This window comes from Oncorhynchus clarkii, chromosome 27 (assembly GCF_045791955.1).
Source record: "Oncorhynchus clarkii lewisi isolate Uvic-CL-2024 chromosome 27, UVic_Ocla_1.0, whole genome shotgun sequence".
In the NCBI taxonomy this organism is placed as follows: Eukaryota; Metazoa; Chordata; class Actinopteri; order Salmoniformes; family Salmonidae; genus Oncorhynchus; species Oncorhynchus clarkii.
In genome coordinates this window covers 20375192-20593724 of record NC_092173.1, presented here as the reverse complement: position 1 = coordinate 20593724, position 218533 = coordinate 20375192, and the positions used below count along the sequence as shown (strand labels likewise).

General features: G+C 43.2%; 4 protein-coding genes and 1 pseudogene across 5 annotated transcripts; 2 read left to right on the top strand and 3 right to left on the bottom strand.

Annotated features, from left to right (window-relative positions):
* Positions 1-1270: 1270 nt before the first annotated feature.
* LOC139385730 (Na(+)/citrate cotransporter-like) lies at positions 1271-6290 on the top strand. Its single transcript, XM_071131005.1, has 4 exons — positions 1271-1357; positions 4038-4199; positions 5690-5827; positions 6080-6290. Exons 1-4 carry the CDS (start codon positions 1271-1273, stop codon positions 6203-6205), a joined length of 513 nt encoding a protein of 170 aa, XP_070987106.1. The 3' UTR covers positions 6206-6290.
* Positions 6291-21062: 14772 nt separating this feature from the next.
* LOC139385981 (multidrug and toxin extrusion protein 1-like) lies at positions 21063-33345 on the top strand. Its single transcript, XM_071131298.1, has 17 exons — positions 21063-21221; positions 21588-21689; positions 21944-22012; positions 22524-22672; positions 22926-22968; positions 25437-25481; positions 25572-25669; positions 25758-25855; positions 28308-28421; positions 28667-28734; positions 28970-29078; positions 29197-29272; positions 29564-29633; positions 32347-32479; positions 32742-32836; positions 32932-32974; positions 33113-33345. The coding sequence occupies exons 1-17, from the start codon at positions 21063-21065 to the stop codon at positions 33343-33345; spliced, it is 1704 nt and encodes a 567-aa protein (XP_070987399.1).
* Positions 33346-34877: 1532 nt separating this feature from the next.
* On the bottom strand, positions 34878-53879 carry LOC139385921 (multidrug and toxin extrusion protein 1-like). The gene is made up of 17 exons (XM_071131216.1): positions 53712-53879; positions 52954-53055; positions 52604-52672; positions 52278-52426; positions 41968-42010; positions 41734-41778; positions 39441-39538; positions 39186-39283; positions 38972-39085; positions 38786-38853; positions 38439-38547; positions 38210-38285; positions 38040-38109; positions 36117-36249; positions 35551-35645; positions 35284-35367; positions 34878-35180 (listed from the first exon to the last, which is right to left on the bottom strand). Exons 1-17 carry the CDS (start codon positions 53877-53879, stop codon positions 34878-34880), a joined length of 1824 nt encoding a protein of 607 aa, XP_070987317.1.
* Positions 53880-64004: 10125 nt separating this feature from the next.
* Positions 64005-65050, bottom strand: LOC139385729 (uncharacterized; annotated as a pseudogene).
* Positions 65051-74604: 9554 nt separating this feature from the next.
* LOC139386179 (membrane-associated phosphatidylinositol transfer protein 3-like) lies at positions 74605-192884 on the bottom strand. 2 transcript variants are annotated; one of them, XM_071131650.1, is made up of 20 exons: positions 192647-192884; positions 174536-174631; positions 161482-161589; positions 145154-145224; positions 144707-144930; positions 132118-132307; positions 130849-130989; positions 129716-129909; positions 125534-125691; positions 124514-124684; positions 111629-111817; positions 110926-111074; positions 101235-101351; positions 84304-84420; positions 83816-83964; positions 83351-83500; positions 82557-82740; positions 81919-82047; positions 81220-81601; positions 74605-76378 (listed from the first exon to the last, which is right to left on the bottom strand). In XM_071131650.1, exons 1-19 carry the CDS (start codon positions 192669-192671, stop codon positions 81287-81289), a joined length of 2877 nt encoding a protein of 958 aa, XP_070987751.1. In that variant the 5' UTR covers positions 192672-192884; the 3' UTR covers positions 74605-76378; positions 81220-81286. The 2 variants fall into 2 exon arrangements, with proteins under 2 accessions (XP_070987751.1, XP_070987752.1); XM_071131651.1 differs by having other exon boundaries at positions 161482-161586.
* Between the last annotated feature and the right edge of the window lie 25649 nt (positions 192885-218533).

The following is a 218533-nucleotide window of genomic DNA, read 5'->3' as shown; positions in this document are numbered from 1 at the left end:
TTGTAACGTGTTACTTAGCACACATAAACCTGCACAATATTCCTCACAAAACATTGCAAATAGCTTTTTCCCTTATATTTACTGTTAAAATTTGGAATTTTCAGAATACAAATCATGCCACACAAATCCAGGTAGGCAAACAAATGACCAAAGGATCACTGAACTGCAGCTATTCCAAAAACCCATGAGGTGGCGATATAAGATCAATTTGAGATTCAGCTCAGAGTTAGTAAGGACCTGGGATTCTATGGATTTTATATGGTGGGGAAAAAATATGCATAATTAGGGGTTCAACAGCAGCAAAGCTGGAGAAACCCTACTGTATTTGTTCCAGTTCATTATTGCAAGGGGTTAAAGCAGTGACGCATTATGGTGAAAAAATGCAAATACCTGTGCGATCTAAAGGCCCAGGATTGTGCAATTTAGCAACATGGTAAAGACCCAAGGGCCCATGGTGGTGCTATAACAAGCAATTAAAAATGTTAACTTTGAAAGGTCTGTCCCTGCACCCTATGTGAACTAAAGTCATACAACTCCACCATGATGGATTTTTTGAGAAAAAAATATATATATACACTACCGTTCAAAAGTTTGGGGTCACTTAGAAATGTCCTTGTTTTTGAAAGAAAAGCTACGTTTTTGTCCATTAAAATAACTTCAAATTGATCAGAAATACAGTGTAGACATTGTTAATGTTGTAAATGACTATTGTAGCTGGAAACGGCAGATTTTTAATGGAATATCTACATAGGCGTACAGAGGCCCATTATCAGCAACCATCACTCCTGTGTTCCAATGGCACGTTGTGTTAGCTAATCCAAGTTCATCATTTTTAAAGGCTAGTTGATTATTCGAAAACCCTTTTGCAATTACGTTAGCACAGCTGAAAACTGTTGTTCTGATTAAAGAAGCAATAAAACTGCCCGCCTTTAGACTAGTTGAGTATCTGGATCATCAGCATTTGTGGGTTTGATTACAAGCTCAAAATAGGCAGAAACAAAGACCTTTCTTCTGAAACTCGTCAGCCTATTCTTGTTCTGAGAAATGAAGGCTATTCCATGAAAGAAATTGCCAAGAAACTGAAGATGTCGTACAACGCTGTGTACTCTTCCCTTCACAGAACAGCGCAAACTCGCTCCAACAAGAATAGAAAAAGGAGTGGGAGGCCCCGGTGCACAACTGAGCAAGAGGACAAGTACATTAGAGTGTCTAGTTTGAAAAATAGAAAAAGATTCCTGTCTTGCAGGAAATTATGCACAGAATGAGCAGTATGGCTGGTGGCATTGTAATTCTGGAGGATCATGTCATGATGAGCCTGCAGGAAGGGTACCACATGAGGAAGGAGGATGTTTTCCATGTAAAAGCACAGCTTTGAGATTGCCTGCAATGACAACAAACTCAGTCCGATGATGCTGTGACACACCGCCCCAGACCATGACGGACCCTCCACCTCCAAATCGATCCCGCTCCAGAGTACAGGCCTCGGTGTATTGCTCATTCCTTCGATGATAAACGCGAATCCGACTATCACCCCTGGTGAGACAAAACCGCGACTCGTAAATTAAGAGCACTTTTTGCCAGTCCTGTATGGTCCAGCGACAGTGGGTTTGTGCCCATAGGCGACATTGTTGCCGGTGATGTCTGGTGAGGACCTGCCTTACAACAGCCCTACAAGCCCTCATACCAGCCTATCTCAGCCTATTGCGAGCAGTCTGAGCACTGATGGAGGGATTGTGCGTTCCTGGTGTAACGCGGTCAGTTGCTGTTGCCATCCTGTACCTGTCCCGCAGGTGTGATGTTCGGATGTACCGGTCCTGTGCAGGTGTTGTTACAAGTGGTCTGCCACTGCGACGACAATCAGCTGTCCATCCTGCCTCCCTGTAGCGCTGTCTTAGGCGTCTCACAGTACGGACATTGCAATTTATTGCCCAGGCCACATCTGCAGTCCTCATGCCTCCTTGCAGCATGTCTAAGGCACGTTCACACAGATGAGCAGGGACCTTGGGAATCTTTCTTTTGGTGTTTTTCAGAGTCAGTAGAAAGGCCTCTTTAGTGTCCTAAGTTTTAATAACTGTGACCTTAATTGCCTATTGTCTGTAAGCTGTTAGTGTCTTAATGACCGTTCCACAGGTGCTTGTTCATTAATTGTTTATGGTTCATTGAACACGCATGGGAAACAGTGTTTAAACCATTTACAATTAAGATCTGAGAAGTCATTTATATTATCCTTGAAAGACAGGGTCCTGAAAAAGGGACATTTCTTTTTTTGCTGAGTTGAGTAACGAAAAAAGTGTTAAATAAATCAAAATACATTTTATACAGTGCCTTGCGAAAGTATTCGGCCCCCTTGAACTTTGCGACCTTTTGCCACATTTCAGGCTTCAAACATAAAGATATAAAACTGTATATTTTTGTGAAGAATCAACAACAAGTGGGACACAATGATGAAGTGGAACGACATTTATTGGATATTTCAAACTTTTTTAACAAATTAAAAACTGAAAAATTGGGCGTGCAAAATTATTCAGCCCCCTTAAGTTAATACTTTGTAGCGCCACCTTTTGCTGCGATTACAGCTGTAAGTCGCTTGGGGTATGTCTCTATCAGTTTTGCACATCGAGAGACTGAAATTTTTTCCCATTCCTCCTTGCAAAACAGCTCGAGCTCAGTGAGGTTGGATGGAGAGCATTTGTGAACAGCAGTTTTCAGTTCTTTCCACAGATTCTCGATTGGATTCAGGTCTGGACTTTGACTTGGCCATTCTAACACCTGGATATGTTTATTTTTGAACCATTCCATTGTAGATTTTGCTTTATGTTTTGGATCATTGTCTTGTTGGAAGACAAATCTCCATCCCAGTCTCAGGTCTTTTGCAAACTCCATCAGGTTTTCTTCCAGAATGGTCCTGTATTTGGCTCCATCCATCTTCCCATCAATTTTAACCATCTTCCCTGTCCCTGCTGAAGTAAAGCAGGCCCAAACCATGATGCTGCCACCACCATGTTTGACAGTGGGGATGGTGTGTTCAGCTGTGTTGCTTTTACGCCAAACATAACATTTTGCATTGTTGCCAAAAAGTTCAATTTTGGTTTCATCTGACCAGAGCACCTTCTTCCACATGTTTGGTGTGTCTCCCAGGTGTCTTGTGGCAAACTTTAAACAACACTTTTTATGGATATCTTTAAGAAATGGCTTTCTTCTTGCCACTCTTCCATAAAGGCCAGATTTGTGCAATATACGACTGATTGTTGTCCTATGGACAGAGTCTCCCACCTCAGCTGTAGATCTCTGCAGTTCATCCAGAGTGATCATGGGCCTCTTGGCTGCATCTCTGATCAGTCTTCTCCTTGTATGAGCTGAAAGTTTAGAGGAACGGCCAGGTCTTGGTAGATTTGCAGTGGTCTGATACTCCTTTCATTTCAATATTATCGCTTGCACAGTGCTCCTTGGGATGTTTAAAGCTTGGGAAATCTTTTTGTATCCAAATCCGGCTTTAAACTTCTTCACAACAGTATCTCGGACCTGCCTGGTGTGTTCCTTGTTCTTCATGATGCTCTCTGCGCTTTTAACGGACCTCTGAGACTATCACAGTGCAGGTGCATTTATACGGAGACTTGATTACACACAGGTGGATTGTATTTATCATCATTAGTCATTTAGGTCAACATTGGATCATTCAGAGATCCTCACTGAACTTCTGGAGAGAGTTTGCTGCACTGAAAGTAAAGGGGCTGAATAATTTTGCACGCCCAATTTTTCAGTTTTTGATTTGTTAAAAAAGTTTGAAATATCCAATAAATGTCGTTCCACTTCATCATTGTGTCCCACTTGTTGTTGATTCTTCACAAAATAATACAGTTGTATATCTTTATGTTTGAAGCCTGAAATGTGGCAAAAGGTCGCAAAGTTCCAGGGGGCCGAATACTTTCGCAAGGCACTGTATGTAGATGTATGTGGGTCTGGTAATGTATCCGACAGCATAAGAAGAGTGCCATGGTTGTTTGACTCATTGTATGGTTATGTATGTGCCCCTGCAGGAGTCAGGTCTGTCTATGTGGATGGGGGACCAGATGACTCCCCTCCACACCGTCCCACCCTGGGCCATCGCTATCATCCTGTGTCTGCTGATGGCCATCTTCACCGAGTGCACCAGTAATGTGGCCACTGCCACTCTCTTCCTACCTGTCCTCGCCTCAATGGTAAGACTCAACACAAAACTCTGTATTAATAACATAATACTAAGCCCTACTACACAATATTACACAATACTACACTACTGCACAATACTACTACACAATACTACACCACCACACAATACTACACTACTACACAATACTATACTACACTACAATAATACTACACAATACTACAATACTGCACTGCTATATTACTACACAATACTACAATACTACACAGTGCTACACTACTACACAATACTACCGTATTACACAACTGTGAGCAGGAATACAATAGCTGTCCAGTCTGGTAAACTGCTCTGACACTCAGACATGTAGAGTACATGCAGAAGCAGTAGTAGTAGACTACTTGCAATGGGCTGCAATACTGTACAGCTCCTTGATGTGAAGTACAGTAGTTACCAGTCTCCCCTATAGGAGTGCAGCATTGAAACTACTCCCAGTGGAAGCTAGCCTACATGTCCTTGTTTGGCTGCCCTGGCCTGTAGTTGCTTGGGTTTAATACATGTGGTCCCCTTCCCTGGGCCCTTCCTTCTATAGCCACCCTACCAAACACACCAATTAAACTCTGTGGCTTGTACTGGTGCCCACCCCCATCCACACTGACGAATGGTATTACTGTGCCCGGTGACCAAGCACTAAGAGAGGACCCAAGCTGGGCCATGCCGGAATGTTCCAAGCTGGGGTATAGAGAGAGGGATTTATTGAGGTCAAAGCCAACAGGAGAGCATGAAGATGACATACGTGTGGAAAAGGGTGAGTGAAAGAGGGAGAAGAATACTGTAGGAAGAAAAATGGGGTTAGTGAACCAACTACTACTTACAGAGAAGTCTGGGAAAGAGAGGTCACTAGGACGTGTGCTTTTGGGTCTAGCTGCTTGTTTTATGTGTCTGTAACAGACTAATACAAAAATGAATCCAACTTTATAATATAACATCCATTATATCCATTGAGGAAGAGCATGACAGAGGGATGAGAATTATGACATGAAAAATGATCTCAGCCATTTTCAAAATAATTACTATCGTGTTAATTTTTTGGGGGAGACTAAACAACTCTTTAGAGGCTCACATTCTAATCTATGTTCTGCTATGACATTGTGATTCTACACCGTTCTGGAGAAATCTGTGGTGCGTTTCCATTCTGCCTGCCATGACTCAGATCCCAAACAACATAGCATGCATCTTAATTGCATCTTTATTGCACACGCCTAATGGACGATTTTGAACCCTAGAATTACAAACACTAAAATCAGATACTTATGAGCCAGTGATTACGGTGCAGAAAAGCAGCACAGAAGACTAGAGTGTTGTCATTAGGTATGCACTCGAAATGGAACCCTATTCCCTATATAGTGCACTACTTTTGACTAGGGCGCATGGCCTCTGATCAAAAATAGTGCTCTATGTAGGGAAACGAGTGCCATTTGGGACTCACCCTTAGCCCAGGCTCAGACAGCTGAAAATGTGTCTGTGTCTATGTGTTTATTTCAGTCCCAGTCCATTGGAATGAATCCTCTGTACGTCATGGTGCCTTGTACTCTCAGTGCCTCCTTTGCCTTCATGCTACCTGTGGCCACACCGCCCAATGCTATCGTCTTCTCATTTGGCTACCTCAAGGTTTCTGACATGGTGAGTTAGAGTACACCATTTTACAAAGATAATATTATCTACTGCATTGTCAATCTTTTTTTATTAATTAACAAAAATAATAATAGCAAACAAATCCTAATCAATTTAGGAAACTTCTTATATTGTCATTTACTAATAAGTTGGGGACAGTTGTCCAGTCCTACAGTTAATTTGATTTCAGTATGAATGATGAATGATTGCTAACAGACCCTGAAATCACACCCAGTTGTGCCTCCCCTCTCTCGCTCCCAGGCTAGGACAGGTATAGTGATGAACATCATCGGCATCCTGTGCATCACTCTGGCCATCAATAGCTGGGGCAGGGCTATGTTCCACCTAGACACCTTCCCTACCTGGGCCAACACTACTGGAGTGTGAGGGTCCCCGGGCCAGGCCATGAGGAACACATGGAGGGCCCCGAGAAAGGAATCAACGTGACTGGTCGTGTTAGTGTGTTGGGTGTTGGGAGAAAAGCCACGTAGCTTCCATTATGAAGGACACTTGAATCACCCTGTAGAAAGAACGATGGATGGATGGGTTTAACTGGAGAGAAGAATGATGAAGGGTGGAGAGTATCACTACTGTACTTTTAATGCTGTAATGTGTTATACAGAATGTCCAGTCCTATTCAAAATGCCCAAGCATTATCTCTATCAAATCAATCAAATGTATTTATAAAGGCCTTTTTACATCAGTCGATGTCACAAAGTGCTATACAGAAACTCAGCCTAAAACCCCAAACAGGAAGCAATGCAGATGTAGAAGCACGGTGACTAGGAAAAACTCCCTAGAAAGGCAGGAACCGAGGAAGAAACCTAGAGAGGAACCAGGCTCTGAGGGGTGGCCAGTCCTCTTCTGGCTCTGCCGGGTGGAGATTATAACAGTACATGGCAAAGTGTTTCTAACGTTCATAGATGACCAGCATGGTCTAATAATAATAATAATCACAGTAGTTGTAGAAGGTGCAACAGGTCAGCACCTCAAGAGTAAATATCAGTGAACATGTTCTCAACTTCTCACTCTCAGACGTAGTTTCTGTTTCATATTTGTTGGTCTGTTTATATCTGAAGACTCAGAGTTGCTTAAAATCCATTTGTGGTTTACTGTTTTTGATTAACTTTTCCTTTGCACAAAATAGCTTCTGAACTACACTACATGCCCAAAGGTATGTGAACACCTGAACACACCGCCTGGCTCGCAGTAGGCGTTCCAATTCATTCCAAAAGTGTTAGATGGGATTGAGATCAGGGTTCTGTACAGACCAGTGAAGTTCTTCAACACCGATCTTGACAAAACATTTCTGCATTGTCATGCTGAAACACGAAAGGTCCTTCCCCAAACTTTTGCCAAAGTTGGAAGCACAGAATCAACTAGAATGTCATTGTATGCTGGTGCGGTAATAGTTCCCTTGACTGGAACTAAGGGGCCTAGCCCAAACCATGAAAAACAGCCCCAAACCATTATTCCTCCTCCACCAAACTTTACAGTTGGCACTATGCATTTGGGCAGGTAGCGTTCTCCTGGCATCGGCCAAACCCAGATTTTCGGTCAGTCTGCCAGATGGTGAAGCGTGATTCATCACTCCAGAAATGCGTTTTCACTGCTCCAGAGTCCAATGGCGGTGAGCTTTTCAACACTCCAGCCAACGCTTGGTATAGCACATGGTGATCTTAGGTTTGTGTGCGGCTGCTCGGCCATGGAAACTCATTTCGTTAAGTCTCCCGACGAACAGTTATTGTGCTGACATTGCTTCTAGAGGCAGTTTGGAACTCGGTAGTGAGTGTTGCAACCGAGGACAGACAATTTGTACTCACTACACTCTTCAGTACTCGGCGGTCCCATTCTGTGAGCTTGTGTGGCCTACCACTTTGTGGCTGAGCTGTTGTTGCTCCTAGACGTTTCCATGGGGAGGCAGGTAGCCTAGTGGTTAGAGTTAGAGTGTTGGACTTGTAACCGAAAGGTCTGTCGTTCTGCCCCTGAACAAGGCAGTTAACCCACTGTTCCTAGGCCTTCATTGAAAATAAGAATTTGTTCTTATCTGACTTGCCTAGTTAAATAAAGGTAAAAATACATTTTAAAAACTTCACAATAACAGCACTTACAGTTGACTGGGGCAGCTCTAGCGGGGCAGACATTTGACTGACTTGCTGGAAAGGTGGCATCCTATGACGGTGTCACGTCGAAAGCCTCTGAGCTCTTCAGTACAGCCATTCTACTGTCAATGTTTGTCTATGGAGATTGCATGGCGGTGTGCTCGAGTGTATACACCTGTCACCAACAGGTGTGACTGAAATAGCCAAATCCACTAATTTGAAGGGGTGTCCACATACCTTTGCATATATAGTGTATGTTTCCATGACCAAACAATGTATGTCATCTTCTCTTTTTGTTAATGTATAGTCTTAGTCTTAGATGAACTTGTTTTGATTTTGCTGGTACTCAATGGTGAAATGTGGTGCATTGTACTTGAACTTTGAATACTGTATGACTGTACAACTTGAGATGACTCTGTACATACTTTATCTCAACTTTAACCGTTGGGGCTGGAAAATGCAAACATATTGAAAACTCAGATACGTGAATACATTGTACAATGGATATTTACTGTGTGCTGACGTGTTGATGTTTCTCCTTTGTTATAACAGTAATATAAAGTGTATTTCAATACTTTTTTATTTCATTGTTGTAGTATTATCTTGATCAAAAGTTGTATATTCATGAGATGTAATATAGTTTATAGTGTATTATATATGGAGTTTGCTACTGTACACTCTGAAATGGCCAAAATGGAAAGGAAATGTCTGGGCTGCTTGCATGTACAGTCAGAGATGGGCAGAAATTACAAGATACAATTACAAAATATCATAAAGATCAAAATATCAAAAATAAACTACAAAATACTTGTATTTTGAAATGTTTTTAATTAAAACAGCAACAACATTCTCAGCAATGGTTACAAAAACATTTTCCTTGCTATGACTGTGATGAGTTGTTGTTTATCTTAGTTGAATGCACTGACTGTATATGTGAAAATGCACATGCCAAAATGAACTGCAAAGCACACCGGGTATTGTTATTGGCCTTGTTTCAGGGTTATGTCTAGATGGGATACAGCTTCACCTAATTCTCCTAACCTGCTATGTAAGTTCTCCTAAACCTGCTACCATATGTCTGTTCATGTAGTTCATTTAGCAGACGCTTTTATCACACCATATTTCTATCAGACTTCTGATACCAATGCAAGGTGAAAGGGAGCCACAAAATGGTGAACCACTATAAAAAAGGAAAACACAATACAGCTCTTGAAAGTATCTTGTTACAGAATACATTGGAGTGTAGTTCAGCCCATTGTAATACAAATGACAAACTACATCTCTGTGTACAGTGCCTTATAGGTACATGCAATCCTGTATACAGATTTCACTAGTTTGATACACTGTTGCAAACTGATCATGTGAAATAAATACAAATAAGAGGAAGATAAAATATGTATTAATCTTAACGGACCAAATATGTATTTTTGAATTCATAATTGTTAGGTGTATATCTCTTTCACTTAAAAGAACAGTACATTAGGTAAGTGTTGCCTGGGAAGCATAATGTTACTTAACCTCAGTTGCTATTAATAACTTCATTCAGCCGTGTGCCATTAGTTACATAATGAAATGTGAAATTGTTGGTTTTCTTGGAAAATGAATCACTAACCCAGGATAAATTATTTCAAGGAGAATGGCACATGAAATGCTGTCCTTCCTGGAACATTGTGAAAATATATTGTACCTTGTCCACATTTCAGTCTGGACAGAAGCGTTGTTAAATGCAGTCAAGAACACTGTGTACCTTTCTTATATATAAAGGAATGACCTATTCTTATACAAATAGATTAAAGACATTGCTTATCCCTAAAGAGTGTGACTTACAGTGCAGTTTGAAATACAGTATATAGATGGAGGGGAGCTGTGCCAGCATTAATGTCAGAGGTTGTTTTTGTATTATTTTGTTGGCTTGAGTTATGTTCTTCCATTCTTACATTCATTACAGTTGAAGTCGGAAGTTTACATACACCTTAGCCAAATACATTTAAACTTAGTTTTTCACAATTCCTGACATTTAATCCTAGTAAAAATTCCCTGTCTTAGGTCAGTTAGGATCATCACTTTATTTTAAGAATGTAAGTGGGTCAGAAGTTTACATACACTCAATTAGTATTTGGTAGCATTGCCTTTAAATTGTTTCACTTGGGTCAAACATTTTGGGTAGCCTTCCACAAGCTTCCCACAATAAGTTGGGTGAATTTTGGGCCATTCCTCCTGACAGAGCTGGTGTAACTGAGTCAGGTTTGTAGGCCTCCTTGCTCACACACGATTTTTCAGTTCTGCCCACACAATTTCTAGAGGTAATTTCTAGAGGTCAGGGCTTTGTGATGGCCACTCCAATACATTGACTTTGTTGTCCTTAAGACATTTAGCCACAACTTTGGAAGTATGCTTGGGGTCATTGTCCATTTGGAAGACCCATTTGCAACCAAGCTTTAACTTCCTGACTGATGTCTTGAGATGTTGCTTCAATGTATCCACATAATTTCCCTCCCTCATGATGCCATCTATTTTGTGAAGTGCACCAGTCCCTCCTCCAGCAAAGCACCCCCACAACATGATGCTCCCAACCCCGTGCTTCACGGATGGGATGGTGTTCTTTGGCTTGCAAGCCTCCCCCTTTTTCCTCCAAACATAGCGATGGTCATTATGGCCAAACAGTTCTATTTTTGTTTCATCAGACTAGAGGACATTTCCCCAAAAAGCATGATCTTTGTCCCCATGTGCAGTTGCAAACCGTAGTCTGGCTTTTCTATGGCGGTTTTGGAGCAGTGGCTTCTTCCTTGCTGAAGGTTATGTCGATATAGGACTCACTTTACTGTGGATATAAATACTTTTGTACCTGTTTTGTACCATCTTCACAAGGTCCTTTGCTGTTCTTCTGGGATTGATTTGCACTTTTCACACCAAAATATGTTCATCTCTAGGAGACAGAACGTGTCTCCTTCCTGAGCGGTTATGACGGCTGCGTACTATTGTTTGTACAGATGAACGTGGTACCTTCAGGCATTTGGAAATTGCTCCCAAGGATGAACCAGACTTGTGGAGGTCTGCAATTTATTGATTTTTTCTGAGGTCTCTGCTGATTTCTTTTGATTTTTCCATGATGTCAAGCAAATGAACACTGAGTTTGAAGGTAGGCCTTGAAATTCATCCGTAAGATACACACACCTCCAATTGACTCAAATTATGTCAATTAGCCTATCAGAAGCTTCTAAAGCCATGACATCATTTTCTGGAATTTTCCAAGCTGTTTGAAGGCACAGTCAACTTAGAGTATGTAAACTTCTGACCCACTGGAATTGTGATACAGTGAATTATAAGTGAAAAAATCTGTCTGTAAACAATTGTTTGAAAAATTACTTGTGTCATGCACAAAGTAGATGACCTAACTGACTTTCCAAAACTACAGTTTGTTAACAAGAAATTTGTGGAGTGGTTGAAAAATGAGTTTTAATGACTCCAACCTAAGTGTATGTAAACTTCTGACTTCAACTGTATAGAATAAATAGTTTTATTTGTGACCTATAAACAACTATAATAGGAATTAATGTTGTCAGTTATGGTCAAAGTAAGCCCTTTGTAAGAAATGCTGTACATTTAATCAAATTCCTGACTAAATGTGGGGGAGATTCCAGGTTTCCTGATTTCCTGGTGCCTCCCTGTATGCAGATTATTTGACAGATATTATTTCAAAATAATATGAATTTATTTATTTTAAGACAATTATTGATGACATAAGTCAATGGTGCCACCTGTCAATGATTTTAGATAGCGGTATAATGATGATTTATATGGTTTGACCATCCATATCTGTTTACACTTGATTGATATCCAGATACAATGAGTGCCTGACTTCCTTCAGAGGTGTTCAGGAAGATCTGATTACAATCACAATGAGTCTTTTAATCGTCTACACCTGTATAAAGATGTGGACACAATCAGAATGTGAACAATATCAAGACAAGGATGCATGTTAGAAGCAGGTATCAACGGGGCTCTAGAGAACGTTTTTGAACAGCAAACAGGAGATAACAAAGTTTCAGTAGCAGTCCTCTTTGGCTACTCCTTAGCTATTTCTCAACTTAATGACTAAAACATGCAGACTTTAACAGCTGACTCTGACAGTACTATTGTTTTCGTATGCTCCTTTTCTAAGTAATTTGTGGTTTGGTGCATAGGCCCACATAATCCATAAACTTAGTACACAGTACACACACACAGCACAGGCTTTGGCTGAATGGCTCTGCCTGGGGAGAGAGAACAGAATGTGTCACTGTCCCGTCACAGAGAGATTGCATGAACCTGGCGAGGTCAGGAGATTCACTAGAAACCCTATATTGTTGTACAGACAAAATAGTACATTTCACAACCTCCTATTGATAGTCTCTAAGGCCATAGATCCAATTCATTACAACACACAGTAGAGACATAGTGAGAATATTTCAATAACATGGGAGAATCGTATAGAGATGGTATGTTTCATAATCTAGACAAGAAAGCAGACAGTTCACAGACACTACAGGTTTTAAATGGTTGAATCCTACAAGACGATATGGCCATTGACAGCTAAAAACATCCCAAAACTGCACTTTATTGTTGAATATGGAGGAGGATAGAAACCTCAAGAGGCCGAGAGGAGAAAAAAAAGAAAGGAAGGAAGTGTCACGCCCTGGACTTAGTATTTTGTGTTTTCTTTATTATTTTGGTCAGGCCAGGGTGTGACATGGGTTATTTATGTGGTGTGTTTTGTCTAGGTTTTTTTTGTAGGTTATGGGATTGTGGTTAGTGGGGTTGTCTAGAAAGGTCTATGGTTGCCTGGAGTGGTTCTCAATCAGGGGCAGGTGTTTATCATTGTCTCTGATTGGGAACCATATTTAGGCAGCCATATTCTTTGAGTGTTTAGTGGGGTGATTGTTCCTGTCTCTGTGTTTGGTTGCACCAGAATAGGCTGTTTAGGTTTTCCCACGTTACGGTTATTGTTTTGTATTGTTCGTGTTTATCTTTTATTAAAGATGTATCGAAATAACCACGCTGCATTTTGGTCCTCCTCTCATTCACCGGAAGAAAACCTTAACAGAATCACCCACCACAAAAGGACCGAGCGGCGTGGTGACAGGTAGTGGCAGCAGGAGTAACGAAGTCTGGATTATACGACTTGGGAGGAAATAGACAGGTGGGCGGTCGACCCAGGGAGAGTGCCGGAGCCCGCCTGGGATTCGCTGGAGCAGTGCGAGGAGGGTTATAGGAGAATGGAGTTGGAGAGACGAGCACGGCGGCGTGGATGGAGGCCCGAGAGTCAGCCCCAAAAATGTATTGGGGGGGGGCACAGGGAGAGTGTGGCAGAGTCAGGAGTCAGACCTGAGCCAACTCCCCCTGTTTATCGTAAGGAGCCAAGGAGGAAACCAGAACCAGAGCCGGTGTTGGAGGTGAGCGAAGCAGAGACTGTGAAGGAGTTAATGGGGAAATTGGAGGAGAGAGTTATGAGGGAGTTGTTGTGTTGGTGCATGAGGCACGGAATTCACCCGACGGAGCGTGAAAGGTGATTTGATGGCACCTGGGTCAGCTCTCCATACTCGTCCTGAGGTGCGTGCTAGTCGGCTGGTGAAGATGGTGCCAGCCTCACGCACCAGGCCTCCTGTGCACCTCCCTAGCCTTGCACGTCCTGTGCCAGCTCAGCGATACAGTGCGCCTAGCAGTGCTAACCATGGCGGGCGTGGTACTGGTCAGGCACCGTGTTATGCGGTGGAATGCACGGTGTCCCCAGTACGCGTGCTTAGCCCGGTACGCTACATCTCAGCTCCTCACATCTGCCGGGCTAGGGTGAAGATCCAGCCAGGGCGGTTGGTGCCAGCCCTGCTCTCAAGATCTCCAGTACGCCTTCACGGTCCGGTCCATCCAGTGCCACCTCTACACACCAGCCCTCCGGTGGCAGCTCCCCGCACCAGGCTTCCTGTGCGTGTCCTCGGCCAAGTACCACCAGTGCCAGCACCACACATCAGGCCTATAGTGCGCCTCGCCTGTCCAGCGCTGCCAGAGCCTTCCTCCTCTCCAGCGCTGCCGGAGTCTCCCGCCTGTTCAGCGCTGCCAGAGCTGCCAGTCTGCATGGAGCCGCCAGAGCTGCCAGTCTGCATGGAGCCGCCAGAGCTGCCAGTCTGCATGGAGCCGCCAGAGCTGCCAGTCTGCATGGAGCCGCCAGAGCTGCCAGTCTGCATGGAGCCGCCAGAGCTGCCAGTCTGCATGGAGCCGCCAGAGCTGCCAGTCTGCATGGAGCTGCCAGTCTGCATGGAGCTGCCAGTCTGCATGGAGCCGCCAGAGCTGCCAGTCTACATGGAGCCGCCAGAGCTGCCAGTCTACATGGAGCCGCCAGAGCTGCCAGTCTGCATGGAGCTGCCAGTCAGCATGGAGCAGCCAGAGCCGCCAGTCAGCATGGAGCAGCCAGTGCCGCCAGTCTGCCAGGATCCGCCAGTCTGCCAGGATCCGCCAGAGCCGCCAGTCTGCCAGCATCCGCCATTCAGCCAGGATCCGCCATTCAGCCAGGATCCGCCAGTCAGCCAGGATCTGCTAGAGCCACCAGTCAGCCAGGATCTGCCAGAGTCATCAACCTGCCCGAGCTGCCCCTCAGTCCCGAGCTGCCCCTCAGTCCCGAGCTGTCCCTCAGTCCGGAGCTGCCCCTCAGTCCAGTGGGGCCCTTTGTTAGGTTTAGTAGGCCAAGGTCGGCGGCGAGGGTCGGCAATCTAAGGACGCGAATTAAGCGGACCAAGACTTTGTCGGAGTGGGGTCCACGGAGCCGCCACCGTGGACAGACGCCCACCCGGACCCTCCCCTATGGGTTTATGTGTGCGGCCGGGAGTTCGCACCTTGGGGGGGGGGGGGGTTCTGTCACGCAAAGGTCTTAGTATTTTGTGTTTTCTTTATTATTTTGGTCAGGCCAGGGTGTGACATGGGTTATTTATGTGGTGTGTTTTGTCTAGGGTTTTTTTGTAGGTTATGGGATTGTGGTTAGTGGGGTTGTCTAGAAAGGTCTATGGTTGCCTGGAGTGGTTCTCAATCAGAGGCAGGTGTTTATCATTGTCTCTGATTGGGAACCATATTTAGGCAGCCATATTCTTTGAGTGTTTAGTGGGGTGATTGTTCATGTCTCTGTGTTTGTTTGCACCAGAATAGGCTGTTTAGGTTTTTCACGTTACGATTATTGTTTTGTATTGTTCGTGTTTATCTTTTATTAAAGATGTATCGAAATAACCACGCTGCATTTTGGTCCTCTCATTCACCGGAAGAAAACCTTAACAGGAAGAAATATAATATCTTCGCTAAGCCCTGATCTTGACCACAGAGTCTCGGGCATTTAAAATGTTAAGTAGTAGTTGGGTGTATTGTACAGCTCAGATCACTATGATCTAACGTCCTAAGGGGGGAAAAGCCTATGCAATTACAGTTCCGTTCTCCCTCTTTGCTGCCTCTCCAACACCCACTCATTATCCAATTGAAACAAGTCATTGTGTACCATAGCCTCTATTATTACCTGTATATACATTTAAGTGTTCAGTAAGAAAGGAAGAATGGCATCTATATTCTTTGCTGAAGTTGTTTAAAAAATATTCTATAAGCCCTTTGGTAAAGTTACCGACACGGCAGAACTTGTGTTAGCCATGTGTGTGCTATTGTACACTGAGTTTTGAACACTATGAACTTCTAATTTTGCACAATTTTTTTCCTACATTGTAGAACAATAGTGAAGACATCAAAACTATGAAATAACACATTGAATCAAATAGTAACCAAAAAAGTGTCAAACAAATATACATATTTAAAATTTCAGATTCTTCAAAGTAGCCATCCTTTGCTTTGACAGCTTTGCACACTCTTGGCATTCTTTCAACCAGCTTCACCTGGAATGCTTTTCCAACGATCTTGAAGGAGTTCCCACATACAGTGGGGCAAAAAAGTATTTAGTCAGCCACCAATTGTGCAAGTTCTCCCACTTAAGATGAGAGAGGCCTGTAATTTTCTTCATATATACACTTCAACTATGACAGACAAAATGAGAAAAAAAATCCAGAAAATCACATTGTAGGATTTTTAATGAATTTATTTGCAAATTATGGTGGAAAATAAGTATTTGGTCACCTACAAACAAGCAAGATTTCTGGCTCTCACAGACCTGTAACTTCTGTAAGAGGCTCCTCTGTCCTCCACTCGTTACCTGTATTAATGGCACCTGTTTGAACTTGTTATCAGTATAAAAGACAGCTGTCCACAACCTCAAACAGTCACACTCCAAACTCCAATATGGCCAAGACCAAAGAGCTGTCAAAGGACACCAGAAACAAAATTGTAGACCTGCACCAGGCTGGGAAGACTGAATCTGCAATAGGTAAGCAGCTTGGTTTGAAGAAATCAACTGTGGGAGCAATTATTAGGAAATGGAAGACATACAAGACCACTGATAATCTCCCTCGATCTGGGGCTCCACGCAAGATCTCACCCTGTGGGGTCAAAATGATCACAAGAACGGTGAGCAAAAATCCCAGAACCACACGGGGGGACCTAGTGAATGACCTGCAGAGAGCTGGGACCAAAGTAACAAAGCCTACCATCAGTAACACTACGCCGCCAGGGACTCAAATCCTGCAGTGCCAGACATGTCCCCCTGCTTGAGCCAGTACATGTCCAGGCCCGTCTGAAGTTTGCTAGAGAGCATTTGGATGATCCAGAAGAAGATTGGGAGAATGCCATATGGTCAGATGAAACCAAAAATATAACTTTTTGGTAAAAACTCAACTCGTCATGTTTGGAGGACAAAGAATGCGGAGTTGCATCCAAAGAACACCATACCTACTGTGAAGCATGGGGGTGGAAACATCATGCTTTGGGGCTGTTTTTCTGCAAAGGGACCAGGATGACTGGTCCGTGTAAAGGAAAGAATGAATGAGGCCATGTATCGTGAGATTTTGAGTGAAAACCTCCTTCCATCAGCAAAGGCATTGAAGATGAAACGTGGCTGGGTCTTTCAGCATGACAATGATCCCAAACACACCGCCCGGGCAACGAAGGAGTGGCTTCGTAAGAAGAATTTCAAGGTCCTGGAGTGGCCTAGCCAGTCTCCAGATCTCAACCCCATAGAAAATCTTTGGAGGGAGTTGAAAGTCCGTGTTGACCAGCACCAGCCCCAAAACATCACTGCTCTAGAGGAGATCTGCATGGAGGAATGGGCCATAATACCAGCAACAGTGTGTGAAAACCTTGTGAAGACTTACAGAAAACGTTTGACCTCTGTCATTGCTAACAAAGGGTATATAACAAAGTATTGAGATAAACTTTTGTAATTGACGAAATACTTATTTTCCAAATAAATTAATAAAAAATCCTACAATGTGATTTTCTGGCCTCTCTTATATTTTTAAGTAGGATAACTTGCACAATTGGTGGCTGACTAAATACCTTTTTGCCCCACTGTATGCTGAGAACTTGTTGGTTGCGTTTCCTTCACTCTGCGATCCAACTCATTCCAAACCATCTCAATTGGGTTGAGGTCAGTTGATTGTGGAGGCCAGGTCATCTGATGCAGCACTTCATCACTCTCCTTCTTGGTCAAATAGCCCTTACACAGCCTGGAGGTGTGTTGGGTCATTGTCCTGTTGAAAAAACAAATGATAGTCCCACTAAGTGTGAATCAGATGGGATGGCGAATTGCTGCAGAATGTTGTGGTAGCCATGCTGGTTAAGCGTGCCTTGAATTCTAAATAAATCACAGACAGTGTCGCCATCGAAGCACCACCACACCATAACACCGCCTCCTCCATGCTTTACGGTGGGAAATACACATGCGAAGATCATCCATTCACCCACACCGCGTATCACAAAGACAAGGCGGTTGGAACAAAAAATCTCTAATTTGGACACATCAGACCAAATTACAAATTTGCACCGGTCTAATGTACATTGCTCGTGTTTTTTGGCCCAAGCAAGTCTCTTCTTATTATTGTTGTCCTTTAGTAGTGGTTTCTTTGCAGCAATCTACCATGAAGGCTTGATTCATGCAGTCTCCTCTGAACAGTTGATGTTGAGATGTATCTGTTACTTGAACTCTGTGAAGCATTTATTTGGGCTGCAATTTCTGAGGCTGGTACCTCTAACTTATCCTCTGCTTCAGAGGTAACTCTGGGTCTTCCATTCCTGTGGTGGTCCTCATGAGAGCCAGTTTCATCATAGCGCTTGATGGATTTTGCAACTGCAAAAAGAAGAAAGTGTTTGAAATTGTCCGTATTAACTGACCTTCATGTCATAAAGTAATGATGGACTGTCGCTTCTCTTTGCTTTTTTGAGCTGTTCTTGCCATAGTATGTACTTGGTATTTTACCAAATAGGGCTATCTTCTGTATTCCTCTCCTACCTTGTCACAACACAACTGATTGGCTCAAAAGCAACTTTTAGGAAGGCACACCTGTTAATTGAAATGCATTCCAGGTGACTACCTCATGAAGCTGGTTGAGAGAATGCCAAGAGTGTGCAAAGCTGTCATCAAGGCAAAGGGAGGCTATTTGAAGAATCTGAAATATAAAATATATTTGGATTTGTTTAAAACTTTTTTTGGTTACTACATGATTCCATAGGTGTTATTTTATTCTACAATGTAGAAAACAGTAAAAATAAAGAAAAACCCTTGTATGAGTAGGTGTGTCTACACCTAAAAATGAGAGTAATTAAGGTGACAGACATTGACACATTCAATACTGCCTTGCACGCTTTTGCTTGCTTCTAGCTGATCTAGGGTGTAATCATTAGTCCAACAGTTGCAAATGAGAGTTTCTATTGGACAAATTCAGGTAGGTTCATCCCTGTTTCGTTTGCTTCTGTTTAAGAAACTTTTTTCAAAATAATTAGTGGAATGAATACACCCCTGATCACACGCAAACACAGTTCACACACTCTCCTCTCACCTTTTCCCTTCGCTTGTGGACTTCAGTGCACAACACATCAGCTTTCTGTTACCAGGCAAAAAAACATTTCCAAGCCAAACCATATCATAACCGCTAACCGCTACACACAGCCTGCATTGTTGTCACCACAATAACTTTATAGTCAACATAGCTACTACAACTAACATGTTAGTAAACCCGCTACAATCATGCAGTACAGTGTACAGTCAGCAGCAAGCAGTTTAGCAGTTACACCTGCAGGTCCTGGTGACAATAAATTAATAAAACCAAAAGCCTACCTTGACTTGGAAGAGTTCCAGTGTTGGATAGCTATAGACAGTTAGCTAACATAGCATCCCTCTCTGTTTGAGGCGGGGTTTTGAATATGCTAAACTAGCTAGCTACATTCACTAGCTAAGTAAGTGAAAGTGAAAAACGACACAACAAAATATATCAAAATCTCTCCTCCTCTCTCTTTTTCTCTTGCTTCTTCATTTTTGAAGAAATTACTTTGTTCAAAACTATTAAAATGTTGTCTTTCTCTCTCTTTTAGTCAACTACTCACCATGTGTTAGGCACGGCAGTGCTAGCTAGTTGTAACTTATGCTTTCAGTACTAGGATCATTCTCTGATCCTGTGATCAGAGAATGTTGCAAGAGCTCTGATAGGTTGGAGGACGTCCTCTGGAAGTTGTCATAATTACTGTGTAAGTCTATGGAAGCGGGTGAGAACCACGAGCCTCCTAGATTTTGTATTGAAGTCAACGTACCCAGAGGAGGACAGAAGCTAGCTGTCCACCGGCTACACCATGGTGCTACTCTACAGAGTGCAGTTGAGGCTACTGTAGACCTCCATTCCAGTGGTTTAATCAATTATTTGGTGATGTGAATATATTTAGTACAGTTTTATCTAAAAAGGATAACTTTTTTAATGTTTCACAATTTTTATCCCCTTCCTCCTCTGAGGAGCCTCCACTGTGGTACGCATAGTTTCAAACAAAATGTAGGCCTACAGTATACACTCTTAGAAAAAAGGGTTCCATAAAGGTTCTGTAGCTGTCCCGTAGAAGAACCCTTTTTGGTTCCAGGTAGAACCCATTTTGGTTCCAGGTAAAACTCTTTTGGGGTCCATGTATGGTCCTACAAGGAAATGGTCCTATAAGGAAACCAAAAGGTTTCTACCTCGAACCAAAGGGGTTCATCTTGGAACCAAAAGAGGCTCTTCAAAGGATTCTCCGATGGGGACAGTCGAAGAACCTGTTTTCGTTGTAGATAGCACCTTTTTTTTGTATGATAGATATTGCTCATAGTTTTTTTATTTATTTTTTTACACCCTTTTCTCCCCAATTTCGTGGTATCCAATTGTTTAGTAGCTACTATCTTGTCTCATCGCTACAACTCCCATACGGGCTCGGGAGAGACGAAGGTTGAAAGTCATGCGTCCTCTGATACACAACCCAACCAAGCCGCACTGCTTCTTTAACACAGCGCCATCCAACCCGGAAGCCAGCCGCACCAATGTGTCGGTAGGCCTATATTGCTCATAGTTTAAGTGTGTTTTAAGCATATTTGAAATTGTCTTAGAGGTCCATTAGGCTGCCAGGTCTTGTGTTACTTTTAGACAAACACTATTATCTACACTACTGTGTTCACTGGGCCATACTCTGAGTATACAGTAAGGTAGCCAGAGGAAGTGTCATCCCTCTAGTGCCCCTCTGTTTGATCTTTCAACTGATGGGACTGTCACCTACCATCGACTTTCTTTCAGAGGCTTTTACAGCTTTAGACCTTTGTAAATGTCATTGTTAAAAGTGCCTAGTCGTGTTTGAAATCGACTACATTGCAGTCGGTGACAAAATACTTACTGATCTACAAATCATCTTAAATGACTACTCATTATTAGTAGATGTGCCAGTCTGCTCAGTCATTTATCAGCTACTGAGAAAACGGCCTCAGAGAACACGGCCTGTAGAGTTCATAAGGAAAGAGCTCCATCATCTGGTGCAGAATTGACAAAAGACTGTGAACTTTGTCCATCAGTGGATTGGCAGTCATGTTTAACAATGCTAGTTGAGATTGCTTGTGTACAGCTAAATCAGAGATAGGAAGTGACATAGTCCGTCATCAGATCGGAAGTCTCACTCTGGCAGCTGGTAGCTAGAATACCACCTTGTTCTTACTTGACCATACAGACTTTTCTGAGTGACAGTCTTTAGAAATGGATACTAATGTAAATGTGGAGAGTAGGACGAATGGGAATGAAAGCTCTTCATATTCATTGACAATATTTGGGAACTGTTTGAGATGTATTCGCAGGTTGATTCCTGTTGACTTCAAAAAAGAAATGATTGAATTATCAACATTGGCTGGGCCTGTGGTAAGAAACATCTTTATTACATTTTACGTGTCCACAATTAATTCAGAGTTATATGAAACCGTACATTTCTAGATTAAATTATTATTGTTATTTAGCAGTGTTTCTTATATAATATTGAATTCACTTAAAGGTCATTGGCACACTGGCTAATTATAGATTACTGGCATCTGGCACACTATAGATGTTTTTTCATCGCTTCATCTATCACCTTGCCTGTTTAACCTGAATTACTTTGAATGACCTCAAACCATACATTTGATGCATGTATAACACTTCAGTGCTAGGCCTATTCACTACACAGATTCCTGATAGTATACACAACTACATCAACTGATTTATCAAATGTTGTGGTTGTATCGGCACCAGGTTATGGCTCAGCTCATGGTCTTTTTAGTGAGTTTCGTCAGTACAGTTTTCTGTGGCCATTTGGGGAAGACAGAACTGGCAGGGGTGGCTCTCGCCATAGCTGTAAGTATTGATTGACTTATGAGTTTATATCACTTTTTTACTACAACAATTGTGGGTAATATTATACTGGGTACCAGTATGTTTGTGCCATAATGTGACTTCTGCCACTTCGTGTCATGCCAAACATGATGGCACAAACATACTGGTACCTAGCTGTGGTAATATTGCATAACTGTTGAAATTACAGCACACTATGAAATTTACAGTTTCAACCAATTTCAAAATGTCTCAAAATCTCTGTTCTGGTCTTCCAGGTGATTAATGTTACAGGTATCTCCATTGGGTCTGGTTTATCATCAGCGTGTGACACACTCATATCTCAGGTAGGTATGAAACCTGGTCTGTTTCCTCCTCCTAACACAGACCACTGTCCCAAAAATGTTACCAATAGCATCGTCGTCATAGCTCTGGTCCAGGGGGTCCTACACAGCTTGTTATTGCTCAATATCAGTAAACTGCACGTAATCACCACTGGGATTATTATTTGACCCTGTTGGTCATCTATGAATGTTTGAACATCTTGGCCATGTACTGTTATAATCTCCACCCGGCACAGCCAGAAGAGGACTGGCCACCCCTCAGAGCCTGGTTCCTCTCTAGGTTTCTTCCTAGGTTCCTGCCTTTCTAGGTAGTTTTTCCTAGCCAACTTGCTTCTACATCTGCATTGCTTCCTGTTTGCGGTTTTAGGCTGGGTTTCCGTACAGCACTTTGTGACATTGACTGATGTAAAAGGGCTTTATAAATACATTTGATTGATTGATGTAGCACCCTGGACCATAGCTACAGTATCCTGCCATTCCACTCAAAGATGAACTTGATTATTTCTCCCTGCAGACCTTTGGGAGCCGCAACCTCCTGAAAGTTGGGGTCATTCTACAGAGAGCCATCCTCATTCAACTTCTGGCCTGTTTTCCATGCTGGGCTATTCTCATCAACACAGAACCCATCCTCCTGGCTGTCAAACAGAGCCCAGAGGTCGCCAGGTAGGTCAGACTCTTCCAGTCACTGCACACAGTTACCCCAGATCTAATAGACATCTAAAATGGCACCCTATTCCTTACATAGTGCGGTACTTTTGACTCAGGGCCCATAGGGATTAGAATGATATTTGGGACACAGGCTATGTCTGTGAATGTGTCTGTTTTCTGTGATTCACAAGTGACATGTAGAGATTGGTTTGTAGAATGTGATTACTGTTTTGGATCATTCTGATAGAGCTCTCTTATGTCACTTTAGGTTGTCTCAGATCTATGTGAAGATTTTTATGCCAGCACTCCCAGTGAGTACATCTATCTACCCAGACACACGTGAACACAGTCGATTAAGCAGTAGTGTAAAATAAAAATACTTTAAAGTACTACTTAAGTAGTTTTTGGGGTATCTGTACGTTACTTTACTATTACTATTTTTGACAACTTTTACTTCCTAAAGAAAATAATGTACTTTTTACTCCATACATTTTCCCTGACACAAAAAAGTACTCGTTACACTAAGGCTTAGCAGGTCAGGAAAATGGTCAAATTCACGTACTTATCAAGAGAACATCCCTGGTCATCCCTTCTGGCAGAATCGCGAAACACAAATGCTTAATTTGTAAATCATTTCTTAGTGTTGGAGTGTGCCCCCGGTAATCTGGACACTTTCTTTCTAAAACTATCTGCCGAAAATGCTGCAACCCCTATTACTAGCCTGTTCAACCTCTCTTTCGTGTCGTCTGAGATTCCCAAAGATTCAAAGCAGCTGCGGTCATCCCCCTCTTCAAAGGGGGAGACACTCTAGACCCAAACTGCTACAGACCTATATCTATCCTACCCTGCCTTTCCAAAGTCTTCGAAAGCCAAGTCAACAAACAGATTACCGACCATTTCGAATCCCACCGCACCTTCTCCGCTATGCAATCTGGTTTCAGAGCTGGTCATGGGTGCACCTCAGCCACGCTCAAGGTCCTAAACGATATCTTAACCGCCATCGATAAGAAACAATACTGTGCAGCCATATTCATTGACCTGGCCAAGGCTTTCGACTCTGTCAATCACCACATCCTCATCGGGCAGACTCGATAGCCTTGGTTTCTCAAATGATTGCCTCACCTGGTTTACCAACTACTTCTCTGATAGAGTTCAGTATGTCAAATCGGAGGGCCTGTTGTCCGGGCCTCTGGAAGTCTCTATGGGGGTGCCACAGGGTTCCATTCTTGGGCCGACTCTCTTCTCTGTATACATCAATGATGTCGCTCTTGCTGCTGGTGAGTCTCTGATCCACCTATTCGCAGACGACACCATTCTGTATACTTCTGGCCCTTCTTTGGACACTGTGTTAACAAACCCTCCAGACGAGCTTTAATGCCATACAACTCTCCTTCCGTAGCCTCCAACTGCTCTTAAATACAAGTAAAACTAAATGCATGCTTTTCAACCGATCGCTGCCTGCACCTGCCCACCCGTCCAGCATTACTACTCTGGACGGTTCTGACTTAGAATACCTAGGTGTCTGGTTAGACTGTAAACTCTCCTTCCAGACTCACATCAAACATCTCCAATCCAAAGTTAAATCTAGAATTGGCTTCCTATTTCGCAAGAAAGCATCCTTCATTCATGCTGCCAAACATACCCTCGTAAAACTGACCATCCTACCGATCCTCGACTTCGGCGATGTCATTTACAAATAAATTGGATGCGGTTTATCACAGTGCCATCCGTTTTGTCACCAAAGCCCCATATACTACCCACCATTGAGACCTGTACGCTCTCGTTGGCTGGCCCTCGCTTCATACTCGTCGCCAAACCCACTGCCTCCAGGTCATCTACAAGACCCTGCTAGGTAAAGTCCCCCCTTATCTCAGCTCGCTGGTCACCATAGCAGCACCCACCTGTAGCACGCGCTCCAGCAGGTATATCTCTCTGGTCACACCCAAAACCGCTCCTTCCAGTTCTCTGCTGCCAATGACTGGAACGAACTTCAAAAATCTCTGAAACTGGAAACACTTATCTCCCTCACTAGCTTTAAGCACCAGCTGTCAGAGCAGCTCACAGATTACTGCACCTGTACATAGCCCATCTATAATTTAGCCCAAACAACTACCTCTTCCCCTACTGTATTTATTTATTTAGCTTCTTTGCACCCCATTATTTCTATTTCTACTTTGCACATTCTTCCACTACAAATCTACCATTCCAGTGTTTTACTTGCTATATTGTATTTACTTCACCACCATGTCCTTTTTTTGCCTTTACCTCCCTTATCTCACCTCACTTGCTCACATTGTATATAGACTTATTTTTCTACTGTATTATTGACTGTATGTTTGTTTTACTCCATGTGTAACTCTGTGTTGTTGTATGTGTCGAACTGCTTTGCTTTATCTTGGCCAGGTCGCAATTGTAAATGAGAACTTGTTCTCAACTTGCCTGCCTGGTTAAATAAAGGTTAAATAAAAAAAATAAAAAAATAAAATCTGTAAATTACATAAACCAAACATATTGTGCCTTCTGGTTTGCGTAATATAATCTATTTCAAAATATTTATTTACTTTTGATACTGAAGTATATTTAAAAATAAATACTTTTAGACTTTTACTCAAGTAATATTTTACTGGGTGACTTTCACTTTTACTTGAGTAATTTTCTATTAAGGTATCTTTACTTTTACTCAGTATGACAATTGGATACTTTTTCCACCACTGCAATTAAGATGAATTTATCATGTCAATAACTTACTGAAACATGTTCATCATACATTTTTTAACAGGCCACTTTTATTTACCAGCTGGAGGCCAGATATCTACAGAATCAGGTTAGAGCTAACCTAGACCTCAGTCAGTTGGCCTGCAAAGAGAATAATCACCTGACCATTTGATCTGAATGAGACTTTATTGTCCTTCAGGGAATCATATGGCCGCAGGTCATCACAGGTGTGGTGGCTAACCTACTGAATGCCCTCATCAACTACATCTTCCTCTATGTTCTGGGCCTGGGTGTAGCGTGAGTGTCATCCCCAAACAGTGATTATTCATTATGCATTGAGGGCTATAGGATGTAATGTATGTTGTGGATTGTTTTCGGGTGACAGTGGGTCTGCTTGGGCCAACACCATCTCTCAGCTCTCTCTTGCTGTTATGCTCTATACCTACATCATATGGAAGGGACTACACAAGGCCACCTGGGCAGGTGAGACATGATTACACTAAAGTATATACCACCAAATTCACAAACTCTTTGAACTGTCTGTGACTTGAATGGACCCCATACAAAGTGATGCATAATATGCATTTATTACAGTTTTTTCCAACTGCTTACACACGATTTCAAAACTGTAAAAAAAATTCAAAACTCTACACACAATTCCCAAAACTGCACACATAAAATGCAAAATGCCTCACATCTCCTTCAAAATGTAACACTGCATTCAAAATGACATGAACACATGTCAGAATGAAGCATTTGCATCAAATGGCAAACACTGCTTTCATAATACTACATTTTTGGATATACCATGTAAACACTGTTGTTCTAAATCTAAAGCTCTTTGGTCTTTCATAGGCTTATATCTACATTTCAATACAATGTTCTACAGTGAAAGTAATCGGCTGAGAGGGGTAACAAGTACACTGTAAACACCAATGCAATGTAGAAACAGAGGGGGGGGGGGGTGCTAAGCTACGCTCCATCTCTTCTCCGGCCTGGGTCTGGCTACATCACAAGATACGTTTTTTCTTGCCAAAAATCGAGGGAAGTATCTCCTAGCATGGCGTATCCAACCTTGGACAGAGGCAACCTCTATGTCCCCACATGCGTCCGCCATTACCTGGAGAAGCGGCATGTGGGCATAGGGTTGGCGATCATACACTTTCCAGCGCCAGGCTGAGAATAATTCCTCTATGGGATTTAGAAAAGGTGAGTATGGGGGTAGGTACAAAACTACAAATTGTGGATGGGTGGCAAACCAGTTTTGGACCAGAACAGCCCGGTGAAAACTAACATTGTCCCATAAAACCACAAATCTAGCAGGCTCCTGATCTGGATCAGGGACAAGCATTGTGCAAATTGCATCCAGAAAAGTGAGCATATGGTCAGTGTTGTATGGACCCAATGTGGCATTGTGATGGAGGACCCCGTTTTGAGTGATGGCAGCACACATAGTTATATTACCCCCATGCTGTTCAGAGACATTGGTAATTGCCCTCTGTCCTATTACATTTCTTCTGCGGCGCCTGGTTTTGGTGAGGTTGAAGCCAACCTCATCCACATAAATATATTCATGGCGAATTACATGGGCATCCAGCTCCAATACTCTCTGTAACAGACAAAGGGATATACAGATGACTAAATATGGTCTGAAGTACTGGAAGTAGTGTTGCAAACATACCTCTACAAAGTCATGTCGCATATTCTTGACTCTGTCAGAGTTTCTCTCAAATGGCACCTTGTAAAGTTGTTTCATCGTCACTCTGTGCCGTTGGAGGATGCGTTGTATGGTCGACAGGCTTACAGCATTGAAGTTCTTAAATATGGTGTCATTATTCAAGATATGCTCTCTTATCTCTTGAATCCTAATTGCATTGTTGGCCAAAACCATATTTATAATTGCAGTCTCTTGTACATCTGTAAACAAGCGTCCTCGTTCTCCATGATGTCTTTGCCTTTCCACTCTGTACAGAATTCAAACACAGTATGTGTTCAGCATAGGAACTGTAAACAATGTACAAAAAAATGTAGTACAGCATGATAACCAACCTCATTCATTCAATGCAGTGCAGTAAATGGATGGCTTAGAGTTACAAATGTTTATGCAATACTATGCAGTCATACGTATTTTACAGTACATTACTGTAATGCTAAAATAGTCATTAGATAGTTGCATACCTGTTCTCATTTCTGAAGGTTCAAATTATGGACACCACTGTAAATCGACTCAAGTTGGTCAAACTGTGGTTGATCAAATGATCAACAAGTGTTGCCCTAATCTCATCAGAGATGGCTCTCCTTCCTTCTCTTCTTTGCCCTAGTCCTCTTCTTCCTCTTCCTCTCCCTCCTACTCCTCTTGCTCTCTGTCCATTGTTGGCATCCATTGTTCAAAACAGGTAATCTGACCTTTGACCTATTTATAGGCCTATACTACAGTAAAGCAGTGATTGGTTAGTGATCAGTTAAGCTATTAGTGTTTGCACATGTATGTGTGTGTGACCTGGTGAGTAAGTATAGCATTTTGATTGGTTGTGTTTGGAAAAGGAAAGCAAGTCACTTCCTGTTAGATTTTTGTCTTTTAGGTAGAGAATTGTGTGTAGTGTTTTGAAAAAAGTGTTTTATGCAATTGACAACTGAGTCAAAGGCTGAGAAATAGCTTATGGTTTTAGATATTTAGTGTATAGTTTTGCACTTTGAGTGAGAGGTTTCAAAAATCGTGTGACATGAAAGGATTTTGTGTGTAAGCAGTTGGAAAGAACTGTAATATGCATTTATTGAGGGACAGCAGTGCAATGTCAAACCAAGTGTGCTGTTTTTGGCTTCCTAATGCATTAACACAGCATGGTTTTGGTTCAGACCCAAACACCTTCTGTGAGAACATGAGCATTAACCTTTCAGTGAGGTTCCCAGTGTCTGAGCCTTGTTATCCTTGTAGGCTGGTCTTGGGAGTGCCTGGAAGACTGGGACACATATGTCCACCTGGCCATTCCTAGCATGATCATGCTGTGTGTGGAGTGGTGGACCTATGAGATTGGAGGTTTTCTAGCAGGTACGGCAACAGATGGAAGCAGGTCTATTTGGCGTCTGGTTTTTTTGTTATTTAGCTATCTGGTTGTTTTGCATTGAAGTCTATGAATGTCATTGAATGTCTCTCTATTGTTATTTGTTTTATGTGAAATGGTGTTCTAGATTTTACTGTTTGCTTGTGGGTATTTCTACACATTACACACTGTTTAGATGTTACAGTGTTTCTGCTTTGGTTTGATATCCTGTCTCACTACCTCTCAATGGCAGGTCTGATAAGTGAGGTGGAGCTTGGAGCACAATCAGTCGTCTACGAACTGGCAAACATTTGCTACATGGTAAATATATAGTTAAGACCTTTTTAAATTTTTTTTGGCAAATGTTCATCCATCATACCATATTTTACACTAGTCACATAGAGAGTGAGCCATCTGTGTGTGTGTGTGTGTGTGTGTGTGTGTGTGTGTGTGTGTGTGTGTGTGTGTGTGTGTGTGTGTGTGTGTGTGTGTGTGTGTGTGTGTGTGTGTGTGTGTGCGCGTGCGTGCGTGCGTGCGTGTGTGTCTGTGTTGTCAGTTCCCTCTAGGGTTCAGTGTGGCAGGCAGTGTGAGGGTGGGCAATTCTCTGGGGGCTGGAGATACAGAGCAGGCCAAGCTGTCTGCCAAGCTGGCCATGTTCTGTGCTGGTACGTGTGTAGACCTCAAATAATATTTCAAAGATTGACAAGAGAAAATAAAGCATTAATACGATAATTAAATGATACGTTTCACTGAAGAAATGTATGACCTTTTGTCTCTGTCCAGGGTCAGTTTCTGTGTGCTTGTCGGTTCTTGTTGGGATACTGAAGGACAAAATCTCCTATGTCTTTACATATGATGAGTGAGTAATGTAGTCTGTGGTAATTTACCACTACAAATTTGCTTCTGTGGCTTTGGGAACTGTTGTTCATCGCCATGACTGCAGTTTGTTGTGTTTTAATACAACCCTGGTGTGTTGTAATGTATCTGTGTATGAGCGTGAACATTGATGACCTTTTTTTATGACATAGCAGAAGTACACAGTCATGAACTTTGCTTACATATTCCTTCACACTTTAACTAGGGTGAGATGTCTCTGTCATTGATTTACATAACTGAATGTATTTCTTCCCCCTTGAATTTCTACCAACAGGCAGATCAGAGAGAGGGTTGCTCAAGTTATGGCTTTCTACGCCCCTTTTCTTCTGTTAGATGCAATATCGGTAAGGAGTCAATGCTGCTACTGTATCACAACTTATAGCTCCCTTTACTCATCACATTACAGATCCACTCTTTATAATATCAAAGGTACTATTATAACAGGTACAGTGCATTAAGGAAAGACTTCTTCCACATTTGTTACATTACAGCCTTATTCTAAAATGTATTACATTATTTCCTCCCTCATCACTCTATACACAATACCCCATAATGACAGAGCAAAACCAGGATTACATTTTTTTCACAAATGTATAAAAAAATATATATATACTGTATATATATATATATATATATATACATAAATATTCAGACCCTTTACTCAGTACTTTGTTGAAGCACCTTTTGGCAGCGATTACAGGCTTGAGTCTTCTTGGGTATGATGCTACAAGCTTGGCACAACTGTATTTGGGGAGTTTCTCCCATTCTTCTCTGCAGATCCTCTCAAGCTCTGTCAGGTTGGATGAGGAGCGTCACTGCACAGCTATTTTCAGGTCTCTCAAGAGATGTTCGATTGGGTTCAAGTCTGGGCTCTGGCTGGGCCACTCAAGGGCATTCAGAGACTTGCATTGTCTTGGCTGTGTGCTTAAGGTCATTGTCCTGTTGAAGATGAACCTCACCCAGTTTGAGGTCCTGAGCACTCTGGAGGAGGTTTTCATTAAGGATCTCTCTGTAATTTGCTCTGTTCATCTTTCCCTCAATCCTGACTAGTCTCCCAGTCCCTGCCACTAAAAACCATCCCCACAGCATGCTTCTGCCACCACCATGCTTCATCTTAGAGATAGTGCCAGGTTTTATCCAGACATGATGCTTGGCATTCAGGCCAAAGTGTTCAATCTTGGGCATCCCGGGTGGCTGCGTTGCAGTGCTAGCTGTGCCACCAGAGACTCTGGGTTCGCGCCCAGGCTCTGTCGCAGCCGGCCGCGACCGGGAGGTCCGTGGGGCGACGCACAATTGGCCTAGCGTCATCCAGGTTAGGGAGGGTTTGATATCCTTGTCTCATCACACACTAGCGACTCCTGTGGCCGACTCCTGTGGCCGGGCGCAGGGCACGCTAACCAGGTCGCCAGGTGCACTGTGTTTCCTCCGACACATTGGTGCGGCTGGCTTCCGGGTTGGATGCGCGCTGTGTTAAGAAGCAGTGCGGCTTGGTTGTGTTTCGGAGGACGCATGGCTTTCGACCTTCGTCTCTCCCGAGCCCGCACGGGAGTTGTAGCGATGAGACAAGATAGTAGTAACTACTAACAATTGGATACCACGAGAAAAGGTGGTAAAAAAAAGTGTTCAATCTTGGTTTCATCAGACCAGAGAATCTTGTTTCTCATGGTCAGAGCCCTTTAGGAGCCTTTTGGCAAACTCCAAGCGGGCTGGTATGTTCCTTTTACTGAGGAGTTGCTTCCGTCTACCACAAAGGCCTGATTGGTGGAGTGGTGCAGATATGGTGGGCCTTCTTGAAAGTTCTCCCATCTCTGGAGCTCTGTCAGAGTGACCATTAAAGGGGTAAACTACCTCTTTACATCTGTAGTCTGGTCTCCTTCACCACCAGCAGTTACCATACCCGATCTGCTAGGTGGTTGCTACTTAAAGTCCCCAGGACTTTCACAGTATTAGGCAATACTGCCTTCTCTTCTTGTGCACCAGACACATTTTTTTATTTAACCAGGTAGACTAGTTGAGATCAAGTTCTCATTTACAACTGCGACCTGGCCAAGATAAAGCAAAGCAGTGCGACACAAACAACAACACAGAGTTACACATGGAATAAACAAAACATACAGTCAATAAGACAATAGAAAAAAAGTCTATATACATGGAATAATCTACAATCCATGCTTCATCTAGATATGTTAGTGCCACTGAATGAATTTAAAATATTGAAGGGAGACTCTTAGAGAGGAGTGTAAATGCTTTTTTTTTAGGTTGGATCATGTTGCTGTATTGTATTGTTCTATGTTTTAATTCTGTAATGTATTGATTGTTGCTGCCTTCTTGGACAGGTCTCCTTTGAAAAAGAGACTCTGGGTCTCAATGAGTTTTTCCTGGTTAAATAAAGGTTACATTTAAAAAATATAAAACAATTGGTCACCTCCCTGACCAAGGCTCTTCTCCCCCGATTGTTCAGTTTGGCTGGGCAGCCAGCTCTAGGAAGAGTCTTGGAGGTCCTTCTCACATTTAAGAATGATGGAGGCCACTGTGTTCTTGGGGAACTTCAATGCTGCAGAAATGTTTTGGTACCCTTCCCCAGATCTGTGCCTCAACACAATCCTGTCTCAGATCTCTAAGGACAATTCCTTTGACATCATGGCTTGGTTTTTGCTTTGACGTACACTGTCAACTGTGGGACCTTTACATAGACAGGTGTGTGTCTTTTCGAATCAGGCCCATTCAATTTAATTTACCACAGGTAGACAGACGCCAATCAAAACATCTCAAGGATGATCAATGGGAACAGGATGCACCTGAGCTCAATTTCGAGTCTCATAGCAAAGGGTCTGAATACTTGTGTAAATAAGGTATTTCTGTTTTTTATTTGCAAAAATGTCAAAAAAATATGTTTTTCGCTTTGTGATTATATGGTTTTATATGTAGCTTGATGTGGATTTTATTTGATATATTTTAAAATAAGGCTGTAACATCAAGGGGACTGAATACTTTCCGAAGGCACTGTATGTTTGTAGTACAACAGTAACTGGGTCTCTGTTTCTCCTGGTTCCCCAGGCTGCCTCAGGTAGTATTATAAGGGGTGCAGGTAAGCAGAAGGTTGGGGCGATATGCAACGTCCTGGGTTACTATGGGGTTGGCTTTCCTGTTGGAGTGTCCCTGATGTTTGCTGCCAAACTTGGAATCATGGGTAAGAACATCTATAAATGTGTTTCACATTTTGTCCTTTGAATTTATGGAGTAATATTTCATTCCTTTTTCAGTCTTTTGATTGCTCCCGTATTCCACCTGGGCGCCTGACTGTTTCGTAATTTAACAACATTACATTGTTGGTTTGTGTGGCAAGGTGACAAGTTGGCTAAAGCAAAGACAAACTGGTGCCAATCTCCCTACTGCTTCCTTCAGGTGTCTTCACTTAGACTGTCACCGTTATGCTTTGTCTCCACCCCCAGGCCTGTGGACCGGTCTGTTTACCTGTGTGTTCCTACAGTCCTCCTTCCTCATCCTCTACCTATCCAGAATGAACTGGAAGAAAGCCACTGTAGAGGTGAGGGAACAAAGGCACAACAGTCAAGTCTTTATTTCATTTCATGTAAATGCCTTGAAGAGGATATTCATGGTGATGTGTTGGGTTGTTTGCAGGCCCAGATCAGAGCTGAGGTACATGGGAACTCTACAGACATGGGTAAGAAAGTCTCAGTTTAATCATTGACCCTTCACTTTACTCAATTCAACTCTTTACATGGCTTTACAAATGTATAATTGTATTCTTGTTTATGGAAGAATCAATGCTCTGTCTAATAGGTGTGTTTCTGTGTGACAGACATGGCCCCAGAGGCCCAATCAAATGATATAGCTCCCTGTGAGGGCCACACAGACAGAAATGCCCTGGCTGAGGCTGACGGTGAGGTTGGGGACAGGGTAGCCCTTAGCAAGGTGGAGGCCCTTCTGGCCCACAGGGCCCTGGTTATGCGGAGGGGCCTGGCTCTGTGTGTCATGCTCTTCATCCTGGCCCTGGGAATCATCATCAACCTACTGCTCACCAACCTCACTTGAAGAACACAGAGTGAGTTCCAGAGAGGATGGATTCCAGAGAGGATGGGTTCCAGAGATGGCTCCACTCAACCAGAGTGGTCAGAGGACCACCTAAGCAATGATGCAGAGAAGATAGGACTGGATAGGAGCTGGCCAAACTATGGTGCCAAATTGTTCCAGTACTGTTGGTCTGTGAGGAGCCAACGGATTATATATTCTGGGTCTTTTCATTTCTCATCTGAATGAAATTGTATCACATTGTCTGAGCTGATTACACAAACCAATCAAACCTAATGTTTTCTCATGGTAATAATATAGTGCAAACCAAAAATTAAAGACAGACTCACACTGTACCATCCAAAATGTTTGTATTCCATTCTATTAATTAATTCCAGAAACAGTGGTGTCATACCCATAGGGGGCCCAAAGGCACATACCCCCTTATAATAAAAAATGTAAATGAACTACTTAACTTTTTTAAGCCAACGTTTTATCCTAATTATTTATAACAAGATCTGTCAGCGGTATTTTGCGGTGGGGGCACACCGACTGAACCAATACCCCCCCCCCATTCTTCCTCGTAAGTGTTTCCTTCCAAGGTGCACAGAGGAAAGATATACTTAGGCAGGAAGCTAGATACTCTAGTGTGCGCAATATCATCAGTGGAGGATGAGAGAGAGAGTGTAGAGTGACACACACAGCATTTGATTTGATTCTAGCTGCCAGTGATGGGCAGAAGGGTATGTTTGTAAATTAATTGTATCAAACTATTGATTCCTTCTTGAAGTTGGCTTTAGCTAGCCAGCTAGATAGGTTCCCAATCTCCCAACCTCATAACTCAACTCTAGGGTTGTGCGGCTGTCTGCCTAGGATAACCCTTTTTGCCATTTTTGGTTCCAGGTAGAACTCTTTTTGGTTCCAGGTAGAAGGGGGACAGCCGCAGAACCCTTTTGGAACCCATTTTTCTTAGAGTTGAGTTATGAGGTTGGGAGATTGGGAACCTATCTAGCTGGCTAGCTAAAGCCAACTTCAAGAAGGAATCAATAGGCTACACAGCTTGTTGAAATTAATTTACAAACATACCCTTCTGCCCATCACCGGCAGCTTCAAAGGGTTCTCCCATGGAGACAGCAGAAGAACCCTTTTAGTTCTAGATAACACCTTTTTTTCGAAGGGTGCAGCTACCAAGCCATTTCAGGCTATCAATCAAGTTAGAGTAGCTTGTCTAACTACGTATCTTAGCCGGCATGCCTGCTGGCAAGGTTGCTAGACTTTAGAAAAGCAAGCAATTACTAAATGTGCATCATTAATTCAAATGACAACTGAACAGATAAAGAGGTATGCTTAGATAACCCAGGCAGAAAAATAGACTTTAAAAAATGTTTGTTTTTTTACACAGAATTAGGCATAATGACTATGGCTCTAGATTGAAGAAAAAGGCTGTTTCAGGTGTAATAATTGGTGATATAACAGATTCACTGACACAGCATGTCTATGACAGCACCTCTATTGTCTTGCTACAGGGTCTGTTTGGGGTCCCCCAGGTATTTCTCCTAGATGAGAACTGTTGACAGGGTGAGTTCAGGGGGGGAGGTAGTGGTAAAGGTAGTGTTGCTCCAGTCTACACTCAGATTGCTCCATGAGCTGATTGGTAGAGGCAGGAGAAGATGTACACTGGTCCCCACAGCCAGGATGACAATGGCAGCCAGTACAGTGAGACCTCTCCTCAGGACCAGCTGGGTGGTGGAGAGCAGTCCACTGGGGCTCCCATCCTCCCTCTTCACCTCTGGGATCCCATTGCTTCCCCTGAGGTCTTCCTGGCCCTCAGTACTCACTGAAATGTATCCATTCACTGTCTGGGTGTGGAAGCAGGCACAATCTGGGTTAGAACAATGTTATTCGCGAGAGTATAGTGTAAATAATATAGAACATAGGACTGAGCAACATGTTTCTACTCACACTTCCACTGTTCTCTGTGTGGTCAGGTGCAACTATATTCCTCATTGACACCATATGTCCAGCCTTTCCAGCTCGTTTCACAGCCTGTCACAAACAGATCAACTCCATGATGCTCTCAACTGACAGCAAACCATTTCCTTCACCCGCCCCGAGCCACTACTATGCTTCACAGAAACCATAAAGATAGAGGTATGGGCTGTCAGTCTTTTAATCACCTAAGCCATTATATGTTCCAGATACGGAAGTGAAAAGCCACTGGTGACGTACCTTCTCTGTCATTCTCTTCCAGTTGAGCCTGAAGATGACAGTGATGAAGAAAGTGGACTGTAGAATTACACAGATGAACAGGCCTAACCAGAACCCTGTGTAGAGGGAAAGGGAAAAGGAGAGGAGAGGAGGGGAGGAGAGGAGAGGAGAGGAGAAGAGAGGAGAGGAGAGGAGAGGAGAGGAGAGGAGAGGAGGGGAGGGGAGGGGAGAGGAGAGGAGAGGAGAGGAGAGGAGAGGAGAGGAGAGGAGAGGAGAGGAGAGGAGAGGAGAGGAGAGGAGAGGAGAGGAGAGGAGAGGAGAGGAGAGGAGAGGAGAGGAGAAGAGAGGAGGTTATACCGGCTTTGACCAAAGACACAGAACATTGTGTCATCTTCAATAAAGAATACTCCCGCAATTCATGATTCTGGATTACTAGTGAAAGCAAAATATTTTCCTGAATTTGATCATGAACATACTTCTGTTGCAAGTATGTGGCAAGGCAGTAAGCAGGAGCAAAGACCTCTGGTCTTGATAAGGAAGTCTAAAATTGTGTTCGGTTTTCATAAAATTCAGAAATGAGTAAATACCTAGGACCTTTAGGCCAGCTGTGAACATCAAAGAGATGCCCAGTGGAAGACCCACACAGTAGTAGGTGATAAGATTAGCCATCGCTGCTATCTTCTGTTTGCCCGTGCCCAGGATGATGCCCATACACACACACTGGAACAGACAGACAAATCTAAGATTAGTGGGTGTTCACAGAGAGAGACAAACACTGTTAGCTGGCGGTCAACAGGTTTCATGTCTTATCACTCATTCAACAAGTATTCCAGGATCCTGGAAAATTACATAGACGATCCCCCTTATTCCAACATACAGTACCAGTCAAAAGATTGGACACATCTACTCATTAAAGGGTTTTTCTTTATTTTGTACTATTTTCTACATTGTAGAATAATAGTGAAGACATTAAAACTATGAAATAACACATATGGAATCATGTAGTAACCAAAAAAGTGTTAAACAAATCAAAATATATTTTATATTTGAGATTCTTCAAAGTAGCCACCCTTTGCCTTGATGACAGCTTTGCACACTCTTGGCATCCCATCTACCCATCTACCACACAACGACGTTACTACAACGTATTCAATTTACCAGCAGAGACATTCTTCAAAGGACGAAGGACTCGGTTGGGCAACACGGCTTTCCATCTACCACCAACCTACCCGAAGCGCAGCTCAGAGTAAATATTTATTGCATTTTCCTTTTCCAAATGGGCGGTAATTTAGAATGCATAAGATACTGTATTTACAATAGCACAGCTTTGCCCTTTGTTCCTCAGTCTTCCAGCTCTTTCACTCAAACCCAGACCCCTTTCTTTTGTGTAACAAGCTGTCGTATCTGTTCCGCCAGCTAGGGACGTTTTCCTTTATGACGTAATTTGTAATCAAGTTATGATTTAATTATGTGTATGTGTAACCGATGTGAAATGGCTAGCTAGTTAGCGGTGGTGCGCGCTAATAGCGTTTCAATCGGTGACGTCACTCGCTTTGAGACCTTGAAGTAGTGGTTCCCCTTGCTCTGCAAGGACCGTGGTTTTTGTGTAGCGATGGGTAACGATGCTTTGTCGGTGTCAGTTGTTGATGTGTGCAGATGGTCCCTGGTTCGAGCCCGGGTATGGGCGAGGGGACGGACTAAAGTTATACTGTTACATTAATGCTGTTGACCCGGGTCACTGGTTGCTGCGGAAAAGGAGGAGGTCAAAAGGGGGGTGAGTGTAACCGATGTGAAATGGCTAGCTAGTTAGCGGTGGTGCTCGCTAATAGCGTTTCAATCGGTGATGTCACTCGCTTTGAGACCTTGAAGTAGTGGTTCCCCTCGCTCTGCAAGGAAAGCGGCTATTGTGGAGCGATGGATAACGGTGCTTCGTGGGTGTCAGTTGTTGATGTGTGCAGAGGAGCCCGGGTATGGGCGAGGGGACGGACTAAAGTTATACTGTTACATATGTGTAATTCTGTGTGATTAGTTAGGTATTTAGTAAATAAATAATTAAACCCAATTTTGTATTACTGGTTCAACTTGTTAGCCAGGGTTCGTGCAGATAACCAAGAATTTACAACTTTCAGATGAGACTGAATTAAGATGACGATTAATATTGACTGCTATTGATGTCAAATATTACTAGGTCTAGGTTTATAACAGCTCTATAAATATGATTTTGTGGTGCCCGACTCGCTAGTTAATTACATTTACATGATTAGCTCAATCAGGTCATCAGAAATCATTTTATAGAATAGCATGTCATATCACTTAATCCGGCATAGCCAAAGACACGACATATTCTACAATGTTGAAAATAGTACAAAAATAAAGATAACCCTGGAATGAGTAGGTGTGTCCAAACTTTTGACTGGTACTGTATATTAATGATTTCTAATTATAGCAGTACTATTGTATAAAATGTTATTTATTTTTTCAATGGTTACAAACCACTTGAGTGCACTTACCACTAGCCCATCAAAGAACTGAAGGACACAGTACACGTTGAGAAGTTGAGAGACCAGATCTATGATCTGACTGAAAAGGAATTAAATAATCGTTATTGAGATGGTCAGGTTACAATTTGGGACGGTCTTGATTTGAATCATTATGTTGACTATATGTACACCCTACTTACTCATCAGAAGTAAACATGAAGGCGATCACTGTTTTAGTAGAGATCAGCACAATTCCCTGAATTACTGCCATTGAACCTAGGACGTGGAATGGAGGAAAAAGACATGCACTACTGCAAAAAAACAACTAGTTTGTCAAAGTAATTATTATCATTTTAGTTCACCATAGTTCACCGTAGTTGTGATGGTTGAAATAAGGGCCATATGAGCTAGAGTAAGTGTGTGACTGACCTGAGAGGGCGAGGGACACCTTGCTGGTGAGGATGGCCCCAGCTGTGTCTCCGGCCCCAAGAGCATTCCCCACACGAACACATGCTGCAGCCTGGATCCCCATGGGGAACTGTACCCGCACAACACAACACATTATCTAGACGCCTCATAAACATCTTGCTGTCTTAGTCTAACCATGCCTCAAACAAAGTTAATGTCTGTTTTTAACTCAGATTTGACTTTGATCTGTAGCCCACATGTACAGTACATTTTGGGTTATTCTTCAGCTTATTTGGACTGGATAGCCAGTGCATTGGGCTTAATTTGGTTTCCATGATAGGTGTTTGAGTAGGTGTGTAAAGAGTTACCATGTAGTTGATGAAAGCCAGCATTATGACCACATGTTGAGCAGCCAGGTCCACTTCACTCAGCATGCCTGAGAAAGAGAGGGGGAAGAATGCAGAGTTGGATGTTACATAGATATGGGTGTTTTGGCCTTTTGAATGTGACTGTTCATTGGTTCATTGGTGTTAACCTTAAGAGCTGAAATGTACCTGCAAGGAATCCCCCAAGCTCATAGATCCACCATTCGAAACATAGCATCAGTGTACTGGGGATGGCTAGTTTCATATAAGAGCCCCACTCCTGCAGCGCTTCTGTGGTCCAACCTGTAGGGGGAGACAAAGGCCTGTTTATCCCAACACAAACTGGTCTATTTGAATAGGTCACATTCATTTGGCACAGTCAGAGAGATGGACTTTCTCTTACCTCCCCATGTTTTCACATGTAGCTTCTTCCAACAAATGTAAGCAAACAAGAAGGAACATATGTAGAGCTGGGAGAGTGTATTAGCTGCTGCAGACCCTCTAGAAAACAAACACACAAACAAAAACACACACTCCACGAAATGATAATGAACATTGCATAATTACAGTAGTTGGTACAAAATTGATACTCTGGCTATGTTACTGACTGTTAAGAATATGGCACTGTTATCAATGTTTCTTGTGTGAGCACACCTACATAACTCCCAGGTCCATCCAGTAGAGCAGGATATAGTTTGTCACCACGTTGGCGATGTTGGCCGCTGCTGCTGTGTACATCTGAGGCAGTAATATCCCCTGAGCACAGAAACACACTAGTTGATATGATCATCCGATTCACACCTAACCTGGGTTACTGTACTCCTAGATGACTGTTTTCCTCTGAAACAGTCAGAGGTCACCAAGTGCCACACAGCTTCAGTGTGTAAATCAGCGAGAAAGATGTGTCGGCATCGAGTAATTGTCTCTGGCCCCCTCCCAGTTAGGGGGAGTGATGAGCTCTACAGCAGAGTCTCACAACTCAATCGCTAGTTGAAAACTGGTTTCTGCCCTTCCCAAGAGATAGAATTTGTAGATAATTGGCCCTCTTTCTGGGACTCACCCACAAACAGGACCATGCCTGGCCTGTTGAGGAGTGACAGACTCCATCCTAGCTGGAGGGGTGCTCTCATCTTATCTATGAACATAGACAGGGCTCTAACTCCTTTAGCTCCACTCACTTCTAGATTAGACTACTGCAATGCTCTACTTTCTGGCTACCCGGATAAAGCACTAAATTAACTTCAGCTAGTGCTAAACACGGCTGCTAGAATTTTCACTAGAACTCAAAAATGTGATCATATTACTCCAGTGCTAGCCTCTCTACACTGGCTTCCTGTTAAGGCTAGTGGTGATGTCAAGGTTTTACTGCTAACCTACAAATCATTACATGGGCTTGCTCCTACCTATCTTTCCCGATTCGGTCCTGCCATACATACCTACACGTACGCTTCGGTCACAAGACGCAGCCTCCTTATTATCCCTAGAATTTCTAAGCAAACAGCTGGAGGCAGGGCTTTCTCTGGTGGTCTGCCTAACCATGTGAGAGACGCAGACTCGGTCTCGACCTTTAAGTCTTTATTTAAGACTCATCTCTTCAGTAGGTCCTATGATTGAGTTTAGTCTGGCTCAGGGGTGTGAAGGTGAACGGGGCCACAGTGTCTCCCGACCCCACCTGTCTCAGCCTCCAGTATTTATGCTGCAATAGTTTATGTGTTGGGGGTCTAGGATCAGTCTGTTATATCTGGAGTATTTCTTGTGTCTTATCCAGCTTCCTGTGTTAATTTAAGTATGCTCTCTCTCTCTCCCTCTCTCTCTCTCCCTCTCTCTCTCTCTCTCTCTCTCTCTCTCTCCCCCTCTCTTTCTTTCTTTCTTTTCTCAGGGGACCTGAGCACTAGGACCATGCCTCAAGACTACCTGGCCTGATGACTCCTTGCTGTCCCCAGTCCACCTGGTCGTGCTGCTGGCACCTACATGCTACCTTGTCCCGGACCTGTTGTTTTCGACTCTCTCTCTACTGCACCTGCTGTCTCTAACTCTGAATGATCGGCTATGAATAGCCAACATTTACTCTTGAGGTGCCGACCTGTTGCACCCTCTACAACCACTGTGATTATTATTATTATTTGACCCTGCTGGTCATCTATGAACGTTGGAACATCTTGGCCATGTACTGTTATAATCTCCACCCGGCAGAGCCAGAAGAGGACTGGCCACCCCTCAGAGCCTGGTTCCTCTCTAGATTTCTTCCTCGGTTCCTGCCTTTCTAGGGAGTTTTTCTTAGCCAGCATGCTTCTACATCTGCATTGCTTGCTGTTTGGGTTTTAGGCTGGGTTTCTGTATAGCACTTGTGACATCGACTGATGAAAAAAGGGCTTTATAAATACATTTGATTGATTTGATAGAGATAATGCTTGGGCATTTTGAATAGGACTGGACATTCTGTATAACACATTACGGCATTAAAAGTACAGTAGTGATACTCTCCCCCCTTCATCATTCTTCTCTCCAGTTAAACCCATCCATCCATCGTTCTTTCTACAGGGTGATTCAAGTGTCCTTCATAATGGAAGCTACGTGGCTTTTCTCCCAACACCCAACACACTAAAATCACAAAGTGTACCCTTCAATCTGTGCTGGGATTTGTTGAGTCAACTCAACTGACCTTACAAAAAATACATTCCATTGCATGAGCCCCATCAGTTGGCATCATTTGAATGAATATTCTTCATTACCATGGTAATCCAGCATCACTTGGTAGAACATTCCCAAATACCATGAAAATGATTGCATCACAATACCAGGCCGCCATTGCGAGTGTACCTATGAGTTTACCAGTCAATTGTAAGGGATAAAGCATCCAAAGCCCTTCTATTCATTCTTATTTCTATAGACGCGATGAGGTGTGAGGAACAAAACAAGTCATTTGTAGCCCAGCGGCACGGTCCGTGTACCTGGTTCTGGAGATAAGAAGCCTGAAGTTGATGCAGGAAAATAGCCTGAAAGAAAGAGATGCAGAGTAAATCATAAAGACAGGGAGGAGAGGATGTTTAATGCAATTAAATGAAATGACACAAAATGTACTATTCATCTGATAAGAATAGGTTAATGGAGCCATCTAGTTGAAAACTCAGACACAATTGAGGCCACTCTAAAGAAGTGGGTGTTTGATAAAACAGATGACTCACTGGTACTGCAGGTAGGTAGGCGATGACATACAGCTGTGCTATTCTGAAAGACAGAGCATGTATTACCTGTTAAATCACACACCATTACTACACCTGTTTCCATGTATTTACCCTATACACACCACGTACTGCTAAACTCTATCAATGTACCATTATGTTGTCCATGAAAATCACCTATTCAGGCAGCAGTGACAGAATGTTTATTGCATCTAGAAACTAACAGCAATCTGTACATCTCATTGAGTAGGTCAATTGGCTGTGAAAACATTGCTGTCATTTCCACTGAATGGAGTGTTTGGGGAATTGCCGGGGGCCACATTTGATGGCGAGAGCAGTCAGAGATGGTGTTATTGCAGCTAAGAGAATGAGGAGTTCTGTTCTCCCTCAATTAGCATACAAACAAGCACATTATCTTTATCCAGCATCAGAGGCACAATACCATGCATTGGCTGTATCTGTGATGTGCTCAGGTCTGAGTCATACAGTGTGAGTAGGGCCACATATTTTTCCCGACCATGTGACCTGGGAGCTAGTCATAGGGTATAACCAGGGTCAGGAACAACTCTGAAGCTAGTCATAGGGTATAACCAGGGTCAGGAACAACTCTGAAGCTAGTCATAGGGTATGACCAGGGTCAATAACAACTCTGAAGCTAGTCATAGGGTATAACCAGGGTCAATAATCAACTCTTGGAGCTAGTCATAGGGTATAACCAGGGTCAATAATCAACTCTTGGAGCTAGTCATAGGGTATAACCAGGGTCAATAATCAACTCTTGGAGCTAGTCATAGGGTATAACCAGGGTCAATAATCAACTCTGGAGCTAGTCATAGGGTATAACGAGGGTCAATAACAATTCTGGAGCTAGTCATAGGGTATGATCAGGGTCAATAACAATTCTGGAGCTAGTAATATGGTATAACCAGGGTCAGGAACAACTCTAGAGCTCGTAATATGATATAACCAGGGTCAGGAACAACTCTAGAGCTCGTAATATGATATAACCAGGGTCAGGAACAACTCGGGAGCTAGTAATATGGTATAACTAGGGTCAATAACAACTCTAGAGCTGGTCACATGGTATAACCAGGACCCAGAGTTTTCGCTGTTCACGAAAAACTCCTGGCCCTAATATAAGTGGTAGTGTACTATAGTGTGAGTCAGACTCCAGGCCATCTGACTGTAATAGTCACCACTAACCAGCCTCCACCCAATACCCTGCGCTGAACTTAGTCACTGTTACTAGCCGGCTACCACCCAGTACCCTACCCTGAATTTAGTCACTGTTGCTAGCCGGCTACCACCCAGTACCCTGCCCTGAACTTAGTCACTGTTACTAGTCAGCTTCCACCCAGTACCATGCCCTGAACTTAGTCACTGTTACTAGCCGGCTACCACCCAGTACCCTGCCCTGAACTTAGTCACTGTTGCTAGCCGGCTACCACCCAGTACCCTGCCCTGAACTTAGTCACTGTTACTAGTCAGCTTCCACCCAGTACCATGCCCTGAACTTAGTCACTGTTACTAGCCGGCTACCACCCAGTACCCTGCCCTGAACTTAGTCTCTGTTACTAGCCAGCTTCCACCCAGTACCATGCCCTGAACTTAGTCACTGTTACTAGCCGGCTACCACCCAATACCCTGCCCTGAACTTAGTCACTGTTACTAGCCGGCTTCCACTCAGTACCTTGCCCTGAACTTAGTCACTGTTACTAGCCGGCTTCCACTCAGTACCTTGCCCTGAACTTAGTCACTGTTACTAGCCGGCTACCACCCGGTACTTTACCCTTCACCTTACAGACTGCTGCCCTATGTAGCCTACATAGTCATTGAACACTAGTCAATAATGTTTGCATACAGTACTGTTTTACCCACTTCATATGTATCATAGTGTATTCTAGTCAAGGCTCATCCTATATAACTACTGCTCTGCAGATGTTTTCTTTTCATATACTGTCCATACAGTCTATACACACCATCATATACATACAGTACCAGTCAATGTCAGAGTCCGGAATATAAATATATACAGTACCAGTCAAAAGCTGGGACACACCTACTCATTCAACGGTTTTTCTTTATTTTTTGTATTTTCTAAATTGTAGAATAAAAGTGAAGACATTAAAATATGAAATAACACAGCAAAAAAGAGTTAAACAAATCAAAATATATTTTATATTTGAGATTCTTCAAAGTAGCCACCCTTTGCCTTGATGACAGCTTGCACACTCTTGGCATTCTCTTGACCAGCTTCATGAGGTAGTAATATTGTAATATTCATTGTAACATTGTCATTGTGACATTTTAGTGCAACAACCACTAACAAATGTATAGCAGTCGTGTGATTCATTCCCACTGAACATAAAGGTAACATTTAGGATAGAGGTAGCCTTTAGAATATGCATTCAAGTAAGGCCTACACTGAACAAAATACACTTTTATATATATATATATATATATCATGGGCCTCTTGGCTGATGATATATATATATATATATTTAAAAAGTGCCACTGGACAATGAGTGATTATATATATATACAGTGCCTTGCGAAAGTATTCGGCCCCCTTGAACTTTGCGACCTTTTGCCACATTTCAGGCTTCAAACATAAAGATATAAAACTGTATTTTTTTGTGAAGAATCAACAACAAGTGGGACACAATCATGAAGTGGAACGACATTTATTGGATATTTCAAACTTTTTTAACAAATCAAAAACTGAAAAATTGGGCGTGCAAAATTATTCAGCCCCTTTACTTTCAGTGCAGCAAACTCTCTCCAGAAGTTCAGTGAGGATCTCTGAATGATCCAATGTTGACCTAAATGACTAATGATGATAAATACAATCCACCTGTGTGTAATCAAGTCTCCGTATAAATGCACCTGCACTGTGATAGTCTCAGAGGTCCGTTAAAAGCGCAGAGAGCGTCATGAAGAACAAGGAACACACCAGGCAGGTCCGAGATACTGTTGTGAAGAAGTTTAAAGTCGGATTTGGATACAAAAAGATTTCCCAAGCTTTAAACATCCCAAGGAGCACTGTGCAAGCGATAATATTGAAATGGAAGGAGTATCAGACCACTGCAAATCTACCAAGACCTGGCCGTCCCTCTAAACTTTCAGCTCATACAAGGAGAAGACTGATCAGAGATGCAGCCAAGAGGCCCATGATCATTCTGGATGAACTGCAGAGAACTACAGCTGAGGTGGGAGACTCTGTCCATAGGACAACAATCAGTCGTATATTGCACAAATCTGGCCTTTATGGAAGAGTGGCAAGAAGAAAGCCATTTCTTAAAGATATCCATAAAAAGTGTTGTTTAAAGTTTGCCACAAGCCACCTGGGAGACACACCAAACATGTGGAAGAAGGTGCTCTGGTAAGATGAAACCAAAATTGAACTTTTTGGCAACAATGCAAAACGTTATGTTTGGCGTAAAAGCAACACAGCTTAACACACCATCCCCACTGTCAAACATGGTGGTGGCAGCATCATGGTTTGGGCCTGCTTTTCTTCAGCAGGGACAGGGAAGATGGTTAAAATTGATGGGAAGATGGATGGAGCCAAATACAGGACCATTCTGGAAGAAAACCTGATGGAGTCTGCAAAAGACCTGAGACTGGGACGGAGATTTGTCTTCCAACAAGACAATGATCCAAAACATAAAGCAAAATCTACAATGGAATGGTTCAAAAATAAACATATCCAGGTGTTAGAATGGCCAAGTCAAAGTCCAGACCTGAATCCAATCGAGAATCTGTGGAAAGAACTGAAAACTGCTGTTCACAAATGCTCTCCATCCAACCTCACTGAGCTCGAGCTGTTTTGCAAGGAGGAATGGGAAAAAATTTCAGTCTCTCGATGTGCAAAACTGATAGAGACATACCCCAAGCGACTTACAGCTGTAATCGCAGCAAAAGTTGGCGCTACAAAGTATTAACTTAAGGGGGCTGAATAATTTTGCACGCCCAATTTTTCAGTTTTTGATTTGTTAAAAAAGTTTGAAATATCCAATAAATGTCGTTCCACTTCATGATTGTGTCCCACTTGTTGTTGATTCTTCACAAAAAAATACAGTTTTATATCTTTATGTTTGAAGCCTGAAATGTGGCAAAAGGTCGCAAAGTTCAAGGGGGCCGAATACTTTCGCAAGGCAAGTTCAGGGCATGGTACTGGGTGGAAGCTGACTAGTAACAGTGACTAAGTTCAGGGCATGGTACTGGGTGGAAGCTGACTAGTAACAGTGACTAAGTTCAGGGCAGGGTACTGGGTGGAAGCTGACTAGTAACAGTGACTAAGTTCAGGGCATGGTACTGGGTGGAAGCTGACTAGTAACAGTGACTAAGTTCAGGGCAGGGTACTGGGTGGAAGCTGACTAGCAACAGTGACTAAGTTCAGGGCAGGGTACTGGGTGGAAGCTGACTAGTAACAGTGACTAAGTTCAGGGCAGGGTACTGGGTGGAAGCTGACTAGTAACAGTGACTAAGTTCAGGGCAGGGTACTGGGTGGAAGCTGACTAGTAACAGTGACTAAGTTCAGGGCAGGGTACTGGGTGGTAGCTGACTAGTAACAGTGACTAAGTTCAGGGCAGGGTACTGGGTGGAAGCTGACTAGTAACAGTGACTAAGTTCAGGGCATGGTACTGGGTGGAAGCTGACTAGTAACAGTGACTAAGTTCAGGGCAGGGTACTGGGTGGAAGCTGACTAGCAACAGTGACTAAGTTCAGGGCAGGGTACTGGGTGGAAGCTGACTAGTAACAGTGACTAAGTTCAGGGCAGGGTACTGGGTGGAAGCTGACTAGTAACAGTGACTAAGTTCAGGGCAGGGTACTGGGTGGAAGCTGACTAGTAACAGTGACTAAGTTCAGGGCAGGGTACTGGGTGGTAGCTGACTAGTAACAGTGACTATGTTCAGGGCAGGGTACTGGGTGGAAGCTGACTAGTAACAGTGACTAAGTTCAGGGCATGGTACTGGGTGGAAGCTGACTAGTAACAGTGACTAAGTTCAGGGCAGGGTACTGGGTGGAAGCTGACTAGTAACAGTGACTAAGTTCAGGGCAGGGTACTGGGTGGTAGCTGACTAGTAACAGTGACTAAGTTCAGGGCAGGGTACTGGGTGGAAGCTGACTAGTAACAGTGACTAAGTTCAGGGCATGGTACTGGGTGGAAGCTGACTAGTAACAGTGACTAAGTTCAGGGCAGGGTACTGGGTGGTAGCCGGCTAGCAACAGTGACTAAGTTCAGGGCAGGGTACTGGGTGGAAGCTGACTAGTAACAGTGACTAAGTTCAGGGCATGGTACTGGGTGGAAGCTGACTAGTAACAGTGACTAAGTTCAGGGCAGGGTACTGGGTGGAAGCTGACTAGTAACAGTGACTAAGTTCAGGGCAGGGTACTGGGTGGAAGCTGACTAGTAACAGTGACTAAGTTCAGGGCAGGGTACTGGGTGGTAGCCGGCTAGCAACAGTGACTAAGTTCAGGGCAGGGTACTGGGTGGAAGCTGACTAGTAACAGTGACTAAGTTCAGGGCAGGGTACTGGGTGGTAGCTGACTAGTAACAGTGACTAAGTTCAGGGCAGGGTACTGGGTGGTAGCTGACTAGTAACAGTGACTAAGTTCAGGGCATGGTACTGGGTGGAAGCCGGCTAGTAACAGTGACTAAGTTCAGGGCAGGGTACTGGGTGGAAGCTGACTAGTAACAGTGACTAAGTTCAGGGCAGGGTACTGGGTGGTAGCCGGCTAGTAACAGTGACTAAGTTCAGGGCAGGGTACTGGGTGGTAGCTGACTAGTAACAGTGACTAAGTTCAGGGCAGGGTACTGGGTGGAAGCCGGCTAGTAACAGTGACTAAGTTCAGGGCAGGGTACTGGGTGGAAGCTGACTAGTAACAGTGACTAAGTTCAGGGCAGGGTACTGGGTGGTAGCCGGCTAGTAACAGTGACTAAGTTCAGGGCAGGGTACTGGGTGGTAGCCGGCTAGCAACAGTGACTAAGTTCAGGGTAGGGTACTGGGTGGTAGCCGGCTAGTAACAGTGACTAAGTTCAGGGTAGGGTACTGGGTGGTAGCCGGCTAGTAACAGTGACTAAGTTCAGGGTAGGGTACTGGGTGGTAGCCGGCTAGTAACAGTGACTAAGTTCAGGGCATGGTACTGGGTGGTAGCTGACTAGTAACAGTGACTAAGTTCAGGGCAGGGTACTGGGTGGTAGCCGGCTAGTAACAGTGACTAAGTTCAGGGCAGGGTACTGGGTGGTAGCTGACTAGTAACAGTGACTAAGTTCAGGGCAGGGTACTGGGTGGTAGCTGACTAGTAACAGTGACTAAGTTCAGGGCAGGGTACTGGGTGGTAGCCGGCTAGTAACAGTGACTAAGTTCAGGGCAGGGTACTGGGTGGTAGCTGACTAGTAACAGTGACTAAGTTCAGGGCAGGGTACTGGGTGGTAGCTGACTAGTAACAGTGACTAAGTTCAGGGCAGGGTACTGGGTGGTAGCTGACTAGTAACAGTGACTAAGTTCAGGGCAGGGTACTGGGTGGTAGCCGGCTAGTAACAGTGACTAAGTTCAGGGCAGGGTACTGGGTGGAAGCTGACTAGTAACAGTGACTAAGTTCAGGGCAGGGTACTGGGTGGAAGCTGACTAGTAACAGTGACTAAGTTCAGGGCAGGGTACTGGGTGGTAGCCGGCTAGTAACAGTGACTAAGTTCAGGGCAGGGTACTGGGTGGTAGCCGGCTAGTAACAGTGACTAAGTTCAGGGCAGGGTACTGGGTGGAAGCTGACTAGTAACAGTGACTAAGTTCAGGGCATGGTACTGGGTGGAAGCTGACTAGCAACAGTGACTAAGTTCAGGGCAGGGTACTGGGTGGTAGCCGGCTAGTAACAGTGACTAAGTTCAGGGCAGGGTACTGGGTGGAAGCTGACTAGTAACAGTGACTAAGTTCAGGGCAGGGTACTGGGTGGAAGCTGACTAGTAACAGTGACTAAGTTCAGGGCAGGGTACTGGGTGGTAGCCGGCTAGCAACAGTGACTAAGTTCAGGGCAGGGTACTGGGTGGTAGCCGGCTAGTAACAGTGACTAAGTTCAGGGCAGGGTACTGGGTGGTAGCTGACTAGTAACAGTGACTAAGTTCAGGGCAGGGTACTGGGTGGTAGCCGGCTAGTAACAGTGACTAAGTTCAGAGCAGGGTACTGGGTGGAAGCTGACTAGTAACAGTGACTAAGTTCAGGGCAGGGTACTGGGTGGTAGCTGACTAGTAACAGTGACTAAGTTCAGGGCAGGGTACTGGGTGGTAGCCGGCTAGTAACAGTGACTAAGTTCAGGGCAGGGTATTGGGTGGTAGCCGGCTAGTAACAGTGACTAAGTTCAGGGCAGGGTATTGGGTGGTAGCCGGCTAGTAACAGTGACTAAGTTCAGGGCAGGGTATTGGGTGGTAGCCGGCTAGTAACAGTGACTAAGTTCAGGGCAGGGTACTGGGTGGTAGCCGGCTAGCAACAGTGACTAAGTTCAGGGCAGGGTATTGGGTGGTAGCTGACTAGTAACAGTGACTAAGTTCAGGGCAGGGTATTGGGTGGTAGCCGGCTAGTAACAGTGACTAAGTTCAGGGCAGGGTACTGGGTGGTAGCCGGCTAGCAACAGTGACTAAGTTCAGGGCAGGGTATTGGGTGGTAGCTGACTAGTAACAGTGACTAAGTTCAGGGCAGGGTATTGGGTGGTAGCCGGCTAGTAACAGTGACTAAGTTCAGGGCAGGGTACTGGGTGGTAGCCGGCTAGCAACAGTGACTAAGTTCAGGGCAGGGTACTGGGTGGTAGCTGACTAGTAACAGTGACTAAGTTCAGGGCAGGGTATTGGGTGGTAGCCGGCTAGTAACAGTGACTAAGTTCAGGGCATGGTACTGGGTGGAAGCCGGCTAGTAACAGTGACTAAGTTCAGGGCAGGGTACTGGGTGGTAGCTGACTAGTAACAGTGACTAAGTTCAGGGCAGGGTATTGGGTGGTAGCTGGCTAGTAACAGTGACTAAGTTCAGGGCATGGTACTGGGTGGTAGCCGGCTAGTAACAGTGACTAAGTTCAGGGCAGGGTATTGGGTGGTAGCCGGCTAGTAACAGTGACTAAGTTCAGGGCAGGGTATTGGGTGGTAGCCGGCTAGTAACAGTGACTAAGTTCAGGGCAGGGTATTGGGTGGTAGCCGGCTAGTAACAGTGACTAAGTTCAGGGCAGGGTACTGGGTGGTAGCCGGCTAGCAACAGTGACTAAGTTCAGGGCAGGGTATTGGGTGGTAGCTGACTAGTAACAGTGACTAAGTTCAGGGCAGGGTATTGGGTGGTAGCCGGCTAGTAACAGTGACTAAGTTCAGGGCAGGGTACTGGGTGGTAGCCGGCTAGCAACAGTGACTAAGTTCAGGGCAGGGTATTGGGTGGTAGCTGACTAGTAACAGTGACTAAGTTCAGGGCAGGGTATTGGGTGGTAGCCGGCTAGTAACAGTGACTAAGTTCAGGGCAGGGTACTGGGTGGTAGCCGGCTAGCAACAGTGACTAAGTTCAGGGCAGGGTACTGGGTGGTAGCTGACTAGTAACAGTGACTAAGTTCAGGGCAGGGTACTGGGTGGTAGCTGACTAGTAACAGTGACTAAGTTCAGGGCATGGTACTGGGTGGAAGCCGGCTAGTAACAGTGACTAAGTTCAGGGCAGGGTACTGGGTGGTAGCTGACTAGTAACAGTGACTAAGTTCAGGGCAGGGTATTGGGTGGTAGCCGGCTAGTAACAGTGACTAAGTTTATCGACTTTTCTATTTTTCTTTTATTGTCTTTTTCAGACCCTTTTCATTCGGTCTTATCTCCTTTTCTACTGTCCATGGTATATCTTGAAGCACTCAATGTGCAGTGGCGCTTTGCATTTCTCACATGCATAGGCAGTACGTTTGTCCCAATGACGACTTCTCTGGAACCAGTGCATCGTGTTGATTGGCCAGTGAGAAGCTTTGTCATATCATGCCTGATCTTCAACAGTAGCAACCAGTAAAGATCTCCTTCCGTGGCTCAGTGGTTTCATGCCAAACTTTTGCATATTTGGGCTGTATACTATGTGTTTTGGAATCACATCGGTGGCAGGCCTCTTCGATCGTTTGAACGCTCAATCTTTATTTTTGACCACCTGCAGCTTTTCCCTTGGCTCTTCTGGCTGACCCCTATGGCTTGTAGAGGCCCTTGGCTCTTCTGGCGGGTAGAGGCCCTTGGCTCTTCATTATCAACAATGGAGGGGGGTGGGGGGAGGTTGTGGATGGGGGGTGGTGAGGGGTAGGTCATCATCACTGATAACGTTGTTCCTGTCATGATCTGTTTGCATAGGTTCAGCATATGCATTCAACAGCTTGGCTGGCAAATGGCCTGTGGCATAGTCCATATCTGACCCATCACTACCACAATCACTCAGGACAGCATCTTGCTCATTTTGAGGGATATAACTGCAATGTTGCACGCCCTGTCTGGGCAGTCACCTAGATTAAACATATCCAGTACTTGACTCAAAGTGAAACTAAAAGAAAGAACAGAGTAGAAAGTTAGGTAGAACAAGAACTATGTATGTGTATAAGTATGTGTATACCTAGATGCACTGTGTTATCCCGCCGGTCACTATTGTTGCCGTCAACATGTTTACACATTCTATGACCACACTGAACAAAGTTGAGTGATTGCAAATGCATATATCAAAACTAGACACCTTAAAGATGATGTGTACCAAAAATCGTTGTCCATTCTTTATGTTAACATACTTTACTAACCTTTTGTTTGGGAGCTTTGATGCAGCCATCCTCTTCTCATGGTGCAACCAGGAAGTAAACAGCTCTGGTCATGTGACAATTTACACTAAACATGTGACACTGCACATCATTCATTGAGACCCTTTATTATTTAAATATTTGCTGGAAATGCATTGATACGTCATTCAGTAACATTTTTAGAGCCTTATAACTGAAAACGTTTTTTCTTACGGTCACTATTGTGACCGATGGGATTATATAGGTTAACTATTATTCTACAATGTAGAAAATAGTACAAAATAAAGATAAACTGTTGAATAAGTAGGTGTGTCCCAACTTTTTACCGTATATATCTATATTCCGGACTCTGACATTGCTTGTTCTGATATTTCTTAATTTGTTTCTTTCAATTTTGTGGATTTATGTGTATTGTTTTGTATAGTTAGGTATTACTAAACTGTTGGAGCTAGAAGCATAAGCATTTCACTGCACCTGCAATAACAGTAGCGAAATATGTGTATGCGACCAGTAACATTTGATTTGGACAGTGTAGTTTTTACCTGGCCACTTCAGGCTCCTGGCCCAGAGCCAGCAGGATAGACTGGGTGTTGAGGAGCATGGCCCAGCAGGGGAGACAGAAGAGCAGCAGGATCAACACACTCCTCTGGAGAATCACCCCCACACGCTGCAGGTTCTTACCACCAAATGTCTGCTCAGACACACACACACACACACACACACACACACACACACACACACACACACACACACAAACAGCAGCATGAATGACATGAGACATTATCGTTGGGGTCACAGTCTACGACTGTTGCATATATTTGAACTGGAACGTATACTTCAACTACTGCATTCAAATATATTTACATACCTGAGATACCAAAGTGTCACATGCTAAGGCAAGTCCACCTCCTGTTGCTGCAGTCGTAACATTAATAGTCTGAAGAAGATGATCATCAAACACATTTACAGCACACAGTTACACACAGATTTACATTCTTACGTAACATAAAAAAAATAAATGAGAATTGATTATATCATTGCTATCCCCTCCCTTGTGGTTCTTCAAATGAACACCAGAATCTGTGAGGACCTTAGGTGATGTTGTAATCTTTCTTACCATTTTCCCGCTCTTCTCTAATCACATGCAGAGGAGCCATTTTCTTATCTAAGCTGATAGACCCCAGCAGTTTACACAACATAGCTAGAGGATTGACTCACCGCGCAGGCCAGGCCATAGCCAGCTAACACCGCATTCCCCAGGCGACCACAGAACATAGTGATGACAAACGGAAGCAGGTAGTTTAGGATTCGAGACAGCAGCTAGGGGAAAAAGACATGCATAAACAATTACAAACACCCCATTGGGAAAAACTGGTTGAATCAACGCTGTTTCCACATCATTTCAACCCAAATAATCTATGTGATGATGTTGAATCAACGTTGAAAACTTATTGGATTTGTAAAAAGTAATCAATGTAAGGACATTTCACCTCACTTTGAACCTAAGCCCAATGACATTGTGACATTTTTTGTTGATTTCACACTGAATTCACAATAGTTGACAACTCAACCAAATGTAAATCCAAACTAGACGCTGAACTGACGTCTCTGCCCAGTGGGACAGACATTACTTCTAAGTTAATCAAGAGAAATCTACTTGAAATACTAGTTCTGATGGGCTTCAGTGTCCCTCGGAGTGTACTTTTAATAAATCATAGAGCATTAGTATGCACTGCACAGTTCATCCTGTAGCCTAGTATTTCATTCTCACAGAGTAGTCTACCTATAACCCTAGCAACAGAGCTATCCACTTCCAAACAGGGCCACACAATAGTTGTGTCCCAAATGGTACCCTATATTCCCTATATAAGGCACTACCTGTTAAAAAAGTAGTGTTCTATATAGGGAGTATATGGTGCCATTTGGGAAACCCACAATTACACACAACAGGCTAGGTGGGCAGTGCCAGTCCTTACCAAGGGTCCAGTCATCCGGAGAATGTGGTATATCTCCTCTCTATGTGCCAGGGGGATTCTGTGCCTTACCCAGCGGCAGAAGAACAGTTTGGCACTAGACTCCTCCATTATAGGTAAATTAGAATTAGAAGTGGGCCCAGATGCCAGTGTAGGCCCAGAGTCTTCCATCCCTGCCTCTGTGTCTGTGTGTGTCCCCTCTCAGTCCTATGTACTGTTACTGCTGATACTGTGCTGTAACTCCCCTGTCACTGTCAGACAGACAGCTCCTCTGCAGCTGTGTAAGCACTGCTCTGGTCAGCAGGTCACCAATGCAAAGTTTCAACATCCCAAAAGGCTTACTCATTGAATAAAAGTGTGAGACATCTCAAGTGCCTTGGCATTGCATAATAGAAGGAATCAGATAAATAGATAAGTAGAACAAAAATTCTGCCCAAAAGACATCAACAAGGACCAAGAGATACAGACCAATAAATACCACTATTTATTTTATATTAACAGGTCTTTTAACTGAATGGCTAATACTTATTGGGTATTTATGCTTTGTTTGCATCTCAGGGATGGGGGTGGAGTTGAGTGAATCATTATGCGTGTGACAACAGAGAGAAACTTAATGAGTTACAATGCGGCATAGATGTAATTAACCTTATCCTCTTCCTCTGTACTCAATGTGAATAGAAATTAGATAGGTGATTAAGAGCATACAATGGTTGTGGATAGTATTTTTATGACAACAAACTTAGCTTATGACCCAAGCAATCAACCTCAAACCCAAAGTAAATTTCAGACTATTCAACTAGATGTGTGTTGATCATTAGGAAGGATGTAGCATCAAACATAAACGTGGCTGACAATCTCCCTCGTCAGAGCAGCAAAGATGGCCTATTGCAACAGAAGATGCAGCCTGTGGTATTGGCAGGGGAAAGCTTAATTTACCTGGCCATCTGTAACACTGTGACATCAGATGGTAATGCAAATGGGGAAAATATACTGTATCTTATGGATGGAGTACATCCTTATTATATTTTTACATTTATTTAACTAGGCAAGTCAGTTAAGAACAAATTCTTATTTACAATGATGGCCTACCCCCCCCCCCCCCCCCCTACCCCCCCCCAGCCGGTTGAGATACAGCCCGGGATCAAACCCGGGTCTGTAGAGACACCTCTAGCACTGCGATGCAGTGCCTTAAACAGCTGTGCCACACTATGTATTCTCATAAAAACTTTATGGAAAGGTGCTGTTGTCTGAAGTTCGTTTATGGAGGAGAATTACAAACCAAAACCAGTAGACACACTCAAAAACTACAAAGACACCTATCAGGTAGAGAGAACTGATGACAGTGACAGGGAGATGTAGTATCTATCTGCACTCCCACTCTCTCAGCACAGGAGGGGGCAACAGGGCTGTAAATACTTGGAGGGATGAAATCTGTCTAAAATCTCAATAGCTATCAAAATGTTCCAAAAGGGTTCTTTGGCTGTCCCCATAGGGGAACCTTTTTTGGTTGCAGGTAGAACCAGTTTGGGTTCCATTTAAAAGTGTTCTACATGGAACCCAAAAGAGATTCTTCAAAGGGTTCTGCTATGGGGACAGCCAAAGAACTCTAGAAAGCACCTTTTTTTCTAAGAATGCACTGTGTCAGTCACTGGACTGTCCCGGGCTCTAGCCTGACTGAAACAATCAGGCCACATCAGACATCATATCATGTGCCATGTCACTTGAATTCTTGTCATCTTGTTGCTTCCCCTCTGATGCCCGTCTGTTATCGTGTTGTTCACATTCTCCTGGACTGATGATGGCACTTCATATCCCTGCTCGCCTTGCCTCTCTCGCTCTGCCTCTCTTGTTTGGACAGCTTAGAAACACAGGGACATGTGAAGAGGAGACACAGTGGGAAAATTGGATACAGAGCAGGGATTGAACCCTCTGGTCTCAGTGGTTGTTATATAAATGATGTGCTAAGAGCTGGCAGTGTTACCACTTGACCACAGGCACTGCAGAGGGAAGCTTTTTCTGTGAGCTATAACATATTATTGTCCCTTGGCTTCCTCCTCTAGGTCTCCAGCCTTTAGGATGAAAATGAACCCCCTGATAAAAGCCCTTACCCCGCTTCTCTTCCTGGGCTGTTTGTATCAGCTAGCAGCAGGTCAATAAAAATAACCCTCCTTTATTCCAAAAATACTCTACTGATATCTACCTCTCTGCCATGAAAACTATCCCCTTTCATCACTAAGATAATGTTTATCCAGCACAGTGAGTACCAGTGCTTGGTGTATAATTAATTGACCCTATTATAGATGGGTATGTGTCATGTCTGAGGTGTGTGTATATAGAGTGTGAAACAGGAAACATTTCAATAAAATAGACCAGAAGAATAAAAGCCGTGGATGAAAGCCAAAACGAGTCACCCAACCTAATTTCACACGCGGTGTCAAAGCCAGTCAGATGACATAAATTACATATATACAGAAATAGCTACTGTAAGTACATTACAAAGATGTATTGTAATCATGTCTGGTGTTTTTATAATGGTAGCATAACTAATGCTATTGTTCTCGTCTTGGATGTGCTGTAGGGGCCCGATTCCAACTTAGAAAATGTTGTTGGTATTCAGACTTACCTTATGGAGGTGCATAGTGGCATAGCCATGGGAAGATGTTTGGGGGTGGGGGTTCTGCCATTTCTTCTAAGACGGGATGCAGAATTGTGTTAGCTTTTTCAGCTACATCGGTCTGCTAATACAGGACTAGTAAAGGCCCAGTGCCTTTAAATATACAGTGGGGAGAACAAGTATTTGATACACTGACGATTTTGCAGGTTTCCCTACTTACAAAGCATGTAGAGGTCTGTCATTTTTATCATAGGTACACTTCAACTGTGAGAGACGGAATCTAAAACAAAAATCCAGAAAATCACATTGTATGATGTTTAAGTAATTAATTTGCATTTATTGCATGACATAAGTATTTTATCACCTACCAACCAGTAAGAATTCCGGCTCTCACAGACCTGTCAGTTTTTCTTTAAGAAGCCCTCCTGTTCTCCACTCATTACCTGTATTAACTGCACCTGTTTGAACTCGTTACCTGTATAAAAGACACCTGTCCACACACTCAATCAAACAGACTCCAACCTCTCCACAATGGCCAAGACCAGAGAGCTGTGTAAGGACATCAGGGATAAAATTGTAGACCTGCACATGGCTGGGATGGGCTACAGGACAATAGGCAAGCAGCTTGGTGAGAAGGCAACAACTGTTGGCGCAATTATTAGAAAATGGAAGAAGATCAAGATGACGGTCAATCACCCTCGGTCTGGGGCTCCATGCAGGATCTCACCTTGTGGGGCATCAATGATCATGAGGAAGGTGAGGGATCAGCCCAGAATTACACGGCAGGACCTGGTCAATGACCTGAAGAGAGCTGGGACCACAGTCTCAAAGAAAACCATTAGTAACACACTACGCCGTCATGGATTAAAATCCTGCAGCGCACGCAAGGTCCCCCTGCTCAAGCCAGCGCATGTCCAGGCCCGTCTGAAGTTTGCCAATGACCATCTGGATGATCCAGAGGAGGAATGGGAGAAGGTCATGTGGTCTGATGAGACAAAAATAGAGCTTTTTGGTCTAAACTCCACTCGCCGTGTTTGGAGGAAGAAGAAGGATGAGTACAACCCCAAGAACACCATCCCAACCGTGAAGCATGGAGGTGGAAACATCATTCTTTGGGGATGCTTTTCTGCAAAGGTGACAGGGCGATTGCACCATATTGAGGGGAGGATGGATGGGGCCATGTATCGCGAGATCTTGGCCAACAACCTCCTTCCCACAGTAAGAGCATTGAAGATGGGTCGTGGCTGGGTCTTCCAGCATGACAATGACCCGAAACTCACAGCCAGGACAACTAAGGAGTGGCTCCCTAAGAAGCATCTCAAGGTCCTGGAGTGGCCTAGCCAGTCTCCAGACCTGAACCCAATAGAAAATCTTTGGAGGGAGCTGAAAGTCCGTATTGCCCAGTGACAGCCCCGAAACCTGAAGGATCTGGAGAAGGTCTGTATGGTGGAGTGGGCCAAAATCCCTGCTGCAGTGTGTGCAAACCTGGTCAAGAACTACAGGAAACGTATGATCTCTGTAATTGCAAACAAAGGTTTCTGTACCAAATATTAAGTTATGCTTTTCTGAAGTATCAAATACTTATGTCATGCAATAAAATGCAAATTAATTACTAAAAAATCATACAATGTGATTTTCTGGATTTTTGTTTTAGATTCCGTTGTATGATTTTTTAGTAATTAATTTGCATTTTATTGCATGACATAAGTATTTGATACTTCAGAAAAGCATAACTTAATATTTGGTACAGAAACCTTTGTTTGCAATCTAAAACAAAAATCCAGAAAATCACATTGTATGATTTTTTAGTAATTAATTTGCATTTTATTGCATGACATAAGTATTTGATACTTCAGAAAAGCATAACTTAATATTTGGTACAGAAACCTTTGTTTGCAATTACAGAGATTATACGTTTCTTACAGTTGAAGTGAACCTATGATAAAAAATTCCAGAACTCTACATGCTTTGTAAGTAGGAAAACCTGCAAAATCGTCAGTCTATCAAATACTTGTTCTCTCCACTGTATATAATTATTATTTGTATTAATATTTGTGTTAAATTCAGATTTTCCCATGGCCATGGCAATGAGCTTTGCAGGCGTGGTTCCCTTGCAGACGCTGAATACATTTAATTTAACTGCTGAAAACCCTCTGAAAACCCTCCCACTATGAAAGAAAGCCATGTAAATGCATGCATGTTCGTCTCAGTTTCAGCACCAACTGGTGGCCTTACCTCATTCTAAAACGCTCAGCTACCATGATACATGCTCCTTCTCCTAGTCACTCCTATAGGCTACAATAACTACATCAAAGAGCATATAGACCAGTATTTTGTCTAGAACATAGACACCTTGTTTTGTCTGGGAACAGCACCATGTGTATTTCACCATTTGTTTTATTACAGTTTATCCTAAACACACTTAAATGTGCATCAGATTAGACAACAGCTGCACAGCAACTGCACCTTGGAAAGATGGTTATTTGCTGGGTTATCTACAACTTAATTTTGGACAAAATGACCTGCTATCTACAACCTAATTTTGGACAAAATTACCTTGAGGGATTCCTGGAATGGAATGATGCAAAATAGAAGCTATAAATGGAAGAAAACAAACACTAAAGTGACAGTTATTAATACATGTATGTGTGTATTACTGATGTTAGTTCCCGATAGTGGCTAATATTTAACATGATACAAATTGTAAAATAAAATAGAAAAAACCTTGGTATTAAATGAAAACATTCTAAAGCATATACATCAACTCTGCAGGTCCAGCCCTACAGAAGCCTATAGCTTGGCTCTGCACATTTCATCTACGCAAATTATGAGGGCACACAATTACAATTCAGAATAACGGCACAGCTATTTCTAGCCTACATCACTGTGGAAAAGGGGCAACAATACATTTCATGTTGATATGATTTTCAGTTTGCTTTCATATGACTGGTTTCCCAATCGTCTCCAGGGTTCAGTGCCGGCCCTCCCATTAGGCAAGATTAGGCCGCCGCCTATGGCGGCACTTGAATTTGGGGAGGCATTTTGACAATTGGCTGCCGGACTTCGGCGCCCCAGATAGGCTACAACACCGCCCGCGGCACCCCATCCACCAGCTCATAGCGTTGCTGCAGTTCCTGTCTCGATCCCATTCCCACTTCTCCCGAAAATCACTCCCACTATTCTTGGTCGCTGTGGTGATGGTGATGTGTGTGTTTGTATGGGATTATCTAATTGTGAGACATTAATAAAAATGAATCTGCCAATTAAATTATTATGTTTATGTTTGTGTGTGTGACGAAGACGATTAGTGATTAAGGCAGTAGCCTAACCTAGCCTGTTAACGTTAGCTAGCTACTAACGTTACTAGTGGATAACATTTTAGCTAAAAGTAATCTATAGAGATTTGAAACAAAGCGACTAAAAAACAACGAGAAAATAGGCACAAAGAAATTCGCTGGTGAAATGTATCAGCGTGCAGCAATGTCCATCAACCGGTGTGGAGAATGACAAGCCAACGAAGACAGGCCATTCATTCGCCGAGAACGACAAGCACCCGTTCGCTGATTCCAGCACCAGGCCTAGCAAACACCTCCAAACAATGCCAACTATCTTGGACCCAGACTCAAATCGTCGCTCCCCGTCCCGGATAACAATGGTGGTACTGCTAAATCCGACTCCCAGAAAAAACACATAAAATATCCCATTGAGTGACCAAAATATGGGAATGGAACTTTACGGGATATGTTAGTGCAGGCTGGGCCACATCAGGATAAGGAGGGGAATTTCCCAAGAGATGAGGGGCAACGAAAGTTTTCGGTGGCCCGATGGCGAACGGGGAGAAAGAGGAGAGACAAAGGCTTGTCTATTCCAAGCAAAACGATGCAGCCTTCTGTTTTTTCACACGAAGGCAAATCTGCGCTGGTCAGGGATGGAACCAGGGACTGGAAGAATCTGTGCCACCTCAGCTCGAATGAGAAGTCGCATGACCACCTAGATAGTTTCCAGAGGTGGAAGAAGCTGGAGACCAGGCTGATGTTCAAGCAAACTCGCATGATTTGATTTCTGGACCATGGACAGCTACCGAGAGAAAACATCGCTGAGTGCAATACAGCACCGCAGCAGAGGAAAGAGGCCACTCTAGGTGGAGACTAAATACATACATTGTTGAAAGTGATGTTGGACAATCAAATCTGATTTGAAAAATAAATGAAATTCGTTCAGGCTGGGTCAATGACATAAAGCTTATTTTTCACTGCTCCAGTGAAACGAGGCCCGCCATGCATTTATGAAATCAGTTGTTTCCAAAGATCAAATGATCTTACTCGGTTTTAACAGTTCTACAGAAATATTAAAATGTATGTTAAATATGTTATATAAAAGTGTTATTTTTATTGTAATTGTAACTGTAATTGTAACTGTAATTGTAACAAAGTAGTGGAGAGGGTAGACAGTAGTGGAGAGGGTAGCAAGTTTTAAGTTCCTCGGCATACACATCACAGACAAACTGAATTGGTCCACTCACACAGACAGCATTGTGAAGAAGGCGCAGCAGCGCCTCTTCAACCTCAGGAGGCTGAAGAAATTCGGCTTGTCACCAAAAGCACTCACAAACTTCTACAGATAACACAATCGAGAGCATCCTGGCGGTCTGTATCATCGCCTGGTACGGCAACTGCTCCGCCCTCAACCGTAAGGCTCTCCAGAGGGTAGTGAGGTCTGCACAACGCATCACCGGGGGCAAACTACCTGCCCTCCAGGACACCTACACCACCCGATGTCACAGGAAGGCCATAAAGATCATCAAGTACATCAACCACCCGAGCCACTGCCTGTTCACCCCGCTATCATCCAGAAGGCGAGGTCAGTACAGGTGCATCAAAGCTAGGACCGAGAGACTGAAAAACAGCTTCTATCTCAAGGCCATCAGACTGTTAAACAGCCACCACTAACATTGAGTGGCTGCTGCCAACACACTGACACTGACTCAACTCCAGCCACTTTAATAATGGGAATTGATGGGAAATGATGTAAATATATCACTAGCCACTTTAAACAATGCTACCTTATATAATGTTACTTACCCTACATTATTCATCTCATATGCATACGTATATACTGTACTCTATATCATCGACTGTATCCTTATGTAATACATGTATCACTAGCCACTTTAACTATGCCACTTTGTTTACATACTCATCTCATATGTATATACTGTACTCGATACCATCTACTGTATCTTGCCTATGCTGCTCTGTACCATCACTCATTCATATATCCTTATGTACATATTCTTTATCCCCTTACACTGTGTACAAGACAGTAGTTTTGGAATTGTTAGTTAGATTACTTGTTGGTTATTACTGCATTGTCGGAACTTGAAGCACAAGCATTTCGCTACACTCGCATTAACATCTGCTAACCATGTGTATGTGACAAATAAAATTTGATTTGATTTGATTTGAAAATGGGCTCGTGCCATGTGTGATAACAGGTGGGCCATTATTAATAAGAAACTCGTTTTCCTACTATAGGTAGTAGGTTGCATAGTGATAGCAACATGGTAACTCTACGATGCAGGGGTTAAATATAATTTGAGTTTATTTCTTCATCTTCCAATAAATAAGTGGTAAGCCTACCTGTTGACAGACACAATTATCCTATCCATAGATGTCGATATAGCCAAATACACCAATACTGTCACATGCACTGATTAAATACCTCTGTGTCTGGGAAGGGCTTGGTGTTTGACTAAAACCAGGGCTCTAATTTGAGTGAGGGTATCACGTACCCTGTGTTAAAGAAAAGGGAAAACATGGTATGTATTGTTTGCTTTATATTTTGAAATAAATACATAAAACGTATCCAGATTATATCAAGCGCTCTATAACAATGCTTAACTCTGTGATGCCTTATGGTAGAAACAAGCTCTAAAATGCCCGCGAAAGACGTGACCGATGCATATGGGGATGTATTGATTCCTCACTATGACAATCAGAAGCTAAACTGCAGCCTGTAATATTCGAAGAGATAAAAAAAATGTACTTTGCTATTCTGGCCCTATTAATTGGTATTTTCTCTTCCTGAAAAGAGAAGATGCTTGTTTAAACCCAGGCAGCTTTTAGGGAAGCACTTCTGTTGTTGGGTTATACAACGGACGGGTAGCCAACATGGTATTGCAGATTATTGTCTCTTCTAGAGCGACTGAATGTCCAGGACCGGCCCTGCCAGGGATCATAAGGAAAAATTATCTAAAACAATTGCTATGTGTATTTACAGTCCCCTTCTCCAAACGGATTATTCATCTACCTAGCTGTTATCAATAGTTCCTATCAATTTATGAATGGCATTGCATGGAGAATGCTGTTATTTCTATCTGGGGGAAAAATCATTTCTCTCAACCTTATTCATGGTTTCCTTGTGTGAGAATGTGGTGGAATTATGAGGGAATTCATTCAAGGTCAAGGTATCCTATCCATAGATGTCGATATAGCCAAATACACCAATACTGTCACATGCACTGATTAAATACCTCTGTGTCTGGGAAGGGCTTGGTGTTTGACTAAAACCAGGGCTCTAATTTGAGTGAGGGTATCACGTACCCTGTGTTAAAGAAAAGGGAAAACATGGTATGTATTGTTTGCTTTATATTTTGAAATAAATACATAAAACGTATCCAGATTATATCAAGCGCTCTATAACAATGCTTAACTCTGTGATGCCTTATGGTAGAAACAAGCTCTAAAATGCCCGCGAAAGACGTGACCGATGCATATGGGGATGTATTGATTCCTCACTATGACAATCAGAAGCTAAACTGCAGCCTGTAATATTCGAAGAGATAAAAAAAATGTACTTTGCTATTCTGGCCCTATTAATTGGTATTTTCTCTTCCTGAAAAGAGAAGATGCTTGTTTAAACCCAGGCAGCTTTTAGGGAAGCACTTCTGTTGTTGGGTTATACAACGGACGAGTAGCCAACATGGTATTGCAGATTATTGTCTCTTCTAGAGCGACTGAATGTCCAGGACCGGCCCTGCCAGGGATCATAAGGAAAAATTATCTAAAACAATTGCTATGTGTATTTACAGTCCCCTTCTCCAAACGGATTATTCATCTACCTAGCTGTTATCAATAGTTCCTATCAATTTATGAATGGCATTGCATGGAGAATGCTGTTATTTCTATCTGGGGGAAAAATCATTTCTCTCAACCTTATTCATGGTTTCCTTGTGTGAGAATGTGGTGGAATTATGAGGGAATTCATTCAAGGTCAAGGTCAATACAGCGTATCTGTAGACACCTCCGCCACACATCAATTCATTACTTAGATCTCCACACTAACGAATAGCGGGTGAATATGATTATATTGGCATGCTTAAATTCAAGGTCAGAGTACGGATAGAGAGAAACGTACATAAAAGGGAATTATGTTCCATTTACACGTGCGGTCAGAATCAGGGCAGGTGATGTGGGGCATGGAGATGTGGACGTGGGGTGGATATACACCAATCTGGAGGGTACAGAAAGGGGGGGGTCAGGGGGAGGAGGAGCTGCAGTGGTACCAGGCAGGGCTGCAGTTTAGTCTCAGTAAAGGAAGGGAACATGCTCAACTCTAAATCTTATTATGTTAACATGTATAAGGGTGCTTGGAACCAGAAATCTGCTGTGGGATTATTTAAGTTACTTTTGGAAGAGGTAGGGTTTCAGATGTTTTCGGAAGATGGGCAGGGACTCTGATGTCCTAGCTTCAGGGGGAAGCTGGTTCCACCATTGGGGTGCCAAGACAGAGAAGAGCTTGGACTGGGCTGAGTGAGAATTGCCCTCCTGTAGGGGTGAGAGGGCCAAGAGACCAGGGGTGGCTGAAGGGAGTACTCGAGTTGGAGTGTAGGGTTTGAGCATAGCCTGAAAGTAGTGAGGGACAGTTCATCTTGCTAATCCATAGACAAGCACCATGGTCATGTATTGGATGCGAGCTTTGTCTGGAAGCCAGTGAATTGTGTGGAGGAGCGGTTTGACATGGGAGAACTTGGGAAGGTTGAACATCAGGCAGGCTGCAGCGTTCTGGATAAGTGCAGGGGTTTGATGGCACAAGCGGGGAGCCCAGCCGACAGTGATTTGCAGTAGTCCAGATGGGAGATGACAAGTGCCTGGATTGAGACCTGCACCACTTCCTGTGTGAGGTAGGATCGTACTCTATGGATGTTGTAGAGCATGAATCTGCAGGAGTGAGTCACTGCTTTGATGTTTGCAGAGAATGAAAGGCTGTTGTCCATGGTCACACCAAGGTTCTTTGCACTCTGGGAGGGGGACACCGTGGAGTTGTCAACCATGATGAAGAGGTCATGGAATGGGCAGACTTTCCCCGGGAGGAAGAGCAACTCCTTCTTGTTGAGGTTGAGCTTGAGGTGGTGGGCCGACTTATCTGCCAGGCACGCAGAGATGCATGTGTCCACCTGGGTGTCAGAAGAGGGGAAGGAGAAAGTAGTTTAGTGTCATCAGCATAGCAATGATAGGAGGGAGAGACCATGTGAGGACATGACGGAGTCAAGTGACTTGTTGTGTAAAGAGAAGAGGGGAGGGCCTAGAACCGAGCCCCAAGGGACACCAGTAGTGCGATTACGTGGTGCGTGAATTTGATGGTTCACGGTGTCGAAGGCAGCGGATAGATGGAGGAGGATGAGAACAGAGAAAAGAGAGTCAGCTTTGGTAGTGCGGAGAGTCTCCATGATACAGAGAACAGCAGTCTCGGTTGAGTGACCCGTCTTGAAGCCTGGTTAGGACTGGTTAGGGTCAAGAAGATCATTCTGAGAGAGATAGTGAGAGAGTTGGTCAGAGACAGCATGGTCAAGTGTTTTGGAAAGAAAAGAAAGAGGGGATACCGGTTTGTAGTTTTCAGAGGGGCCGAGTGTTGTTGTTTTTTAGGATGTGAGCGACTGGCCACCTTGAAGTCAGAGGGGACGCAGACAGTGGTCAGGGATGAGTTGATGAAGGAAGTGAGGAATGGGACAAGATCTCCAGAGATGGTCTAGAGAAGGGAGGAGATGATGGGACCGAGCGGGCAGGTTGTCGGGCGGCCGGACCATACTAGTCTCAGGATTTAATCTGGAGAAAAGGGGGAGAAGAGGTCAAGGCGTATGGTAGTTCTGTGTGAGGGGGACCAGTGGATGAGTGAATAGGCTGAGGGAATGAGGAGCGGATGTCATCAACCTTTTCAAAGTTGAGGGAGGAGGGATGACACAGCAGTCATTTCTACATAAAGAATATTGTAGAGATAAGATAATTCTTAATGTACACCATTTGCAATAGAATTCATAGCATGATAAATGTGTTTATGCCTTAGCACACACTCAATTACATTGGAGAGCCCTATCGATCCCTATCATAGAATATTTGTCTCTTCCTGATCTCTCTATTCCTCTCCTCCTACTCTTCCTCCTCTTCCTCTCCTTCTTCTGTCCCCCCAAATCTGTCAGGGACAGACAATGTGACAGTGGAGGAGTTTAGTGACATGGTGCTGTCCTGTCCCATCTATGCCAACCCCCCTGTGACGGTGTCGTGGCTGCTGGACGGGGAGGCCCTAGACCTGGTCAGCGGTGGTTACACCCTGTACCAGGTCGGCAGAGAGGCCAAGGTTACCATCACCAAGGCCCTAAGGGACCTCCACCCAGGACTCCTCAGCTGTATGGCAACATCCATAGAGTATGGAGACACCACCAAGTTATTCCAGCTCACTGTGGAAGGTTAGAGCTGTTATGGAGAGATCAGAGAGAACTGAATGGTGCTATGATACTATGGCAAACATACAGTTCAAGTCTGGGTTAAACTGATATTTTTATGCTTTTCTATCACCTGAACAGTAGGATATTGCATGAGAGAGGTAGCTTGTGAAATTACTGTCTGTCTGGTTGTTGTAGAATCTAACAATTACAGTGTATAAATTTACAGTCTGAAAGAAGATAAAAAGTCTGGGATACTATGACATTATTGTCATAATTTCTACCAGAACAAACAGACAGAACAAATGTGCTTTTATGAAAGAGCTAGCTTGTGAAATTACTATGTCTGCTTGTTTTATTGTAAGGCGACAACTGTTGGAATCAGAGTCATATGTATATACGTGGGGATAAAAGCTGACGTTCTGTATATTACTTTGGAAATAGAGGATGACGCAGCGGGACGAGGCGGACCCAAAGTTAAAAATTAATTGAGTGTTTTCATGTGCTGAACACATTCAAATACCATACATTTTTAGCCAGCAGCATACCACCCTGCAACCCACTGCTGGCTTGCCTCTGAAGCTAAGCACGGTTGGTCCTGGATGGGAGACCAGATGCTGCTGGAAGTGGTGTTGGTGAGGATGTGGAATTGGAGACTAATGGGAGTGGAGTTGCTGTGCAGGAGATGATGGACAAACATACAAATAAAAAATAAAGTCAAAATAAAAAGTATGTTTAAATGACACTGAGGGGCAGTGTTTTTACAGCTAATGCCGGTTTGCCTGAGGCTGATGTTCCCGTGCAGGTGTTTGTACACGTGCATATGCACATGGGGGTGGGGAATGGAATTAATTGTATTTCTTATTTTTCTTCTTGGGGGGACTGTGGGGTCTCGGATGGTTGAGGGACAGCTATTGGGGAACTGTGGGGGGGATCTTGGAGGGTTCAGGTTCAATCTTTTTGGCCTGGTGGGAGATCTGTCAACGTGCCCTTGAGCCGGACATTGACCCTGGATGCTTCAGTGTGCCACTCTGAATGGGAGTCTGTTGGATGACTGGTATGGTGTAGTTGTTCAGCGGCTTCACTGCAAGTATATTGTATGTTTCGGATATTCAATAATATATATATATACACTGTATATTTTTTAAATAAATAAATAGTGGTGTTGGTGGACCAGTAGGTCGCAATCTTTCCTCTGTACCTATTTTCTTTTATCCCAGGGCAGGGATTGGGGACATTTCCCTGTGTAGGTTGCTGCCTTTTTGATGGGACGTTAAACGGGTGTCCTGACTCTCTGTGGTCACTAAAGATCCCATGGCACTTATCATAAGAGTAGAGGTGTTAGCCCCGGTGTCCTGGCTAAATTCCCCATCTGTCCACCTAATAATCCCCAGCTTTGGCTCATTCATCCTCTTACAATTGGCTCTTTCATCCCTCTCCTCTCCCCTGTAACTATTCCCCAGGTTGTTGCTGTGAATGAGAATGTGTTCTCAGTCAACTTACCTGGTAAAAAAAAAAACGTTCACAGTGCTGAAAGTAAGAGATATGTTCTACAACGGTACCTACACAGTTATGTTGCAACTAATTGTTTCATTTTGTATAACACCCCGCCGATAAGAAAAATCATGTATTTCAGCTGAGTAATAAAGAACTGAAGACATAAAGTACTTTGATTTCTGGTCGATTATAAAATGAATAAGTGACTGAAGGAACTTATTTTCTATTATATTCTTTGCTATTTGAAAGCTTGTGGCGCAGCGGTCTAAGGCACTACATCTCAGTGCATGAGGTGTCACTACAGGCCCTGGTCCAAATACAGGCAATAACAAATCAAATCAAATTTATTTGTCACATACACATGGTTAGCAGATGTTAATGCGAGTGTAGCGAAATGCTTGTGCTTCTAGTTCCGACAATGCAGTAATAACCACCGAGTAATCTAACCTAACAATTCCAAAACTACTACCTTATAGACAGACACAAGTGTAAGGGGATAAAGAATATGTACATAAAGATATGAATGAGTGATGGTACAGAACGGCATAGGCAAGATGCAGTAGATGGTATCGAGTGCAGTATATACATATGAGATGAGTAATGTAGGGTATGTAAACAAAGTGGCATAGTTAAAGTGGCTAGTGATACATGTATTACATAAAGATGCAGTAGATGATATAGAGTACAGTATATACATATACATATGAGATGAGTAATGTAGGGTATGTAAACATTATATTAAGTAGCATTGTTTAAAGTGGCTAGTGATATATTTTACATCAATTTCCATCAATTTCCATTATTAAAGTGGCTGTAGTTGAGTCAGTGTGTTGGCAGCAGCCAACACAATATCACATCCGGCCAAGACTTGGAGTCCCATAGGGCGGTGCACAATTGACTCAGCGTTGTCTGGGTTTGGCTGGGGTAGGCTGTCAATGTAAATAAGAATTTGTTCTTAACTGACTTGCCTAGTTAAATAAAATCTTATCATGCCTGGACACAGACAAAGATAATGATTCAGCTACATTCTTATGAATGTGATTCTATGAAGTTACATATTCATTGCCTGCATGTGAAGTGAAAAGACATTTTTGTCATGAGCTCAAATCGGATCAGAGGAGACCATTCAAACTGGCTGTCAAATCCAAAGACGTAACCAGTGTGGGAATGGTCTGATAAATGACAGTTTTGTGGCTCAGGTGCGTGACCTTTTTCTTCTAAAGGGCATTTATTCAAATCCATTTTAAGGCAATTTCTTAAATGTCCTCTAAGCTTAAATAGAAAGCAGAGACCAAATGAATTATATTTCAAAATATAACATTTCCATTTAGAAAGTCATGTGATGGAAAACACTTATATAAGAGTAGATAAAGAATACATAAAGTCATCTAAAGAATGAATTGCCAATGTAATGCCCTTCTAAGGTGTTGGAAACTAATATTAGCCTCCGTAAAGAAAGCACATGTTTCCCACGCTGGATTGTCAGGGGAAACTTTATCTGTATGGCCTTGCTGGTTTGTCCTTTTTAATTGGGGGAATGTGCTTCATCGGAGTGTGCGGTGTGTGTGAGAGAGAGAGAGTCTGGCTGGCCCTCAGATTTCTTTATTTTTCTCTCTCTCTCTCTCGACTGCACTGGGCTGTTAATCTAAGCAGAGTTTAAAGCATGTCATCCCTGCTGTGTCATCACAGGACAAATTAAGCCTTGGATTGGTGTCCATGAATAACAATCCCACTGATTCAGCACTGGCATGTGGTGGTGTGCTCTGTAACTACCTGCCATAGAGAGGTTAAGTAGAGAGTTGTGCTGGTGCTAAATGATTCTGCCAAAGTATGAGATGGAATGTTACTGCTGTGCAAGTAGACCTACAGTACGTGTACTGTGAATAACAATTCTGATATACTAGTCAATAATATTTTGCATGACAATGAACAAAACATGATCTGTTGCTGCACGCCTTCTGAGTTCTCCAATTCCCAGTTTGGCTGCTTTAATCTTCTGTTTCACAACCAAGACGTGCAGACACATATTTCCTCAGTCATTATGAGTACTGAAGTGCTGTGCTGCTAGGGGCTATTTCAGTTCAGATTCTACAAATCATAACAACCGCTTTCAGTGGGAATCCATTACTGTCTTGAGACCACTTTCAATCACATACATGGATTACCTAACGTGTTACCAAGGTCACCTATTGTATCATACAGTATATATTTTTTTATAATTTTTTTATTTAACCTTTATTCAACTAGGCAAGTCAGTTAAGTACAAATTCTTATTTGTAATGATGGCCTAGGAACAGTGCCTTGTTCAGGGGCAGAACAACAGATTTTTACCTGGTCAGCTCGGGGATTCGATCTAGCAACCTTTCGGTTACAGGCCCATCGCTCTAACCACTAGGCTACATGACCAAAAGTATGTGGACACCTGCCCGTCGAACATCTCATTCCAAAATCATGGGCATTAATATGGAGTTGGTCCCCCTTTGCTGCTATAACAGCCTCCACTCTTCTGGGAAGGCTTTCCACTAGATTTGGAACAGTGCTACGGGGACTTGCTTCCATTCAGCCATAAGAGCATTAGTGAGGTCGGGCACTGATGTTGGCTGATTAGGCCTGGCTCACAATCGGCGTTCCAATTCATCCCAAAGGTTTTCGATAAGGGTTGAGGTCAGGGCTCTGTGTAGCACAATCAAGTTCTTCTACACCTATTTTACATTTTTCTGTATGGACCTCGCTTTGTGCACAGGGGAATTGTCATGTTGAAACAGGAAAGGGCCTTCCCCAAACTGTTGCCACAAAGTTAGAAGCCCAGAATTGTCTAGAATGTCATTGTATGCTGTAGCGTTAAGATTTCCCTTCACTGGAACTAAGGGGTCTAGCCCGAACCATGAAAATCACCCCCAGACCATTATTACTCCACCACCAAACTTTACAGTTGGCACATGCATTGGGGCAGTTAGCGTTCTCCTGGCATCTGCCAAACCCAGATTTGTCCATCGTATTGCCAGATGGTGAAGCGTGATTTATCACTCTAGAGAACCCATTTCCTCTGCTCCAAAGTCCAATGGCGGCGAGCTTTACACCACTCCAGCCGACGCTTGGCATTGCGCATGGTGATCTTAGGTTTGTGTGCGGCTGCTTGGCCATCGAAACCCATTTCTTGAAGCTCTCGTCTAACAGTTCTTGTGCTGACGTAAGGCCATTCTACTGCAAAGTTTGTCTATGGAGATTGAATGGCTGTGTGCTCGATTTTATACACCTGTCAGCAACAGGTGTGGCTGAAATAGACGAATCTACTAATTTGAAGGGGTGTTCACATACTTTTGTATATATAGTGTATGTGCTGTGATGAGTGTGTATGTTGAGTATGTTGTTGTCTTTTCAGTCCCCTCTCTCCCGCTGTGTGAGCCATATTTCAACGTGATTGCATGATGGCCCTCTGCTGTGCTGTTGACCATTTAAGTGAATAGCTTTGCAGCCAAAGAATTCAAGAGCAGTTAATCAAACTGAATGAGATGGAAGTCACGACTCCTATCATAGGCCAAAGGAACAACCCTGTCAGGTTCAAAAAGGTCTTTACAACTAAGGGATTTTTTATGTGGCTAGAAGAGAGGTAATGGTGGAACTCTAATAAACTATTCAAAATAACAATAGTTACTACATACTGTAGGCCTGGTAACTGTGAATGAGGATAACTAGAGTTGCAGTGATCATAATCCCTATACTATAAAGTCTAAAAAGCTTTTGCATTTGATGGATAGGTCAATGTTTGTTTGACTTTGTCATTACCAGTGACAATGAGTACATGCGTCTTATAGGGAAACTGCCTTGTTTCCAGATATTGGCCAGCTAGAGGGGCTTGCCAGTATGACAAAATGTGTCAAAAAGTAGGCACTACTTTCTACAGACTTCCTGAGAACTAACTTTTCTCCCTATTTATATATCAAGGACAAATTATATTCATAACACCACGGATAAGGACACAGGAAGTCAAAATAAGAGTGTGAGGAGGAATTGGTTGCCTAGTTTAAAAAAACTAATTAAGCATTTAGGGTAACATTTTACAATGTGGGCTATCTGGTGAAGCTTTCCAAATAGCTGTGGATTAGCATAAATATTAAGAAGAGGTCTGCACAAAGATGTGTGATAATAGGCTTCATGGAGTCATTAGAATGATGGGATGAAGTTCCCAGGACTGATTATTAGAGCTGGAGAATAACCTGGAGGAGACAGCTCAGTTTATCACAGACATCTCAGGTCACAGTACCAAACATATTTAGCTCAAAGGTATAGTGTATTTAGCAGCTAGCCTTTCAGTACTGGAATCAAGTACTGAGGGAGGGTCTTTAAGAGTAGCTTTGAAGATAACTAAGAAACAAAAGCCTTTGTCTGTGCTCTATCAGATCAGAGTAGCAAAGGAATATACTTTGGTATTAGCATCTAGTACTTCACTACAGGAATTAGGTGGCTCTGAATGGCTCTGAACGATACCTTACTAGCTTTGAAGGTTATTAATAAAGACCAGTGGCAGTCGGTGCCGTTTAAGGACAATTATTTTTTTATGAGCATGGCCTTATTTCTATTACAGCATATTGGAGGACTGTCGTTCATATTTTCTTCACCCAGTTAAATGTAACATCGATAGGTTTAGGCTACTACATGATACTCTAATTTTCCCTATACCCCTCATGAGGTTGCTACAACCTAACCTATGAATGAAAGTTTACAACATAGGTGCAGACAGGTGGAGAGACAAATTTGAGGTGACAGACAGTTACACATTCAATACTGCCTTGCACATTCTTGCCTGCATCTAGCTGATCTAGGGTGTAATCATTGGTCCAACAGTTGCAAACAAGAGTTTCTATTGGACAAAATCAGGTATGTTTATCCCCATTTCATTCTGTTTGCTTTCGTTTAAGAAACGTTTCAACAGAATCGGCGGAATTATACACCCCTGATCACACACAGTTAACTTCCATAGCTACATACAAACAGTCTGTCGTGTTCCTTCTCGCATCTAAGAGCTCTCCTCCTCTCACCTTTTCCCTTTGCTTGTGGACTTCAATACACAACACATCAGCTGTCTGTGACCAGACTAAATAACCTTTCCAAGCCAAACCTTCATATCATAACTGCTACACACAGCCTACATCGTTGTCACCATATTAGCTAAAGTAACATCATAGTCAACAAAGCTAATAGAACGTTAGTAAAACCGCTACAATCATGCAGTACAGTGGTCAGTCAGTAAGTTGTTAACAGTTACACAGGCGGGCCCCAGTGGCAATAAATTAGTAAAGCTTACCTTGACTTGGATGAGTTCCAGTGTTGGAGTCATTGCCAGCTACAGTAGCTAACATAGCATCCCTCTGTTTGAGCCGGGTGTTTGAATAGGCAAAACTAGTTAGTTCCATTTGCTAGCTAAGTGAAATAAAAATGGACAAAATATATCTAGCTGTCTCTTGCTCCTCCTTCTTTTTTGAAGTAATGAATTTGTTCAAAACTGTTCAACTATTGTGTCCAGGTGACAGATCAGATGAGACACATGTGTGCGTAATGCGTAATGATGGTTACCAGGTGTGCGTAAAGATGGATTGCCAGGACTGGTGGTTAGTGGACCGGCGACGTTGAGCGCCGGAAAGGGGGTAGACGTGACAGTTTTAATTTATTATTTGGTGACATGAATATATTTTGTATAGTTTTATCTAAAATGTATAACTTTTTATTTTTAGGAAATTCACTGAGGATGATCCACCCCTTCCTGCTCCGAGAAGCCTCCACTGACACAGACACAGGAGCATTGGAGTTTTAAAACCAAGTTTAGCCTCTGTCTGTGCTCTTTATACGTGTATTGTTCCTGTGTTTATGCGTAGACGCTTCTGTTATGTTGTCACGTTCCATGTTAGTGATTATATTCAACTTTTCACCTGCTTCTCGACTCTCCATTACAATACAGGAGCGTCTATAGCGACAGCTGTGAAGGCAATTAATATAGACACAGGATCATTGGACCACATTGAGCCTCTGTCTGTGCTCTTTTTCTTTTTATTACTGACAAGATAGTGAGAGATGGTTGAAGTCCAAGAACACAATTACAGGAAACCATATCACATAAACACATGTTTCCACTACAATCTGAACAAAATGTTCTATTGGTTTTCTGCAGCAGTGCAACTCTGAACATACAGTTTACCTCAAGATAGAATAGCATGACAATCAATAAACAAATATAACTTAATTTACAGAAATTATGTAAAATATTTCATGGCAATTTATTTTTTCCTTTCACACCACATTGTATAGGAAACAGGCCAGCTGAAATCAGAATCACTGTAAATGTCTTAGTGTACAACGCCTATGGTAGTGTCGTCGAAAACACATTATCATACCGTGTACAACACATTATATTGATGGGAATGATCAGATGACATTGTCATGATCAAGATACAAATCACAAGTCAAACTGTATATCATCCTATCAACAGTATTCACCCAGACCAGGACATTGTTGCTGGTATGTTATTGACATTATTATAGGGATGGAGTTACTGGGACTTTTTTACATTCATGTTTTAAATATAGCTACTGTTCTGTCATTAGTTTAGTAAGCTTAGATACTGTCCCAAAGCTGTGTTACTCAATGTGGTTAAACAAAAGAGGAAAGCAAACAACTCTCTTTATCTCTCTCTCTCTCTCTCTCTCTCTCTCACTCTCTTTCAAAGCTTCTAATTTCAACCAACAGAGATTATTCTCCAGTCAATGGGTTTGAAACTAAACCCAGAGGCAATGCTAAAGCTCTCACTCTTTCTTGACAGTTATAAAAACCTTGCCAGTGTAATCCTTGGTGAAACACTCATCTTAAATCTGAACCATACTCCTGCTTTTAACAGGCAACACTGAACAACCTTCGACTTCTCCTTCCAGAATACATGGTCTTTACTTTCATGTTCAGGAGCATATTGGAGCTCCAGGTATTTACACCATAAATACTTGATTATACAGAAACGTAATACTTAAATATATAGAAACGTACACATAAGCACGCACACGCATACGCACACACACACACACACACACACACACACACACACACACACACACACACACACACACACACACACACACACACACACACACACACACACACACACACACACACACACACACACACACAGTGCATACATGAAGCATGACTCCATTCCAGCATATACTTAAAATGTATACAAGACAAAATATCAAGTAGATACAATGTACTTTCTCATGAATGTCAAACTCATACTTTGGTCAAGCAATTAGGTTAGTAATATCATTTTCATTATTCTACACAACAACAAAATAGATATTAAGGCAAAAGTAACTATCAGTCACATTAAACAACAAAGTTTAAAAAACACACTTTTAAAATATTTCTGCACACAGTTTTTCATCATAGAAAAATATGTGTGTTGCAAAGAGAGGTGAGATCTTTTCCTAACCCACCATAGTACAATGTATGATAAGGTGACATGGTATCTCATATCAATAGACATGCCCCTTCATTAGTCCCAATGACCCTCACAGTTCAAGATGTAGCTTTCCTAAAATGGCTGCTAACTATCGCATTCTGAATGATGTTATTTCCCCTGACAAGAAAGTTAGGATCTATTGCAAGATATAATGTTAACAGGACGTATTCTCTTCCAACTGTCAGGTCCATGTCGTAGACTTTTGACCATAACAAAATCAAATCATTGATTTCATCATTCCTCATGAGAGGTCGTCATGACTACTCTGATGGCTGTGTCTATCTCATCACCAACCTGTAAACAATTTCAGTCAATTCAGTACAAGCCTTCCCTCGAACAGCTTTACAAAGCATATCATACGAGCCCAGAACCTCGACAGGGAAGGAGTAAAACATGTAGTTACACATCTGCGGACCGATATAAGATCACAACAGCAAGAAAATCCCGCTATCGTATCTGAGCCAGCAGGAGTAACAGCATTCCACAGGCATTCCACAGAACTACAGCCCACCAAGCACCACGGTATACTGTAGTACTTGTATAGTGCAAGTCAGAGCAACCAGTGGCCATGGACCCCCTACCAGGCTGCTGTCTGAAGCCATGTTCTGCCTCAATGACTGACTGAATGAGAGAGGGAGAGATGGATGGATGGCTATAGGGCGGAGGCTGGAGTGGGGTTAGTTTAGTCAGCCGGGCTGAGGAACATAAGGTTAATGTCTCCAGCGTGAAGCAGCCAGAGGCCCCACAGCAATCCTGGGGACACAGACCATAGAGAGGGACAAGATGTCTGTCCTATTTACATAGAGCATAATTGCAAGAGTCAGTCGGTGTAGCTCTGCCACCTGTCAACACAGCAGATCAATGAACACCCTCTGGAACATCTCCTGGTGGTGTATTGCTTGGGCTAGAACATTCCTCCATAGGTTTCAACAGGATCTTCTCTGTTACTATTCCCAGTGGGGGATGAGAGGGAGTCTTCTGGCATATGACTGGTTGTATCTGTGTGCTGATCTAATGTTCTGCAGCAAATGTTTCTGCACCATTTTACAAATGACCAAAGTGTCTCTCTCTCTCAGCTTGACAAACGATAACACATTGATTCATTAGCACTGCCACTGAAAAAACTTTTGCCACATTGGACATAATTTGAGCTTGAGAGACAGCATTAGGACGAATCCATGTCTTTTTCAAGCATGAGGAGAAAGCTTGAGGAACATCATCTACTGAGTCCTGGGAGTGGAGAAGGGCAGCTGTTAAAGAAGTGTAGAGGGCCAAGCAGCCAAGCAGGAGGTTAACACAACTGATACCAGCAGAAGATCCAATATAGGTGACGACACTGCCAAAAGAAAGAGAGATTCAGTTAGTATAGTGGTTCAAATTCCAATCAAATCCCAAAGCCACATTCAGTATATATACAATGCATTCAGAAGGTATTCAGACCCCTTGACTTTATCCAAATATTGTTACGTTGCAGCCTTATTCTAAAATGGATTAAATAGTTTTTTCCCCTGATCAATCTATACACAATACTCCATAATGACAAAGCGAAAACAGGTTTTTAGACAATTGTGCAAATGTATACAGTTGAAGTCGGAAGTTTACATACACCTTAGCCAAATACATTTGAACTCAGTTTTTCACAATTCCTGACATTTAATCCTAGTAAAAATTCCCTGTTTTAGGTCAGTTAGGATCACCACTTTATTTTAAGAATGTGAAATGTCAGAATAATAGTAGAGGATGATTTATTTCAGCTTTTATTTATTTTATCACATTCCCAGTGGGTCAGAAGATTACATTACAATTAGTATTTGGTAGCATTGTCTTTAAATTGTGTAACTTGGGTCAAACATTTCGGGTAGCCTTCCACAAGCTTCCCAGAGCTGGTGTAACTGAGTCAGGTTTGTAGGCCTCCTTGCTCGCAAACGCTTTTTCAGTTCTGCCCACATATTTTCTATAGGATTGAGGTCAGGGCTTTGTGATGGCCGCTCCAATACCTTGACTTCGTTGTCCTTAAGCTATTTTGCCACAACTTTGGAAGTATGCTTAGGGTCATTGTCCATTTGGCAGATCCATTTGCGAACAAGCTTGAACTTCCTGGCTGATGTCTTGAGATGTTGCTTCAATATAACCACATAATTTTCCCTCCTCATGATCCCATCTATTTTGTGAAGTGGACCAGTCCCTCCTGCAGCAAAGCACCCCCACAAAATGATGCTGCCACCCCCGTGGTTCATGGTTCGGATGGTGTTCTTCGGCTTGCAAGCCTCCCCCTTTTTCCTCCAAACATAACGATGGTCATTATGGCCAAACAGTTATATTTTTGTTTCATTAGACCATAGGACATTTCTCCAAAAAGTACAATCTTTGTCCCCGTGTGAAGTTGCAAACCGTAGTCTGGCTTTTTTTATGGCAGTTTTGGAGCAGTGGTTTCTTCCTTGATGAGCGGCCTTTCTGGTTATGTCAATATAGGACTCGCTTTACTGTGGATATAGATACTTTTGAACCTGTTTCCTCCAGCATCTTCACAAGGTCCTTTGCTGTTCATCTGGGATTGATTTGCACTTTTCGCACCAAAGTACGTTCATCTCTAGGAGACAGAACATGTCTCCTTCCTGAGCGGTAACAAGGCTGCGTGGTCCCATGGTGTTTATACTTGCATACTATTGTTTGTACAGATGAACGTGGTACCTTCAGGCATTTGGAAATTGCTCCCAAGGATAAACCAGACTTGTGACTTTTTTTCTGAGATCTTGGCTGATTTCTTTAGATTTTCCCATGATGTCAAGCAAAGAGGCACTGAGTTTGAAGGTAGGCCTTGAAATATATCCACAGGTACACCTCCAATTGACTCAAATTATGTAATTTAGCCTATCAGAAGCTTCTAAAGCCATGAAATCATTTTCTGGAATTTTCCAAGCTGTTTAATTAAAGGCACAGTCAATTTAGTATGTAAACTTCTGACCCATTGAAATTGTGATACAGTGAATTATAAGTGAAATAATCTGTCTGTAAACAATTGTTGGAAAAATTACTTGTGTCATGCACAAAGTCCTAACCGACTTGCCAAAACTACAGTTTTTGTTAACAAGAAATGTGTGGAGTGGTTGACAAACGAGTTTTAATGACTCCAACCTAAGTGTATGTAAACTTCCAACTTTAAATGTATATAACATTTAAAAAAAACTGAAATATAACACATTTACATAATTTACATAAAATTACAGCCTTGAGTCTTATTGGGTATGACGCTTCAAGTTTGGCACACCTTTATTTGGGGAGTTTCTCCCATTCTTCTCTGCAGATCCTCTCAAGCTCTGTCGGGTTGGATCGGGAGCATCGCTGCACAGCTATTTTCAGGTCTCTCCAAAGATGTTCGACCGGGTTCATCTGGGCTCTGGCTGGGCCACAGAAGGACATTCAGAGACTTGTCCATAAGCCACTCCTGCATTGTATTGGCTGTGTGCTCAGGGTTGTTGTTCTGTTGGAAGGTGAACCTTCACTCCAGTCTGAGGTCCTGAGAGCTCTGGAACAGGTTTTCATCAAGGATCTCTCTATACTTTGCTCCGTTCATCTTTCCCTCGATCCTGACTTGTCTCCCAGTCCCTGCCGCTTTAAACACCTCCACAGCATGATGATGCCACCACCATGCTTCACCATAGGGATGGTGCCAGGTTTCCTCCAGACGTGAAGCTTAGCATTCAGGCCAAAGAGTTTAATTTTGGTTTCATCAGACCAGAGAATCTTGTTTTTCATGGTCTGATAGTCCTTTATGTGCCTTTTGGCAATCTCCAAGCGGGCTGTCATGTGCCTTTTACTGAGGAGTGGCATCGGTCTGGCCACTCTACCATAAATGCCTGATTTGTGAAGTGTTGCAGAGGTGGTTGTCCTTCAGGAAGGTTCTCCCATCTCCACAGAGTAACTCTGGAGCTCTGTCAGAGTGACGATCAGGTTCTTGGTCACCTCCCTGACCAAGGCCATTCTCCCCCGATTGCTCAGTTGGGCCAGCGGCTAGCTCAAGGAAAAGTCTTGGTGGTTCTAAACTTCTTCCATTCAAGAATGATGGAGGCCACTGTGTACTTTGGGACCTTCAACGCAGCAAACATTTTTTGGGGACAATTCCTTCGACCTCATGGCTTGGTTTTTGCTCTGACATACACTGTCAACTGTTGGACCTTATATAGACAGGTTTGTTACTTTCCATCATATCCAATCAATTGAATTTATCACAAGTGGACTCCAATCAAGATGTAGAAACATTTCAAGGATGAAAATTTGAAACAGGATGTACCTGAGCTAAATTTTGAGTCTCATAGCAAAGAGTCAGAATACTTATGTAAATAAAGTATTTCTGTTTTTCCATTTCAATACATTTGCTCAAATTTGTAGAAACCTTTTTGCACTTTGTCATTATGGGGTATTGTGTGTAGATTGATGAAGAAATAATCATATTTAATACATTTTAGAATAAGGCTGTAATGTAACAAAATGTGGAAAAGGGAAGGGGCCTGAATACTTTCCGAATGTTCTGTAAGTGAACAGTGAATTATCCTATACACCTGTGCATTACCGTGACCAACGAAAGACAACTATACTGAACAAAAATATACACGCAACATGCAACAATTTCTATGATTTTGCCGAGTTATAGTTCATATAAGGAAATCAGTCAATTTAAATACATTTAAATAAATAAATTAGGCTTCAATCTATGGACTTCACATGACTATTTTTGTTCAGTGTAGATTAGTTCCTACAGGCCCACTGAAGTGACATAGTACCCATGCTCCAATCTCCTTAATTGCAGAAACACTATTCCCAAATCTAGAAATGAGTGGATTTCAGCTCTGTTAAATGGGAAAATAGGAGGCATTGGGCTTTGAAAATAAAGGAACTGTTCCTAATAATAGCACAGCTATCTCAGGTTCCTGCATGAATATTTATGAGGGAGTATACAGACTGATCTCTGCTCTCTCTCTCCGTTTCTGTCTGTCTGCTCTCCCCCTATCTCTATATCTTCCTGCCTGCTTTCTTTCTCCATCTCTCGTTCTCTTTCCTCTCTCTCCATCTTTCTGACTGCAGTCTCTCTCTCCATGTTTCACTTTTTCAGTTTTATCTCTCTCTCGCTCCATCTCTGTCTTCTCTCCCTCTCTGCCCCTCTCCCCTTCTCTCAGACAGTAAAGCTGTTATTATTATTATTTTGTTTAGCTGTATAAATCATAATGTCTGGGCCTCCCAAGTGGCCTCCCAAGGCACTGCATCGCACTTGCTAGCTGTGCCACTAGAGATCCTGGTTCGAGTCCAGGCTCTGTCGCAGCCGGCCGCGACTGGGAGACCCATGGGGCAGCGCACAATCGGCCCAGCGTCGCCCGGGTTATTGGAGGGTTTGGCTGGCAGGGATGTCCTTGACAAGGTCGCTAAGTGTACTGTGTTTCCATTGTGTCAAGAAGCGGCTTGGTTGAGTTGTGTTTCGGAGGAAACATCGCTCTCGACCTTCGCCTCTCCTGAGTCTGAACGAGACTTGCAGCGATGAGACAAGACTGTAACTACCAAAATACCACGAAATCGGGGCGAAAAGGGGTAAAATAAAAAAAATTATAATAATTAAAATAAAGCCGTCTGCAGCTCCTATTCCAGCTGTGATGACCCTTATGTACCACACCACAAAACATAACAAAATCAAGCCGTCTGCAGCTCCTATTCCAGCTGTGATGACCCTTGTGTACCACACCACAAAACATAACAAAATCAAGCCATCTGCAGGTCCTATTCCAGCTGTGATGACCCTTGTGGAGGGATGATGGACCACACCACAAAACATAACAAAATCAAGGTGAACATTTATTGACTGCACTAGAGTGCACAGCTTGGAGTCAAAGCTTTCCAAAGCCTTATGTTCTCAGAGGCTTAGGCTTAGGCCACAATGCTGAAGAGCCAAAAGTCAATATCTAAATTAATAATTTATTCACATTATATAATTGCCCATATGCTGCAGTCTACACAAATTACACAATGGAAGAGGGAACAAGGTATTTTCACAGCCTCAAGTACACCAACGCAGAAACAGGTTCTGGGGGGATATTTTCAGTGTGTTGCTATTATAGAGAGATGGTATAATCATACAGTTTTAGGAGTATAATATAGGGCAATTTAAACCATTTAAGTGTGAATGTTCACCTTGACCCTGGACACTGAGACCCCTGTCCTCCTCCTCTTCCATCATCCCTCCATCTCTCTCTGTCCGTCAGGGTGTCGTTTCTCCACGGTGCATGGAGGCCCGCCCCCAGACACCATGGCCACCTCCTCCCCCGGGGTCCTGGTCAGACTCTGGTTGGCTCTGGGCCCGCTCAGGCTTGGGGTTGGGGGTGCAGGGAGGATCAGGGTGTTGGACAGACATGGTTCTCCTCAGGTGGGTGCGTTTACACAGGAAGTCAGGTTTGGCAGAGAGGCCAAAGGAGCCTTTCTTCAGGACCATGCGTACTGAGGAAAGCTTCTTGGGTCTGGCCCGGTGGCCAAACTGCAGTGAGGAGAGGTGCACTGCATAGCCATCACTTAGGAACTATGGGAAAGAGAGAGAGAGAGAGAGAGAGTGCGAGAGAGAGAGAGAGAGTGCGAGAGAGAGAGAGAGAGAGAGAGAGAGAGCGAGAGAATAGGAGAATGCGAGAGCGAGAGAGAGAGCGAGAGAGAGAGCGAGACAGTTAGTGAGAGTGGCCATGTTAGATAAAAGAATAGAAGACTAAACAGGTAGATAGCGATGGAGAGTGACAGGAAAGACAGACCAGAATAGATACATCAAAACACGATTGATAACTATTAGTGAATCAATGCCATTAGCTTGATCGTTAAAGAAAAGTAGAAGAGTGTACTGATGTCTACCTGACATTGATTCTGGTACTTCTTGGAAGGCCTGCCCACAATATAAATCTGGGAAGGACTCAGACCCAGCATGTTGTACACGGAGATGTCCTTCATGGAGCCATAGGCTGAGTTGATCTTAATGTGACACTGGCAGAGAGAGAAAAGAGAGAGAGAGAGGGAGAGGAGAAAGAGAGAAAGAGGGAGAGAGACAGAGAGGGAAAGTGAGAGAGAGAGAGAAAGAAAGAAAGAAAGAGAGAGAGAGAAAGAAAGAAAGAAAGAGAGAGAGAGAGGGATGGAGGGAGCGAGAGAGATAGAGAGAGATAGAGAAAGAAAGAAAGAAAGAAAGAAAGAAAGAGACAGAGAGGGAGGGGGGGGGGAAGTAACACTTGATGATGGGTTTGGCACTTTCATGCAGTGCGACCAGAGGTTATACTGCTGTGCCTACAAAGTCAATGTCAATGTGAGAACCAAAGAAGTGTGCGTGAGAAATAGGGGAGGACGAGAAAGAGAGAAGAAGAGAGAGAGAGAAAGGGAGAGAAAAAATAGAGTGCGAGATATAGAGGGTGAGAGAGAGAAAGAGAGGAAGAGACATACACAAAGAGAAGGAGTCGAGATAGAAAGAAAAAGATATCCACATTATTTTGAAGGTATTGTACCTCCTGCACTAGGTTCCTGAGGAAGATGGTTTTCTGTCTCAGTGGGTCGTGGACCAGGCCCTCAGAGAAGAAGATCATGCCCTGGGGGAAGTTGTGTTGGGACAGCCATGACACCACACGCTGCTTCTGCATGTCTGGCCTCCCTGTGATGTAGATGATAAGATAGCCCAGGTCCTGCCAGTGTCTGGACACAAAGATAAATAGATACATTGCTCTGAGAATTATCGTTTTCACTGAACATAATGACAGATTGACATCAATAATATTCCTCTGAGATTTATGGTTTATTTTTTATTTTCATCTTTTTAGTGTTTGTTTTGTTACAATGAAGCCCTTTATCTACTTCCCCAGAGTCAGATTAACTTGTGGAGACATTTGCTATGTATCTGTGTCCAGTATGAAGGACGTTAGAGGTAGTTTTGCAAACCAGTGCTAACTAGCATTAGCGCAATGACTGGAAGTTTACAGCTTTTTATGTAGACTTCCAGTCATTGCGCTAATGCTAGTTAGCAATTGCGCTAATGCTATTCAGCAACTTCCTTCAAACTCCCTTTAATGTGACAAAATAAAAGGATAATATTTTGAGCTGAACAGATGACTTCTTGGCGTTGCAATTTAGTTATCATTTCATTCCATTAATCATTTCTCTCTGCTTGAACTGCTCCTTAATCAAACAAAATCTGGAAGACACATTCACAAACATACACACAAACAACTGCACGCACACACACACACACACACACACACACACACACACACACACACACACACACACACACAGAGGCATCAGTTACCTGACGACGTCCACAGCTCCGGGACGGACTTTAGGGTCGCTGCCCATGATGGAGACGCTAGCAGCGAAGGAGCCATCGATGCTGAAGACCACACACTCCATCCCCCTGGGCAGCACCGTCAGGTAGGCCTCCGCACTCGTCTGATCTCCCCTGGGGAGAGAGAGGAAAAGAGAGGGGGAGAGGGGGGAGGATGATCAATAGGTTTGGTGGTAATTCACAGCAGCAGCACCTCTGGGGCTCTTTGTTATTCAACAACCTGTGAGTACACTGTTAGAGCTTCACGCTACTTTACCTCCATCACTGATATGTGCCATATTTGAATTCAGTACCCTTTAATTCAGTACACTTTCATGGGAACTCGTCCCAACCCACATCCATTTTATTATTGATAGAACCGCTAACATACTGTAACAAACATGCTGTGTTTGCATCTCAATAAGGAATAAAAAGGAGCTGTTTGATTACTTGACCACCATTTTGATAGGGTAGACCCCGGTGGCCAGCTTCTTGCTCTTGGGAATTGTGTAGACCACTCTGCCACTACTGGTGGTCACCTCTGTGTCAAAGTGGATCCAGCGGCCGGACTGGGGCTGTGTCATCAGGAGAATGTCCACCTGTGAGAGGACAAGATAGATTCATGATAAGATTATAAGGTTCAGGGCAGCAATTTAATTCCTTTCAATTAACTTTAGTGTTGACGTCTGTCAAAACAAATTCCTTTGTCAGACCACTCACTTTAAGAGAAGTATCAATTTAACTTTATGGACACGCAGACACTTTTAAAAGTGCTGCAACTATAGTGTTGTAAATAGTGCAACGGGTGTTTGCAAATTATGCAAAAAGGTTCAGGAGCAAGATCCTTCGTCAGAGCAATATGGGTTAATGTTTATTGACATGCAGACACTTTTAATTAATAATGTTTATTGCTGAGGCATGTTGTGTGGTGTCGTCACCTTCTCTCCAGTCAGAGTCACCATGTCCAAGGGGCCGTACATGAACCGACCAACCAAAGTCTGTGGTCCCTCCTCTGTGGTGATGACATCATTCACCCTGTGGTTGCCAGTCACATTCTGCATGAGGAGAAGTCATTTTCTGTCACTTCTCTTTGGGTTTGTATGCATCCCAAATGGAACCCTACACTCTTAGAAAAAAGGTGCTATCTAGAACCTAAATGGAGAATCCTTTGAATAACCATATTTGGTTCCAAGTAGAACCTGTTTGGTTCCCTGTTGAACTCTTTTGGGTTCCATGTATAACCCTTTCCACAGACGGTTCTACATTGAACCAAAAAGGGTTGTACCTGGTGTAAAAGGGTTGTACCTGGATCCAAAAAGGGTTGTACCTGGTGTAAAAGGGTTGTACCTGGTGTAAAAGGGGTTGTACCTGGTGTAAAAGGGTTGTACCTGGTGTAAAAGGGTTGTACCTGGATCCAAAAAGGGTTGTACCTGGTGTAAAAGGGTTGTACCTGGTGTAAAAGGGGTTGTACCTGGTGTAAAAGGGGTTGTACCTGGATCCAAAAAGGGTTGTACCTGGTGTAAAAGGGGTTGTACCTGGATCCAAAAAGGGTTGTACCTGGTGTAAAAGGGTTGTACCTGGTGTAAAAGGGTTGTACCTGGTGTAAAAGGGTTGTACCTGGATCCAAAAAGGGTTGTACCTGGTGTAAAAGGGGTTGTACCTGGATCCAAAAAGGGTTGTACCTGGTGTAAAAGGGTTGTACCTGGATCCAAAAAGGGTTGTACCTGGTGTAAAAGGGTTGTACCTGGATCCAAAAAGGGTTGTACCTGGTGTAAAAGGGTTGTACCTGGTGTAAAATGGGTTGTACCTGGATCCAAAAAGGGTTGTACCTGGTGTAAAAGGGTTGTACCTGGTGTAAAAGGGTTGTACCTGGTGTAAAATGGGTTGTACCTGGATCCAAAAAGGGTTGTACCTGGTGTAAAAGGGGTTGTACCTGGATCCAAAAAGGGTTGTACCTGGTGTAAAAGGGTTGTACCTGGTGTAAAAGGGTTGTACCTGGTGTAAAAGGGTTGTACCTGGATCCAAAAAGGGTTGTACCTGGTGTAAAAGGGGTTGTACCTGGATCCAAAAAGGGTTGTACCTGGTGTAAAATGGGTTGTACCTGGATCCAAAAAGGGTTGTACCTGGTGTAAAAGGGGTTGTACCTGGATCCAAAAAGGGTTGTACCTGGTGTAAAAGGGTTGTACCTGGATCCAAAAAGGGTTGTACCTGGTGTAAAATGGGTTGTACCTGGATCCAAAAAGGGTTGTACCTGGTGTAAAAGGGGTTGTACCTGGATCCAAAAAGGGTTGTACCTGGTGTAAAAGGGTTGTACCTGGTGTAAAAGGGGTTGTACCTGGTGTAAAAGGGTTGTACCTGGATCCAAAAAGGGTTGTACCTGGTGTAAAAGGGGTTGTACCTGGATCCAAAAAGGGGTTGTACCTGGTGTAAAAGGGTTGTACCTGGATCCAAAAAGGGGTTGTACCTGGTGTAAAAGGGGTTGTACCTGGATCCAAAAAGGGTTGTACCTGGTGTAAAAGGGGTTGTACCTGGATCCAAAAAGGGTTGTACCTGGTGTAAAAGGGGTTGTACCTGGATCCAAAAAGGGTTGTACCTGGATCCAAAAAGGGTTGTACCTGGATCCAAAAAGGGTTGTACCTGGTGTAAAAGGGGTTGTACCTGGATCCAAAAAGGGTTGTACCTGGTGTAAAAGGGTTGTACCTGGATCCAAAAAGGGTTGTACCTGGTGTAAAAGGGTTGTACCTGGATCCAAAAAGGGTTGTACCTGGTGTAAAAGGGTTGTACCTGGATCCAAAAAGGGTTGTACCTGGTGTAAAAGGGTTGTACCTGGTGTAAAAGGGTTGTACCTGGATCCAAAAAGGGTTGTACCTGGTGTAAAAGGGTTGTACCTGGTGTAAAAGGGTTGTACCTGGTGTAAAAGGGTTGTACCTGGATCCAAAAAGGGTTGTCCTATGGGGAGAGCCTTTTTGCAACCCTTTTTCTAAGAGTATATAGTGCACGACTTTTACCAGAGACCATGATCTCTGGTCAAATGTAATGTACTATAAAGGGAATAGGGCCATTTGGGGCTACACATTTGTCTTTCATTACTTTCTGCATCACTCCTCTTCAGACGTAGTGTTTACATCGGCAGAATGGAATGTCAAAGGAACGATGACAAATAGCCCTACACATTTTGATGCGATGCATCACATTTGAGACGTGTGGCGAATGAGTCTCAGAAGAAATGTGCACTACAGGACCTTACCAAAAGAGGCTGTCGAATCTCCATGAACCCCTGGCTACAGTAGGAGTGTGGTTCTAGTTCCCCTTCACTACATCTCATTTCAAAGAGAAAGATGAATAACCCTAACTGAGCTAAGCTAAGGAGAAATCCTCTAACTCTATGAACGCATCCCAAAAGGCACCCTATTCAATATGTAGTGCACACTACTTTTGACTAGGGCCCATATGGCTAGTCTAAAGTAGTGCACTACATAGAGAATAGCGTGCCGTTTGGGACATAAACAACTTTATTGCTGAGCTGGTGGGATTTTAATAGGAAATGAAAGCAAAGGAGTTTGCAGATGTAATTCCCTGGCTATGTTGCAGTGATGTATGCTGCATTACCTCAGTCTTAACCACAGGTGGTAGGTGATAGAGTAATTGGGGACGGGTTTGACTGAAGGAAACTTTTAGGAAGACTTAAAGGGCCATTTCTAAGGGTTGTGGTGCAGTAGCATATGTACATTAAGGGCTCTATTTGAGCAAACCTAATGCAATGGTACATTTTTCACTGGCGGTAGCATTATAGGTACGGGGTTGTGTCAGAAATATTTTTGCTATTTTCAAAACTGGAATAATGGGAGCAGTAGCTGGTGGTGCGTAAGGGCTGAGTTTTGATTAATAAACAAGTTGTGGGTGTGTCGAGGCTTGACACCTCACTGGCCAATCAGAACGTGCTCCATGGATAAATACATGGTTGCTTCAAGTTATGTCTTTACGTATTGTATTGTCACTCCAATTCAATGTTAGGATGAAACAGTCAGAGGTCACCATCTTCAGCGTGCAAATCAGCTAGAAAGATGTGTCGGCATCGAGTAATTGTCTCTGGCTCCCTCCCAGTTAGGGGGAGTGATGAGCTCTACAGCAGAGTCTCACAATTCAATTGTTGGTTGAAAACTGTTTTCTGCCCCTCCCAAAAGATAGAATTTGTAGATAATTGGCCCTCTTTCTGGGACACCCACAAACTGGCCTGTTGAGGAGTGACGGACTTCATCCTAGCTGGAGGGGTGCTCTCATCTTATTTCCGAACATTGACAGGGCTCTTAACTCCCCTAGCTCCACAATGAGATAGGGTGCAGGCAGCAGGCTGATAGCCAGCCTGCCAGCTTAGTGGAGCCTGCCACTAGCACAGTCAGTGTAGTCAGCTCAGCTATCCCCATTGAGACCGTGTCTGTGCCTCAATCTAGGTTGGGCAAAACTAAACATGGCGGTGTTCGCCTTAGCAATCTCACTAGAATAAAGACCTACTCCATTCCTGCCATTATTGATAGAGATTGTGATATCTCACATCTCAAAATAGGGCTACTTAATGTTAGATCCCTAATTTCCAAGGCAGTTATAGTCAATGAACTAAACACTGATCATAATCTTGATGTGATTGGCCTGACTGAAACATGGCTTAAGCCTGATGAATTTACTGTGTTAAATGAGGCCTCACCTCCTGGCTACACTAGTGACCATATCCCCTGCACATCCCGTAAAGAGACGGAGGTGTTGCTAACATTTACAGCAAATTTCAATTGACAAAACCCCCTCCCCCGACGTTTTCGTCTTTTGAGCTTCTAGTCATGTAATCTATGTAGCCTACACAATGACTTTTTATAGCTACTGTTTATAGGCCTCCTGGGCCATATACAGTGTTCCTCACTGAGTTCCCTGAATTCCTATTGGACCTTGTCGTCATGGCAGATAATATTCACATTTTAGGTGACTTTAATATTCACATGGAAAAGTCCACAGACCCACTCCAAAAGGCTTTCGGAGCCATCATCGACTAAGTGGGTTTTGTCCAACATGTCTCCGGACCTACTCACTGCCACAGTCATACTCTGGACCTAGTTTTGTCCTGTGGAATAAATGGCGTGGGTCTTAATGTTTTTCCTCATAATCCTGGACTATTGGACCACCATTTTATTACATTTGCAATCACAACAAATAATCTGCTCAGACCCTAACCAATGATCATCAAAAGCCATGCTATGAATTCTCGGACAACCCAAAGATTCCTAGATGCCATTCCAGACACCCTCCACCTACCCAAGGACGTCAGAGTACAAAAATCAGTTAACCATCTAACTGAGGAACTCAATTTAACCTTGAGCAATACCCTAGATGCAGTAACACCCCTAAAAAACAAAAACATTTGTCATAAGAAACTAGCTCCCTGGTATACAGAAAATATCCAAGCTCTGAAGCAAGCTTCCAGAAAATTGGAACGGAAATGGCGCTACACCAAACTGGAAGTCTTCCTACTAGCTTGGAAAGACAGTACCGTGCAGTATCGAAGAGCCCTCACTGCTGCTCGATCATCCTATTTTTCCAACTTAATTGAGGAGAATAACAACAATCCAAAACTAAATAGCAGCATTCCCCAAGAGAGGATGGCTTTCACTTCAGCCGTGATAAATTCATTAACTTCTTTGAGGAAAAGATCATGATCATTAGAAAGCAAAATACGGACTCCTCTTTAAATCTGCGTATTCCTCCAAAGCTAATTTGTCCTGAGTCTGCACAACTCTGCCAGGACCTAGGATCAAGAGAGACACTCAAGTTTTTTAATATATACAGTATATATCTTGACACATTGATGAAAATAATCATGGCCTCTAAACCTTCAAGCTGCATACTGGACCCTATTTCAACTAAACTACTGAAAGAGCTGCTTCCTGTGCTTGGACCTCCTATGCTGAACATAATAAACAGCACATCCACCAGATGTGTACCAAACTCACTAAATGTGGCAGTAATAAAGCCTCTCTTGAAAAAGGCAAACCTTGACCTGGAAAATATTAAAAACTATCGGCCTATATTGAATCTCCCATTCCTATCAACAATTGTATAAAAAATTTAGAGAAAGCTGTTGCGCACAACTCACTGCCTTCCTGAAGACAAACAATGTGCAGTGGGGCAAAAAAGTAAGTGTCAAAGGCTTTTATTGACAATTACATGAAGTTGATGCAAAGAGTCAATATTTGCAGTGTTGACCCTTCTTTTCAAGACCTCTGAAATCTGCCCTGGCATGCTGTCAATTAACTTCTGGGCCACATCCTGACTGATGGCAGCCCATTCTTGCATAATCGATGCTTGGAGTTTTTCAGAATTTGTGGGGTTTTGTTTGTCCACCCGCCTCTTGAGGATTGACCACAAGTTCTCAATGGGATTAAGGTCTGGGGAGTTTCCTGGCCATGGACCCAAAATATCAATGTTTTGTTCCCCGAGCCACGTAGTTATCACTTATGCCTTATGGCAAGGTGCTCCATCATGCAGGAAAAGGCATTGTTTGTCACCAAACTGTTCCTGGATGGTTGGGAGAAGTTGCTCTCTTATTCATGGCTATGTTCTTAGGCAAAATTGTGAGTGAGCCCACTCCCTTGGCTGAGAAGCAATCCCACACATGAATGGTCTCAGGATGCTTTACTGTTGGCATGACACAGGACTGATGGTAGCGCTCACCTTGTCTTCTCCAGACAAGCTTTTTTTCAGATGCCCCAAACAATCAGAAAGGGGATTCATCAGAGAAAATGACTTTACCCCAGTCCTCAGCAGTCCAATCCCTGTACCTTTTGCAGAATATCAGTCTGTCCCTGATGTTTTTCCTGGAGAGAAGTGGCTTCTTTGCTGCCCTTCTTGACACCAGGCCATCCTCCAAAAGTCTTCGCCTCACTGTGCCTGCAGATGAACTCACACCTGCCTGCTGCCACTCCTGAGCAGGCTCTGCACTGGTGGTGCCCCGATCCTGCAGCTGAATCAACTTTAGGAGACGATCCTGGCGCTTGCTGGACTTTCTTGGGCACCCTGAAGCCTTCTTCACAACAATTGAACTGCTCTCCTTGAAGTTCTTGATGATCCAATAAATGGTTAAGATGCAATGGTTAGGTGCAATGGTTAAATGGTTAGGTGCAATCTTAATGGCAGCAATATCCTTGCCTGTGAAGCCCTTTTTGTTCAAAGAAATGATGACAGCACGTGTTTCCTTGCAGGAAACCATGGTTGACAGAGGAACAACAATGATCCCAAGCACCACCCTCCTTTTTAAGCTTCCAGTCTGTTATTTGAACTCAATCAGCATGACAGAGTGATCTCCAGCCTTGTCCTCGTCAACACTCACACCTGTGTTAACGGGATAATCACTGACATGATGTCATCTGGTCCTTTTGTGGCAGGTCTGAAATGCAGTGGAAATGTTTTTGGGGGATTCAGTTCATTTGCATGGCAAAGAGGGACTTTGCAATTGATTGCAATTCATCTGATCCCTTTTCATAACATTCTGGAGTATATGCAAATTGCCATCATACAAACTGAGGCAGCAGACTTTGTGGAAATCAATATTTGTGTCATTCTCAAAACTTTTGGCAACGACTGTAGTGCTGCTTTTGATACCATCGATCACCACATTCTTGGAGATTGGAAACGCAAATTGGTCTATACGGACAAGTTCTGGCCTGGTTTAGATCTTATCTTTTGGAAAGATATCAGTTTGTCTCTGTGGATGGTTTGTCCTCTGACAAATCAACTGTACATTTCGGTGTTTCTCAAGGCTGGTTTTAGGACCACTATTGCTTTCACTATATATTTTACCTCTTGGGGATGTCATTCGAAAACATAATGTTAACTTTCACTGCTATGCGGACAACACACAGCTGTACATTTCGATGAAACATGGCGAAGCCCCAAAATTGCCCTCCCTAGAAGCCTGTGTTTCAGACATAAGGAAGTGGATGGTGGCAAATGTTCTACTTTTAAACTCGGACAAAACAGAGATGCTAGTTCTAGGTCCCAAGAAACAAAGAGATTTTCTGTTGGATCTGACAATTAATCTTGATGGTTGTACAGTCGTCTCTAATAAAACTGTGAAGGACCTCGGCATAACTCTGGAACCTGATCTCTCATTTGACGAACATATCAAGACAGTTTCAAGGACAGCTTTTTTCCATCTACGTAACATTGCAAAAATCAGAAACTTTCTGTCCAAAAATTACGCAGAAAAATTCATCTATGCTTTTGTCACTTCTAGGTTAGACTACTGCAATGCTCTACTTTCTAGCTACCCGGATAAAGCACTAAATAAACTTCAGTTTAGAATCAGCTAGAATCTTGATTGGACCCATAAATTTGATCATATTACCTCAGTGCTAGCCTCTCTACACTGGCTTCCTGTTAAGGCTAGGGCTAATTTCAAGGTTTTACTGCTAACCTGCAAAGCATTACATGGGCTTGCTCCTACCTATCTTTCCAATTTGGTCCTGCCGTACATACCTACATGTACGCTACGGTCACAAGACACAGGACTCCTTACTGTCCCTAGAATTGCTAAGCAAACAGCTGGAGGCAGGGCTTTCTCCTATAGAGCTCCATTTTCATGGAATGGTCTGCCTATCCATGAGAGAAACGCAGACTCGGTCTCAACCTTTAAGTCTTTATTGAAGACTCATCTCTTCAGTAGGTCCTATGATTGAGTGTAGTCTGGCCCAGGAGTGTGAAGGTGAATGGAAAGGCACTGGAGCAATGAACCGCCCTTGCTGTCTCTGCCTGGCCGGTTCCCCTCTCTCCACTGGGATTCTCTGCCTCAAACCCTATTACAGGGGCTGAGTCACTGGCTTACTGGTGCTCTTCCATGCCAGCCCTAGGAGGGGTGTGTCATTTGAGTGGGTTGAGTCACTGACGTGGTCTTCCTGCCCGGGTTGGCGCCCCCCCTTGGGTTGTGCCGTGGGGGAGCTCTTCGTGGGCTATACTTGGCGTTGTCTCAGGATGGTAAGTTGGTGGTTGAAGATATCCCTCTAGTGGTGTGGGGGGTGTGCTTTGGCAAAGTGGGTGGGGTTATATCCTGCCTGTTTGGCTCTGTCCGGGGGTATCGTCGGACGGGGCCACAGTGTCTCCCGACCCCTCCTGCCTCATCCTCCAGTATTTATGCTGCAGTAGTTTATGTGTTAGGGGGCTGTTATATCTGGAGTATTTCTCGTGTCTTATCCAGTGTCCTGTGTAAATTTAAGTATGCTCTCTCTCTTTCGCTCTCTCTCTCTCTCTCTCTCTCTCCCTCTTTCTCTCTTTTCTCGGGGGACCTAGGACCATGCCTCAGGACTACCTGGCCTGATGACTCCTTGCTGTCCCCAGTCCAACTGGTCATGCTGCTGCTGTTCCAGTTTCAACTGTTCTGCCTGGGGATATAGAACCCTGACCTGTTCACCTAGACGTGCTACCTGTCCCAGACCTGCTGTTTTCAACTCTCTAGAGACAGCAGAAGTGGTAGGCATACTCTGAATGATCGGCTATGAAAGCCAACTGACATTTACTCCTGAGGTGCTGACCTGTTGCACCCTCTACACCCACTGTGATTATTATTATTTGACCCTGCTGGTCATCTATGAACATTTGAACATCTTGGCCATGTTCTGTTATAATCTCCACCCGGCACAGCCAGAAGAGGACTGGCCACCCCTCATAGCCTGGTTCTTCTCTAGGTTTCTTCCTAGGTTCTGGCCTTTCTAGGGAGTTTTTCCTAACCACTGTGCTTCTACACCTGCATTGCTTGCTGTTTGGGGCTTTAGGCTGGGTTTCTGTACAGCACTTTGTGACATCAGCTGATGTAAGAAGGGCTTTATGAATACATTTGATTGGTTGATTGAATGTTAGTCTGCTATAGCCTAGTTTGTTAAATAGCCTGTCCCATATTTGCCAAATATATTGAACGTGTTTGTATTCCACATTGTTCTAATTGCATTTCCTTAATATTATTTGCTAAATATATTGAACGTGTTTGTATTCCACATTGTTCTAATTGCATTTCCTTAATATTATTTGCTAAATATATTGAACGTGTTTGTATTCCACATTGTTCTAATTGCATTTCCTTAATATTATTTGCTAAATATATTGAACATGTTTGTATTCCACATTATTCTAATTCCATTTCTTCAATATGGAATGACACTATTTAACATAGGTTATAGCATTCACACTGATATAAAGGCTAGGCCAGCTGTAAATTGCAGTCTGGACATGGACATGCCACACATAATCAATGAGCAAGATTAAATTCACTAGGCGTTTGATAAGGCCTAAAAGGAGTATAATTCAAATTTTTAAAAATAAGAAACAACTTGTTTTAAATAGGCCATGTTTAAATAAAGTTACAGGCACCATAATTGCTCCTCGTGGGCTTATAATATAGACAAGGCAATTTAGAATATGGGTTTTACGCACATCCAAACTTTTCACAGGAGCTGGATAAAGATCCAATATAAAGAGAAAAGGGAATGTAATGTTATACTGCTCCCAATTGTAATTTTTTATAAACATCATGAAACCATCGTACAGATCAGATTTGCACTTATTTGCAGATGAAATGACATTGCATTCGAGCCATAAACCCATTGATAGTAAGTTAGATTTTTTAATCAAATTAAACGGAAAACAATCTGTTCTTTTTTTAAAACAACAACTATTTTTCTAAATATGATCGGGTCACATAAGCATAAGGCAATGTGTGCACACATACACTACCGTTCAAAAGTTTGGGGTCACTTAGAAATGTCCTTGTTTCTGAAAGAAAAGCACATTTTTTGTCCATTTAAATAATATCAAATTGATCTGAAATACAGTGTAGACATTGTTAATGTTGTAAATGTCTATTGTAGCTGGAAACGGCGGATTCTTTATGGAATATCTACATAGGCATATCAGCAACCATCACTCCTGTGTTCTAATGGCACGTTGTGTTAGCTAATCCAAGTCAACAGTGAAGAGGCAACTCTGGGGTGCTGGCCTTCTAGGCAGAGTTCCTCTGTCCAGTGTTTGTGTTCTTTTGCCCATCTTAATCTTTTCTTTTTAGCCAGTCTGATATATGGCTTTTTCTATGCAACTCTGCCTAGAAGGCCAGCATCCCGGAGTCGCCTCTTCACTGTTGATGTTGAGATTGGTGTTTTGCGGGTACTATTTAATGAAGCTGCCAGTTGAGGACTTGTGAGGCATCTGTTTCTCAATCTAGACACTCTAATGTACTTGTCCTCTTGCTCAGTTGTGCACCGGGGCCTCCCACTCCTCCTTCTGTTCTGGTTAGAGCCGGTTTGCGCTTTTATGTGAAGGGAGAAGTACACAGCGTTGTATGAGATCTTCAGTTCCTTGAAAATGTCTTGCATGGAATAGCCTTCATTTCTCAGAACAAGAATAGACTGACGAATTTCATAATAAAGTCCTTTGTTTCTGGCAATTTTGAGCCTGTAATCAAACCCACAAATGCTGATGCTCCAGATACTCAACAAGTCTAAAGAAGGCCAGTTTGATTGCTTCTTTAATCAGGACAACAGTTTTCAGCTGTGCTAACGTAATTGCAAAAGGGTTTTCTAATGATCAATTAGCCTTTTAAAATGATAAACTTGGATTAGCTAACACAACGTGCCTTTGGAACACAGGAGTGATGGTTTCTGAAAATGGGCCTCTGTACGCCTATGTAGATGATTCATAAAAAATCTGCTGCTTCCAGCTAAAATATTAATTTACAACATTAACAATGTCTACACTGTTCTGATCAATTTGATGTTATTTTAATGGACAAAAAAAATGCCTTTCTTTCAAAAACAGGGACATATCTAAGTGACCCCAAACTTTTGAACGGTAGAGTAGGCCCAACGGCTCTTTGGCAGGTGGCATGGATGTTTGTCTTATCCATTGAAGATAGTTTATTAAATAGTATACAGTAATCCTATAATAGGCCTAGTTATAACAAACATGTAGCCTATCTAGTTTTGTTATTGACTTCAACATGGAAATATTCCACTACACACATTGCATTCATTCTTCGAAAATGCACTGCATGTTCGAGCCATGGACAATTGGACACTGCCCAAACGTTATAATGAGATAAGCCTACGCCATTGATATGGCCTGTTAGTGACTTTGCCACGTGAAAGGTAAACAAACAAACAGGCAAATAGCCTAGGCTACAAGTGGATACAGCACCAATGACAGTAATCATAATTCCCGAGATTTGACAGTTCAGTCCAACAGATGAAAATGGAAGATGCAATTTTTTTTTACAAAATGATAAAGGAAAAACAATAAGCAAGTCTATTGTAATAACTTGATGTTCCTTAACAGACTTCCTACAGTCACTGAAACCTTTCATTCAATGAGCATTGCACATATGACTAATGAAGAACAACCTGCATGGATGTCCAATATAAAGAAAGGAATGCCTGTTGACTGTTATACTGCTCATGATATAATAAAACATTGATCATAGGCTACTGATTAGGCTACTGATTAGGCTACTGTGCGCTTCCACTGGCAAAATTGATGTCATAACCAACTGCACCAGAGTTGGAAAATAGCAGAGTGCTAGCTTTTACAAGTTAAAACCGCCGTTAAGGGGGCGCTCTTAACGTAAGCTGAAAATAGAGGCCTAAGTATCTAATGAAACCTAACGTGCTTTTTTGGGCATTTCTGAGCATATTCGATGTCACAGAAATACGCAGTGTTACCAAATGGTACATTGTTTATTGTACATAAACTACCACATCATATGCAGCAGAACTGTATAAAGGCTACGTAATACTCTTAAAACATAGCTCCATGAGCCTAGTTTGAGCACACTAACCAATGTTGTAGACTGATGTGATGTGTTAGTCTTTGTATCATGAATATTGGGACACCAGTTATTGTCATCTACACACACACACACACACACACACACACACACACACACACACACACACACACTCACACACACACACACACACACACACACACACACTGGTACGTCTGCAGCACTGTCTACTGCTGTGAACAGGCTGAAAGGCCAGATTAATTCCAATATCAGGCTAGTGACCACATTCCTCTGCTACAGGTCACTGCTGAATCTCTCTGCATGAATGCCTGTCTTATGGGAAAATAGAAGAACATATCGCTATCACACTGGGTGAGTGGTGAGTTCACCTTGCCCCCCAACACACACTGAGAGGAAGAGATGAACTTTGGAGAAGCAGAGCCCCGTTTTACTGGTGACAATGGTGCTCAGGAAGCAGCACAGGCAGCGGTGGCCCCACTCCATCAGTGACAAAGAGCCCCTTACTAGGAGAGTGAACTGAAGTCACAGCATCACTGACACCAGGCAGGGCCCTCTGAATGGTATCACTATCCCCTGGATGAGCTGGCAGAGCCCAGATAAAGTCTATACAGGGCACCAGGAGACTGTATAGCAATACAGCTATACCAGATATCATATTCAGGTCATATTATCCAAGCTGCTCCTCCTCCAGCTGTCTCTCATCTACCACTTACACAAGAGACAGATCACAGGATTAGAGGCACAGTCCAAAAATAAAACCTATGGCCAGTTTCCTTAAATGTAGATATGTTCCAGTTGGCCACGCAGTACATAATATAACTGGACAAAAGCCCATTGTTATTTAATTATTTCCTTTGAATATACTGTGAATTAAAGATGGCCCAGAAATATACTATACTGACTTTTCAGCCTGGCAGTAGTCATGTTGTCTTTTATGCTGGAGTATCAGTTAATTGTGGTGTTGTGCTAGCATCTTTTTCCTGACATTCAGGACTCAGCCCACACAAGCAACAATTTCACAAGATTGCAGAAGCTCTTCGCCCATTCAGTATTGGTGTATTTCTTGGTTCAACTAAAAGAGACCAATGCTATTGAGGCAGAAATGATTAAAATTGTGAAAAGATGTGTGAAGCTGATGGTAAGAGTGCCTGTGTAACTGTGTGTGTGCTTGCGTGTGTGTGTGTGTGTGTGTGTGTGTGTGTGTGTGTGTGTGTGTGTGTGTGTGTGTGTGTGTGTGTGTGTGTGTGTGTGTGTGCGTGCGCGCACATGTCCTTATCCCTTTGTCTCTGATTGAGATTCAATTAGAAAACGTTTGAAAGTCTCCAGCAGATTTCAGCTAAAGATTATTCAATATTTATTGGAATTTCTTCAAACAGGGATTGAACAGAATATAATCTGTGTCTTTCTCCAGTACATAGAGTAGGGTCTGTCCATATATTGATAAAGGCGCAGGAGGGATGGCTGCCGTTTTATGGGCACCTAACCAACTGCGCTATTTTGGTAGTTTTTTTTGTATTGTTTGTAACTAATTTTGTACATACTGTTGCTGCTACCGTCTCTTATGACAGAAAAGAGCTTCTGGAAATCAGAACGGCGATTACTCACTGTGAACTGGACAAAATAAATAAATGTAACGAGTCCGGCGCAAAGGATGTACTGCTTTGTCGAAACAAGGCCAACATCCTTGTCATCCGCGTGACAAGACAGTGAAAAGACAGAGAAAAATGGGGAGGAGGGCAGGGTGCCTTGTAAGAATTTGCATGACGAGTAGGTAAACCACCACTACCCCTCCGTATTATAGGCCAACGTGCAATCATTGGAAAACAAACTGGACGATCTACGATTAAGACTGTCCTACCAACAAGACATTAAAAACTGTAATATCTTATGTTTCACGAGACTTGGCTAAACGGCAACATGGATAATATAGAACTGGCTGGCTTCTCCGTGCATCGGCAGGACAGAGCAGCTACGTCTGGTAAGACCAGGGGTGGGGGAGTGTGTCTATTTGTTAATAACTGCTGGTGTGCAATGTCTAATATTAAAGAAGTCTCAAGATATTGCTCGCCTGAGGTAGAGTACCTTATGATAAGCTGTAGACCACACTATCTACCAAGAGAGGTGTCATCTATATTATTTACCACCACAAACCGATGCTGGGACTAAGAACGCTCTCAACAAGCTGTATAAGGCCATAAGCAAACAAGAATATGCTCATCCAGAAGTGGCACTCCTAGAGGCCGAGGACTAATGCAGGGAAACTTAAATCTGTTTTACCTAATTTCTACCAGCATGTTAAATGTGCAACCAGAGGGAAAAAAACTCTAGACCACCTTTACTCCACACACAGAGACGCGTACAAAGCTCTTCCTCACCCTCTATTTGGCAAATCTGACCATAATTCTATCCTCCTGATTCCTGCTCACAAGCAAAAACTAAAGCAGGAAGCACCAGTGACTCGGTCAATAAAGAAGTGGTCAGGTGACACAGATGCTAGCACAGACTGGAATATGTTCCGTGATTCTTCCGATGGCATTGAAGAGTACACCACATCAGTCTCTGTCTTCATCAATAAGTGCAACAATGACGTTGTCCCCACAGTGACCATGCGTACATACCCCAACCAGAAGCCATGGATTACAGGCAACATCCGCACTGAGCTAAAGGGTAGAGCTGCCGCTTTCAAGGAGCGGGACCCTAATTTGGACACTTATAAGAAATCCCGGTATGCCCTGTGATGAACCATCAAACAGGCGAAGCATCAGTACAGGACTAAAGTTGAATCCTACCACAACGACTCTGATGCTCATTGAATGTGGCAGGGTTTGAAAACTATTACAGACTACAAAGGGAAACCCAGCGGCGAGCTGCCCAGTGACGGGAGCCTACCAGACGAGCTAAATGCCTTTTATGCTCGCTTTGTGGCAAGCAACACTGAAGCATGCATGAGAGCACCAGCTGTTCTGGACGACTGCGTGACCACGTTCTCCGTAGCCGATGTGAGCAAGTCCTCTAAGCAGGTCAACATTCACAAAGCCGCGGGGCTAGATGGATTACCAGGATATGTACTCAAAGTATGGGCGGACCAACTGGCAAGTGTCTTCACTGGCATTTTCAACCTCTCCCTGACCAAGTCTGTAATACTTTCAAACAGACCACTATAGTCCCTGTGCCCAAGAAAGTGAAAGTAACCTGCCTGAATTATTATCGCCTCGTAGCACTCACGTTAGCCATGAAGTACTTTGAAAGGCTGGTCATGACTCACATCAATACCATCATGCCGGAAACCCTAGACCCACTCCAATTCGCATACTTCCCCAACAGATCCACCGGTGACGCAATCTCAATCGCACCCCCTACTTCCCTTTCCCACCTGGACAAAAGGAACACCTATGTGAGAATACTGTTCATTGACTACAGCTCAGCGTTCAACACCATAGTACCCACAAAGTTCATTACTAACCTAAGGACCCTGGGACTAAACACCTCGCTCTGCAACTGGATCCTGGACTTCCTGACAGGCCGCCCCTAGGTGGTAAAGGTAGGCAACAACACAACTGTCACGCTGATCCTCAACACGGGGGCCCCTCAGGGTTGTGTGCTTAGTCCCCTCCTGCACTCCCTGTTCACCCATGACTGCGTGGCCAACGACGACTCCAACACCATCATTAAGTTTGCTTAACAACAGTGGTAGGCCTGATCACCGACAATGATAAGAGAGCTTAAAGGGAAGGGGGTCAGAGACCTGGCCGTGTGGTGCCAGGACAACAACCTCTCCCTCAATGTGAGCAAGACAAAGGAGCTGATCGTGGACTATAGGAAAAGGAGGGCCGAACAGGCCCCCACTAACATCGATGGGGCTGAATTGGAGCGGGCCGTGAGTTTGAAGTTCCTTGGTGTCCACATCACCAACAAACTATCATGGTTCAAAAACACAAAGACAGTGGTGAAGACGGCACGACAACACCTTTTCCCCCTCAGGAGATAAAGATTTGGCATCGGTCCCCAGATCCTCAAAAAGTTATACAGCTGCACCATCAAGAGCATCACCACCTGGTATGGCAACTGCTTGTAAGGCGCAATAGAGGGTAGCGCGTACAGCCCAGTACTACACTGGGGCCAAACTTCCTGACATCCAGGACCTATATATAAGGCCAGGGGTGGGCAAATCCAGTCCTCGAGGGCCTGATAGCTGGGGAAAAACTGTGACACCTAACACACCTGACTCCAATAATCACTTAATCATGATCTTCAGTTTAGAATGCAATTTGATTAACCAGCTGTGTTTGGTAGGGACGGAGAAAAAGTGTGACACCAATCAGGCCCTCGAGGACTGGAGTTGCCCACCCCTGTACTAGGCGGTGTCAGAGGAAAGCCATAAAAATGGTCAAAGACTACAGCCACCCAAGTCATAGACTGTTCTCTCTGCTACCGCACAGCAAGCGGTACCGGAGTGCCAAGTCTAGGACCAAAAGGCTCCTTCACAGCTTCAACCCCCAAGCCATAAGACAACAGAACAATTAATCAAATGGCCACCCGGACTATTTACATTGACCCCCCACCCCCTTTGTTTTTACACTGCTGCTACTCGCTGTTTAACATCTATGCATAGTCACTTTACAAATTACCTTGACTAACCTGTATCCCCGACTCGGTACCGGTACCCCCGTTTATAGCCTCGTTATTGTTAGGTCATTTTCTTCTGTTACTTTTTGATTTGATTCGATTTTTTACATTATTTTATTTAGTAAATATTTTCTTAACTCTATTTCTTGAACTGCACTGTTGGTTAAGGGCTTGTAAGTAAGCATTTCACGGTAAACTCTACACCTGTCGTAGTCGGCGCATGTGACAAATAAAGTTTGATTTGATTTGTAATGGCACCCTATTCTCTATATAGCGCACTTCCCAGGTCAAAAGTAGTACTGTACACTATATAGTGAATAGGGTGCCATTTAGGACATAACCATTGAATCCAGTGTGAGGATAAAGGTGCGGAACTGTCCTTTATCTTTCATGAATAACTCATGTTGGTTTCCTCACCCTCAGTTTGACAGGCGTCCTCCTGCGAAGCCACTTCTCCCGTGGGCTAGATGGAGAGAAGGGGGCTGAGTCCTTGCTGTCAGCTTCCTGGGTCTTCACACTGTCGCATCGCATGAGCTGCATGAACACACACAAGCACACAAGCATGGACACCCATACACGGTTCATTAATCCGCGCGTGCTTAGTCCACTCAGTATGATGGCACTTCTCAAACAGAATCCCTAGTCTACTTTTAGGCACCTGATGCACATTTATCAGTGGAGTGGCATACATACACTAGACAAAACAATTACATGGAATATTCATCCTCTGGTGCTTGAACACACTTGAGAGAGAATGAAATTAGGACTGTGATTATCTTGAGGCATACACTGTCACAGCTGGTAACAGGAGCTCATTTGTCAAGAGGAAGATTCAGGCGTATTAACAGGCTAGCCTTTGGATGATTCGTTATGAAGTGGACTACATGTACATTTCATCTCAGAAGTTGAGAGAAAATAACCTGTCTTTAGCCTAATCAATGTGCTGCCAGGCTAATGAAACAGCCAGGCTAATGATGTGTTTTCAAAGAGGAGAGGAGAGGAAAGGACAGGTCGCAATGAGAGAAGGAGTTTAACTCCATGACTGCATTAACGAGATCCTAGTTTAAGGTCCAACCTCTTATTACACAGCAATGATAAGAATAGGTCATTGATTTTACTTAATTCAAACTTGACCAGCCGTTAAGTATGGTACAGTAAGTAAATGAAAAGGGCAGTAGGTTTGTGTGAACCACTGGGAGTAAGTTTGTGCGAACCATTTAAAAAAAACAGGTAGGCCAGCTGACAAGTTCTCATTTACAACAGCGACCTGGCCAAGATAAAGCAAAGCAGTGCGACAAAAACAACAACGCAGAGTTACACATGGGATAAACAAACATACAGTCAATAACACAATAGAAAAATATGTATACAGTGTGTGCAAATGAAGTAAGGAGGTAAGGCAATAAATAGGCCATAGTGGCGAAGAAATTACCATTTAGCAATTAACACTGGAGTGATAACTGTGCAGAGCAGGATGTGCAAGTAGAAATACTGGTGTGCAAAAGATCAGAAAAACAAAAACAAATATGGAGATGAGGTAGGTAGTGGGCTATTTAAAGATGGGCTGTGTACAGCTGAGGCGATCGGTAAGCTGCTCTGACAGCTGACGCTTAAAGTTAGTGAGGGAGATATTGGTCTCCAACTTCAGTGATTTTTGCAATTTCTGTTCCTGTCATTGGCTGCAGAGAACCTGAAGGAAAGGCGGACAAATGTGTAATTTGGCTTTGGGGATGACCAGTGAAATATATCTGCTGGAGCGCGTGCTACGGGTGGGTGTTGCTATGGTGACCAATGAGCTGAGAAAAGGTGGCGCTTTACCTAGCAAAGACTTATAGATGACCTGGAGCCAGTGGGTTTGGCGACGAATATGTAGCGAGGACCAGGCAACGAGCGTGTACAGGTCGCAGTGGTGGGTAGTATATGGGGCTTTGGTGACAAATCGGATGGCACTGTGATAGACTACATCCAATTTGCTGAGTAGAGTGTTGGAGGCTATTTTGTAAATGACAATGCCGAAGTCAAGGATCGGTAGGATAGTCAGTTTTACGAGGGTATGTTTTGCAGCATGAGTGAAGGATGCTTTGTTGCGAAATAGGAAGCTGATTCTAGATTTAATTTTGGATTAGAGATGCTTAATATGAGTCTGGAAGGAGAGTTTACAGTCTAGCCAGACACCTAGGTATTTATAGTTGTCCGCATATTCTAAGTCAGAACCGTCCAGAGTAGTGATGCTAGTTGGGCGGGTGCGGGCAGCGATCGGTTGATGTTAGTGCAGTATGCCACAGGATGTTTTTGTGCTGGTCAAGGGCAGTCAAGTCTGGAGTGAATCAAGGGCTATATCTGATCTTAGTTCTACATTTTTTGAAAGGGGAATGCTTATTTAAGATGGTGAGGAAAGCACTTTTAAAGAACAACCCGGTTTCCTCTACTGACGGGATGAGGTCAATATCCTTCCAGGATACCCGGGCCAGGTCGATTAGAAAGGCCTGCTTGGCCTCCCGGGTGGCGCAGTGGTCTAAGGCACTGCATTCCAGTACTAGCTATTCCACCAGAGACTCTGGGTTCGAGCCCCTGCTCTGTCGCAGCCGGCCGCGACCGGGAGGTCCATGGGGCGACGCACAATTGGCCTAGCGTCGTACGGGTTAGGGAGGGTTTGGCCGGTAAGGATATCCTTGTCTCATTGCGCACTAGCGACTCCTGTGGCGGGCCGGGCGCAGTGCACGCTAACCAGGTCGTCAGGTGCACAGTGTTTCCTCCGACACATGTGTGTGGCTGGCTTCCGGGTTGGATGTGCGCAGTGTTAAGAAGCAGTGCAGCTTGGTTGGGTTGTGTTTCGGAGGAAGCATGGCTTTCGACCTTCGTCTCTCCCGTCTCTCTCCAGTTGTAGCGATGAGACAACTGTAGCGATGAGAAAACTATTAACAATTGGATACCTCAAAATTGGGGAGAAAAAGGGGGGTAAAATTCATAATGGACGCAGGCAATGAGGCAGTGATCGTTGAGCTCCTGGTTGAAAAGAGCAGAGGTGTATTTAAATGGCAGGTTAGTCAGGATGATATCTATGAGGGTGCCCATGTTTACAGATTTCCGTCTTACAATCTAGCTTACAATCGGCCGGGGTGTAAGCATATCCCAGTTTAGGTCACCTAACAGTACAAACTCTGAAGATAGATGGGGGGCAATCAATTCACATATGGTGTCCAGGGCACAGCTGGGAGCTGAGGGGGGTCTATAACAAGTGGCAACAGTGAGAGACTTATTCCTGGAGAGATGGATTTTTAAAAGTAGAAGCTCGAACTGTTTGGGCACAGACCTGGATAGTATGACAGAACTCTGCAGACTATCTCTGCAGTAGATTGCAACTCTTCAGCAGTTCTATCTTGATGGAAAATGTTGTAGTTGGGGATGGAAATGTCCACATTTTTGGTGGCCTTCCTAAACCAGGATTCAGACACGGCTAAGAAATCAGGGTTGGTGGAGTGTGCTAAAGCAGTGAATAAAGCAAACTTAGGGAGGAGGCTTCTGATGTTAACATGCATGAACCTAAGGCTTTCACGGTTGTAGAAGTCAACAAATGAGAGCGCCTGGGGTCACACAGGGCCTGGGTTAACCTCTACATGACCAGAGGAACATAGGAGGAGTAGGATGAGGGTACGGCTAAAGGCTATAAGAACTGGTCGTTTAGTGCGTTGGGAACAGAGAATAAAAGGAGCAGATTTCTGGGAGTGGTAGGATAGATTCAAGGCATAACGTACCGCCAAGGGTATGGTAGGGTGCGAGTACAGTGGAGGTAAACCTAGGCATTGAGTGACGATGAGAGAGGTTGCATCTGGAGGCACAAGTTAAGCTAGTTGAGGTCTCCGCATGTGTGGAGGGTGGGACAAGAAGCTATCTAAAGCATGTTGAGTGAGACAAGGGGCTCCGCAGTAAAATAAAACAATGAGAGTTACCCTAAACAACAGTATACAAGGCATATTGACATTAGAGAGAGGCATAAAGCAATCACAGCTGCTGATTAGGAGAGCTAAGACAACAACGGGTAAGACAACAACAGGGTAAACAGCTAAGGGGTAAGCAGCTAACAGGTAAACAGCTAACGGGTAAATGGCGATGAATGAGCAGAGAGGGTCAGTTAGCTACACACAGGGCCTGAGTTCGAGGCTGGGGCCAATAGATAAACAAAATGAAGTACCGTGGTAATGAACAGTCCAGCAGATATCAGCTGTGTAGCCGAGTGATCATAGGGTCCAGTGAGCAGCAACAGATGAAACAGGGAGCCGTTCAGTAGTCGTTACTACGCTAGGCGAGAGGGAGACAGGGCATTCAGAAAGCTAGCGGGCCGGGGCTAGCAGATGGGTCTTCACCGACATCCACGATACAGAGGCCGGATGAGAGCACATCGGCCGAATTACATCAGCAGACCAGTCGTGATGGATTGAGGTATTGCAGTTGGTGTACTTCGTTGGCTAGCAAGGGAGATGTGCCTAGCTCGAGGCTAGCTCGAGGCTAACTGGTGCTTTCTTCTGGACAGGGGTGTTAGCCACAATAGCCACTCGGTAGTAGCTAGCTAGCTGCGATGATCTGGTGTAATGGTCCACTGTTTGTGGCAGGAATCCGGTGATGTAGTGGAGAAAAGCAGTCCGATATTCTCAGGGCTGATATCACGCTGTGCAGACTGGCAGTCATGCGATGAATACAACAGGACCTTACAGTGAAATGCTTACTGACGAGCACCTAACCAACAATGCAGTTAAAACATTTTTTTTAATTGATAAGATTAACAAGTTATTAAAGAGCAGCAGTAAAATAACAATAGCGAGACTATATACAGGGCGGTACCGGTACAGAGTCAGTGCGCGGGTTAGTTGAGGTAATATGTACATGTAGGTAGAGTTATTAAAGTGACTATGCATAGATCATAACAACAGAGAGTAGCAACGGTGTAAAAGAGGAGGGGGGCAATGCAAATAGTCTGGGTAACCATTTTATTAGATGTTCAGGAGTCTTATGGCTTGGGGATAGAAGCTGTTTATAGAAGCCTCTTGGACCAAGACTTGGTGCTCCGGTACCACCGGTACTAGGGTGGCTGGAGTCGTTGACAATTTTTAGGGCCTTCCTCTGACACCGCCTGGTATAGAGGTCCTGGATGGCAGGAGGCTTGGCACCAGTGATGTACTGGGTTGTACGCACTACCCTCTGTAGTGCCTTGCGGTCGGAGTCCGAGCAGTTGCCATACCAGGCAGTGATGCAACCATGCTCTCGATGGTGCAGCTGTAGAACCTTTTGAGGATCTGAGGACCTATGCCAAATCTTTTCAGTCTCCTGAGAGGGAACAGGTTTTGTCGTGCCCTCTTCACGACTGTCTTGGTGTGCTTTGACCATGTTAGTTTGTGGGTGATGTGGACACCAAGGAACTTGAAGCTCTCAACCTGTTCCACTGCAGCCCCGTTGATGAGAATGGGGGCGTGCTCGGCCCTCTTTTTCCTGTAGTCCACAATCATCTCCTTTGTCTTGATCACATTGAGTGAAAGGTTGTTGTCCTGGCACCACACAGCCAGGTCTCTGACATCCTCCCTATAGGCTGTCTCGTCGTTGATAAGACTGTTGTGTCATCAGCAAACTTAATGATGGTGTTGGAGTCATGCCTGGCCGTGCAGTCATGAGTGAACAGGGAGTACAGGAGGGGACCGAGCACACACCCCTGAGGGGCCCCTGTGTTGAGGATCAGCGTGGCAGATGTGCTGTTACCTACACTTAACACCTGGGGGCGGCTCATCAGGAAGTACAGGATCCAGTTCAGAAGGAGGTGTTTAGTCACAGGGTCCTTAGCTGGTTAATTAGCTTTGAGGGCACTATGGTGTTGAACGCTGAGCTGTAGTCAATGAACAGCATTCTCACATAGGTGTTCCTTTTGTCCAGGTGGGAAAGGGCAGTTTGGGAGCAATAGAGATTTCATCATCTGTGGATCTGTTGGGGCAGTAATCAAATGGAGTGTGTTTAGGGTTTGTGGGATTATGGCGTTGACGTGAGCCATGACCAGCCTTTCAAAGCACTTCATGGCTACAGACGTGAGAGCTACGGGTCGGTAGTCATTTAGGCAGGTTACCTTAGTGTTCTTGGGCACAGGCACTATAGTGGTCTGCGACAGGTAGCCAAGAGGTTAGAGCGTTGGACTAGTAACCGACATGTTTCAAGATCGAATCCCCGAGCTGACAAGGTAAAAATCTGTTGTTCTGCCCCTGAACAGGGCAGTTAACCCTATTCCTAGGCCGTCATTGGAAATAAGAATTTGTTCTTAACTGACTTGCCTAGTTAAATAAAGAAAAATAAACGGGGAAAAAAACATGTTGGTATTACAGACTCGGACAGGGAGAGGTTCAAAATGTCAGTGAAGACACTTGCCAGTTGGTCAGCGCATGCTCGCAGTACACGTCCTGGTAATCCATCTGGCCCTGCAGCCTTGTAAATGTTGACCTGTTTAAAGGTCTAACACACATTGGCTGCGGAGAGCGTGATCACACAGTCTTCTGGAACAGCTGATGCTCTCATGCATGTTTCAGTGTTACTTGCCTCGAAGCGAACATAGAAGTAATTTAGCTCGTCTGGTAGGCTTGTGTCACTGGGCAGCTCTAGGCTGTGCTTCCCTTTGTAGTCTGTAATAGTTTTCAAGCCCTGCCACATCCGACGAGTGTCGGAGTACAATTCGATCTTAGCCCCGTATTGATGCTTTGTCTGTTTGATGGTTCGTCTGAGGGCATAGTGGGATTTCTTATAAGCTTCCGGGTTAGAATCCTGCTCCTTGAAAGTGGCAGCTCTAGCCTTTAGCTCAGTGCGGATGTTGCCTGTAATCCATGACTTCTGGTTGGGGTATGTACGTACGGTCACTGTGGGGATGACATAATCGATGCACTTATTGATGATGTACTCCTCAATGACATCGGAGGAATCACGGAACATATTCCAGTCTGTGCTCACAAAACAGTCCTGTAGCTTAGCATCTGCTTCATCTGACCACGTTTTTTATTGATCTAGTCACTGGTGCTTCCTGCTTAAATATTTCCTTGCAAGCAGGAATCAGGAGGATAGAATTATGGTCAGATTTGCCAAATGGAGGGCGAGCTTTGCATGCGTCTCTGTGTGGGGAGTATAGGTGGTCCAGAGTTATTTTTCCTCTGGTTGCACATTTAACATGCTGATAGAAATTAGGTAAAACGGATTTAAGTTTCCCTGCATTAAAGTCCCCGGCTACTAGGAGCGCTGCCTCTGGTTTAGCGTTTTCTTGTTTGCTTATGGCGCAATACAGCTCATTCAATGCTATTTTAATGCCAGCCTCTTACTGTTGTGGTATGTAAACAGCTACGAAAAATACAGATGAAAACTCTCTTGGTAGATAGTGTGGTCTATGGCTTATCATGAGATACTCTACCTCAGGCGAGCAATAGCTTGAGACTTTCTTAGATATTGTGCACAAGCTGATATTTATAAAAATACATAGCCCGCCGCCCCTTGTCTTACCAGATGCCGCTGTTCTATCCTGCTGGTACAGAGTATTTTGTTTTTTTATTTTTTTTATTTCACCTTTAACCAGGTAGGCCAGTTGAGAACAAGTTCTCATTTACAACTGCGACCTGGCCAAGATAAAGCACAGCAGTGCAACAAAAACAACAGCACAGAGTTACACATAAACAAACGTACAGTCAATAACACAAAATAAAATAAAAATAGAAAGATCTATGTACAGTGTGCGCAAATGTGAAAGAGTAGGGAGGTAGGCAATAAATAGGCCATAGAGGCAAAAATAATGACAATTTAGCATTAATACTAGAGTGATATATGTACAGACAATGATGTGCAAGTAGAGATACTGGGGTGGAAAAGAGCAAGAGGGTAAGTAATAATATGGGGATGAGGTGTGCTATTTACAGATTGGCTGTGTAAAGGTACAGTGATCGGTTAGCTGCCCTGACAGCTGATGCTTAAAGTTAGAGAGGGAGATATGACTCCAGCTTCAGAGATTTTTGCAATTCTTTCCAGTCATTGGCAGGAGAGAACTGGAAGAACAGGCAGCCAAAGAAAGTGTTGGCTTTGGGGATGACCAGTGCAATATACCTGCTGGAGTGCGTGCTACTGGTGGGTGTTCAGTTGAAGAGCATGCATTTAGTTTTACTATTATCTAAGAGCAGTTGGAGGCCACGGAAGGAGTGTTGTATGGCATTGAAGCTCGTTTGGAGGGTTGTTAGCACAGTGTCCGAAGAAGGGCCAGATGTATACAGAATGGTGTCGTCTGCAAAGAGGTGGATCAGAGAATCACCAGCAGCAAGAGCGATATCATTGATATATACAGAAAAAAAGAGTTGGCCCGAGAATTGAGCCCTGTGGCACCCCCATAGAGACTGCCAGAGGTTTGGACAACAGGCCCTCCGATTTGACACACTGAACTCTATCTGAGAAGAAGTTGGTGAACCAGGCGAGGCAGTCATTTGAGAAGCCAAGGCTATTGAGTCTGCCAATAAGAATGTGGTGATTGACAGAGTCAAAAGACTTGGAAAGGTCTATGAAGATGGCTGCACAGTACTGGCTGGCGGTTTATGATATCGTTTAGGACCTAAAGCGTGGCTGAGGTGCACCAATGACCAGCTCGGAAACCAGATTGCATAGTGGAGAAGGCATGGTGGGATTCGAAATGGTCGGTGATCTGTTTATTAACTTGACTTTCAAAGATTTTAGAAAGGCAGGGCAGGATGGATATAGGTCTTTAACAGTTTGGGTCTAAAGTGTCACCCCCTTTGAAGAAGGGGATGACCACGGCAGCTTTCCAATCTTTGGGGATCTCAGACGATACGAAAGAGAGGTTGAATAGGCTAGTAATAGGTGTTGCAACAATTTTGGCGGAAAATTTTAGAAAGAGAGTGTCCAGATTGTCTAGCCCAGCTGATTTGTAGGGATACAGATTTTGCAGCTCTTTCAGAACATCAGCTGTTTGGATTTGGGTGAAGGAGAAGCAGGGGGGTGGGAGTTGGGCAAGTTGCTGCAGGGGTGCTGAGGTGTTGGCCGAGGTAGGGGTAGCCAGGTGGAAAGCACGGCCAAGTGGAAAAATGCTTATTGAAATTATTGATTATCATATATTTATCGGTGGTGACAGTGTTTCCTATCCTCAGTGCAGTGGGCAGCTGGGAGGAGGTGCTCTTATTCTCTCTCTTATTAAACATTTTGGAATTAGTGCTACAGGAAGTATAACCAGCCAGCTGTATGTTGATAGTGTCGTTGTTCAGCCACGACTCCATGAAGCATAAGATATTACATTTTGAATGTCCCGTTGGTAGTTTAATCTTGTTGGTAGGTCATCGATATTATTCTCCAAAGATTACATGTTTGCTAGCAGAATGGTAGGAAGTAGGGGTTTATTCGATCGGCTATGAATTCTCAGAAGGCAGACTGCCCTACTGCCCCTTTTTCTCCGCCTCCTCTCAGGTTACGGGGATCTGGGCCTGTTCCCGATAAAACAGTGTATCGCTCGCGTCGGGCTTGTCAGACTCGTTAAAGGCAAAAAAGGATTCTGCCAGTCCGTGGTGAGTAATCAAAGTTATTTTTGGTAGAGACGTAGTGCATTATATAGGGAATAAGGTGCCATTTTAGACACAACCCCTTACTGTACTGGGTGGCTGCTCTGGTCTCTTTTCATTGCTCTCTAATTACCAAGTTAAAAGGCTGTCAGTGGTCAGGATGGGTTTTAATAGGTCATGACACCCTGGCTGGTTTTAATCACTCTGTGAGGGTCTGAGGACACCATGAGCAAGATACACATAACACAAGCGCACACAAACACCTAGTTACATTTGACATTTTAGTAATTTAGCAGATGCTCTTATCCAGAGGGACTTACAGCAGCAATTAGGGTCAAGTGCCTTGCTCAAGGGCACATGGACAGATTTTTCACCATGTCAGTTCGGGGATTCAAAACAGCAACCTTTAGGTTACAGGCCAAATCTTTTAACAGATAGGCTACCTGCTGCTCATATGCATGCAAGCACACATAACCACAATCCACAGCACAAATAATAGTATACATGATCTGAATTCCAGTCTCAATAGTCAGGGGGGGTGTTACCTGTCGGAGCACAAACGCAGCTACATCAGTGGACTCCCAGTAGGAGGCATGGAAGAGATGAGGCAGTGCCACAGTGGGGAAGGAGGTCAGCACGTCTGGACAATACAGAGAATAGTCCAACCTCTTAGAGCCCCACCAGCTACTGGAAACTGAGGCAGACGCGCACGCAAGCATGCACGCACGCACGCACGCACGCACGCACACACACACACACACACACACACACACACACACACACACACAGAGGAAGAGAGAGAAACACACAGAAGGGAGATAATTAACACAGGCATATCAAGATAAGGTTTTCTTCGAGTTATTTAAAGTGATTTGTGGGTACTAATTGGTATTATTCATCTGGTCTTTTAGCCACTGCAGTATTAGATTTGCAATAGAAGTAGGTTAATGTGAGGTAAAATCTGGAGTTGGGTCTCATGAGTCTGGCTATATCTACCCACCATAGATAATTGATTAAATAATGTACAAAGCGTAGCCCGAATGTGACCTTTTGTTCTGATTGCTAATGAGCAGTCTCCACCCCCTTCTCTCTCTCTCTCTCTATGCCCCCCTCTCTCTCTATGTATCTTTCCCTCTTGTTCTCTCTCCACCTCTTTCTCTCTCTCTATCTTTCTCTCTCCCGTGCCCTCTATCTCTTGCCTTTCTCTCCCTCTCTGCCTGTCTCTCTTTTGTTCTCTCTCCCACTCACTGTTGGTGATGATACTACTCATCCGGCCAACAGAGCAGAAGGACGTCTCACTGTCCATGCTGGACACACTGGCCCTGCGCCCTCCTCCTCCCCTCCCACTGTCTGTTTCAGGGGAAGGGGGCACGGTCGGGGCACCAGGACTGGGCTCTGCCTCCAGGAACACCTCTGGGTGGCTCTGGATACCATCAGCTAGAGAGTGAGAGGGAGAGGGGGAGAGAGAGAAAGAGAGAGAAAGAGAGATAGGTAGAAAGAGTTAGAGAGAGGGAGAGGGAGTTCAATTAAATAACAATGAACTAGTAACGTTCTCTGTGAATCAATACTGTTACATGGTCTAATAGGAGAGTATGTGGTATTGGCTTGTTCTGTGTGTCCCAGAGGAAGGCCTTGGACACACACATTGTCAGGTAATTAGGTTGGGTTTGTAATGATCCAGGGATTGTGACCGATGGTGATGACCAATCAACATACCCAACCCCAGGAGCTGAGAGAGAGAGGTCAGTGAGGGAAACTGTTAACAACTACACTACAGCCCAGATGGCCCTAGTTACTCATCACCTTTAACCCTGTATGTTTGGATGGATGTGTTTGTTTTGTCCCCCCACTGTACAGGCATTATTTGCTCTGTAGACCTGTAGATGGAAGGAGGAAACTTGTATTTGCCCTGTGATATATATGGTTGTATCAGAGAACATGGAAATAAAGAATAGTCTCTAAGCGACATGGCATAGTAGTAGCAGATCACATAAATAATATAATTCTTAGAGAGACAAGTGACCACTCCTTCTGTTTAATTATACATTTATGTTGAACTTCACAGGAGCCTCTCTGGAAAAAAGAAGGAGGGAGGGAGGGAGGGAGGGAGGGAGGGAGGGAGGGAGGGAGGGAGGGAGGGAGGGAGGGAGGGAGGGCAAGAGAAAGAGTGATGAAGAGAAAAGAGAGAGACAGATAGACTACAAGGGAAATGTGTCATTTCCAAGACATGTTGAGGCCAATGTATTTTCTCTTCATCCAACTCAACTCAACTGTTCATTCTACTTGTATTTGTTCTTTTCCCCTTATTTTAGAAAGAGTTGTAATCCCTTTTCTTCTATTTCCTTTTCATTCTATATGTCTGTAATAGCTTGACAATATGTTACCCGTTTCAGGAAACTAGGTGTATGTCACAAGTCACTACCTCACAGGAGAGCCGTTTGAACGGAAACTTTTTTTTAAATCAAAATGTTTTTTGGGGGCAGAAATGCCTTCTCGAACACGTGAACTTTCATGTGCCTTACTAACAAACTTGCATGCCATCTGTAAATACAAATCAAATTGTTAAATAACGAGCCTAGTTGGTTAAGCCACAGAAAAAGCCAGCAACCTTCCCGCTACCCATGATTGGCTGAGATAATGAGTGGGCTGGACAAGCTGAGAGATGAGTTTGGATTGGTCTGCCATATAGCACGCTTCTGTCTATTTGAGCTGGTCAGTTTGTGTAGGTGTTGGGAAATGATGATTAAATGACTGAACAAATCATTTTAAATGGAACTGTAACTAAGTAAAACTTATAGTCTGTTTTATTATATCTGATTAACAATATGAGTTCATAAGAAGAGATTGTGTGACACGGACAAGGAGTAATTAAAGTTAATGAACACCATTCCAACTAGGAAGAAACGAATGGGTTGGGGACTGTGTAAACAAATAAGGTCGTTAACCTAACGTTGAACCTACAGAAACTTAGCTCTGGGGTTTTTAGATAAGGGAGTGAGTGCATTCCTAGGTTTTCTGTTAATTAAAACTGTCAGTTCAGTGGTGATCGATAATGTTGAGGGGTCAAAAGTTATCTGGGAGTGTGTTAGTTAGAATGAACTTTTCACCTCACTTTGTCCCGGTCGAGAGGAGGGGATTCTGTTAAAGCAATGAAATGACGTCATGATCTGTATATAAACTGCTGCACGTGATTAAGTGGGAGCGCGCTCCGAGAATAAATTCTATTACCTATTATTGAAAGACTGGTCTGCGTCTATTTTATGCAAACAAGAAATCTTAGAAATTCTCATAAAATAGATTAAGGGCTTTCAATTGATGAAAGCACATTGGCATAATTAAATTACAGTAACAGTAGGTAATCCTGTCTAAATGCGGCTTTTTTTTAATGTATAGCATAGTAAAAGTTAAGAAAAGACTCAACTATGTAAGTATCCATTTCAATAGAACGTCACTGCAACAACTGTTTCAGAGCACTCTTGTCTGAGTGTCACGTTCTGACCTTAGTTCCTTTGTTTTGTCTTTGTTTTAGTATGGTCAGGGCGTGAGTTGGGGTGGGCAGTCTATGTTTGTGTTTCTATGTTGTTTTTTGAGTTTGGCCTGGTATGGTTCTCAATCAGAGGCAGGTGTCGTTAGTTGTCTCTGATTGAGAATCATACTTAGGTAGCCTTTTTCCACCTGTGTTTGGTGGGTGCTTATTTTCTGTTTTGTGGTTCATCATAAGACAGGACTGTTTCGTTTGTTCGTTCTTCCTAGTTGTTATTTTGTTTAGTGTTCAGTTTTGATTATATTAAAAAACATGAACAATTACCACGCTGCACCTTGGTCCTCACCTTATTCCACCGACGATGGCCATTACACTGAGTGTGCCAGAGGGCAGAATAACTTATGAATTTACGAACGCTCAACACCGGTTGAATATGGCCGGTGTCAGTAAACGTTGGCAAAAAAGCGTAATTAAATTGTTACCAGGAGCATAGTTACATTATCTATTTCTGATATTGCTACTATGCAAGTAGCCATTTACAATTAATATTTTTGGCAACTTTTATTTCACTACATTCCGAAAGAAAAGAATGTACTTTTTACTCCATACATTTTCCCTGACACCCAAAAGTACTCGTTACATTTTGACAGGAAAATTGTCCAATTCACACACTTATCAAGAGAACATCCCTGGTCATCCCTACTGCATCTGATCTGGCGGACTCACTAAACACAAATGCTTCATTTGTAAATGATGTCTGAGTGTTGGAGAATGCCCCTGGATATTGGTTTGCTTAATATAAGGAATTTGACATTATTGTTTATACTTTTACTTTTGATACATAAGTAAATTTATAGCAATTCCATGTACTTGTGATACTTACTTTTTAAAACCAAATACTTTAAGTATTCTCTTTTACTACTTACTACTACTTACTACTTACTACTTTACTACTTTTACTCAAGTAGTATTTTAGTAGGTGACTTTTACTTGAGTAATTTTCTATTAAGGTATCTTTACTTTTACTAAAGTATGACAATTTAGTACTTTTTCCACCACTGGATGTGGCTGGGGGGTTGTTATAGCATTCCTTTCACATTACCCATCATTTTAGACAAGTGTGTCTGGGTAAGTGTCATCTAATATTTATTAAATATTTATATCTGGACACTTTCTGTTTACCTGGAATTTTTCCTTATTGTAGGCTACTACTTTTACCACTTTTAGTCTTAATCTTTACTACACTACTCACTGTTTAGCACATGAGATGGGTGGGGCTGGCTTAAGAGGGTGTGAATAATGCTGAATGGGTGTTGACAAAGGAGAGCTCTCCAGTAGGTACCAAAACATTCAAAGGCCATTTCTCAAAAGTGAGTTTAAAAATGTATCAACTTTCAAAGCAGAATTACTTTCCCATTGTACCTCAGACATGCAGTGTATGATAACATTTGGTAGCTCTGAGTCTATACTTTTATCCAATGTAAAAAAAAATGTGGCTACATAAGCCGATTTCAGCCAGTTGGTCACATACATGCTCTCTTTCTCTGGCAGTATGATAACTAGGGCTCCGGCCTGGTTGGCATGGTTACAGTTCAGTGTTAAAGTACAGTGTTGTTGTTTATAGTAATAACATCTGTAGTATAGGCTATCTGAGTGCATCAATATTGTTCCAATCAATTCTCCAGCTCTGGCAACATTATCATTAGCCTTCTGTAACATCTATGCCATAGTGTACTGTACTGTAGACAGAAAGAGGGAGGGGAAGGACAAAGACAGTGAATTGAATGTAAAATAAAAAATAAAAAAACATTGACATAACAATATCCATAAAAGCAACCCCATAACAATATCCAACTTGGTGTCTCCCAAATGGCACCCTATTCACTATATAGTCCACTACTTTTGATCAAGGTCGTGGTCAAAAGTAATGCACTATAGGGAATAGGGTCCCATTTGAGATGCAGACACAGTCTGTTGTCGGTCTGTCTTCTGTCTCAGTTATATGTAAGACACTTGCCGTATAGCATGGTAATCTCTCTCATTACATTTAACATTGACTGACTGTTCCTCTGAAAGGAACAGACAGTCTGAGTGTCTGCCTGGGAAACATTTAATTGAGTGGCTGCCTGAATGTCTGCCTGGAGAACTTTCCATTAAGCACAGCCATATTTAAGGGCAGGTCTGTGTGTGTATAATGTATGTGTGTGTGTGTCTGTCAGAAGATGTGTGCATGCATTTGTTATGCATGTATGTGGATTTGTGTATGTGTATTTTTGTATGTGGTTACCGAACAGTGAATTACTGGATGCCACAGATGTAGAGGGTGGACCAGACCCTGTTCTCAGCAGGATATGTCCTCTCCATGTTGAACCAGCGGATCCATCAGTAGTCAGGAATTTCATTTTTACATTATGACAGGGCCAGTAGAACACAAAGGCTGGATGATTTCTATTATGGGCAGCAGGGGGGAGGGGATGAGGGGGGAAGAGTTTGAGAGAGCAGCATGGATGGTAGGATCTGGAGATACACAATGAGAGCATGTTCCTGTATCAGAATGCTAAACAGGGAGCAGTGCATCTCCACTTCTACTGGTCATCTGTTAGAGGACCCCCGTTTGTATTCCTTTATATAACCAGCTATCTATGGAGAGGCAATTTGTGTGTTGGATGCTTGTTTTCATGATGCTTCTGTGTTTATGTGTGTGTGTGTGTGTGTGTGTGTGTGTGTGTGTGTGTGTGTGTGTGTGTGTGTGTGTGTGTGTGTGTGTGTGTGTGTGTGTGTGTGTGTGTGTGTGTGTGTGTGTGTGTGTGTGTGTGTGTGTGTGTGTGTATAAGTGTGTATTTACTATATGTAATTATATTCCTGTGTGTTTGCATATCAAAACATGTTATTGGGAGCCATCATCTATCAGCTCGTTCCTTAAAGGATGTCTACTTCCAATCCAATCCATTCCAGTGAGGTTAACTCTTTGTGTTGCTGCCGCTGTGACCTTTAGCGGGCGTTTAAACAAAGCAGCGGATGCTTCTCCACGCTATCCGGCTGTCAGTCTAATTTCCACCGTCTGTAAGGGACTGGCAGCCGCAGCGGAATACCAATTCCAGGCCGCTTTCCCAGGCAGGCGTGTGGGGGAATCAGGTGGAGCTAATACAGGCCTGCGGTTATGGTGGCCAAGAAAAACCAACAGTTTGGACTGGTCTTTTTAAAAGCATGGGGAAAGGTGCCATGGATGGTCACATACATCTTCATAGTGTCACACAGGGCTAAGTCAATGTTGGAAAATAAACAATCAGCATACTAGAGTGTGTGTGTCTATGGGAGAGTGAAATTAGTGGTTTGTTGTATGGCAATTGGTGTAAAAATGTGACTGGGGCCTCCCGGGTGGCGCAGTGGTTAAGGGCGCTGTACTGCAGCGCCAGCTGTGCCATCAGAGTCCTGGGTTCGCGCCCAGGCTCTGTCGTAACCGGCCGCGACCGGGAGGTCCGTGGGGCGACGCACAATTGGTCTAGCGTCGCCCGGGTTAGGGAGGGCTTGGTCGGTAGGGGTGTCCTTGTCTTATCGCGCACCAGCGACTCCTGTGGCGGGCTGGGCGCAGTGTACGCTAGCCAAGGTGGCCAGGTGCACGGTGTTTCCTCCGGCGCATTGGTGCGGCTGGCTTCCGGGTTGGACGTGTGCTGTGTTAAAGAAGCAGCAGCTTGGTTGGTTGTGTATCGGAGGACGCATGACTTTCAACCTTCGTCTCTCCCGAGCCCGTACGGGAGTTGTAGCGATGAGACAAGATAGTAGCTACTACAACAATTGGATACTACGAAATTGGGGAGAAAAAGAGGTAAAATTCACAACAAAAAAAAAATAATAATAATAATAATGTGACTGGGTGTGACAGATATTTTCTTTCATCTGTTGTATCCTTTCACGTGCGCGTACGCAAGCACACGTGCATGCACACACACACACCAGAGTTTCCGTTACATTGTAAAAAAAAAATGAAAAGCTCATAAATAAAACTTCTGCTGGCCAATTGCCCGAAGAAAAAAAAAATCCCATTGTAAAATAATGCATTTGATCCTATTCATTGTAGGAAATACCAGTCGATGGAAATATATTTGACCAGTCATCCTTATCTATAGTTTCATTTGCATAATTTAGTATAATTAAATTGGCGCTTGGTTGTTTTTGTTAGTCGTTATGTTTATCACACGAGCCCAGCACACAGATACAGAGCCTACAGTATCCGCAGAAATCTGTCAGCTAGCGCGGGAGCTGCTGCTACAGCTTCTCAAACAGCTCATGTTGCTGCTGGAGTGAAACATATGCTTTTATAAGCCCAATCATTGCTTAACAATTCTAAATACAATCGTGTGTTAAAAACTGTTTTGATGGCCACGATTAAAAAGAGCTACTAAAAATAGCTTTTTTCCCAATTGGTAAATGAAGCGCACTTACCATTCTCCATTCAAGTGCATATAAGAAACAGTAGGGAGGCTTCAGTGCGTCACACAACACTTTGGAGGCAGTAAGCATTTTGAAAACATATACTTAATTGTTTGAAACCTAAATGTTTTACTTTATATTATGAGGCATGTCTTACCTTTCTTCAAAGTTAAATAAGACCATAGAATTGTGAAGACAATTATTTTATAAAGACTTCAATATGCCATTGAAACCAGTAGCATAATTCTCTCATGTTTTCAAATAAACGTTGCTTCTTTGTCCAGTAGCCAAATGCACAATGCTGGTCATATTAGCAACCCATGCTAGTTGTTGCATCTTTAGATCTCCCCTTTTCAAAATTTCATTGCATTCTTGAGTTGCATGTTCTGTTATGAATAACCATCATCTAAATGTGATTTCTGTCATTCTGAGCATCGTTACACACCCAATGCATATGGGTCTGGTAAATTTGTCAAATTTTCTTTAAATTAAAATGCTGCAAGTCAAAATTTTGGCACCACATTCTACTAACGCACACACAAACAAAGGGGCGGCAGGTAGCCTAGCGGTTAAAGCATTGGACTTGTAACCGAAAGGTTGAAAGATCGAATCCCCGAGCTGACAAGGTAAAAATCTGTCGTTCTGCCCCTGAACAAGGCAGTTAACCCCCTGTTTCTAGGCTGTCATTGAAAATAAGAATTTGTTCTTAACTGACCTGCCTAGTAAAATAAAAGTTAAAAACACACACTCAATCAATTATCTGCTATCTTTAATGAGCCCTGTTACTTCTACTCTCAGTGGAGCCCTCATCCTCTGTCACTTCAGTGTTGTGGGGACTTTGTCTTTCACAGCACACTGCACACAGACAGGGGACACTGACTGTGACGCACTCTCTGTCGAGAGAAAGAAACACCACCAGGATTTTAACGATGTGTGCTGGAGGAGAAACAGAGGTTGAGAGTGTGACAGAGAGAGAGAGTGATGGATGAGGGGGAGATGAGAGAAAGACAGAATATTCTGAATGTTGGTGACTGTCATATAATGCAAAATATAACATAAAATATTTGAAAGAAAATAAGACTGCGGGTGAAACAGAGAGGGATAAAGAGGGTCAGATGCTTGAGTTTTATGTTCTGAGAGAGAGAGAGAGAGAGAGAGAGAGAGAGCGAAAGAGATAGAGGGAGGTAGAGAGAGAGAGAAAGAGAGAGAGAGAAATTGGGAGAAATATGACAATATCTGAGGGGATGGTAATGACAGGGAGGAAGGATAGGGGTGAGAGGAGAGGGCAGGGGGGTAGGAGAAGGGGGAGAGAAGAGGGCAGGGGGTAGGAGAGGGGTGAGAGAAGAGGACAGGGGGTAGGAGAGTGGTGAGAGAAGAGGGCAGGGGGGTAGGAGAGGGGTGAAAGAAGAGGGCAGGGGGTAGGAGAGGGGTGAGAGAAGAGGGCAGGGGGGTAAGAGAGGGGTGAAAGAAGAGGGCAGGGGGTAGGAAAGGGGTGAGAGAAGAGGGCAGGGGGGTATGAGAGGGGTGAGGACAGAGGCGTAGGGAGCTACCAGGAGAACCAGGAGATTGATTAGGGACCACAACACCACTATCAGTATGGAGGATCTGAGCTATAGATAGGGATTAAGGAGAATGAAAGCACCAAGGTTGTGGTCGACAGCGGACAGAAGGAGGAGATTTTCAGGATTATACTGTGGCCTTCACTACACCACAGCTTCAAAGGTATACTGTTCTCTCTGTGTGTGTGTGTGTGTGTGTGTGTGTGTATGTGTGTGTGTGTGTGTACGTGTGTGTGTGTGTGTGTGTGTGTGTGTGTGTGTGTGTGTGTGTGTGTGTGTGTGTGTGTGTGTGTGTGTGTGTGTGTGTGTGTGTTTGTGTGTGTGTGTGTGTGTGCGTGTAGAATATTGCTGCCGTGCAATGCAAGGACTGAACTCTCCCTGTGCGATATGAAAGACATAACCATACAAACTCAGAAGTTGACAGCTCCAAAGCATTAGCTGTTTATCTATTACAGTACCAGATGATCCTCATTCACATCCAGCTCTAAGCTCAGTCAACAGAAACACAACCAAACAGAAAGCATATTTTCTCTGTATTACTGCCCTTCGTCACAATAAAGCCTCCACAATGTGGATGGGTATTGATGGTAGAGCCTTACCCATAGGAGTAGGATTTGATCGCTTCTCCATGTCATCATCGCTTTAACTAATTACCACATTATAGCACCAAGGGAAATGAGTGGGGTGTTTCAGTGTGTGTGTGTGTGTGTGCATGTGCGTGTGTGTGCCTGCATGGGTGTGTTTTCATTTAACTCATAATTTGACAGCCTCTGAGCCTGATCAATAGATTTAATGGTGTAATTAAAACTCAGTAAAGCTGTGAGAGTGTGTCTGTGTCCCAAATGGCACCCTATTCCCTATATAGAGCACTGCTTGTGCACTGCTTGTGCTCTATATAGGGAATAGGATACCATTTGGGAGGCAGACTGTGAGAGTGTGAAAGTCCCCTTGCACAACACCAGTCTCTCAAACTACTGATGCACCATGAGACTCCTCCCCTCTAATCAAACATCATGTTTTCTAACTGAGAGGGACTTCTGAATATGATGACACATATTGTGAGTAAGCAGTTTCCTAATATGGGGAGTTGCTAACAGATAATTTGCTGTTGTTGATGTTGCTGTGACATTATCGTAATTTTTTGCGGTTACTTCACGAAGTAGGTTTATTTGAACATTTTAGGTCTGTGGCACTCCCTTATGAACCATAAGTAAGCAGTGTCCGAGCCAGAATGTTCCATAGGGCAGGAGCCTTTCTCCTGTTTCGGTAGCGTGAAGCAGCTTGATGTACAGGTTTGCCCCCTTGACAGAACCAGAACGGCTGTAGGTTCCAGTATACTGTACAGCCTTCGTACTACTCCCTCCCAGTGATTTACCTTGAGAGAGGCAGGGGCAGAGGCAAGATGTTTAAGTCTCAATGTCCCAAAAGGAGGCTAAAAACATAATTTAAATAAATCAGGGCTTTATTAGGGTGTTAAAGCCAGACACATCTAGCCCAGTAATACCACACCACACAAACACAGGTCTGTATGTGTGCAGTCTAAGGGTAACGTACCACACCAGAGGATGAATTATAATGACTTTGAAACGCAATGCTTCGGCTATGATTCTGTAAGGCTAACAGACAGTGAGAGCCTCAGTTCCACCACTGTGTGTGTGTGTGAGAGTGTGTATGTGCACGAATTTGTGTGTGTGTTTCAGAATCTAAGAAATCCTAGCATTACCCCTGCCTTCTCACTACAAACCAAATCAAATGTATTTGTCACATGCACAGAATACAGCAGGTGTACTTTCCTGTGAAATGCTTACTAACGAGCCTTTTCACAACAATGCAGAGTTGAAAAGTAAGAACATTTTGATAAATACAAAAAGGAAATAGTAAGACAATAAAATAACAATAACAAGGCTATATACAAGGAGTATCAGTACCGAGTCAATGTGCAGGGGCACGAGGTAGTTGAGGTCATTGAGGTCAAATGTACATGTAGGTAGGGATAAAAGTGACAAGGCAATCACAATAGATAATAAACAGAGTAGCAGCAGCGTATGGTAAGAGTGGAAAGGAGTGTGAAAGTGTGTCTACGTGTGAGTGTGTGTGGGGTCCATATGCATGTGTGTGTTTTGTGTGTGTGAGCATATGTAGTGTGTGTTGATGTGTCAGTGTAGTATGTGTGAATGTGTGGGTAGAGTTCAGTGTAGTATGTGTGAATGTGTGGGTAGAGTCCAGTATAGTATGTGTGAATGTGTGGGTAGAGTCCAGTATAGTATGTGTGAATGTGTGGGTGGAGTCTAGTATAGTATGTGTGAATGTGTGGGTAGAGTCCTGTATAGTATGTGTGAATGTGTGGGTAGAGTCCAGTGTAGTTTGTGTGAATGTGTGGGTAGAGTTCAGTGTAGTTTGTGTGAATGTGTGGGTGGAGTCTAGTATAGTATGTGTGAATGTGTGGGTAGAGTCCAGTATAGTATGTGTGAATGTGTGGGTAGAGTCCAGTATAGTATGTGTGAATGTGTGGGTAGAGTCTAGTATAGTATGTGTGAATGTGTGGGTAAAGTCCAGTATAGAATGTGTGAATGTGTGGGTGGAGTCTAGTATAGTATGTGAGAATGTGTGGGTAGAGTTCTGTGTAGTTTGTGTGAATGTGTGGGTAGAGCTCAGTGTAGTTTGTGTGAATGTGTGTGTAGAGTCCAGTGTAGTTTGTGTGAATGTGTGGGTAGAGTCCAGTATAGTATGTGTGAATGTGTGGGTAAAGTCCAGTATAGTATGTGTGAATGTGTGGCTGGAGTCTAGTATAGTATGTGTGAATGTGTGGGTAGAGTCCAGTATAGTATGTGTGAATGTGTGGGTGGAGTCTAGTATAGTATGTGTGAATGTGTGGGTAGAGTTCTGTGTAGTTTGTGTGAATGTGTGGGTAGAGTTCAGTGTAGTTTGTGTGAATGTGTGGGTAGAGTTCAGTGTAGTTTGTGTGAATGTGTGGGTAGAGTTCAGTGTAGTTTGTGTGAATGTGTGGGTAGAGTTCAGTGTAGTTTGTGTGAATGTGTGGGTAGAGATCAGTGTAGTTTGTGTGAATGTGTGGGTAGAGTCCAGTGTAGTTTGTGTGAATGTGTGGGTAGAGATCAGTGTAGTTTGTGTGAATGTGTGGGTAGAGCTCAGTGTAGTTTGTGTGAATGTGTGGGTAGAGTCCAGTGTAGTTTGTGTGAATGTGTGGGTAGAGATCAGTGTAGTTTGTGTGAATGTGTGTAGAGATCAGTGTAGTTTGTGTGAATGTGTGGGTAGAGCTCAGTGTAGTTTGTGTGAATGTGTGGGTAGAGATCAGTGTAGTATGTGTGAATGTGTGTAGAGATCAGTGTAGTTTGTGTGAATGTGTGGGTAGAGCTCAGTGTAGTTTGTGTGAATGTGTGGGTAGAGCTCAGTGTAGTTTGTGTGAATGTGTGGGTAGAGCTCAGTGTAGTTTGTGTGAATGTGTGGGTAGAGTTCAGTGTAGTTTGTGTGAATGTGTGGGTAGAGCTCAGTGTAGTTTGTGTGAATGTGTGGGTAGAGTCCAGTATAGTATGTGTGAATGTGTGGGTAGAGATCAGTGTAGTATGTGTGAATGTGTGGGTAGAGTTCAGTGTAGTTTGTGTGAATGTGTGGGTAGAGTCCAGTATAGTATGTGTGAATGTGTGGGTAGAGCTCAGTGTAGTTTGTGTGAATGTGTGGGTAGAGCTCAGTGTAGTTTGTGTGAATGTGTGGGTAGAGCTCAGTGTAGTTTGTGTGAATGTGTGGGTAGAGCTCAGTGTAGTTTGTGTGAATGTGTGGGTAGAGCTCAGTGTAGTTTGTGTGAATGTGTGGGTAGAGTCCAGTATAGAATGTGTGAATGTGTGGGTAGAGATCAGTGTAGTTTGTGTGAATGTGTGGGTAGAGCTCAGTGTAGTTTGTGTGAATGTGTGGGTAGAGTCCAGTATAGAATGTGTGAATGTGTGGGTAGAGATCAGTGTAGTTTGTGTGAATGTGTGGGTAGAGTCCAGTGTAGTTTGTGTGAATGTGTGGGTAGAGATCAGTGTAGTTTGTGTGAATGTGTGGGTAGAGTCCAGTATAGTATGTGTGAATGTGTGGGTAGAGTTCAGTGTAGTTTGTGTGAATGTGTGGGTAGAGCTCAGTGTAGTGTGTGTGAATGTGTGGGTAGAGCTCAGTGTAGTTTGTGTGAATGTGTGGGTAGAGTCCAGTGTAGTTTGTGTGAATGTGTGGGTAGAGTCCAGTGTAGTTTGTGTGAATGTGTGGGTAGAGTCCAGTGTAGTTTGTGTGAATGTGTGGGTAGAGTCCAGTGAGTGTGCGTAGAGGAAAAAAACAAAATGCAAATAGTCTGGGTGGCTAATTGATTAACTGTTCAGCAGTCTTATGACTTGGGGGTAGAGGCTGTTCAGGAGCCGTTTGGTCCAAGTCTTGGCGCTCCAATACTGCTTGCCGTGCGGTAGCAGAAATAACAGTCTAAGTCAAGATGCTCTAAATGGTGTAGTGTAGAACCAACCTACTTAGAATTATCCAAATATTTCACACTGGATTTGAAACGCAAAACCCAAAAGCTGATGAATACAGTACGGCGATACAATTATAACAGAAAATACGCTGGTATCTCCTCCATAGTTGAATTGATTTTCTATTAACACTTTCCCTCTGACTCACCTATTAGTGTGCAGCGTCCGTCTCCCAGGGGGTAGCGCTGGTAGCGTGGCATGGGGAAGGGGGGCAGCTTGTGGAAGAGGGGCTCCAGCAGGGGCTCCAGTCTGGAGGCAGAGGGGTCCGAGGGGTAGAACAGGTTGAAGATCTGGGTGCAGGCAGGACGGAGTTGGTTTACTGAGGGACACAGGACAGCAGACAGCAGAGATTGGGGGGCTCTTAGTCTGTGAACTAATAAATTATAAGGCTTGTGTGTACAAAATGTGTAATGTGATGTGCAGTGATGTAAAGTACTTAAGTAAAAATACTTTAAAGTACTACTTAAGACATTTTTGGGGTATCTGTACTTTACTATTAATATTTTTGCTAACTTTAACTTTTTACTCCATTCATTTTCCCTGACACCCAAAAGTACTCGTTACATTTTGACAGGAAAATTGTCCAATTCACACACTTATCAAGAAAACATCCCTGGTCTGGCGGACTCTCTAAACACAAATGCTTTGTTTGTAAATGATGTCTGAGTGTTGGAGAATGCCCCTGACTATCCGCCAATAAAAAAGAAAAAAAGAAAATAATTCCCCGTTTGGTTTGCTTAATATAAAGAATTTGAAATGGTTTATACTTTTACTTTTGATACATTTTAGCAATTCTATTTACTTTTGATACTTCAGTATATTTAAAACCAACAACTTTTAGACTTTCACTCAAGTAGTATTTTAGTAGGTGACTTTTACTTGAGTAATTTTCTATTAAGGTATCTTTACTTTTACTCAAGTATGACAATAGAGTACTTTTTCCTCCACTGGTGATGTGTGGGAAAGGCAGCCCTTTAAATATGTTTATAGTCTAAAAAGGCTCTAAAAAGCTGCATCTGACATTGTGGTGTATTCAAGCAAAAGAAGTATGATGATCGATCTGGTCCATCAGCGAGGTAGCTAAAAATTGTGGGGAAGGTGTTGCATCAGGGTCTGCCTAGACACAGAGGTGTGTGAGAAGTGTGTGTGTTTCTCTAACAACACCTACCCTGGACAGCAGGCAGTACTGTACGTCTCATGGCCAGCACCAGGCCCAGTGGACAGCCCAGCAGGAAACATTCAGAGACCTCAAAGTCAAACCTCCCTGGGTTCAAAATCAGACTACTGCTGCTGCCGGGACGCAGGTCCACCCCCTCCTGCATCAGACTGGGAGAAGAGGAAGGAGGGAGGGATGGAAGGAGAGAGGGAGATGAAAGAGAAGAGAGAAGTAGAGAGAATGTGTTTTATTTCTATAAACCAAATCTACAAATGTTGCAATCCCTGTAGAAAAACAAGAAAATGGATGGGTATACCAAACACCAAATCTACTACCTCGTTCTGAGAGAGACTGACTCAAATTCAAATACTGCATCTCCTCTACTCATTATAATGGCCTTTACTACTAAATTCACCGTGTGTGTCCTGAGTGGGCATGTACATAACAGGTTGGATGAGCATGTGTGTGGTAAGCACATGTTATCTGGGAGACAAGACTGGGGCCTTAGTAGGCAGAGCAGAGAGATGGATGGGGCTTGTGGATGTTTGAACAGCCAAACTGGCCTTAAACCTACTGCATGGCTATAAACCTACAGACCCTGCAGCTGTAGAAGACCTCTTGACCCCTCCAGTTTAACCATAACTAACACTTCCATCACAAAGGCCAGCATGGAGAGAAGGATTATGGTCTGTGGCCAGCCTAAAAGGGTAAATCAATCTGCCTTGAATTGCCAGATGCTCTATTTGTCTTTCATCTTCCCACTACCTGCCTCTCTCACTTGCTCTAACTTACAAACTACTTTCCTGCCCTCCATCAATTCACCTCTTACTGCTGGGGTCTGAACTAGTGGTGCGCGGGTCAGCTGTTTGTTCACCCGCAGCAAATTGCTAATAACCCATCTGCAACTGCCTGACTATATGATAAAGTAAAAACATAATTGCAAAAGGGTTTTCTAATGAACAATTAGCCTTTTAAATGATAAACATGGATTAGCTAACACAGTGTGCCATTGGAACACAGGAGTGATGGTTGCTGATAATGGGCCCCTGTACTACGTAGATATCCCATTAAAAATCAGCAGTTTCCAGCTACAATACTCATTTACAATATTAACAATGTCTACACTGTATTTCTGATCAATTTTCTGTTATTTTAATGTACAAAAAAAATTGTTTTTCTTTGAAAAACAAGGATATTTCTAAGTGACCCCAAACTTTTGAATGTAGTGCATATATAAATTGACAGTTATGACAGAATCATGGAGGTTTTCTCCAAGGTGTGAAGATATTTCAACAAGTCCAGGCAATAACAGGCTACACTGATAACTCGAGCTTGACTCCCAAGTTTCTAAACCGTACCAAACCATTTTTGGTATAGTGTCGCCATAATATTTGAATTGAGGAAGTGTGAACATGATTATGATATTTTAGGGATCCGCAGTAGAAGACGCCCTAAATGCCCCCTGCCTTCAGATCAGATGTGAGCTTAACAGCTAACTTGCACTTGTTATGCATTTTTAGGCTATGGATGAGAAAGTGAACTAGTTCCAAACGCGTAGCTCAGTTGAATGCAGCTTTGCGATCTATTGACATCAAGGGTTGCATTAAATAGGCACACTATTTTGTATGATGCATTTGGCGATGTTCAATTAATTTGCACAAAACGTATAAACAAAAGCATTCACTGTGAAAGTTGATACACGTAGGCCCTCCATATATAGGCTATGCGCAGCACTTTGTTCAATTTATCAAAGCAGTTATTGTTTTCTTGCTCAAACCTCGAGCAACACCTGTAAAACTCAATACCTTTTCTCTCAAAACACAGGAATGTCGATTCGCACGGGACTAGTATTATCAGAAGTTTGCCAAAAAACTGTAGGCTATTCTGGTTAGATGTCCAGATTTCAGTTTTAATTGAACCCATATTAACAATAGGCTACAGTTCCCTTGACATGCCATAGGCCTATTTGAAGTCCCGTTTTTTGACTGGGGAATTTGTATAGCGACTCACAATCATCACACATAACAGCCGGTGTTGTGCCCAAAATCACCCCCCCCCCTGACAGAATTCTCCCCTCCTTCGCGTTCTTCATTGCTGCGACTTGCTTGCTAGTTGAGATTTCTGCTCTTCACTCCATTGACAGTTTAGCCTGCCTGTCTGCAGTTTTCGGTTTGGCTATTTGTTTCAATATGGTGACCTGGGCGGCTGTCCATGTCGCCAGTACCTAAATCCGCTACTGATTTGTATTAGTCTATAAATAAATCTCTTTGTCAAAATTCTTCATCTCTCCAATGTCTTATTTGACTAGTATTTTTGAAAGTGTACGGATAATAATTCAGTCATAGCTGTTCTGAAATCTTTATTGCTTGCCAACATTTGACTCCCTCCTCTGTGTTTAATATAACACACATACATGAATCATTAATTTTGGTTGACTATCCTGACGTGAAGTTTGTTCTATAAAAATAATTTGACTCTGTGTGCCACAGAGAGTATTTGAATCTAGAAACAAAATTAAGGAAAATAGAAGGGGGGGGGGGGGGGGGGGGGTATTCTGGCAGGATGCTATCATCCTCTTTAATCACTTCACTAAATCTTTTCCAAACATTACTTTTCTGTCCCTCCCTTCTTTTTTATTTTCAACTCTCCTTTCTCTGCTTTTGTCTTATTGAATTAAACTTTCACAATGTCCTTTTTTCCACCATGGATTGATGTTAACATTTTCTGCCCCTTCTCAAAAGCATTATTTGGCGATTGTCTGTGTCGGCTATAGGCTTAAGCACTAATACCAGATAGCCTAAAATAATTAAAGAAAAACGTCAATGTAGACTATATACATTTCACAATAATGATACATTTACGGATTTTTTTAAAGGTATTGTTTCTCTTTATTCAAACCGCCCACCAACCACCCACCCTTCAGCCATGCAATATTTAATTACCCTAAATCCACACTGCAGATATAACTGCAGGGACTGTGGGTAGAGTAAAATCCCCTGGTTGAGGTGAAAAGGGAAGCTTTTGACAGGCAGGTGATCCAGAGATAGGCAGGCTTCCCAGAGGCCCCTGATGAGTGGGCTGATGCCTGGGTATCACAGCTCTAAAAAGCCTAAACTGAACCAGAGCAGAGCCCTCCCTGTGAGGGGGTGGGGATATCCTGTGGGATGGGCTGGGGGAACTTTCATAGAGAATAGGGTGCCATTTACGATTCAGCCTAGGTTGCCAGGGATCTGGCTAATGTAGCCTTCTAAATAAAATGGTATTTCTATGACTATAACTACGTGAGCCTCACATGTGACTTGGAGTGGGAACACTGGTTGCTTGGTGCTGTTTAATTGGTAGCATGGTAGTGAGCTGGGAGCTCCCCATCCAGCCAGCTATAGCTGCAGTAGTCAGTCTCCTACAGTATGCACACTGGCTATTTATAGACTACAGCAGGCCGACAGGGAGGCCGGCAAGGTAGACAGGCAGGCATATACTGTAGATAGACCGACAGAAAGGCAGACAAGCAGACAGGCAAGAAAGGCAGGCAAAAATGCAGACAAGCAGGCAGGTAGACAGTCAGGCAGAAAGGACCATATTGCAGCAAATATTGATGACAGAGTGACACACATAGAAATAAAACATCCCATGACAACCTGGCTGAGGGCCAGATAGCTACAGTACATCTGGGTTATCCCATCACACCACAAAGAGCATAGCTAGATGGATAGATGTGCACTCATACACACATCATTCAAAATGTCACTAGAAATGTCTGGAATAAACATCGGGTATAGAACTGCGTGATAAGAAAACATGTATTCAGATATGATTCTAATGACAGTGGTATACGGCAAGAATGTGATGGTAGGAGTATACTATTATGGGATTTTCCCTAAATCTGAGTATCTACATACAGTATTTAACCTTTATCTTAATTGAATCGGAATGTCAACAGAGTCCTTGCCAAGAGAGAGAAAAGGCAGAATAATCCCCACTGTGTATCACAGTGAGCAAAGGAAAAGTACACTGTTACCACTGCCTCATAATCCAACCACGGTGCATGAATTGTGCTTTTGGAGGTATTGTCCCCCACTTTTGGAGGACAATATAAATTGAAATTAGAGTTAGGGTTGAGCCAGGTGTGGACATGAAGCTAGGGTTAGGGTTATGGCTAGATTCCATCAGGGTGCTGTTCTCTGTCTACAGTACCTGCTGAAGAAGCTGTGTTGTCCTGTAGATGTGTCTCCATCGTACGAGTCGCTCTGTTTCCTGCTGAGGGGCTGTCTGGCCTGGCTGTGTCCATCGCTGGGCATTGCCGAGATATCAATGTTGCTCTTACTCAGCCTCTTACTGGAGCTGAGGCCCAGGCTGGGGCTGTGACAGGGGCTGTCCTCAGGGTTATCCTGCGTGGGAGGAAGAGAGCGAGGGACACAAGCCTTCACGCTTCACTCACACTCAAATACCATAACTGTACAAAAACGAGCAGCTCATTGCTAATCCCTCTCTCTCAGCACATATGAGAATGTGGGAGCTGGCTAGCTACCAGACCTGGATTTAAATACATGTGTATTTGAGTATTTCTGTTCAAATTCTTGTTTCTAAATACATGATTTAAAATAGCCTTAGGACCCAACAGACCTGAGTTTAAATGCATGGAGTATTTAAATATTTGTATTTAAAAATACACTTGCCTGTGTTTGAGTATTTTTCAAATACAAACCAATACTTTCCATGTGTATTTCCAAATACATTCTAATATTCAACTACTTACTTTGAAATGTCTCTGAAAGTAATTGAAATACCCTCAAAAGTATTTCAACCCACGTCTGCTAACTCCAGAGAGATTTTGATCCTGTTTTATGTTTGAGGTTACAGGAGAGTAGAAGTGGGCAAAGTAGATTTGAGGTTAGAGAGAGAGAGGGGAAATAGGAGAACAGATATAGAGAGAGTGAGAGAAAGAGAGAGAGCAGAGAGGGGAGAGAGTAGGGGCTCGGACAGAAAGAGCAGCCCAGGGGATCATGCAGTGCTACGGTAACTGGGTGTAAACAAACAGGAAAAGACAGGCCAGCTCAATACTGAGAGAGAGGACACCAAGTAATTTCAAGGTCTTGGCCGGGATAGCATGGGGTAGGAGAGATTGTCTGAGAGGAAAGCTGTCTGAACAGAGAAGAATTTACACAATTCTAGCTACACGCCATGGGGAGATAGTTGAATAGCACAGAAAGCACAAACTGAAATTGTAATGCCTCAATTCAAAATTCTCTTAGGGGCATCCACAAGTGCAGTTTTACAGAACATGTTAGAGAGCAAGTTGATTGAGTTGTAATGTGTCATGTTCCTACCTTGAGGCTCTCAGTGCTGTTGTTCCTGCTGCTGCTGTGGCTGGGGCTGCTATGCTGCCTCTGGCTGCTACTACTGCTGCTGCTGAAACACAGGGCGTCGAAGCACAGCACACCTCCCACACAGTCGGCCATCACACACACCTGGACGGGAACACACACACACATGCACGCACACACAGACGCACATACAGTACACACACACCGTTTTAGAAAACCTCGCTCCACTCAATCAATGTAGGCTGCCAAGTCTCCCCAGCAGGCATACTTGGGCCCCGTGCCTGTTCAGATCCACAGTTGAATCTGAATGTCAATAGCACACTTCATTAGGACTGACTCAGTCTGAGGGAACAACACAATTTTCTCCTTAATTGGTTTAACGTGCCACCATTGTACTTGGCTTCCTGACTAAGAATTGTGTTATGCCCACAAATCTTGTCAAAGTTATGCAAGGAGATGAAGTTCAATTTAATAGAGTTTAAACATTGCATGGTTTTGCCAATAATGCGCTCTTTAAAATGACAGTGCTTAATTAGAACACGGGTCCTTATCAGAGAGGGGATTGTCCACAGGTGTGTGAGAGTTAATGGGGTCTGCATACGGCATGATAAAGCTGCAGGTCTCTGGCGACATTAGTCCCCACAGTGAACACAGAGGATTACCCAGCCCTCTCTATCCCAATCATCACTTCCTCTGGAAATGATTGGCCTCCATTAAATGGACTGCAGCACATTATTGGATTTGGCATGAGAGATTAGAGGGAATGAGATCTCCCATTCTCTCTCTCCTCTTCTCCTCCCTTGTTCCTTACAGTATGACTCATCTCTAGTGAGTCAGTGTGACCCTGTGGGAGCCGAGGGGACACTTTAGAGGTTGGACCCACCTCGCCAGTGAAGACCTTTATGGGGGGACACTTTAGGAGGACGGACCCACCTGGCCAGTGAAGCCCTATATTGGGGGACACTTTAGACGGATGGACCCACCTGGCCAGTGAAGACCTATATTGGGGGACACTTTAGAGGGACAGACACACCTGGCCAGTGAAGCCCTGTCTAGGTGGGACACTAGAGGACGGACCCACCTGGCCAGTGAAGCCCTGTCTAGGTGGGACACTAGAGGACGGACCCACCTGGCCAGTGAAGCCCGGCCTAGGAGGGACACAAGAGGACAGACCCACCTGACCAGTGAAGCCCTGTCTCGAGGGACACTAGAGGACGGACCCACCTGGCCAGTGAAGCCCTGTCTAGGGGGGACACTAGAGGACAGACACACCTGGCCAGTGAAGCCCTGTCCGTCCTGGGACTCGAGGAAGCTGTGGTAGACCTGGTTGGTGCGGGTGATGAGAGTTGCCACGGCGTCCTGGTAGTTTGGTGCTGCGATGGCAAGGAGTGGGAGGGCAGCCAGGGGTAGGTGGTCAACGCTGCTGGACACACAGCTCTCGTCGTAGCTGTACGGGTTCAGACTGGAGGGGATAGGAAGGAGGGGAACACACAACAGGAAGTCATTTGTGTGCCTTGAATAACAATCAATTCAATTCAAAATGTTATTTATCCCTGAAAAATGACTTGTATTGCCATAGTTTTGTGTCTTACATGGAAAATGGAAAGTAGCTATATGGTGAATGGAGAGCCCTCTGACATTTACAGTATCAACAGGCATTCATTCATCAAGCGTTTCCACTGCACAAAAATGTCATGGGAAATGGAATTTGGAAAAAGTCTTGTAATTGGCTGTTTCTGATAATCCAAGGTTATTTTGGGAAAAAGAGCCAACAAAATGAGTTGTTACCATGGAATGTATAAATATGATGAATGAGCCTGTGGCTATTCACCCCCCCCCCCCCCCCCCCCCCCACTATCTCTCTCACTCTCTCTCTTCCACTCACTCTCTCTTCCACTCTCCTTACAGGTGCAGGCTGGCAGACTCTCTCCTGCTGGCACAACCTCGCCTCCTCTGAATGTCTGATAGCACCCTACGCTCTGTTCATCTGATGTGTGTGCATGTGTGTGTGAATCAGAGTGACAGAGTGTCCAAGATCCATTATCCAACAGTGTGGGGAAACAGTGAACAATAGCCTTGCCCTTGCCAGCACTCCTTGAACAGCTGTACCTATCACCATCCATCAGCAGCTCAGATTACAGGAACTTGCCAAACCTGTGCCAAGGCTGAAATATGGGTGCAGTCATGGATAGGATGGGGTCTGCGTGGTGTGAAGACTCCATCTGTAGAGGAGGTCCCTACCCAGCAGTATCCATTGATAAGAATAGCCAGGAGAGAAAAGGAGCTTCCCAGGTAAATGGCAAGGTGAAGCTGTGATGTCATGCGCCATGTTCCCCACCCTCTCTCTCTCTCTCTGTGAACAGATCCCCTGTGTCTGCGGTGGGGAACATGGAGCAAGAAACTGTGACACCACTATAATAAGACACCTACAATATGTAGGTGATAGGAACTGTTTTCTGTTCAGTTATTTCACAGGTACAGTTAGGCAATGTTCTAGGTAAAAACTGCCATTTGACTAGAATGTATCTGACCCCAGAATGGCCGACTGTATGTTTTTAAAGCTGAGTACTGTAAGTACTTACACTGTAACAGCATTACTGCAGTATATATCAGTGGAGGCTCCTCAGAGGAGGAAGGAGAGGACCATCCTCCTCTGTGAATTTCATAAAAATGTAAATTATAAAACATTTTCTTTTTAAAGTTATCCTTTTTAGATAAAACTATACTAAATGTATTCATGTCACCAAATAATTTATTTAAACACTGTTTTGCAATGAAGGTCTACAGTAGCCTCAGCAGCACTCTGTAGGGTAGCACCATGGTGTAGCCGGAGGACAGCTAGCTTATGTCCTCCTCTGGTACATTGACTTCAATACAAAACCTACAAAAAGGCTTATGGTTTTCACCCCCTTCCATAGACTTTCACAGTAATTATGACAACTTCTGGAGGACATCCTCCAACCTATCAGAACTCTTGCAGCATGAACTGACATGTCTACCCATGTAAAGGTCCTGTGTGTAGCTGGTGTAGAGAGTCAGGCGCAGGACAGCAGATATGAGTAATCAACGTACTTTACTCAAAAAAAAATTAATACAAAGCAACATAGCGAGCCCATAAAAACGGACCGATGTACAAAGAACAATCACTAACAAACAAATCATGGGGAACAGAGGGTTAAATAATAAACAAGTAATTGGTTGAGTGAAGCCAGGTGTGAAAGACAAAGACAGAACAAATGGAAAATGAAAAGTGGATTGGCGGTGGCTAGAAAGCCGGTGACGTCGACCGCCGAATGCCGCCCGAACAAGGAGAGAGACCGACTTCGCCGGAAGTCGTGACAACCAATCAAAGGATCAGAGAATGAATCTAGCACTGAAAGCATAAGGGCCATTCCGCCAAATCGGTGCCATTTAAATGTTGGAACTTTTCTAAATTAAACGTAATTCTTTATCTTTTTTCAGCACTGTATCTAATAGCACACATGTTTAACTATTCAAAATGTGTAATGGTCAATCTTAGGCAAATGTATGATTTTTTTACAAGGCTTCGAAATGGAAGATGGTTGCATTTTTCTCAGTCCTGTTACCAAAACTCTGTTTAAATATCAATTAAAAGTCATGCCCACTAGTTGCTTTGTTTTCCCCTCAATAAAGTGGGTATTTTAAAGAAATAATTGGTTACATGTTATTAAATATATATATCTGTAGCTAAAAAGTCACAACATATGCAGGTGAAATGTATTTTTTTTTAAACACAAAGCCATTTTTTATTTTTAAGGGAGACCCAAACCTCAATTTTATTAAAAAAATATATAATGTGATGTTTCAAACAATTGTTTAAAGGATAGACCAAACATAATTGAAAAATAAGTGGTTTATCTTTATTTGTTTTAATAAAACACAATGAAGTAACAGGAATGAGCACTGGGTCACAGGAATGAGCACTGAGTAACAGGAATGAGCACTGAGTAACAGGAATGAGCACTGAGTAACAGGAATGAGCACTGAGTAACAGGAATGAGCACTGGGTCACAGGAATGAGCACTGAGTAACAGGAATGAGCACTGGGTCACATGAATGAGCACTGGGTCACAGGAATGAGCACTAAGTAACAGGAATGAGCACTGAGTAACAGGAATGAGCACTGGGTCACAGGAATGAGCACTGAGTAACAGGAATGAGCACTGGGTCACAGAAATTAGCACTGAGTAACAGAAATGAGCATTGGGTCACAGGAATGAGCACTGAGTAACAGGAATGAGCACTGAGTCACAGGAATGAGCACTGAGTCACAGGAATGAGCACTGGGTCACAGGAATGAGCACTGGGTCACAGGAATGAGCACTGGGTCACAGGAATGAGCACTGGGTCACAGGAATGAGCACTGAGTAACAGGAATGAGTGTTTGTGTGTGTGAGAATAACTGGATGTCACAGAACTTCCTTCAATTAAACAAAGATAAAACAGAGGTCATTATATTTGGCAAAAAATGTCTTAGTCTAAATAGCAACATAAAAGCAGTAACAATTGTGTGTGCGTGGATGTGAACGTGTGCTTGTGTGTGTGGGGTGGGAGAGAGAAGGTGTGAGTATTGGTCCTCCTCTGCAGTATGTGTGTCTGGCTCCTGCCTCTACACAGTATGGGTTCTCCATCTTCCTCTACAAAAGGCAAGAAAGACAACAAATACAAAAAGCTGAGCATATTAAACAGATCCTCAGATCTCTACATTGACTGCCAGTACCTGTTGGCCACTATCCTTTTCATACAACAAACAGTGTGTGTTTGTCTGTGATGATGCCAGGGTACCGTTGACCGTCGTACTTCAGCACACACCATTTGCCAACAACAAGGACTTTGCCACTGATTTTCTGTGGTCGTGGGAGCCTTCTGTCAATTAAATGTGAAATGCTTTGCATTAAAGCGCTCACAGTTCAGATGTTGTCTTGCTGTGAACAAACAGCTGACGTCCCTGTAGGTCAGCTCTCCATGGCCTAGGGTTACTGCCTGATGCATCTTCATCGTAGATGGAACTAGTGGCACATCCTTGGGCATCTCTGACACTGCTCTGTTGACTGCTTCCTCTTCCACAAAAACAACTTGATTGCTGTATCTGTCTTGCTCAACACAGAAAACTGCTCTGAAGCATCAGGGATATCTGTCACCTTGCTGACAAGACTATCAGCCATCCTCTTCAGGGCCCTACCACTCCATCCGGGGCACCCTTTCCGGGGCTTGCCTCAAAGAAATTCCACGATCCAGCAGTGAATCCTCTTCTGAACAGCTTAGTACGAAACAGGAAAAAATTCCCTTGCTGCTTATGCTGAGTTCAAGGGCCATCACTGTAAAAATGGACAGTGGAGACCTCTGGATGTGCACTCTACACATAATCAAGCACTGGTGATAAGTGCTGCCAGATTGCTGGTGGGCCCTTCTGTCTGGAGGAGGACACTGTGCAGAAGGACACCGGTCGTGGGGTTGTATGCACATAAAGCACACCTGTGTGCAATGTTGCCTGATGGTGTGATGCTCTGAAGTGGACCGTCTGTATTTCTGTACTTATAGAGGTCATTTTCGGAAAAGTCCAGATGAATTAAGCATTCATGTGCTTTCAAGCCTTGTTTCAGTGCCCTGTAGTGGGTAAACTGATTCTTGATGTTGTAAGTGTGCCTCTTAAACTTGCGCAGCATCAGGTTCAGCTGTTCCAGCAGTTGCTCTTGGGTGGTCTGGAACTCTTTTTTGATGGTGGATGTTCTGCCATTGGGGTCATTCTTGTGCTCCTTATCCACAATTGCCCACTGGACATAAGTAACTTCATTCTTATGGTTGTATATATTGGCCTGAGACGGGGCCAGAGATGTCCTTGCACACCGCACATGCACATCATGCACATCATGTTGCATGTGATGGATTTTAGAAGTTCATCAGGATTGAAAGTGTTGATGATCTTCAGGTGAAGCAGTTTCTGTACGATAAAAACGGAGATTTTCATGCTGCTTGCACATGCAAGTCTCCCGGTCACTTGGGTGAACAACCCAAAAGGGGTGCAGTGGGCAGAAGAGGGAGTATGAGATCAACCCATCATGTTCTGCCAAAAACTTCACGTAGATTTTTCATCGTGTTCAAAAGGAACCTCTTCTGATTTTTGATTTTCTTCTGGGTGAGGGTCTGCCACTTCCCAGTCGTAATTCGATTGACATCATCCCTGGTGTAAATATCTCTGACATTGTTCATGAAGCCATCTACCACCCCATTGTTTCTCTTCCTTTGGTAGTTTAAGTTTAGTTCTGCATTCTTCGCATTCATCAGTCACCTTTTCTTTGAAAACCCAAATGAACCTTGGGAGAGACGTTGCAGCCTATATTTTTTATACGTTTTCCTGTCACTATCTTTGAGATGAGTTGCCTTTCCCTTTCTCCCTGTGAGTTTCTGTACCTCTGCTGGATGTCCTCCACTAAGGCCTCATGGAAGGTAGCTGTCTCATTTGTTTGTCCATTTTTGTACGTGGAGATGGATTATTCTGTTTCATACACAGACTTTTTTCCTTATACCCCTCCTTTTTGGGGGTTTGTGTCTGTAGCTGCTTTTGTAGCTCTTCAGTTTGTTTCTGGAGCTTCTCTGATGTCTTTCACCTCCTTTTAAGCCCTTCATCTTTTTGCCTAAAACACACAAGTACATCACAATTACGATAGTTAAGCACTTAATCGATTGGCTCCCTGTAAGTAATGTGTTCACATTGTAAAACTGAAAACACCTTCAGTAATTCCAACTGTGAAACTTAAAATCAAGAGAATAGTATTATAATGAATCAATGTATATACCAGATACACATTTGAAATTCATATTTCATTCAAACTTCTCACTCCTGTTACTCTTATTCAGTCCTGTTACCCTTCATATGAGTAACAGGACTGAAAGTAACAGGACTGAGTTTTTAGTATAGCATTTTCAAATATATGAAATGTAGCCACATGGCATCGATGCTAATAACACGATAACACTTAGCACCTTCAAGTGGTTTACCAAAACTATCTTTAAAAAACAAACATTCTCAATCATACTTACAAAATTATACAAAATACAGAAAAAAGAGTGAGAAAACTTACTTACTTTTGGTCTTCCCATGACCTTCTGGAGACTCAAATGATGCTACTTCCGGTTGATCATGTGACTTGTGGAATGTCCCACATTTTTAAAGGGGGGAATGTGTCAGGGTAACAGGACTGAGTAAAAACCTGGGGGCATGACTAAAATGTGTATTTTAACTAACATATTAGAAATTTCCATTGAGAAAATGTATTTTATGTCTAAATTGGAAATAGAGTCACACAATAAAAAATAAAAAAGATTTCTGAATGATTCTAATCATTATATTTCATGGTGAAGTGTAGCGTTAGAGAGTGGGGATGGGCTCAAATCAAAATTTGTCATTGTTCTAGGTAGTTTTTATTAGGTTTTACATGATGTATCTTCAAATTGCAATCAGGACAAAGAGCATGACACTTTGCTTGATAATATAATGTATTATACAGATACTTTTCATGCATATTTATGCATATAATATCCTTGGGACAGAAAAGGCACAGATTCATTGGAATGACCCATAAGATACAACTAGCTAGCACTGCAGTACATAAAATGTGGGTCAGTAGTTGCTTCAAAGTGAGAGAAGGACAATAGTTGAACAGTTTTGAACAAATCAATGTTTTCCAAAATGAAGGAGAAGCAAGAGAGAGCTGGAGAGCGATTTTGTAAAAAAAAATTCACTTCAGTATCACTTACTAAGCTAGCAAATTCAGAAGGATTTTGCAGGTTTTCCTACTTACAAAGCATGTAGAGGTCTGTAATTTTTATCATAGGTACACTTAAACAAAAATCCAGAAAATCACATTGTATGATTTTTAAGTAATTCATTTGCATTTAATGCATGACATAAGTATTTGATCACCTACCAACCAGTAAGAATTCCGGCTCTCACAGACCTGTTAGTTTTTCTTTAAGAAGTCCTCCTGTTCTTCACTCATTACCTGTATTAACTGCACCTGTTTGAACTCGTTACCTGTATAAAAGACACCTGTCCACACACTCAATCAAACAGACTCCAACCTCTCCACAATGGCCAAGACCAGAGAGCTGTGTAAGGATATCATGGATAAAATTGTAGACCTGCACAAGGCTGGGATGGGCTACAGGACAATAGGAAAGCAGCTTGGTGAGAAGGCAACAACTGTTGGCGCAATTATTAGAATATGGAAGAAGTTCAAGATGACGGTCAATCACCCTCGGTCTGGGGCTGCATGCAAGATCTCACCTTGTGGGGCATCAATGATCATGAGGAAGGTGAGGGATCAGCCCAGAACTACACGGCAGTACCTGGTCAATGACCTGAAGAGAGCTGGGACCACAGTCTCAATGAAAACCATTAGTAACACACTTCGCCGTCATGGATTAAAATCCTGCAGCGTACGCAAGGCCCCCCTGCTCAAGCCAGCGCATGTCCAGGCCCGTCTGAAGTTTGCCAATGATCATCTGGATGATCCAGAGGAGGAATGGGAGACGGTCATGTGGTCTGATGAGACAAAAATAGAGCTTTTTGGTCTAAACTCCACTCGCCGTGTTTGGAGGAAGAAGAAGGATGAGTACAACCCCAAGAACACCATCCCAACCGTAAAGCATGGAGGTGGAAACATCATTCTTTGGGGATGCTTTTCTGCAAAGGGGACAGGACGACTGCACCGTATTGAGGGGAGGATGGATGGGGCCATGTATCGCGAGATCTTGGCCAACAACCTCCTTCCCTCAGTAAGAGCATTGAAGATGGGTCGTGGCTGGGTCTTCCAGCATGACAACGACCCGAAACACACAGCCAGGGCAACTAAGGAGGGGCTCCGTAAGAAGCATCTCAAGGTCCTGGAGTGGCCTAGCCAGTCTCCAGACCTGAACCCAATAGAAAATCTTTGGAGGGAGCTGAAAGTCCGTTACTTTAGTTATGGTGACAACGACGTAGGCTGTGTGTAGCAGTTATGACATGGTTTGGCTTGGAAATGTTTTTTTGCCTGGTCACATACAGCTGTTGTGCATTGAAGTCGACAAACAAAGGGAAAAGGTGAGAGGAAGCGAGTGCATAGATGTGAGAAGGAATACAACATGGCTGTTATGAATGTGAACAGTGTTTACGCGTGACCAGGGGTGTATTTATTCTGCCGATTCTGCTGAAAAACATTTCTTAAACGGAAGCAAGTGGAACGAAACAGAGATAAACATACATGTACCTGAATTTGTCCAATAGAAACTCTCGTTTGCAACTGTGGGACTAATGATTACACCCTAGATCAGCTAAGTGCATGCAAGAGTGTGTGCAAGGCGATATTGAACGCGTCACAACTTCTTGATGGTTATAGGGGCAATTTGAGAATAATGTAGTAGCCTAAACCTATCGATGTTACAGTACATTGAACTGGGTGAATGGAATATGAATGACAGTCATCCAATTTGCTGTAATAGAAATAAGGCTATGCTCATGAAAAAAATAAATGGTCCTCCCTCATCTTAAACGGCACTGACCTCCACTGGTATGTAGGTTATCCATCGGTAGTCACTCTCAAGGGCCTGCGTAATGTACTGCTATAGCTGTACTGTGTCATGCTGTTACTGTCGTGTTAACAGAGCCCTGTAGAGCCTCCTGCTGCTGGCACAGGACACAGATATTACCATAACACCCCTGGACAGGCAGTTACATGGCCAAGACCAAGGTCAAAGACCATCTAGACACAACAAGACAACACAAAGCCACCCACCCAGCTTCTCTCGTCAGCCTGTTCTTTATTTATTTCTAGAGATGGATAATTAGTCATCTACTTATGTTGTTGGTAATGCTGTGGGATATTTATTCTTCACCTGATATAGAGAGAGTCCAGGTAATGCTTTGTTACTGAGTTTCACTGTAATTGGATATAGAATACACAGCTATACCGATCTAATTTATTGGAAGAACGCAGAGCCTATAGGAGCACAGTGGGTTTCAAGTCACTATGAGAAAGTATCTCTGGTGTGTGAGATGAGACTTTCTCACACACACACACACACACACACACACACACACACACACACACACACACACACACACACACACACGCACACACACACACACACACACACACACACACACACACACACACACACACACACACACACACACACACACACACACACACACACACACACACACATTCTCATTATGAGAGTGTTCATGCTAGCCGGGGTAGAAGCTGAGGATATACTGTGGTATGCCATCAAAGCAGAACAGACCTTCAGAGAGCCTATTTGTAAGAAGACAAGGGCTCCTTGGCTACTCACTCTCTTCCTCTGTGTAACACTTCTAACAAAAGTAGGCTTACAGTTGTGTTCAACCTACAGCAAGCCTGTCAGCCTATTCCTACAGTACATGAATGAACCTCTTCAACAATACTACTAAGAGAATTGTATCAAGGCCATTTACATTGAAGACTGCCGATTAAAACAAAAAACTGTTAGAATCAGATTTGGGTTCCATCCCAAATGGCACCGTATTCCTTATATACTGCACTACTTTTGACCAGAGCCCTATGGGCCCAAGCAGTGCACTACATTTGGGACACAATGTCTATCATCCTTTCTCCCATCCATTTCTGTAGTGTTTGATTCTACAGATTTACATGTAATGTAAATGTGCTGATGAAGAGATGCCTAGCTAGCTGCCATTAACAGGATCTATCCATTAGGAGTGGCGTGGCAAGAGAGAGGAGATAGGGCTGATTGAACAGATAAGCCCCTAAGCCAGCATCAGCAAGCCAGCATCGCTCCTCAAAGCCAAGAAGGTTACACTATCTCACATTCCCTCTCACTTCATCTGATGTCACAGAGTGGGCAAGACTGAAATAGGCTCTAACTTCATCTGATGTCACAGAGTGGGCAAGACTGAAATAGGCTCTAACTTCATCTGATGTCACAGAGTGGGCAAGACTGAAATAGGCTATAACTTCAGAGAGGGATCGATTCCAGGCTGTATCACAATTGGGAGTCCTATAGGGCGGCGCACAATTGCCCCAGTGTAGTCCGGGTTAGGGTTTGGCCGGGGTAGGCCGTCATTGTAAATAAGATTTTGTTCTTAACTGGCTTGCCTAGTTAAATAAAAGTTAAATAAAAACAATTTAAATATAAAAAAATGACGGGGCACACAGTTTACAAAGCTAACGAGGGAGAAACAGAGACATAGACAGAAGGAGAGGGAGAGGCCGAGGGAGGGGCCGAGGGAGGGGCCGAGGGAGGGGCCGAGGGAGGGGAAAGGGGAGGGGCAGAGGGAGGGGCAGAGGGAGAGGCAGGGGCAGAGGGAGAGGCAGGAGCAGAGGGAGAGGCAGGGGAGATGCAGGGGGAGGGGCAGAGGGAGAGGCAGGGGGAGAGGCAGAGGCACACCACAATGTGAGCTTAATTAGGCAGAGATGTGCGGAGTAGACTGAGAGTTGCTGCTCCCTGGCTGTGTATGCTGTGAATGGACAGAAAATGAGTGGTCTCCTTGTCCTCAGGTCACTGTCAGGTCAAACTCCCTGTCCCGCCCTGTCCTCAACTAAAGTAATACAAGACCAACATCACATGAGTTGTTTATTAGTTTAGCTGTAGACAATGTTTTGTATATCTTCAACTGTCACAGAGGAAATGCGTCTGGTCGCAGGAAAATAAATCAACTGGTTCACATCCTCTTTTCTGTGTTCCAAAAGGGTTCTTCGGCTGTCCCTATAAGAGAACTCTTTTTGGGTCCAGGTAAAATAACCCTTTTGGGTTCCAGGTAGAAGAACTCTTTTGGGTTCCATGTAGAACCCTGTGGAAAGGTTCTACACAAAACCCAAAATAGTTATACCTAGAACCAAAAGGTTTCTACCTGGAACCAAAAAGGGTTATTTTTGGGTCCTAGATAGCATCTTTCTTTCAAAGAGTGTAAATGGAGCAGCAATTGAGAAATGTGGCAATAACTCACACACACCCACCCAGTAGAGACCCATGGGATGTTGTTCCTTTAAATATTTCATCCCTGGCCATTGCTGTGCCATGCAGGGAGGCAGGCAGGAAGATGTCAAGCTGCTGAGGAAACACCACAGCCCTCACATCTATTTAAGCTCTCGCCTCCAGTCATTGTCTCTCACCAACGGCAATCACTACACCAGACAGACAGACGGATGGAAATCTCAGGGTGCGTCCCGAACGGCACCCTATTCTCTACTGATCTAAAGTTGTGCACTATGTGGGGAATAAGGTGCCATTTGGGACTCAATCTCAGAACCCAGTCTGCCAGCACCCAGTCAACACATACCAATTAGTGGAAATATATACACAAACATTCTCACAGGCATATCAATGAAAAAGAGCTATGCAAAACAAAGTGACATTCTACCAAAGACAATATATGCAGCAGGGAGCTGAAAAATGTGTGCATTTGTCTCAAAGGATTCCCCCCGGAAAGACTGGCAGCTTTAAATGCGACATGAAAAGATCAGTCTCTGCACAGCCTGACACATACAGTACTGCCTACAATCACCCGAACAGAACAGAGAGATGCTGCTTCGGGTTCCTCCTCAAAATGGGGCAAAAACTCAAGATAGTCTGCAGATTCCTTTGGTCTTCACCTCGCCAAGGTCTTCATTACTTAACGGATGTGATTTAAAGAAGAGGATTCAAAGAGACGCCTCTTTAAGCTCATGTGTGATTGAAGACTTGCAGGCCGCCATCATCATCTGCTTTCAATGCAGCCAGCCACAGTAAGTACTGTAACTGTAGCTGATTTATTGAACGGGGCAAGATTGACAAGCAGGCAGCAGCTTATTCTGGAGGTAACAGCTTCCACATTCGTCTCATCTTCAATTCAGTTCCCTCTATTCCACAACCAGATAAAGGCACAGGAGCCCAATAATAAACAACAGCCATTAATTAGGTAAACAGATCATAGTGAGTCATCAAAAATCATTTTCCTTTCCACACTAATGCAATTCAAACCAGTCACTCTGGCATCTGTTTCATCTTTCTTTCTCTCTCCGCTGAATAGAGCTAGGGGCTTCAGGGTTCTTCAGGATGCTTCAGGGTTCTTCAGGGGCTTCAGGGTTCTTCAGGGTGCTTCAGGGTTATTCAGGGTGCTTCAGGGTTCTTCAGGGGCTTCAGGGTTCTTCAGGGGCTTCAGGGTTCTTCAGGGTTCTTCAGGGGCTTCAGGGTGCTTCAGGGTTCTTCAGGGTGCTTCAGGGTTCTTCAGGGGGCTTCAGGGGTAGATCAAGGTTATGAGTTTAGTATTCCACATGCCCTGAAAGGCTGGGAAATGTCAGTGGCATGCTAATTAACATCGCAACTTCTGCTTAAAGGCTACCTGCTCGATATCATTTCCAATTTAACCTTCAACAGAATTGGCAGCCTTGTTGTCTCTGGCCCGACGTCGCTGTTGATTCATTTGACTCCCAAGGCCGAGATCTGTGAATTGGAAATGGTCACTTGGGTATTCTGCCATGCCTCCTTAAAAATGACAAACATGCCTAAACGGTGCACTGTCATTCTGACTGTCAGACTAAATCGCTAGGGGGGTGAATTCACCTCAATAGAAATGCTTTCAAATAGAGCCCACATATCACAAGCTACTATTGCTTTATAACCATCATGATTCTCCACTGTGCTTCAGCTATACAGCTCAGCAACGGGGGGGCAGCGCTGAGACAATCTGGAAGGGATGAAAGGCCAATACAAACTGCTCTTCAATGCCAAACAGAAAGCAAACATCAAAATCAGAACATTTAAGAAATGTTAGAAATTTCCAGATTTTTACCCCCCTTGACGTGTCGTGTGATTGACTCACTTGGAGACGAGGGAGAAGGCCTCGGCACACACAGCCGGGCAGGCCACTAGCTTGATCATCACATGTTCTGCAGCGGCCTGGAAGTGTGCCCGAGCCACCTTCTCCAGCACGGAGGACAGCGTGGTGGCATCGCCAGCCTTGGTGCCAGGGTCTCCCCCTGCCGTATCCAGGATGTTCCCACCATGCATCACCAGCAGCAACACGTGGGTCTTACACTGGGTCTTCTGTAGAGTGGAGGAGAGGAAGAAGTAACCAATGAGGGGTAGGGAGGTAGAAAGTAGGAGGATGTGAGAGGAGAGGAGAGGAGAGAGAAGTGGATTAGTGGTATAAGCCAAGAGTCCTGGACCTGCATTCATATATACTATAGCTAACAGAGACACCTCATGAGCAGCCAGAGTAGTTATGCTGGTTATTTATATATCAGAGTTTATATTGTGAGTCCCCTACCTCCATGTCCTCTAACCCGTCAATGCTGCTCTGAGGGACACAGCGAGGACGCCCCAGGCGATACAGGCTCTCTACAGATTTAAGATAGGAGAGATGGAGAGAGAGAGAGAGAGAGAGAGAGCAAGAGAGGAAAAGAGAGAGAGGGAAAGAGAGGGAAAGAGAGAAATAAAGATCAAGAAATAGAGAGGAAGAAAGAGATAAAGACACAGAAAGGAGAGATTGCGAGAGGAAGAGAGTGAGAGAGATAAAGAAAGGAAAGACAGAGAGGAAGAGCGAGAGAAAGGAGTGAGAAATGATGGCGAGAGGGAGAAAAGTCATTACATAAGCCACTTCACACAGATGCACTGATAACGGAATGATTATTGATCTCAGGAGCTAACCAATTTCAGTATTACTAAAGCCTTAACTTTTCTCTTTATTCCTTCCATAACTGGGAGATGGGCCCCAAATACTGCACGCCCTTAAGCTCAACTCTCCTAAGCACATACTCCAGAAAAGTCAATACTGACTCATCACACAGAATCCTGCCATATCCAGACATATGGTTCTGTCACGATCACCGTAGCTGCCTGGCACTGTCATATTTTGGATCTTGGCTTGTCAGAAACAGTCGAAACAATGCAAATACACCTTGGGATGAGGAAGATGGAGGAAGGACGAAGGAGAGTTATGGTTATTTTCCCAACCACCTGTACGGTGTGTCTATCTGTGTTCCTGTGTGAAGTGTGGCAAGCCATTGGCTCCTGGCCAAACTCATTATCCTCCCTGAAGCCTCTGCATGCTCTGTCATCTTATTCCTGAGCTACTCTCCCTCCCTCCCTCCCTCCCTCCCTCCCTCCCTCCCTCCCTCCCTCCCTCCTTCTCTCTCCCCCTCTCTCCAGCTCTCTCTCTCGCCTCTGTGATTTACTCACTGCTTGTTTATCTGTTCTCCCCCGGCTGGTAGCATCTGCCAGGGGAGGCTTTCACACACTTACAACCTGTCAGTTCCCAGCCCACAGCCTGTCATCTCCCAGCATGTCAGTTCCCAGCCCACAGCCTGTCATCTCCCAGCATGTCAGTTCCCTGCCCACAGCCTGTCAGTTCCCAGCCCACAACCTGTCAGTTCCCAGCCCACAGCCTGTCAGCTCCCAGCCCACAACCTGTCAGTTCCCAGCCCACAGCCTGTCAGCTCCCAGCCCACAACCTGTCAGCTCCCTGCCCACAGCCTGTCAGCTCCCAGCCCACAGCCTGTCAGCTCCCAGCCTGTCAGTTCACAGCCCACAGCCTGTCAGCTCCCAGCCCACAGCCTGTCAGTTCCCAGCCCACAGCCTGTCATCTCCCAGCCCACAGTCTGTCAGTTCCCAGCCCACAGCCTGTCAGCTTCCAGCCCACAGCCTGTCAGTTCCCAGCCCACAGCCTGTCAGCTTCCAGCCCACAGCCTTTCCTACCCTGCCTGCCTGACATTCCTGCCTGTCTGTCTGCTTGCATGCCAGCCACTCTGTCTCGGCCACTTCTTGCCTCCTGCCTGCCTCCCCCTCCAACTTAACACTCAGGAGACCCACTGCACTATTCTGGTCAAAAGGTTAGCTACAGCAAATCAATTGAGAAGTTTCTTTGTAAGTGGGAGGTGGAATAACATTGGACCAGTACAGGGAGCACAGTACCAGATTAGTCACACATTTAAAATGAATGTGTGATCAGAGGTTCTCTGCATATTTACAAAGAAGTCTTTCTGCTACTTACGTAACATTAATTGCAACCAAAACAAACCTCTCAATTATTGAGTAGCATGGAGTAACAGAAAATGGGTTGAGTGAACCCAACACACAGTCCCTAGTGATCTTCAACTTGCTTTTAAATTGGTGAACTAATTTTCAATTAGGTACAACCCTGAAAGCTATGCTAAAATATAGCCTTGGTAGACAGGGGAGGCTTTTGTGTAAGTGTCAGTGGAAGCTACATACAGTACAAGCACAGCTGGTTGTAGACAGACAGAAGCCTACTTTACTATAAATAAGACATATTTTTTTAATGTTGAAGTGCATTGACGTAATCCTATTTGTGACAGGGAAGCTGAGTGGTGAAAAGCAGTTTCCTGTGGTCCTCTGTAAGCCTCTCCTGTAGCTTGACAGCCTAGCTAACAGCAGGGGATCCATCCAGGTTACCAAGAGAGTCTAACTCTCCCTCCCTCTTTCTTATACATTTTAACTTTCTTTTTATCTCTCCCTCACTCTCTCTCACAGCGCCGTCCCTCTCTCGTGTTGTGCCAATCAATATGTGCATTACAAGGCTCAGAGGCACATATGGTCACTGTCTGCCTCTCTCACTAAACTAATGCATTTGCCCAGAAAGCCCTCTCTAGACTCCTCCAAGTCAGGAGCTAAGGGTGCCAGAACTCAGAAGCAATGTCTGTTGTCACCACCACATCTCAACCACACTCTCAAAGCCGTCATATTCACTTCAGTTTCAGACTCTTGAGTCATTTAATAGTGCAGTAAAAAAAATGGACATTTGGTTTGTTTGCTAGTACTAAATGTGGACATTTTTCATTTAGTAAAATGCTGTATAATAAATTGAATCATGGAACTAGTGTTCTGTAGGACAACCATAACCAATATTAGTTTAATATTTAATAGTGTGAATAAACTGTAAACAAATAAGAATATGAGAGAGCGAGAGAGAGAGAGAGAGAGAGAGAGAGAGACAGACAGACAGACAGACAGACAGACAGACAGACAGACAGACAGACAGAGGGGAGAGGGGAGAGGGGAGAGGGGAGAGAGGAAGCAGTAGAAAAAGAGATCAGCAGGAAGAGAGAAACTGGGAGAGAGAGAGAAGCAACAGGGAGAAAGGATATTGGCAGTATGTCAGTTCTAGCTTGTGAAGGAAGGGTGAATTATTGATTCGCGTCCTGATCCCTCAGTGCCGTTCTGTCTTGGCCACTATGTCTTAGAATGTCATTCCTCCATACATTCAATGAAGGTATGTTATTGTCATTCCATGTCTCCTGTCCCTGCCAATTGCAGAGTACTCTTGCCCTACAACTACTGCCACACTGACAGATTTCTATCAGCTTAGAGGCAGCAGAGAGAGCGAGCGAGAGAGAAAGCGAGAGAGCGAGAGAGAGAGACTCCTAACGTTGCCAAGTTGCTGTGAGGCCAAAGACAGAAAGAGTGAGTTGACATAATACAGATTTCCAATAAAAAAGTTGTACACACTACAAAATATATTTCCCAAAATATCACCAACAGGGCTATGTGATGTCAGCTCCACTTAGACTGAGGGTTTGTGAACTGTGAGGCTAACTCTTAGAGAGGCCTCACTGGAGAGGTAGACCCTGAGAGAACCTAGCCAGAACAACACTTAAAGGTGAGCCCTGTTTGACGACTAAGGCACTTAGTGCTGGAGGGAATGTATGAATTCAATGTGACAACTCACTCATCGCATGCCAACACTGTTTTGTGTAGAGCACTAAGCACCTTAACTACATTCACTTAGCTTGGTCCAGCCAGGGAATGCTAGCTATGCACTAGCCTCCCAATACCACAGACAGACATCACAATAGAATCACAATCAATTCTAACAAAGTTAGATTCTTTAACGTGATTGCCAGTTTGCCACAGTCAATGAACTAGGTTACGTAACACATTTTCCAGAGCATGTCGTTGTTAATTAACCATATATTGAACGAGTACAAATTAGGAAAATGAGTGATGGATAGAAACGGTTAGGAACCAGTCTGGGTCTGCATCAGAAATGGCACCCTATGTGCACTGTCTACTCATGACTATGGCCCGCATAGGACTCTGGTCAAAAGTAGTGCACTATATTGAATAGGGTGCCATTTTGGACGCTGATCCTAATGAAAGCTTGTTTTCAGTATGATTTGACATGGAGCTGTGACCTATGACCTGGCCCTGGAACAGTGGAGGTATGCTAACATCCAGCTTCGTCTGTTCATTAGGGCTGGGAATGGCCATGGACCTCACTCTGTGATATTACACAATGCATCAAATCAATTCAAATGTTATTGGTCACATACACATGTTTAGCAGATGTTATTGCGAGTGTAGCAAAATGCTTACCTAACTCCAACAGTGCAGTAGTATCTAATAATTCTGCCGATTTGATATATATTGCGATTCTCACAATTTGATATGTATTGCGATTCGATACTGTGATCCAATAGCCCACATAGCCTAGGCTATAAACTCTATCGCTTGTTATCATTATCTCTGCTCTGCCTTTTTTTTTGACACACTTTTATTATTCCAGACAGAGGTCTTTGTCTCCCCAGCTATCATGCTTTGAGTATTTTATGTTTAAAGAGGGAAATAGCAATAAGGCAAAAATGGAAAAAGTAATTAAACAGGAATTAGCGTAAAAGGCAGATTGTGCCTGCTAGGGTAGCAGTGTATTTAAAAAAGGACTTGGCTGGCCAGGGGCGAGAATGATGCAATGAGGAGAATACAGATGAGGATTGAGAAGATGCTATTCCCACTACATTTGTACATGTCTGAGAGCAGCTAGCTACAGAGTGTAGGTAGGGCTAGAGAGAGCAGCTAGCTACAGTGTGTAGGTAGGGCTAGAGAGAGCAGCTAGCTAGAGGGTGTAGATAGGGCTAGAGAGAGCAGCTAGCTAGAGGGCGTAGATAGGGATAGAGAGAGCAGCTAGCTACAGGGTGTAGGTAGGGATAGAGAGAGCAGCTAGCTACAGGGTGTAGGTAGGGATAGAGAGAGCAGCTAGCTACAGGGTGTAGGTAGGGATAGAGAGCAGCTAGCTACAGGGTGTAGATAGGGCTAGAGAGAGCAGCTAGCTACAGAGTGTAGGTAGGGCTAGAGAGAGCAGCTAGCTACAGTGTGTAGGTAGGGCTAGAGAGAGCAGCTAGCTAGAGGGCGTAGGTAGGGATAGAGAGAGCAGCTAGCTACAGGGTGTAGGAAATGCTAGAGAGAGCGGCTAGCTACAGGGTGTAGGTTGGGATATAGAGAGCAGCTAGCTACAGGGTGTAGGTAGGGCTAGTGAGAGCAGCTAGCTACAGGGTGTAGGTAGGGCTAGAGAAAGCAGCTAGCTAGAGTAGACAGGGATAGAGAGAGCAGCTAGCTACGGAGTGTAGGTAGGGCTAGAGAGAGACAGAGATTGAGAGAGCAGCTGGCTACAACACTCCTCTCTCTCTCAGTCCCATCCCAGAACCTCAAATTGGCTGGGGTGATAAATATCATGTGTGGTGCCATCATGAGAAGGGTGTGGACTCTCTGTGGACCATTCAGCTTCCACGCTTAAGACTATTCCTTTAATTTTGGTCTTATCTAAAAATATATGTACGGCACCAGTCAGAAGTTTGGACACACCTACTCATTCAAGGGTTTATCTTTATTTTGACTATTTTCTACATTGTATAATAATAGTGAAGAAATAAAAACTATGTAATAACACATATGGAATCATGTAGTAACCAGAAAAGTGTTAAACAAATCAAAATATACTTTATATTTCACATTCTTCAAAGTAGCAACCCTTTGCCTTGATGACAGCTTTGCACACTCTTTTGTGGAGCGATAGGTAACGATGCTTCGAGGGTGACTGTTGTTGATGTGTGCAGAGGGTCCTTGGTTCGAGCCCAGGTTGGGGCAAGAGCTGTAAGCAATACTGTTACATTTAGTCATTTTACTTAGTCAACTTAAGTACTTCCTTAATGCAGTGGTGGAAAAAAGTATGTAATTGTCATACTTGAGTAAAAGTAAAGATACCTTAATAGAAAATTACTCAAGTAAAAGTGAAAGTCACCCAGTGAAATACTACTAGAGTAAAAGTCAAAGTATTTGGTTTTAAATATATTTAAGTATCAAAAGTAATTCTAAAAGTATAAATCATTTCAAATTCCTTATATTAGGCAAAACAGACCATTTTCTAGTTTTTAACGTTTACCTATAGCCAGGGGCACACTCCAACATAATTTACAAACAATGCATTTGTGTTTAGTGAGCCTGCCAGATCAGAGGCAGTAGAGATGTTCTCTTGGTAGGTGCTTGAAATGGACCCTTTTCCTATCCGGCTAAACATTAAAAATGTACTTTTGGGCCTCAGGGGAAATGTATGGAGTAAAAAGTACATGATTTTCTTTAGGAATGTAGCGAAGTAAAAGTTTAAGTTAAAATACAGATACCCCAAACAACTACTTAAGTAGTAATGACTTTACACCCCCGCCTTAGTGTTGACACAGTGATGTAAGCTAATGGTTCGCAAGCCTGGCAGCACTGAGCCACTGTGACAACAGCCAGATCACAATCCACTGTTTTCTTGTTTTCCATACACTCCATAACTCCCAAAATATCAGTTATGTAATTAAGCTATTTTAGGCTGAGACTATGCATCAATCACAGAGTGAAGTGGAAAAACATAGCGATCTAATGTAGTCACAGCTGCGTTGCAGAAATATGCTGATAAGACCTTGTTTATCCAGGTGGAGAGGTGGAGAGGCCTAAAGACATGAGACAGAACTATAATGTTAGAAAGATAGGAGGGCTCTGTTTGTGGCTTCGCTGGGCAGGCTGTGGAGGGGGAACAGAGGACTGCTACAGTACATTAGAAGCATGGATGCTGCAGAGAAGCCTGTCAGTGCTGTTATCCATTGCTGTGACTCTGTCATTGTAGAGAGCTGAGTGCTCATAGTGGGGGGTTTAAGATGGCTTTATTAATGTAGGAACAGATAGAGAGAGAAAATGAAGAAAGCAAGAAAAAGGGAAACGGAGCGAAATTGAAAGACAGAAACGTTGACAGAGGGACAGAGGGACTGAAAGAGTGGTAAAGAGTGGTAGAGGCAGAACATGACTAAGAGAGAGTGAGTTAGTGAAAGAGAAATTGAGAGATAGATACAAAGTAAAGTCAATGCCAGTGCTGGCTGCAGGGCCTGAGAATACTCTACATTCTCTTGTTTCTCAGGGAGGTTAGTCAGGCTGCGTTTGTGTGGCATAAAGCCTCTGGACTTATATTAAGGGTATGGAGTGTATATTAGTGTGAGGAGGCTGTTGTATTGGATTTACCCTTTGTCCACCATGTCTCCTAAACATCTGAACCAAGAGTTTGATTTCAGACCATTTCTTACATGAATATGTTACGTTGGTTTGTCTAGCCATCCAGGTCTCCAATTGGTAATATTGTACATATGCATATATTCAATTTTTTGTGAGTATCAATTTATTTGAGGTACGCAAGTTGTTATTGAAATAGGCACTGTAATTATATCTACAACAACTGCATGTCCTGCGCTTAATGGTTATATGGGTGGTATTCCAACAGCTTCCAGAGTAAGCTTTTCTACTGTTGCCTAGGTATTAACTAGGACTGATTTGTATGTAAATAATATTTTATGACCATATGTGCCTCTATGAATTATGATTGACTATACGCAAAAGGTGAATTTAAATGTTTTCACACCCACCATGTGTCATGTGTGTAATGGTCATGTGAGGTGAAATGTGTATATTTTGGGATGTGAGTCTGACCTGACGAAGATCTGTTTTGGATTGAAACGTTGTCAATAATGCAGTGAATTGGGAGCATAAACAGTGTGCGGGCCTTCAGGAATTGAGGCCGTGACAGATCTTAACTGTTGCACATTACTAGCCCAGGGTAACCATTGTTTTCTCCAAAACCATACTCCAACCTAGTCCAGTGAATTCACTTAAGCACTTAGCTATCCCTGTTCAGCTCAGCTCCTCATCCCTGCATGGGTAACCAGAATGATCAGCCATTGACGCCAATTAAACAGTAATCAAGTGAGTAAGTAAAAGAGCAGAGAGGAGCTGTCAGGGGCCTAGCTGGCATTCCCAACATACAAATCAATTCAATTGGTCGCAAACACATATTTAGCAGATGTTATTGCAGGTGTAGCAAAATTATTGTGTTCCTAGCTCCAATAGTGCAGTAGTATCTAACAATATACAACAATACACACAAATCTAAAAGTAAAAAAATGGAATTAAGAAATATAGAAATATTAGGACGAGCGATGTCGGAGTCCGGAGTATAAATAAATAAATAAATGCATACATAAATAAATAAATATATATATACACCTACTCATTCAAGGGTTTTTCTTCATTTTTTCATTTTTATTATTTTCTACACTGTAGAATACTAGTGAAGACGTCAACACTATGAAATAAAACATATGGAATCACTTAGTGATCAAAGTAGCCACCCTTTGCCTTGATGACAGCTTTGCACACTCTTGGCATTCTCTCAACCAGTGTCATGAGGTAGTCAGTCTTGAACTAGTTCCCACATATGCTGACCACTTGTTGGCTGCTTTTCCTTCAGTCTGCGGTCCAATTCACCCCAAACCATCTCAATTCGGTTAAAGTTGGGTGATTGTGGAGGCCAGATCATCTGATGCAGCACTCCATCACTCTCCTTCTTGGTCAAATAGCCCTTACACAGCCTGGAGGTGTGTTGGGTCATTGTCCTGTTGGAAAACAAATGATAGTCCCACTAAGCACAAACCAGATGGGATGGCGTATCGCTGCAGGATGCTGTGGTAGCCATGCTGGTTAAGTGAGCCCTGAATTATAAATACATCACTGACACAGTGGGAACCACACATGCGGAGATCATCCGTTCACCTACTCTGCGTCTCACAAAGACACGGCGGTTGGAACCAAAAATCTCAAATTTGGACTCATCAGACCAAAAGACATATTTCAACCGGTCTAATGTCCATTGCTCGTGTTTTGAGGCCCAAACAAGTCTCTTCTTCTTACTGGTGTACTTTAATAGTGGTTTCTTTGCAGCAATTCAACCATGAAGGCCTGATTCACACAGTCTCCTCTGAACAGTTGATGTTGAGATGTGTCTGTTACTTGAACTCTGTGAAGCATTTATTTTGGCTGCAATCTGAGGTGCAGTTAACTCGAATGAACTTATGCTCTGCAGCAGAGGTAACTCTGGGTCTTCCTTTCCTGTGGCGGTCCTCATGAGAGACAGTTTCATCATAGCACTTGATGGTTTTTGCGACTGAACTGGAAGAAACTTTCAAAGTTCTTGACGTTTTCCAGATTGACTGACCTTCTTAAAGTAATGATGGACTGTCGTTCACTTTGCTTATTTGAGCTGTTCTTGCCATAATATGGACTTGGTCTTTTACCAAATAGAGCTATGTTCTGTATACCACCCCTACCTTGTCACAACACAACTGATTAGCTGAAACGCATTAGGAAGGAAATAAATTCCACTAATTAACTTTAAACCAGGCACATCTGTTAATTGAAATGCATTTCAGGTGACTACCTCATTAAGCTGGTTGAGAGAATGCCAATAGTGTGTCATCAAAGCAAAAGGTGGCTACTTTGAATAATCCAAAATATAAAATAGATTTGGATTTGTTTAACACATTTTTGGTTACTACATGACTCCATGTGTTATTTCATAGTTTTGATGTCTTCTACAATGCAGAAAATAGTAAAAAAATAAATGAGTAGGTGTGTCCAAACTTTTGACGGGTACTGCATGTTTTCCTGCATGGTATTGCATTTTATGATGTTATAGCCAACCAAGAAATGTTCTCTGAGTACAATACAGTCAGAGAGATCAATCAGTAATCCTTGAGCTGGCAATGAATGGTTTCTCAGTGAAGCCTTGGAGAAGACAAAACTAATGAAGAGATTGCTGTGAATATGAACTATCTGACTTTGATCCTTCCTCAGACTTCAAAACTCACTCACTAACTTCAGCTCTGAAGTGCTGACAAGATTCACATCATTTGATTTATCATGTAAAGTGCATGTGATGTAATTAGTAATAGTGGTGGTTGTATGTCTCAAAAAACCAGTGGCGACCCGTCATTCAGGACAGGTGGGGCAGGCTTGCATGTTATTTTGGCATTAATACGTGTCACATATCAGTTTGCAAATAATGTAAAATATATATATATATTAACATTGGGTTAATAAAGTCGCATGGTGGGGCAGCCAGTGGAAAATACGGAGCGTAGGTGTTGGTGTGCTTCTACACCTGCATTGCTTGCTGTATGGGGTTTTAGGCTGGGTTTCTGTACAGCACTTTGAGATATCAGCTGATGTACGAAGGGCTATAAAAATAAATTTGATTTGATTTGGTAATGTTCTCTAGTTACGGAATTACAGTGGGGCAAAAAAGTACTTAGTCAGCCACCAATTGTGCAAGTTCTCCCACTTAAAAAGATGAGAATTTGTAATTTTTATCATAGGTACACTTCAACTATGACAGACAAAATGAGAAAAAAAATTCCAGAAAATCACATTGTAGGATTTTTAATGAATTTATTTGCAAATTATGGTGGAAAATAAATATTTGGTCACCTACAAACAAGCAAGATTTCTGTCTCTCACAGACCTGTAACAACTTCTTTAAGAAGCTCCTCTGTCCTCCACTCGTTACCTGTATTAATGGCACCTGTTGGAACTTGTTATCAGTATAAAAGACACCTGTCCACAACCTCAAACAGTCACACTCCAAACTCCACTATGGCCAAGACCAAAGAGCTGTCAAATGACACCAGAAACAAAATTGTAGACCTGCACCAGGCTGGGAAGACTGAATCTGCAATAGGTAAGCAGCTTGGTTTGAAGAAATCAACTGTGGGAGCAATTATTAGGAAATGGAAGACATACAAGACCACTGATAATCTCCCTCGATCTGGGGCTCCACGCAAGATCTCACCCGTGGGGTCAAAATGATCACAAGAACGGTGAGCAAAAATCCCAGAACCACACGGGGGGACCTAGTGAATGACCTGCAGAGAGCTGGGACCAAAGTAACAAAGCCTACCATCAGTAACACACTACGCCGCCAGGGACTCAAATCCTGCAGTGCCAGACGTGTCCCCCTGCTTAAGCCAGTACATCTCCAGGCCCGTCTGAAGTTTGCTAGAGAGCATTTGGATGATCCAGAAGAAGATTGGGAGAATGTCATATGGTCAGAGGAAACCAAAATCTAACTTTTTGGTAAAAACTAAACTCGTCATGTTTGGAGGACAAAGAATGCTGAGTTGCGTCCAAAGAACACCATACCTACTGTGAAGCATGGGGGTGGAAACATCATGCATTGGGGCTGTTTTTCTGCAAAGGCACCAGGACGACTGATCCGTGTAAAGGAAAGAATGAATGGGGCCATGTATCGGGAGATTTTGAGTGAAAACCTCCTTCCATCAGCAGGGGCATTGAAGATGAAACATGGCTGGGTCTTTCAGCATGACAATGATCCCAAACACACCGCCCGGGCAACGAAGGAGTGGCTTCGTAAGAAGCATTTCAAGGTCCTGGAGTGGCCTAGCCAGTCTCCAGATCTCAACCCCATAGAAAATCTTTGGAGGGAGTTGAAAGTCTGTGTTGCCCAGCAACAGCCCCAAAACATCACTGCTCTAGAGGAGATCTGCATGGAGGAATGGGCCAAAATACCAGCAACAGTGTGTGAAAACCTTGTGAAGACGTTTGACCTCTGTCATTGCCAACAATGCCTACTTATTTTCCACCATAATTTGCAAATAAATTCATTAAAAATCCTACAATGTGATTTTCTGGATTTTTTTTCTCGTTTTGTATGTCATAGTTGCAGTGTACCTATGATGAAAATTACAGGCCTCTCTCATCTTTTTAAGTGGGAGAACTTGCACAATTGGTGGCTGACTAAATACTTTTTTGCCCCACTGTATTAGCTCAGTGTTCTGTCACTCTTGGGGACACTACGTCACCACCAAGTCTAAGGGTAGAACTTGAAAATTCAAGCCCCTTGGGTTCTGCCATAGAGTTATATTAGAAGTGCCCATCCAAGAAGGCTCAAGGTCATTGGCCACAGATAAAATTACAGTAGCCTTGATTGGACTGATCATGTCAACATCATACTTTCAAAATCTTAGCTAGCAGTCATCATCACGAATCAAATTGACAATCTACTGGCAAATGCTTTTTAAACCTTTTCTTATGAAGAGAAATACGAAAAGAAATTACAGATAAAACATATCGGCGCTCATCGGCAATGTTGCGCCTTCGTCTGTGTGAGTGGACCATTTCAGTTTGTCAGTGATGTGTATGCCGATTTGTAGTAAAATTTGTTGATTGAGTTGGAGGCGTGCATGGCCACGCAGTCATGGGTGAACAGGGACTACAGGAGGGGGCTGAACGCACACCCTTGTGGGGCCCCAGTGTTGAGGATCAGCGAAGTGGAGATGTTGTTTCCTACCTTCCCCACCTGGGGGCGGCCGGTCAGAAAGTCCAGGACCTATTCGCACAGGGCGGGGTTGAGACCCAGGGTGTCAAGCTTAATGATGAGTTTGGAGGGTACTATGGTGTCGAATGCTGAGCTGTAGTCAATGAACAGCATTCTTACATTGGTATTCCTCTTGTCCAGACCTATTGGGGTGGTATGCAAATTGCAGTGGGTCTTGGGTGACAGGTAAGGTGGAGGTGATAGGATCCTTGACTAGTCTCTCAAAGCACTTCATGATGACAGCAGTGAGTGCTACGGGGCGACAGTCATTCAGTTGTTACCTCTGCCTTCTTGGTGACAGGAACAATGGTGGCCATCTTGAAGCATGTGGGGACAGCAGACTGGGATAGATTCAATATGTCCGTAAACACACCAGCCAGCTGGTCTGCACATGCTCTGAGGCCATGGCGAGGGATGCCGTCTGGGCCGGCAGCCTTGCAAGTGTTAACACGTCTAAATGTCTTACTCACATCGGCCCCGGAGAAGGAGAGCCCACAGTCCTTGGTAGCGGGCCATGTCGGTGGCAATGTGTTATCCTTAAAGCGGGCAAAGAAGGTGTTTAGTTTGTCTGGAAGCAAGGCGTCGGTGTCCGTGACGTTTTCTTTTTGTATTCCATGATTGTCTGTAGAGCCTGCCACATGCGTCTCGTGTCTGAGCCATTGAATTGTGACTCCACTTTGTCCCTATACTAACATTTCGCTTGTTTGATTGCCTTGCAGTGGGAAGAACTACTCTGTTTGTATTGAACCATATTCCCGGTTTTCTTTTTCATGGTTAACTGCGTTGTTTCTCGTTTTCAGTTTTGCGCCAATGCCGCCATCTATCCACAGTTTCTGGTTAGGGTAGGTTTTAATAGTCACAGTGGGTACAACATCTCCTATGCACTTCCTTATAAACTCACTCACTGAATCAGTGTATAAATCTATATTATTCTCTGAGGCTACCCGGAACATGTCCCAGTCCGCATGATCAAAACAATGTTGAAGGGTGGATTCCGATTGGTCAGACCAGCATTGAATGGTCCTTGTCACTGGTACATCCTGTTTGAGTTTTTGCCTATAGGAGGGGAGAAGCAAAATGGAGTCGTGGTCAGATTTGGAGGGCGGGGAAGGGCCTTGTATGCATCACGAAAGTAAGAGTAGGAGTGATCCAGTATTTTGCCAGCCCGGGTACTACAATCAATATGCTGATAGAATTTAGGTAGGCTTGTTTTAAAATTTGCTTTGTTAAAATCCCCAGCTACAATAAATGCAGCCTCAGGATATATGGTTTCCAGTTTGCATAGAGTCCAGTGGAGTTCCTTGAGGGCCGTCGTGGTATCGGCTTGAGGGGAGATATACACGGCTGTGACAATAACCGACGAGAATTCTCTTGGGAGATAATACTGTTGGCATTTGATTGTAAGGAATTCTATATCAGGTGAACAGAAGGACTTGAGTTCCTGTATGTTGTTACAATTACACCATGAGTTAATCATTAAACATACACCCCCACCCTTCTTCTTCCCGGAGAGATGCTTATTCCCGTTGATGCGACGCATAAACAATCCAGGTGGCTGTACCGACTCTGACAGCATTTCCCCAGAGAGCCATGTTTCCATGAAACAGAGTATGCTACAATCCTGGATGTCTCTTTGGAAAGCAACCCTTGCCCAAATTTAGTCTACCTTGTTATTTAGAGACTGGACATTAGCGAGTAATATACTCAGAAACGGAGGGTGGTGTGTGCGCCTCCGAAGTCTGACTAGAAGACCGCTCCGTTTACCTTTTCTGCGTCTACATTGTTTTGGGTCAGCCTCTGGACTCAGTTCGAATGCCTTGGGTGGTTCGAACAAAGGATCTGCTTCGGGAAAGTCGTCTTCCAGGTCGTAGTGCTGCTGCTGCATACATTATGTCATATGCCAGGGAGGTATGTATACTGTAGCTAATTAAGTAATACTAAGTGTATGTTGTTTAGTAAGCTATTAGTAGCCCATGTGCCTCAACATAATAATGTGGTATATTTCCCCATCTTAATGTCGCCTACTGTTCTGACTTGGTGTTGCACATTAAGCCTATGTGCTGTTTTGGAGAAAGGTAATCATTGAATATTGTAAGAGCTTTCATTGTCTGCTTATATGCCCCCTTTATTTATCATACGGTTCTGACTTGGTGTACAGGGAGAACACTGTAAGAACGGCCCGTGTTCTGAATTCTGTCCCTGTACTTTTCAAAAGTGCTAAACAAATAGTTATATTGACTACGTCCGTCCTAGCTCGCTCATTAATGTCTTGATCGAAATAACGGATTGCCTCTTATCCGCTTGTTGTCCCCTTATGCCATAGTCTGTACATCTTAATTGTCATTAGAAACCACATTTGTTTAAGCAAGTCAGACATGTTTTTTTAAAGGCAGTAAATGAGGCTGAATGAACTGTTGCGCTGCCAGACAAGATTCCGCTGATAGCCAGGTGTAGCAGTGGTAAGATGTTGGAACTGCTGTTGGGACAGCTTTATGTAGGCCCTAACAGTTTGTGAGCATTGTTTGTCACTGTTATAGTGCAAGTAATGTATTGTTTAGTGTTGTGTTGTGTAGTGGCTTTGCTGGCATGCATCCCACATTTGTTTTTTTGCCCCACCAAGATTTACATGTTAAAATCGAGACTGCAAAAACTCGCAGAAAGAATAATAATGTCTGTATTCAGCAGGAAAAAACAATCCCCAAATAGTTCACATTGATATCCATCCCTCCTTCATCTAACAATGATTTGGAGATGTTTGATGTGCATATTTTGGCAAGTGACGTCCCACCCCACCCTTCCCACCTGCAAAGTGCGCACAAGGACTGGGGCCAGCCAGAAATGAGGTGATTTCTATATGGTGGCATGGGAGAAAGAGAGGGAGACACTAGCAGGCATGATGCATGGCCCACCCCATTTTCTTAATTCCCCATTGTCTTGCCCAATAGAGAAATTCAGCTGGATTTGCATTGGCTGTTGGGGTAAACACTCGAGCTGTGTCTCAAAAAGCACACTGTTCCCTATGTAATGCACTACTTTTGACCAGGGGCAATAGGGCTCTGGTCAAAAGTAGTGCACTTCATAGGGAATAGGGTGCCGTATGGGATTCAACCTAAGACTATAGACAGGGCTTATTAACTGGGTGGCTCAGTGAGTCATCTGTTTTGAGCGGCTGTTTTTGTTGCAGTCTCTAAACTGAGCCTCCCCCACCACCGCTTGGTTCAGTCAAAATGTTCTGGTGATCTACCTGTGCTGAGACTATATAAAACATGAATCTACATTACAGAGAGTCATTTGCATGAGTCTGCAGTACACTGAATTAACTAATTTGGGAAATCACTTGTAAGATCAATTTGAAAAACCCTCCATTCCATTTAACACTAACCAATATTTCATGAATGTGATTTAAGATGAAATACACTTTTGATACAGTTGATGTCAGTTGATAAACATCGGCAGTCTGAATAAAGGGAAGCAGAGTGATGGAGAGGTAATTTTCAGAGAAGGTAGTTGAATTACTGTAGCTGCTTCCAGTAGGCATGCATGGATTTGCCTCTGGAAAAGGGCCTGTCAATCTTCAAAGACCAAAATAATAACCAAGAGAGAGGGAGTTACTTAAGACCAAATAAATCCCTGGGGTTTGCAAATCAGAGCACTGAGATTAAATAAATAAAAAAATACAAAAATTAAACAAAAACGAAAATAAACCATAAGCACAAACCTAATTGTTTGTGGGAGATTGTATTGACCGATAACAAGGAGGAAAATTCAAATTTTACAAATCAATACGTGCAGCAGAGCACCAAGCCCTGTCTGATTTCTGTTCAACTAACCGAATGTACAAACACATAAATGGATGTTTGAATTTGTTTTAATTTGAATGATTCAAAGCCCTCATTTATGTTTTGTTGTGTGAAATTCTTTGTTTAACTGCACAAAACAGTGTGAATGTGTGCGTGTGAGTTTGCGCTTTTTTGTGTTAGAGCGTGCATGTATGTCTTAGAGAGCGAGCAGCTCCGCAGTACTACAATAGGAGATGGAGAGAGTTGAAAAGATGTTCAGCGGGCATTAGTGCCCTCTCATGCCCCCAGTATACCCTGCGTGTAACATACCTTGTGATTGGTCCATGTGTCCCAGGGTCTCGATCTGCTCCACCAGGTCGTTGGAGTTCCACTGACTCATCCCCAGGAGGATGGCACTCTTCCCCTCCAGCACATCTGCTGGGACACACATACACACAGGGAGGAGGGTTACAATCTGTCTGCTGGGACACACAGACACACAGGGAGGAAGATTTACATTAGCATTTTAGTCATTTAGCAGACACTCTCATCCAGAGTATTTTAAAGGAGCATTAAGGGTTAGTGCCTTGGTCAAGGGCACATGGAAAGACTTTTCACCTAGTTGGCACGACTAGGTGAACCAGCAACCTTTCGGATACTGACGTACCATTAAATTATCTTTCGGTTAATGGCGACCTGCCATCCACCATTATATTATCATAGAACCCAATCACATAGAACCTAATCACATAGTTGATGCTGAGAACTGAACAGATTATTTGGTTGGTTAACAAAGAGCAGGAGGGGAAATCTAGACAGACACAGGAATAGACACAGGGACACTGGGACACATACGCACAGGGACAGCAGATAGAATCTACTGGGACACATACACACAGGGACAGCAGATATAATCTACACACAGGAACAGCAGATAAAATCTACTGGGACACATACACACAGGGACAGCAGATAGAATCTACTGGGACACATACACACAGGGACAGCAGATATAATCTACACACAGGAACAGCAGATAAAATCTACTGGGACACATACACACAGGGACAGCAGATAGATTCTACTGGGACACATACACACAGGGACAGCAGATATAATCTACACACAGGAACAGCAGATAAAATCTACTGGGACACATACACACAGGGACAGCAGATAGAATCTACTGGGGCACATACACACAGGGACAGCAGATAGAATATACACACAGGCACAGCAGATAGAATCTACTGCACACAGATACACAGAGAGCGGGGTTAGACGAACGGTTGCCACAAAAAAATCCATATTTGATTCTGTCAATACAGACATTTCCATACAGTTTATTTCTGTCCTTTGCTACATTTCCCCTAGTTTAGCCAAACCCAGACACAGCAGGTGTGAAAAGAGACTACATCAGTGACACACGGCGTGTAACTACCAATCAGAGGATTAACAGACTCCCATTGGACGGTCATCAGAGCCAGCGTGATGTGCTAATGATGAGCATGAGTAATGGTCAGAGTGGCTGTCTGCTGTGATGGTCACTCTGGCCTGCTGCAGTCACAGTACCATGGTCAGAGTGGTTGTCTGCTGTGACAGTTGATCTGGCCTGCTGCAGTCACAGTACCATGGTCAGAGTGGCTGTCTGCTGTGACAGTTGATCTGGCCTGCTGCAGTCACAGTACCATGGTCAGAGTGGTTGTCTGCTGTGACGGTCGCTCTGGCCTGCTGCAGTCACAGTACCATGGTCAGAGTGGTTGTCTGCTGTGACGGTCGCTCTGGCCTGCTGCAGTCACAGTACCATGGTCAGAGTGGTTGTCTGCTGTGACGGTCGCTCTGGCCTGCTGCAGTCACAGTACCATGGTCAGAGTGGTTGTCTGCTGTGATGGTCACTCTGGCCTGCTGCAGTCACAGTACCATGGTCAGAGTGGTTGTCTGCTGTGATGGTTGTTCTGGGCTGCTGCAGTCACAGTACCATGGTCAGACTGGTGTCTGCTGTGACGGTTGCTCTGGCCTGCTGCAGTCACAGTACCATGGTCAGAGTGGTTGTCTGCTGTGACGGTCGCTCTGGCCTGCTGCAGTCACAGTACCATGGTCAGAGTGGTTGTCTGCTGTGATGGTTGTTCTGGGCTGCTGCAGTCACAGTACCATGGTCAGACTGGTGTCTGCTGTGACGGTTGCTCTGGCCTGCTGCAGTCACAGTACCATGGTCAGAGTGGTTGTCTGCTGTGATGGTTGTTCTGGGCTGCTGCAGTCACAGTACCATGGTCAGACTGGTGTCTGCTGTGACGGTTGCTCTGGCCTGCTGCAGTCACAGTACCATGGTCAGAGTGGTTGTCTGCTGTGATGGTCACTCTGGGCTTCTGCAGTCACAGTACCCTGGTCAGAGTGGTTGTCTGCTGTGATGGTCGTTCTGGGCTGCTGCAGTCACAGTACCATGGTCAGACTGGTGTCTGCTGTGACGGTTGCTCTGGCCTGCTGCAGTCACAGTACCATGGTCAGAGTGGTTGTCTGCTGTGATGGTCACTCTGGGCTTCTGCAGTCACAGTACCCTGGTCAGATGGCAGTCCTTTATGGGCTGGCTCATAGAGACAGAGTGACACACCATGTCCAATACACTGCTCTCTCTCTCTCGCTCTCTCACACACACAGACACACACACACTCACACATTCCTGGCATCTCAGAGTGTCTGTGAAACTGTCCTGCCAGGCCTGTCCACTACGATCACACTGGGAGGCCTACTGGTCACTGTCTGTCTCTTCAGCCCTTTATCTTCCTTCTCTTTCTTTCTCTGTCTTTCTCTGTCAACACACACATGCAAATACACAAAAATGTGTAGATGCATTTCAAACAAATTTACATAGCTATGCAAATACTGTACATTAACATGTGTAGATGCAGACAACACATACACACACATTTCAGCATCCAGATCCCAACAACACCCTGCAGGAGTTGAGAAAGGCCCGAGTTAAGACAGGAAGAGTCATTTCCCAGAGAGCATTGCTGATGAGAGCAGCTTACAGCCACAACGGAAGAACACGACTGTGAGGTGGAAACATGTTTAAAGTAGAGAGAAGAACATAATGCCTGTGAGGTGTGAAACATGTTTAAAGTAGAGAGAAGAACACAACGCCTGTGAGGTGGAAACATGTTTAAAGTAGAGAGAAGAACACAACGCCTGTGAGGTGTGAAACATGTTTAAAGTAGAAAGAAGAACACAACGCCTGTGAGGTGTGAAACATGTTTAAAGTAGAGAGAAGAACACAACGCCTGTGAGGTGTGAAACATGTTTAAAGTAGAAAGAAGAACACAACGCCTGTGAGGTGTGAAACATGTTTAAAGTAGAGAGAAGAACACAACGCCTGTGAGGTGTGAAACATGTTTAAAGTAGAGAGAAGAACACAACGCCTGTGAGGTGTGAAACATGTTTAAAGTAGAGAGAAGAACACAACTGTGAGGTGGAAACATGTTTAAAGTAGAGAGAAGAACACGACTGTGAGGTGTGAAACATGTTTATAGTAGAGAGAAGAACACAACGCCTGTGAGGTGTGAAACATGTTTAAAATAGAGAGAAGAACACAACACCTGTGAGGTGTGAAACATGTTTAAAGTGTAAAGTAGAGAGAAGAACACAACGCCTGTGAGATGTGAAACATGTTTAAAGTAGAGAGAAGAACACAACTGTGAGGTGGAAACATGTTTAAAGTAGAGAGAAGAACACAACTGTGAGGTGGAAACATGTTTAAAGTAGAGAGAAGAACACAACTGTGAGGTGGAAACATGTTTAAAGTAGAGAGAAGAACACAACTGTGAGGTGGAAACATGCTTAAAGTAGAGAGAAGAACACAACTGTGAGGTGGAAACATGTTTAAAGTAGAGAGAAGAACACAACTGTGAGGTGGAAACATGTTTAAAGTAGAGAGAAGAACACAACTGTGAGGTGGAAACATGTTTAAAGTAGAGAGAAGAACACAACGCCTGTGAGGTGGAAACATGTTTAAAGTAGAGAGAAGAACACAATGCCTGTGAGGTGTGAAACATGTTTAAAGTAGAGAGAAGAACACAACGCCTGTGAGGTGTGAAACATGTTTAAAGTAGAGAGAAGAACACAACGCCTGTGAGGTGTGAAACATGTTTAAAATAGAGAGAAGAACACAACACCTGTGAGGTGTGAAACATGTTTAAAGTAGAGAGAAGAACACAACACCTGTGAGGTGTGAAACATGTTTAAAGTAGAGAGAAGAACACAACGCCTGTGAGGTGTGAAACATGTTTAAAGTAGAGAGAAGAACACAACGCCTGTGAGGTGTGAAACATGTTTAAAGTAGAGAGAAGAACACAACTGTGAGGTGGAAACATGTTTAAAGTAGAGAGAAGAACACGACTGTGAGGTGTGAAACATGTTTATAGTAGAGAGAAGAACACAACGCCTGTGAGGTGTGAAACATGTTTAAAATAGAGAGAAGAACACAACACCTGTGAGGTGTGAAACATGTTTAAAGTAGAGAGAAGAACACAACACCTGTGAGGTGTGAAACATGTTTAAAGTAGAGAAAAGAACACAACAGAAAGCCCGGTTCTCCGAGCAGAGGAAAGTAGATTTCAGCTATGCAAACAGATCAAATATACAAGCAGCCAGAACCAGATAACACAGACTAAATAAAAGCCTCCACTGCCCTAGCCCAGCACCAAGAGGACCAGAAGGCCTAAAGCCTAAATAAAGCAACATCTGATTCAGAGAAGGAATTAATGAAGGATGAGATTACCCTACAACTGACAGCCCTAGATGAGAAAGAAGAGAGTGGGAGGGATGCAGGAATGTCCTTCAACCAGACCGCACAGAGAGTTAGGGAGAGAAGAAAAGGAAGACATTGATTGTGTAGAGCAGGAGGTATGTAGTCAGAACGGATGTAAACTCTGGATGGCAATGATCACTATGTCAACAACATCCTCCCAACATCATCCCGATGGCTCCCGTGTAGCGCAGCGGTCTAAGGCACTACATCTCAGTGCTAGAGGCGTCACTACAGACACCCTGGTTCGAATACAAGCTGTATCACAACCGGCCGTGATTGGGAGACCCATAGAGCGGCTCACAATGGCCCGGCTTCATCCAGTGTAGGCCGTCATTGTAAAGTTAAAGTTGCCTAGTTAAATAAAGGTTACATTTTTTTAAATTACATTTAAAAAGGCATGGTTGCAAACAGGACAGCACATAAATACCCACTGCAGCCTAGCTACAGCGTATGATAATGGTTATTTATTTATTGTGTTTTTTAGGGGGTAGATATATTGCAGACAGATGGTGGCTTCCAACAATGTAATTGTCTGCATCATTTCCAATCTCCCATATATATTTTTTGTAAATACAGTACATATAGCATATATTGTTTTTAATATATGTTCATTTATTATGTTCCCTTACCCTACCATCCCTCCTCTGACTGGAGTAAACTAATGGACAACGACTCTGAGGCTTCTACTGCCAGCTTATACAGTGCATTCAGAAAGTATTCAGACCTCTTGACTTTTTCCAAATTTTGTTACATTACCGCCTTATTCTAAAATCCTCATCAATCTACACACAATACCCAATAATGACAAGGCAAAAACAGGTTTTTAGAAATGTGTGTAATGATGATGCTGTTTAATCAGCTTCTTGATATAATACACCTGTAAGGGGGATGGGTTGGCAAAGGAGAAATGCTGACTAACAGTCTCTTGACCATAGCATGGGTCAAGAGACAACAAACAATAACATAGAAAACCAGTGGTGTCTGTTGACTGTGTTTCCATTTCAAGTAAACTATCGAAATAAAGAGAGTCGCACACTCCATATATAAACTCCCAGTAATTTATTGGGTATTTACCAACGTTTCGGCATCACTGTGCCTCCTTCAAAACGTTGGTAAATACCAAATAAATTACTGGGAGTTTATATATGGAGTGTGCGACTCTCTTTATTTTGACAGTTTACTTTAAATTTAAACACAGCCAACAGACACCATGCCACTGGTTTAATTGATTGTTATCTCTTGACCTGTGCTGTGGTCAAGAGTAGAGGTCGACCGATTAATCGGAATGACCGATTAATTAGGGCCGATTTCAAGTTTTGCAGATTTTTTAAAATATTTTTTTTACACCTTTAGTTAATCTTTATTTAACTAGGCAAGTCAGTTAAGAACACATTCTTATTTTCAACGACGGCCTAGGAACGGTGTGTTAACTGCCTCGTTCAGGGGCAGAATGACGGATTTTCACCTTGTCAGCTTGGGGGATCCAATCTTGCAACCTTACAGTTAACTAGTCCTTGTGCACTCCACAAGGAGACTGCCTGTTACGCGAATGCAGTGAGCCAAGGTAAGTTGCTAGCTAGCATTAAACTTATCTTATAAAAACAATCAATCATAATCACTAGTTAACTACACATGGTTGAGGATATCACTAGATATTATCTAGCGTGTCCTATAATCTGACTGAGCATACAAGCATACAAGTATCTAAGTATCTGACTGAGCGGTGGTAGGCAGAAGCAGGCGCGTAAACATTCATTCAAACAGCACTTTCGTGTGTTTTGCCAGCAGTTCTTCGTTGTGCGTCAAGCATTGCGCTGTTTATGACTTCAAGCTTATCAACTCCCGAGATGAGGCTGGTGTAACCGAAGTGAAATGGCTAGCTAGTTAGTGCACGCTAATAGCGTTTCAAACATCACTTGCTCTGAGCCTGTGGTTGTTTCCCTTGCTCTGCATGGGTAACGCTGCTTTGAGGGTGGCTGTTGTCGATGTGTTCCTGGTTCGAGCCCAGGTAGGGGCGAGGAGAGGGACGGAAGCTATACTGTTACACTGGCAACACTAAAGTGCCTATAAGAACATCCAATAGTCAAAGGTTAATGAAATACAAATGGTATAGAGGGAAATAGTCCTATAATTCCTATAATAACTACAACTTAAAACTTCTTACCTGGGAATATTGAAGACTCATGTTAAAAGGAACCACCAGCTTTCATATGTTCTCATGTTCTGAGCAAGGAACTTAAACATTAGCTTTCTTACATGGCACATATTGCACTTTTACTTTCTTCTCCAACACTTTGTTTTTGCATTATTTAAACCAAATTGAACATGTTTCATTATTTATTTGAGGCTAAATTGATTTTATTGATGTATTATATTAAGTTAAAATAAGTGTTCATTCAGTATTGTTGTAATTGTCATTATTACAAAAAAATCATTAAAAAAATAGTCCGATTAATCGGTATCGGCTTTTTTGGTACTCCAATAATCGGTATCGGCGCTGAAAAATCATAATCGGTCGACCTCTAATCAAGAGACTGTTAGTCAGCGTTTCCCCTTTGCCAAGATAACCCATCCACCTGGAATGGAGAGCACTCACTCAGAATGATGGGAGATTTTCATAGCTTGTGAAATATACAGTCATTGGTAAAAGGGGGTGGGGGGGGGTATGGAGATATAAGTTGTCTGGTGTGCATCTCTCAATCGATCAGAGCGAAGTCTATTACTCCAATCCATCTTCATAAAGCTGAGAGCCAAGCACAGAGCCTTGGTTGATTCCTTTAGATACATTAAAGGGATGAGGTGAGACCTAGTGAGTATGAAAAGCACGTTAAGTCAAAACAGTGGCAGACACAGCCACGCTGACGCAAAGCATTACCTGGGAGAATCCACATTCTATTGAAGGTATATCAAATGAGACAGACCCATAATAATTTATGTATATTATAGGACAAGTTTACACTATCTTGATTTGACATACTCTAACACACTGTTAGTTTTCAAATTCAAATTCAAGACTGCATTATCATATGAAAAGTGAATGGAATGAGCATTAGTCAACGCTGTGCTTCAGTGAGAATACTCAATAAACGTAGACTAAAACTGATTCATACATCATGAATAATATAAATATATTAACTTTCATTTGTTTGGTTTCATCAGGGGTCCTATATCTACTCAGGTCTTCTCAGATAGTTGTAAATCTTGCAAAGCAGATACCGAGCCAACTGAAAAATATATCGCTCTTGCGAAACACATTGGGGAATCTACATCTTCCATTCTCATTCCAATCTTCTCTCAGTAGAGCAGCCTCGCCTGAGAACACTGGCAGAGACATTGTTCTATGTCAGATGTCTCCATCCGAGGGAGAGCGTCATGTAAGAGTGGCGCCACCTGATTACAAAACAATGGTGGCAGAGATTTGGGATGCACTGTAGGCATACTTTAGACAAGGGGTATTCAACTCTTACCCCAGGAGGTCTGAAGCATGCTGGGTTTCTGTTCTACATGATTATTCATTACACACACCTGGTGTCCCAGGTCTAAATCAGTCCCTGATTAGAGAGGAACGATGAGGTCCAGTTGAGTTTGAGGGCTTTAAACCATTATAATCAGACACAATTGGACCTCCTCATTCAGTCTGAAACCTCTAGATCTGAGATAGGTTTGTAATACAAACAGAGTATGATTTTTTCAGTTTCTAGAGGCTATCATGTATATTCCTACAGGACCTTGGTGGAGCCCACTTGTGTTAATTTACCACTGGGTAGAATGGAAAGAATGATATGAATGCCAGATGAATACATAGCCTCTAAGGAGCAGACAAACACCTCCAGAAGAGAGCCGGCCAGGCAGCCTCTTCAGTGAGTTCACAGCTGTGCACCAAATGGCACCCTATTCCCTACATAGTGCACTACTTCTGACCAGAGCCATATGAGCCCTGGTCAAAAGTAGTGCACTATATAGTCAATATGGTGCCATTTTTGACATAACCTATGGGTCGTCTCTTTAGCATAGCAGAGAAGATATTTCTGAGTTTAATACAATCTCATGGTTTTACTGGCCTGGAGCTTTATGATGTGGGTGATGGTATTAATCATCCAGGAGCTCATCGTGATGGCTTAGGTGGTGTAATCCAGTACACTCCCACTCCCCCTCTCTCTTACTCACTCACTCCCTCTTCATTTCACTCTCAAACATTCTCTTCCCCCATTTCTCTCTATCCTCTCTCTCTCTCTCTCTCTCTCTCTCTCTCTCTCTGCCTCTCTCTCTCTCTCTGCCTGTCTTTTACTCCCTCCCTCCCTCTTCATTTCTCTCTCTCTCCCTCTCCCTAAAAGTAGTACTATGTCAGGAGAAAACAAGTTGTCTTGACATTTAGAAGTACCTGAACAATACCAAATGACATGCTCCAAAGAATAGATATTTTAGAGCCATCCATCCCTCCTGTTAACAGCACCATTTTATTAGATTGCTCTGGTTTCTTTTTTAAAGATTGCATCCCCAAGAGGGCTTCTCTACATCTACATTCTCCAGGTCACCAGATACTTTTTTTTCTCATGAATATGCTATACTGATAACGATGTTATGAACATAAAATATGTTTCAAAATTGTTTTCTGCGTAAGAGGTTTCATTTTTTTCATTGATCGAGATAGGGAAGCTTTCATGTAAGCTTGAAAGGTTTTTCCTGTCACACTTTGTGGCCACGAAGTTATTCCAATATTATGCATCAATCAAAGACTTCCGGACGAGGCACGATTGGTGAGCCGCAATGCTGCAAAGCACAGACCAATCAAAAGACTATAATGACATCCAGAGATGAAAAGCCTCGGAGAACAACTGGCTGGCACTTTCCCCAATTCAGCTAACAGCGGGCGCTAACATCTGGACTTTTCATTTAAATCCCCTGTTGTGTGGTGTGCCAGAAACCCCTAATTACATATGAATGAGAAATGTGTCTCATGAAAGATTGATGTGGAAACATGCAGGTAAATGAGTGTTGCCAGTTCATTCTGCAACTACAATAACATCATACTCATTCTGTTTGCAGAGGGGAAGGGACACAACACATTTCAATAATGCACTGTGAGCGGAGCTTCGTTCAAAAACTATCATACTTCCCATGTAGACAATAATAAATACTGTGTCACTGAAAAAATACCCCCCATAATGATGAGAGAAAAAATTGCTTCAAAATACATATTGGTCCATTTTATCTGGTGCCATTTTCCAAACGGAGCCCCCCTTCCCTCTTCCCACTGTTTCCTCCCCATGTTTTGCAGTAATTAAGTGTCTCTCTAAGCATGGGTATTTCATGCTGCAGTGAGAAATAGTGGCGGGAGAGATATGGGGATGCCAGGGTAAATCTGTTACACTTTATAAGCCATGCTATCTTTACCTTGGTGACTCTGCCAGTCAGATGGAATATATTTCTCAGACAGCTCTGCTCTGTGACACAGCATGATAAGGGATGCACAGCACGTCTCAAACATGACAACCAAATATGTGTGGAGATGTGTGAGTGTGTATAAACGGGTATGTGTGTATGTATACAAGCTGTATACTCAAGTGCACTATTCATTATCGTCAGATTTGTTCATAGTTTGCCCATGAATTTTGTTTAATTACACAGGGTGAATTCACACCGCTTAGGTGATAACACACACACACACACACACACACACACACACACACACACACACACAAAACACAGACACACACAACACACACACAACACAGACACACACACACACACAACACAGACACACACACACAACACAGAGACACACACAGAGAAACACACAGATACAGAGACACACACACACACACAACACAGACACACACAACACACACACACAACACACACACACACACACACACACACACACACAGACACCCCCAGACACACACACACACACACACAGACACACACACACACACACACACACACACACACAGACACAGACACACACACACACACATAGCCACACACACACACACACACACACACACACACACACACACACACACACACACACACACACACATAGACACCCCCAGACACACACACACCCTAGCACACACATAGGCCTTCACAGACACACATGTGAAAAGTCAGTATAAATAAGCAGGCCATTAATCACGTTACCAGTCAAAACAAACATGTGATGTAGGTTGCAGCAGAGTCAACATCTGTTTCTGCAACCACTGGCATTCATTAAAACTTCCACTCTCAGCAGGAGAGAACTGGGGCAAGAGAGAGGAAGACTAGGAGTTAGATGTGGGCCGTGAGAAGTAGAACTAACCAGCTTAAACCTACTAAATCATGCTACCACTATTCCCTAAACGACAGATATAACCATATGAATGATTGATCAAAAACACGACATGCATGAGGATGCATTTCCCTGGCTGTTATATCAACATGCAGGCGATGGCCCATACTACTGATGTGATGCCTCGGTGCTCCATGTGTGTGTGTGTTAATGTGTGTGTGTGTTATGCTCTATGAGGATTTCCCTCCCTGGAAAGCCTCTGCCCTTCACACTTTTAACTACCACCTCTAATGATGATTATCTGCTTAATCACAGGGATATTCTTAGACTACAGACACAGCAGATGGAGACTGCCAGGATGACCCCACTGGTAGAAATACCCTCTGTGCTTTAGAAATGATAAAGAAAACAAAAAGAGCACTGATTCAATTTGGCCCTAGCGTTTCCACATGAAGTACAGAGAGGGTTGTGGGTCACATCCAGGAGAGGATTTATCTTCCTCGGGTTCCATGGATGCATCCCAAATGGCACCCTGTTCCCTATATAGTGCACTACTTTTGACCAGAGCCCTATTTGCCCTGGTCCAAAAGTAGTGCACTACACACTACCGTTCAAACGTTTGGGGTCACTTAGAGACAACCACATTTTTTTGTCCATTAAAATTACATCAAATTGATCAGAAATACAGTGTAGACATTGTTGTAAATGACTATTGTAGCTGGCAGCTTCATTAAATTGTACCCGCAAAAACACCAGTCTCAATGTCAACAGTGAAGAGGCGACTCCGGGATGCTGGCATTCTAGGCAGAGTTCCTCTGTCCAGTGTTTGTGTTCTTTTGCCCATCTTAATCTTTTCTTTTTATTGGCCAGTCTGATATATGGCTTTTTCTATGCAACTCTGCCTAGAAGGCCAGCATCCCAGAGTCGCCTCTTCACTGTTGACGTTGAGACTGGTGTTTTGCGGGTACCATTTAATGAAGCTGCCAGTTGAGGACTCGTGAGGTGTCTGTTTCTCAATCTAGACACTCTAATGTACTTGTCCTCTTGCTCAGTTATGCATCGGGGCCTCCCACTCCTCTTTATATTCTGGTTAGAGACAGTTTGCGCTGTTCTGTGAAGGGAGTAGTACACAACATTGTACGAGATCTTCAGTTTCTTGGCAATTTCTTGCATGGAATAGTCTTCATTTCTCAGAACAAGAATAGACTGATGAGTTTCAGAAGAAAGTTATTTGTTTCTGGCCATTTTGAGCCTGTAATCGAACCCACAAATGCTGATGCTCCAGATACTTAACTAGTCTAAAGAAGGCCAGTTTGATTGCTTCTTTAATCAGGACAACAGTTTTCAGCTGTGCTAACATGATTGCAAAAGGGTTTTCTAAAGATCAATTAGCCTTTTAAAATGATCAACTTGGATTAGCTAACACAGCGTGCCATTGGAACACAGGAGTGATGGTTGCTGATAATGGGCCTCTGTAAGCCTATGTAGATATTCCATTAGAAATCGTCCGTTTCCAGCTACAGTGGTCATTTACATCATGAACAATGTCTACAATGTATTTCTGATCAATTTGATGTTTTTTTAATGGACAAAAAATTGCTTTTCTTTCAAAAACAAGGACATTTCAAAGTGACCCCAAACTTTTGAAAGGTGGTGTAGGTACAACTAAGGACTGGAGATGTATTGATCCAGAGAGGGAAACTAGTGAAGGAAGACAAAGCAATTGGTTGGACAAAGCTGGCAGGACAGAGCATACAAGCAACATGCAACAGACAGTCTCCATTCAAGACAGGGACAATAGTTCCAAAACACCTATGATTTTCACCATGAGCTTATTGTGTAAAAGCCTGGTGTTAAGAGCAACAACACACCTGTTACTACGGAATCCACTCTATCTTCCCACCGGGGGTCTAGCATTAGCAATCAGCCTCTCTTCTAACCTGGAGATAGACTTCTCTCCAATCAAAACAGCAATCATGGACCCACCCAATAGCTCCCCTGACCACATCCCAAAACGCATGCAAATTCCCTGATGACGTGTGATTCTAACGTTACAGTTGGCTTCAAATTATTTCCCGTTTAACTGTTCAAAATACCTTTAAAAAAAATGTCCATGTTAGGAACCCTGAAGATATATCAGCCTGGGAGGCATATAAGCCTGGCCTGACCCATGTGATGGGATAAGGCACTTTTCAGTGTGCTCACAAAGGAAGAGAGATAAGGGGAAGATGAGAGAGGAAGAAACACAGGAAAGAGAGAGAGTTGAACTAAGCTCTCTGGGTGTTATCAAAGGAAAATATGAAACTAACCTCTGGCATCGAAAAACTCCTCATCTGAGCTGTCAACGGACTCCTGTGCAATGTCCTGCATCCGCCAGTGGGAGATACTGTGCTTGCGGGAAGCGGCTGAGAGGTAGAAAGAGAAAAACACGTCAATTTCTACTTCAGGAGAAACATCTATGTATGTCATCATGTCATTATTCAGAGTATTCAAGGTCAAATTCATTATGTGAATCTATATTTTTTTCCTTTCAGCTTCAAGTGCATTGTCTGTCTATAAAAGGCAGTAGAATAATTGCATTGGCTTTTAGGGCCTTGGGCAGAGAGGCTCTATTGGTCTCCAGTGTTATAGAGCACAAATCAAGCAAACCAGAGCCCTAGATTGAGAAATGTAAGGAGGCCATATAAATAAATATAAGGCTCTGAAGCTAACCAATTGAGCTCAGAGGTTAGCCAGCTAATCTTATCTATGAACCATGGAACATTGGAGATGAAGGCTCCATATCTAGGTAGACTACTGTCCCTCAACAACACCCATTACCTGAGATATTGAATCAATCTTTAGTACTACACAGGAGGGTTTGGCCAGGGAGTTCCTCAAATTCCCATTCTTCAGGACTAGAACGAGGGAATATTTAGAGAGATCCCTCAAGCTCTGTTCCTCTAAGATCAGTGTTAATAAACTAATGCCAGATAAAGGCAATAACGTTAATTATAAATGACTTTCAGACAACCAACGAGTCTTCCTTTAAGTGCTATTGAATTGAAACAAAATCAATAACAAGTCAAAGTGACCAAGCAAATTGTTCCCTTGTTCTAACCTCCAGAGAACTGCAATTGGAGAGAGAAAAATATCACCTAATTGAGTCGTGTGGGCTTTCCCGTCCCTACACACAGAGAGCCCGTGTCTGAGAATCTAAGAGCCTTTACTCCACAACAACACCAGACTGCTTGTGTTTGATCTCAGCTCATTTCATCCCTCTATCCCTTCCTCCATTATCCACTTCCAGAGGCATTTGGAAAGTGCCATTCTGCATGTTGAAACGCTGAGTTCATGGCTTCCATTACACCATGCCACTTTCTCTGCCCTCACTGTTTTCACTCTCTTCATCTCTTTATTTCTCTCCTACGGCTCTGCTTCTCCTCATCGCTACACAGGAAATAATTAGCTTTTAATTTCTTACATGACTTCATCAGTTCAAATGTTTTCACTATTAATATCTCATTGAGGGATGGGTGTCTCAACCTTTGGAGTTCTCAATTAGAATCATGAAATGGAGGATAGTCCATGAACAGCAGATGTGTTACAAGGCTTTGCTCAACCTCAGCCTGGGGTAGGCCAGCACCGTTCAGGAGAGAACCCTGGTATTTCTGTTTGCTTTTTGCACTGTCTATGCCCCCTACACACTCACGCATACTGACACGCCAACACACACACACAAACACCCACTTCATCACACACACACAATATGCACATACATTTATACTGACTCTACTGTACACACACCCACTCACATTCAATCATCAGCTACACTGTTTATCATACATCCTGATGCCTAGTCACCTTACCCCTCTACATATCTACCTCCATCACTCCAGTATCCCTGCACATTGTAAATATAGTAGTGGAACTGACTGACCTTGTATATAGATTACTTAATTTATTGTGTTGTTCTTATTTCTTATTTCTATGTCTCGTGTGTTTTTGTTCTACCTTATGTTATTTTTACTATGACATTGTTATTGAATACTGCATTGTTGAGTTTACAGCTGGTAAGAAAAGCATTTCACTGTACTTGTGCACGTGACTTTAAAACTTGAAACTAACCATATCCTAACTAACTCACTGATTCATGGGTTCACCCTGGTTAATTTCATTGGACTAGATGTGATTACAGCCAAGTGTATGGAGACACACCATATGGCCCTGGTCAAAAGTAGTGCACAATATAGGGAATATGGTGGCATTTGGGACCAAGGCTATTCCATGCGAGAAATTACCAAAAAACTGAAGATCTCGTACAATGCTGTGTACTACCCCCTTCACAGAACAGCGCAAACTGGCCCTAACCAGAATAGAAAGAGGAGTGGGAGGCCCCGGTACACAACTGAGCAAGAGGACAAGTACATTAGAGTGTCTAGATTGAGAAACAGACGCCTCACAAGTCCCCAACTGGCATCTTCATTAAATTGTACCCGTAAAACAACCGTCTCAACGTCAACAGTGAAGAGGCGATTCCGGGATGCTGGCCTTCTAGGCAGAGTTCCTCTGTCCAGCGTCTGTGCTCTTTTGCCCATCTTAATCTTTTATTTTTATTGGCCAGTCTGGGATATGGAATTTTCTTTGCAACTCTGCCTAGAAGGCCAGCATCCCGGAGTCGCCTCTTCACTGTTGACGTTGAGACGGTTGTTTTGCGGGTACTATGTAATGAAGCTGCCAGTTGAGGACTTGTGAGGCATCTGTATGAAAAAGAATTGGCATGTAAACAGGATTTGGAGCATGCTAAAATTAAGCTGCAACAAGAGTGGCTAGTGTTGGTTAGGGAAGGAAAGCTCTAAGGGGAGAGTTTGCTTTGGGAAGGTGACCCAGATTTACCTGGGGGTCGCTCCTCTCTCGGTCATGCCCCGGACTCATTTGATATTGTTGGAAACTTACAGTTGTTGCCAAAATTTAATGAGAAGGACCCTGAGACGTTATTTTAATTGGAGCTTGTTGCTGACAGGCTCTCTCGAATGTCTACGTGACTGTCACGCCCTGACCATAGAGAGCTTTTTATTCTCTAGGTCGGGGTGTGACTGGGGTGGGTCATCTAGGTGATTATATTTCTATGTTGGCCTGGTATGGTTCCCAATCAGAGGCAGCTGTTTATCGTTGTCTCTGATTGTGGATCATATTTAGGCAGCCGATACCCCTTTGTGCTTTGTGGGATCTTGACTATGTATGTGAGCACGATTGTAGCTTCAAGTTTCATTTTGCGATTTATTGTTTTCTTTGAGTTTCACTTCAAAATAAAGAGGATGGAACCATACCACGCTACATCTTGGTCCACTCATTCAGACGATCGTGACAGAAGATCCAACCACAAACGGACCAAGCAGCGTGGCCAGGAGGAGCAGACGTCCTGGACATGGGAGGATATCTTGGACGGTAAGGTATCCTGGACGTGGGAGGAGATCCTGGCTGGAAAGGATCGCCTTCATGGGAGCAGACAGAGTTTCACTTCAAAATAAAGAGGATGGAACCATACCACGCTGCATCTTGATCCACTCATTCAGACGATCGTGACAGTGACTGACTGTTGTTCATTTTGTTTGGTATTGTCCTGTTCTGTCTCTCCTGTCTGTTCCCTTCTGGTCTTGTTTTCTTCTTTCCTCTTAAAGGTTGCTTCCAGTGCGCAAAGGTTGCTGAGGTCTTGGGGAGGACAAGGTTGGCTGGGGAAAGTGGAAGTGTGAACACGTACCCCCTAATGGATTGGGGACGCAGACTGGGTCATTTGGGATGCAGGGCAGTGTCACTTGGGACACAGACTGCGTCATTTGGGATGCAGAACAGTGTCACTTGGGACGCAGACTGGGTCATTTGGGACACAGACTGGGTCATTTGGGATGCAGGGCAGGGTCATTTGGGACACAGACTGCGTCATTTGGAATGCAGGGCAGGGTCATTTGGGACACAGACTGCGTCATTTGGGATGCAGAGCAGTGTCACTTGGGATGCAGAGTAGGGTCATTTGGGATGCAGTGCAGGGTCGTTTGGGATGCAGAGCAGGGTCATTTGGGATGCAGGGCAGGGTCATTTGGGATGCAGAGCAGGGTCATTTGGGATGCAGGGCAGGGTCATTTGGGATGCAGGCAGGGTCATTTGGGATGCAGTGCAGGGTCATTTGGGATGCAGGGCAGTGTCACTTGGGATGCAGGGCAGGGTCATTTGGGATGCAGGGCAGGGTCATTTGGGATGCAGGGCAGGGTCATTTGGGATGCAGAGCAGGGTCATTTGGGATGCAGGGCAGGGTCATTTGGGATGCAGGCAGGGTCATTTGGGATGCAGGCAGTGTCATTTGGGATGCAGAGTAGGGTCATTTGGGATGCAGAGCAGGGTCATTTGGGATGCAGAGCAGGGTCATTTGGGATGCAGGGCAGGGTCATTTGGGATGCAGGGCAGGGTCATTTGGGATGCAGCCAGGGTCATTTGGGATGCAGGCAGGGTCATTTGGGATGCAGGGCAGTGTCACTTGGGATGCAGGGCAGGGTCATTTGGGATGCAGGCAGGGTCATTTGGGATGCAGGCAGGGTCATTTGGGATGCAGAGCAGTGTCACTTGGGATGCAGAGCAGGGTCATTTGGGATGCAGGCAGGGTCATTTGGGATGCAGTGCAGGGTCATTTGGGATGCAGAGTAGGGTCATTTGGGATGCAGAGCAGGGTCATTTGGGATGCAACCTGGGTCATTTGGGACACTGTTCAGTATTATTTGTTGTTTGTGTGATTGGTGTGGTGTTCAACAAGGATCCCGGTTTATGGACCAGAAATACAACATGGATGGATAACCTAAGATGTTTCACTTTTTTGCTCTGAGGACGCACATCAAGAATGACAGGGAGGAGAAATTGCTCAAGTAGTTTTTAAACAAAAGAAATAGCCAAAAGAGTGGCATTATTAGTAGGCGAATCAAACAGCCATCTTAAATCACTATAAACATATTCCCTTATAGATAAGTAAGCACCAGAATCTTTGGTCAATATTGAAGTCATTTTGAAGATATTTAAGAGAGACTAATATGGGAGTGATAAAAACCCTTCCTCTAAAATCTCTCCCTCTCTCCCACTCACTGAGCCGCCAGCCAGCCAGCCAGCCAGCCAGCCAGCCAGCCAGCCAGCCAGCCAGCCAGCCAGCCAGCCAGCCAGCCAGCCAGCCAGCTAGCTTCTGGCTCCCGGTTAGGTAAATAGGCAGCACTCGCCAACCCAGTGCACCCTCATGACAAACGGCCATTAAATTCTAATTAACACTACTTTGTATGCTTGAATAAATAACTGAGGTCAGGGGCTGAATGCATTATCACACGCCTGAGTTTGGCAGCACTGCCGAATAGAGGCCAAACCTAAGATTTCACTTATGGCACATAAGATTGTAACATTAGATGATACTCGTCAGTTATTGGAAAATGACAAATGTCTTCATGGCTTGAATATTCCATGGACAATAGGGCTATTTGAGGGCTTTACATGAGGTTGCAAAAGATACATAAATAATACATGGAAACAATGTATTAACTTATCAAAAAATTAAACTTATCAAAAAGGTAAGACTTAAACTGAAATGTGTTTGGCATCGGTAGAGAGTTAGCCAGGCATATCTATAATTTATCTGGCAAAAATGAATGTAGTGACTAAATTAGCAAACATGAGGGGTTGTGAAACTAACTGAGCTCTCCCTCTGAGGAATGAGGAAGAGGGAGAGAGAGAAAGGCCTACAGCAGCACCTAGATCTTCTGCACAGATTCTGTCAGACAGTAAATCTCAGTAAGACAAAAATAATGGTGTTCCAAAAAAGGTCCAGTCGCCAGGACCACGAATACAAATAACACCGAGACACCGTTGTCCTAGAGCACACAAAAAACTATACATACCTCGGCCTAAACATCAGCGCTACAGGTAATTTCCACAAAGCTGTGAACCAGCTGAGAGACAAGGCAAGAAGGACCTTCTATGCCATCAAAAGGAACATAAAACTCGACATACCAATTAGGATCTGGCTAAAAATACTTGAATCAGTTATAGAACCCATTGCCCTTTATGGTTGTGAGGTCTGGGGTCCGCTCACCAAGCAAGAATTTACAAAAATGGACAAACACCAAATTGAGATTCTCCATGCAGAATTCTGCAAAAATATCCTCAGTGAGCAACGTAAAACACCAAATAATGCAAGCAGTGCAGAATTAGGCCAACACCTGCTACTTATCAAAATCCATAAAAGAGAGGTTAAATCCTACAACCACCTAAAAGGAAGCGATTTTCAAACCTTGGATAACAAAGCCATCACCTACAGAGAAATGAACCTGGAGAAGAGCCTAAGCAAGCTGGTCCTGGTTAAGGACAGCAACACAATTAGACCCAACCAAATCATGAGAAAACAAAAAGATAATTAGAATTTACAATAAAACTGAGCCAACTAGAATGCTATTTGGCCCTAAACAAAGAGTCCACAGTGGCAGAGTACCTGACCACTGTGACTGACCCAAAATGAAGGAAATCTTTGACTCAGTGAGCATAGCCTTGCTGTTGAGAAAGGCCGCCGAAGGCAGACCTGGCTCAGAAGAGAAGACAGGCTATGAGGTGAAAACTGAGCTGCACTTCCTAACCGCCTGCCATATTTGTCGACATATTTCCCTCAGATTACACAGACCCACAAAGAATTCGAAAACAAATCAAATGTTGATAAACTTCCATATCTACTGGGTGAAATACCACAGTGTGCCATCACAGCAGCAAGATGAGGGTAACCAGTGAAGAACAAACACCATTGTAAACACAACCCATATTTATATTTTTTTATTTTCCGTTTTGTACTTTAACTATTTGCACATCATTACAACACTGTATATAGACATAATATGACTTTTGAAATGTCTTTATTCTTTTGGAACTTTTGTTAGTGTAATATTTACTGTTATTTTTTAATTGTTTCTATTTCACTTGCTTAGGCAATGTAAACATATGTCTCCCATGAAAATAAAGCCCTTAAATTGAAATTGAGAATTGAGAGAGAGAGAGTGAGTGTGTATCTGCTGTCTGTCACTGCCTCCTCTCATACAGGGCTATTTTTAGCTCTGTGCTGAATCCCAATCATTGTGCAAATTAGGAAGGACACAATCATTTGGGCAGAAACTGAAAAACCCGATTGGAGTTGGCCAATTTGAAACTAATTCAAGTTACATGTTACAGCAACTGCACATAAATAAATAATCTATACTAAATGAGGACATGATTCCAGCTCCAGGAATGAAGATAATTACAATACAAAGATTTTTATAACATCAATTGATCAGCTGCAAGAGGTGCGCCGGCCATAGCTGACAACACCCAAAGCTTGCCTAATGTTGATGGTCATAAGCACCGCAGTGCAGGATCTTTTAATGGTAATTTACTTTCCTTGAGTCTTAGTTTCAAATGTAGTCCAAACTTAAAACAAAGAATAACGAGTCTGCATTTTCTTCCTTGTTTCAGTCACCTATCAGCCAGTCAGGTGGCAGCTGGTAGCTGTTTCAGAAACTGAAAACAGAGGGATCTCACTAATATCATTCAGCCCATCACACAGCAAAGCTGCCAGAGAAGAATTACAAAAACTATCTACATACATTTATTAAACCGCAATCATTGGTCTTGAGTATTATTCTGCAGCAGTCAATGTGGATCTTATCAATAAGCAGAGTTCATTATGTTTAGTATGCTTGAAAATAAATGAAGGAACGGAACTCAGACCATTACAGGTACAATGCCAGCCGAAGTCATTAATGCAGAAAACAATGTTGTCTAGGGAATGTGTTTGTCTGGGTTATTGATTGCACTGCTTACTTTTTCAAATGACTTCTGAGAACAAAGCTGCTTGTCTGCTCAACCCTCATACTGTATCTGTGATAATCACCATCTCTCCTCTTTAACGTTCACTTTAATAGTGAAATGGTTTTTCTGAGTAGTGTTACAAACAGGAATCACAGATGACAAGGACTGTCTGTTGTCTCTGTGCTTATTTGTCTGCAGACTGACAAAAGCCTTTGAGATCCAGACATAATAATCAAATGAAAATGTAAACAATTCAACAGTGACCAGATCAATTTACAATATCACTTTTGAAACACAATACATTTCGCCTATCAAAGAAAATTCCACCCAAAATGCATGCAGAGCACACAAAGAGATTGGTACAAAGCTGTCCCTCGCCCTCCATTTGGCAAATCTGACCATAATTCTATCCTCCTGATTCCTGCTTACAAGCAAAAACTAAAGCAGGAAGCACCAGTGACTCGGTGAATAAAAAAGTGGTCAGATGAAGCAGATGCTACGCTGCAGGACTGTTTTGCTAGCACAGACTGGAATATGTTCCGGGATTCTTCCGATGACTTTGAGGAGTACACCACATCAGTCACTGGCTTCATCAATAAGTGCATCGATGGCGTTGTCCCCACAGTGACCATGCGTACATACCCCAACCAGAAGCCATGGATTACAGCCAACATCCACACTGAGCTAAAGGGTAGAGCTACTGCTTTCAAGGAGCAGGACTATAACCCAGAAATGTATAAGAAATACCGCTATGCCATCCGTCGAACCATCAAACAGGCAAAGCATCGATACAGGACTAAGATTGAATCGTACTACACCGGCTACGACACTCGTCGGATGTGGCAGGGCTTGAAAACTATTACAGACTACAAAGGGAAGCACAGCCGAGAGCTGCCCAGTGACACAAGCCTACCAGACGAGCTAAATTACTTATATGTTCGCTTCGAGGCAAGTAACACTGAAACATGCATGAGAGCATCAGCTGTTCTGGACGACTGTGTGATCACACTCTCCGCAGCCGATGTGTGTAAGACCTTTAAACAGGTCAACATTCACAAGGCCGCAGGGCCAGACGGATTACAAGAGAGTGTACTGCGAGCATGCGCTGACCAACTGGCAAGTGTCTTCACTGAAATTTTCAACCTCTCCCTGTCTGAGTCTGTAATACCAACATGTTTCAAGCAGACCACCATAGTGCCTGTGTCCAAGAACACTAAGGTAACCTGCCTAAATGACTACAGACCCGTAGCTCTCACGTCTGTAGCCATGAAGTACTTTGAAAGGCTGGTCATGGCTCACATCAACACCATCATCCCAAAAACCCTAGACCCACTCCAATTTGCATACCACCTCAACAGATCCACAGATGATGCAATCTCTATTGCACTCCACACTGCCTTTTCCCACCTGGACAAAAGGAACACCTATGTGAGAATGCTATTCATAGACTACAGCTCAGCGTTCAACACCATAATGCCCTCAAAGCCCATCACTAAGCTAAGGACCCTAGAACTGAACACCTCCCTCTGCAACTGGATCCTGGATTTGTGGTAAGGGTAGGTAACAACACATCCGCCACGCTGATCCTCAACACGGGGGGCCCTCAGGGGTGCGCGCTCAGTCCCCTCCTGTACTCCCTGTTCACTCATGACTGCACGACCAGGCACGACTCCAACACCAGTATTAAGTTTGATGATGACACAACAGTGGTAGGCACGATCACCAACAACGACAAGACAGCCTATAGGGAGGAGGTCAGAGACCTGGCCGTGTGGTGCCAGGACAACAACCTCTCCCTCAACATGATCAAGACAAAGGATATGATTGTGGAGAAGAGGACCAAGTGGAAAAGAGGACCAAGCACGCCCACATTCTCATCGACGGAGCTGTAGTGGAGCAGGTTGAGAGCTTCAAGTTCCTTGGCGTCCACATCACCAACAAACTAACATGGCAAGCGGTACCGAAGCATCAAGTCTAGGTCCAAGAGGCTTCAAAACAGCTTCTACCCCCAAGCCATAAGACTCCTGAACATCTAATCAAATGGCTACTATTTACATTGCCCCCCCCACCCCTTTTTTTACGCTGCTGCTACTCTCTGTTATTATCTATGCAGAGTCACTTTAACAACTCTACCTACATGCACATATTACCTCGACTAACCGGTGCCCTCCCACATTGACTCTGTACCGGTACCCTCTATTTATAGCCTCCCTATTGTTATTTTACTGCTGCTATTTTATTATTTCTTGCTTTTATTTCTTACTTTTTTTTAGGTATTTTTCTTAAACTGCATTGTTGGTTAAGGGCTTGTGAGTAAGCATTCACTGTGAGGTCTACACCTGTTGAATAGGGCACATGTGACAAATAACATCTGATTTGGTTTGAAAAACTATCTTTGGGTATTAGTTTCATTTGCCCATTGTTGATATTGTCTTAAAAATGTTGCAATCAAGTTTTGAAGATATATGACTTTCAAAATACAGAAATACAGCAAAATGCATCATAACGGCTGTATTTATGTATTTTGAAAGTTATATAGAGTTGAAGTCGGAAGTTTACATACACCTTAGCCAAATACATTTCAACTCAGTTTTTCACAATTCCTGACATTTAATCCTAGTAAAAATTCCCTCCTTTTTCAGTTCTGCCCATAAATTTTCTATAAGATTGAACTCAGGGCTTTGTGATGGCCACTCCAATACCTTGACTTTGTTGTCCTTAACCTCTTTATCCTACCCCCTCCTTTTTCGAACATTCTGTTAAAAATTGCGCAACTTTTCAGTGTCCTGCTACTCATGCCAGGAATATAGTATATGCATATGATTAGTATGTGTGGATAGAAAACACTCTGAAGTTTCTAAAACTGGTTAAATCACGGCTGTGACTATAACAGAGCGTGTGTTTCATCGAAAAGCGCAAGAAAAACTGGTCACTGAAATCTGAAAAAAGTATCCATGCGCCCCTTTCATGGATTATTTAAAGGAAACCAAATTTAATATGGAGACGGATGCAATTCCTACAGCTTCCACACGATGTCATTTTCATTGACAAAAATCCATTGAGACATTACGAATAGATCCTTGATTCCATCCAGCCTACCTCAATCGATTTTGGAAGATTGAAAAATGGACATTGTTTTCTTTTGTAGCTGCTATTGAATACAGATCGCCCAGTGATCAATTTGATCGCTTATTAACGTTTACAAATACCTAAAGTTGGGTTATAAAAGTAGGTTGAAGTTTTTTGTGAAAGAATATAGGCAACTTATATAATTTTTAAACATGACGTTGCGTGTTGGAAGAGAGCTTTTTTCGTGATGCAGACAGGCCATACAAATGGATATTTTGGGCATTCATGGACGGATTTAATCGGGAAAAAGACCAATTTGTGATGTTTATGGGACATATAGGAGTGCCAACAAAGAATATCATCAAAGGTAATGAATGTTTTATATTTTATTTCTGCGTTTTTGTGTAGCGCCGGCTACGCTAATTATTTTGTTTACGTCGCCTTCAGGCATTTTGGGGTGTTGCATGCTATCAGATAATAGCTTCTCATGCTTTCGCCAAAAAGCATTTTAAAAATATGACTTGTTGGCTAGATTCACAACGAGTGTAGCTTTAATTCAATACCCTACATGTATATTTTAATGAACGTTTGAGTTTTAACGAGTACATTTAGCATTTAGCGTAGCGCATTTGCATTTCCAGGTGCCTACTTGAGACGCAGACGTCTCAAGTAGGAGCAAGAAGTTGCCACAACTTTGGAATTTTGCTTGGGGTCGTTGTCCATTTGGAAGACCCATTTGCGACCAAGCTTTAACTGATGTCTTGAGATGTTGCTTCAATATATCCACATCATTTTCCTGCCTAATGATGCCATCTAGGCTGGGATCCATTCTGTTGTCCTGGGTGGAAGGCAGAACACAGGATCCGCTTCGGGAAAGTCATATTCCTGGTCGTACTGATGGTGAGTTGACGTTGCTCTTATATTCAGTAGTTCTTCCCGACTGTATGTAATGAAACCTAAGATGACCTGGGGTACCAATGTAAGAAATAACACGTAAAAAAACAAAAAACTGCATAGTTTCCTAGGACCCTAGAACTGAACACCTCCCTCTGCAACTGGATCCTGGATTTGTGGTAAGGGTAGGTAACAACACATCCGCCACGCTGATCCTCAACACGGGGTGCCCTCAGGGGTGAGCGCTCAGTCCCCTCCTGTACTCCCTATTCACTCATGACTGCACGACCAGGCACGACTCCAACACCATCTCTGTCGGCGCAGGATGCATGTTGGATGTCGGCGCAGGATACATGTTGGATGTCGGCGCAGGATGCATGTTGGATGTCGGCGCAGGATGCATGTTGGATGTCGGCGCAGGATGCATGTTGATGTCAGCGCAGGATGCATGTTGGATGTCGGAGCAGGATGCATGTTGGATGTCGGCGCAGGATGCATGTTGGATGTCGGCGCAGGATGCATGTTGGATGTCGGCGCAGGATGCATGTTGATGTCGGCGCAGGATGCATGTTGATGTCGGCGCAGGATGCATGTTGGATGTCGGAGCAGGATGCATGTTGGATGTCGGCGCAGGATGCATGTTGGATGTCGGCGCAGGATGCATGTTGGATGTCGGAGCAGGATGCATGTTGGATGTCGGCGCAGGATGCATGTTGGATGTCGGCGCAGGATGCATGTTGGATGTCGGAGCAGGATGCATGTTGGATGTCGGCGCAGGATGCATGTTGGATGTCGGCGCAGGATGCATGTTGGATGTCGGCGCAGGATGCATGTTGGATGTCGGAGCAGGATGCATGTTGGATGTCGGCGCAGGATGCATGTTGGATGTCGGCGCAGGATGCATGTTGGATGTCGGAGCAGGATGCATGTTGGATGCATTTGCTGTTTGTTTTGGTTGTGTTTCAGATTATTCTGTGCCCAAACAAAATTAATGGTAAATTATATATTGTGACATTTTGGAGTCACTTTTATTGTAAATAAGAATAGAATATGTTTCTAAACACTACTACATTCATTTGGCTGCTACAGATAGTCCTGAATGAATCGTGGATAATGATGAGTGAGAAAGTTACAGACGGACAAATATCATACCCCCCCCAGAAATGCTTGGGGGTTTGATATTTATGCATCTTCATTTCAAATCCAAAATGCTGGAGTACAGAGCCAAAAAACAACTAAAAGAACACTGTACATGCCTGAAGTCTACTTCTGTCTCCAACCTAAGGTTTTGATCAAGTGGAAATTGAAGAGTGAAAGACCACATGTAACCCCTAAACCCCTGATGTTCTTCACATCAATGAGGAGATAATGTTTTTAGGAGAAGCTGAAACAGAAATACTGATTCATCATGTTCCAAGTGCATATGATATGGCATGTTTGGCAGAGCCTCTGCTAAAATCAAAACGGATGTTCCCATCTCCTCTTATCAAAAATGCAATTTCCTTACTGATCCCCAGCTGCTTTTTGGTAATGAAAGACTTTCTATAGAGAAAATAGGAAAAGGGTATGTGTCAGAATCCTTAGAGACAAACTAAAAAAAGCTACAGATCCACTCAGAACAGATCTCAAGTAATGATGAAGCAGATAAGAAGAACGTGTGTGAATATAAGAAAGATTACAATAAAGTCTATATCTAGGCCAAGTTGTTTTACTGTAAATAAAGTAAAAGGAGAAAAAAGGTCCTATCTACAAACTGCAATGACACAGAGATTACACACTACAGTCAAAGGTGCAACAGTATTGAAAGAAAATAGATCATGGAGATATGAAGGTAGGAACAGTAACCCTTACATATTGCAGTTTGCCATCAATCTTATACCCGTGTGTTCAAGCATTGCAGGGTTCAAATGATCTTCATGAGCAGAACAGCGAGCATGGCTGGAATGATGGCTGTGGCCATAGATTTGCCATTAGCTCAGCGAGGGATAATCACTCACATCATATTGTGACTATTATGACAAACTGAAGAAAGGACTACAGTTACAGCTACTTATAATTGAATTAGTCTGTTAGTTTCAAGGAAATCTATTGTCGATTATAAACTGGGTAGCAATGCTTTCCTCTCAATCATATTACAGCACATCATGAATAATCTGCACTGCACAACTGGTGACAGAGTGAAAAGCTTCCTGCTACAATGTACAGAGGACTCTATTAACCTTCTAAGAACAAGTTTCCCACTGGGCACAAACGTCATTTCAACGTCTAGTTTTGATTTAATTTTGGTTGTGTTGTCAACTAATGTCAATTCAACGCAAAATCAACAGAACATTTCACCATGCCTTTGGATTTAGGTTAAAAACTAAATTCCATTATGTTGATGGCTTATTGCAAATCCAATCAGTTTTCCACGTTGATGCAACAACATCACATAGATTTGTGTTGTTAAAATGACGTGGAAACTATGTCGAATCAATAAGTGTTTGCCCAGTCGGTTATGAGCTCTTGAAATAATCTATCTGTCTCTCTCTCTCTATGTCTGCCTCTCTATCTGTCTCTCTCTATGTATGTCTCTCTATCTGTCTCTCTCTCTCTATGTCTGTCTCTCTATCTGTCTCTCTCTCTCTATGTATGTCTCTCTATCTGTCTCTCTCTCTATGTCTGTCTCTCTATCTGTCTCTCTCTCTCTGTCTGTCTCTACCTGTCTGTCTCTCTCTCTCTATGTATGTCTCTCTATCTGTCTCTCTCTCTCTATGTCTGTCTCTCTATCTGTCTCTCTCTCTCTATGTCTGTCTCTATATCTGTCTCTCTATGTATGTCTCTCTATCTGTCTCTCTCTCTCTGTCTGTCTCTCTACCTGTCTCTCTCTCTCTGTCTGTCTCTCTACCTGTCTCTCCCTCTATGTCTGTCTCTTTACCTGTCTCTCTCTCTCTGTCTGTCTCTCTATCTGTCTCTCTCTCTCTATGTCTGTCTCTCTATCTGTCTCTCTCTCTCTATGTCTGTCTCTCTATCTGTCTCTCTCTCTCTATGTCTGTCTCTATATCTGTCTCTCTATGTATGTCTCTCTATCTGTCTCTCTCTCTCTGTCTGTCTCTCTACCTGTCTCTCTCTCTCTCTGTCTGTCTCTCTGCCTGTCTCTCCCTCTATGTCTGTCTCTTTACCTGTCTCTCTCTCTCTGTCTGTCTCTCTCCCTCTATGTCTGTCTCTCTATCTGTCTCTCTCTCTCTATGTCTGTCTCTCTATCTCTCTCTCTCTCTCTATGTCTGTCTCTCTATCTGTCTCTCTTTCTATGTATGTCTCTCTATCTGTCTCTCTCCCTCTATGTCTGTCTCTCTATCTGTCTCTCTCCCTCTATGTCTGTCTCTCTCTCTCTCTCTGTCTGTCTCTTTCTCTATGTCTGTCTCTCTATGTATGTCTCTCTATCTGTCTCTCTCCCTCTATGTCTGTCTCTCTATCTGTCTCTCTCCCTCTATGTCTGTCTCTCTCTCTCTCTGTCTGTCTCTTTCTCTATGTCTGTCTCTCTATGTATGTCTCTCTATCTGTCTCTCTCCCTCTATGTCTGTCTCTCTATCTGTCTCTCTCCCTCTATGTCTGTCTCTCTCTCTCTCTGTCTGTCTCTCTATCTGTCTCTCTCCCTCTCTGTCTGTCTCTCTATCTGTCTCTCTCCCTCTCTGTATGTCTCTCTATCTGTCTCTCTCTCTCTGTCTGTCTCTCTATCTGTCTCTCTCTCTATGTCTGTCTCTCTATCTGTCTCATCTCTCTTTACTCATTGAATCAACTGCTAATTGAGGTGAATCAGTAAATTAGCAGATGCAATTGCGACATGGCTGGTATGTGATCTGGATAGGATTCTACTATACAGAGCTGAGCTCCCTCTCCTAACACCTGGGCTGGTTCAAAACATACTGCCACTGTGTGTCCCAAATGGCACCCTATTATTTTGGTCAGCGCCCTGGTCAACGGTAGTGCACTATAAAGGGAATAGAGAGTCATTTGGGACACACACACTGTGTTTCAGTCAGCAGCCAGTGGCATAAGCGCATGTTACTCTAGCAAAATGTTTTATTCAAGTGAATGGGTAGTCTCCCTACATGTTTTGTTGTTGTTGGTATTTATAGGATCACATCTCATAGCTGTTGTGTACTTATTGTACCCGCCAGGTAGGACATTAGCCTCCCTTCTGTAAGGCAGGTGGTGAGGGAGATTCTTAAAATTGTATTGTTTTCATTATACAACTAATTTCAGTTCTACCTAAATTACATTATTGGAAAGCCTGGTAAAAGTAACCTCATCCTCAGACTCAACTGCGAGAGAGAGCCGACTAGGTGAACGAGACTAAGTAGTAAGACCATAACTTGGCCTTATTGTATGCAATGTAAATCTGTCTCTGGTGTTCAGTTCCTGAGATTACGGTCCAATCATCAGCCAACCAATAGTGACTGTATAAGACAAATGAGACTAACCTCAATAACTTATGTGACCTTGACATCATGGTTTTAATTACCTCCATAACAAATCATTGCACCCCTATAACAAAATCATCATTGTTGGGCACTGCGAAAAGAGACATTGGGGACCACCAAGAGTCATGCATAATTTGAATACTGCTTGACTTACTGAAACTGGATAATAAAGGCCTACAATGGGTATTTTATTATCATTCAGCTCACGAATATGACCAATTTACGTCACGTCTCCAGAGTCGAGTCAAGGTTAAATATATAATGGAACAGTCATGAAATATTAAATCAATTCAAAAAGCATAGCTAACGCCGTCAGAGAAAGCGTTATGATGAATACAAAACTAGGATGGGTCTGACTGGGTCACTCTAAAGAAAACTCACCAGTTGCTCATCAATCTTTTATCACTCTACTTTCAGGAAATTTGGACAAAATCAGGCAGGGTCTACATCCCAAATGGCACCCTATATTCCTTACATAGTGTACTACTTTTGACCAGATCCCCAGTGGCCCTGGTCAAACGTAGTGCACTATTTAGGGAATTGGGTGTCTTTTGTGACACACAACCCATGCTGTCCAAAGCCCATTGCTTCATGTGTTGTTGTTAAGGAAGTCAGTATAGCACTGGAGAGCACACAATCTGTCATGCGATCGTTATCTAATTAAATTCATTAGACCAAAGATGGGCCCAAGTATTTCACACATAGTCATGTTTTCAAGATACTTTGTGTTTTTACCTATACCTCAAACACATTCATTCAACAGAAACATTTACTTAGGATTCCACCATCTCAATCACCTTCCACTGCCCCTTGTCACCTTCTTCCTCACCTACCATAAGACTTATCAATGTGCAATGGAAGGTGATTTAGAAGGTGGAAAGCTGAATTTCATTATAAAGGTGAACCAAATGTAGTCTACACTGAACTTTTCATATTTCATTAAATGCACTGAATCATGAAGAATAGACTATCAATTTCCATAATCAACAGAACACATCTCCCTGGGGAATGCTATATAGTGGGCTTGATACACTGTATTCATTTCAATTGTATCAATGTGCGCGTTGGTGTTTTAGTAAGCAGGGGTGGACTGGCCATCTGGCAGGGTCGATGCCAGGGTTGATTTCTGGTCCCAGTCCGCCCCTGTCAGTAAGGTATTGAACCCCAAGGTGATCAACTGGATATCAACCAGGTATAATGAAAATGCAGTTAAAACAGTTATAACACCTTCATTACAACATTCATTTAATTGTATCACCTGCATGTTAGCGTTTTTCATAATTAATCTTGTTCTGGAGGCAGCTCTGCAGTTGTCACTAGCTGGCACAACCATAAAGTCATAGAATCTAATTTTAAACATAACCCTAACCACAATGCCAACCCTAACGCCTAACCTTAAAATAAGACCAAAAGGCTATTTTTGTTTTCATACATTTTTACAATATAGCCAATTTTGACTTTGCAGCTAGCCTATCTTAGAGGAACTCGCTCAGTTCTGCCTCCAGGACAAGACTCATGACAATAAACGTCGACCTGCGTATCAACTCGTGCGTCCTGTTTTACTTCTGGAAAGTCCAGTTTTACTTTTATAATACACGAATTTATACTGTTAAATATTTGTGTGGACAACAATAGTCCAACTAATAGCCTACTAATAATAGCCTATCCACTAACAATGTAATTTTCCTTGAATGCATGCTTGTCAACAAAGATTGATCAGCGTTTGAGTCTCTCAGGAACTGAAAAGGGTTTACCCAAATAATTTAATATGCTTAATATATGTGATTAACGAGGTCCAAATCTAAGTTTGGCGCGCGCTTTTTCCCGTCGTTAATGGTCAGGATGACCGTATCACACCTTACATGTGTCAAAATAATTTACAATGAACGTACTCAGACAACGTCGACAAAAACACGTCACACCGTTTGACAAACATCTCAGAGGACACGGGTTGCTTTTTATTCTGATAGACTACTGAACGGTAACATCACGCATTCCAACAGATTGTCAAGAAGAGCCAGCGGGCTATTGCGCGCATGCATCGTTGTACATGATTTAGGTTGAGACGTTGACTTATGCGACCTGATAACCTCATAAGATTTGACACCGGAGGAGACATGGTAGGCTATATAAAAAATATTGAACCGAGCACCTTACCTTTCCCTCTCGTTTCCTTCGCCATCCCAACCTCTACGTCTCTACCAAGGTAGGTGCGGAGTCACCGGGGTGTAATTTTGTCAGATAGTTTTAACCGAGTGGGCGCTCCCTCCCTCGTCTCCGCACCTTGACGCCAGCCAGGCAGAAGATAGGTAGCCCTGAGGCAGTGAGGATGCGCTTTTTCTCTCGGCTTGAATTCTGCAGCTGAGATCCTCTGGCTAACGGTGACAAGACCCACATCCAGTGGATCTGCCTCTTGTACTGAACACACTTTCAGTTTTTGTATCTGTGCAGACTTTGCTACTGCCCTCCCCTCCACTACCGTCACATCAGTAGAACTGTTTCAAGGACCAGTGTTAGACTGCCTCCAGTGGCTCGCTGGTGTGCCACCCAAGGGCGTCCGTTGTATGAATTGGCTCTGCCTCCTGCAGTTGGGATTCCAATAAAATAAATTAGTCGACAGTGACACATTGATGCAAACTGATTTGAATGGGATGCACTTCTAACCATGGACGTGAGGTCTAGTTGACGTGAGGTCTAGAAATAAATATAGCCCAATTGGAAAACGACACATCTACAAAATCGCACTCCTGCCTATTCAATTAGGTAGTTACAACTGTTACGATTGTAGAGTAAAATAATAAAGATAAGATAACCTATAAGTCCATAAACAACAGACTGAGGTTAATGTTTCAGTATATTGAACCATAAGTATGCTGCACGCAGCAGACATGACAAATAGCTTGACAAAGACTCTTTATTGACCTTAAAGACATGATGATGATAATGACTGTCTCCGAGCCACAGATGGGGGCCTAAAGGGCAAGGACCGAATCTCACCTTGTCATGACTCTAGCTATATTTCCTGCAGCCTTGGCTCCTCCACAATGTTAGGTCAGAGACCCAGCTATAAAACATACTGGAACCAGAGTTCAACAGCATAGCATCACAGCACATTCCTCATGGTCCACAGACGGCTCACATCACATCTTAGGCTATGTGCGGAGTGGACTGTTGCATTTAAGAGAAACTGTTATTAGCCACATGGATCAGATGCATGCATTAATGGCCTGCATGATGAGGGATGTAGGTTGAGTCCCAAATGGCACCCTATTCCCTCAAAGTGCACCATAGTGTGCACCATAGTGCAATTTTGCCCTAGTCTGGTCAAAAGTAGTGCACTATAAGGGCAAAGGGTGCCATTTTGGATTATGTCAAACTGTTATTAGACACATGGATAATCAGATAAGTTAATGGATGCATTGCCATTAGGGATGTAGCCTATTGTATGTGAACTGTAGAAACACAGCACAGTAAGGCTGGCTGGCTTGCTTCCGACATTCAGTGCCTAATCTATGATGTTTTATAGATTTCCCTGCTCTGACATTGTCAACAATATTGGGCTAACTCTCACAACAGGCTGTCACGTCTATCAAACAATACACTATATTAATTTAGATCACTGTCTTATCTATCAAACCAAATCTATTCATTTAGAGTAGACCACTTTGAATATGCTGAAACCTGCTGTCTATATGTGAAGAGCCCATTCAGATAAACATAGTATCATATTCACCCCTACATGTATAGAAATCGTATTACCAAAGGACACCCATGTTCCCAACCCTTTCAACAGAAAACAAGATATTGTACTATAACACAAAAACTCAAAGTAGATTCCCAACCTGAAAATCTCATTGTAGATTCCCAACCTGAATACAACCTAAAAAAATCATTGTAGATTCCCAACTGAATACAACCTGAAAAACTCATTGTAGATTCCCAACCTGAACCATCTACCAAGCGCAGTGGGAAACATGGGAGAGCAGTGATTGTCTGTTGTTGTGCACAGCAGTGCAGATATATAGTTATACCCTCGTTCTATCCTCTAGCTAGCACATGACCACAGAACATAGCCTGGGATCAGAGCAGCACCAGCATCACTCTATCTGCAGCTCTGCACCCTGGTGCCATTTAATGACTATCGATGGACCCAAATGCCTGAAGCTGAGCCATCTCCCTCCAATCTGAGTACTGGCCTGGCCACAGACACGCTGTATTACCCAACCCTATGAGGGCCCAGGATATTTCAACCAGTCAGGATGACCAATGACAAAATACTTCTGGCTCAAGACACTGTATTGTGATTCTAGCAGGAGAGTAAAAGAAAACAGCCAGCAGGGCCAGAAAGACAGCGAGAGATCGCATTGATTACACCCAATGGCCTCACTCACAAGAAAAAAAAGTTAATTCAATTTAGGCAGAATAACTTTTTTCTTTAGAAGCAATCTCATCCTATGCCAAGGCAGTGTGCCAAGTCTACAACAGGCTCTACTTTGAGCTGCCCCACCCCCCAATCATAAAAAAAACTCAGCACTTGTGGCTGAGTGGAAGCAAGTCCCTGCAGCAATGTCCCAACATCTCATGGAAAGAATTCTCAGAAGAGTGTAGGCTGTTATAGCAGCAAAGGGGGGGACCAACTCCATATTAATGGCCATGATTTTGGAATGAGATGTTCGGCGAGCAGGTGTCCACATACATTTGGTCATGTAGTGTACACTGAGTGTACAAAACATTAGGAACACCTTTCCATGACATAGACTGACCAGGTGAATGAAAGCTATGATCCCTTATTGCTGAACCTGTTAAAGCCACTTCATTCAGTGGAGATGAAGGGCAGGAGACAGGTTTTAAGAAGGTTTCCTAAGCCGCTAGACAACTGAGAAATGGATTGTGTATGTGTGCCATTCAGAGGGTTAATGGGCAAGACAAAATATTGAACAGGGTATGGTAGTAGGTGCCAGGCACACCAGTTTAGGTATGTCAAGAACTGCAATGCTGCTGGGTTTTTCCCGCTCAACAGTTCAAGAGTGGTCCACCACCCAAAGGACATCCAGCCAACTTGGCACAATTGTGGGACGCAATGGAGTCAACATGGGCCAGCATCCCTGTGGAACACTTTCACCACCTTGTACAGTATATGCTCCAACAAATTGAGGCTGTTCTGAGGGCAAAAGGGGTGCAATTCAATATTAGAAAGCTGTTCCTAATGTTATGTACACTCAGTGTATATCCACATATCCAGATACCTGAGAAAGCACCTGGTCTCAGCACTTCCATGTATGTACCAGTCTGTCATAAGAGACATGGGGCTGCTCCAGAGTGAGGGCCAGTGGGTTCTAGCAGAAAAGCAGCCAATAGATGACCCCATGACCCCAGAGACATGGGGCTGCTCCAGAGTGAGGGCCAGTGGGTTCTAGCAGAAAAGCAGCCAAGAGATGACCCCATGACCCCAGAGACATGGGGCTGCTCCAGAGTGAGGGCCAGTGGGTTCTAGCAGAAAAGCAGCCAAGAGATGACCCCATGTGTAGATCATCTACTAACAACAATGAACTTTGCACCTCAAGTCTGAAATAAGACTCTGGACTTTTTGCCTTTTAGCTATCCACACAAAGACTTAGCTTTCAATACATCTTAATTCTACTAACCATGAGTCAGCAAGGATAATGACACAGCAAGGATAAGTGTTTCACATTTGATAGCTGCCAATGCTATGAGATTACCCACTGCGTTGTGGGGGAAACAAGGTTGTTTCTCTCTCGTTTCTGAAGCAGAGAATTTATAGGTCAGACTATCTGATGACATCAGGGAGATTACTGCCCAGGGAGGGCGCATACTGTGCTGATCAATTTCTCAACTGGAGCAGCTGCATTCCTCTCTCATATCCACACCCAGAGCATGGATCTAACTACTACAATCTCTTCAGTAGTTGTTCAGAGAAGGAGAATATCACTGGTTCTGTAAATAGCTCAATAGTACTATAGAGAGAACATTTGTCTTACTTGGTTGAAGATCATATCCAATTTTCTAAGAATTGTGAAAATTTCCAGCCATTAGCTGAACTGTCCCTGAGTGAAACCTAAAATGATTCTATCCAGCCTGAATGGGCATTGTTGCCTCAAAATACGTCACTGTGTGTACCACATCATTCATATTACCATGACTACTAGTCAATACTCACAGTCACATGAATTCTGTCTTTGACAAGGATAATTATGCTGGCTAACATACTGTAGGGACAGGCCCTTTTCACCATTAGAACAGTGGAAAAGGAGACACAGCTCTATATCTGATGGCTGTATTGATAAAGCAAGATACATCTCATTTTTAAAAATGATGTTATAATACTAACATCATTAAGATTATCAAGGTTGTCAATACCTCATTTTGACTAAATAAAACAACCTTTACATATTGTACCAGAAAAAAGGTATTACAAAATAAACTTTTGGGCATCAGTATAAAACAGTCTGCTATGAATGTGTCATGAAACATCACAATAAGAAAATATATCAAAGCACCACAAAACCAATTTCATTGTGTTCTGTGTTATGTGCAAAACACATCAGAATAGATCATAGACAGATCTTGTTGTTCTGTTTGTTAATTGTGTTGAAAATACATTTCTGTGTTGAGTCTGTGTTGGCTGTCTGGGGCGGGAGGTGACACACTCAAAACCAAAATATCAATAGACAGCATTCAGCACCATGAAAATGAAAAATCATTTGAAATTAGCCACCCTGACTCTCACAGATGAACAATATATTTTTCAATTTCAAGTATTCTTCAATTCAAAAACTCCTATTATAAGGATGCGATGGCTCCTAGATTCCAATTTGTGTCGAACTCTGGGACGAAACAGAACTGTGAGAGTGAGTTGTGTGTATGTGCATAAGCCTATGTAAAACCTGCATGTATTCTGACACCCACACAAAACACAGTTGGCGGAGAGAAAGAGGGTCTGATTCAGAGTGAGCTATTCACTCAGTCACTCTCTGTCCCTTGTCACAGTCAGTTCCGCTCGGGGCCAACTCAACATCTGGATGTGTCTCTCTCCTCCTTCACAGCTGCTTTCTCTCCAGGGCCTGAGAACATCCGCCACACCAGTAAAGGCTCCCTCATCCAATGTGCACTCATGATATATGCATTCTTATTGAATTTAAATCACTCATTTGGCAAACATACAGTATTTGGTGCATGCCATGGCAAGTGAATCACACAATTTCAATGATTGCAATATGCTATCCGGATTTCCTATTAACCAATGAATGGTGACCTTGGCTTGCTGCACCCCTATTGTTAATTCCCCAAACAATTAATTTACTTCTATGTTTCAATGTGGAAATGGAAAGAGTGAGTGGGAGAGGTTTATAAATGGAAAGAGAGGAGACCCTCTGTAATGTCGTAATGTTCTCTCTAAGCTTATCAAAACCAACTTTCCCAGTGAAATTCACCCATCCCTCTGGAAGAACTACAGAATTGAACCTGCCAAATAGGAATAATCTGCATTGCTTTAGTTCCATTCTATTCTGAATGTATTCTGAATGTTGTCACATCAATGCAATCAGGATATTTTTCCCCCCAAAAATGAACTTGTTTTACATAGTTCTTTCACCGTTTTAGTAAAACCGCTGTATTTAACACACATACAGTAGATACATATATAAACATTAACCCAGTCTAAACTATAATCTTAGCTGGCTAAACCCTGAAGAGTAGGCAAGCTCGTTCTACATTGCCCGGTGGCCCAGGTGGGTGGAGTTCTGTTGGTGCTGAGTTGAAATATCCACCTACACAGTACACCGGGCGATGCAAACCGAACTCGTCCAATGTTCACAAAGAGGAAGAGCTCTATTGGCTGTCTAATGGTGGATCTGAAGCAGGACGGGATGTGATTGGCTTATTACCAACATCTGACTGATAGACAGGTTACACTGATGACTGAGAATAGCAGGCTAAATGACGTTGCATTTCCCCCCATTTGTCCCTTGATACTGAAGCAATTGGACTGGTCCCCCTGAAACTTCCCTTCCCAAAAAACTGAAAAATATGAGTTATTTTTTTCTGAACATACAAAATTCAGATGCATAGCTCAAGAGGATGGCATATGACTTTATCTCCTGTCATCTCTCACTCTCTAAAAGTAACGAGGCAACAATAGTAGTTCTCCCTTGGGCTGGTTTTCTTATCTCACTTTTTTTGCAACAATTCACACTCCCACACACAGATATGGTGAGAGGAGAGAGAGGCATCTCCAAATGCCAGACCTGAGTATCTGTCCTTTGGTACCGTTAAGAACATTTGGCGTATTATTCAATTACATGTGCTTCTCTTTGAAATGTCTGAATATGATGCGTTTCTGATCTATCACACTCAAATGCATTCAGTATGCTCATAAAGACAAGGGGGATTCTCTGCATTGCACCAAATTAAGAATTATTTTAAATATGCACTCACACGCACCCCACAACTAGTCAAACACTGGACCTAATGTTTGAATAAGCAAAGAGCACTATGTTTGAGGAAGAGTTGTGTAGCCCGGCCAAGTGAATAATCCATCCTCCTACACACGGTGGCATTCAGGGACTAACTGGGTAGCAAATAAATCTGTTGAGATGGCTTAAGGAACAACCAACTGCAGATACAGTTGAAGTCAGAAGTTTACATACACTTACATTGTCATTAAAACTAATTTTTCAACCACTCCACAAATTTCTTGTTAACAAACTATAGTTTTGGTAAATTGGTTAGGACATCTACTTTGTAGTCATTTTTCCAACAACAGATTATTATTATTATTATTAACAGACAGATTGTATCACATTTCCAGTGGGTCAGAAGTTTACATACACAAAGTTGACTGTGCCTTTTAAACAGCTTGGAAAATTCCAGAAAATGAAGTAATGGGTTTAGAAGCTTCTGATAGGCTAATTGACATAGTTTGAGTCAATTTGAGGTGTACCTGTGTATTTCAAGGCCTACCTTCAAACTCAGTGCCTCTTTGCTTGACATCACGGGAAAATCTAAAGAAATCAGCCAAGGCTTCAGATTTTTTTTTGTAGACGTCCACAAGTCTGGTTCATCCTTGGGAGCAATTTCCATATGCCTGAAGGTACCACATTCATCTGTACAAACAATAGTACGCAAGTATAAACACCATGGGACCACACAGCTATCAAACCGCTCAGGAAGGAGACGCGTTCTGTCTCCTAGAGATTAACGTACTTTGGTGCGAAAAGTGCAAATCAATCCCAGAACAACAGCAAAGGACCTTGTGAAGATGCTGGAGGAAACAGGTACAAAAGTATCTATATCCACAGTAAAACGAGTCCTATATCGACATAACCTGAGAGGCCGCTCAGCAAGGAAGAAGCCACTGCTCTAAAACCGCCATAAAAAGCCAGACTACAGTTTGCAACTGCACAGGGGGACAAAGATCGTACTTTTTGGAGAAATGTCCTCTGGTCTGAGGAAACAAAAATAGAACTGTTTGGCCATCATGACCATCGTTATGTTTGGAGGAGAATGGGGAGGCTTGCAAGCCGAAGAACACCATTCCAACCGTGAAGCACGGGGGTGGCAGCATCATGTTATGGGGGTGCTTTGCTGCAGGAGGGACTGGTGCATTTCACAAAATAGATGGCATCACGAGGAGGAAAATTATGTGGATATATTGAAGCAACATCTCAAGACATCAGTCAGGAAGTTAAAGCTTGGTCGCAAATGGGTCTTCCAAATGGACAATAACCCCAAGCAAGCTTCCAAAGTTGTGGCAAAATGTCTTAAGGACAACAAAGTCAAGGTATTGGAGTGGGCATCACAAAGCCCTGACCTCAATCCTGTAAAAAATGTGTGGGCAGAACTGAAAAAGCATGTGCGAGCAAGGAGGCCTACAAACCTGACTCAGTTACACCAGCTCTGTCAAGGGGAATGGGCCAAAATTCACCCAACTTATTGTGGGAAGGTTGTGGAAGGCTACCAGAAAAGTTTGACCCAAGTGAAACAATTTAAAGGCAATGCTACCAAATTCTAATTGAGTGTATGTAATCTTCTGACCCACTGGGAATGTGATAAAATAAATAAAAGCTGAAATAAATAATTCTCTCCAACTATTATTCTGACATTTCACATTCTTAAAATAAAGTGGTGATCCTAACTGACCTAAGACAGGGAATTTACTTGGATTAAATGTCAGGAATTGTGAAAAACAGAGTTTAAATGTATTTGGCTAAGGTGTATGTAAACTTCCGACTTGTACTGTACATTTGCATTTGAGAAAGTGAAACATTGAAAAGTACTACAGTCCCAAATGGCACTAGTAAGAGTGTACTCATAGGTCCCTGGTCAAAAGTAGTGCCATTTGCCATTTGTTAGTCGCTCTCACCTGTCTGCAATGGCCCAGGGGTTGAAGCTGCCCACAGCCTCGTGGGAAACCAGGAGGAGGTAAACCTCGTGGTCCTGTCTGTACTGCTTGATACTCCTCTGCATGCTGGCTGGCACAGAGAGTCACTTCCCCTCTCCCCTCCTCTCACCTGGGGCTGGGAAGGTGCTGCTGCTGCGGCCAGGTAGACCTGGGGAGTCCTCCTCCCTGATACTATTCTCAGACAGGACACTGTGGCGAGATGGAGAGACAGACAGGGTGTTCAGGCTGTTGAGTTAGAGAGACAGACAGACAGACAGACAGACAGACAGAGACAGACAGAGACAGTCAGTCAGACAGACAGACAGACAGACAGACAGATAGACAGACAGACAGACAGACAGACAGACAGACAGACAGACAGACAGACAGACAGACAGACAGACAGACAGACAGACAGAGTATGCTTGGGTTCTGGATAGACAAAAACAGACAGGCAAACAGGATGCTCAGGCTGAATACCAGACTGATGGAGCTTCACCCTGTCTTTCATTACATTGTCCTCATCTCCATTCAGCCTGTTTGAATTAGGTACATATGTCAATGGAAGTGAAAAAGCAGCAGCCTGGAATATAACTGCTATTTATCAAGATAGGGGCCAGAATGTGCACACGCGAGAAAGTGACAGACAGACAGACAGACAGAGAGGAGAGAGAGAGAGAGAGAGAGAGAGAGAGAGAGAGAGAGCTGGTAGTCCCATCCACTCTATTAAATTAGTCAAAACAGGAACATTTTTACATTTTACTAATTAATAACGAAATTATTTCAATAGTGAAAAATGTTCTCATGTGTGCTATCTCTATCCCCCCAATAGAATCCCCATACTTTAACGATGACAGATTCTCCATCCTAGAGGGGGAGATCAACTATTTCCAGGCCCGTGGACATGTACTAACAAGTCTGTGGCGACCTAAATGCCAGAACTGGACAAGAACCTGACACCCTCAGCACAAAGGGGGACAAACACCTACCTGGAGGTGACAACATTCCCTCCCCCATATGCCCCCCTAGACACAACTGCGACAACATAACCAACAAAAACGGATCACAACTCCTACAGCTCTGTCACACGCTGGGTATGTACATAGTCAATGGTAGGCTTCGAGGGGACTCCTATGGTTGGGTCACAGATAGCTCATCTCTTGGCAGTAGTACTGTAACCTACTTTATCACTGACCTCAACCCAGAGTCTCTTAGAGCGTTCACAGTCAGCCCGCTGACACCCCTATCAGACCACAGCAAAATCACAGTCTACTTGAACAGAGCTTTGCTCAATCATGAGGCATCATAGCTAAAGGAGCTGAATAATATTAATAAATGCTATAGATGGAAGGAGTGTAGTGTGAGAATCTACCAAAAAACAATTACGCAACAACAAATTCAATCCCTTCTAGACAATTTCCTGGACAAAAGGTTTGACTGTAATAGTGAAGGTGTATATTTGACCTCACAGCTTCCATATCAAATCTAAAAACTTCAAGCAGACAAAAAAATAAAATTAACAACAATAAAAAATGGTTTGAAGAAGAATGCAAAAACCTAAGAAAGAAATTGAGAAACCTATCCAACCAAAAACCCAGAGACCCAGAAAACCTGAGCCTACGGCTTCGCTAAGGTGAATCACTAAAATAATACAGAAATACACTACGAAAAAAGGATCAGCACATCAGAAATCAGCTCAATGTAATTGAAGAATCTATGGAATCTAAACACTTCTGGGAAAATTGGAAAACTCTTAACAAACAACTACACAAAGAATTATCTATCCAAAACAGAGATGTATGGATAAACCACTTTGTCACGCCCTGACCATAGAGAGCCATTGTTTCTCTATGGTGTAGTAGGTCAGGGCGTGACTGGGGTGTTCTATTTTATTATTTATATGTGATGTTCTAGTTTATTATTTCTATGTGGCGTTCTAGTTTTCATATTTCTATGTTGGTGCGCTTGATATGGTTCCCAATTAGAGGCAGCTGGTAATCGTTGTCTCTAATGGGGGATCATATTTAGGTAGCCTTTTTCCACCTGTGTTTTGTGGGATTGAATTTTGTATTTTGAGTTAGTGTATGTAGCAGCGCTGTAGACACTGTTCGGTTCTTGTTTTATAGTTTCACTTTAATCAATTATGTGGAACTGTAATCATGCTGCGCCTTGGTCCTTCTCTACAAACGATCATGACACATCTTCAATCTTTTTGGCTCAAAAACAAACAGCAAAAACATATACATGATGAAATACAAAATCAATTCTTAAAGACTACCAGAACACACTGGATTCTCCAATAACGCTGAATGAACTACAGGACAAAACACAAACCCTCCAACCCAAAAAGGCCTGTGGGGTTGATGGTATCCTACATGAAATGATAGAATATACAGGCCACAAATTCCAATTGACTATACTTAGACTCTTTAACATCATCCTCAGCTCAGATCTTCCGCAATATTTGTAACCTAAGACTGATCACCCCAATCCACAAAAGTGGAGACAAATTTGAACCAAATAACTACAGTGGGATACGCGTCAAAAGCAACCTTGAGAAAATCTCTGCATTATCATTAACAGCAGACGTGTACATTTCCTCAGCGACAACGTACTGAGCAAATGTCAAATTGGCTTTTTACCAAATTACTGTACAACAGACCACGTATTCACCCAGCACACATTAATTGACAAACAAACCAAAACAAAGGAAAAGTATTTTCATGCTTTGATTTCAAAAAAGCTTTTGACTCAATTTGGCATGAGGGTCTGCTTAACAAATTGAAGGAAAGTGATGTTGGGGGAAAATCATACATAAAATCCATGTTCACAAACAAGTGTACGGTTAAAATTGGCAAAAAACACACATTTCTTTCCACAGGGTCAGGAGATGAGATAGGGATGCACCTTAAGCCCCACCCTCTTCAACATATATATCAACAAATTGGCATGGTCGCTAGAACAGTCTGCAGTACCCGGCCTCACTCTACTAAAATCTGAAGTCAAATGTCTACTGTTTGCTGATGATCTGGTGCTTCTGTCCCCAACCAAGGAGGGCCTACAGCAACACCTAGATCTTCTGCACAGATTATGTCAGACCTGGGCCCTGACAGTAAATCTCAGTAAGACAAAAATAATGGTGTTTCAAAAAAGGTCCAGTCGTCAGGACCACAAATACAAATTCCATCTAGACACCATTGCCCTAGAGCACACAAAAAACGATATACAGTATACCTCAGCCTAAACATCAGCGCCACAAGTTACTTCCACAAAGCTGTGAACGATCTGAGAGACAAGGCAAGAAGGACCTTCTATGCCATCAAAAGGAACACCAAATTTGACATACCAATTAAGATCTGGCTAAAAATACTTGAATCAGTTATAGAACCCATTGCCCTTTATGGTTGTGAGGTCTGGGATCCGCTTACCAAGCAATAATTCACAAAATGGGACAAACACCAAATTGAGATTCTCCATGCAGAATTCTGCAAAAATATCCTCTGTGTACAACGTAAAACACCAAATAATGCATGCTGAGCAAAATTAGCCGATACCCGCAAATGATCAAAATCCAGAAAAGAGCCATTAAATTCTACCACCACCTAAAAGGAAGCAATTCCCAAACCTTCCATAACAAAGCCATCACCTACAGAGAAATAAACCTGGAGAAGAGCCCCCAAAGCAAGCTGGTCTTGGTGCTCTGCTCACAAACACAAACAGACCTCACAGAGCCCCGGGACAGCAGCACAATTAGACCCAACCAAATCATGAGAAAACAAAAAGAGAATTACATTGGAAAGTAAGAGCAAATGCTATCTGACCCCAAATGCTATCTGACCCCAAATGCTATCTGACCCCAAATGCTATCTGACCCCAAATGCTATCTGACCCCAAATGCTATCTGACCCCAAATGCTATCTGACCCCAAATGCTATCTGACCCCAAATGCTATCTGACCCCAAATGCTATCTGACCCCAAATGCTATCTGACCCCAAATGCTATCTGACCCCAAATGCTATCACACCCTAAACAGAGAGTACAATGGCAGAATACCTGACCACTGTGACTGATCCAAAATTAAGGAAATCTTTGACTATGTACAGACTCAGTGAGCATAGCCTTGCTATTGAGAAAGGCCGCCATGGGCAAACCTGTCTCTAAAGAGAAGACAGGCTATGCACACAGCCCACAAAATGAGGTGGAAACTGAGATGCTCTTCCTAACCACCTGCCAAATGTATGACCATATTAGAAACACATATTTCCCTCAGATTACACAGATCCACAAAGAATTCGAAATCAAACCAAATTTTGATAAACTCCCAAATCTATTTGGTGAAATACCACAGTGGGCATCACAACAGCAAGATATGTGACCTGTTGCCACTAGAAAAGGGCAACCAGTGAAGAACAAACACCATTGTAAATACAACCTATATTTATGTTTATTTATTTTCCCTTTCGTACTTTAACTATTTGCACATCATTACAACACTGTATATAGACATAATATGACATTTGAAATGTCTTCATTCTTTTGGAACTTTTATAAGTGTATGTTTAGTGTTCATTTTTTATTGTTTATTTCACTTTTGTTTATTATCTATTTCACTTGCTTTGGCAATGTAAAGATACATTTTCCATGCCAATAAAGCCCTTAAATTGAAATTGAACTGAGAGAGAGGAGAGAGAGAGACAGAGAGAGGTGTGATGCTCCATTCTAAAGTCTGTGTGCTCCCCTCACACCCACACTCTCCTCTGCCCCAAGTGGAGGGTGCCAGCTGGGGGCTCATTTGGGCAATGTCAAGGCCAGGGTTGTAATATTTGTTTCTGAGAGTAAGTCAGTTCAGCTCTGGCAACAGCTCTGGCTGCTACTATATTTAGAGACAGACACAGCAGTTCCACAAGTAAAGTGCCTCTCTAATGTTCTCCCCACACACCAACCCAGGTCCAGCCCCATTTGCTCCTGCTGCTCATGGGGTCTGCACACCATGGGGCCAGGCTGTGAGCAGACAGAGACACAGCGAGAAGTGCCAGGTTGGGTATTTCACTGTTAGCCCTGCCAATCCCCTCCATCCCTGGACTACACACAGCACCCATTTCTGCTCTGATAGGTCATTTAAGGGCCATTGAGGCGATAACACAATAATTTCCCTTCTCCCCTTGTGCAAGATTTCCTTTATGTCCACACAAAATGGAATAACACACTTAGATTAAAAGCAGAGTGAAGGCGCCCAAGGGTTATGTGCAACTTTAAGAGTGTGGGCATGAGGGCACCAGTCAGGAAACACCTTTCACAAATTCAAGTGGCAGTACATTTTCACAAAAGAGAAGATTTTCACATGGGTAGGGTTTGAGCACGGTAAGGTGATGTGAATGCCAATGTATACAAGCTGCACTACTCTTTCTCCTGGCTCTACAAGGATGCTTAGAAAGCTTAGAGACAATGAGGACACACTCACTGACACGTGTTAATCGTCGGTGGTGAATATTTTGCGGTCTGTTCACTGTTGTGAGTGTGGGCAGCAGTTGCTGACAGGGGGAGAGGAGAGGGTAGCTGCAGTCTGATCATAGCCTGACAAACCCAGCCCTCTCACATCCACCTACTACAGAAAGGCCTAACACAAACAACTCAAATTGATGAGCAGCCTGAGTCATAAATCCCCACAGCGAGGTGCGTGATATCGACTTCAAATGACTTTCAAGATAGTTTGTCGTTCTTCTCCAACAACTACATAAGTCTATTGCCAAGGAAACAGAGAAAGCGGCAAAGCACCAGCTCCATATGTGATATATCAAACAGGAAGCAGACTGCGCTGGGCTTGATTCCGAGACAGCAAGAGAGAGAGTGAAAGAGAGAGAGAGAGAGAGAGACCCAAATCTGTTTCAGAGATAGTGGGGGGTGATTCAGGGAAGAGGCTGGCTACAGCTCTACCGCTAGAGAACTGGTGCTCAGGTTCTGAGAGCAGAGAAACAAATCAATGCACTAAGAAAACAGGTGGATGGAGAAAACAGTGCAGAGAAAAGAAGGTGAATCATTGCAATGCGGTAGCAACTTGTATTTCCTTCTGCCTACAACAATAACAGATGGTTCTACCTATCAGAGCCAATCGCAGAGACAGGGACAGTGGTAGAGTTTCTTGGGAGCTAGAGGTCTTGATTAGATGGGCTGGTACCAGCCATCACCGCATCAAAATACCAATTTCCTGTAACAAGGTTATGGCTTAGAAGAGATTTTTCTGAGAGGACAGTACAAGAGAGTGAAGGTTTGAGAGAACAGTATAAGAGAGTGATGGTTTGAGAGAACAGTATAAGAGAGTGATGGTTTGAGAGAACAGTACAAGAGAGTAATGGTTTGAAAGAAAGAGGAACACACCAGGGACAAAAGCAGGGCTCTCCAACCCTGTTCCTAGAGAGCTATCATCCTGTAGGCTATCTCCAACCCTGTTCCTAGAGAGCTATCATCCCGTAGGCTCTCTCTAACCCTGTTTCTAGAGAGCTATCATCCTGTAGGCTCTCTCCAACCCTGTTCCTAGAGAGCTAACATCCTGTAGGCTCTCTCCAACCCTGTTCCTAGAGAGCTATTGTCCTGTAGGCTCTCTCCAACCCTGTTCCTAGAGAGCTATTGTCCTGTAGGCTCTCTCCAACCCTAATCTGGGACACCTGATTCTAATAATTAGCTGGTTGAAAATCTGAACCGGGTTAGTTACAACTGGGTTTGGAGCGAAAACCTACAGGAGGGTAGCTCTCCAGGAACAGGGTTGGAAAGCCCCTGACAAAAGACTGGAGAGAACAGAAATCATCAGTCTTCAGACAGTAGCAGAGTGACCAGTCTTTAATCTGACCACTGATTTGTTTGTCTTGGTGGTGGTGGAGCTGTGGTCAGTCAGCATCCGTCAGAGAGGGACCAGTAGGGCGGGTGTCATCCTCCTTCCACTAGGTCTTCTCACCATGGAGACCTCTTATCCTCTGCTCCAATGATGCATGACCTCCCCCCACCCACTCCATTGCTCTCACCACACGCATACTGAGGATTAGACTCTCTACCCACCCATCATCTCCATCATAAATCACCCACCCCAATTCAACCCAGGTCACAGAGAGGGACGAGGATCTACAGCTAGTCTAATGCATGTTGAACTATTATATTTAAAAGCAATGCATTTGGACTGAGTGTTTCCCAGGGGGACTGAAGTATCTCCATTAAAGCTCTAGCCTACAGCAGCTAATTCAATCTTTAAGTTTAACTATTAGTCTAGACTCAATAGCTACAGCATCTTGCGAAAGTATTCACCCCTTTGGCATTTTTCCTATTTTGTTGACTTACAACCTGGAATTAAAATGGATTTTGGGGGTTTGTTTTATTTGATTTACACAACATGCCTAACACTTTGAAGATGCAAAATAGTTTTCATTGTGAAACAGACAAAAAATAAGACAATTAACTTTAGCGTTCACAACTATTCACTCCCCCCCCCACCCCCCTCAAAGTCAATACTTTGTAGAGGCACCTTTTGCAGCAATTACAGCTGCAAGTCTCTTGGGGTATGTCTCTATAAGCTTGGCACATCTAGCCACAGAGATTATTGCCCATTCTTCAAGGCAAAACTGCTCCAGCTCCTTCAAGTTGGATGGGTTCCGCTGGTGTACAGCAATCTTTAAGTCATACTGTACCACAGATTCTCAATTGGATTGAGGTCTGGGCTTTGACTAGGCCATTCCGAGACATTTAAATGTTTCACCTTAAACCATTCGAGTGTTGTTTTAGCAGTACGCTTAGGGTCTGCTGGAAGATGAACCTCTGTCCCAGTCTCAAATCTCTGGAAGAAGGAAACAGGTTTCCCTCAAGAATTTCCCTGTATTTAGCGCCATCCATCATTCCTTCAATTCTGACCAGTTTCCCAGTCCCTGCCGATGAAAAACACCCCCACAGCATGATGCTGCCACTACCATGCTTCACTGTGAGGATGGTGTTCGCGGGGTGATGAGAGGTGTTGGGTTTGCCCCAGACATAGCGTTTTCCTTGATGGCCAAAAAGCTACATTTTAGTAGCTCATCTGACCAGAGTACCTTCTTCCATATGTTTGGGGAGTCTCCCGCATGCCTTTTGGCAAACACCAAACGTGTTTGCTTATTGTTTTCTTTAAGAAATTGCTTTTTTATGGTCACTCCTCCGTAAAGCCCAGCTCTGTGGAGTGTACGGCTTAAAGTGGTCCTATAGACAGATACTCCAATCTCCGCTGTGGAGATTTGCAGCTCCTTCAGGGTTATCTTTGGTCTCTTTGTTGCCTCTCTGATTAATACCCTCCTTGCCTGGTCGGTGAGTTTTGGTGGGCAGCCCTCTCTTGGCAGGTTTGTTGTGGTGTCATATTCTTTCCATTCTTTAAATATGGATTTAATGGTGCTCAGTGGGATGTAAAAAGTTTTTTATATATTTTTTTATAACCCAACCCTGATCTGTACTTCTCCACAACTTTGTCCCTGACCTGCTTGGAGAGCTCCTTGGTCTTCATGGTGCCATTTGCTTGGTGGCCCTTTGCTTAGTGGTGTTGCAGACTCTGGAGCCTTTCAGAACAGGTGTATATATACTGAGCTCATGTGACACTTTAATTGCACACAGGTGGACTTTATTTAACTAATTATGTGACTTCTGAAGGTAATTGGTTGCACCAGATCTTATTTAGGGGCTTCATAGCAAAGGGGGTGAATACATATGCACTTTTCCGTGTTTAATTTTTTAAATTTTCTGAAACAAGTATTTTTTTTCAAATCACTTCACCAATTTGGACTATTTTGTGTATGTTCATTACATGAAATCCAAATAAAAATCCATTTAAATTACAGGTTGTAATGCAACAAAATAAGAAAAACACCAATGGGATGAATACTTTTGCAAGGCACTGTAAGTGGTTCATTGGAGTGAAAGGGGGCTAGATATTTGTAAATTAACTTCCTCATCAACTGTAACCACATTTTCTAAGGAGAGCTTTGAGCAAATGATACCTTAACAGAAGTTTACATTTGCCAGCGAGATTACTTTCCAACAACTGTTTCCAAGTGCTGTTCAAATCTACAAGACGATGTTATACCATATACATACACGTGATGATTGGAAAAGGCTGACCATCGGGGAGTGTAGGCTTTTTCTCTTACTTAGGTGTTCTCAACGCAGCACAACACAGGCTTTGTACCTCACAAAAATTAAAGTTACACTTGATTTAACAATGACAAATAACAAAACACCTAAAAAAATTAGTTCCTATGAATTCCAGAACAAATCAGATGAGAGTTGTGCTTTGAGGATTGTGTACAATAACAACATTGTGTTCTATTCTCAACAGTGGTGGAAAAAGTACCCAATTGTCATACTTGAGTAAATGTAAAGATTCTTTATTAGAAAATGTACTCAAGTAAAAGTGAGAGTCACCCATTAAAATACTACCTGAGTAAAAGTCTAAGTATTTGGTTTTAAATATGCTGTACTTAAGTATCAAAAGTAAATGTAATTGCTAAAATATATATTAAGTAAACCAGACGGAAACTTTTTCTTTTTAAGGGGCACACTCCAACACTCAGACAGAATTTACAAACGAAGCATGTGTGTTTAGTGAGTCCACCAGATCATCAGTAGGGATGACCAGGGATGTTCTCTTGAATAACTGTGAATTGGACCATTTTCCTGACCTGCTAAGCATTCAAAATGTAACGAATACTTTTGGGTGTCAGGGAAAATGTATGGAGTAAAAAGTACATTATTTTATTTAGGAATGTAGTGAAGTAATAATAGTAAAAAATATACAGTTGAAGTCAGAAGTTTACATATGTCTTAGCCAAATACATAAACTCAGTTTTTCGCAATTCCTGACATTTAATCCTATAAAAAAGTCCCTGTTTTAGGTCAGTTATGATCATCACTTTATTTTAAGAATGTGACATGTCAGAATAATAGTAGAGAGAATGATTTATTTCAGCTTTGATTTATTTCATCACATTCCCAGTGGGTCAGCAGATTACATACACTCAATTAGTATTTGGTAGCATTGCCTTTAAATTGTTTCACCTGGGTCAAACGTTTCTGGTAGCCTTCCACAACCTTCCCACAATAAGTTGGGTGAATTTTGGCCCATTCCTATTGACAGAGCTGGTGTAACTGAGTCAGGTTTGTAGGCCTCCTTGCTCGCACATGCATTTTCAGTTCTGCCCACACATTTTCTATAGGATTGAGGTCAGGGCTTTGTGATGGCCATTCCAATACCTTGACTTTGTTGTCCTTAAGCCATTTTGCCACAACTTTGGAAGTATGCTTGGGGTCATTGTCCATTTGGAAGACCCATTTGCAACCAAGCTTTAACTTCCTGACTGATGTCTTGAGATGTTGCTTCAATATATCCACATAATTTTCCTGCCTCATGATGCCATCTATTTTGTGAAGTGCACCAGTCCCTCCTGCAGCAAAGTACCACCACAATATGATGCTGCCACCCCCGTGCTTCATGGTTCTTCGGCTTGCAAGCCTCCCCTTTCTCCTCCAAACATAACGATGGTCATGATGGCCAGTTATATTTTTGTTTCATCAGACCAGAGAACATTTCTCCAAAAAGTACAATCTTGTCCCCATGTGCAGTTGCAAACCGTAGTCTGGCTTTTTTCATGGCGGTTTTGGAGCAGTGGCTTCTTCCTTGCTGAGTGGCCTTTCAGGTTATGTTGATATAGAACTTGTTTTACTGTGGATATAGAAACTTTTGTACCTGTTTCCTCCAGCATCTTCACAAGGTCCTTTGCTGTTGTTCTGGAATTGATTTTCACTTTTCGCACCGAAGTACATTAATCTCTAGGAGACAGAACGCGTCTCCTTCCTGAGTGGTATGACGGCTGTGTGGTCCCATGGTGTTTATACTTGCATACTAATGTTTGTACAGATGAAGGTGGTACCTTCAGGTGTTTGGAAATTGCTCAGACTTGTGGAGGTCTACAATTTTGATTTTCCCATGATGTCAAGCAAAGAGGCACTGAGTTTGAAGGTAGGCCTTGAAATACATCCACAGGTACACCTCCATTTGACTCAAATTATGTCAATTAGCCTATCAGAAGCTTCTAAAGCCATGACATCATTTTCTGAAAATTTCCAAGATGTTTAAAGGCACAGTCAACTTTGTGTATGTAAACTTCTGACCCATTGGAATTGTGATACAGTGCATTATAAATGAAATAATCTGTCTGTAAAATTACTTGTGTCATGCACAAAGTACATGTCCTAACCGACTTGCCAAAACTATAGTTTGTGGAGTGTTTGAAAAACGAGTTTTATTGATGCCAACCTAAGTGTATGTAAACTTTCGACTTCAACTGTACCTAGTAAAGTAGATACCCCCCAAAAACGACTTAAGTATACTGAACAAAAATATAAACGCAACATGCAACAATTTCAACAATTTTATTGAGTTACAGTTCATATACGGAAATCAATAAATTAAAATAAATAAATTAGGCTTTAATCTATGGATCATGTGAATTAGGCCCCAATTCACATGACTGGGCAGGGGCGCAGCCACCGGTGGGCCTGGGAGGACATAGGCCCACCCACTTGGGAGCCAGGTCCACCCACTCATCAGCATTAGTTTTTATCCACAGAAAAACTCCTGTTTCATCAGCTTTCTGGGTGGCTGGTCTCAGACGATCCCGCAGGTGAAGAAGCCGGATGTGGAGGTTCTTGGCTGGCAAGTTACACATGGTCTGCGGTTGTGAGGCCGGTTGGACGTACTGCCACATTCTCTAAAACGACATTGGAGGCAGCTAATGGTAGAGAAATTGACATTAAATGATCTGGCAACAGCACTGTTGGACATTCCTCCAGTCAGCATACCAATTGCACGCTCGCTCAACACTTGAGACATATGTGACATTGTGTTGTGTGAGAAAACGGCACATTTTAGAATGGCCTTTTATTGGCCCCAGCACAAGGTGCACCTGTGTAATGATCATGCTGTTTAATCAGCTTCTTGATATGCCACACCTGTCAGGTGGATGGATTATCTTGGCAAAGGAGAAATGCTCACTGACAGCGATGTTAACAAATTTGTGCACAACATTTGAGTGAAATATGCCTTTTGTGCGTGAGTGATTGGCATACTGAATGATGTGTGCATTACTTTCATAAGCTATGAGATATGGCTATGCAGCCAATCCCTGGTGTGTGTTTGTGTTGTCTGCAGTGGAAGGGCCTGCTGACTCCCTCTCCCTGTGCTGAGCATTGTTGGTTGTAAACACAGGTAATCACAAGCTTAGACAACACACACAACATATTGAGCTCTGCACACTAATAGGCAGCTGTGCCCACTCTCCGCTTCCCAAACCCACAGCATTAATCACTGTTTTCATACATTCTATCCTACAACAACAACTGTCCACACACACACACGGATTAGCTATCACTGTCCATTCAGGCCTTATAGAATAACTAGCCCCCTCTAGTGACTGTCTGACATACTAAATGGGATTTCTTCCAAGCGTTTTAAACACACTGTAAATCTTCCTGTGGTGAATTGCCCTATAAAAGGAGTGAGAACATAATTTCATTAACCTAATGATAGCAATAACTCTCTCCCTCTCTCTAGATTTATCATCAGTTTACCACTTTTCCACTAACAATCCCTTACGCAGAAACCTGATGGAGTTTGAACTTCATCACAATAAGTATGCATGAGTAGTAATTGAGCATAACTGTGTCTATAACTAGTCTATAGCTCTCTGCACTGTGTTATACTATGGCCCAGAGCTCCACCTCAGTATTTTTTAAATCAAGGAAGTCCCATTGAGGTCAGAAGACCTCTTTTACAAGGGAGACCTGGCCAAATGAATGAATGACATGTGGAGAAGCATAAGGACAACCAGAGACAAAGCACCACAGAGCTATAGATAACTTTGATGAGGCAGTACATCATCTAGTTACGTACCATCATCTGGTCCATTATTTCCTTTCACTATTGATTGTGTATTGCCTGGCATCGAAGTGGCCATTATAATATGATGGATAGGCTATATTTCAACCTATAAAATTTCAGTGGCTCTACTTCCTGGAGTTGGGAATGTAATAAAAAATAAATGAGAATACAACACCAGACATATGGGAATAATCTTCATTTTGAAGCTAGGAGCTACACTTTGGTAATAGAATTAGCCTGTGCTCCTGTTCATCTCTTCTGATCTGAGGAGGGAGGGCTGGTTGCAGACAGACAGAAAGCAATCTGAGAAATGTCATTCCTATATGAGCCATCCAACAGGCAATAGTGTGCTCTTGTTATCAGAAGGGCTTCACTTGAGACGGAATAATAATCACCTCCGCTCTGAACAACACTTCTGACATATAAAGAACGGATGTGATCTTGATGAAAAACGACAACAGGACTACGAGGGCTGACAGAGGACCCTCCAGAGAAATATGCATTTTAGTGCTGGCAGTGCAGTACTAGAGATGTGCACTCAGCAACCATTTCTGCCTAGATGTGGCACATGAGGATAAAAATGTAGAAATATAATTGTGTATCTTTGATATGTCAAGATGTCCCAAGACAAACACTATCTCACCAAGATAAGAATCAGTGAGCCAGACACACAAACCACTCTAGAGTGATTCCATATGAAACCAGAACCAAAAAATACCATGATTTTGGGGATTTTCACAAAATTTTATCCACATAATGGTCCTTTAGAGCAGGTTTTCCCAAACTTGGGCCTGGAGTTTTTGCCCTAGCACTACACAGCTGATTTAATTGAGAAAGAATGAATCAAAGTTGGCATATTTATTAGATTTTGGCCTTACCCAGGCTCCTTTAAGACTCCATATGACTTGGCGTCATATGAAGCTTTACCGCTGCTCTGTAGTACTTGATTTCAGTTTAAAAAAAAACATTGTTTACAATAATGTATGAATATTCACAAATAAAAACATGAGTTTTGAAAAATAATACAAATGATTTGGCTTATCTTTCAATATATCGTTGAACATAATATACTCTACGGGCATCTCAAAGTTCCAGAGTGGGATCTCTGGTAGTTTTAAAGTTATGGACAATTTTATACAGCAAAATTGGCATAGTAATGTAACCAATTACAGCCCTCCTTTTACTTGTATCATTGCACATCCTGCTAATCACCAGCAGAAACATTTGCAACAATAAAAAAAAAATGTTTTCCCAATATTCATGTTTATAGTTTTCAATATTCATACATTAATGTAAAAAAAAAAAGTGTATTGAAACTAAAATACTACTCATATCACAGTGTCACGACTCCCACCGAAGGTGGCTCGCCTGCCTGTTCGGACGGCGCTCGGCGGTCCTCGTCGCTGGTCTACAAGCTGCCACCGATGCCGTTTTCCTTTTCTGTTTGTTTTGTCTTATTGGCTGCACCTGTCTCTTATTTAGTTTTTTATTCAGGACTATTTAAGCCTGTTAGGCCCGCCTGTTATTGTGCGAGCTTGTTTTCTGTTAGTCGAGGTTGTGCGTGTAGTTCTTGTCCGTTTGTGCCCTGTGTTGGGTTGGACATTTTTGTGATTATTTCGCCTGTTGTTTTGGGCGTTAGCATTGGAAACCGAAATAAAGTCCGGTTTGCCCAGTATCCTCTGCTCTCTGCGTTTGACTCCACACCCACCACTCCAGGCGTTGTGACACACAGAGCAAGCAGTAAAGCTTCATAAAACACCAATTTTTGCTCTAAACACCTACAGATTAAATGGCAGTGGTCACCAACCGGTCGATCGACTGATTGATCTTCAAGGCAGTCTAGTCGATCACCAAACATTTCTGTAGAACAGCCAACGATAAAGGCTTGCACTCCCTTTTTAATATTATTCATGTTGCGCTGTTTTACAGTAGGTGCACTTGAATCAGAAGCCCTGTGCACCGGGTAGGTAAAGTGTTCCCATTTTGAACCATTTAATCTGTCTGAAAAGACAAACTCCGTCGAGAGAGAGCTGAGGCTAAACTGGGAGATCTGTCGCTAAATCGAGTGCGCCTACTGCGCTGGCCAATTTGATAGCTCAAATCACTACAGCTTCCACAACCCCGGCCACGTTAAATTTGATACTAGCCTATGTGAGATTTCACAACTTTCAAAACCATGAGCAGAGACAACAAAGAGCTTCTGTTTTTATGAGCGAGTTCATGTGTTCGTTTTTATTTTGCACTATTACAAAACATAAAACGATCTACTCCCTACTTCCACTCGAGCTTCAGCTGCAATAAATGAGTATCTAAATACAGTATATGGATAGCCATGCGTTTGTATTATTATTAGCAGTTCATCGTGTCTATTTTAATATAAAGGAATATTTAACTTTCTCTGATCATAGGAACATGAATTTGTGCACGACGCAGATGCGGTTTGACTTGAATTTAGTCATCAGGTGGAAGACATGTCCCCTCTCTCTGGTCAGTCTTCTACCGGAGGAAAGAAAGAAGAGAACAGAGACCGTGAGATGAACCCTCTGCTGCTCTCTCCCTCCCTCCGCTGAGACTAATGCCGCGTTCAAAACAACTGGGAACTCGGAAATCTCAGACTTCCAACTTCAGTGCGTTTAAAACAACTGGAAACTCAGGGAAAAACGAGAATTCCAAGTAGAAAACTTGGACATCTTTCTAAAGTTCCGACTTTACGACTGGAAGATCACTGATGTCATGATTTGACCTCGTTTTTTCCAGATTTCCCAGTTGTCTTGAAAGCACCATGTAAAATAAAAAATAAAATAGCAAATTATTTGCTAATTATTTCAATTTATACTCAGCTGTGCCTTGAAAGTGCTACACCAACAAAAATAAATCTGAGCGGTAGATTTTGGCTTGCTATTTGACTGCGAGGAAAAGGTTGGTGACCAATGCATTATGGAGTCTTAAAAAAGGCCTGGGTAGGTGACCACTGCATTATGGAGTCTTAAAGGTAAGGCCTGGGTTGGTGACTGCTGCATTGTGGAGTCTTAAAGGTAAGGCCAAAATTAATTATTTCTCAACTATGCTTTTAAATACAAATGTCAAATACATGTAAACAATCTTTCCTCCAAAGGACCATTCGATGGATTACATTTAGTGAAAATTCCCCAAATCATAGTCTTTTTTTGTCCTGGTTTAGTATGGAATCAATCTCTATTGGCACCTGTATCTTTGTCAACCCTTTGAAGCTTAGCGCTCAGAACACACTCCTTCAGGGAAACATACTGGGAAGAAAATACTCCCCGTGTGTTGGCACACAAAAATCTATAATTTTCAGGCCTGAGTGTTTGGCTGACTAATTTTCTCCACGTAATCAAGGATAATAGAAAGACTGGAGGGAGGAACTCCTGAACATGCTCTGTGTGCTTGTAGGGGATGAGACAATATCCATGTGGAATTTAGAATCAATCCCTATTGCTTTGCAAATGAGATAGAATGCGATGAAAACTTGCCCGGCATTCTCAGGGACACAACATACAATCATTGTGTTGTGCTTTCACACGAGTGCACTCATCGATACAAAAAAATACCTGGCTTCATATTCGGTCAGACAGTTACACATTATCTCATTTATACAGCTACTGGGGGCAAAGCAAGGGAAATTAAAGGGAGAGAATTTTCATGACGCACTCTGCTAGTCTTTTTATCGGAATCCTGTCAGAGGCTCAGGCCATTTTCATTTTCCTTGTCTAACACACCAATGAAATTACCTGCCAGTCAGGCAGGGGTGAGAAGTCCCATTGGACTGTGTAATTCACTGGGCTGTGAGAGGGAGGAAGACACAGAGGCAGACTTTCCTGGATGAGTCTAATGCTCTCTTCATAGAGGCAGGAGGATACAGGTAGCTAGTATCTACAACACAGGGGTAGAAGTAAAGCTATCTGGCCAATCAATACCAATGCAGAATCAAGAAAGCCATGGTCAGTTAGTTCTGCTAGTGTTGTTTTACTCATAAACCATATGAAATAACTAGGCAAAGTCATAACCTGCGCTATGAATGGAATTTGGGTTGACCACATCTTCCTCCCAACCCACAAAACAGACAGCAAAGAGCTCGTGGTGGTTGTAGTTTCTGCTGGTCTTTAGAGACAGAAATTGGTTACAGGTGGATAGGTAAAAGCAAACGGACAGAGTGAGAGATGAGTCACAGAAAAGTTGGTCTGAGCCCCTCCAGAAAGTCCAGGAACAGTGCACTACACTGTCTTTAATATGCTAATGGTGCAGCTGCTTGAATATGTTTTCACTGCATCATGCTGGCATGTCCGCTCTGCTCCACTCTCAACAACTTACTTCCCCTGTCAGCCGTTGGCTCTCATCTCTCTCCCCTCCTTCTTCTTCAAGCAATGGCAGCTACAGCTAAACCTCTGGGCAGGGGAGGGAGGCAGAGGCACACTGATGCACTCCCTTTATGTCTTGCCAGAGGGTGAGGTGGGGGGGGGTTAGGGTTTGAAGGGGGTTAGGTTTGGTCTCATCGCAGCCTGGAGAGATTAGGGGTGGAGAAGAACAGCCAGAATTGAGGCACAACAAAGCAGTGCATTCTGGGAAAGGCATAAACAACATTCCACCTCCATCTGTTTTGTTGATCGTCTGGAGTGGACGTCAACTGCAAAATAAAGTAATTGACAGTTTTTGGGACAGTGGTTTTGTTGGGCACTTTCTCAC

Bases quoted from the DNA above. Each gene is read 5' to 3' on its own strand.
- LOC139386179 (XM_071131650.1), bottom strand. From the start codon at position 192,671: ATGGCGAAGGAAACGAGAGGGAAAG. The intron at 129,910-130,848 runs GTAGGAACATGA...CCTCCCACGCAG, and splicing joins ACAGCACTGAGAGCCTCAAG to GATAACCCTGAGGACAGCCC. The intron at 111,818-124,513 runs GTGAGTCAGAGG...CTCACTCTCTAG, and splicing joins CGGACGCTGCACACTAATAG to CTGATGGTATCCAGAGCCAC.
- LOC139385730 (XM_071131005.1), top strand. From the start codon at position 1,271: ATGGCTGGTGGCATTGTAATTCTGGAGGATCATGTCATGATGAGCCTG. The intron at 1,358-4,037 runs GTAAAAGCACAG...GTGCCCCTGCAG, and splicing joins GGAAGGAGGATGTTTTCCAT to GAGTCAGGTCTGTCTATGTG. The intron at 5,828-6,079 runs GTGAGTTAGAGT...TCTCGCTCCCAG, and splicing joins ACCTCAAGGTTTCTGACATG to GCTAGGACAGGTATAGTGAT.
- LOC139385981 (XM_071131298.1), top strand. From the start codon at position 21,063: ATGGATACTAATGTAAATGTGGAGAGTAGGACGAATGGGAATGAAAGC. The intron at 22,013-22,523 runs GTAGGTATGAAA...TTCTCCCTGCAG, and splicing joins GTGACACACTCATATCTCAG to ACCTTTGGGAGCCGCAACCT. The intron at 32,480-32,741 runs GTAAGAACATCT...CTCCACCCCCAG, and splicing joins TGCCAAACTTGGAATCATGG to GCCTGTGGACCGGTCTGTTT.
- LOC139385921 (XM_071131216.1), bottom strand. From the start codon at position 53,879: ATGGAAGACTCTGGGCCTACACTGGCATCTGGGCCCACTTCTAATTCT. The intron at 38,110-38,209 runs GTAAGTAGGGTG...ATTCCTTTTCAG, and splicing joins TTCATGTTTACTTCTGATGA to TCAGATCATAGATCTGGTCT. The intron at 35,646-36,116 runs GTATTTACTCAT...CCCTCTACACAG, and splicing joins AGCTGGCCTAAAGGTCCTAG to GGTTCTGGTTAGGCCTGTTC.